General features: G+C 46.4%; 8 protein-coding genes across 28 annotated transcripts; 3 read left to right on the top strand and 5 right to left on the bottom strand.

Annotated features, from left to right (window-relative positions):
* Positions 1-18,527: 18,527 nt before the first annotated feature.
* On the top strand, positions 18,528-113,776 carry LAMA5 (laminin subunit alpha 5). The gene is made up of 81 exons (XM_075167066.1): positions 18,528-18,538; positions 19,279-19,462; positions 25,606-25,758; positions 60,570-60,687; positions 64,629-64,747; positions 64,998-65,168; positions 65,648-65,745; positions 70,719-70,834; positions 71,765-71,883; positions 72,711-72,801; positions 73,562-73,696; positions 74,161-74,223; positions 75,565-75,705; positions 76,083-76,220; positions 76,473-76,607; positions 77,097-77,231; positions 79,169-79,306; positions 79,520-79,572; positions 79,764-79,863; positions 80,379-80,431; positions 80,845-80,950; positions 81,660-81,759; positions 81,959-82,115; positions 83,766-83,904; positions 86,750-86,892; positions 86,994-87,100; positions 87,823-87,976; positions 88,323-88,483; positions 89,050-89,158; positions 89,687-89,784; positions 90,329-90,530; positions 90,939-91,065; positions 91,258-91,397; positions 92,202-92,317; positions 92,608-92,819; positions 93,019-93,223; positions 93,452-93,596; positions 94,145-94,285; positions 94,685-94,846; positions 95,019-95,120; positions 95,206-95,289; positions 95,554-95,784; positions 96,340-96,453; positions 96,740-96,867; positions 97,099-97,179; positions 97,627-97,841; positions 98,404-98,504; positions 98,998-99,178; positions 99,459-99,602; positions 99,686-99,837; positions 99,914-100,024; positions 100,509-100,620; positions 101,180-101,350; positions 102,241-102,437; positions 102,525-102,641; positions 102,719-102,873; positions 103,082-103,223; positions 103,529-103,631; positions 103,716-103,829; positions 103,949-104,128; positions 104,517-104,659; positions 104,900-105,085; positions 105,381-105,517; positions 105,957-106,110; positions 106,250-106,383; positions 106,508-106,670; positions 107,180-107,311; positions 107,514-107,665; positions 108,067-108,199; positions 108,468-108,608; positions 108,821-108,951; positions 109,034-109,201; positions 109,298-109,430; positions 109,572-109,729; positions 109,851-110,037; positions 110,327-110,479; positions 110,601-110,760; positions 110,868-110,998; positions 111,102-111,192; positions 112,070-112,189; positions 112,325-113,776. Exons 1-81 carry the CDS (start codon positions 18,528-18,530, stop codon positions 112,477-112,479), a joined length of 10,992 nt encoding a protein of 3,663 aa, XP_075023167.1. The 3' UTR covers positions 112,480-113,776.
* ADRM1 (ADRM1 26S proteasome ubiquitin receptor) lies at positions 113,769-121,891 on the bottom strand. 2 transcript variants are annotated; one of them, XM_075166670.1, is made up of 10 exons: positions 121,808-121,891; positions 120,594-120,804; positions 120,213-120,329; positions 120,010-120,133; positions 119,501-119,587; positions 117,180-117,261; positions 116,711-116,940; positions 116,249-116,406; positions 115,158-115,260; positions 113,769-114,103 (listed from the first exon to the last, which is right to left on the bottom strand). In XM_075166670.1, the coding sequence occupies exons 2-10, from the start codon at positions 120,801-120,803 to the stop codon at positions 114,081-114,083; spliced, it is 1,134 nt and encodes a 377-aa protein (XP_075022771.1). In that variant the 5' UTR covers position 120,804; positions 121,808-121,891; the 3' UTR covers positions 113,769-114,080. The 2 variants fall into 2 exon arrangements, with proteins under 2 accessions (XP_075022771.1, XP_075022770.1); XM_075166669.1 differs by lacking the exon at positions 113,769-114,103 and adding an exon at positions 114,241-114,466.
* A 1,180-nt stretch (positions 121,892-123,071) lies between these two features.
* Positions 123,072-162,615, bottom strand: OSBPL2 (oxysterol binding protein like 2). Of its 10 annotated transcripts, none has more exons than XM_075166667.1 (16): positions 162,526-162,562; positions 161,595-161,691; positions 147,640-147,804; positions 146,016-146,144; positions 140,153-140,300; positions 139,832-139,907; positions 138,016-138,150; positions 136,834-136,931; positions 135,961-136,143; positions 132,943-133,050; positions 131,521-131,610; positions 130,750-130,873; positions 128,694-128,822; positions 127,820-127,943; positions 127,050-127,140; positions 123,072-125,815 (listed from the first exon to the last, which is right to left on the bottom strand). In XM_075166667.1, the coding sequence occupies exons 5-16, from the start codon at positions 140,239-140,241 to the stop codon at positions 125,713-125,715; spliced, it is 1,350 nt and encodes a 449-aa protein (XP_075022768.1). In that variant the 5' UTR covers positions 140,242-140,300; positions 146,016-146,144; positions 147,640-147,804; positions 161,595-161,691; positions 162,526-162,562; the 3' UTR covers positions 123,072-125,712. The 10 variants fall into 10 exon arrangements, 9 of the variants coding, with proteins under 9 accessions (XP_075022768.1, XP_075022762.1, XP_075022769.1 ...); XM_075166661.1 differs by lacking the exons at positions 146,016-146,144; positions 162,526-162,562 and adding exons at positions 145,156-145,218; positions 153,708-153,903 and having other exon boundaries at positions 161,595-161,682; XM_075166668.1 differs by lacking the exons at positions 161,595-161,691; positions 162,526-162,562 and adding exons at positions 145,156-145,218; positions 149,649-150,069.
* A 24,795-nt stretch (positions 162,616-187,410) lies between these two features.
* Positions 187,411-190,150, top strand: HRH3 (histamine receptor H3). Its single transcript, XM_075166658.1, has 3 exons — positions 187,411-187,636; positions 188,181-188,347; positions 189,269-190,150. Exons 1-3 carry the CDS (start codon positions 187,426-187,428, stop codon positions 190,148-190,150), a joined length of 1,260 nt encoding a protein of 419 aa, XP_075022759.1. The 5' UTR covers positions 187,411-187,425.
* Positions 190,151-200,288: 10,138 nt separating this feature from the next.
* Positions 200,289-214,050, bottom strand: MTG2 (mitochondrial ribosome associated GTPase 2). The gene is made up of 6 exons (XM_075166657.1): positions 213,801-214,050; positions 212,076-212,223; positions 211,323-211,438; positions 210,451-210,669; positions 208,831-208,969; positions 200,289-208,453 (listed from the first exon to the last, which is right to left on the bottom strand). The coding sequence occupies exons 1-6, from the start codon at positions 213,978-213,980 to the stop codon at positions 208,059-208,061; spliced, it is 1,197 nt and encodes a 398-aa protein (XP_075022758.1). The 5' UTR covers positions 213,981-214,050; the 3' UTR covers positions 200,289-208,058.
* A 708-nt stretch (positions 214,051-214,758) lies between these two features.
* Positions 214,759-233,215, bottom strand: SS18L1 (SS18L1 subunit of BAF chromatin remodeling complex). Its single transcript, XM_075166098.1, has 11 exons — positions 233,053-233,215; positions 229,285-229,361; positions 227,895-227,979; positions 226,935-227,079; positions 223,019-223,216; positions 221,861-222,025; positions 220,850-220,951; positions 220,359-220,451; positions 218,901-219,020; positions 217,227-217,354; positions 214,759-217,023 (listed from the first exon to the last, which is right to left on the bottom strand). Exons 1-11 carry the CDS (start codon positions 233,119-233,121, stop codon positions 216,997-216,999), a joined length of 1,209 nt encoding a protein of 402 aa, XP_075022199.1. The 5' UTR covers positions 233,122-233,215; the 3' UTR covers positions 214,759-216,996.
* A 448-nt stretch (positions 233,216-233,663) lies between these two features.
* Positions 233,664-239,973, top strand: PSMA7 (proteasome 20S subunit alpha 7). 2 transcript variants are annotated; one of them, XM_075166655.1, is made up of 7 exons: positions 233,664-233,898; positions 235,415-235,541; positions 236,980-237,104; positions 238,248-238,370; positions 238,754-238,873; positions 239,421-239,483; positions 239,742-239,973. In XM_075166655.1, exons 1-7 carry the CDS (start codon positions 233,803-233,805, stop codon positions 239,832-239,834), a joined length of 747 nt encoding a protein of 248 aa, XP_075022756.1. In that variant the 5' UTR covers positions 233,664-233,802; the 3' UTR covers positions 239,835-239,973. The 2 variants fall into 2 exon arrangements, with proteins under 2 accessions (XP_075022756.1, XP_075022757.1); XM_075166656.1 differs by lacking the exon at positions 239,421-239,483.
* Positions 239,974-242,871: 2,898 nt separating this feature from the next.
* On the bottom strand, positions 242,872-255,653 carry LSM14B (LSM family member 14B). 10 transcript variants are annotated; one of them, XM_075166646.1, is made up of 10 exons: positions 255,309-255,635; positions 250,521-250,684; positions 250,031-250,166; positions 249,447-249,563; positions 247,477-247,647; positions 247,279-247,359; positions 246,076-246,237; positions 245,743-245,896; positions 244,533-244,712; positions 242,872-244,204 (listed from the first exon to the last, which is right to left on the bottom strand). In XM_075166646.1, exons 1-9 carry the CDS (start codon positions 255,427-255,429, stop codon positions 244,541-244,543), a joined length of 1,278 nt encoding a protein of 425 aa, XP_075022747.1. In that variant the 5' UTR covers positions 255,430-255,635; the 3' UTR covers positions 242,872-244,204; positions 244,533-244,540. The 10 variants fall into 10 exon arrangements, with proteins under 10 accessions (XP_075022747.1, XP_075022753.1, XP_075022752.1 ...); XM_075166652.1 differs by lacking the exon at positions 249,447-249,563 and having other exon boundaries at positions 247,279-247,356; positions 255,309-255,546; XM_075166651.1 differs by lacking the exon at positions 249,447-249,563 and having other exon boundaries at positions 255,309-255,545.
* Between the last annotated feature and the right edge of the window lie 772 nt (positions 255,654-256,425).

Here is a 256,425-nt window from a genome sequence, read left to right as displayed (position 1 = left end):
CAGACAGAGACATGATCTAACTGAGGTGCATTTTGAGTCAGATTCCTGCTCTCTCAGGAGAGCAGACTGCTTGGCTTACATATTTAGGAGGCTTTCATGAAAAGTCATTTGTACTGCATTGGGTTTTCAAGCACCTTTGGGTTTTATCGAGTCTGCTTTGAAAGGTGCGATTACACCCCAACATACGTTTTAAATTAAGCCATTTTGGCTGACGGGAGTCTAATGTAGAACAGATTTAAGTAGCTTGAGTTACAGTCAAAGATCCCCACGAGATTGAGTTTGGCCAGCTGAACACTTGCTAAAGGATGACTCATTTAATCTTTGTCAGCGTGGTAGATGGTGCATGTTAAACCGCACAAGCGGACATATCTAACAGTAAACCTTTGTCCAGGCCAGCTCTTGGTGTGAGGCACTGCTGTGAAACAGCCCTACCGAAGCTCGCAGGGTGGTTGCAGATGCCTGTTCTTGCCCGTGAGCGAAGGCAGCAGCAGCCCGAGCCGTGGGGGTGGTATATCAGGCCAGCACGTTCGTTCATGTCACTTGCTGGAACTGCTGAGCTAGTGCATGCAAGATCTGGAAAGTCAGCATGGTCTAGAGAAAGTGATTAAACAAAGATACGGGGGCCTAAGGAAATGCCCTGGTTAGCTGAGATTTATGAGCCATGGTCGGATATGTCACTTGAAACTGCCAAAACAGAGGGGGATGGGCCTTGGCCCTTCCTGGATGTGGCGGAGAGCTGCAGGCTGTGCTTTCCCATCCGTTTGGTGTCCATGCTACAATACAGCCGTTTGAGTGATGCCTGTAGCTTCAGATGTCTAGGCTCTTCCTTGGTGTTTCTTGCCTTGTCCACTTTCCTTTAGTAAAAAGAAGTCTTACTTATTTTACATCTTCAGTTTAAAAAAAAAAAAAGATATTTTTCTACATGGACTTCGCTTTTTCTGCAAATTTTTTACTGAGCAGGGGAGCTGAGGTAAGAAACTGTGAGGCTGCATGGTGGTGCTGTGCGGTACTTGTGTTGTGATGGCATGCACTACACTCAGGGCAGGATCCGACACTGATAGAGCTGCATTATGGGCTGAAGAACAGATCTCTGGGTTTGATCCATAGCTGCTGATGTGGTTGGGGAGTCTCCTGCTGACATTAGAGCGCCTCTGTTTATAGCAGAAAGGGAATCTGAAGGGTTATATTTTAATAAGGCAGCATCTCTCTGCTTTGCCTGAAGTAAGAGAATGACTGGACTTAATGGCTTGTGCGTCAGTGATTTCTGCTCCCATCTGGAAATGAAGGGTAGTCACCAGCCTCCAGAACGGCTCCTGAGGCTTCTTTTCAGAGCTAAAAAGAGCCAGTGTCCAAGCTGGGAAGAAGACAAAGCAGATGATACCCACTAACTACAGTGCTCTGAAGAACCAGGAGTGACCTGTGGAATGAGGATCTGTCCTATCTCTCCACATTGCACAGCTGTGAAAGGGGTGAGAAGATGGTGCCAGGTCCCCTGTGGCAGATGTCCCCTTTGCCACAGCTGCCTTGTCATGCCAGGAGGTGACTGGGAAAACCAGCAGCCACGAAGCATGGAGATGCCTGGAGTGCCAACTGTCTTCATCTCGAGGAGGGGATCTTCTCTGGTACCTTTTATCTTTAAAACAGTTTATTAGGGAAAAAATGAGCTACAGGGGCTAGAAATGGCAGTCAGGCAGGGGAATGATTTCAGAGGAGAAAAATGCTCATGAACCTCTCTGCTCCTCCCAGGCAAAGAAGCTGCCAGCCTTGATGTGGCATGTCATTCGTCAAGCTGTCACCCCGGGGGCCTGGAGATCGTTCTGCCGACGTCGGTTCACCCAGGAGGGAACGCGGGCACACCTGTAACCTTTGCCTCCCAGAGCTGTCTGCAGTTGTCCCCAAGGCTTGCTTTTGACTGCAAATGCAACAATAGGCTGCGGGGGAGGTGGGGAGGGGCTGTGGATTTCAGTGGGTGCTCATACCTGCAGGGGTGGGAGAGGGGAGCGTGCGGAGAGTGTCCTGGAAAGCCTCGGCTCCTCTGTTGCAGGGTGTGTTGTAGCCGAAGGGGTACTCTCCCATTACAGTGAGCAGCAGCACAGCCCATCTCTGCCCCGGGGGTCCCGGCATTAGCTGAACCCAGACCCACAGAAGATTCATTTTTGGGGAGGGACCCCTAATGCTGGATTTACTCATACTGAGGGTGGTTGAGAGCTGCTTCAGAAGATTGCTGGTCGCCTTTCTGGGATGCAGAGCACCTCCCAGACGACTTACTGCAAGCAGACAGCTCCTGCCTAAATGTTGGGGCTGTTGGGTTTTGTTTTGAAGTAACTCTTCCTCTCCCCATCAACTACAGACCTGGACATGCATGTTCAGATTTTCTTTTTAATGCTAGTTTCCAGATGTTACAGCAGCTTAGTCTGTGTGGCTTATGTTACAGCAAAGCACAAATGAAGAGTCCCGTGCCCATTCCCTGGCTGTACACGGGCAGGACAGCTGCTGTCCAGCCCATTGGAGTGACAGTGGGCTGTACAGGCTTTGTGTTTGCTGAGGACATGAGCTGCAATATACTAGCAGAGACAATAGCTAGGCAGGAGATGAAAAACACACCTGGTAGGAAAAATGAATGGATGCCAGCTTTTTTTGAAGTAACATGCGAGTATCTGTATAGAGGGAGTGGTCTTTAAACCAGGGTAAAGGCCTATCATGCCAGCAAGTCCCACTCTTCTTGGTTATTGTATAATTTATATAGTACTTCAAAGGTATCATGGCACTCTGCAAGCAAATACTAATTCTTGCAAAGCAAGACTCCCCTCCCCAGAAAGTTTGCAATATGACCTTACAAGCATTAAATCCCTGACTTTCCCTTTTTGCTGTAACCTGGAACACCTTCCTGCTCCAAAAAGTCTCCTGAGGTCCCTTTTCCTTCCCTTTATCAGTTGCTTTGTTGTTATTACATACAAGTTTCTAGATTAGAGCAGACACTGTTCTTCCCGATATTTAAGAAGATGCTGTCGAGCATCAAGGAATCAATTTCATTTCTTAGCCACTGAATATTTACAGATATTTTAGTGCTTTTTTTTTAAGGTCTTGCTCCTTTTTGTTTGTTTTATTTTTCTTTTTTACCCTTCCAGCTCAAAAGCTACAGTATTTCTGATACCTGGGCTGTAATGTTTGCTGAGGATCAAAGGAACCCTTTCAAACATGATTGTTACCTCTAAGAGGAGGCAGCCGCATCTTAAATAACCGATCTTTTCATCCAAGGGAGTAGGCATTGGTGATTGAGATGCACTAAATCCGGCAGCATGGGCTGGACTTCAGTTACTTTCTGGTCAATTTGGGCAGCCCAATTCTTGTAGCTGAGCTTTGGCCCCAGCGAGTCCCCAGGGGATGATTTGACCTTTAGTATGAATTTAGATCGGTGCTGTGACTTTTCTGAATTATGCCTGCCAGAGGTCTTCAGGTCACAGCGCTCTATCGTCAGAGCACTTCCAGCTCCCAGCGCACTGCCGGCTGTGTGGGAGAAGGGATGTAATTATTGATATTAATTTCAAAAAAAGCTGGATGTAAAATGGATGAAAAAATGACAATCTGCTTGAGGTGTGTGCTTGTTATTTGTGGCTGCTATGTATTTAGAGATGCTTCTGCTGATATAAATGGCACCACCTAAATTACTGATGTAGGACAGCAAATTAGCTTTGCACATGTCCCAGATGGTAATGTTTCTGCCACCATATAAATGGTTAAAGTAGAAGAGCCGCTCTCTTTGCTTAGATAAACAGGGTCCCTGTGTGAATAGCTTGCAGCCCCCGGTCGTAATCCCCTTCTGATCTCTGGTTATAAAAATGATAGATGGAATGGAAACTCCATAAAGATTAGTAATCACCAGGAGAGTAGAAAAAATATTGGGAAGAGTTGTAAGGTTTTTCTGCATTCCTGAGGAATTCTGCAGGGATTCCTTTTCTTTGGTGGAGTTTGTGCTATTCCCCAGCTCATCTTCTTTCAAACTTGCTGTCTGGAGACAGTGGAGATGTTCATGGAGGATTTTCAACTATTTTTAAGAAATCTGGCATGGACTTACTGTGACCTTTTGTAAATTACATGACTGTTGTTTGCCTTAATTTCTGCAGTTGTAAAGCACAGTAACAGGATGTATGTACTTGTCAAAGAATTTGGGGATTTACTGCTGGCTCGGATGGTGCTGTGATGTTCTCAAGCAAGGAGTCTGACAGTGAAGCGTCAATGTTATATGGCAGAACAGCAACCCTCTGTTATTCTATACATTTCAGTGTATTCATGTGGAATCCTATTCTAATCTTTTGCATGCAGGGCAGCACTTCTGAACACAGCTATTGATCTTGAGTGTCTGGTGTAGCATGTCTGATTTTCAGGAGTTCATGGTTTACCTTAAAATGTAACCATTTTACAGTGTACAAATTTGGATTTCAAGTCACTTCTCTCTCAAAAAAAAAAAAACCCTCAGTCCTTTAGTACACCTTGTGAAATACTCTGGGGTTAAAAAGTGTGAAAGTGGAGCTTCCCAAAAACTAAATAGCGGGAACTGGTTTATGACAACTGCAGCCTTTGAAAAATCCAGCCCGTTGCACATATGGGGGATTTGCTGTATTTGAAATAAGTTTCTGCTAACTGGTGACAGTAACGTAATTTGGAGGAGGGGGAAATGCATTCAAATTAGTCTTTACCCATACCTGTGAGTTAGGATATTGTTGGTCTTGAGATCCATCTGTAATAGTGTATTTGGAGGTTCGTGATAGATCGGAAGAGGTTAATGATTGATTGCTAATGCACAGCAGGTGGTAAAACCGAAGAGCTAAACCTCTGGCTGGCTCCTGCTTCCTGTTCCCTGGGTGTAAACCGCTGAGCTCGATGGGGGTCCTGGGCAAATCGCCAGCAGCAGCTCACCAAGCTTGTCATTTCACAGAGCTCCGCTTTGGGGAGGCTCTGGATGCAGTTCAACAAGAGAGATGTTCCCATCCTTTGGGATGGGATGGGGTGGGGGGTGGGGGGGTGAAGGTCCCAAGTCCAGCTGGTGCAGGCTGGTTCAGTTGGGGCAGGGAAGATCTGCTGGGAACAAACTCGTGGAGCAATTGTGGTGTAGTTAAACCCCCAAAGCAGAAGCCATGCCTGGGCTGTAAACTAAGGGATTTGGGGGAAATGAGGAGGTTGTTTCACCTACACTTCTGTAGGGTTTTCCCATGTACCTCCCACTCTCTGCAGGGCCTTTGGACTGTGTTCAGAGCAGCTGTGTCAGGTTGAACAGTACGCTCCAGGGACAAAGTTGGGCTTTCATTTAGTAGGAAGGTGTTTGTGGTATGTTGCCAAGATGGTGTTTTATTGCAAATTACCAGTGCAAGCTGAATCGGAGACCACCCAGATCTTTCCCTGAGAACATGGCTGTGCTTCGGAACTCCTGTCAGGAGATCCCATTGCCATCTTGTCCCTGCAGTGGGTACAAGCTGCCTGTCCTCTGCTGATGCCATGTGTTGTTAGTGAGTCTTTTTTTTCAGTTATCCTAGTATCTTACCTCAGTGTCTAGCGTCTCATCTGCTGTGTCTGCAGTGCTATTGTTATTTGTCTTATAGGTGGGAAGCTGGGGTGCGGACAAGCAATTCTTCCAAGACCATGTAGGAAACTCCTGAAAATCAAGGACTCAATCCAGCACCCAGACAGGCACTTCAAATATTTTTGGTTTTTCTCTTTTGCTGCTGCTTACTGCATCTGATTTATCTTTCCTGACTAACTCTGCTATCCCTATTGCAAATCTGGATTTGGCTGGAGACTACTTCAGCAAAACATTTGGGATTTTGCTCTAATAAGATCTGCAAGGCTAGCTGAAACAGCACAACTTATGCATGCTCCAAGAATTAAAAACTCTGCTATAAGTGCATTGACCTGTCTTCCTCTCCCGCGAAATGGATGGATCACTTTCAATTCTGGCCTAGTGACACTCCACATTGCTATATATCATTGCTCTTAATATCAGGAATTGCTCTCTTAAATCAGCAAGAGCTGGATGTCTCTTTGAACAACTTCTGGTGCTTACCTGTGTTAACAGCCTCATACAGAAATAGTTGTGCTTCCAGATGTCTGACTTGCGCGGTCTCACAGGGAGGGCTGTTTCTTAAATGGCTTAAGATAGCTTAAAAATAATAAACTGTAAAAAAATTGTTTACACCCCTTTTTATAGCTGGGTCAGATCCCTATACTGGTTCACAGCCTGGTTCCACAAATGGTTCCGTTGGCACAACCTGAAGGGAAAAGAGGGCAGAAACAGATTAGGTCAACACTGCTGCCAAAGACAACATGTTGTCAAACCACGGCCTCGGTCCCTCCCCTACCCTGTGTGGGTAGCCGATCTTCTCCGTTCTCTCCAGCCTTAAACACGATCAACAAATAGCAGAAGAGAATCTGACGCTTCCTCTCCCAAAGCCAGCGAGTGCCTGTAATAATAAGGATTTGATAAACACCCCAAAGCACTTAATCTGCTTTTTCAGTGAGCTGCAGGCCAGGGAACAGCCAGAGAGACATTAAACAGCAAAAGCAGAATAGATTGTAATTAACTTTAAAACCCTGTGAAACTTGCGCTGCTGTGTGTGGCAGGCTCACTTTGGAACAAAGTTGGGTTTAGTGCAAGTTCTAATCTTGGTATCAAGTCAAGGCTTGTCCAGAGAAAGTGTATGTGCCTTTATTAGCATGCAAATCACATACCCTCTTTATTACACTGTCTCTGCATCCCTCCCTCTAGAGCGGTTTAGTAGAAGCAGGCAAGAACTAATTAAATTCCTTTATTCATACCTCATGCTTGAAGTGCAGAGCTCAAGGCGAGAATGCCAATGGGCACACGCCCATACCCTCTCTGTTTCCAGAACGAGCGTGGCATGCCTGACCTTCACCTCATTAGGGAGGGAATAAATCCCCTAGCGTGAAGATGAGGATGTCAGGCACTATATGCATAAATCACATAAGGAGTTTCCAAATGGCTTTCATCTTGGGAGTCCTTAAAAGTTCAGAGCTATGGATCAATCCAGAGTGGATACCTTTCAGCAGTAATTCCACATCTGAAGCTCTCTAATAATGTGGCTCCTTTAAATAAAATTCTAAAAGCCCAAACCAGCTGAAATGGCACTATACAATCAAGTTAATTACTTTAATTACTATAAAATTACCAGACAGTGTATTTGTAATTTTAATCTCCTAATCCGCAAAGTACCTTTTTCCCTTTAGTGTTCCTAAAGAAAGTAAAATAGCTTTTGGTTTCCTTGCCAGTTTTTCAAGGATCTTTGAAAACTGAGGAGAAAACTCTCATAAGTAGCTCAGCTGTGGTTATGAGGTTTCTTTCTTCTTTATTTAAAATATTATCCTTGATATTAATGCGAAGTATTTAAAAGCAGTAACAGGATCTATCTCAACAAACCAGCCATTCTGAGTTTAAGAAGATTTCTTTGGTTACCTGGATGACTGTACAAAGGTTATGCACCATACAAACCTTCCTTAAAGTGCTGAGGAAATTGGAAGTTATTGCAAGGGAGGAAAATCTCATGCGGAAAACCAGTAGTTAAAGAATGAACTGAGGGCTACCTTCTGTAATGTTTCCAGCTACCTTATTTGAAGCCTTATGGCTGGAAAACCACACTCAAAATTTTGCACTGAAGGATCCCAAAGTGCTTCCCCATGCGTATAAACAAGGGTTTCTGACCTCCAGGGATGCAGCCATTCTGCACACCAGCTCGTCCTCTGGGATCAACTGAAATTCTCCAGCTTAGCAGGGCAGTTTGGAGAGAGGCTGCTGTGGCATCCTGCCGCCACTTCCTGAGCTCATAGCCTTGGAGAATCTCTCGGGCTGCCCTGTGTATGAGAGCTGGCAATGGCTTTTCCATTCACCAGCCCTTGGGGCTGAGTTTAGGGACCGTTGTGTTTCTGAATTGTGTAAATCCTGACAAACGTGTCAGTTTTTGTGCTTGCTGTTTAATCTCCTGGAACGTGAACAGGAGAGGCTGTGCAGAATGTGTGGGATTTTCACTGAAGTTTATTGGACCTACAAAATCAAGCAGGGCTTAGCTGTTAAAGCCATTTTTTACAAACTTAAAAATGTACCTACATTTGATGGTTGAGCATCTCACAGCTTTTATTCTCATCATACCCCATGACTGCTGCTTCTTTTCATTTTGAGTTGATGAGGAGAGGCAAAGAGAAGGTTAATTGATGTGTCCAAGGTCATGCAGGAAACAAGTGGAGAAGGGATTTGAGCCTCAGCCGTAGCCTAGGTTCTTGGCTGTGGCACCATCTTTCTCTGTGATGTTAGAAACAGGCTCATAGCTCTTCTATTTTGGAGAAAGCATCTATTTTCCTGTTTGCTATCTCTTCCTACTGGGGGGAATTATTTTTAAGTGCAAAATAGCTAGCTGTTCCTATTAAGCTACTGTAGGAATAATCTGCATGGAAAAAACTCCGATGCTTTCCCAAATAGGAAGTAATTTAGATTTCAGATTAATGGCTGTGACAATGGAAATATGTAAAATCTTTTCCTGATATGGAGCCCAAACCATGGCTAGTTCTTATCTATGGCGGACACAGGTGTGAAAACTCACTTGTGCTGCACGCAAGGGACAAACGCTAATGAAAGGCAAAAATATCCCTGTTACCGCAGCGCACCCGGATTGTGGTGTGCATTTAGAGGGTGAGTCAGCTGGTACTGGTGAATAGGTTAAGAGTGGGCAATAATATGTTTTCCTGTATCCCCTATAAATTGACTCTTAAAAGCTGGTTCATATGCAACTTAGTGCAGCACAAAACTAAACCATGAGTTCCTAATGCCAGGAGAGATTGTGCTGCTATATTTATTTTTTCCTTGTTGTTAAGGAAGCCTTTTTTCAGGAACAGGCTATGCTGGTCAGAGTCCAGGGCAGGCACCAGGGGGTTCGAGTACCCCATGCGGCACAGCTGTCCTAGTTTTTACCAGCCAGTCAGGCAAATATTGCAGCCTGAAAGGAGCTCTGCCCTGCAGCAGCTGTTCTGTTAGCTTGTTTCAGAGCTAAGCCAGGTACGTCTGCAGGAACCGCAGCTGCAGACTTGCAGCAGCCCTTTGTTGTGCACTTTGAGCTGTACGAAGGAGATCCAAAACTTCTATGACCTTTTGCTTTCACTAGGAAAGCAAAGCCTTAGCTGGCTGAGGCTAACTCCTGCAGAGAATATGGTTATGGCTCATGTCCCACTTGGAGACGAAAGTCCACAGGCAGGTGTGGAGAACCAAGTGATCTTGTAGCGACAATAATATATAGCTCAGTGGTTACCTTGTAGGAGCTACACAGCGCTCAGTTTTTCAGCTCAAATGCTTGGACAGCTACTAGCATCCGCCCTCATTTAACTGAAGAGAAACCATCACAATGCATATTGTCACCCTAACCTTCTCTGTCTCTGATACTGCAATTGCCCTTTCTCACGTCTAAAGCAGGAGTCTTGGGAGCTTGGTGTGCTGGACAGAAATAGGGGGGTCTGAATTCTGAGATTATCTTGTCAAAGGAAATTATTTTGTCCATTTCCAAAAAGTTTTAAATAGACGAGAACTCTTGATCTTGCAAGTCTTCCTCTTTTGCAGGTGCTCTGCCCCTGATCCCCACACAGGGAAATGAATCGTACTCCTAGAAGTAAGAGCAAGAGTGAGAAGTAGGGAGGATCAGGGCACTGAGTCGTTCTCTCTGGAACCAATAAATCCTCGGTCCTGGCAGTGAAAGGAGCTTTGCAAAAGGAGAATTAAGGGTTGGGTGGACAGCTGGGATGGAGGGAGCCAGCACAAGGAGCGAGCCCAAGTTTGGAGTAATGATAGTACTCTGCTGCTGTCAGCTGCAGCTTACAGACAAATGACTTAAGTTTCCCCTGCTGTCACAGTCCTGTGGGTGGGATGGTGCCGGCCTTCCTGGAGACAGCAGGACTGCAGTCTAGGGCTTTCTTTGCAGGTCCCTGCTCAAGCAGAAGAAAATCTCTCTTCTGTGCAAGCCTTAAGCTGTACATGGTCAAGGGCACATACCTGAGCAATTCAGATTCCACCCAGCAGAAGGGGAATGGTGTGCATGCAGTGCTAGGGAGCCTGTGGGGAGGGAAGTGATGGGGGAAGAAGGCTTGCTCAAGTCAGGTGAGGGTCTCTGTCAGTGCCTTTCTCTGTGTCCCATGGTTCTGGTTTTCTCTCACACCAACGGTTTTAAGTTGCTGTCATCGGGATTTTGTGGCAGAGGAGCTGGCGAGGTCTATACATGAAGTGCTTCTTGCTTTGCATTGCATGAAAGCCCTCCACATTCCCCATGTGTTACGCTCACAGATAAGGTTAACAGAATAAAGAAAATGTTACCAAATGCATTTTAACAGATGACTGTAATTTGCACTCAGCTGTTAGGCTGCTGTTTTTTCTGTCTTAGGAAATGCAGAATGGGAAATCCTAGCTTGAATTAGCAAGAGGGGCAAGATGAAAGTGAGGAGCTAATGACTGCGGAGTGAAGCTCCGCAAATTTCTCTTGCACTCGGTCAAACTACAAAATAATCAGATTAAGCCATAACTGTATAAATGGGGCTTGAGTGTGTTTGCTCTGCTGACTTGGTCATGCATTCAGGACGTTCAGAGTGGTGTAACTACAGCCCAGGAGGTATTAGTCACGCTGGGAGAACTTCAGTGAATATAAGAGGCCTTCATCTGGGCAGTTACCAAGGCAACTCTTGCTAATATTTCATTACAATGCTTTCACCCTCTGCAAGTCCCACGGATTAGGACTGGGAATCTCAGAAAGAAGAGTTTATTGTCAATATTGTGCTTGGATTGAGTGTATCCCAGAGGAAAAAAAACGTAAAGCATTCCCCATAGGCAGACCTCACGATGCACAGCTGGAGCTAAACTCTCTCTGTCATCCAGCACTGCCTTGTGCCCTGTGGAGAGTCTTAGGTAGTAATTAATCTCCATCTTTCCATCTCTGAAATAAGTGGAAAATGCAGGTATGAACTCATCCTCGTCTGTATTGAGATGATACTAAGACACCCTGCAGCAGTGCTGTGCCAGGTTCCATTCAGAGTGGCTGCAGCGCAGCTTGCACCAGTACAAGCTGGTGCCCTCAAACAGAGGGGCCAGCGTCCTCCAGATGGGCCAACTTCACACCAAACTGCTGTGGCTGTGATCAGTGTTTGCTGGAATCACATCCCCAGTGCCGGCATGTGGGGGTACAGCAAACAGAGGCTGTTTGACCTTCCCCGGTCGTGGGGGCTGAGGCATTGCACACGAACATCTGCTGCCTTTTTTTCTTTGCATTGCAGCTTCTGCCCTGGTAAAGGTTGGGGACTACTGGGCAGAGTTAGTGGTATCACATTTATGTCTCTTAATGTGCTTAAATCAAATAATGCAAACACGAGGGTGTTTAATGTCGATGGTGCAGGATACCAGCTCCTTCTGTTTGTCCGCATTGATCTTTGTTACTCCAGGAGTTATCCTCTCCCTCACCTTTTGTTGCCCTTGCCCTCTCTGAAGTGAGAAGAAAACACAAAACCTGTGCGTTGAGACTGGTTTTTGCCTTGACAGCTTGTATGCAAAAGGTTCCAGTAATGGCCTTAGTCTATAATTCTGACAAGTAACGCACAAGGCAGGGTGGCAGATGGCTGGTCTTTGCTTCCCGTCTTGCAGCCGAAGCCCTGTGGCTGCTTGGTGACACCAGCACAGCCTGCCTGTGTGGCAGAGACCTTCTGGCAGAGGCCCCACGTACTCATTATACCAGTGCTGCTGGTATTGGCCATTCAACTTCCTGGACATGGGGAATGAGGTCATTTCCCACGTTCGAAAACTGCTTTGAAAGGGATGAGGGAAGAAGCCCTTTATTTTTTAACATTTTTTTTTTTTTCAAACTTTGCATCTAACCTCTTTACCAGCTGGCACTCTTTATAAGACCCACAGTTCTCATTTCATCTGGGAAAACATGTGCAACACAATTAGAAAAGCTGCTGGGGAGCAGCAAAAACTGGAGCTTTATGGCTGGAATGTCTCTCTGTTGCTTCATTCAGTTTTGTACATTTTTAAATATCAAGCTAAACTGCAGATTAGAGGTAACAGGGAAATTCCAAATTTAAACGTTTGTTCTGCTAAGTCCAACAAGTCCGTTGGGTTGCTGGGTCTGTGCACCTTCCTCTAACTGTGTTCCTTGTGACTGACACGAGAGCTGTCGCTGATTCCTTTGGGGAGCCACAGCCACTGTGTGTTGGACTGGGCATTCCCCTTCAGCTGGCAAAACACATGTGAAAACCAAAAGACATCTGCTGGTGTGGGATATTTGTTGAGATGATCCTTCCTCTGGGGCCAGCTTGACATTTGTAATGTTGCTGGGGTCTGTTGTTTGTTCCTAATTACACTTTTCATTAACTATGTATTATTTCTCATTAAAGAAACAGGACTTAATAGGAAAATGACAATACTACTATCCTGTATGGCAGAGAAGATAGTCTCTCCATGAAGCCCATGTACTAGAAATTGATAGTGGAGTGGCTTTAAGGCATGATTTAGGTTTCATCAGTCCCGAGGAAATCGGCTCTATAGGATATGATTGTGTAATTAGCCCTAACAGGAACCATTTACATTCGTACTGGGTATTTGAATGTGTGCCCCACCATCTGATGGCTCCAGTTAAATCTAGATTATAAGTAGAAAGATTTCGCATGCAAAACCAGAAGAGTAGATTTGGATCAATCTGATTATAGGAAAGGAGAAGTCTGACCTTAAAGACCCTAAGCATAATTCAGACAAAAGTTACTGACAAAAGACCAGCTTGAAGGTAGAAGTTGTTTTTATAGTAGGAGCTCTGTGCTTGCCTGGGGGGCAGGTATATCTGCATTAGCGCTGTGTTCCCTGCAGACAGCCGTGTTACCTCCCAAACACAGCACGCAAGCTCCGTTTTGTGCTGGTTTAGTAGTGCTAATGAAATCAGAGCATTTCCCTGATCTAAGCAAACCCGTAGCTTTCCAGCTGAACAGATGCGCGGTTAATGAAAACGCAGTCACAAGGGCAGGGCAGGCAGAGTCGAACTGTGCAATGGACAGCCGGTGTCTTGCCTTTCTGATCTGGATGAGATCTTCCTTTTGCCATGTTAGCTACTAACTTTCTCCAGGACCTATTGTTTTCAGAGTTATTTGTGACATTAGCACCAGCTTTCAAGAATAGCAAGGAGAAAAGAAACCCCTTGAATGGAGACACAGTGGGTGATTTAACCCAAGCAATCCTTATTGGCATGAATCACTCCTCCTCCTCCTTCAAAGAAATGTGTGTATTTGCATTAGAAGTGCTAACTGTTTTTTCTGAAATCCCTGAAGTTCCTTGCCACTAATAATTTCCACCTGGATTTTGAAAAATTGGATGTGATTTGATGTTTGTGGAAACCAGCAAGGGTTTGTCATGACCCCATGCCTGAAGAATATCTGTGCACATAGCCACAGGGTACAGAAACAAACCCGGGTGAAGTAATCTGTGGGAAAATGAACCTCCCGGTATTCAAAGAAGTTATAATGACATAGTAGGAAAAATCCTATTCTCTGAGTCAGGCTTGAGTCAGTCTCCCATTTGCAGAGCTGGATATGTCCCACCGTTCAGACAAGAAGTAAAAGCATGTTCTGTCTGTGTCTCTAGCTTGCCCCCACTGCTTGTTCACACTCGAGCGGGTACATTAACTCCCATCATTGCACTGGTTTTCGTCCCGAGCACATTCGTTCATCCCCCTGCTTCCTCTGTGGCTTCAACTTGACACAGCAGCCTTCTTTCTCCTGCAGCGCTAAACAGTTACCATGTCTCACCCTAGAAGTAGCTGCACTTTTCTGGTGGGTGAACTGATCTCTGTTGACATGTCAGCTCGTTAAATCTGCAGGGCCCTTCTGGCTGAAGGGAGAGCTGTGTGGCATAAATTTAAAGCATGATTTAGTTATTAACATAAAAGCAGCTGTGTTCCTGTTTGATTTGTGCAAAGAAAAACACGTAGCTAATGATGACCAAGCCTGAAGCGTGCCTAGGAGACAGCGCATATGTATGTTTTCAGTGCGCCTCAGAATAATACAGAGTTTAGGCTTTAAAAGAAAGTATTTGGGTCCTTGCCAGGTAGACAGACAGTATGAATGAAACACCTGTTCTGGCTTTGGGAGGGTTTTGGAACCATTTGATTACAGGGAAGGTACAGGCTGACCTTAAAGTGAATTGAATTCTCTGGTGTAGAGTAACATGTCCTGCTACATTATGAAACTTCTTGATCTCTTAGTGAAAATGTCCACAGCAGACAAAACACAGATGCATGCCTTCTTTTGTTTTTAACTAAAAGGTGCTGCCTGGGCATGGCAAATTGACCAGCTGTGTATCAAAACAGTCTTTTTCAAACTTGAATAAATGTTAAAAGGAGAACTCTGTAAAGGAAACAAATATAAGACACATTAAAGTAATTTTACTGAGGGGGAAAAAATAACTGTTAATTCCAGATGTGTCCTAATTCAGTTCTTGCTAACGCTCATTTGGTGCTTGTCAGTTTTAGGGGTTTGTATTTTCACATAACGTAATTCAATTCTGGAAAGATATAGAGGATGCTGTCTTTCCTAGAGTTGCTTCCTGTTGCATCACCTTATCAGTCTGGTCTGGTTTGTCCAGTTTTAACTATTTCTGTTAACATTGCAAAACCAGCATCAGGAATATTTTAATAAATACAGAGCTGTGCTGGGTAGAAGTTTATGGCCTGTAGTAGATAGCAGATGAGGTGGTGTGATGAGTCCGATTGTCCCTTCTGGCCTTTGGCTTTATGCGTTCGTAAGAAGCAGTCTGAGAAAGTGAGGCAGACCCTGGTCAAATTCCTCATGCCTTCAACAAAAGTCTTCAGTCATTTCCCACTGTAGATTCAAACTGTGCCTTAGCTCCCCCTATGCAGAGGGGTTTAAAAAGCTGTAATTGAGCTGTCAGTTTGAAGAACAAACAGGGGAAATGTACTTTGGGTCTCTGTGGGCTGTTTGCAGAACTGTCTGTATGTGCATGTGTGCGGGGGTCTGTGTGAACAGGAGGGGAACTCCTTTCTGTGCTTCTGTGAACTGAGCAAACTCAATGCAAGCCTCACTTGAAACCTGCTATGTCTTTTTTTTGTTTTGTTTTACAGTCTTCTCAGGTACAGCTCGTGAAGCTTGTAAAGTTATAGGGCTGGAGATGTGCTTGAAGGATATTCATTGCTCTTCCGGCTTGTGTTGGTTCAATTCCAGCTCATGTGGAATTAGTTCTTAGCTTCTAGTAGCTGTTCTTGACACACTTGCATCAAGATATGACATGCTTATGAAAATGGTGATCTTGGTATAATGTTCTTAGGTCACCACAGAGCAAAGCTCAGGAAACACATTCCTTCACACTGCTTGCAGCAGGGTAGTAGAAAAGTAATTAAATCTGTAAGATAACGTGTTCCTGACCCCATTCAATACACGGTACAAGAACCATATGCTCACTTATTTGTCTTGGCTCAGGCACTGCTTTTACTGACGGCTCTGACTGTGGTGGTACCTTGCTAGGAAATACTGCACGTGAAGGCAATGGTTCTTTTTCCCTTGGCCATATGTTGGTTTTCCCAGAGTGAGGAGCACTTCTTTCATTTCTTTACGTAATAGACAATACAAAACAAGAGAATTTATTCACAGCAAGCAGAATGTGTCTGCATTGCCACTGAATCACTTGACAGGCCTTGCTTCTGTCTGTGGGACACTTCCCTGCACTTCTGCAGTAGGTTAAAAGGGTCTATGTAGATAGGAGAACTCTTGCTTGTAATTTGCTGAATCTTTGTTCAAATTTAGGAACTGGGTTCCCTCATCAAGGTAAGCTGTGGGGAGCCCAAGCATTGAATTTGTTCTCGGATCTCTTTAAAGCTCTTCCTGTCCCTCCCAAAACCCTGCTGTCATTCTCAGCTTGCTTGAAGAAAGAGCTTGCGGTTTCTGATGGCAGCTTCTGGCAAGCTCCTCATGGTCCTGCAGTTTTTAGGGAGGCAAAAGTAAAAACTTCAGTGGAACTCAGATGCCTTTAACGGTTGCAGATGGGTAGCAGCATGGCTGAAGTCGTGTTGCTACATGTAGGTTCAGAGAAAATTGGAGTAGGATTGCTACAGGCTGGATTTTTTTTTTCAGTTCTTTCTGCATTCACTGGTAGTGGATTGGTTTTAAACGGAAAAGTCTCTTCTGCTTCAACACCTCCTATTTGAGAGTGTGTCACTATGACCAGTAGCTTTGTGAAGCCAAGCCAAGAAGCACCGTTGCTAGGCTCAAGAAACTAGTAAAATTCAAAGAGGGATCAGAGCAGATAATAACACGAATGGTAAATGTCGGGGGCTGTTGAAGTTAACGCTTTGAAAAGCTTCTTAAATGGAAGAAAGGCCTCAGTATTCAAGCTAGGTTCTAGCTAGTTATAGATCAGGGGACATCTTTTTTGGGAGCAGAGTATATTCCTTGCCCACCCACGGGGGGTTTCACCTGAAATGTTTGCTGCTGGTAACTCTCAGATGAGATGTTGGACTAGATGGGACTTGTGTCTGGTCCAGATTAGCAAATATGTCTTGTTTTCCTGAGCGTGGCTGACCAGAGATGGCATCAGGATAGGAGTTCAAGCTGTTAACCTCAACTTTTTGGTTAACCTCCAAATCGGATGTTTAGCTATGTTATAAACCCTCTGCCCCTTTCTTTCTGTGCTGGGAAAAAAACCTCAGAATCCTCTTTCTTTAAACCATTTCCATTGCTTCTTGGAAAACTTCAGATCCCCTCAGTATAGTATAGGTAGCTAAGTACGTTTTCAGTCTTCAAACTGTCTTTGTGAAATAGCTCTGCGGTTGACTAGAGGCCAGTTCAGACTGCAGAAGGGTCATTTCTTCTGCATGGTGCTCCTGAGTCCGTGCCACAAAACCCACGTGCTAACTGTGATTGCACTCTGGGTGGACTGTTCACTTCCCTTAATTGCATTTTGGAGAGGTGATTAATTACGTGCCACAACGTTGCCACTAGAGGGATTACGGATGTTAGACAGGCCCAAGTGTTCTGCCTTGTAACTCTCTTGGCGGGGTGGGAGAAAGTTATTTTCCTAATCTGTGCCCTGCTTTCCTTGTTAACTCTTTTTATATATTCACAGGTGCCACGGGGTGTAAGTAGCTAATTAAACATGGCATTTGATAAGTTTAAGGAAGTTTTAATTCCTGTCCTGTGGAGTATTGGTCTCCCATACATAAACATGTTAGTTAACAATTACTGCAGAGCACAAGTACTTTCAAAGGTGGCTGTTCCACTTTCCCCAGAGCAAGCGACCCATTTTCAAGCACAGTTTAAAGGGCAAAGACTGCCTGTTCTCTTTATAAGAACTTATTTTAAAACGTTCTATTTAGCTTTTAAAGGATACATTCATCTGCTGAGTGATAAGATCTTGCATTAAGCGGGAAACCAGGGGAAAGATCTCCAAAGAGACAAGCAGGAAGGGGTTAAGAGATGTCTGAAAGCCCTTTAGGAAGTCTTTCTAACTGAATGGGCTTGGCGGCTGTGCTTCAGTGCTTCCTCGCCATGTGGAACCAGGCACCTCTCACCACCCTGCGTTCACAAGTCCTGATGTCATGCTAATGCCTTTTCGAACTGCGCAGTGCCAGGAGAGAAACAGCTGGCACTAGACGGCTCCCTGGTTCGTGATGGCATGTGGGTCTGCAGTCCTCCACCTCCTGATGTTGGGACCGACCAGCTTTCCCAAGCAGCACCTGGCCGGAGGGCTGCGAGTGTCCGACTGCCTGCAGCACAGGGCTCTGCAGTGACCAGGGCTCCGCTCTCACCGTACGGTAATCTTACGATATATCGCTATATGATAGGCCATGTACAGTGCTTTAGATACAGTAAAAGGGATCTTTCAAAGGCCCTTGAAAGCGCTGAAATGAGTGTAATTGCATAACCCGCCAGGTACATGCCATATGCGAATACAGTCCGTGGAGTTACGTATTTGAACTACACATATCACAACGCTTTTTTGTTTAAGAGCTTTTCATATTTAAGACAGTAACTTTTCCGAGAGGGCTGGTTCCTGCTAGGCTGTCCACAAAAGAGAAACAAAGAGGATGATGTGAGGCAACGAGCAAATGCCCAGCAGCAGCCTGTGAAGACCTGGACACGCTTAAGAGCTTGTTTTGCTTCCTGTGGGGTTCAAATACCGTAGCAATCCAACTGTGTGGAGTCCAGACCTGATCTCTGTTGGTCTACTCTGTACCGTCTTAGTTTAAAGAAACAGTATTGGCCAGTTCAGGGACAACGTTTTGTGTGTATTGTTCAATTCTTGGATTTAAAAAAGTCTGTCTGTGCTAGAAAATCAAAGTAGTGTTTTGATGAATTAATTTATGTATTGTTATATATAACTTCTTGTAATATGTTCAGTTTCTTGCCCGTAAAGTGTCTTTCCCCCAGTAGTATATAAAGACCTGACAGTGTGTGTCCTTGCAAGTCACAGTGCGGAGGGACTGTCCGTGGGTAGCGGAGGGATGGGGAGAAGGTTGGGTTATCGCTGAGCTGCTTCTTTCCCCCTTAGGTGAGAAGGCAAAGCCTCTCCCCGAAAGCCAGCCTTTCTGAGGAACGTGGAAGCAAATTTTCACTGTCCAGATTTAATGAGAACCGACGGTATACCCCGAGGAGAGTAAACTGGATTTTGTGGAGCCTTTTACTGTTTTGTTAATTAGTAATAGAGTTTTTCCTGGAGATAAACCGATCTATCGGTTAATGGAGTTTAACGTACTAAAATACCAGCGAGCGCGACCGAAGCAGCGCAGCCCCGCAGATACAATAGGCACATTGTTTCCCTGAGGATCCTATCCCCCCTTTATTGGGGGGGGGGGGGGGGGGGAGTCGCTTCACCCCGTTTGGCCTCTCCTCCCGCAAGGCTGCAGCTGCCCGCGGGGCCGGGGGGGCTCCCGGGGCGAGGCCGGCGGGGGGGCAGAGGACCCCGCCGGCGGCGCTGAGCGAAAGGGTTAAGGGCGGCGGGGCCGCGCACGGGGCGGGCGGCCCCTCCCCGCCGCCGGGGCAGAAGTAGCGCGTCCGCGGCGGCGCGGCGCGCAGTGCCGAGGCGGCGGGACGGGGGAGGTTGGTGCCGCTGCCCGCCCCCGCCGCTCGGGCAGCCTCGGTGAAGATGGCGAGGGTGGCGGAGCGGGGCGGTGCGCGGCTGGGGCTGTTGCTGCGGCTGCTGCTGCTGGCGTTGCCCGCCGCCGCCGCCGCCCGCCCGCCCGCCTCCTTCCCCAGCGATGTGAACGGGCACAGCCTCCACCCGCCCTACTTCAACCTGGCCGAGGGCACCCGCATCTCCGCCACCGCCACCTGCGGCGAGGAGGCGGTGGGCGCCGGCAGCCGCCGCGCCGTGGAGGACCTCTACTGCAAGCTGGTCGGGGGGCCGGTGGCGGGGGGGGACCCCAACCAGACCATCCAGGTACGGCCGGCGGGGGGGCACACCCGCACACGGGCCCCTTGCGGAGCCCCGCTAGGGTGGCAAAGCCATCTCCTGGCTGGGGGGGTGCAGAAAGGTCCGAGCCCCGCTTTGTGCTCCCCCGGCCATCGCTCCCTCGTCCCACCCCTGTTTTTCAGCCGTCGGTGCGAGAAGAGACAGAGCTCGGTCTTGCCGGGGGCTGAGAGGGCTGGGAACGGCAGAGGCTGCAGCAAACAGTGGGGCAGCTCCGGGATAGGTGAGCAAGCGGCGTGCAGGGCCGCACGGCCCCCACTACCACTGGTGTTTTCCCACGCATCCCCGCTTGCCTGGCCACCACAGCCGGACCTTGTGCAGAGCTGGTGTCCACCAACTGGCTGATGGGTTAGTGGTGGGGTGCTCTGGGAGGGGGCAAAGGGCAGGCAGGGGTGGTCATCCTCCCCTGCCCAGGCCTGTACAGTGGAGCCGGGAGCCCATCTGAAGCCCCCCGGAGCAGCAAGGCGATGAGAAGCACATGCTTTCTCTCCCAGCCTTGCCAGAAGTTGCACACGTGGAACGCGGCTTGCTGAGTTCCCATGGCATTATTTTTAAAGTTGTTGGTTCTTTATGTTGACAAAATCCTGGGGCAAACCAGCTCCTAAATTCCTCTGCCAGTCAGAGAATCAACATACGATAAACATGATAATATTTACCTTTACGGGTCTTAATTCTGCTGTTCCCTCTGCGTTCAGTGGGGCATTAAGATGAGCAGAGGAGAAACTTAAGAGGGTGAGTTTTACAAGTGAATGTCAGGTGACTTATCTCAGGAGTCCCATTTTAAGCGGACCAGAAGGAGCTTGCTGCCAGGAATGTAGATGGTAAAAACTGCTGTGCAGTTTAACAGCTATGGTTCTCTTGAAAAGGGGAAAGAACAGTTGTAAACGGGCTTGTAAAACACTAGTTTTGGTTGCAGGAACTCCAGACCCGCTGCCCCCCTCAGGGCAGCCCAAGCTGGGAAGAGCAGCTCTGATTTGAAACGCTTTGCAGCCTGAAGCCTGCCACGGAGCTGCCAGCCGTTGCTTGCCAGTGTTTTCTGCTTGTTGCTTATGAGGTTCACAGTGCCAGTTCACCTGTTGCAATGGAACAATAAGGTTGTCTGTAGTACGTAGCAGTAAGGAAGAGCAAGGGAAAACTCAGTTTCTCAGATCGAGCCTTTCTTGGCCTTTTGGTAGGGGTGGCTTTGTTACAAGATGATCTCTGAAACATTTTTCTCATTCTGGCCACATTCTCCCAAGTTAGTGTTGTACTAGGAATTTTCTGGCTATTGTGTGGTTATGACATGGAATTTTGCCCTCTTTGTAGTAGAAATTGTTGAAGATGTTACTGGATGGCAAAAAGCTGACATATCCTTCTGAGTTCTGCCACCTTTTAAAGTGATCTGTTTCACTTTGCTGCACTGTAAAATAATGTAACTTGAAGAAGCTTTGCTTTAAGTACTAGTAGCAGGAGACTTATAGGGACCTAGATGTAGTAATTGTGCCTACAGTGAAGCAAAGGTGGTAAGGAAAGGTAAAGAAGTAACTGCTACTATGTGCACTTGCAAACAAATGTGAATGATCTGCCAAGCAAAACTGAGAGGATAAGACTGCTTGGAAAAGCTGGCAAATGTGGGTATGCATTTATCGCTCTACATCTGTCTACCTGTGCTCTGGCCATAGTTCAGCATGACACACTGCACTAAGGATGCTGGTGACTAAAATAAACCCTTCAGGCTATACCAGCTTTGGGGGCAGTTGTAACTCACCCTTCAAGTGCAGCCCTTTCCTGGCACCGCAGGGTGTGCACATCCTTCCGGCTTCCCCCTGCTGCCATACAGCGTTCCTCAGCCATGGATTTCTGCAGTGACCCCCTCCCGTCCCCTCTGCAGCTCTGGCACAGGGTTGCTTTGATCTGAGCACCTCTTCCCAGGCCAGTGGTCTTTGGTCAGTCTGAAAGCTTTTGAAAAATCCTTTTGTAGTGGCTCCTTTCCATGACCACAGGCAGCACCTAAAAGGGAGGGGAGGAAACGGGAGGCATCAGAGCAGAGGTCAGAGTTCCCAATTCATCCCCTTTAGGGGTTTTGGCACCACCCGGTGACTAAAGCAATGAGGGAGGTGGAGGGAGGTGGGAGGGAAGTGTTCAATTTGAGCAGGCTGAAATGACAATAATGAACTCCACATGCATGTCGTCGCTGCCTGCATGTCCCACCAGACGGAATTCCTTCTCTTCTCCGTTCACCTGCTCAGTGCTGCTCGTGCACGGTGTGGCTGTGGTGTAAAGGGGGTTTTGGTCAGGAATTCTGAAAGAATGCCTCTTGGGACCCTCCAAGAGATTGCTGTGTGCTGTGGTGGTGAAGCGACGTTTGCTTGACTAAAGACCTAGTGTAAACATTAATACAATCATCTAGTCAATGAGTTCAGTCAGTTCTGTGTTTTCTGCTTGTTTTCATTTGATATTGTAGAAGACTTTCAGGAAAGGGAGTTCATTGGCTTTAAAACGTGATAGTCTTAAAATGTCGATAATCGTCAAGCTTTCTGAAATAATGCTGCCCTAAAGACACTTGCAGTGTTTTTGGCACAGCTTGTGGGAAGGCTCTAAACCTTTTCAAGGAGTTTCCTTTGCTTTATTCAGGGCTCTTTGGCAGAAAACAGCATTTCTAACTGTGGGGGGCTTTTCAATCTGCAAGGATGTGATGCACAGCGATGCCGAGGTGTGCTGAAATGGACTCACCATGGAGGTTTGCTTTCCTTGTCCCACTTGTTAATCAGCATGGGCAATCCTACCTTGATGATAATGCCTTGAAGATGAGGCAAAAGAGAGATTATAGGCTTATTTTTCTGATCAAGCTTTACTGAAGATGCTTGTAGCTGTCTGTCTTCCAAGACGGAGATGGCTCCGCAAAGGCATAGCCATGTACTCACGTTCCCCATCCCATCCAGCTGCCTGGGGGCTGTTCCAGAGACCTGCCAAAGCTGGCAGGGATTGTACACTGCTCTCGGAGTGAGGCAGGGTTGTAGACAATTACTTTATTTCAGGAGATTAGTTCTGTAACAATAAGGGAAGTTATTAGCATTGATTGAAGCTATTAAGGACCTTAGAATTTAAAAATGTGCAACAAACCTCACTGATTTCAAATCACTGCTTCTTTTGCTTTGCACGTTGAATTGCAGTGCTGAGCTATGCTTGCCTGAGCAGTATTGGCACTTACCGGAGGTCTTGTCCTCTCACTCTTCCAGATGTTGGTACAGATGAGGTCTGAAGCTGTTTCATACCTGAATGTCTCTGAATTAAGTGGCATTCTCTTTTTATGTCCTGCAGTTGTCGGTGACCATCTGCCCCCGTGCTTCTTTATCCCGTGGCGTGTCTCTTGTGCATGGTGCTACGCAGCAGAGGGGAGCTGGCTCAGCCCAGGGCTCTCTGTGGTTTGGGTTACAGTTTGTGTTGTACCTCTCCGTATGTGTCTCTTCTGTGTTTACATATATGATAGCATTGGACTTCAGTGGTTTAACTGCAGCTGAAGGCATGTAGTTTTTAGAACGAGTTGCTGTTGCCTGCAGAAAAAACACCTGGTGAGGTAGCACCTGCTTAACTCTGTGAGAGCAGTTATTTGGTCTGCAAGGACAGCCCTGGTAAGAGCTTGCAAGCATGCACTTTCCTTGTCTGAAATATTAATTTTTGCCCCCCATTTCCTGCCCTTCTTACCTCATCCCCAGCGGCCCAGGCTGGGTCACGCTTCCTGTGGTTTTCCGATAAATTAGGTGAGGAGAGCTGAGGTTGGGTCATGGCAGGGCCAGATAAACCAGGACAAAGCCATCTGCTTTCCCCGAGGCAAGCCGTGCCAGCGGGGTGCCAGGCTAGTCTTTATGCTCAGGGGATACTTCAAAGTTCCCATTGACGTGAGCGGGAACAGGATCAGGCCTTGCAGGTCTCTGGAAGCTGCCCTCCATTCAAACCTTCTCCTTATCTCTTTCCCTTTGCAGTTTGCTCTGATAGATAGTGGCAGTTTTATGTTCTTTAAGCTGCCTTGCAACTTCTTGTATTGCTGAAGTTCTTTCTTTGGCGTACCTTGGTGATGTCCATGCCTCTCCTGCTCTGGCAGCCTGCTGTCTCTGCTAAGCCTGTGGCTCTCAATTGCTTTGTAATTAAAATCCTCTGCTGATGTCAGAACTTCTCTCTTCCCTGTAGAGACGTGATGCACTGTGAAGGAGCCTGATTTGTTCTGAAATAGGAAAAGCTGGAAACCATTCTCATCAGGTTTAGGTCTGGCTCTAATGAAACATCTAATGAGCAACTGGTGCATCAGAGGGGCTAATCACACTTTTAACAGCAAACTTAGTTCAGCTGTTGACACATTACCAGCCCAGCGGCAGCTAACGCATGCAGGCTGCGCAGCAGTGGGGAGGGGTAACAGCAGCATTACAAATGTGGCGCAGCTGATCCTAATTTTTAGTGCCCTCTTACTAAACTTGAATTGACTGTCGCCCATCAGTGTGAACTTTGTGTTCAAAATTGTGTTCACATCCGTGGCAAGAATTTAAAGTATGAAACCACTATTTTTTTTTGTTATTTATCCCCATTTTGTAACCTTGCCTCACTTCTCCCCCCACCTCAGTGTTCTGTATTGTGCTGCAGAAATTTCCACACAACCTGTTGCACCGGTTCCTGTTAAAAGTTTGAGCCAAAGAGTTGGGTCAGTTTTATCTGGTCTGCTCTCCTTGCTCAGTGCGTGTTCAAACGAGCCTTGTCCTGACCTCTCTGTTCAGCGGGAACTCCCTGAGTGGGCATCAGGGTTACCTGGATGGTTTCAGCTGCCCTTTTCTTTGGCCTTGTGCTTGCCTGTCCGCTATTTTCATATCTCTAGTGGAGTTAATTAAATAGTGTTCTTGTTCAGTACAATTTGCGTTGCATAATTGCCTGCAAATAACATAGCACATGGCTGTGGGGAAGAATGCTGTGAAATCTCAGTCTCCTTTGCACTGAGATTCCTCCAGAGTTTGGGGCATCTGGAAAATCACACGGTCTGCGGTGGCTCTGTCTTGCCTCAGCCCCTGTAGGGGTGCAGATGGAGTACGCAGGAAGGAGACTGCCTGTCTTGAGATCATGTACCTGGTGTAATATTAAAGCTGGCTGCAGCTGGGACAGGCAAGGGCAGCTTGCTTGCCTGGGGATAACTGTGCCTTTAAAAGGAAAACTGTCTATAACAGAGTTCCCTTCCAGGCTGCTTGTAGCAGCAATTTAAGTGACAGAACAGGGCTCCACAAAACAAATACCTTGCCGATTTTCAGGGCTATTTGCAGGTTTTCTTAATAGTGGGTCAGATTCATTTGTGCATTAAATGGGAAAGAAAGAATTGCCCCTAACAGCTCAGGTCTTTGTCTGATCCTGCTCAGGAGATGCTGTTAAAGTTGCAGAGCTGTTTTCTCTGGCAGCGTGTCCATGGAGCTGACAAAGCCACCCGCACCACAAAAGCAAGACAGAAAAGTGATTGCAGCTAGGTCCCTGGCCAGCTGACAGCGGGGGCTGTCCATTTCTGGCCTTGCATTGCAGCATCACCAGCAAAAGGAACTTGGCTGCTAGACTATTAAGCTTGAAAATGTAGCTGAAAGGACTGTACTTGTCAAATGAATAGGTTGACAAGAAACAGATTGCAGGGAGTTGGGCAGAAGAACTGCCAGTCTGGGTCCGAAGGAATGACTGAATGGTCCAGGTCAGGATCTGTGGGTGTCAACAGGGGTGTGAGTGGCAGCCTCAGCAGGGGAGCTGGTGGCCCTGGAGCTTGGGCTGCCGCTCCCCATTGCGGTGCGGCTTCTCCCTTTGCATACTCTTCTGCATCTGGCAACCAGTCCTTTGTGTCTCGGTCCCTCTGCCAATGCTCAGTGCCTATCTGAAATACAGAAGGGATGCTTCTTAGAGCAGCCCAAATTCTACACTGGGCTGTTGTTGTGGGGCTTTTGAGCTTTGTCTGGTTCCTTTTTCTGTCCGTGCTCTAAATTGATGTAAACAAAAAGTTTATATATTGATTTGCATTAGCAGGCTTACACCCTCTATTTTCTGAATTGCTGCGATACCTGTCTGCTTTGTGCCATGTTTTTCTGGCTACAGTTAAATGTTATTTTTGTACTTTCCAACAGGGCCAGTACTGTGACATCTGCTCCTCCGCAAACAGCAACAAGGCCCACCCCATAACAAATGCCATTGATGGGACAGAGCGCTGGTGGCAGAGCCCCCCTCTTTCCCGGGGACTGGAGTTCAACCAGGTCAACGTCACTTTGGACCTTGGACAGGTAACCCAAGTCCTTCTTGGTTATGTTGTAGACCATGCTGGCAAGGACCTGTCCATCTGCTTCTAAAATCCTTCAATGGTCCTTGCTGGAAGGGTGGGACAAAACCCGCTCATTTAATGACAGGGCAGGAGGCTGTGGTTAAAATATGGAAAGGAAAACCTCGTCTGTCTGTAGTATTAACTGCAGTGTGTGCTATTTGCTGTTACTATTTAGGTTCTCCCTAAAAGTTGAGTTACTCACGGAAACCTACCTTACTATGCAGGTGCCATTCCCCTAAAGCAGGTACCTGGCTCCCAAAGGGGGACGGTTAGCAAGGCTTCACCCCAGAACACAAAAATACAGCCCTGAGGAATTTAAGGTTGTGCTGTAAAATTTTAACTGGTGCGTTTAAAACTCTTTAAAAACAGCAAGTCGGTGCTGAAGATCTTCCTATAAAAGACAAAGAATGACAATGGATGTTTGGTCTCTAATGCTGGCAAGTCAAAGGCAATTAACATTGTAATAGCACGGCTGCCAGCCCCCACCGCCTCCTCTGCTGCTCCTATTCATCCGCAAAACTATCCCTCTGGAAATGGGTTATTCTCTCACACTTTCCTCAGCTTAGAGAAAAGCAGCAGAAAAGATGTCCTGGCTGAAGCTGCAGGGGCAGGAAGGTATTATAAGCCAGAGACCTGAAGGGCTGCAGGATATGGGTCTGCTTTCTGGTATGGGGCCATTGCTCCGGCTGTTGGATGGGGAAACTCCTCAGTCCTCAGCTCGGGGTAGGGGTGTGTGAGACACCCCTTCCTCTGCAGTGCCGAGCAGCCTCACCTCTGGGAGCAGCCCCAGCTGCTCGCTGGCAGCCGTTAGCCCTTGTGATTCAGGATTTGGGACATTTGCTCTGTAGTCTATGACAGTTTAGCAGTTAACTACTGAAGTGCCTCCACGAACAAGTAGGGATGGGCTTTCATCTCTTCTGCTGCACTTCCCCGAGCTCTGCTACCAGCCCTGCAGCACCAAACGCCAAGTTTGGGTCCTCCTTAGCTGGAAGGTCTGTGGGATGGGGCAGGTGCACAGCTTTGGACAACTCACCTCTTGCATAGGAAACCTGGCTGCTGTGATTGCTCAGGCAGCCTTTCAGGGGCTGAGTGCATTGCCCCTTTATTTGGGAGTTTGCACTGATTGCAGTGATTTCAAGCCTTCTTGGGCACTGAAGCTTTGCACTGACCTTGCAGGTGGCTTTTTCACCCTCTCTGGTGGAGTAAAGGCTCGTTTGTCACTACTGTTTGTAAGGCATCTGACTCCAAATTTACAGCTATAGATACCTGGGATGTATTGATGACGATACCCTTCTGTAGATGCCTCAAACACACACTTTAGTCCCCAGGATTGTGTCTGATCTGCTCCCTGCCCTGCTGTAGCACTCGCTTGGAGCCTCTCAAACACCCGCCACGAATTTGTTCTCTCCCATGAGTGCCAGCTATCTAAAGCTGTGCTGTACACAGCACTAGCAAAATATCTCCTAATGCCCGGGGCATATCATGCATCGCATAATAGCTGTGTGGGCAAAGCCTCCTGGGGCCGCACACAGTGTGCTGGTCCCGTTAGCTAACGTAGGTGGCATCTGCTGTGTCTCTTAGAAACTTCCCAGCTGGCAGGGGTGTGCTGGGTGGGTGGATCGCTTGCACTCCCTCCTCTGACCAAGGGCCAGCCTGCAACGCGGCTTTCTGATCGCGCACTGCTTCTCTGAAAAGGGATTTTCGAAGACCAACTTTCCTTGAGAGCTTCTCCTCTTTGTCATTCTCTGTGGCAACTTTCTGGCTTTAAGCCAGAGCTAACCCAGCTGTGCTGCGTGCTTGCAAGCTGCTGCATTTGGCTTACCTGGGGATTTGCAGCCTTCAGAGCTGCAGTGCTGGGAGCCAGAGCCTGGAATAATTTGGGGGGGCTGCAGTACTGCTAAAACTGAGCTGGTGTAAGTTTACCTTCTCTCTCCTGCCTTCCTCTCCCAAGCCTCTGTGTTTGCTCTGGTGAGGTTGCACCATCGTTTCTGCAAGGTTGGTCGCAGAACTTGCACGTGTGGTTCTGTCTGCAGTTGCTTCATCTGGTGGGGGGTTTCTCTGGGCTCACAGTTCCTCTGTTTCCCTGCCACCTTCGCAAAGCAAGTGGTTGCCCAGCTGGTCTCAACAGGAGCCCAAACCTAAAGCTTCAGCCCATATTTAGTGGCTTCCTCTTTATACATGCCCTTATTGTATGTAATTGCTATAATAACCTGTTTATGCTCCTGGTGAGAGTCAGTTCTTTGCTTTTTCCTCCTTTGTTTTGGTATGTCGGGCAATAGAAACAAGATGAAATGTTACAGAATCGCTAATTTCCTCCTTTTGAAGTTGAGGCTGGTTGAAAGGATGGAAGATAAAAAGAGGAATTCTTGGGACCCAGCAGGGTCTGCAGGGCAAGTGCTGGATCAGGCCGGAGTACCTGGCAGCCAGGCTTTGCAAATTCCTTGGATACCTGTGAAACAGCACAGGTAACACCCTCAAAGGCATGTCTGAGAGCAGGGCTTTTTTTGGCTGGCAAACAAGGCCTCTCCTTGCTCTATGTAACCCTCTAGGGAGCTCTTGGACCAATTAAGATTTAATTTAAGGGACTGACGGCCAGTAAAAGCTTTTGTCCCATTGGGGGATCATGAGTGCCTGGAGCGCCAGTGCTGATGGCATGGTGCTTTGGCGAGGGCACAGCAGGGGCTGGCACAGGAGGTTATGGTGTCAGCCCCCTCCCTTCACTGCTGTGCTTCCCTGCTGTCTTTGTCCCTTTTGAGCCGTAAGTGCTTAATTACCAGCTGGAATCGGGTTTCTCCAGCATTTGGCAAGGCTGTGGCAACTGGGAGAGGGGCAGTTAATTAAGCAGCCTGTTGGTCTTTACTTTTGCTGGCTGGGAGCTTGTTCTCCTCAGAGGGATGTTAAAATCCTATGGGAAGGAGAGAGGGAGGAATATTCACAGGCAGCAAAGAAGTTAAAGGACGGCTCAGGCTGGCCACCCAGCTGGTGTGAGTATATTAAACACTCGCATCATGTCATCTTAGTGCCAGCAGTGGCCTAATCTTAACGGCTTCATCAGACGGATCAGAGCTCCCACCACAGCATGGGAAGAGATTGTGTCCGATTATCTGCTGGGGGGGTCGGATCTGAATTGCTCCCACTGGTTCCGTGTCTGTTCCTGCCTCCTTGGGGAGGAGTAATTTTTCTGTTCAGAATTGGTGGGGGGAAAAGCTGGAGGAGGAAAAGTCATTTGGGGGTTCCAGTGTCAGACCCGGCTCTGAGCGCCAGAAATATGGCAAACACCTCCAAGGAGGAAAGTTAAATGGAGTTTAGGAGCTGCTGGGGAGGGGAGTATGAAGAGGGAATTTTTTTTTTCTTGCTTTTAATCATGATGTTGTGCTTAAAGCTTTAGTATATTTAGGATGAGTGGCTGGGCCACTGCATGGATTTGCTGCAAAATACAACATCATGGCCCCATGATGAAGCACGGTTCAGGTTTTGCAGGGCAGAAGAATTGAAGGGTGCCACGTGCTGGGAGGACACTGTTGTGTGTGGTGGTATTGCTGGACAATCTGGACTTGTCCCCAGAACTGCCCATCCTGCCTGGCTTGGAGGGTAAAGGCCCGTGTTGTGACGGAAGCTCCTAAGCCTGCTCCACTCCTGCTTAGCTCCAAGCTCTTTCCTCTCCTGCTTGGCGCCTCCAGACCAGCTGGAAATGGGAAAGTGCCTCTGCTGCAAAGGGGCTGTGAGGGAGCAGAGGGAGAGGAGACCATGACTCACTGTCGCCATGGGAATTGTCCCCTGTGATCCTGCTGTGATTAAGTGCCACAGTGGGTGGAGGGGAGGAAAGGGTGTGATGGAAGATTCTTTTTTTTTTTTTTTTCCCCCAAGAAGGTCGTTTGAGTCAGAGCTGACAAAAATCAGGAGGTTTAAAGAAACATGAATGGCTGGCTGCCTGCCAGGGCCTGACATCTTCCTTGCATGAAGGTGAACCCAGGCCAGCCCTTCCCAGAGATGTTTATGGATAGTTGGTGCTTTATGATAAACTCTGTGGAGAGGAATGCTTGCAGTCATGCAAGAGCAGGAGCTTCGTGCCAGTGCTTGCTTGAGGTTAATTACTGCAGTGAGAAGGTGGCTGGATAACATCCCCCGTCTCCCCCCCATCCCCAGAGTCTGCTAGCCCCGGTGACACTAGAGAACAGGAGAATTTCAGACTGAAGTTTTGTAGAGAGTTTTGATTTATAACCCAAAGGTATTTAATTTGGCAGTGCCGCACAGAGGGCACGCAGCCTCCTCTATGCACTGGTCACCGGCAAGAAACACCTACGTCCATTCACCTCTGCCACTGAGGAGAGAAGAGAAACCTCCTCCTTTGGAGAGCTCCAGGCTGTTACTGCTTAAAATGCAGCTCCCTTTAGGGTTAAAAAGAAGAAAAAAAGTTGCATTCATTGGTAACTCATGAAGACAGAAAGGAAATGAAAAGGATTGTGAACTGAGCTCCTGGGCCAGTCTGAAGGTGTGTTTTGTAGTCAACGTAAGATGTGTCTAGGCAAGGGAGTAGATTGATAGCTTACCGGGTGCCTTGAGAAGTACCTCTTAAGTTTTCTAGTAATTACAATGGGATCTGCCAAAGTTACCATTTTTTCTGGTCTCTGTTGAACCGATTAACTTATGCTTGCCAGGCTCTTCTAACTCCAAAGTAAAGGTGTTTGTTGGCACTATACACACTAGACGCTTCAGCCCTTGGCCAACAGGCTGCTATTCTTTCAGTGTGAAACTTCTCTCAAAAGGAGGTGGGTGTTTTTCCTGAGGTGGATTTCTAGGGCATAAACCTGCTTCCTTTCCCTCTTGCACTGCAAACGTGGCCCCTCGGGACTGGCTTTACACAACGGTTAGACGTGCAGGACGCTTGCAGGTTCTGCGAGTGTGGCTGAATGCCTGACTTGCATGAACAAGTCAGTCCTCTTTATGCGAACTGATTTCTTGTTAATGAATATTAAATTCCTACTCATCCTTAGTAGATCTGGGCTAGGTTCTGTAGGTGAAAATGCCAGCTGGCCTAATGCTAAAGGAACACTACTGAATCAGAGCATAGTACCTTGTGTGTCACAGTGCTCCGAAATTTTCCTTCACCTCAGTTTCTAGCCTCCCATTTATTTTCATTTAATTGAAATAGTAGTGGAAGCTGCTGGTTGGAGATCTTCAGGAGCCCTCTTTGAAAGACAGCTGGAAGGAAGGCCTTGCAAACTGATGGGCTGTGGCTTACCTCCCTGTCCCCAGCAAAAGCCTTCAGCACACAGATGAATCTGATGTTTATTCTCTGGCTTGCTTAATTGAAAAATCCTTCTTGATGAGTAAACTCATGAAATCCCAAGAGAAAGCTCATGGTTCTTCTTGAATGGAGCTGTTGTCCTAGTGGCTGCTTTCTCTAGGCTTGGTGTGGGATAGGGGTGATGATCACCCAAGAATTTTCAGCTGAAAATTAGATAAATTTCTCCCTTCTTTCCCCTTCTTCCCTTTGCACCTTCATTTCAGTTGCTGTGAGAGCTCTTACTGCCTCCAGGTGATGTAGCTACGTTTCCCTCTGAGGCAGCCTTGTTCATTCTTGCTATACACAGGGGGAAACTTGAAACAAATCTCTTCCTTTCCTTCCCCTTGGTGGGGATGTCTTCTGCATTGTTTTTCCCAGCACACATTGCTGGGAAATGCACAGCTTCCATTTCTCTTGGGGCCACAGGCTGCCTTATCTGCCTGGCATGTGTTTTTCATGGAGCGTTGCAAGAATGGGTGAAGATTTAAGATTTTTTTAATGTAATTTTTACTTTTCTTAATTTCTCTTACTGTAAGGACTACTTGGTCTTCACTGTGCTGGGGCACCACTGTGGGAAAGGGGTAGGAGGGTTTAGTGACATTCATTGTGAGCTTTTGCACCTTAAGTACAGGGCTGGGGCGTAAAATCTCTAACAAAGACATTCTTTCTGGAAATTGTTCTCTGGCTCTTGCAGCAAAAGCAGTATTAAAAATCAAGCATGTTAAGCAGGCTGAGCAGAAATCCCTTTTGCTTTCAACAGCTGAGCCTACAGTCTCTTCTCCTGTGTAGAGTTCTCTGCAATTGCCGTAAAATCCTCCAAAAGTAGATCAAGATCTGTATTTGTCCATTTACAGGCTTCAGAATCCTAGTTCCCGGATCTGAAATGGCCTGTGGGAAAAGCAGAAAAGGTGTGACTGTGAGAGAGTGCACAGCACTGGGAGCTGGCGCTGAGCCCAGGTATATGGATCTTCTCTCCCAATGTATTTTCCCCTTTATTGTTTGAAATAACTTAGCTTGTGAAGGCTGTTCTGTTTTCTTCAAAGTTGCAGTTCCCCTGACCCAGACCCAGCAGCTTTTTTTTTTTTTTTTTGTGCTGATAAGGGAAGATTTTTGCCTTTGCTTGGCCCTTCTCAACCTTTCTGTGCTTTCTGCCAGCTTGCACTGGATTCCTGGCTCCAGCGGCTGCGTGAGAGCTGCTCAGGTGAGTGGGGAGGGAGTTGCCCGATTGTTAATCAAGTGAGGATCTGTCTCCTGGCAGCAAGAACAGACCCATCCTCTCCTTTTCAAACAGCCTTGCCAACTCAGATGCCAATTCCCCTCTCCGGGATCCAGAACAGCCAAGGCTGCGACTTCTTTCCTCTTTGTTAGTGCTGGTGGTGCTTGCTGTAAGGGAAAAGATGTGCAGAATGTCACTTTAGGTAAATCATGGATGACGTGAATTTTAATTGCATGTTATGTTTACTTATGTCATGAACCAGTACTGCTTACAATCAGTTTTCTGGGGCTGCAATGAGTAGATGGTATTTCACTTGTAACATTTGATTCCCAAAAGACCTGCTATGCCTCACGTCTGCCAGGCTGTGAGCACAGAGAGGAGAAGGCTTCCAGTGGAACAGGAGGCTCTGGGCAGATCACTCAGTGTTGTGGCACCTTTTGTGGCCGCCAAGGAGGGTGTTTCTGCCCATCCTTTGCATCTTGTACAAATGACCCTTGTGTTTCAACGGCTTAATCTTCCCAGAGGCTGTGCTTGCTCTGCCTAGACCTGAACCAGCTCCGGAGAATTCAGGTGTTAAAATAAGCCTCAGCCTCCCCCCCAGAACAGCTCCAGGTAATGACTGATGAAAGGATAATTACTCCGCTTCTAAAAAGTGCGTGCAAGATTTCCACTGTAATTTCTCCCTAGGTATTGTTGCCTACTTTTAATTTTGGCGTGATGAGAAAGGAGGAGGCTGGTGGTGAGGTCTCCTGCATGGAGCTCCCCCTTCCCTCCAGGCTGCCCGTTCCTGCTCAACTCCCTGGGATTCTTCAAAGATTAGGAGAAAGCCTCAGGGCGAGCACGAGCTGGGGAGAGGTCAGGTGAGCTGCAAGCTGGCATATGGGAGGCTTTAGTTTGTAATGAATAGCTGGAAGGCATGCCTTGTAATTTCTTGCTGTTCTCCTGGAAAGTGTCTGCTTGGCTGGGCTGGTAAATAAGAGCATGCCTTGAATCGGGTGTGAATATGTGCAGATACGCGTGCTCCAGAGGTCAGCTTTGTCCTGCCTGTTTGTGGTTGTACCAGGCAAGTTAAAACAGACCAGAACTGTCTAAGTCAGGCCTCTGTTCACTGGAGAGCTGTGTTTTCCTACTTCAGACAGATGTTGCACAGGGCATTTTGTGAAGGTCAGTGTACCCAGTGGAACCGGAGAGGTTCACAGCTCTGACAGGGAGATTGCTGGCATCTGAGTAAGTGAGTTAGCATTTTCTGCACTTTGGCTTGTCCCATCTTCGAAATGGGAATACTGCATCTATCTCCATCATTTTGTGGGCACAGCCTGTGTGCTGGAGCCTCCACAGCACCAGACCAATGAGTACAAAACCATTTGCAGAAGAGAATTGATTTCTTGAGTCAAGCCCCCAGGACAGCTCTGGGCTTGGCCCTGTGCAGCCCTTCTCTTCTGTCCGTCATCTTCCTCCAGCAAGTGGCAGCATCCCTCACCACTGCAGGGGGGGGCCTGGCTGTCCGTGGATTCATGCCCTGAACCCAAACCCCAGTGCGCACTGCTGAAGCTGAGGGCTGTGAGCCTGGAGGTGCTGCCAGTCCTGCTCTTCGTGTGACCCAGGTGTGGGCTGGGAGACACGCTTATCCGGTGGCATTGCATAGTCGGTTCAGTTCTTGACGCTTGTCCTGATCACGATGAGAAGCCACTCAAGCGGGCTTGTTCCTGCTTCCTGGGGCAGGCTTCCGGGAGCCGTCCTTGCCCTCCGTAGCTCTGGCACAGCTATGTCCTGGCTCAGATCCACTGGGCTGGCAGGGAGGATGCTAAATACACTTCTGATCATCTGCCTAGTCAGCTTCTCTGCTCTTTCAAGCATGTTCTAGCCCCCTGCACCTTTCCTTTGATGCTTTACCAGGCCTGGCTCAGCCCTGCTTTCATCTCTGCCTTATCCTTTTGTTATAGTCATAAACTTGGGCCTCTGGGCTGTGCCCAGCCTTGATCCTCAGCCGTTTCCTGGATTCGGTGCTCTTCAAATTCCATACCTCCCCTCCTATGCGTGACGCCAAGCAGTGCAATAAATAGTATATTGCTTCCCATTTGATAGAAAATAAAAGGGAGACTGGTAGGAAGACACAAAGTAAGAGGCACGTGCCTGGTGTGATGGGATGGAATAGTCTTTCTAAATGGCTTATGAGTAGACTCAAGATCAGTGGCAGCTAATTAGGGAAATGTGGCCTATTCACACAGACCTGGTAACTGAATTTTTGCTTCTGGATGCGTGCTAAGGGGATGGTTAGAGAGAAAAGATTGGAACAGGGATTTGTTATACTGGGAAGTTCAAGGAGGAGGACAAGGCCTAGAGAGTTGGCCCATGGATGACTCTGCAGAAGGTGAGGATGGCACAGTGGTTTGGGGCTACCTTTGTCACCAGAGACTCTGGTAAGGGTGGGAGGAATGACGTTATTTTGTAGAAGGACTTGCAAAGCACGTCTATAAAAAAAGGCCTCTGTTAACATGAGGTCGCTGCTAATGGAAGGTGGATCTGAATGGTGCCAGCTCCTATTTGCAGCACAGGAAGCAACGGTGCCTGTTGCCTCCAAGTGCCCCAGTCCAGCCCCATGAACACTGCTTTGGAAAGGCAGCCACCCAGGGTCAGGGAGAACAGAGGTGGGGACTGTTGGCGCAGTTTAGAAACTCAGCATCCACTTCCCTTCTCAGTCCTCTTCTGAGATGGTTCATTATGTTCTCTAGGCGGACTGGATATCACCTACTTGATGTCAGCGAGGGTGTGTAGCAAACTGCTTGCCAGCACAGTGGTACCACTGCTAGGATGCCAGGTGGCTCCAGAGCAGCAGGGATGGGGACATGCTCCTTCCTGACAGGTCTGCTCAGGGGTGACAGCCTCTGGAAGAGAGGATGAGCAGATAACGGGGCCCAGCAATTGCTGCTGCAACAAGACTTGCTGGGGCTTGTCAGTCAGAGCTCCTGGAGGACAGTGTTAGGATGGTAGTTTGACTGTCTTGTCCTTCCCTCTGTCGAATAACAAAATGTTCATGAGATGAGTCTCCTGGATGTGGTGGGAAGTTTCATACCTCTTGTTCCCAGCCACATCTACCTTGAGGAGCTGTGACTCTGCCAGCAGGGTTAAATTAGCTGAGCTCCTGTTGTACGGATACGTTTGTCTGTGTTGCATGGTGTACATGGTTATCTGGAAGTCAGAAGAGTTTCGCTTAGAATAAGCCTTTGTCCTAGAACATTGGCATATCATTGATGGATTTTACCATTGTACCTGTGTGTGCTGAAAACCACATCTTTGATGGAGCAGATTTACTGGCAAAAGCCTGTGTATGTAACTCGGCTCTAGTTGGTGGGCTTTGCCTGAGAATAATTTTGCACCTTTTGCTTGGCCTCCTGAGTCTCTTCAGTGATTGTTTGCATAACCCATGCAGTGACAAGCAAACAGCCAAACCCCGAGAGCTGCCTCAATTTTTCACACTTGCATTTAGTTGCTCTTTCCCATTTCTTTCTTTGCTTGCTTTGATACGGAGCTCTCCCTCACACACACACTCAGCTGAGCTCTATTTATGGGTTCCTACAAGTTCCCGTCACTGTGGATCAGAGCATGCCCTGTGACCAAAAAACAGTTGGCATGCTGCTGTAGGCATCTCTTGGATCTAGTTAGATGCATATCATGCCAAGCCCTGATGGGAAGGGGAAAAGAATGGCTTTTTGGTATTTGCACATAGTTGCAAACTGTAAACACAGACTCATGACTGCAAACAGAAATCTGTATCGCTGGCTTCATCGTGACTTCACTGTTGTTGTCCTGGCTGTTTGCTAAAACTGTTCCTTAATCCTTTTCCAGACTTTTGCAAAGTCTGCATCCACCCAAACTTAGGGGGCATGAAGATTTTGGCTGGACTCCAGGATGGTGTTTTGTTTTTTTCTTTTGTTACCAGTCATTGCTTTCTGCCTTGGAGTAGGCTTACTTCACGTTTCTGTAAATGGGACTGTAAATACAAGGGGGCTCTTAGGGGATCGTGAGTACAAAACCCGTGTTCTTGAGAGCCTTGTATATCCAAACAGCAGCAAGAACTGCTGCGCAAACGCTGTAGCTGCGTATCTCTGCTGGTGTTAGCAATGGCATTGGGAATGTTAATCCTGCTGTGGCCCTGGTATGCGCTGCTGTTGGGTCAGCTAACCCGGCTCTGAATGGCAGCGTCATGGTGGGGAAACTTGCTGACAAATGCTAACGTAGTGCATGGCTATAATGCAGATTTTTAGAAGAATAAACCTGCTTGCACGTGTCAGGTTTGGCTTTGTTGAAATCTGCTAACAACTATAGCTTTAAACCCAGTGTTGTCAAAGCTTGCAGGAGCCATGCAGAAGAATCACAGAAAAGCGATGTTGCTGAAATGCCTGGAAGCTTGGTTCAGTCGGGTTTGGTGCAGGGCACTAATACATGGTGCAAGGGAGATTCTTTTCCTGTTGGAGCCAGGTCTTCTCTGTACATGTGGGACCTGGAGCTGCTGCTGGACGATGGTCCAGAAAGGGACCTTCCAAAACCACTGCTTGGCCTTGGGAATGGACAAGGTAAGAAAGACAGGGAATGGAGAGCAGAAAGGAAATGGCATTTGCCTCCTCCTAGAACTGGGGTCAGAAGCAGACAGAAATAAGGTGTTGGAGGTGGAGCATCCATATCCTCTTCCAAATCCAACGGAGGATTTAGGTATACTGCTCTTGGGTGCCAGAGAGCTTGGGCCGCCTCTGAGGTTTGTGCGAGTCATTAATCTTTGGCATTTGGCCATTTAAAATGAAAAGCCTTTCAGTGGCTTTGGTGGCAAGCTGAGACCTCTCACTTTGTGCCAATTTTTAGCTAATTCATCCTCTTCCGTTTCCTTCCCCTCCTCACCCTTCCCATGCGCACAGGTTTGCGACAGGATATCCACTCCATTCAAGGGAATGGGGGAAATATTTGCTTGTAGCGTGGCCAGTTGCCAAGGTTGCTTTGTTCTCCTTGTCGCTGAAAGGACGGCCCAAGGAAACTCTCGGAGCTGAAGCTGGCATGCGACTTGGAGTGGATTTCCTGCAGCTCTGGAAGTGAAATGCATGACAGTGGGATTTTTTTTTTTTTTTTTTTTTATTCCTATAAATGCAGGGAAAGAGGAGACCTGGATGGGCTACAGACAGACTGTGTCTGAAATCCTCTCTTTGATGGGAAATTGCTGTGTCACAGCCGTACAAGTTGTGCCTTGTCAAGGTTAAAATTGGTCTTGGGTTTTTTAGGTGAATTAAGAGCTGAACTTACGACAGGCCTGGGTTTTCTAGAAGAATTCAGTTGTGTGGTTAAGATGATGGTTGCCCCTGCACCATTCAGCCCTGCCATGATTGCAGAAGGCTTTTTTGTAACAAATTTAGAGCTGTAATGATGGTGGCAAGAAAAGCAGTGAATTCCAGTATCTGGGTTTTAACACTGTGGTATGGCCAAAGCAACGAGTGATGGGGTGGGGGGTAGGGTGATGGGGTTATGAGCTCTATAGAGAGGGTGAGACAGCTCTTCCTCGGTGAAGCGGGTGGTGCAGCGGGCTGGCGCCTGGGCTGATGCTCCAATACCTTGCTCTGCTCACTGTGCCCTGCAAGACAGAAGATTTGACTTCTGTTTGTCATAGTAGATCAGGTGGCATTTATCTGTGTGCATGCTGTGTTGTGGTGGGATCGCTACTTTGCTGCCCCAGGCTCCCCAGAAAGCCCTGGGAACTTCACAGACATGTATTTTACTGTTGGCCACAAAAAGAGCAGGAGCTGTTGCCAGTTTCATCTAGTGACTAAAGCACAAAATCCTATTTGTATCCTAAGGAAGGGGACTCATTTCTTTTTTCAGTCTATGATTTGAGCAAGGACTTCCTGAATAAACTTAGCAAATCAGCAAGGCTTTGTCAGTACTGGAAAGGGTCTTACTATAGCTCTTTTATATTTTTTTTTTTATTTATTTTTAGTACTGCAGGGCCTAGTATGTCTGGTCGTGGAGCAGGTCCCAGATTTGTACAGCTCCTAGCCCATCCCAACAAGCTTGAGGTCCTAGCTGACATAGCTGTGCTTGTAAAACTCTGGGTGTAAACCATCCTGCAAGCTCTCTAAAGCAGAGATAAGTATTCTTTTGTCTGGCTTCTCCATTTCAGTTGTAAACTGACCCAGGAACTCCTAAAAATATTTAAATTGTCTTGCACAGTGAACCTGGATTGGTATTACTGTAACTTAAACAACACAAAGAATGTACAGTTGGGAACATTTGTTTGCATTGGTAGGAATGTCCTCTTGAAAATGTGCTATGCTTTGGTAAGTATGAGTAGAGGGTTTTTCCACCCCCCTCTCCAGGTTTCTGAAGGCCAAAGTCTTGAAACAGCTTAGAAAGGCTGCTAAGCTGTGCTGATAAGATATGCAGCAAATGTGCTTGAGAGCCTAATGTAGGAACAGAAATGCCTAAGCTGTTTGCTTTTGTCTTAACAGTGTGAAAAATTAATATGTCTTATTAAGGAGTCTGGGGAATTGTGTGCTCGGAGTAGGGGCTACACAGAAATATTATTCCTGGCTTATGTTATCCCTGGGGCTGGCAGCTGAAATGCTTGGTTCAGATTTACTGGGTAGGAGACTGGAGCTGGCTTGCGCTCTCCAGAGCCCCAGTCATTTGATTTTCGCTTCTAGCACGCTCCCTCTGTTTCTCTGAGCTTGGTACAGAGATGGGATCGCCTTTCAATACAGCAAGTCCCATGTTGTTTGGAGACGTGATTTTTCTATCCAGCTAATTTCTTATTTTATTCCCCCACCACTTCGTCGTTAACGTGGCTCATTGGCTGAAGAAGGCTATCTCAAACAGTTTTGGTAGTGGGCCTTTGCAGAGGGGTGCCTGTTAGAACAGCAGGCTTAGGAGCTTTTGGTGAGTCTGGGTTCATAATGCCGTCAACATGAGACAGAGGAGGGTGCTGCTGTACGCCCTATGTTTTTCACCAGCGCTCTCCTTCCCCAGTCCAGCACCCAATCTCTACCACCACGTTCGTGATACAGAGTGCGGCTTAAATTCACACCATGAAAACAAGCATTGGAGACTGTTCCCTGGAGGTGATCGGACTGCACAAAGAAATCACGAATCAGTTGTGTGTCACCTTTAATGTGAGCAAAGGGCAGATCCGGACCTCCTGCACTGACAGATGCAGCTGGAAATCCAGCTTTGTCCAGCATGTGCTGCTCACCCAAACCAGGGTGAAGGCACGCGTAGCCTGCCCAGCAGAGAAGCAGGTCTGCTTCCAGGGAGGGTAGATGGGTGCTGCAGGCAAGACCCATGTGGCTTTGCTTCCCTCTTTGCTGCTTTTTGCCCAAAATGCTCAAATGGTTACCCCAGGCCATGGGGCAGAGGAGTAAGGCACTCATTTGAGCTGTGGGGCCCCTCTCTGCACCACGCTGGGCTGCCCTGACATCCACAAAGCCATCTGCAGAGAGCCACTTCCATGGAAGGCCAATTGGACGTATTTCATCAGGCTGTGGCGCCCTGAGAATGACAATGCACCTATTGCTTAAAAACTTGGTTTTAACCTCCCCAGTAAATGACATACCTTTGCTATGCCCCCACCTTGGACACATGCCATCGCACATGTCCTCCCTTCTTTCAGCAGTGGTCTTTCTTTTAGTGGTGTGTGCTTACACACCCAGACCTTTTATCTCCACTAAATCACAGCTTTCTTAAGCCCTTGTACTTTCTGTAGCACTCCCTTTATCTCTGTTCCTTCCCAGGGCTGGGCAGTGAGAGCAGGGAAGCAGGAGGGGCTGAGCAAGCTGTAAATGCGTGTTTGCCCTGCAGTGATGCTGTATGGCTTACAGCGAAAGGCAAGACTGAGAGCAGTAGGAGCACCTATAGGACAGTTTTTTTCCGAATTGCTGGGCAGTTGGGGTTTCTGCAAAGCGATTTGGTTTTGGTTTGTTTGGGTTTTTTTAGGGTCTGAGTAGAATTTGCAGCATGCTGGTGCAGCACAAAGTTGCAGTTTCTCATGTGATGTCAGCTCATGGAAAGGAGCTGAAAACTGGCTTGAAGGTCCCAGTCAAGTGTCTGTATGGTCTTGTCTCTGCTGTCTGTCCCCTTGTCTCTGCCTTGTCCTTCTTTCCATTTATCAGAATAAGAATACTGTGAAATCCTGGGAAGTCCTTTCAGTAATTCCAGGCAGACTGTGGGACCAGTAAGCATCTGTGGGACCAGTATGCACTTTTGCAGCCTGGTGTGCTCCAGGTGCTGGGGCAGGAGTCTGCTGTCTGTGCAGTCAGTGGCTCCAGCCAAGCCAGGACTGGGCAGCCCCACGCACTCCGCTGTGCCTTTGGGTTGCATGTAACGTTGTCTGCAAGGGCAGTGCGGCTGGTGTCCTGCCCAGCTCATGAAATTACTGTGTCTGTTGAGAAGTATTGCCATTGCTTCCGTGTTTTCCTTCCCTTTCCTACAGTAAGCGTTCAGCAGTGGCTTTGCAGCATGCGGTCACCTCTTGGCAGCCCCCAGGCTCTGGATCAATCTTGTGTGTGTACATGCATGTGCAGGTGTGTCTCCATATGTGTGTACATGCTGTTGCCCTCTTGTGGTTGAACCTGCAGAAAAGACTGTGGGTTTTATGGCTGCTCCTTGCAGGGACATGTTACTTGCTTGTTGACCCTTTGAGTTGGAGAGCGCAGAGCCTGAGCTCTGCTTCCCAACAGGTTTGTTTTCTGTATGGGGTTTAGCATCCACAGTGAAGGGCAGTAGATCCACAACTCACACCACTTTTGCCTCATTCTGTAGCCAGAGCCGAAGGTTTGGGGCATGGTATTAAGCGTTGCGTCTTCACGTGCCATTTTGGGGGAAACCTGTGCAACATGGGTGCATCTGGATGAGGTACGATGCCTGCTGTGGTGCAAGCAGCTGTGTGGACATGCATATCCTTTGAATAATATGCAAATAGTTGCATAGCACTGTTGGTTTTGCTCAGTTTATAAGGCATCTGACCTTTCTTTTGCCAAGGCTTTCAACAAGCTAATTTACAGTCTTGGAAGGGACCACCCAGAGTCTAGTTTCATGGCCAGCAGAGAGGGAAGGGAGGCAACTCGTCAAAGAACAGAGGAGGTGAAATTACTACCATGGCCCGTATATTGATTTCATGAACCGTGAGGCTCAGAGTCAGATGCCAGTCTGCTTTGCTGTGATCTTAGCAGAATGTGACCCCTGTCCCTCAGCAGCAGAGGCATGGAGGCGATCGCGTTTCCCCAGGCAGATCCGATTTCTGGAGGCTGTCAGGGTGATGTACCCTGCGCCTGGGAACGGTGCTGAGAGGCATTGCAGGGGAGGCTTTGGCTGCGCCTGGTAGACACACCATCTAGTACAAACACCCACCACAACAGCTTTGGAGACGAGTGCCAAACAGTGTGGATTGCTTGTAGCTACCCTGTTTGCATGAATGGCTTTGCCTCCCCTCCTTTGAAGATGATGACTCTCTTTGAAAACAGGAGATCAAGAATCTGGTCTCAGACAGTTGAAAGACACTATTTACAAATGTTTATCTTGGAAAATATTTATAAATCTCCCCTTGGGAGCAGAGCCGTACACTACAGTGGCCTCCCTTGGACTGCGAAGTACAGCTATCTAACAGCTTGTGAGCCAGACCCGCTCAGGTTAGCGTGCATCCTGCTGCGGGATGCCACTTCTTCCCTACAGCCACTTATTACTGACCCCACGGTGTTTATATTGCTGTTATACACGGTGCTGTATTTAATGCTTAATTGCGCTCGCAAGGTCCCTGCTTCTAGAAGAACTGTGAGTGTTCAGCAAAGGATAGAAATTAAATGGCTGCGCTCAGCAGCTGCTCTAAAGGTGTTTCGGGATAACACCAAACACACTGGTGTTATCCCTGGTGTTTGGGATAACACCAGGTTGTTAAAAGCTTTTCGTTAATCTCATAGTAGCATGACATGCTACAACAACGCTACTGCCTCCTCCAAAATAAGACTCGTGTCCTTCGTTCTTGCTCCGTGGCTCAGAGGAGCAGTACAGGTGCAGGCGGCAGTCAGCAGCAGTGCGGGGTAGCCCGCACCTCCCTGCGTGCAGTTGCGTGCTGCCCCTTTCACTGTCCCTGCCCGAATGGCAGAGCAAATCCTGGAGGCCGGTGGAGGTGAGCTGCCTGTGCCTGCGGTGCTGGAGGTCCCACGCCTCTCCAGTGAGGACATGTGCTGGGTGTTCAGGGCATGCAGAGTTTGTAATCCCGTGCTTACGCTTATCCATAACTAGTACTTGAATTGCTGTCCTTTTTTCATGTGTTGAGGGGTAGTAAATCCCCTTGGTGATGCTATTTTCTGGGCAGGGAGCAGGGATAGGGGCTTGGATTTCTGTTCTGGTGGGACCGATCAGTTACCACGTACCTACACCACCGGGAAGGAGGAAATGTGAGATGGCTGCCGTGCAGACTGGGACGCTGTCTGTGGTGCCGGCGTTGGAAAGGCTTTGGGGTTTATTTTCCCCACGTCTCGATGTCTCCATCTCACGTCAGCAGTGAGACCTGGTGCGGTTCAGTGTTCCTGCCCCGCGTGCCTCAGCGTCCCCAGGGTCGGGACAGGATGCGAGCGCATTCGTGGCGTAGCTGCCCTGGGTCAGGTTGCTGAAAGGGAGAGGGGTGACAGGTGCATTGCTGGCAGCACCGCCGGGCGCCGCGGCGCAGCTCCCCGCGAATAGAAACCACCCGGATTTGAAAGTAGGTCAGAAGCATGACCCGAAACACACTGCTGGGCTTGAGAAGTTTTGGGCTGCGCCTCTTCCTCCGATCCCTGGCTGCTGGGGCCTATGCGTGCCTCATCGGCCAGAAATTCGGTGTTAAAAACGTGAGCAGGTGGATTAGTGCTGCTTCTGGCCCAAAGCACTTACAGGAGTAATGTTGTTTGCAGCTGGCCTCCTCTTTGTGTGCTGATACCTTTCTGACCAGGATAGCTGGAGGTGTGTTGAAAGCATCAGTCCTCAGCTAAGGGAAGCTGTTGCGTTTGAGCTGGGCTTGTCTGTCAGCAGCCAGACCTGCTTTCTTCGGCGAAGTGCCTCCAAGGCAGCCCTGGGGCCGGTCAGAGAAAAGCAGGGCTCTAGGGTGAGCAGAGCAAAGCAGCTGCAGATGTCTGAGCTGCAGGAGCCACTGGGGCTTGAGACCAGAGTGACCGCACGTGTCCGCAGCGTGCTTCGTCTTATGCGTTGTTTATTTGATGTCCTGTTTGTTCTGGCAAAGCCCGAGTGCCTGCTGAGATAGATAACTGAATGCTGGAAAACAGCGTGAGCTAACTCTGTTTCTCAAAGCAATGTCTTGCATTTGCCAGAAGCAGCTTTTCTCCCGGTGGCTGGTACGTGGCAGCCAGGGATCCAGTGAGGGAGGGGGAATCTCTTTGCCTGTCCCCAGATGAACCCCAAATGGTTCATTTTGGAAGTGCCTTTGGTGTCCAGGGTAGATAAAATAGACCCAGACAAAGGCTTTGGGCTTCAGTTGCCCCACAGCTACAGGAGACGGAGCCTGTCGGATGGAGTGCATGGGAAGGCTTTGGCTCTGGATTGTGCCTTCCCTCTGCCCTTGTATCTGCTGCTGGTCCTTTGAGGGGTGTGCGGTGCTTTCGGCAGTCTCTGCTACACAGCCAGCAATGACAGCCAGCATGCAGGGATACAGCCATGGTGGGGACAGTCAGCAGCCTGCCCCAGAGGGACTGCCTTTTGTCCCACCACATAGCGAGCCATTAATTTCCTGTTATTAGCTACAATAACACAGCGCGTATTTAAAAACAACCCCACATTAGTCCTCCCTCCGAAAGAATTCAAACCTGTCATGAAATTTAGAGGAGAAACATTTTCCCAGACAGCCTGTCCAAAGCAGAGCATTTCTGCTCGCGCTTCTGGGAAAAGCAATCGGTGTCTCCGACAGCGGGGCTTTCCTGCAGGTGTGGGGGCGAGAAGCACTGCCCCGGGGAGCACCCATCCGGCAGGACCTGCCGTAGCCTCCCCGGCAGAGGTGCCTAGAGCGGAGGAAGGTTTGGGCAGCCTGGCACCAGCTTTAAGTTGTGATTCAGATATGATGAAGGGCACGGATCTGTGTTAGCAAATAATGCGTAGCCCTGCTCCCTCCCACTGCGGCTCAACATCGCTGCTCCATGATGTTTAATCAGGGACTGGCTCCAGACCTTGGGGTGCAGTCAAGGTGCAGAGAGCGATGGTGTAACAGCAGATGGAAAGAATAGGGGTTCCCTGGTTGTTTGGAAGGGTAAGTGTGAGTGTCTGGCCTGGACAAAGCACTATTTTGCATGTGTGCCTGTTGTCATTCCCTCTGCTGCATTCATCCTGACCTGGATTAGGGGAGCTGGTCCCAGGGACAGCTTGAAACTGAGCAGGTGGAGGGGTCTCGCTTGCCATCCCAGGGAGACAAGAACACGTTAGCATCACCCAGAGTGTATCAGCTGAAGAGATGTGGGGTGGAGATTAAAGAATTTGCTGATATTTCAGTGGTTGATCGAAACCATACTGAAAATCTCTGCCTGAGGGAGTTGCTGCATTTCATTAAATAAAATCGGCCTCTTTTCATCCTACTGGAGTCGAGCTGCCAGGGGCAGGCAGAAAACACAGTTGTTGATATCATGCTCATGATAGGATCTTATCAGCTCCTGCCTGTGAATTGTGACCGAGTTTAATTGACTCTTTTCCCCGGGTGGGTTTGGGAGGGTTCTCTTCCCCAGCAAACGAGTTTTCCAGATGCTTACTTTAAAGGAAAAAAAAAAGTTAGGGATTTTCTTTGGCCACCTTTCCAGCTTCCAGCTGTTAAGTACTGGAAATGTGTTCTTCATTATATCCAAGAGAGAAATGCTTCTTTCTTCCTATTGGGGTGGCAATCAATATTTCAAAAGATAATATGCTGTAGACAAGTGAGTTAGTATCATTTGTTTTCCGCACAGCAGCGTGCAGCGAGCCGAGCTGGCTACAGTGGGGAGCGAACGCTGCTGTGATGAACGGGCTGAGGAGTCGCTGTGGTCTTGCCTTAACACATCAGCTGTCCCCAGGCCGTGCACAGTTATTTTATTTGGGCATAGATTCAATAACCAAGTGTCTGGTTCTGCCTTCAGGCAGCTTTGCATTAATTAAAAAAAAACAAAGCAGAAATCATTAGCAATCCAGCGCTAGCACTTTCAGCAAACACGCTGCTGCCTTCACAGCACATCTCCAGTCTACGACTCCTTTCTCCTGATCTGACCCCAGAGCAGTTGAGTTCTAGAGCGAGCCTGATGAGCCGGCGATGGGGCTATTTTGGATTAAGAGGAGGAGGGGTGAATTCCAGCGTCCTGGAGTATTCCATCCTCTGCCAGTGTTGGCTTTGCTCATAGCAAGGGTGCTCCAGCTTGCATGCTTTTAGTGATCTTGGCCAGGCCAGCGTGGCTGGGGCACTTCCACAAATAGGATGGTTGCAGTACACTGCCTTGTGCTTATCCCAGCTAATCTTAGGTAATCAAGTTGGTGAAGTTTGGCACAGAGTTTCCCTCTTTGGTCAAGAAGGTGCCTGGAGTTAGAGGAGATGAATTTGGGCATCTGCAAGAGTTGCTGCCTGTAATCGCTGCATCTGGCTGGGGCTTCCACAGAGGTGATGATGCCAGGGACTGCAATGGCAGCATCTAGGTCTGAGGGGATCTTCCCTCAGAAAGGCAGTGTGAGATGGAGAGAGAGGACTGTCATTGATAGTTAACAGCAAGTCATTATCTAAATCAGCTCATGAAAATGGTGTTATAATTGGGGTACATCCATGAATAAGCCCTTGGAGCAGAACAGCAGTGTCTGATGTTGTAAATGATAATTTGGTGTGAGAGGTAAAAATATCGAAAATTTTGCTATGGGCTAATTGAAATTCAAAGGAGTGTGAGCCAGCATAAGCCCCAGCCGTGAGATGCGGTGATTGAAAGAGAAAGAGCAGAGCTGGAAAACACAACTGAAGCATTTCTCGGTCAGGAAAGGAAGGAGTAGCCCAGCAGGCGGAAAGGTGGTTGAGCCACAGAGCTGAGGTTTCTCCCAGGTCTCTGATGGAGTCCCTGTTCTGCAGCTGGGATGGACGGCTCTCGTGCAGCCCCAGTGTTGTGTGGGGACGTAAGGAGGCACAGATACCCACGTGGGAACGGACGTGAATACTGCCTGTGGACTGGGGCGAGTTACCAAATGTTTGTGTTGTAACTGCCATCTCTGCAGAGACTAACTTGAAGCTTAAATGACCCATCATGCTCTCTCCTGCCTACGTACCTTTAAAGATATCTCCATCCTTTTTGTCTCTTCTCCTGTTTTCTGTGGTAACAGCCCAAAGCTAATCAGAGAGGCAGGATGTAAATGGACTTTTCAGATGTTCTAGACCTTCATTCCCAATGTGGGAAATGCTTTAAAATATCTGTTTTGCCCACAAAGACTGCAGCCTATTTTTCCCTTTAAAATAATGGTTAATAAGATTTTTTTTTTGAAGAATTGAAATACCAATAAAAGCAGGAGGGCATAAGCCAAACTTTAAGAAAAAACCCTTGAGGATAAAATGAGTTTGTGAGCAATTTGGTCTTGAACTCTGTGGGAATTGGACTAGATCTGTGAAGTCTTCCCGGATATCCCTACATAATTTGGAGTCCTAAAAATAACACAAAACTTGAATAGCCTGTACGACCTCAAAGCTCCTTTGCAAGAGACTTGCAGTGTAGCCAGAGTAGGTGAACACCCTGCAGCACATCTAGGTTTCAGAAACCCCTGATGAGGCAGTTGGGGGATTGCTGATTGGTTACTGGTCTTCGTTAGCATCAGGATTTGATGGATAGGGCTCCCGAGTTTGCTTCTGCAATGAGCAAATAGTGATGGGGGACAGTCGCCTCTTTTGGAAATGTGAAGCGAGTCTAAAGAGTCCAATTAAGTCAGTCCCAGGGAGGGCTGTTTCACAGAAGACCACAGCCCTCGATGCTGCTGGCTGTGCTGGCGGGGAGCCCGCTGCAGTGATTTATTCTTGGGCTTTGCTGAGCCCCAGTGCTGACCCATGGGGCCAGGCAGCTTAGCGGAGGAGATGCAAGTGTATGCAAAAAGGTACTTAACAACGGAGGTCTGGTTTGAAACAAAGCAGCCAATTTCCTTTCACCACAGACAAGCCTTATCTTGGGAGATTACGTTTGTCTCGAATGGAGCCTCTGGTGTCATAACCGCGCTCTTCCTGGGCAGATACAGGCTTGCGCAAAAATCCCATAGCGGCAGGCTGGGCTCTGGTTGTGGCCGTGACTCATGAGCCCTGGCCTATGTGGGAGGTGGTGGGACCAGGGAGTTTGGGGCTTTTTGGTTTGTTTTTTTAAAAACCGGCAGAGGGGAAGAGCTGCAGGGCTTGTTGTCCTGCACATTGCTGAGTGGGGCAGCTCAGGTGGCATCGAGGCATCTTGTCGGTGCCTGACTGCTGCTGTGGGTCTGTGCCCCCACAGACACGTGCATCCTGCTGTGCTATCAAGGGAGAGGGCTGCCTGCCACTTGGGATCCATCTTCCTGGTCTGACAGGCATGGAGGTTTCTCCCAGTAGTCATGAATGCATGTTGTCCATAGAAGAGGTCTTCTCTGGGACATGGTCTCAGCCAGGCAGGGAAGGTTGTTTTCTCCATCTCCTCGGAAGCATTCTCACAAACACAACAGGAATCAATTGCTACACGGTTGTTGTCCTGAAAGGGTTGCAACACGGATCGCAGACAGACTGCTTAATTAGTCCATCATACCCAAGAACAGACCATGATTTATGGTCCTGGCACAAACGTAGCTGAGATGTGTTTGCCTTTTCTCCTCCTCTCATGAACCCAGTGCATGCTGCCTAGCTTGAGATTAGTGACGAGTTGCAGATAGGTCTGTCTGGTTTGACCAGCGCTTTACCAAGCTGCACTGAAGGCGCTGGGGGAATTTTGTAGTTATCCTGTCCTCATCAGCCAAGGGAGGTTGCTTCTCCTCATCTCTGCATGCAAAACCCCATCCTGTCTCTGCAAGTGTGCTGGATAGCCACTTGCCAAAGAGTTTGGACTGGTGTATATATGTACTTTTTTTTTTCTTAGCTCATTCATATTGTTCTGTGATGTTAAATGTTCTTTTTGAAGCTGGGGCAGGAAAAGGCTGGAGATAAGACGACAATAAAAGGCTGGAGTAAACCGTGCAAGCAGAGATAATCCACTTCAGAGAATACGGGTGAACTGGCAGACTGGAAAGTTCAAGGAAATCTAAACTTTGTGCCAGGATGCTTACTTTTCTCATCAACCACTCTGCACAGCCAGCTTGGCTTGTGATGTACCTGAAACGTGTTCATTATGTTCAGAGCTGTATGACATCACGTATATTACTTCATTGTATTTTTATTTTTTTTAATCTTAGTCCATTTAAAGGATTTTGCTCTTGTACCTTGCCTAAATCATAAGGTCTCTCGTGTACCCTCCTCAGCTTTTCCTCCCCTGCATTCTTGTTCCACGATTCCATCTTGTGACATCTGACACTTCTACAAAGAGGAGAAATTCATCACTGTGCATTTTGTCTTGATTTTCTACCCTCCCACCCCAGCTTGTTGGAAAGTTGGTGTTAGATCATTAGGGATTTGTTAACCCAAGGGAGAGAGATCTCCTGCCTGCCGGCATTGCAGGTTTCTTTCTCTAACTGCCCGAGTTCGGGAGGTGTTGAAGGCAGAGTGATGACGGGGAGATACAGTGAGCTACAGGAACTGGTTGCAGGGTCACGCTGGCTCCAGAGGGTTTAAGACACTTCAAACCAAAATCTTTTCTTGAAGGATGGTTTTGAAAATTGCCAAGCATTACATCTCATAGGAGCTTGAGAGGGAGCTTGGGCTATCTACCTTCCTGCTCAGTTTGGACCCAAACTGAGAACCAGGCAGACTCTCCTTTCTGACTGTGCCAACTTCTTTGCTTGGCTTGAAATGCCTTCAGGGGTTCTGCATTGGTAGGCACCCTGTCTTTATTGGGGTGTAATTTAACCACAAACAGTGTTCGCTGAGCTTAGATATCAGCAGTACAATGTAGGTGCCACATTCTATGCCACACAGTGATTTACTCCCAAGCTGATCTTCAGTGGTCCACACTGTTTCCATACAGAAATTGTGCAAAAATTGATGGCTGTGCTGTGCTGCTGCTGTTGCTTTTTAATTGTGGAGGAGAAGAAATGAAGTGGCATGAAAGGTCAGACCAGATTTCTTAGCAAGGAGCTGTTTGCTGTTTGGAGGAAGTTGAGGAATTTTGGCCCAGTGCATGCTGAAATTCCTGCTTGGTTGTGTGGGAGCTTCGGCTTGGGGGAGGCAGCTCTGCTCGCAAATCCATTGAGGCTTCACCTTGACTTTTATTTATAAGGACACAAACACTTTGCATCTTGCAAGCTGTATTGTGCCTGCCCAAACTGGTGGTGGCTTGCAAGAGTGGGAATCGGAGGAGCCGTGCAGAAGTGCCCCTCTGCTCTCCCCAGCATCCTCCCAGGAAGGTTCACGGAGAACGGGCTGCAGCATGGGCAGAGCCTGGAGGACCCACGTACACCAGAGGTTTTGAGCTCTGCTGCTCTGGACTGTGGACCTGCGCTTTCTCACAGCTGTGCCCATACATCTGGGTCTGGAATGTGCCATGTTTTAATGACTTGCTTTTGTCGCAATTGCTGCCAAAGTCACGGATTCCTTCTATATGTTTTAAAAACAAACAATCCGTGACTGCGGACACTTTATTCTCTGCATCTCGGCATGCATGCAGCTGGGTGAACAGTTAACCAAATTAACTGCGAGCTGTTAAATTATACTCGGAGGAAATGGAAAGATCGCGAGCAGCGCTGAGCTCTGACTGGCAAACTCTTGGTGAAATCCTCTCATGGCGATGTTGTCTTTGGCTGGTAGAGGGATGAACATGTAATGGGATTCTTTCTTTTCCTTGTGCTCAAGGACATAGTTTTTACCCTGTTAGACTGCATGTTGATAAACGGGAGGTACCAGGCAGGGCTGTTGTTACTAGAAGTATTACAGCTCTTGACTTCAAGCCCATTCTCTCCCTGTCCCAGGAGTGGATGCCCAGGGAGGCCTTGCAGACTGTATCTACGGCTGCTGGGTCAGTTTGGCCGAAGGTAGGGCCTGGGCTGGGCTCTCCTTCCAGCTGTGCTAGTGCTTGCTGTGCAGAGATGGTCAGTCACTGGGGAAGGAAAGGAGGACAGGTTTTTCTCTGAAGTTGGACCTTCTCCTCTCTGCACAGCAAGAAGTAATGGATAGATGGTTTTTTTTATCCACCGTTGTGGCAACATACTGTGCCATCCTCTCCCTCATACGTGCATGTTGTCTGTTGTTCGAGTCTTCCTTCACAAAGCAACCAGTTGATGTTCTTGAAATACCGGTGCAAGACTGTTCCCTGAGCAAAGGCGGCATTGGGGTGAGCCCCTCTTGAGGGAGGTGGTCCACATGGGCAGGAGCATTGGAGAATGACCCAGACGGATGCAGAGTGAGGTGGACTTAAAAGGTTTATTTGCAGAGCAGTGCCATGCTGGAGCTCACTGTGAGGCATTGAGCCCTTCATCCTGGGCATGGGGACTGGCCATGTCCTTCCAGGCCAGAGATGTGCTGTTGTCTAAAATTTGCCATGGTAAAGTGGGGTGCTCCAAGGAGATTTTTTTTTCCTTTAGCCTCTTGAAGTCTAGCTGGTATTAAAAACTGAGTCAGTTCTTTCCTATTAACTACCCAAAAAAAAAAAACCACACCTCTGTGAACTGACAGCTCCCTGAAGAGACTGCTGCTTCTTGCTGTCTCAGATAACTGCTGTCAGATTACATCCCTCAAGTCATGCTTTTTCTTAGCAATTTCAGCAAACCAGTTAGTATCAGCAGGCAGGAACTCCCTGATTTTTCTATTTATAGAAAAGCACATTTTTCTGTATGTTTTGGGATTACTAGAGTTTTTGCTGGTATAGTTTTCATTTTGCTAAAATTAGTCGCAAACTCCTGTTAGTTTAAGGGAGGAGAATTAAGGCAATGGACCAAAAGCCTTTGAATATCAGCCCCAAGACCAATGTGGTATTTTTTTCTGCTCAAAGCCATCATCATGTAGGTGGCTGGATTTATTCAGCTGTCTGGATTTGAGTGACTTCCGGTTAAATTCCTCTACAATACCAAGTCTTTCTGGGGCATCTGCTCATTGCTCACCTACCTACATGAAGCTGCTTGCAGACAGTTTGGCTTCTTCGCTTCTGCACATCAGCCAGCATGGCACAAGCACGTTACTTTACAGTGGGGGCCATCGATGCCTACCCGTTAGCGCACCGTGTGCCTCCATGAGCCCAGAGACTGATGTTCATCTTCCATTTTTCTTCTTTGAGCCACTTTTTTCCTTACTCCTCTTTTCAAGTAATACCATATTTTACTGGGAGGAAGACCCTGGTATGAACTGCTGCTAATCCTGCCAGCGACTAATTATGATGCAGGTATTTTCCCCGAACACCTGACTCCCAAAAAGCATTCCCAGAAGCTTCCTAGAAGCATTTAACAGTCAAAGACAATTGACACCTCAAAGTAAATAGTCTGAGAATCTGAAATCCTGAGTATAGTTACCATGTCTTATCTCTGAAGCATTAGGAAGTTTTAAGGGCATCTTTACAGCCACTGCTGTGCTGGGCTTCCACTGGTGTTTGCAAGAGGATTAAAGCGAGTGGGGAGGGTTGCGGTCCTTGCGGTTGGGGCACCCGCTCCTCTCCATGTTCTATGGCCTTAGCCTGCTCCCGGCTGGGCTGGCCTTGCGGGCCAGCGTTTGTCCCCCTTTATGGGGTGCCCAAGACTGTCCGCATTGTGGTGGCAGGAGAGTCCGCTTAGCCCTTCCCTGAGGGTGTGCTAGTTCAAGTTCGGGCTAGAAGACAAATATTTAAACCTTGTCTCTAAGGGGTTGCTTTACACTTCCCCCAGCAACCTAGAAAGTGCAAAGGCCGTCTCAGCCAAGTGCCGCGTATCTCCTAATGCACGGTGAAAGCCTAGTGTGGGCGAAGTCCTTATCTGTAAGGGACTGAAGCCTCATCCCGAGGAATTCCAGCCTTCCCCTTCTGTCCTGACCGTGTTTTGCTCTGCTGTGACGCCTCTGGTTACCTACGCCCACCTTTGGCACGTCTGGCTCCAGTAAGTGACACTTGGGTGGCTGTTGGGCAAACGTGGAAAGGGCTGATTCTGAATTCTGAAGGGACCCCACTTGCTGGGGTTTAACCATAAGCTTGTGTTTGAGCGTGTACAGGTTGGTGTGTCAGCACCCCCTGAACGCTGCAAATGTAGCTGCGTGGCAATTGCTGTTTGCAGCTCCAGGCAGGCATGGATTTAACGGGATGCTTCCCCGAACCCCATGTCCTGCCCATACTCCTCCTTGCCTCTCTCCTTAGTGTCAGCCAGCTGAACCTGCTGCATGATAGGCTCTTGCTGCTGCCCTGTTGGTGGTCATTTCTAAAACTTGGCTATCCAAATCTTCAATTCAGCTCTGTGCAGGCTCGCCAAGCCACAAGCGATGGCACTGCTCTGTCCTGCCCTGTGCCAAGTGCTGCAGGTTTGGTGCCCCAAGGATTTTTGGCAGGAGGTGTGTATGGTGCTGGCTGGGGAGGGACAACTCGCACAGGGGGATGCTGTGAAGATAAAGCAGTGCTGTGTGTGAAATTAGTGAACGAGCCAAATCCTTCTCAGAAGAAAAAATCCTTTGTGGAAAATGCTCTATCAGCTGTTCACCTAAGCCAAGCTGCTTAGAAAGGGAACAGGCACTGTTTAGAAAATAACATCACAAAATGTTGGGTTGCTGTTAGTTATGACACTGAGCAGGTTTCATGCTAGCTGGTAGTTCTGAATCTGTAGTTTCCAGGAGAGTGTTTTCTTTAATCTCTCTCAATAAAACACTTGAGTTTTGAGAGAAAAATTTGACAGCGCATTGGTGCAAACCCTTTCCTGTCCCCCGAGTCTCAGTGCTCGGCTCTCTCTCCAGCCCTGCAGAGGTGTTTGATTAGCTCCAGCTTTGCAGCTCTGTCCTCTCCTCCAGGTATCTCGGGCTTGGGTCTGCACAGGGATCTGGCGCTCTGGTGCCTGTCCTGGGCCAGGCAGGGGCTGGCTGGCACCTCCTGGAGCAGCTGCAAGCTCCGGGCAGCCGGGGCACTGCTGCCCCCAAGCCTCTGCCTTGTCCCGGACTTTCTGCAGGAAGATAAGAGCTAACCTACCGACTGGGGCAGGCAGCTCTGGTTTCTCTCTGAGAGATGTGGGGCACCCTGAAGGGTTTCTGAGCATGGGTGTGATGAGTTGCAACGGACTCTGCAGACGGTGAAAGGGGATGGGTCGTTGTTTCTAAAACTTGGCTATCAAAATCTTGGGATACAAGCATAGGGGACCTTCTCATTCAGAACCCTGTAACCCTGCATGAATAATTTGGAAAAACGTCATTTTTAGGAGTGAGGACTTGATACACAGACGTAGGAGAACAAGGCAGGAGGTGCTGTGAGCAGAAGAGGGAACTGGAGGCAAAGTGTGTGTTTCAGTACACGCCCATTGTTCAAACACTGACTTTTGTGCTTTTTTTTGTGTGGGGTTTGTTTGGTCTCGGGGACTTGACTATTTTATAAAAAATGACTGGATAAAAAGCCATGCCTGCTTGGAGGGGAAGCACCTTTTTTTGCTGCCTAGAAGGGTTGAAATAGTTCTTGTGTGATTAGAAACAAAAGGTAGGCACATACCTACCAGCAGCTAAATGTGAGAGATTTTAATAAAGGATTCTGATGTATGGGCTAGGAAGAAATAAATCTGCTTATAGGACAGCTGAAGCTCAGCAGGGGGACAGCGAGGCTGTTAATGAGTAAATCCATTGCTTCAATGAGAATAAATGATTACAGGCAAAAGATGCAAAAGGGGCAGATCACTGACCTAGAGAAATTCAAAGTAAGTCAGAAGCTCTCTGCCTTTCCAGGGCTTTTTCACCTTCCACATACTTGTTTGCGGGGATAAAAGGTGCACAAAGAGGCTTGATCGCTTATTAGCTCTACCTTCTGCCACTGCTGGGAAGAGCAGACATGGTGCCAGCGCTGCCGAGCGTTTCCAAGCCCGTCAAGTGCTCACGGTGCCCACGGTAGCTGGGCAGCCACTTGCCTGAACGCTGGCTGCGGACAGAGGTGACTTGTGCTCCCGGGGAGCTGCTTTTCCCTGGGGCTGTGGACCGATAACCCCATCCAGGCACTGGCCTCTGCCACATCTTCCAGGTGGGCTTGCGGCTACAGTGTTGAACAAGGCAGTGCCTCAGGGGTGGATGGGCTTGGGAGGAAGCAAAAGCATTGGTCACTTTTGAAAGCTCTGAGGAAAAAGAAAAAAAAAAAAGAAAGAAAGAAACAAAAAAGCCCTCACTTTCCACAGTCGCTCTGCAGCAATGCCTGTCTGAAATGGTTCATCTGGCTTTTCTCCGCTTTCTCTACTTTGGTCTAGGTTTTGGGGCTGTCTAGAGCTGCTGTGCAGTGACCCAGACTGGGGTGCAGCATGCGCTGAAATGCCACACGCTGTGCATGTGTTGAAGCCCTTTGGGCTGGCCACTACTCCTGATCATGCTGTGCGTATCGAGGAGGCCTCATGTGCCCCTAAAGGGTGGGATTTGTTGCCTATTCGCTGCACCGATGAGCCACACCTGCTCGCCTGGTCCATCCGATCCTTCCAGGAAATCCCAAGCAGGAATACGGCAGTGCTGGTAATGCTATCCACACGCGCGCTCCACAGGGATATTTAGCAGCGGTTAGGAAGAGATGAACTGCTTTGTTTTTACATGGTGCTATTTTAATAAGTCAACGCCAAAGGTAATAAATCTGTCCTGCAGAAAATTAGACAGTGCTTTACTGTATAAACTACTCCTGTGCACTCCAAAGCTGGGAGTAGAGCTGTGCATAGCTCCCAGCCAACACAGTCTGCTCGTACCTTTTTGTTAGAGGACCAAAAAAGGGCCTCTCTTGCTGTTTGTGAAAACATAGTTGCCAATATTACAACAATATGAAGATTTATTTTGTTTATTAAATGTTACTGTATGGCTTTGTGACACCTGGGAGGAATATGAGTGAGACTTCACCAAAAATCTCTCACCAAAGAAACGCGGGATGTGGCTGGGACCAGCTTGCGGTCTTGTTTTCACATGTGCCTCCCAGAGCTGGAAGACTGAAATCAGTGTCTTGAGGGAGGGAACAGAGGAGAAATGTGCAAGTTTGCCATCGTGTGCTGCTTAGGCAGGAGGATAGATGGATGGACGGACAGAGAACATGCTGCTCCAAAAGCAGCTGAGTTTCTCTCACCTCCCAGGGTCCTCGTTTTACTTTTCAAAATCATTGTTCTGGGCAGTAATCAGAATTATATTTTCATCAGATTTTGTTGCTGGATAAAGCTGCCCACTGCCCAAACACACAAAGGGACAGAGTGGATGGGAGATGGAGGAAATGCCCTCATCTCCGTCTTCTTCTCCTGGCTCCAAGACTTGCTCCGTCCTTCCAGGCACTGGGGCAGCTGTAAGTGATTGTTACTAGGGAAAGATCCTTCAAAACCACTAACAACATCAGCTAGATGTAGGGATGTTACTATTTTCAAAGAAAGTTGGTTGCTGATTAAAATACTCCTGTCAGAATTTCCTGGCTGAAAACTCGTTTCATGAAATCCAAGGCAATGGTCGGGAATTGAGTTGTACCTGGCACACTTTCAGAGGTGGTGGGAGCAAGGGATCTGCTTGCCTGGAGACAAGCATGCGCATCAAACGTGCTGCTTCACCTCCTTCCTCCATGGAGAAGGGAAAAAAATTGCCTAAGAGGCTGGGCGCATAGAGGTTTTTATTCATCTGACTGATAATAGGAGCTAAATAAAGGCTTTGGAAAAAACCCCAACCGTTTCTCTTGCAATATTGGTTGGGCAGAACTGTGCTGGAACTAAACATGGAATGAAAAGTCTGGCTTTTCTGCCAGCTCTATTTTTAGAGCTACTGCTCTGTCTTTGTATCTCTCTGAGTTTTCTCAGCATATGCACTTGAAGCAGGCAATCTGCCTTTATTTTTTCCGGCAGGCTGTGATATTCTGCAAGATAAGGATATTGCATGGAGGGGCAGGGAACTCGCCAGATTTGACAAAAATTCCTCTGAATACCAGGGTGCGGGTCCTGTTCCAGGGTTGATTCACTGTGGTCACAGGCTCCTGAGTATTTTCTGTGCTCCAAGTAGGAATGACCCTGACCCTTACGTGCTGGAGGGGAGTGGGTGTGCAGTGTTGGCTGGCTTCTTTGTGTCCCAAAATTGTGGTCATGACTGGAATGAAATTGAGCAGCAGTGCTAACGATGGGTTTGGGTATGGAGCAGAGGAATCACGTTTGGCTTTGAGAGCGGGAGCGGAATATCCAAACTGGGTTTCAGCTGAGATACTACGACTGATCCAGCAAGAACCCACAGGTTCTTGTTCTTTCCTGTGAAAATCAGCAACAAAAGATAAAAAGTTAGCATGCTAGCCCTGATCTTGGATATTTAACTCTGCCAGTGGCGGTGGGACTGGCCTTTCAGAGAGCTCCCAGCAAGCATGGACACAGTTCTCCCCAGTGCCCAATGTGTATATGTGTGTGTACATGCACAAACCCACATCTCCCGTGACTTAAAATGTACTGAAACCAGCTGCATCATCTTCTGTCAGCTAGAGAGGACTTGTATGGGTCATGAGCCTGTGCGCTGCCCGACCCTGCCACTCCCCTGCCCCAGGAGCGCTTACGCCAGGGCTCGCAAGCAGCAACACTAGTTCTTTTTTTTCACTGTTGTTTTCCCTTTACAAAGCACTGAGCCCTAGGCTTGGTTTTGTGTCAAGTTTCAGTGTTTGTGCAAAAACCGACTCTCACCATGCACCAATCTGACTGGATTGTAACCAATGCTCTCCAGAGGCAGGGGACTTCTGAGAGTTAGAAGCGTGCGAGGAGTTTGGACTCAAGGACATTTAATTAGGAACATTTCTTTCCAGCATAAAACTGGACAGCAAGGAGGACCCTCCCAGAAACTCTGTGGGATTTACTGACTATAAACTCGTAGCTGGCTGTCGTTGCAAAAAGATAAATGCAGAAGATAGGGATACGCCTCACATTGCTAATTTTATGTTTGTGGTTGCTGTTCATTCAGAGCATTTCCCCCTGAGCGTGAGGACAGAAATGCATACCTTGCTCTTTGAAAGTGCTAAAAACAGGTGACCTTTTGGAAAGCATCTTTCCTCTATGGATCTCAAAGCAATTTAGACGTGCCACAAGTAAAACTACACAGTGCTTCTGTGAAAGTGATCTTTCCTCTGGGTCGAGGGAAGCTCCGAGTGTGTATTGCAGACCTGACTGGTGGTTTTCACTGAGATGCATTAAAGGCAGCTGAGGGGATTTCACATTGTGGCTCCTTTCACTATCAGTTGCTTCCCGTGGCTTCAAGCTTGGTACCCCAAAATCAGTCACCAAATTCACTGGTTGAAAATAGAGATTCCTGGCATTGGGGTTAGGCTGTCTTATTTGACAGTCATCCTTCCCCCCCAGTAAGAGGCAGGCACCATTGTTTTTACGGTTCTTCAGAGGTTTCACACCAAAATGCCTCTCTAGCTGAATTGACGATGCTGCCTCCTGCACAGCTCCTGCCTGCAGCTTGCCTGCAAAGAACACCATCTCAAGCTGTTGTTTCTTCCTTGTTTTCCCTCATTGCTGCCTACTTCTCCTTTTGTTCTCTTGCTTTTGCTGCTGTCTGTTAGTTGTAAGGCTTTATCATGTGGGAACACAGTCCTGTAGCAGGGTCCATCTCAGGTACTGAGAACGTAACGACCGTATTTTCAGAGGCACACAGTATGTGCATCAGGTGTCTGCTAGAGCCACAGAGGTCTGGTAGCTCTGAAGGCAGACCCCAGGGATGGAGTTAGCACCAGAGCAGTCATTCGAACATGTAACCCCAAAGGGTGCTTGGTTTTGCAATATTGCTTTGTTATATCAGTGCTTTGTTTTGTATTTTGGTGTGAAAAGATGAGTTATCCCTTTTGCAGCCCATCGGTTCCTCCAGTGCCTGAGACCAGAACAGGTGCAGGTACGCTGGAGCTGCAGTGAATTTTGTCCAGCTAAAAGCTATGCCAGATTCCAGCCGGAGCATTAATTTATTCCCTGTAGAATAAAGCCGGAGGAGGATTTACAGTGGAGGGAAGGTGTAACTTCAGGGGCTGGTACTCAGCCCTGTTCCTATGCCAAGAGACAGATGTTAAGCTGTGAGAACTCGTCCTGCAGAGAAAGCAGCTGCCTGAGCTGAAGCCTCTGAGGCTTCACTAACAAATAACAGCTCTGCTGAGAGGGTAAGCGGGCAGAAAATGCTGCTCCTCCAAAAAAGCTTAGTCGCGTATGCCTTGACAACACGTGGGTCACAGAGGCAAATTAAGGCAGCATTTAGGTCTGTTTTTCCTCAGTTTTTAGCAACTTGAAGAGGATGTCTGTTTGGGCTCGCAAGTCTTTTGGCAGCAGGGAACCCTGTTGGGTGACCACTTGGATTTTTTTGTTCTGGATGGCACCAGTCCTTACCAGTGCAAGCCCTGAGAGTGGTGACAAATCCCACCCTCCTGCCCATTCACAGCTGGAGAATACCTCTGACTTGCTGTGCCTCAGGATCCTGCTGCTTTGCCAGCTGGATCTAATTCACTCCTCCCTGAGCATCTCTCTTGAGCCTCCCTAACCTACACCCAGGTGTAAGTTCAGGTGCCACCGGCCTGCGGTGGGAACTAGAGCAATCCCTGATAAGTGGAGGAGAGGCTGTCCTGGAGCCAGAGGAGCATCTGGCAGGAGCCTAAGGAAGTTTTTGCCAGTGTGTCTTGTTGAGATGGAGACTGAGCCGGTGCCAATCCGCAGGGCTGCACCCGTCCTCTTGCTCCATACCCACACAACAGCACTCGGACCCCAGTGTCTGAATGACCATAGCAAGACATGCTTTATGGATGGCTTGGTAGATTTAAATGCCTCTTCCTTGTCTCTTTTTCCCTTTAAAAAGTCCTCTATGGATTGTCAGGGCTATTTTTGAGGCATGTTATTATTAATGCTCGCCCTTTGGCTCGGCGATGTGTGTGGCTGGGGCAGGGCTGAGATGCAGGCTGCTGTTCTGGCCCTCCTGCAGCTGATTATGGCTGGGGCGGGCAGGCTGAGACGGGCACGGAGTCGTCCTTTTCCTCCCCTTGCAGAGGTGTCCCTTTGGGCACCTGTTAGTCTTTGGGGGATGTATGCTCATACAGCACCAGCTTTGTGTGAGGAGGGACTCCTGAGCTATAAATCTCTGCTTTTCAAGCACTAAACTCCCTTTTGGATTGTTTTTGACGTTAGGAATTTTCTCTGATAAGAGAACTTTATTTGCCTTTAAGTATCACTTTGTGACAGGATGATGGAGTGGGGATTCTTGGAGTGAGCCCGTGCCAGCCGGGGAAGGGAAATTCTGCTGGGGCTTTTGTTTCTCTCTAGCACTGACATTTTAGCTCTTTAAAAGAGTACGTTTATTTTATTCTTGGCAAGGGTGCGTATGCACACATCAGTGTCCAGACAAATGGGAGCAGCCCAGTGTTAGGGCCGTGCTGGGTCTCCTGCTCTCCCCGCCCTGTGGCACCTGGGAAGAGGAGCTGTGCTGGGGCTTTTCTGCAACCAACTTAAGAACACAGATTGCATGGGTGAAGCAGGGCTGCCATGTAGAGAGCGTTAAAAAAAAAAAAAAGGATTTTGTGATATTGTATGCAAGGTGCAGTCAGATGTTCCCAGGCTGGCAGTCCAGGGTGTTACCTGTTACCCCAAGAACAGCCCAAAAACCAAGTCCCCCAGAACAACTTCATAGCACTTAGTGGCTTTGGGGGGCAAGCCTTTGCCGTGCCAAGCCAGCATCAGATTCCCTCAGTAAGGCTTTGATAGGGCAGTGGCACTGGTTTATAGTGCCGCCTGCTCGGGTCGAGGCTAAGTCTAAGGTGTCACCCAGCACAACCTCCCCAGTACAGCCTCTAGCCACAAAGTCTGTGTTTTGTTTGCATTGGGACCGGTGGGAGCTGAGCTCCCTAATCTGGCTCTCTCCAGCAGCCGTGTCATATCACGATCCTTTTAGGTACGGATGATTTTGCTCCACAGGCTGCTTGTGAGCAGCAGGATCTGCAAAGTGCCAGCTCGTTCATTCGGCTTGGATCCCACTAAGCTCTCCCTGGTTTTCCTGGTGCCTCAAGCAGCCAAGTAACTCTGTGTTCCTTTCTTTCAGCTCTTCCACGTGGCATATGTCCTGATCAAATTTGCCAATTCCCCTCGTCCTGACCTCTGGGTGCTGGAACGATCTACCGACTTTGGCCTTACCTACGAGCCCTGGCAGTATTTTGCCTGTAAGTATGGCAGTGTTACAAAAGAGCTGCAGCTTAGTGCCAGGTAGCGAGTCCGCAGTGAAGATGGCTCTTTGTGCAAGTACTGGGCTGGGTTTGGAGTTGTTTCTGTATCATCGCTGCGATGCGGTACATGTCCTCCGTTTCTTCTGCCCAGTAAGGCTGCAAGAGTTGAAGCTCAGATCAGAGCAGCTGTGTGAAGTTGTGGTGCTCCTCAGAGCAGGAGAACTTTTTTGCTCTCTGGGGCTAAATGTATTTTTTAAAGTATTGTCGTTGGTGCCCACCCAAATCTCTGTGGATGCCGAAGTTGGCACCAGTGTCAATGGTTGGGCATCGCTGATCTAGTTCTGGAACATGAGATTTCCTATCGTCTCCTGCCTGCCCTCCCCTGTCTCTCTGCCCTGTACCGTATCCAGACTGGCATATTTCAGCTCCTCCAGAAGCAAACCAGTGACTCGCTTCCAAGAGGCTGCTGCAACAGAAAAGTCTGGAGGCAGAAAAGAGTCCCCTTGCACTTACCCATTGCCAGGGATCGGATACAGCCTGTGCAAGGCAGAGAACCGGTGTCCTGCTGCTGTGCAAGGTGGGATCGGAGAGAGACAGCTGGAAAGAGTGGCTGCAGAGATCCAGGCTGTGCATTTGAAATCCCTTCTTCCCAATTCTCTGATTAAAACCTGATCCCTTTAGAAACAGCTGGTTCTACAAATCTCTTCTCCCAAAGGGTCTATGGGGTAGCCAGATGCTGAGGAACTTGTTAACCACCGGCCCTTCCCAGAAGCAGCAGCAGTAATTGGGAGAAGATGTGAGTTGAGATCTACAGCCAGAGCTTAAAACCTGGCAAAGAGGGACCTCGGAGCACTCAGAGGCCTCAACTTGGGCTGCCCCTAAAGGCTCATATTTCTGGCTTACCTGTCAGCCTGTGCTTTAGCTTTGCTGACCTTTTGTGCAAGAAAGAGCTGCAGACATTTTACCCGCTGTGTTGCCTTAGCGTGGTAGCTCCTCTCCAGTGCGGATGTTTTCCCCTCTGCTGTGTGCTGGTGGGGAATTACTGCTGTCAAATTGCCTGCTTTGCGTTTTTTTATCTTCTCTGAGAATTTCCTTTCCAGCTCTGAAGCCTCTCTTGGGGCCCCTTAGGTCACATTATTGCATGGTCTGGAGCTGAGCAGGGAGCTCTTGCTCCGCTTGCTTGTTCCTGTGAGCAGTGGCAATGCTGTAACGTCTGCAGTCCTCTTCCCTCCCGCAACATCGGGAGGGCCCTGTTAGCACCCCCCTGGAGAAGTGACATGCAGTGACACAGCCCAGTGGAAAATTCCCACAGAAAGAAAGAGGTGACTGCTCCAAAACCTGCCAGATTCGCTAGCACAAGAAGTCCTTTGCAGAGGTTTATTTTTGGCATGGGGAATTCTGTAGGTGGTCTAATAAAAACACTGGTCAGTTCAGTAAGAGGGTTAAAAGCAGCCGGCAGAAATGTAAGCATTCTCCAGAGACACCACAAGCCTTGCCATGGGTGACACCATCGCCGCCAGCTCAGCACTGCCCCTCGAGCCCCGCTCATGGTGGGAGGTGTTCGGTTCCCCGGGCTGCCCTGTGACCCCCAGCCAGGCTGCTGAAGTGCTTTTGGGCTTCGCTCTGCGGGAGGAGGGAAGAAATGACTGTCGTGGAAAGCATCTGTTGGTGCAGCTGATGGGCTCTCTCAGGGAGGGGGGCTGGAGGGACCGTGGCAACGCGAATCCTCCGTGCATCGCGGCGGGGAGGCACCGTGCTTTCCTTGTCCACCAAAGGGGAAGCAGGAGCGCTGGGGAGAGATTTATGGTGGTGTTATTCACATGAAGGGTTCCCCACACAGCGTTTCAAATGGGGACATGAAAGATGCCCAGTTCCAGCTGTCCATCCAGGCCCACAGAGCCTTGCCTGCCCCAGCTCATCGTGTTGTGCAGGATCAGGGTGCAGGATTAGCCCGTTTCATCTCACTTTGCTGGGCAGTGCCACCGCGGAGGGGAAGGCAGCTATAGTGCAGAGTGAGGCTCTGTCCTTTTCTCCTCTGAGGGCAGGTTTCTCCAGACTGCTGTTTCCTTAAAGCATTGCTGTGGTTTAAGGCTGATGGGTTCCTCTGTTTTAGCTCAGAGATAGTGTCTGGCTTCTGGCTCACACAGTTGTGTAGATTTGCAATAACCGGAGGAGTTTTTTGGTCCTCCCGAGTAGCAGCTCTTGCTGAGCATCCTGTCTCCATGCCCAGCTGTGGCAGTGCTCTGGAAATCAATCACCTTAAGCCAGCGGTGACAGGCTCCTCACCTGGGGCTTCAGAATAAATTGCCTTTAAAAAAGCACCTGGTGAAGCAAATCTTGGCAGCTGGAGACCTGATGTTAAATGTTTCCACACCATCTTCCTGTGGATGCAACTGAGCTCCTGCTGTTGCCAAAATAGTGTTTCATGGAGCGAGGCCACCTTGCTGGAGATGAGATGTGGGCGGGTGCAAGCCAGAGGTGAAGGCAGGGGAGGCAGAAGCTCTCTGTACTCCCCCCTTCCTGTTCCTCCTACCTGGCTTAGCCTACCAGTGCAGTACGCGGGGTGAGGGGCATGCCTTCTGGAGGCACATTGCAACAGATTTTGGAGGATTATTCCCATGAGTTAGGCTAACGTTTTCCTATCGGCTCCCTGTGTGAGCTGAGCAGCACTGGCAGGAGTAGCAGGTTGTGTTGGCTGCCTTTTCCTCCCTCTTCTCCCCGTGGAAACACTCTCGGGAGCGCTGCAGCAACGTGTGCTTCTACACGCACTGCTGAGAGCTCCTGGAGCAGGTGAAACAGGAGTGGGAAGGAGCAGCAGCCTTTGTCCCAGGCTCTTCCCCCGAGGAACAGCCCCAGAGAGTGGCCTGAGAGTGGCACTGTGTAGGTTTTTGCATGGGTAGATGTGGGTGCTCACCACCCTGCACAATCAGGTCCTGAACTGCCCTAGCGCGTTCATGGTGGTCTGGTTGGCTCTGCCGGCACAGGATGTCAGACATCCTGGGGATGAGGGTGCTGGACTTGCAGGAGCGGCTGTGCAGGGAAGCCAGGACGCTCCTACAGCTGCAAGGAGACTCTTGGCATGCAGTGTCCCCAAAGCAGGTTGCAGGGCCAGCAGTGTGACTGCCTGGCTGTGCCTGTCCCCTGGCTTTAGCCAGCCTTGCATTGCCACTTAGTGGCAGGAGCCCTTGACTGCTGTCCCCAAGGGGTGGTTCTGGGCGGCGTTTCTGTTTTGTAGCATTGGTTTAAAAGCGATTGCAGAGTTCAGAGTAAAGTGGGAGAAGGAGATGTCCTGCAGGCAGTCACTCTGCTTCTCCCGAACACTGCAAGCCCCCTCCACACACCTGCGTGTCCACCCTGCCTGACGGAAGATGGTGCAGAGGTGGCTGTGGTTTGTGTTGCTCCCATTGTGCGGTTCTGTGCTGGCTCACTCTTTGGGAATTACCCAAGAAGTTAAGGAGCCACGTGAATGTAATGGTACAAGCTTCTACATCAGGAGTAGAGCTCTAGCAGCAAACAGTCCTACTTCAGTTCAGCGGAAGCAGTGTAGCAAATCCGGTGCCAGCAAGGCAACAAATTCAGACCAAGGGTTAGAGCTCAAGCTGGTTAAACTGTGAGCTTAATGCCCAAATTAAGGGGTGGGTTTCTCTGCAGGCGGTCGCAGTAGGTACAATGGCGTTCTCACTTTCCTCATTTGCTGCAATGAAGTGATTTAGGGGATTTTCTGACAGTGCCTATTACTCTCATAGTGACTCCCTCCCTTGGTGGAGTGCACGTATGTTAGCAATGACAGAGTTAATGATACAAAGCAATCTGTATGTATCTGTGTGCTTAACAAAGAGTATACACCCTTCTCTCCTGTTGACCAGTGTGGGAAAATCAATACAGGGCTCTGAATTGTTCCTTTTCTCTCACTGCTCTCATCTCTGGTTGATGAACAGCTTCCAAGAGGGACTGCATTGAGAAGTTTGGACTGCAAACCGTGGATCGTATCACCAAGGATGACCATGCCATCTGCACTACTGAATACTCCCGGATCGTGCCTTTAGAAAATGGAGAGGTGAGCAGTTGCATGTTTTCATCCCCTGGAGTTTCCAGGGTTTCTCAGTGACTGTAGGTACTCTTATTAATTGGTTCCCTCTTGACTTTTGGATGCCACTTAAACTACCTAGTTAAACCAAATGAGACGGGCAGGGAACTGATTCAGTCGTCTTGAAGGGAGGTAAAGATTGAGTTTGGCTGAGGGAGAGATTAATTTCCTTCCACCTCACAGGATTACACACATTTGTTTTCCCTCCTTGCATTCACAGATTGTTGTCTCTCTGGTAAATGGGCGCCCAGGAGCCATGAACTTCTCCTACTCTCCTCTCCTGCGGAATTTCACGAAAGCCACCAACATCAGACTGCGCTTCCTGCAGACAAACACTCTGCTCGGGCACCTGATGGGCAAAGCTTTAAGGGACCCTACAGTGACAAGGAGGGTAAGGCAGGCCTTGATACGTCTTGCTAATGAGGTGGAAGTGTTCTGAGGGCTGTGCGTGCCACTTCTGGGGAGAAGACATTCCTGGATGTTGCCTGTGGGCATTTTCTCTCTCTGTACTTATGCTCGCCAAGCTGAAGGTGTCTGGAGGGGACGCCACTGCTGCCGTGGCTGGAGCTGGAGGCTGCTTGGGAAGAACTGTGCTTAGCACCAACAACATGAAACTGGGAAACACCTCTTGGTGTCACATGTGGCTTTCTGGCTGTGCTGGGAGACCCTACTTGTAGCTAATGGGCTCTGTTAGTGGTGGTGGGTCTTACCATAGGCAGATACTGCAACCTGCAAGGTCCAGCTTGTTGCTGTAAGGGAAATATCCCAACACACCATTTTACTGGATAAAGTCCTGCTGAATCCCAAGTAGGGCATTTATGAGGCTTATTCGTAAAGATATTAATGGCCGACTTTTCTTGTGCTCTCCAGTATTACTACAGCATCAAAGATATCAGCATTGGAGGGCGCTGTGTCTGCCATGGCCATGCAGACGTCTGTGATGCCAAAGACCCTAATGACCCTTACAGGTACATTTTTCAAAGTCCCAGTTCTATGTAAAAGTGTTTGAATTGTTGTGCTAGGAATGAAAGATACTGGTGTGAGTTGTGTCCTGTCCTGAACTCATAATTGTGCCAGCACTGTTGTTCGTGGCTCTGCCCTGAGAACGAATCAGAAACTGGTCCAGCCAAAGTAGCAAAGATTAAACGTTTTGTCAGCCTATTTTTCAGCCAGATCAGCTCCGTGGTCTGGTTTCCCTGCCCACAACTTTGCCATCCCATGGGAGCAGGGTGCTGGAATGGGAGGGTGGGTGCGCAAAGCTGATATTGTTGCTGAACATGGAGGTTTCTCATCAAAGCCCAGGACTGGTTTCTGAACTTGTTCAGAGAAGTCTCTCGCTTCCTGCGTGGCTTCTTAAGACCTGGGGCAATGCTCTCATAAATAGATGGTGTCCCAAGAAACCAGAGACTCTACTGCCCATTTCTACTCATAAGAACCATAAATTGCTTATGTGCGTAGCTAAACCAGCTACTCTTTGCAAAAGAGCAAGAGCATGCAAAGCAGTTGCGTTTTGGCTGATGGGACTCTTCCCATCCGCCTTGGCAACTTGAAATGCCAAAGAGCTGCTTCAAACCATGAAAAAAAACTTCTTAGCCATCTGTTTGCAGCCTGAATGTTGCCTTTATGAAAGGGATGGGTAGATTCAGCTGGACAAGGGAAGCTTATATTTCTTTCTCATCAGGATCATGTAGAGCTTTTGGATCTTCTAAAATAAAATTCCAGTGAGTCCCAGCCAAGGTTAAAGCTGCTAAGTATTAAAACAAAGATGTATTGGTAAGCAAGTCTGCATTAGTGTGCCAAACTCTCTGACAAAGGGACGTTCATAAATATTTGAATGTACAGTTCCTTGTTTTTGTTTTAGACTTTGGTGTTGCTAGATGCACAGTACACCTGTGCACCGGGGCAAAAGGGCTTCACGGTGCAAAGTGATTCTTTAACATAGAAACGCCATGACATTTCTTGGGTATATGGATGGCTCAGGGCTCTCCAGGAAGGGAGGGAAAATTGAGGGAGGAGAGAGGTGTTGGGATCCTTGTTCAATGACGTTTCTGCTGACAACTGTCTCTGCCTCCCAGAATTCCCCTCCTCCCCTGTCATTTGAATTCATTTGGCATCTTTGCTCTTGGCCCCAAACTGTGCTCTAATGTTGCAGCACATGTTCGTAAGCAGCTGTTGCATTTCACCCAGAGCAGATTGCGCTTGCCGGGAGGAGAAAACATTTCCGACTTGGGTGCTTTGTACAGTCAGCACTTAACATCTGTAAAACCTTTTGGGATACATCAGGACAAAGATGCTGGGTAAATAGAAGAACTTCTCATGGCATTGCTGTACCCTGTTAGCAAGCCCAGGAGCACGGAGAAGTCAGTAGAAATACGATACTTTCAGTAAATGAGTAATCAGTGAAACGCTGCCATTCTCCAAGGCTCCAGCAGCAGCTGTGTCCAGCCTCCCTGCTGAAGCGGGCACTGCTGGGCAGTCGTCCCAACCCTCCTGCCCTGATGTAGCACGGAGCCAGCACGATGATACCTGCCGTAACGCTGCATGACAAGAGGCATCGCAGAGCCAGCTGGGGCTCAGACACACTGTCCCTTCGTGTCATGGGCCCCAGCTGTCAGAAACGTATCATTCCTTCAGAAATCTGTGCGACCCATCTGAATAGGAGGTGTGGTGCATCCCTCTGCACATGTCCTGCCTCTTCAGATGCTGATGTGTGACAGCCACAGGGCAAGGAAGTGCAAATAGAGGGAGACAAGGCATGTGAATTGGCCCAGCCCTATTAAAAATCCCAGTTAGGTCTCAGCCTGTCTGGGAGGTCTCTGCTTCTCATTTTAACTTCTCTCTTTCGCACATGCGTGTGTTTCTTGTGCCTGTTGCCCAGAAAGGCAGGATGAGCACTTTGATAGAGGTGAGGTGAGCTAGAAATCTTGGCAAAGACTTTAGGACGTGATGGAGCATGTTTGTGAGCTGACTTCCTGGCCATAAATGAAAATGTTTATCCAGCTTTGGAAAGTTTCTCTGAAGTGCCAAGTTACGGAGGCTGTACATCCAGCTGTGTTAAGTTGGCAGCACGTCTGGTCCCCCTGTGCGTGTGTACGTGCAAGGGCCTACGGTGTGTGGGCAGATACAGCCTCCTCAAGGGTCCTTTGCACTTTTCACAACTGTCTCTCTTTGCCCCAAGATCGGATGGGCTGAATTAAGCAGCGAGAAGGAAAGTTCTCCTGGTTAAAGGTGAACACCAGCAGGATCAGGCACAAACCTTTCTCCTGGCAAACCCCGTGAGCAGTGAGATAAGCATCAGCGGGGACCTGGCACATTGCAGATGGAGAGCGCAGACAGGAATCATGTGTTAACATGCGGCTGCTGTTGATGTGAGCTCAGGAGAACCCTGCAAGTGCCCTGCATCTGTCTGATAAGAGCAACTGTTTCCGTGGGTTCACTGCCCCATCACAGATGCCACAAGCAAGAGAGGAGACAACCGGAGAGTCCAGCTGCTGCTTCTGTGCCTGGTGCTGGAGATAACCAGCAAGACAAGAGCAGCCTGGCTGGTCAGAAGCAGATCTGCAGGAGGAGGTCGCTTTCCCACTGCTGGATCCTGAATGCTAGCTTGCTCTTTCCCATTTTGGAAGGGAAAGCACCTTGTGTGCTGGTAGATTTGTGCTGTCTGTGAGTCCCTTTTGCAGGTGGTTTTCCCTCAGTACAGTCAGAAGCAGTTAGAGGAAGGGACTTTTTTTCCTTGATTGTGCTACTCGGATGTCCCGGCCACATCCAGATGCTGTAGCGCTGTGTGCCGCTCAGCTTTGGCACAGCTGCTTGCTGGAAACTGTTTATAGTCTCTGTTATTGAGCATCAATTCCAGTGGGAAGACTGGTTTTATTTTTTATGGCAGGACGACCAGGAAATATGTGCTATGTGAACACAGCCGCTCCCTCTTCTTCCTTGTATATATTCAATCAATGAAACATGTAAATATTGTAGCTTGTGCACATTTGTCCATAATGCATTAGTAGCACGGACTCGGCACAAGGTGTGGTAAAGCTGCAGTGATAGATGAGCTCCCTGAGAGGTCGTTGCTAACTCTGGACAGCAGAGACTAAATAAATAGCTCCTTCTCCATCTGAAATGTGCATCTTTACTCATTGAGTGCCATCTTTTTGCATTCTGGGAATTGAACCAGTGCTTTTCAAACATCTCGAACATTAAAGAGCTGGGGTGTGTGGCTGGAGCCACGTCCTCCAGCCAGGGAGATTAACACTGCTCAGAAGGTTTGTAAGTTCCTTGACTCAGTGACCATCTTTCTCCACACATATGTATATGGATGTTAATCTTGATCTCCAGCTGCTGCCATGGAAAAAAAAAAACATAAAACTTTGTTTCCTTGGAAGGGCTGAGCGGTGGTTTCATTACAGAGGCAGGGCCAGGGTTTGCCTCTCATTGAGTCTTCCCCTTGGGTCTGCAAAGCACAGGGAGAACAAAGTTCCTGGTGAATGTTTCGGGGCTCGTTTCTGCTGCTTAGGCTCCAGCCAGCCTCTCAGGGGCTCAGTTTCATGCCTGGACTCTGCCGGCCGCAGCCCAGCCTGTGAACGTGGGTCGGGACGGGGCATCACGAGTGCTCAAAGAGCTGACTGCGGCCAAGCGTTTAACGGTGTCTGCAAGGGGAGGACCGCCAGCAGGGCCGGGAGCAGGGCCGGGACCTCCTGCCTCTCAACCCCTCTGGCTGAAGCAAACATGCTGAGTGTGGATCCTGCCTGCATTCCCCCAAACTTTTAGATCATCCCGTATTTCGTTAAAATGAGTTCACTTGTCTCATGCTACTGCCTCCGTCTGGCTATTCACTATACATACACTTGCAGGTCCCACATCTTAAAAATACATGTAGATGGAAACCATGACATTCGGCTCACTGCAGCCATGGAAGAGTGTGTCTGCACCCCTGCATTTCACCTGAATGACTGCTCCATTTGTTTCTAACGTTTTAAGAAATTACATTTATTTTTAAACACTTCTTTTGAATGGAAAAGCATTGGAGGAGGGAGAGATGGGAGTGGCAGACCAGCCCTGAGGGGAAATGAGTAATTGCATAGATAAAAGCTGGAACATGCCGTATTATCCATAAGTCTAATACAACAGAAAGCGTTTGTGTTGGATGGGAATCGCCTTCTGCTAAGTGGAAGTTTTGGAGATGATGTCACTGATGTCAATGAATCACCGTTGCGGTCGAGCAGGGACGAGATCCGTCGGTCGACCGTCGAGATTCCTTGCCTGGTGCCTCCGGAGCCGCCTGTTTACCCAGCATAGCCCTGCCTCTGCCGACTGAGAAAAGCAGGAGGTGCATTTCACAGGGAGCGCGGGGCCAGCATCTGCTAAAAGACTTAATTCAAATTTCTCGGCCTTCCTCTTTGCAAGCACAGGTATACCTGGAGGAGCAGATGACACCCATGTGGCCCCATCTCTTTCGGGCTCTGGGCTATCATTTATTCCTTTCATGCTGCCCCTGCATGGTGGTGGGGATATTTTTGTGTCCCCGCACCACGCAGCTCCCTCTCAAGTAATTTACTTCAGCTCAGGTTTCTACCACTGCCACCTCCAACCATTTCACATTTTATTGTCCGTAGAGCTGGCTAGGCAGCAGCACACTGATTTTTCTCTAGTCCTTGTCTCCCTGTGAAAAGAGGAGTCGATGGTGGAGGAGAAGAAAGGGAGAGAATGGCACTGGAAGAGCTAAGTTTGGTGTTTGGCTCAGAAAAAAATAATCAGCAATTCAAAAGTTAAAAAAAAATGCTTTAGAAGCCTCTTTTCCAGAATATTTGGATTAACAAATATCACTCGTTTGTGTATCTGACTAGCGATAGTTATGCACAGCAGGGTTGTGCAGCAGCTCCCCATCCCACACATCCCCGTCGTTGCCACAGGCGTGGCTGTACCTCGTTCCTCTCCCTTGCAGGCTGCAGTGTGACTGCCAGCACAACACCTGCGGCGGGTCCTGCGATCGCTGCTGCCCCGGCTTCAATCAGTTCCCATGGAAGCCCGCCACTGCCGACAGCGCAAACGAATGCCAGCGTAAGTTGGAGTTGGGTTTTTCCTTCCTTTTCCAGCTGTTTTGCAAAGCACAGATTGACCACGTTTCACCAGCCCCTTGACGTTGCAGTGTAGAGAAGCCATTCACCGAAATGGTTGGGTTTATGGTGTGTGGCACTGGGTGAAGTGGAGATCACTGGCACTGCAGAGAGGACAGTTTGCACAGTGGTTAATTGTGCTCAGTCGAGGCTCACGCAGGGAGGCCCACTAGGTCTGTACGGGACTTTGATTCTGCTTATGTTCCAGTTCCTCCTCCGTGTCCAAGGGTTCGTGCAGGCAAGTCTCGTTGCTCAATTCTGTCTCCAAGATGAATTACATTTGGATGTGTTTACATACAGGACATCTTTATTTGTCTAGAGAAACCTTTGGTAAATGCCGACAGCGGAATTTGTGCTGCACTGGGAATGCAGAGCACGGAGCATAGCTACATCACACGATCTCTTATAAACGCAGGGCAGCAAAGGACAGTTGGATCTTAATCTTGTGGGTTTATAAAGAGCAACCTCACCGTATGCTGAACTTTACAGCTCACCTCCATCCCGGATGGGATAAAAGAGGCGAGAACGTTGCCCTCTAAACCAGACTGCTTGAGGCCCCAAAGTTGGGTAATTACTCTTTCTCGTCTCTACACGCCTGCACATACTTTACTTCTGATTTTGTGCCCGCTGCGTTTTCTTAGTTGCAGACTAGACTTTGTGAGAGACTTGCTGCTTCTGCGCTTTTGAACTGGAAGACTTCTGGGAGCTTGGGTGATCATGTAATCCCCCAGATGCATTCGAGCACCTTTCCTCATTGAAATGTAACCCACCCAATGTCAAACCCACAAGAAAGAGTTCATATCTTGAGATCCAGCTGGTGACTGAAGGACCTCCATGGACTTGTGGCTTAGCTAATGTCTCTTTGTATTTTCAGCTTGCAATTGCAATGGCCATGCCTACGACTGCTACTATGACCCAGAGGTGGATCACCACAAAGCCAGCAAAAGTCACGAAGACAAATTTGAAGGGGGAGGTGTTTGCATTGACTGTCAGGTAGGCCTGAAGGGCTCCCATGGAAAAGGCTGTTGCAGACTCTTGTGTTTGTTTATGCTGTCACCCTGGAGTTCAGCCTTGCCGGCAGCTCCTCCAACCCTGTCACACACCCTCTGTTACCTTAATTAGGTCTCTCCCTGGAAATTCAGTCTCTTTGCCATAGATTAAAGGAGTGTGCACCAGTAATGAAAACAGCACTTGGGTTCCTAGCTGTCCCCTGGGTAGTACCATTACCTTTCCGATGCTTTAGTGTTACGTCTGCTGAGGCACTGTGCATTGGGAGGGACAGGTTGGTGCTGAGCATGTTGGAAAGTCCCTGCCTAGTTTGCAGTGTTCAGGTGCTGCCATCTCTCTGGATCTCTCTCTGACCACCAAAATGCTAATTATCTCCTTAGCCTCTGAACTTCCCAATGAAAGTGGGAAAGTAGCTCTTCTGGCCCAAGGTGACTGTGAGCTGGTTAATTCATGCACTGGCATGAAACTGGAGTGACTTTTAGCTGTGCTTTCTTGCTGGGAGGAAACAGATTGCTCCCGTCCTCCTAGCACAAAGTGGTCAGGACATTTTACCACCTGAAGCAAGTGAAATGGGCTTGACGGTCAGATATGAACCTGAAACTCAGACTGGGCTTATGGGAGGATACACAATTTGCAGGAAATGCTTTGTTTTCAAATTGGTGTATGTGGAATTTTGAGCAGATTTAAGTCTTCTGTGTGCTGATACTTCTGAGTTGCTTGCTCTGGACCCTGAAGCTGTTAGTAAATCTGGCAGATGAACATGAATCCTGCAGGCAGAGGAACTGATGCCCCTCTAACCCACTCTCTTTCAGCATCACACCACTGGCATTAATTGCGAGAGGTGCATCCCAGGATACTACCGGTCCCCTGAGCACCCGATCGACTCTCCATACGTTTGCTATCGTGAGTGTGGTTCCCTCTGCAGGCTATAGATGCCTGCTTGGACTTGATAACGCTGGGGAGCGTGGTCTGAAGGATTGGGCTGAGAGGTTTTTCTGGTGTAGGGAGTCCAGCACCATAAGAGATGTGGCTATGTGGACGGTTCCTGCTGCAGCTGGCATTGCCCATGGAAATGTATGTGCGCATGCAGCCATCTGCAGTATGTGTGTCTGCAGCATTCGTGAAATCAGAAGTGGTGGCATGTTCTAAGGCTGGAATGAGCTAAAAATGTGTTGTTACCCCTGCTGTTGCCTGCAGGGCAGTCCAGTCTTAGCTGTCATCTCTGTGCCCTTTCAGCTGGCACTTGCAGACTGTTGCTCTCCATGCCCTAAGACGGGGATTTCTAGGCAGCAGTGGGCTATATCCATCTTGCCAGGGAGCCCAGCTCATTGTGGTAGCTGTGACACATCTGTTGTGTCTGTGTCCCCGCGGCAGTGTGCTACCACCACCTCTCTGGGGAAATTGGGGTCTCCTGGAGAAGCAAGTTGGGGCTGTGCTGCTTTACTTGGGACCCTGCAGTGGGACAAGCACAGTGGGAGCAGTTCCTCTAAGCCAGACACCTTTTGAAGAGGCAAAATCACACTTTTTATTTTTGGAGAGAATTTACAGCAGATGGTGGGGTCTCTTACAGAGACTCTGTGTCATAGCGATGCTTCTGTGGTGCTCATGGCTGGCCAAGGGTCTCAGTTAGTGACAACCACTGCCAGCTCGTCCCTCTCTGCAGGCTGTAACTGTGAGTCTGACTTCACCGATGGCACCTGCGAGGACCTCACCGGCCGCTGTTACTGCAAGCCCAATTACACCGGGGAGCACTGTGATGCCTGTGCCGAGGGATACCTCAACTTCCCCCACTGCTACCGTAAGTGGGGGTGCGGGGCCGTGGGGTGGCCAGGTCTGGGACTCCGCAGACCCAGCGGGTGGAGGAAGGGCCAACAGCTCCAGCTGGGGCTGCTCTCCAGGTGCCTCTAGGTGCCACATGGCACTCCTGTCCCAGGAAGAGTTCCTGCAGGTGGGAACAAGCCCGTGTTCGGCTTCAGTGGAAGCTGGACCAGAGCTGAGCTGGGCTGAACCTGGTTCTCTGGAACCCATTTGGTTCCATTTGGCTGGAGTCTCATCTCTTTCTTTCTGTGAAAGACATCTTTCCAGAACCCAGGTTAAAAATGGTTGTAATGGATCTTTGTTTAGTGGGATGTCTGCACTTTGTTCCATGTTCCACGTTTTCATTCAGCCTGTTCAGCTTTGGGACCATCAACCCATTGATATCCCAACAGGATTTCTTTGAGCATGTGTGATGACCTGTGCAATGTCTCTTTCTCTGTGTAGCCATTCCAGCTTTCGTTCACAACGATACTGGAGAACAAGTGCTCCCTGCGGGACAGATAATAAGTAAGCAGTGCAATTTTCCTTGCTGCTTTGGCTATTACCACGCTATTATTGCTGTTATATCTCACCACCCAGTGCAAGATCAGGTCTTCAGCTTACTGGGTATGTTGTAAGAGACAGCCCTGACACAGAGTGGCTCTGAGAGAGGAGGGAGCTGAGGGCTGGGGGAAAGGAAGTTTTATGAGCCCCTTTTTATAGCCAGGGAAACTCTAGCCCAGAGTGACCGTGTGATTATGTGCTTTTTTCTGGGGTCCAGGCCATGTGGGTACGTCCCTTCTGGCCTCCCTTTAAAGAACCCCCCAAGACCACAGAGGGCCTGTGGCTGAGCTGGAACCTGAGCTGGGTTCTCCCGAATCTCAGCCTCTGGTTTTAGATACAAACCTGTCCTTCTGCCACACCTGCATGCCCTGCGTTTTCCTGCTGATGGCCCCCTCTGCATGAAGCTGGGGGTAGCACGGCTGCAGGTGCCTGGGAAGCGTGCCCAGGCGGCCGCTCGCTCTGTGTCACTTTCTCTGTTGTTTTGAAAGCTCACCCGTGCCCTCATCCCTGCTCCCCGCCACCTCCCTCTTCTCTGATGCTCACTCTTCTCGGTTCATCTCTTCTCTTGTGCTTTTTTCCCATCTCTTTTCCCACCGAGTTCTCTCCTGTCTCATGCTCCCCAGTACACTCCAGATAACCTTTTCCTTCCTTCTGATATTTTAAACTCTGTATCTTCCAGACAGGTTTTTCTTTCCTGAGCTGGAATTTCTCACTTCCCTTCTCATTGTCCCACTTCCCCCTCCCTCTGTTTCTTGGCTGATTGCTGCCCTTCCCTCTCCCAGCCCAGCACTCCACTCCGCTGCTGTCAGTGAAGGCAGGGCTGGCCAAGGGCCTCAGCGCTGCTGGCCTGGAGCACCCGCCTGCCCTGGCAGCGGGAAGGTCTCGGATGCAGCTGAGCATAGAGTGACCAGAGAGGAAACCCAAACCCTACCCTGGCTAGCTGAAAGCTTTGGTTATTCCTGCACAGCTCTTGGGCAGTGCTGCATGAAATCAGCCCTGTGTGGGCTCATACAAGCAATGTTTGTCTGCCCTGTGCATTGCCCTGCTGCCGGTCCAGCACCTTGCACATCTGCGTGATGCTGAGGTCTCCCAACCACCCTGTGACCCCACGATCCAGGCGTGCTGGTCACTTGAGCAAGATTTGGTTAAAACATTTGCACCTGGTAGGAGGGCTCTTAGGAAGCAAATGCTTGAGCTGTTGCCTCTCATGGCAACTCCTTCCCTGTCCTTATGGGACCTCTGCCCAGCAGCAGAGATCAACTGACAGCTCTGTGTGGTGTTGCTTGTTGTGTGTCCCCCCTCCAGACTGCGATTGCTATGCCGGTGGGACAGAAGGCAACGCCTGTCGCAAAGACCCTCGGGTGGGGATGTGCGTATGCAAACCCAACTTCCAGGGAACACACTGTGACCAGTGCGCTCCAGGCCACTACGGACCCAGCTGCCAGCGTGAGTGACTCAGGGTTAGCGGCCCCAGGCTCGCCCTGCTCGCCTCCCTGCTGGCGAGGAGCGTGCTTCTCCCTGTCCTCTGCTCACACTGGGGAGGAGGAATTCTTCGGCCCCACTTCCAAGTGACAAATTCCCATGACTTGCTGGTATTTTCCACCCAGCCCTGACCCTCCAGCATCCTCCCAGCCTGGAGGGCCTCTTGAGAAATTCCCTATGGATGTGAGCTACGGGCTAGGCATGCTTGCTGTCAGCTGTGTCCCCCATGGTTTCTCCAGTGACTGTATTTCTACCCCAGAGAAACAGGCACTCTGGTTCCTTTCCTAGGAACAGGAAAGACTATAAGCTGTTTATTTACTGGTGCCCTCGTTGTTTTCCAGCCTGCCAGTGCTCCGGCCCCGGTCAGTATGATGGCACCTGTGACAGTGAGACAGGGCAGTGTCTGTGTCGAACAGGATTTGAAGGGCACTTGTGTAACCAGTGTGCTCCCGGCTACTTCAACTACCCTCTGTGCCAGCGTGCGTATCTGTCCTCTCATGGGCCTGGGTGGGCATGCACAAAGCCAGAGTCTTCTGGCAGGGTTTTGAAGGAGGACTGGGAAGTGGTTTTGTGGGTGTTTCGGAGGATATGTGCAAGGGGCAGAGATCAACAGTTTGAACGCTTAGAGCAGGACCTAAATGCCCGTCTGAGAACCTCAGAAAAAAAACCATATTGCCATGAGCTTTGGCCTATGCTCCCAGCACAGGGCAAACGGTTTCTCTCTGTTGCAGTATGCGGCTGCAGCGCGGTCGGGACGCTGCCGGGAGGCTGCGACTCCGTCGGGAGGTGTTTCTGCAAACCCGAGTTTGCGGGGCCGCGGTGTGAGCAGTGCAGCCCTGGGCACCACTCCTACCCCCACTGCTACGGTAAGGACGTTAACGTTCAGTTCCTTCTGGTCTGTCACCTTCTGAAAAACATGCCTATTTTTGCAAGATTTTGGTGTTTCTCAAAATCAAAACCTGTGGGGTTTGCACTGTGAATTTGGCAGCTTGTTCTGGAGTTCATGGATCATGCCAAAGCCTGGAAGACAAAGCAGTTTTTGTCGGTCACACTTCCTCATCACAACCCTGCTGTGACCTGGTGTCTCAGCTTATGCCTTTTTTTGTCTTTTTAGTGCATTAACCTACTAACCTGCTGAGGAACATTGAATGGGCTGTAAAAAAGCCTCAGTGGCATTTTCCTGGTATGGCCATGACTCTAGCTGAAAATATTCCCTGTCTCTCCAGGGGACTAAGAAATTAATTTAGTTCTGATGGAAATGGGTAATTTCTGTGGGGCAGAATGACAATTCAGGCAGTAGTGGTTGGCCACAGATCACACATTTTGTCAGACTATTGACAGTCCTGCTTTTACAGCTTGCTCCTGTGATTCCCGGGGTGCGGTGGACAACAACTGCAGCCCAGCTGGCCAGTGCCGATGCCACGTGAATTTTGCGGGACACACCTGCAACCAGTGTGCCCTGGGCTTCTACGGGTATCCCAGCTGCACACGTGAGTAACCAGCGTCAGATCTCAGGGGAGGAAAGAGAATACCTGCTGCTACTGGCTTTGTAATGGTTTTCCTTTCCATAATCCATCTCCAAGGGTTGTATATGAATATATTTGGCTCTTGCAGCAGGAATCAGTTTTCCTGTGCACAGTTCACCTGGCTATCTCATCTGACAGGTGTGCTCTATAAGGAGTAAACATCTCGAAGAAATGCGTTCCCAAAGGCTGTGTGGTTTGTCTCCCCCAGTTCATTCACTGTCACGAACAGCAGGAGCTTGGGTCTGCCTGCTCAGTTCGGAAATAAAACCCAGTCTGGATGTATGGCCTCTAATCCAGCGACCTATTGAGAAACAGAACTACAGAGTATGACTTGGGGAGCAGCCGTGGTTCGGACTCTCTCTCCGAAAGCAGTGTGTGCAGATGAACATAAAACGTGCTGAATTGCATCTGCCTGTCCTTGGGCTTCAGTGCCTGCAGCCAGAGAGAGCAGGGCTCTGAGCAGGGTGACATTTTCCCAGCGAAGTCTCAAACCACGTGTTCAGATTATACCCTGGTGCCATGAGGTGCTCAGTTGTGGCTCACATGACACATCCAGGTCTTCAGGGCTTTACTCCACCTTGGTTCATGCCAATGCACAGGAGGAGCAACTGTGCTGAAACCAGCAGGAGTACGGTTGTACAACAGGGCAAACAATGAGGATCAGGATTTGGGATTTCATGTCAGCCCCAAAGTCAGGGTGTCTGCTGGCATGGTGAGAGCTTTGCATCCACTTCCCTGGGCACTGCATCGCTCCTGGAGCAGAGCTGCTGGTGCCAGGGCTAAGCAATGCCTGTGGCAGGTGCCTGTGGCCCCAGATACTCTGAATAACCCTCCCCAGCTCTGGGCAGAGTGTCCCCATCTCCCTCCGTTGTCGGCAGTCCAACTGGAAGCCAGATGTACTCTTATGTCTCCCAGCAAGAATTTAGTGCTCATTAAAAAATAATCTGTGATACAATTTCCCTGAAGCAACAAAAGAGCATCATCACCCTCTTGCACCATACTAAATGCAGACGCCTGAGCCGCGGCCAGCTGGCAGGGTGCGGCTTGCAAATGCTGATGCCGCCAATATGCCTTTGAAGAGGCTGGAGGCATAGATTAAATGGTCTCGCAGGAGTTCAGTAGTCACTTCTCTTTTTTTTTTTATGTCTCATAAAGCGGTGTCCAAATTACAGAGCTGTAGAGGAGTCACAGCAAGGAAGGCAGAGGAGAACCTGATTTTATTTCTTTTGTAATCTGTTGTTTTATGAACAGTGTTTTGCTGTTAGCCAGTCAGGCGGTGTCAGCCTAAAATGTCCCCTTTGGCAGGGATTTGAGGAGTGCTGGCTGGGCAAGGAAGGCATGGGCAGCTCCCTGGCATCTTGCTGACCTTTCATGTGATAGGGCAGCAGGATCTCTACGTGCATTCGCAGGAGGCAGGTCATGCAGGAAGCCGCAGAGCCGTTGCCCTGCCCTTGCCCTCGGCTGCCGGCAGTGCCATGGCGGTGTTGTTGGCCTGCTGACTGCGCAAAACATCGCAGGGCAGACCCTGATGGCCAAATGCTGCTCTTAGGTGTTTGAGTGCAAATGGGCTTTTATAGGGTCTGTCACTGGTTGCTGACCTTTTGGGGATGAAATCACACATTCCCCTTTTCCTTAACCAGGATGTCTGCCCCCCTCCCAATATATGCATAAATGTATGTGAATAGGTGTGATAAACATTGCAACTTCTATTGTTTTTCTGGAAAGATGGGGTGTTTTTAACCAAAAGCAAAGAATGAGTGTGTATGTTATTTATAACCCATGTTTCTGGCTGCTTTGATGGTGGTGAAGGTCAGGCAGACAAAAGAGATGACAAGGGAAGCCTTGAATGCAGGAGGCCCTGTGCCCTGCAGCTCCAGCAATTGCTCTCCCCCCTTTTGCAGCTTGCCAGTGCTCCCGGGAGGGCTCTCTGCACAGCACCTGCGACCAGGAAACGGGGCAGTGCAGCTGCCGGCCCAAAGTGACGGGACTGCGCTGTGATAGCTGCGTGCCAGGCGCCTATGGATTTCCGCACTGCGAAGGTAACCTCCTTCTCCTCCCTGACGTGGGGGGACTCCGGTGTCTTGGGACATAGCGGTGCGGTGCTGGTAAATCACAGAATCGTAGAATAGTTTGGGTTGGAATGGGCTTATCATCCCCCAAGAGCTTTGCAAGGGAAAAAATAACCCCCTTTAGGAACAGCTGGGGTGTGAGCTCTCTCTTTATACATCCCTCCTTGTGCCTCTCTTTTCTAGTGGGCTCCTGTAACCCAGCAGGGTTGGTGACTGCAGATCCCTCGCTGGCCCCGGTGAGTATCAAATGAACCCACCAACCCCTGCAGGTCATTTTTGCGTGATCCCCTTTTACTCACTTTGGGACAAGTCCTTCCTTAAGCACAGCCTGAAAGCAGCCATTACCCACGCCGGAGCGGCAGACATCACGTTCAGCCACCGTGCTGCAAATTCTCACCTGCTTTTTTCTTCCCCTCCCTTTCCCCAGGGTTCCTGCGCATGTCGGGCGTATGTTGAAGGCCCAGCTTGCGACAGATGCAAGCCCTTATACTGGAACCTGACTCCAGAGAACCCCTACGGCTGCATGAGTAAGGAAATGACATTTGCATGGCCCCAAAAATTCCCCTCCGTGCTGTAATGGTGCAAGACCCAAAGCCAAGCCAGTGGGGACCATCACTGCTGGATGGAAGTCATACCCTTCCTACCTTCTTCACCCTGAAGTGACATGTCAAAGCTAGAGTGGTCTGGGTAACCCCCACTTGAAGAGGGGAAAGACTGGAGCCTGGAGCTTTTTCCTTGGGATGAAACACAGGGCTGGTGCAATGAGTTGTGTCATTCTCAGCCCTCCCTGCAGACTTTGCACGCTTAGGTTTTCATGGCCAAATGTGCAGAAAAGGCAAATGTCTTCGGCAGTTGTCCTCAACAGTAACTGTCCAAAATGAAATGTGAGCCCTTGTGTAGTGCTACCCTCTACTTGTCCAGTTCCCAGCTCCTCTTATCCCAGCCTGTGTCCTCTGGTGTGGTGTGGCTACTGTCCCCCATCAGGCTTCTTCTCAGGGGCTGATTGATCTTCTGGCTTTCTTGTTCATTTTTCTCTCTCCAGGCTGCAAGTGTGATACCAAGGGGACTATCAGCGGAATGGCAGAGTGCCAGCAGGTAGGTTTGCTCCCCTCTGCCTGCAGGCACCTCCGAGCATGTGCTGTGTTGGGAGTGTTTCAGTTCCATCTCTCCCAGCAGCTGCTGGAGAGGCCTGTCCTGACGCTGAGCTCTCAAAGGTTGCACCACAATCTGGGCTTGCATGAGAACATAGGATTAAGACCTGTCATAAATTAGGCACCTAAACATTTCTGGGTCTGGCCCAGGATGCCTGGATTTTTGTTTGCCTGCATTGCTGGGTAATTTAACTTATCTGGCCCTTATCTGGCCCACCCACGCGCAGGAAGCAGTGTAGAGCATGAAACTCAAAATGCTTTTCCAGTGTCTCAGACTGGGACCCAAATAACTGAGAAATGGCTTGGCCGTAACGAGCAACGGGAGGGAATGAGCTTCCATGCCTGCCTCTCTCCTAGGGCGACGGGCAGTGTTTCTGCAAACTGAACATCTGCGGCCAGTTCTGCTCGGCGTGCAAAGACGGCTACTTCAATATGGAGAATGCAAATTACTTTGGCTGCCAAGGTGAGGCCCCTTCGTGATGTGTTGGGTGAAGGAGGGGGACCACAAGTGGCTCTGCATATACCACCTGACTGTTGGCCGTGGAGAGAAGGGGCAGGAGATGTCCCACCTCTTGCCATGATCATACCGTGGCCCAGAGCAAGGGCTGGGTCTTGCTGTGGATCTGGAGATCTGAGTTCACACTTTTGTCACCGTTGGGCACAGGTCTGTCAGGCTGGGGAATGAAAGGCCAGGAAAGGTGCCCTTTTGGGTGCCAGAAACTGGTGTGTTTTAACCACTAGCCATGTCCTTGGGGTGGCTGTACCCCTTCCTCCTGTTGGGAGCAGGTGGGCATGGACATGTGGGGTTGGCTGCTCTCCATCGTGCCCATGGGAAGCAGGGAAGGAGGAGATCCGGCCTTTCTCAGCCAGCCCATGCGGTCCTGGCAGAGCTGGAAAGAGGGAGCAAGGCTGCTGCTGGCGGCAGGGCTGCGGCACCCAGCCATGAGGGTTTGCAGACCTTGTTCCTCCCGCAGCCATCAGCCGTCTGGAAATAGCTCGGCGCTGAGGTGGAGAGGAGCTGATCCAAGTGGGGCTGGGGCCAATATGAAAACGGATACAATGGAATAAAAATAGCGGCCCCAGCCTCCCCGCCTGCTGGGGCGTGCCTTTGATTAGTGACCAGGAGCTCGTTAGTGCTGCGGGAATGTAAACAGGCGCTTCCTGCCCCGCAGGCTGCCGGTGTGACGTCGGCGGATCGCTGGGGCCATCCTGCGAGGAGCGGAGCGGAGCCTGTCGCTGCCGGCAGAGCACACGCGGGCCCACCTGCACCCAGTAAGCTGCTAGCGGGAGATGCACCTTGGGGTGCTGTGCCTCCTGTTCGGTCCCTTGGGAATGGTGTCCTTGGCCACCACAAGGATGGGGACCTCACTGTCTGGGCTGCTGCCACATCAGCTTCGTGCCTGGCAGAGGTGTCCTCTTACCTCTCCCTCCAGATAGCCCAGCAGGTAACAGTGCTCCCTCTCTTCCCCAGACCTGCGCGGGACCATTATTTCCCTGATCTTCACCACTTGAAATTCGAGCTGGAGGAAGGCACCACGCCAGCCGGACGGGCTGTGCGCTTCGGCTACAATCCCCTGGAGTTTGAGGGCTTCAGCTGGCGAGGATATGCACAGATGTCCTCCATCCAGGTACGCCTGGTGTCTCCATCCCAGCCCAGCTCCTCGTGGGGAGAATGCGGCCAGTGGAGGACTGACGTGCTTTTGGCACACATCTTTTACCCTAAGTGCTTCTCAAACCCCCAAAGTCACGATGGCCAAAATAAACAGCACAGTGTATATATAGCCTGTTTGTGCAGATATTTCCTGTAGTGCTGGGGACGGCATAGACTGATGAGGAGAAAGATCCTAAATTGGGAATCCCCTGACATCCTAATCCGGTTAGACAAAGGTGGTAGCTTGGTGATTACTTACAGGGATGTCTATAAGCACTGTCTCTGGGTTGCCTTGTGGCTCTTTCATCTGACTCTGCTCTTTCCTGCAACTCTCTGCATAACCTTCCTTCCCTTTTCCAAAAATAAGTTAGCTCCTCCTTAGCTACCACATTCGGCTTGGACCTCTTGTTACCGTTCTGCTCTGCTCTTGCTGTTAGCTGTTTTGCTGTAACGATGGTTTACACTAACCTGGAGTTGTCTAAGCCCTAGAAGTGAAGCTATTTCATCCGTTGACTCTTTTTTCTCCTTGGTGGATTCTTCTTCTGCATGGCCCGGCAGAAGTGTCGCCTGTGTGTGTGTTTGGGGATGGGATGCAGGGCAGTGATTCTCTGACAGTCTTGTCCCATGTAAGATGTTCCTTATTCTGGTGCGTGTACTTCCAGTTTTCTTCACTTTTTCATGCTTAGGTAAAATAACAGGGGCCAAATGTGTCAGCCATTTCCCGTTGAATTTGTAGGTAGGAGCTAAGCAACAAACTCCTGTAGGCTCCCTTGAGAAAACCCCAGCCTTTAAAGCTTAAGAGTGGAGCTCATGCTCAAGCTCATGGCTTTTGTTTTGTATCCAGCATTGGCATTTGAGATAGAAACAGGCCTTGATAGAAGGGCCGGCATATGGCTTTCTGCTGGCAGGTCTCACCTGTAGTTTGCTCTCTGGAAGATCCTTCCAGTGGGAAGACGGTGTGTAACTGGAGCTTTGAAGGACAAAGAGCCCTCATTAGGATGCTTAGATCCTTTGAAATGGGTCGGACTTAAGCATCTCCTTAACTGGGGTCTTGCCAAACAGCGTCCAGGCAGGCAGAGGGCTGACACACCCATCAGTGGCACACTCCCTTAGCACCACTGGTCCTTAGTATTGCAGGTTCCCGAGGATGAGGCACCAGCTCATTTTGCAGCCTCCTCTGTAGGCATCTGGGCAGAGCCCTGTGAACACAAGGGCAGGTGCTTCAGTGTTTGGTACCTGCTGGCTGGTTACGGCACACTAAGCCCAAAAGCAACATGCCGATAACAAAAGCAAAAACTTCTTAAAACCTTTCCTCTGGCATCGTGTGTGCCCCGGGATAGCCGAACCACCCTGCTGTGCCACAGCATCTTCCAGATGTGGGCAGAGCCTTTCCACCCCCTTCCCGCAGGCAGGTTGCTCCCTTGGTGGCTGGCCCCAAAAGGGATGGCGTGGCGAGGTGCCCGTGCCGTGAGTGTGCAGCAGGGCCGGTGTGCTTGTCTCCTCCTTGCGCTGTGGCATGTTGCTTTGGGAGCAGTGAGCCGAGCGGCTGCGCTTGGGCTGGTAGCTGTCGGCGGTGGAGGTAATTGAAGGTGTGCTCTGCTTCTCTCCCCTTTCTCTCTCCCACCAGCCCAAGGTAGTGGTGACTCTCAATGTGACCTCCCCCGACCTCTTCCGCCTCGTCTTCCGCTACGTCAGCCGGGGGCCCGCCAGTGTGGAAGGGAGGGTCTCGGTCGTTGAGGAAGGAAAGTTTAATGTTTGTGGCAACTGTAAGTGCATTTTTCACTTCTAGACTAACTCAGAGCATCCCACGCTGCGGCACTGCTCCTCTGCCCCTTCTCCTGCCCCAGGTGTGCCCGTCCCAGGTGTGCCCATCCCAAGTGTGCCCGTCTCAGGTGGCCGCCAGAGCTGTGCCATGGGATGGCGAGGGAGGGGGAAGAGAGGCAGGCAGGCAGGCAGGTAGGCAGGCGGGTAAGGCTCTCCCGCAGAGCGGGTGGGCGGTCAGGAGCTGGCCCCCCAGTGACATGTGCCCCGTGTGCTTTTTTGCTTTTTGCAGAATAAAATCAGAGTCACTGTAGACGTGAAGGAGGCAGAGCTCTATCTGTTCCATGTCATCCTGAGGTATATTAATTCAGGAGGGGCCACTGTGTATGGCAAAATTACAGCTTATCAGCCACGAAGGAGAGGTAAGGATCCCAGACTGCTCTGCTCCCCTGCACCATCGCCACCTCCTCCCCATCCCAGGCAACCTTCTGCATCATCCTTTCCAGAAGACACTTCCATATGGCTTTACCCATTAGTCCTGCCCTTCCAATTTAAAGGCTGATTTGAGTTTGCAGTCCTCTTTATTTAACAAAGCAGCAGCAAGCTGGCCCCAGTCCTGGGGCTGCGCCTGAGGACTGTTATCAGCCAGGCTGGTGTGAGATGAGGCTATTGTATGATTCCATACAATCTTTCCAGCATGGCACAAGATCGCCCCAGTGCCCTAGGCAGAACTGAGCCGAGTTTCCACAAAACCAGAATGGGCCAAGTGCTGGGAACTGGATCCAAACTTTGGCAGCTGGACATGGTTTTATTTCGCAGGTGCCCTCATGTGGCAGTCCTGCCCTTGCCTTGCACTTCTCCCAAACCAGGCTGCTGGCTTCACACATGTCGTGGTGTTTGGAAGTGGTGTGGAATTGCACGTGTTATACAGGCATTGCGCTCTGGTGCAATGTCTTCTCATCAAGCCATGAGCTGCTGGAGAAGAAGAAGAGCCACCAAAAGATGGCTGAACAAGTGTAGAGACGTGGACAACAAATATTCTGGGAATCAATATGAGCAAGACTGCATGGTGACAGACCTGAGGCCATGCAAGTGCCCTAGTGGGTGGTTGGCTGATTGATTTTACCCCTTCTAATGCTACAGCCACATCATCCTGCTGAAGCTCTTCCTCCAGACCATACGTGCACAGCACAAGGCTGTCGACACCAGCTGTGTAATTTATCAGTGTGTGGCGTTCTCTCCTCTATCTTGAATTGAGATAGAAGGTGTTTTGCCTTTGATGTGATTCAAACCTTGTGTGCAAGGTTTGAAATGCCAAGATACTATTTTTCTATTTTTTTTTCTTGAGGAGAAAAATAGCTGGTTATTTCTATGGCCAGTCATATTATGCAGCAGAAAGACAAGAGAAGCATGAGGTATGCGCGTGCTTTAGGATCCCACCAAAGGTCAGAAAGTATTTAATCTGTCCTATCCAGCAGCAGAGCTCATTTGCCTTATACTGTGCTTCCCTCGTTGCTCAGAAGCAACATTTGATTTTTCTAGTGCTGAAGGCAAGCTGCCAGACTGACACACCAGCAATGGGATCCAGGAGGACAACTTCCTTGATAGGCCAGATCGGCTCCAGAAATGCTGAGCCACCTTCTGGGTGGGTGGAATGGGCTTCACATGGTAAAGGACAAGCAGCCTGGAAAGAAGATAAGTTGGAAGATGCAGCTTGCAGAAAGAGAAGCCTTTTCCGAGTATATGATTTGCAGACCGGTTTCTCCCACCCCACCTCCAGAAGCCATCTCAGTTTGAGCTGTGTATCGTCTCAAAGGGATGTGAAACTTCAGCTTGTCAAGAAATCTACCCCGTTGCCTGTTCAGGGAAATCTCTTCATTCCTTGCATCCTCACCTCTGCTTCCCATCTGAGAAAGCGAGGGCTCGGCCACAGCTGGTGCCAGGCATGTCGCAGAGCTAGCATGCATGGGAAGGGGCTGACCCATCCCAGCAGTTGCTCAAGCCCTTGCTTTAGCTTCTGGCCCTCTGCATTATGCCTTGATGTCCGTGTACCACACCAGGGTAGTCAGCGTGCCACATTCCCCACTTCCTTCTTCATCTCATCTGTTCGCTGTGCAGCCATACTTGGTGAATCCCTCTCACCCGTGCTCTTCAAAACGCTCCTGAGACTGCTAGACAGGCAGACAGTCTGCTTCTAGGTGCTGTACCGTTATTGCATCCAAAGTTAATGAATTCAAAGGTTATGGGACCGTGTCAGCTGAGCCAAGGAGCTGTTAACAGCAGCAGAATCAGGCTTTAAACCCGTTCTCTCCTGTCAGTTAAAATCAATGTCTAAATCTCAGGTGCAGAGTCTGTGGCTGGCAAGAAAGACAGGAGCACAGCTTGGGGGTCTGAGAGTTTGCCAGAAGAGAGGTATCTCGCCTGTGGGGCTGGGGTCAGAATATCCCTAAGGAAGAAGATATCTGGGCAATTCTTTTTGTCTGTCTCAGAATAAAATCCTAAAAGATTAATTCCTTCCTTCTCTAGCTGGCAAAACGCTCCTTGGCATGCAATACTCCGTGCTTTGCCGTCCGGGGATGCAGAGCACACTGTGAGAGCTGTGGATTAGCATTAAGGATTGCAGTGATTTATTTTTTTTCTCCCATTAAGCCACTGAGCAGATTCAGAGTGGATGTCTCTGTTACAGGACAGCATGGGATTGTGGTGCATCTGCTACGGCAACGCCGAGAGAGCAGGAGCCCGGGACTCCCCACTGCACTACAGAGCTGCTTCCCTGAGTGTAGCCTCCTATTTGCAGCCCCAGGTTTTCCATCCCAGTCCCCTCACAGCCTCTCATCCCTCCCACTCCAGGTACCGAGCAGACCAAGCAGATTGTCTTTGCTCCCAGTACGGAGCCAGCCTTTGTCACCGTCCCCCAGAACAGCTTTGGGGAGCCCTTCGTACTCAACCCCAACACCTGGTCTCTGGTTGTTGAAGCAGAGGGTGTGCTGCTGGTAAGGACCAGCCCCCATGCTCCATCCACTACACGGGGCTTCAGCAGCTCCCTAGGGGCAAGTGTCCCAAACATAACCAACTCTCCCATCTCTCCTCCTAGGACTATCTGGTTTTGCTACCCAGCTCGTACTATGAAGCTCCAATACTGCAGCTAAAGGTCACGGAGCCATGTACCTACCAGCCAGCCCCAGAACAAGCCACCCAGAAGTAAGGATCTCTACGTCTTTGTGCTGTGTGGGACCTGCTCAGCTCTTCTTGGTCTGGGCTTAAGAGAGAGACACAGTCCACACTCCGTGAGGGTCTGGATGCAATAAAACTGCGTAGTGGAGCACTTTGCCATGGTTGATAAGGCCTGCTGAACCTGCTCTGTCCCAGAAAGCCAACACATAGATCTCCTCATCCATGTCAGTCTGTGTGTTCTCATGGACCCTGGAGGGCCAGCTCATCCAGTAAGACCATAGCCCTCTCCTCTACTAGGCTGAGTTCCCAGTGCCGGGTTGTATGTCAGCCAGCAGCCCTGGAAAATGGCTACAATGAGTTAGGTCTTGCTGGACTATTTAAAATGAATGGGCAGAGTCTGGTAGTGCTTAGAGCGTCTCAGTGCATCTGCTTGCTCTGCCCAGGACCTCTCTGTCCATCTTGGCAGGTTGGGCTCTGGACACCAGTTGTCCTGTCCACTATAGCAATGGTCCCCAGGATAAAGCACATTGCAAGGGGAGAAGCTTTTTGTTGTTACTGCCATCATGGGTCCTATAATACAGAATCTCTTGCTCCACACTAACCAGAGATGTTCCTTTGGGCATTGGAGCCTTCATGTTGGACCAAAGCCTTTTGCAAATCTTGCTGGGATCAGGCTGTATGGGTGCTGTTGACTCTTACAATCATGATGTAATAACCATACTTTGCAATTTTTTTCTTAATGTTTTTAGCTGTCTCTTGTATAAGTACCTGTCTGTCGACGGCTTCCCTGCCGCGTCAGGGGTGGATGCAGTGTGCAGGCTGGACAACCGGTTACCCAGAGCGTGTCCCACAGAGCAGCTCAGCCCCTCGCATCCCCGGATGGCAACGTGCAGCGGCAGTGATGTGAGTGGCACTTCTGTTTCATCCCTCACATGGGCGCTGCGGCACTCATCCCTCTGCTCCCACCGTCTGGTGCTTTACATACGCTTGGGCAGGTTAGCAAAAGGGCTTTGCACCCATGTACACCCCACTGTTGCCCCATCGGTCTTGCAGCTGTGTGCTTGCGTGCCCTGTTGTTCAAGGCACCCAAAAGCAGCGTCTCACATGGACACGTGTGGTATATGGTAAGAGTTGGCCCGTTGTCCCCTCAGCTGCAGAGGAGGCTGGTTCGTAGCACAGTCATCCTGAACACGCTCACTACAGGGAGTGGGACAGGAGACCCTCACTCAGTCACCTCTCTGTCCTCCAGGTGGAAGTCCAGCTCTCCCTGCCTGTTGCCCAGCCCGGGAAATACGTGCTGGTGGTGGAGTACGCCAACACCAATGCTTTGCAGATGGTGGGCATTGCTGTGAGCTCGCCGCACTTAGCCATGCAGCAGGCCACATTCATCTTCTACCCGTGTGTCTACAGGTATGGTCAGCTCCGAGACAGAGAAAGCGTTCGGTCCTTCTCCGACATGGCAAGGACAGGCCCCCCCAGTTGAGCTTTTTCTGCTTTATCACATGAACAAAGCAATGCCTCAGCATTGTACGTCCAAACTCATTCTAGCTGGACATGGATTTTAGTGACTGTCTATCCCTGGGAAATACATGGCATCCCTGGCACACTACCTGTGCCAACGTAGTCCTCTAATGCCTCTGCCAGGAAATAATCTGTTGCTCCCATTTACAGCTGGGTACATTGGTAAGGGCCCTGGTTTAGGGAATAGCCTATGGGCAGGTTTATTGGAGCTGTTGGTACAGGTCAAACCCTGTCTCTTACTGTAAAAGTGTCTGACTTCAGACTGCAACCTTTGCGATAGGAGACAAATGTCTGGGGTGTCCTTGGGAAACTTCACTCTTATGATTTGCCAGAAAAAGCATCAAAAGATTTACAGGGACTTTGTATAAATACCTTCAGGACCTATAGCTGGCAAGACAAGAAAAGGGTCATGATCCGGCTCAAGGCTGGCTTCAAACTCTGTGTTTCTCTTACAGTTTCCTTTGTCGAGGGATTGCTGTAGATTCCCAGAGCCGCATGGCAATGTTTGAACTTACCTCAGAGGCTACCATTCGGTTCACCTCAGATCTGGCTGACTTCTTCCTGGTAAGGCTCCCTGCAAGGGCAGCTCTGTTTGCAGGTTGCAAGGGGGAGAGACAGGAGTCGTACCTAACCTGTAGAAGAGTTTTCTAGTCCTGTTTGGACTGGATACTAGATCTTAGTCTATGTCATGAGCAGTCCAAGGTGGAGAACGTGGTCAGTGGTGTGTTTTGAAGTGGATCATGGGACTGGGATTTCGGAGAAGATGGGGAGAAGCAGCTGCTCTTTGCAGAGGGAGCTCTGCAGCAGTGTGGCAGTGCTTCCTTCTATTTTACCTTGAAGGCATTCAAAGTTACTTAGCCAAGGATAGAACAAACCAATAAATATGTGGAGCTTCTAAACGCCTTAGGGCTTGTGCCAAGGAAGAAGGGGCGGTAAGCAGAGGTGTGACCTGCCATGCATTAGCTGACGTGTCTGATAAGGAGGTGCTTAGTGTGGTCAGCCGTGATCGCTGGTGGGCACAAACACTGCTGTAGGCTCCCGGTGGCAGATATTGTCATGTAACTGGGTGTCTCTCTCTCTCATGTGTGACAGCACAAAGTGTACCTCGTACCCGCTGCGCAGTTCACCATGGAGTTCATTGAGCCGAAGGTGCATTGCATCAGCGTCCATGGCACGTTCTCATCCAACAGGTAAGAGTCTCGGGTCCCTCAGGGTTTTAGCATGAATGTGGCTGTTTCCAAAAGCAATTGCTTTCTCCACTTCCCTCAGGTTTAGAGCCTTTTCAGTTCTTGACCCAGGAGAAAGAAATCTGTGGCTGAGGCGAAGCGCCTTGCCCGTGTCCACCGAGTGGCAGCAGTGGAGTAAGGACTGGAAGTCAGGCTGCTGGTCCTTTACCCGAACACCACACTGCCTCCTGTGGCAGACACTCAAGTGTCATCCTGAAAAGCTTTTCCTGTGCTTGCTCACATACAGCAAGAGACATTCACTGTATCCAAATTCTTGATGCTGCTTTGAATCAGTATTTGCACGGGAATTAGCTTGTGCAAGGTTCCTATTCTTCCTGCTGAGCCTGTGTCCCAGAGCCCCCGGGGTCCTGGTAGAAAGCTCTCCTTCAGCAGGCATGCTTTGTAATCTGCCAGGTGTTACAGGGCGTGCTTCTGCTGCCACGACTCCCATAGCTTCTCTCTTTCCTTGTCAGAGATCTTTACATCCTATTTTCTCCTTGTCTTGCAGCAGCTCCTGTGTTCCCTCAAGGTTCCTGAAGCTTTCTCAGTCGATCATTTTGGAGGGAGGCCAGGCTCTGCCCATCGCTCCTGATGTCCCCCTGGCTCAGGCGGTCCACGTAGCTCCAGCCGGGGTCCCGGTGGAGCCTGCACCTCGGCCTCCCACAGCGGTGGATCCCACTGCAGAGCTCATCCTCCTGCAACCACCACAGGTAATGCCATGGGCATGGGTTGGGCTGGTTTGGTGGTGCTGTGACACCAGACACCTGGAGCACAGAGAAGTCTTCCTTCTGTATTCAGTAGCTGTAGCAATTAGCAATTTAGCAATTAGCATTTTCAGAATTTAATCAGGTTGTCCCTGAACCTGTAATTCCTGTGGACTCTCCTGTCTTAGCTGCATCCAACCGTGCTTGGTTCTCTGAGCTCCCAGGAAAGGCTTTGCAGGTGGCACCATTAGAGGGGGGAGTGTGGAGACAGGGGGGATTGATTCACCAAAAGTCTCAAGACCTGACAGCTGTGCAATAAGAGCACAAATTTGTGCAATAGTAAAAAATATCCCAGCTGTGAGTGCAGCTGTACGATGTGGGGTTTTGTCTCTTTGTTCTCCTGTTTCGGGCTAGGCTGCTGTTGTGTTTAACAGCCGGATCCAGACCCTGGGACGCTATGCTTTCATCCTACACTACTACCAGCCCAACCATCCCACCTTCCCCGTGGAAGTGTTAATCAACGGTGGGCGTATCTGGCAAGGTGAGAAGAGTGGGGACCTGGGGGAAGCTGCTGGTAGACAGTAGCCCTGGAAAGTTTTTCATGCCAGAGGATAATGCGGGTTCTCCGAGGAGTGCAAAGATGAAGCGAGACTGACTCATCTCTTCCAAACTGGGAGGGTATGAGGGGGACTGTAAGAGAAATGTGGGTCCAATACATTTGTTGTCTTTTCAGGTCAGACCAATGCTACTTTCTGCCCACATGGCTACGGGTGCCGGAGCCTGGTAGTTTCCGAGGACCAGATTATCCTGGATGTTACCGATAATGATCTGACTGTGGTTGTTCGAGTGCCAGAGGGCAAGCAGCTGTGGCTGGTGAGCCTCTCTCCGGGAAGCTCCCAGGGCATGGTGGACCAGGCTCCAGCAGGGCTGGAGTTTGTCCTTGGGGATTTTTGTCACTGTGTGACTACGGGAATGTTTTCCACCATCACTCAGTTTCTGAACTACCCTAGAAAGTTGCAATCTCCTTAGTGGTGTAGAATTGAGGGCAGAATTCTCAGAGACAGGATCTGTATATGGTAGTTATTCTTCACTGTGTGGTTCTGATAGCAAAACAAGGCAGAAGTTAAAGCTGTTGCTTTGCATACATAACTTGTGATAATCCAGAATAAGCCTTATTCCTGCCCCAGCAATATTTTGCCCTGGCATAGCATTATTTGTCCAGGCAGGTCTCATCATGGGAGCAGGTAGCCCTTGTTATCCTCAGGCAACAGGACTAGAAGATTGACCAAAATTTGGGTAAATGGCTGAAAGACAGAATTGGAACCCAAGTGCCTTCATGTCTAGGAGTTTGACATGACAGTGACTGCCTGCCTCTGTGCTGAAGCAAAGCCAGTGCTGCCCTTTTGGGGTATCCTGCCTTTTTTTACCCCAGTGAATTTAGGCCACTTCTCACATGGAGCATTAGAGTAGATGGACCCTGATGGACAGACCCCAATAGAGAGGTGGTCCCTGGTCTTTCAAGTACTTGGGCACTTTGTGTGTTATGTTGTGTACTAGCAAGGGATGAGCTGATGAGAAGTTGATGCATTTGGACTTTAGAGTGAGCTCATTTTGGACTGCATCTGTCTGGCTCAGCTAAAGAGCCTGGCTCTCACCCATCTTGTCCTTGCTTTGCAGGATTACATCCTTGTGGTGCCTGAAGACAGCTACAGCTCTCCGTACTTGCAGGAGGAACCCCTGGACAAGTCCTATGATTTCATCAGCAGCTGCGGCATCAACAGCTTCTACATCAAGTGAGACTCTTAGCTTTGGGTGGCTGCTCTGCTGTCTGTGGGCTGCACACTCCTCAGGGAGCAAAAACCCCTTCCCTTTGTGGGCCCTGTGTGTGGCAGGGGAGGGATCTGGTTCAGGCTTTCCTTATCTAATGACCAAACCTGTGAGTATTCGGGGGATCTCAGTGTCACAGGGCTGTCCCTCCCACTGATTCAGTACCTATTGCTGCAGGAGATTCTGCTGGTTTTTGGGGTGGTGGGGAGGCTGTGGGGGTGTGCAGCACGGTGATTCCTCCTGTCTTCCCCTGCAGCCCCAGCACGTCGTCGAGGTTCTGCCGTGACTCTGCCATCTCGCTCTCCCTCTTCTACAACAACGGGGCACAGCCCTGCCGATGCCACGAGGCAGGGGCGCGGGGCAGCCAGTGCGAGCCCTTCGGCGGGCAGTGTCCCTGCAAGTCCAACGTCATCGGACGGGAGTGCTCCCGCTGTGCCACTGGCTACTGGGGCTTCCCCAACTGCAGGCGTGAGTTGTCCTCTCCTGCTCTGCTTTCCCAGTACTTGCTGTTTTGCCTCTTAAAGGGCTAAGGCTGATTTGGGAAATGGCTGTATTTTCCAGCCCTGTAATGGCTCCACTTGAATGAAAACAGCCCAGCTGCCCGCAGAGCAGTTGAACTGCCTGGGTCTTGTTCCCCCAAACACAGCCCCTTTTCTACCCCTTCCAGCCTGCGACTGCGGGACACGTCTCTGCGACGAAGTGACGGGGCAGTGCATCTGTCCTCCGCACACCCTGAAGCCCGAGTGCGTCATCTGCGAGCCCCAGACCTTTGGCTGCCACCCCCTCATCGGCTGCGAGGACTGCAATTGCTCTCGGCCTGGCGTGCAGGAGCTGACGGAGCCGGGCTGCGACGTGGACAGTGGGCAATGCAGGTGAGAGAGCCCTGTCCCTGGTGCAGGACAAGTCTGGCAGCATCCCCGTTCCCCGCTGGAGTGATGGGACTTGTCGGCAGGCTGCAGGGAGGAAACGTGCAGGATGGGGAAATCCTCGTCAGCACTGTGTCCCTGCCAGTGTGGGTGAAGCTCTGAAAGCCCGGCTGCTCCCTGCACAGCAGCACGAGGTAGAGGTTTCTAATGCTGCGTCTCTTGCGTCCCATCCAGGTGCAAGCCCAATATCATAGGGCGACAGTGTGACCTCTGTGCCCCTGGCTTCTACCACTACCCCAACTGCCGGCGGTGTGACTGCCACCAGGCCGGCACCGAAGCAAGCGTGTGCGACCCGGTCACGGGGCAGTGTCACTGCAAGGTCAGTCCTTTGATGCCTTCACGTGGTGTTTCTGCTTGGCTCAACTCTCCTGCTCTGGCAATACAGCTGGTTCAGCCTGGGGGGGGCTGTGGGTGTCTGGCGTGCCAGGAGGGAGCAAGGCTTGAGAAGGAGAATGCCTGTGTGCTAGCTGCAGCCAGCCCACCCCGTGTGGTGATGGGTTCAGAGCACCCTGAAAGACTCCTTCTCCCCATCTTTCCTGGCCGTGAAGGCCTACTTTGGGCTGTCACTGGGGAGACAGGCAGTTTGAGTTGCAGGTAAAGCTGTCAGCGCTGTTGACTCCTCCTGCTTCTATGTAACCTAAACTGCTGCTGAGCTACCTGCTTCAGCATCTTTGCAGGGCTCACAAGTGCTTTCTCCAAGTGAATTTAATGTTTGATGGGTGGTGTGCAAGCAAGCCTGTTCGGGCACTGCTTAATCGTCTTTCAGCATCACATCATTGTGCTTTGGTCACTCGTACGGCTGTCTCTTTTCTCCATTAAGGTCTAGTGAGGAGCTGCTGACGCTATTGAGCTTTGCTTGTCTTCCAGGAAAATGTGGAGGGCCCGAGGTGTGACCAGTGCCGCCTGGGGACATTTTCTTTGGATACCAGCAACCCCAAGGGCTGCACCAAGTGTTTCTGCTTTGGTGCGACCGATCGCTGCCGCAGTGCTGAGAAGCACCGAGCTGAGGTGAGAGGAGCCAGGGGCCACCAAAGCCTGCAGTTCAGTTGTGTTCCCGTCGTCCTGGCTCCCTGCTGCCCTCGGGTCTCTGTCCTGCATTAATCCTACCCTCACACTGTAAGGAGGGTTATCTTTTGTCTCCCTGTGCCCGTCTCCCACTTTCAGCCCCTTTTCCTGGTCTCTGGGGTCTCATAGACTGAAAGGTCATGGCATGGGGAGACTGGAGTCATGGGCAGACGGGAGGCAGGGGTGGTGCTCAGCTTTCCAGTGGCTTCATCAGGATGCACGTGAGGTTGTGAGCCTGTTGTCATCCTTTCTGCTGCTCTGGGACTTGCTCTTCTGAAGCACCCGCACCCGAATACATTCTGTGGCTCCACCAGAAGATCTATGGTTGCTCTTCCCCCACAGTTCGTCGATATGAACGGGTGGCTCTTGCTGACCAGTGATCGCCAGGAGGTGCCGACGACTCTGAGCCTGCAGGAGCAGCTCCTCCGCGCTGATCTCAAGAACCTCCCGGATGCCTACCAGGAGCTCTACTGGGTTGCACCCAGCTCCTACCTCGGGGACCGGGTAAGAGCACAGTGGCAGCTGGACCAGCAGTCATGCGCATCCCTGAACCCCACCAACACGTGTGCCAGCAGCATGCACACTGACATGCAGCCATTGTTCATGCTCTGATTGAACATAGACAGCTCTGACGCAGCTCATGTGCAGCAACACATGCAATTTGGCTCTCCCTCAGGTTTCCTCCTACGGTGGGCACCTGCGCTATGAGCTTCACTCCGACCCACGGAGGGGTGACGTGTTCATTCCCATGGAGTCCCGCCCAGATGTGATCCTGAAGGTGCAGCCCGAGAAATTTCCTGGTGCCCCCTGCTAATGCACGAGCAGGATGAGGTGGTGACTGACACCTTCCTTGCTTTTCCCAGGGAAATCAGATGAGCATCATGTTTCTGGAAGGCACCTACCCTTCCCCAGGGGACATATATGAAGGCCAGCTGCAGCTGGTGGAGGTGAGTTTGCACACATAAGCGTGTACCAAGTTAAGTGCTCAGATGCTACTGAAAGGACAAGACTAGCATGTAGACAGAAGGGACAATTGCTTTGGGCTCAGTATTTTAGGTGCTGCCTATTGCAGCAGAACTGGCTGTGAATATCCAGGGGCTCTTTTACCTATGCAAAGGGGAGACATCTCAGCAGCAAGGTAGCGAAGGCTGGGCTGTGGATGTTCAGGTGCCTGTGCTTCCTGCCAGTAATGTCAGGTCTTCTCCCACTAGGGTAAGTTCAGGCACACAGAGACGCACAACCCTGTGTCTAGAGAGGAGCTCATGATGGTGCTGGCAAACCTGGAACAGCTGCAGATCCGGGCACTCTTCTCCCAGCTCTCTTCCTCTGTGTCCCTGCGCCGTGTGGTCCTGGAGATGGCGACAGATACAGCTACGGGCATCCGTGCCAGCAATGTGGAGCTGTGCTTTTGCCCAGCTAACTACCAGGGGGACTCCTGCCAGGTAAGGGTGAAAGCAGACGTGCTGCTCCAGGCAGAGGGGAGTCAAACAGTCACATTTTGGGTCTCAGTCACCCCTCGTGCTTGGTGCAGGTGGCAGCCACAGGGTTTGGATGTTTGTGCAAAGCAGTGGTGCCAGAGTACCAGCTTCCAAGCCGACCCCTGAGGGTTGTGCCAGAGGAAGGAACAACATCTCCCAGGTTCCCCCACACCAGCCCGCTCCTGGCTCCCCTCCCACCACAACACAGTGCACCTGGGAGAGGTGCGTTAACTGCATCTGCCCTCTTGGAAGAGGCATGGTGGAGAAATCGTTCAGGTGGTGCACACCAAAATGAAGTGCATGCAGTACCTTGGAATAGGTCCTTCTGTCTGGCCAATTATCTCCTATTGATGAGGAACTGGAATGAGCTGCACTGAAAAATCTTCGTTGTTGCTTTTAATCTCTTCTCCATCAGTACAACCCTGTGGGAATTCTGTCATGGAAACTAAACTATTCTCTTTGCTTTGCCTGAATATATTGGGCTGTTTTTCAGATCTCTGTCTTTTTCTCTGTCCTCAGGAATGTGCTCCAGGTTACTACAGGGACACCAAGGGGCTCTTTCTGGGAAAATGCATCCCATGTCATTGCAATGGCCACTCAGATCAGTGCCTGCCGGGCTCTGGGATATGCCTTGTAAGTAAACAGTGAAGCAGCGTGATATTTTGGAGTTATAAGGTCTGTAGCATGTGATTAAAAAGCTCTTCACATACTAAGTGAGCTGGCAGGGCTGTGCCTGAATTGGAGCATTAGCTGCATGTGCCGTTTCGGGAGTGGTCCTACTCAGGGTCAGCTTAGGGTGAAAGACAGTTCTGGGAAGGAGGAAGTACTGAAGCATCCAGATATCTGGTGAGGAATTCTTTGTGCAACCCGCCATTTCTTGCTGTCAGTGCTGAGCCTGCACCTTGCCTTCTCCTTGCAGAACTGCCAGCACAACACGGAGGGAGACCACTGTGAGCGATGCAAGGATGGCTACGTGGGCAGCCATTCTGCCGAAGAACCCCTACAGTGTGTTGGATGTCCGTGCCCTCTTTCAGTTGCCTCCAACAAGTAAGCACCTTTGGATGGGATTTTCTATTTGGCCTCACTGTGTAACCACTGGGAACCACGCTGTGCCACATCAGAGCACTGGCAGGTGTCCCAATTCCAGCCTTGTCCATGACCCCAAACCATGTCCATGGCCTCTTACCCACGGCCCCAGCGGCCCAAACCGAGTGATCAGCTCCCCTGGCACCACGTCAGGGGGAACGGCACCTTCCTGTTCACCCCTTGTCGTTTCAGTTTTGCCATCGGTTGTGTCCACAAGGGCTCCAACACACAGTGCCTCTGCAAGCCCGGCTACGCTGGACCCCACTGTGAGCGGTAAGGGTGATGGCACCCACGTTTCTGAGGCCATGCACACCCAAGTCCCGTGTAGCCACTGCTGTGGCAGAAGTAAAGTTCTCCTAGTAGAGACTGCAAAGGAAACGGTTGGCTCTGCCCCCAGTGCGCTTTGCTCTGGCAGGATTTCTTTCAATCCTTTTCAGCCTGCAAATGCCCTATTGCTGTCTCCACTGCTGATATGTTGTGTTACCATGGGTGTATTACTTAGCTGTGCTTTGCCTTGACTTGCAGTCTGTGATAAAGGCACCTTTCTGGGGTATCGTGAGGCAAAATACAGAGTGCTTTGAGATCCCCGAGGGTTGCAGCAGTTACAAGTGCTGGATGCTCGCACTGTTAAAGTTGCACAAGACTCAAGCATGGTGCAGGCATGAGCTGTCAGATCCCCCCCAATGCCTGGCTGTGTTTTAACATGCCGTATTTTTCCAGGTGTGCCCCAGGATACTACGGCAATCCGATGGTGATTGGCAGCTCGTGCCAGCCCTGCGACTGCAGTGGGAACACGGATCCCAACATGCTGTTCAGCAGCTGCGACTCCCTGACAGGCGCCTGCACGGGGTGCATGCACCACACGGCCGGCACGCGGTGCGAGGTCTGCACCCCCGGCTACTACGGGGATGCGGTGGCAGCCAAGAACTGCACACGTGAGTGGGGCAGGCAGCAAGCACTGGGAGAAAAGATGGACAGACTGACTGTGGACGTGTTTAGCACCTTAGCCAGGCTGTGTGTTGCCCTGATGAGTCACGCGCTTGGTTGCACACATTGCAGGCATCCTCCAAAGGCAATAATAAGAAAAAAAACAACTCCAAAAACCTGCCCTCCAGCATCACAGCTCTATAACCTCCAATCCACCCCCGAATGCGAGCCACCAAACCACACCCAGGCTGGAACGGTCTTGCCCCAAGCAGCTACCGCAGCAGCGGTGCTGGCACTCCCTGAGGAGTGTGGGTTTGCACAGCCCACTCCCAGCACTGCTCATCTCCCTCTGAGGAACAGCAGCCAAATTGCAGCTCACAAAAGGGGGTCTGCCCTGGGCAGGTGTCATGGGAATAAGTTGTCAGCAGGGGAAATCCAAGAGGAAAGAGGCTCTGTCTTTGCTCTGACTGTGATAGATAAGGGAGAAGTAGGATTCCCTGTCAAGAATAAGGTTTGTGAGTGGCTGAGCAGTCTCCTTGGCATATAACTGGGTGTATTTTTCCCTGGCAGAGTGCAACTGTTCACCTTGTGGGACAGAGTCGTGCCATCCACAAACGGGCCAGTGCTTCTGCAAGACTGGAGTGACAGGCCAGCACTGCGACCGCTGCGAGGTGAGGGATGTCTGCATACTGGGCTGGTGCCTGTCCTTGGAACGGGGATGAGGGGCAGCCCCGGTGTGTCGTCCCCAGGCCTGTGAGCAGAGCGGTGCTGGCAGCTATGCTGTCAGCCAGGTGGTTAAGACTGGATTTCGCCTATGCATGGCGAAAGCCTATTAAAGATCTGGCAGTAAGCGATGGCGGCAGGATTCCGCTGCAGCCTGGTTAGTAATGTGGTACCACATTGGGAAACTGCAATAAACCCCATTTCCCTGCATGCATCCAGTGTGGGCGTTGCAGGGCAAGGGCAGGTTTGCAGGGCAGTGCTGTGGTGTGTCTGGGCTCTTACTGCAGCTCCATGTTTTTGCCATGTTGATATGAGTTTTGTGGTGATGAAAACACTCCTAGAAACCAAGACTGGGGTCCCACATTGCCTCAGCCTGCCCCAGGAGGGAGGCATGCATGCCCTCTTGCTGAACAGGGCACCCGCTGCTCTGCTTTTCCCTAGGAGGGGTACTACGGCTTTGAGGGATGCTCCGGCTGCCAGAGGTGTGACTGCGACATCGGTGCTGTGGGGAGCAGCTGCCACGCGCAGACCGGCCAGTGCAGCTGCCTGCCTGGCGTCAGCGGCTCACGCTGCCAGCAATGCGCCCCAGGCTACTGGGGCTTCAGCGAGAGCGGCTGTACAAGTGAGTCCTGCTTCCCGGGCGTTGGGTCCCACACGTGGAGGAGTGGGACAAGGCATTGGTGGCACATGTGCTAATTGAATGGTTAAAGGTGGAAAACAACTGACTGCTGTCTGAGTTCTGTGCATGTTGCTAGGTTGCACAGGGAAACCCGCAGCAGTGGCATGTAGATAAGCAGGGATGCAATTGCACAGCTGGAATAAAATCACCCCTTCCCCTCCCTCCGGGGTGGCAAGAGCACAAAATGATGCCGCGGGCGTTTCCCTGTTATTAAACTCGGCAGAGTGCGAGTGCAGAGGGGGCTCCTGCGACCCACGCACTGGGGAGTGCACCTGCTCCAACGGGCTGACAGGGAAGCAGTGCGACGTCTGCATGCATGAGTACGAGATCCCCGTGGCAAACAGTCCAGACGGTGTAAGGTGTGAAGGTCTGTATCCTGCAGTCCGGGGGAAAGAGGCGAGGAAAGCCCCAGGAAAGAGTCCTGTGCTGACCATTCCGTTCCCCTGGCAGTGTGCGACAGCTGTGTCCTGCTTCTCCTGGAGGATCTGCAGAGCATCGAGATGTCCTTCCCCTCCATTCGCAGCCAGCTGGTCAACCTCAACGCCAGCTCCATCGCCTGGGCTCGCCTCCACGGTCTCAACAGCACTATGGCAAATGTTGCTGTATGTGGAAGGTTTAACATCACTTTGTGCCCATGTTTCCCGGCCCGTTGGCCTGATTTCGGCTCTTTTTTTCCAGAACCAGCTGCGTGAGTACCAGAGAGCCGTGAACAAGGTTAGGCAAAGGGCTGACGAACTGGAGGATGAGAACGTGGACCTCACACAGGACTTGAACGCGCTGCAGCACAAAGTAGGGTATTTCTCTATCATCCTTTGCCAGAGCACGAGTTCCTCCTTTTACCTAAAATTAGGGCTCTGAAGGCTGTGAAGAGTCTAGTTCAGGCAGGATGGATCTCCTGCCCAGCCAGCGCTAGGCTTGGGGGTTGGCGTCTCTTACTTAGATGCTTAGCCTGCCCTGGCTCCAGGGCTTTTCCTGTGTTAAGAGTGCAGGACAGTGCTGTCCTCTGTGGTCTTCGGACTGTTTCAGGATCCAGAACCTGTTATATTGGAGCTGCATTTATTGCTTGTGCTTCTCTGAAGGTGCTAAATAAGACCATCGCTAAATGCATCGTAGGTGAGCAGCACAGGGCAGGCTGTTGGAGGAGACGTGGTTCAAGAACCTCAAAAGTTGCACATTCCTAAGCCTTATGTGCCTTTTGGGAACATCTTTCCTGCTGACAGATCACATAAAACATAGTCTCGTACTTCAGCTAAGCCAGTGGTTTTTGTTGTAGATGACAATGACTCACAGAGAAGCAAACCGGATTGAGCAGCACACGAGGGAGACTTACCAGAGGGGGGAGCAGCTCCTGCTAAATATCCAAAGCATTCAGAAAGGCATTGCAGGTAGGTAAAGAAGGGTCTCTGCTTTGTGGGTTTTTCCTGCTGGGAATGCCATGCTCTTGCTTTCAAACAGCACTGAGTACTGCATCACTTAGAAAGAGCCGTGGAGAAAACAAGGGGAAATACAAATGAAATGGAGGTCCCTGCAGAATTCTGGCTGTTCAGGTAGACCAGGCTTACTGTGAGTCCCAGCTGTTTGGCTAAACACAATCTTGGGAAAAAACACATTAAACTTGCACAAATCTTATTAAAATGCATAAAACCAGGGCAGTCTGCACTACTGCTTCAGGAGAGATTTAGCAAAACAGGGAGTGACTGCATCTAGGAGAGGAAGTAAAGCCACAAAAAGGTGCTTAGGATGTAGCATGCGTTACTGTAACGGTCAAAGAGACAGAAACGTGGGGCAATACCTTTGAGTGATCTCAAGCAATTCGGGTGCCTGAGTGCTGCGTGAAAGCTGGCTGCAGTTTGTTGAGGGTGATGTAAGACAGGAAGGATCTCGGGGGGATTATGAAGGACCTGGGTTGGTCAATGCTAATGGGAGATCTGGATTTCTCTGCAGATTTGGTGCAGCAGATGGCCAGGTTTGGGGCAGCAAACGCCAGCACCACCTCCACTGAGGAGTTTCGTCAGAAGATGGCCGAGGTTGAAAGAATGCTCAGGGAGATGAAGGAGCGGAGTCTGGGCAGCCAGGAGGAGCTGGCAAGGCGCGAGCATGAGGAGGCTCAGAAGTGTGAGTCTGGCTCAGTGGCATGGGACAGGGCTGCACAGATCCTGCTGGGTCTAGCCATTCCTCAAAACCTGGCTTGGAGCTCATGTGAACACCACACATCATGGTCATGTTAATAAAACAGGCATCCCCAACAAGTTTTACGGTAGTTTTAGGATCCCCTGTAACACTCCATTTATGGTTCCTTTTCGCTTGAGGTGAATTTTAGAGCAGATTGTACTAGCTGGGTCGTTCTGTTTGATGACCAAAAATGACAACCCTTAGAACCAGGAGTTACCATTATTATGTACGCATCACGTGGTTGTGAATAAGTCACCCCATGTTTCTTCATATTCGCTGTCCCAGGAAAGGGGTCCAGAGTAACAGCCAGCAGCCCACCACCCTCAGCAGCTCTGCCATCCTGAGGGCATCCCTTGCAGGAGCAAGGGCTTGGATTGTGTTCCCACAAAAAGCCCCACTACATAACCAGGCACGCTGGCGCTGCGAGGAGCAAGCGCTTCTGATTAATAGGCAGCGGCAAAACATAGTTCAGTAGCTGAAAGCTGGAATTGTAAACTTGCCCTTGCTAGAAATAAGTAATTTTTCACAGTGGGAGTAATCAAGCACTGGAACAGGCCCCAGGTGGGGTTTGTCCACCATCTGGAGCCTTTCAGGCATGGCTGGGTGTCTTTCTGAAAGAGATCCCATCCCTCTCACCAGCACTGGGGGTTTGGAGACAATTTTGGATGAGATCCTGTGCTATGCAGGCTGAAAGAGGGAGGGAAGATGGTCACTTCTGGCCTTGATACCTGCGAAGTGAGACCAGAACCAGGCTTTTCAACAGCCAAGCACAGAAAGAGCCTTTTAACACAGGAGGATGAATTAGCAACAGTTCTCATCTCCTCCATCCTCAGTGCTGCATCAGGTGAAGAGTGAGCTGCATGCCCGCTGGGAATCCAACCAGGACCTGGTGAGCAGCATCCGGGACCGGCTGGCTCAGCACAGCTCCCAGCTGATGGATCTCCGCGACGCCCTCAACGAAGCTGTGAACAAAACCAGGCAGACGGAGGACTTGAACAGCCTGAACCGCAACAACTTGGAGGAGAGTCAGGTAGACCTTCACCAGGTGGTCCCGTACTGCCATGCAGTGAGGAGGGGCCTGCCCCGGCCCTGCCTAACCCTGCGTCTGTGTGTCTAGCAAAAGAGCCGTGAACTCCAAAAGCAGCATGCACTGGTGCAGGAGACCCTGAGGATGGCCAAGGACTCCCTGGCCCAGGTCTCCGACTTCCTACAGAAGATGGAGAGTGCGAAGGAGGTGAGTGATGGAGGTACTTTGGCATGGGCAGAGTGTGAGGGGGTGGCAGCCCTCAGGAGTGATGTGTGTCCTTGCAGGCATATGAGAAACTGGCAGCCTTGCTGGATGGGGCGAAGCTGCCCCTGACTGAGCGGGTCAAGAAGTTCTCCCCAGCCAGCAGCAAGATCCCCATCGTGGAGCAGGCAGAGGAGCATGCCCGGCTCCTGGATGAGCTCGCAAGGAACCTGTCCAGGTGAGGCACTGGTCCTGACATTCAGCAGTTAGGCCATCTCCTACGAAACTGCAGCCATGGCAGGGGAGCAGCGGGGTGCCATCTCCAAAGCTTTATGCTGGAGAACATGTTGTGATGAGGCACCCAGAGGGGTTTGTCTGTGGGGACATGGGCAAGAGCCCAGCCTGAGCGGTCTCCGTGGACTTGATGGCTTCGTCTTCCAACACAGCATTATCCAGGGCACAAACCAGGATGGCTTTATCCAGCGGGCGATTGATGCCTCTAATGCCTACGCCAGCATCATTGAAGCTGTGAAAAAAGCCGAGCGAGCAGCCCACGATGCTGATGAGGCAGCCGGCGAGGCTTTGATGGTACGTGCTGCGGGGAGTCCTGTGAAGACGAGCAAAAACCAAACTCCCTCGACAGTCCTCCAGCTTTTAACGCCTACACGTAGGGCTCTGCTGCCCCTTCCCTCTAAGACTTGAGCACTTTGTTCTGTGCCAGAGAGCAGAGCCTCTGCCATAGCTGGGGCCAGACTCTGGGGGTTTGGGTCTCCCCATCACGCCCCAGCAGCACGCCCCACTGCAGTTGTCTGAACAAGCATTTTTGTGTGCAGTCAGGGCCAAAGACTGGAATTCCTCTTCAGACTCCCAGGCAGTGCATGTTTGTTTTACAGAATGTCATATCAGAAAATCTCGGGGCCATCTCTAAAGAGCTGAAGAGGAACAGCAGCAACCTGGAGGAGGCTGTGAGGAGAGAGCAGAGAAAACTCAATGAGGGTGAGAGAGGCTTCTTGCAGGGTGTGATGTCCTTCAGGCTGGACTGAGATCCAGCACACAACATATGCATTTCTTTAATTGCAGCTATTAAAGGCACTCTGCAGACAGCAAAAGACAAGCTGGCTGACCTCCGTGTGAAGAAGGAGCAGCTCCTGAGCCAGCTCCAGTCTGTGCAGGACATGCTCGGCAGGGACCAAGGTTTGTTTGGGGTAGCTAGACTGGTTCTCTCTGCTCCCTTCCTCGCACCCAGGCTGTGACCCAAGGGTGCTTCCTCCCTGCTCCTGGCCATCCCAGAGGTTTTCCTCCTTTCTTTCCAGAGGACACGAAAGAGATGATCCAGAATGCTAAAGCAGCAGCTACCGAGGCCAACGAAACAGCTGCGAGAGTGGAAGATACCCTGAGCACCATGAAGAAGAATCTGGATGAGTGGAAAGACCAGTACGGAGACCTTCGAAATGAAGACCTGAACCAGGCAGTCCAGGATGCCAGGAAATCTGGTGAGTGCTGAGCCTGCTGGGCTGCCAGGGCTGAGTCTGGCATGAGCCAGTGCAAGGACAGATGACCCCAGAGGGCTCTGTGCTTTTGGAAGCTGTGCTTTGCAAGAGTAGAGGGAGGTAGCAGCCAATACTGGGTGCTTTAAGTCCTGTCCCTTTATTTTTTTTCTTTCCTTGCAGTGTCTATATCTTTATAGACACTTTACTGCAGGAGATTGCATGCACTAGAGCATTTTCACAACCCCCCATCAGGGCTGCTGGATTTAGGGGATCATTCTGTGACTCTGCTCCCAGCAACCGCTGCTTTGACTTGCGTGTCTCAAAACTGCCTGAGCTTTCCATCTCCCTTCCTCACTAACCTTCAAAACCCCTGGCTCCTCTCCAACTGCAGTGTCCAGCCTGGAAAGCACCATCCCGCTGCTGCTGGGGAAGCTGAGCAGCCTGGAGAACAGGAGGAACAAGAACGCCACCGTGTCAGAGAACATTGTGCGGATCCGACAGCTCATCACGCAGGCGAGGAATGCTGCCAGCAAGGTAGGGTCATGGGAGGGTGAGGACTGTGCAGGGGGTGCCAGGGGCTTGGGGTGAATGAGGGCTTACCTGAGGGTAGTATGCAAATGGGAGGGGTATCTAGAAGAGTTCTGGGGCCACCAGGCAGGGTCCCTTTCTCATGGGAAGATGCCAGAAAATGCTTTGACTTGGTAGAGCTGGCAATGACAAGAGAGGCAGCAGCAGTGGTTTCAGTACCATGGGTTTGGATTTCTCTCCCTCCAGGTGAAAGTCCCCATGAAGTTCAATGGCAGCTCAGGTGTGCAGGTCCGGATGCCCAGCAACCTGCAGGATTTGGCAGCCTATACGTCCCTCAAATTCTACATCCAAAACCCCGAGCCCAGGAGCCGGCAGCGTCGGCAGGACGGGACAGAGGAGGGGCGGTTCGTGTTGTACCTGGGCAGCCGGGAGGTGAGAGGGGGCTGTGCGGGCAGGAGGAGGGCAGCGGGAGCCCATGTTGGTAGCATCAATGGGGGATCACACCTGGACGTCAGCTCCTCTCCCTTCGCCTGCTCCCTGAGGGTCTTTGTGGGGAACACGAACAGGCCCTGGGTGCAGCCATCAGCCTGGCTGGAGGTGGATGGGGAGAGCAGTGCGAATGGGGGTGCTTGGCCAGTGCAGCCCTGGCAGCATCAGGGAGAGCATCGCTTGGCGCTCCCGCCTGTCCTGAATGCCGACGTGTGGCCCTGTCTCTCCCTGCATTCAGGCTGCTGGAGACTACCTGGGCATCGTGCTCAAGGACCGCAAAGTACAGTGGGTCTACAAACTGGGTGATGAGGAGCCAGCTTCCCTAACCGTCGACGAGGATATTGGAGAGCAGTTTGCCACCATCAGCATCAACAGGTAGGAGACTGATGGGACACATCCCGAGGAAGTTCAGCAGGAGACTGTCCCTGCAGTGGATGCAGGTAGTGCTATGCCCAAGCCCAGACAGGCCTTGAGCTTGCAGAGGTGCAGTAGACGCCATCATCCAGTCATCCCCAAATGATCAACACTGAGATGCCTCAAAAAAACTAGCAGAGAGATGGTGTCTTACCAGGTCATGGAGGGTCTGAGGGTTCCTGCAGGAGAGGAAAGGTGAAGCTCATCATGGTGGGTCCATTCAGCCTTGTGGCAGTGCTGATAACATGAGTGCTGACTCCTTTCAATGCACTGCTGCTGTGGGGCTCCCCAGGGGGACATGCACCCCTTTTTGGTGTGGGGAGGCTCTTTGCTTAGGGAGGGCAGGGTTTGCTCCTCTTTGGGGGTCTCCCCTTGTCTTGACCATCCCTCCCTCCTGCAGGATCCTGCAGTATGGGCACATGTCAGTGATCGTGGAGAGACAGACGGTGCACGAGACCAAGGGAGACAGTGTGGCCAAGGGGGAGCAGGGGCTGCTCAACCTCGATCCACGCAACGTGGTCTTCTACGTGGGTGGCTACCCATCCAGCTTCACGGTGAGACAGGCAGCAGGGAGGGAGGCTCGGTTTTCTAGAAAGTATCAGCAATACCTTTGGAGCTTCTTGGGGGGGAACCCCTTGATTTCATGGGAAAACCAGGATCAAACTTGCCCTGACTGTCTGGTTTCATTCCCAGCCTCCTCCTACTTTGCGCTATCCCAACTACCGTGGGTGCCTGGAGCTGGACACACTGAACGAGGAGGTGGTGAGCCTGTACAACTTCCAACGCACCTTCCAGGTGGATACCACTGCCGAGAAGCCCTGTGCAAGGTAGGACACCGTGCCCAGGCCGGGGGCAGCTCTGGTCCCTGGCACTTACCCTGACCCTTGGCTGCCCCAGAGCATGGCAGTTGGCTTTGGAGTGATGCCTTGGGCCTCTTCTCACGTGACTCAGGTCCAAGTCCACAGGAGACCCCTGGTTGACTGACGGCTCCTACTTTGATGGCACTGGTTACGCAGAGATCAAGTTTGAGAGCCAGTTTGGCACGACCAAGCGCTTCGAGCAGGAGATCCGGGTGGTGTCCTACAATGGCATCCTCTTCTTCCTGGAGAATCAGGCAGGTGCTTGCTCCCCTGAGGAGCCTTCACCCCTCAGCCAGTGGGCTAGGACAACCCCAGGCCCACTTGCAGGCATTCCCAGTTCAAGGCCCAGGGGAGAAGAGGGCTTTGGAGATGGCAGTGCTACTTGGAGCAGCATTTCTGCCCTGTTGTTAAAAGCCACAAGAGGGGTGGACCCAGACCTCACAGCAGAGACAATCACTTGTCTGGTTTGGAGGGACTCCCCTGAACTCCAAGAGCACCCACACACAGACCCTCCGAGCCGGGCCAGGGTTCACTGGGGCAGGCAGTGCTGCGAGGAGCATTTCCAGCCTGGGGGTGCCATCCTTGTGCCCTGGCACAGGGCTGCTGTTTGCAGATAAATCCCCAATAATTGTCGCAGTGATGCGTCAAGGCACCGGCAGCGGGACCTGCTCCCACCGGTGCTAACGGGCAGGCTGGGCTCAGCACCACAGCTGCATGCTGGGCACCAGGACGTGGGGCTGAGTGTCCGTCCTGCCTCCCCCAGGGTCAGTTCCTGTGTCTGGCCATCCGGGATGGGAAGCTGGTGCTTTACTATGACTTCAGCACCGGCCTGGAGATGGCAAAACCCAGCAGCAACTCCTCCTCCCTCACCATCAGCAGCACCACAAACAAAGCGGTAAGGGGAAACAGCCGCCTGCCCGGCTCTCTTGGAGGGCTCCTCATCCAGAGGGTAGGGGGGCATCCGGACCCTTGTTTTTGGCGGGAGAGAGCTGCAAGAAGTTCTTTGACTGGAGCCATGAACTGGACACCTCGTGCTGCCCTCTGTGATGGACATAACTGCCCCAGGCTGGCGGATCATTTTTTTCCTCTGTCTCTAGATCCAGATTTTCCTCCTCAAAATGAATAACAAGAAGCGCATCCTGGTGCGGCTGGAGCGCCTCACCATCTTCATGGTGGAGCAGGAGAACTCCCTGGAGAATGCTGTCTCCTACTACCTGGGTGGTGTGCCCCCAGCTGTGCTGCCCCCCAGGTGGGTCCAGCCTGCGGTGGGGTGGGACGGTCCACATCTTCCCCTCCCGTGTCCCTGGTGGTGGCCCTGGCCCTCTCTCAGCCACCTCCAGGGCTGTTGGGAGCCTGCTGAAGTTCTGGGGGGAGATTCCCTCTTCCTCCCCATCACCATGAGCTTTTGAAGGTGGGACATCTCCGTATCTGGTGAGGGATGAGGTGCTGGTGGGTGTCAACTGAGTCCTCCTTTGTCGTGCTGGGTGCTTTGGAGCAGCTTTGTGCCTGAGGCACTGGAGATACCCGTGGCCATCATGGGTCCTTGGGTCCTTCCCAGGCACTCTGTTCGAAGGGCTGCAGGGCCAGATCCTGCCCAGGGCTGGATCCTGCCTGGGGCTGTCCTCGTAACACTGCTTGCTTCTCCTGTAGCTTGAAAGCGCTATTCCCCACGGGTGGGCCCATCCGGGGCTGCATGAAGGGCTTGAAGGCTCTCGGCAAATACGTCGATCTGAAGCGTATGAGCACCGTCGGCGTGAGCTACGGGTGCACCTCGGACCTCCTGGTAAGCACAAAGCCCTGGCAGTCTGGCCGGCATGCAGGGGAAAGGGAGCACAGGACCCCCAGGACAGGCCTGATCTCCCCTCATTCATGCAGAACCAAGCATAAAACCCCCAAGTCCTTGGTGTAGGGGGGTTGTGGGAAGGTGCTCCACATGGCTGGCCATAGTACCGGCCAGACCCAGCGAGGACCCGAGCGCCTCAGTCACCCTCCCAGCACCCCTGCAACGCCAGGGCCAGGCTCTCACCTTGCTTCCATGGTGTCCCTTGCAGGTGGCTCGCTCGGTCAGCATCCACGGCCACGGCTACCTGACCTTGGCCCTAAAGGACGTGCCAGGGCTGCGGGACTTCTACAGCGGCTTTGGCTTCCGGACGAGCCAGCGCAAGGGGCTGCTCTACCACCACGCTACCCAGGTGGGCACCTGCAGTCCCCCGGGTATCGGAGAAACATCTGCTCCTGCTCTGGGGATGGTGCTGCTTCCTCTTGGGAAAGGGAGGGACTTTGGTGGGGCCAAGGGATGAGTCCACAGTGAAATCTGCACCCTGAGCTCCTGGAGGTTGGTGGGGAAATGGAGCCTTCCTTGGGGTTCAGCTACTGAGCAGCAATGGGGCGATGCTTTCTGCAGGAGGGGACGTGCCAAGTGTCCCTCCAGAAGGGCCAGCTGACCTTGAACCTGCTGGAAACCGAAGTCACCACTGAAAATACCTATGCAGATGACAGGACCCACTACGTGGCCTTCTACAGCGATGCCCGTGGGTACGTGTCCTGGCGGTGCATGGGGGATGGCGCGCTGATGGCCTCAGGGACCCGCTCAGCCCACGCTGCTCATCCCCTGCAGGGTCCGACTGTACGTGGACGATGAGCTGCAAGACACCGCAGCAGGCACTGGGTCCAGCTGGCGGCAGCGACGGCAGGATGGGCGGCCGCTCTTCCAGCTTGGGGGCTCACCAGAGCCGGGTCCCCTCAGCAACCTCACCGGCTGCATCGGGAATGTCTTCGTCAAGCGGTGAGCGTTGCCGTGCCATTACCCTGAGAGCAGGGCTCAGCTCCCTCCTGCCTCCTGGCTGGCCCGGTGACGGGGACCCATTCTCCCTGTGTGTAGGATGTCAGAGCCACAGATGGTGGTGGACCTGCAGCAGAATGTGGAGAGCATCAACGTCACCATGAGCTGTCCTTGGGGTGAGCAGCCGCAGCAGCTCAGAGTCACTCCGAAGAAGGACAGGCGGAAACCCAAGGTACCAGCTGCTGCCAAAACTCCCCACATCCTCCTCCCCGTCCTCCTCAGATGCCACCGTTGCCCCCTCGCTGAGCACCTCTGCCCCGTGACACCTGCAGGGATGCTCCCCTCACACCATTCCTTGGTGCATCTTGTGTAGGTGCCGGGCAAGCCTGCCTCAAAGGACCGCCGCCACGATCGGGACGGGCTCTGCCAGCTGCACCCACAGCCCCGTGCAGCCAGGGGTACCTTCCGCTTTGGGGGTGCCCCAAGCAGTCGCTGGGAGTTCGAGGAGATCCCAGCCTCCTTTGGCTGGAGGTGAGGCTCACCCCATGCCCATCCCATACAAGCTCAGCCCCAGGGACCATCTCTTGGAGAGCAGGTGTACCTTGCGGTTGTGGGAGAGCAGGGTGCTCCCGTCACCCCCCTGTCCCTGCAGGTCCCATTTCTCCCTGGAGGTGAAGCTGAACTCCTCCAGCGGGCTGCTCTTCTATGTGGCGGGTGAGCGAGGCACCTTCATGGCTCTCTTCGTCTCCAACGGGCGCTTTGTCTTCCTGGTGGATGTCGGTGGGCGCCGGCTGCGCATCCGCAGCAAAGACAAGTACCGCGACCGGCGGTGGCACACGGTGAGCGGAGGGTCGGGGCTCAGCAGGACCTCCTTGAGCCACATCGCTCCTGTGAGCCCCCATGGCCGGGTGCCCGTGCGGGGGTTAGCTCGGTGCAGCCCTGCTCTGGGCATCGCTTCCTAATCGCACAAGGGACACCTGCGGTCCCATGGGAGCAAAGGGGACAGCAAAAACACAGCCAGGGCTGGCTGAACCTCTGAGCTGAGGTCTCCCTTCCTTGGGTACAGCCCTGGGGCTCCTCCCAACCCAGGAAGTCCCCAGCCCTGGCACTGACCTTTGGTCCTTGCAGGTCTTCTTCAGCAGAGACCAGGGCCGAGCCCAGCTGGTCATTGACGGACTGCGAGCCCAGGATGCTGCAATGGCCACCACGGGGCTCTTTGTGGCCCGGACCCCCTTGTATGTGGGGGGGATCCCAGCTGGAAAAGCCAAGGCTCACATACCGGTAAGGGCTTGGTGGTCCTATGGCATTGCCCCATCTCAGCGAGTTCCCAGTCCCGTGGCATTGCCCCATGCCTGCCCTTTTTTGGCCCCTCCACGCTCACTCTGGTGGCTGCTCTTCACAGGTTGCATCAGCCTCCAGCTTCGACGGCTGCCTGAGGAACCCACAGCTGGATGGGAGGCCCCTGGGTCCCCCCTCACGCACCTTCGGGGTGACACCGTGCTACGAGGGCGCACTGGAGAGCGGGGTCTTCTTTGCTGCGGATGGCGGGTCCGTCGTCCTAGGTACCCCACAGCAGCCTGGGCTGGCTCCCACGGCTCTGGGACTGGGAGGGATGCATCCCATGGGAGGTCCCTTGTCCCTCTCCTCACCAGTAGCATTTCTCTTCCAGCTGATGCAGTGGCAACTGAGCAGGACTTGGAGGTGACACTGGAGGTCCGTCCCCACAGTGCCTCTGGCCTCATCTTCCACATCGGCACGAGGAGAAGCCACCATCTCCTGCTGTACATGGAGGAGACGAAGGTAGTGGGAGGGTGGCTTCCCCACAGGTTTTCAGAGGCAGCAGCCATCTCCTGCCCATCCCGCTCAGCTCGCTGGGCTCTAATGGGTTTGTCTCACACACCAGGTCACTGTGAGAGCGAATGCTGGGGTTAACGAGTTCTCCGCATCGGTGACATGCCCATCTCTCTGTGACGGGCAGTGGCACACCATCGCAGGTGAGGTGACAGCCAGCACTTGGCTCTGGGACGCTGCTCCACTCCTGCTGCTCAGCCCACATCTCCTGGGGGGAGCCCAGGCCCCTTCCTTGGGTATTTAAACCCCAGCTCCCACCTGTATGCTATTAAGTCATTTCCTAATTAACAGTCCTTGCCTGATCTTGTTAGTGCTGTCAGATCTGGTGGGCAGGAGAGACAGGATGTTTCCCCAGGTCACGGAAAAGCCGGCGAGGCCAGGGGTGTCCCACGGTCCAGCTGGGCCGGTCCTGGCCTTGGCTCCATCCAGGGCTGTCGCGCTGAAAGCGAAAGCCCGACTTGCGCAGATTGTGTCCAAAGCCCTCAAAGACCAGGGATTTGCAGGATTCACACTTGTACGGGCAAAACTCAGCCTTTAATGTATTTGCCGTTGAGCAAGTGCTAAGGTTTTGCATCAAGCCCTTTCTGGGGGTGGGGGTCACAGCTACAAGCCCCCGTCTCAGCACAGCTCTATTTTAAGTCTTCATCTTGCTCAACCCAGCACTGGGTGAGAGCCATCATGTGCTCCTGGTGCATTTTCAGCTTCAGGACCTCTCCCCATCCGTGGCCGGAGCCAACCTGAGCTGATCCCCTTACGCCCGGCGTGTGCTGTCTCACCCCGCTGGGGGAGGGCAGCCCTCTTCACTAGATCAAGACACAGTGCTTTGTGGGTGGCTGCTGTGGCCGAACAACAGGTTTTGGGGGAGGCTCTCCAAACTCTGGGCATTTCCCAAGAGCCGGGCCAGGTCCTCTGACCCTCATGGTAGCTGTGCTCTGCTCCAGCACTGGTCTGTGCCAGAGGGCGGAGGTGGACTTGCTCTCCGGGTGAGGAAGCAGCACTGACTCTTGTTTTCTTTCGAAGTTACCAAATGGAAAAACATAATCCAGGTTGACGTGGACACGGAAGGCAACTACACAGTGGGACCCAGCCAGGCACCTGCACCCCGTGCAAGGGCGACCTTCTACGTGGGAGGGCTGCCAGGTGAGTTCGGAAAGACGAAATACCAGAACAAAATACCCTAAGGCCAAGAGAGATACTGTTCCAGGTGCAAGATACTTAATCCCCTGCCCTCTTATTAGCCAGACTAATGCTTGCTTTTACGTGTTCCTTCTGCAGAGACAGACAAGGCCAGCACAGTGTCACCGTTACCTCCCCTCCCTCATTACGTGGGCTGTCTAAGGAACCTGGTGATTAACCGGAGCCATGTGGACCTGCCGCGAGCCGGGACTGTCAGGGGCTCCGTTGGCCTTAAGGGTTGCCCCGTGCTGTAAGTAAGTGCACCTCCGTGTACAGCCGGACCGACAGAAAGCTGCACTGCTCCCTGGGCCCCAGACGTCACCTACTCGATAGCATTAACCGTGGTCCAACATACTTGATCTCCAGCGACTGCAGGCACAGGTCTGGGGCCAAAACCAGAGAGGGGCCACGAATCCATGGGGAAGGAGGGCAGGGGAGAAAGGTGGGGAGAAGGGGGCACTTTGGGGACATCTTTCACAAATATAACCAAAAAGTTGGAGCAGGATGTGGAGACAGGTCCGAGTCCTTCCCTGGTGGTCAAGCATCTGCAACAGGACTCGTGCTGCCACATGGCTCGTGGTAAGAGCAGCTGTCCTCTACAGAGCGAGGGCCGAAGCACACAGCAGCCGTGCACCACGTCCTAAATCCTGTTCCCTTTACCCCACACTTAGAACGCACATAGATTTAGTTCACGGAACACTTGAGGCTATTAATAACAGTCACAGACTGTCTTCTGCTAAAGGCTGTAGGCAGTTTCTGTTTTATAATAAATGCAATTAGGACAAACTGGATTAATTCCGTCACTTTTGTGTTTTTATAAGCAAGGACGCATTTAACCCCCGCCCCAAGGGCAGTCTCGGTTCACCTGCTGCCGCTACGCAAAGAGCTCTGCAAGGGGGAACTTGGACAAAATTCTGTTCACAGAATTAGCATCTTCTTATCAGATTAATTTATAAGAATCAAAAAAAAGGAACAAAATAGGCTGGGAGAACTGCTGAGGGAAAGCAGAAAGACACAAATACCACTCTGACTCTCTGCAGTTGCATTCAGCGCTGGTAGATACACTGACAAAAGTCCTGTTGCGTGAAGCAAGAAACTTGCTTGAAAGGGAATAAAGAAAGGTTACCTCCGAGTCTGGCTGGGTGCGAGAGGCGTCGCTTGGCCCTCACCCACCCTGCCAGCAGTTGCCTTCTCCTGCTCGGCCTCACTCATGCCTGTTGTAGTGCAGTCTTCACTTGAAAAGAACTTTTTCTCCCAAGACACCTAGTTCACTTGTGCACTTACACGTCATATATATATTTGTGTGTGTATATATATATATCTAGCCACCTGGGGACAAAATCTTGCTTCTGAAATGGACTTATAACTTATATCATTATATTGTGGGGGTTTTTTTTATGAGGGGTAAATATTGTAAAATGGGTTTTTAACATGTCCATCTTAAACAAATGTAATTATGACCTGTTTTTAAGTTGTAGTATTAAAGATGGTCTTTGTAAATCACCGGTACATACTTTGGAGTCAAATAAAGTTTTATGTTACCCTCTTTCACTTTACTGGTGTAGAGCAAGTATGAGGCTGGTCTAACTGTACCAGAAGAGGAATAATCACCACCTCAAAGTGGCACAAGAGGCACGTTACGGTTGTATTTGCCATAAGCAGCTCCCTCCTCGCAGGGCAGCGCTCTGATGTTCGTGAAGGTGACCCTCCTCGTGTTCAAAGGTGAAGTCCCGCACCCAGGACAGGGCGACCCTTGCAGCAGTACCTGTGGGACAACGCCTGGGTGAGCTGGCAACAACCTGGTGGGTCCAAAACTGGATGGCAGTCAGCAATGCGCCCTCGAGATGCTCATTACTCATACAGGTACAGGGCTCAACCCTTTTAGCACAAGGAAATCAGAATTAGTCTAGCCTGATGTCAAAAGCATCAAAACTGAACAGTAAGCAACTCCACTGAAAATAAAGAGCAAGTACTGCTTTAAGTGTGCCTGTTAAACAGACTCAGAAAGAACAGTATGGCAGATAAAGAAAATTCCTTTATTTGTAGATTTATATAAGCATAATATGAAGTTAGTAATCCTACTGCAGTTGCTTAAGTTAGTATCTAGGAATATCTGTAAGGAAGAGCAAATAACTTAATCTAAACTCATATCTTCCTCTTCATCTTTCTTGTCCTTAGAGTCTCCTTCCTTTTGGTCTGACTTGACACTGTTCTGCATTGCTTTGGCAAACGCTTCTACATCTAGAAGTTAAACACATTAGTTATTTAACTTTGCACTTTCTGGGATGGAGTTCATTGTCCACATGAGGTTAAGCTTCATTACTTGGAAAGTAAACAGTTGCTTTAATAAGAATCTATTAGCAGGGAAGAAAATTTTAACACTCATTCAATATATAACATGCATTTGGATCTCTCTGACATAGCCAGCACTTTGTGCACAGGCAGCCTAAGGCCAGAATTACTTCAGTCATGGAATGAATCCCAACAGCTTGTCAGGGAAAACTGATACCGCCCCCCCCCCAGTGCTACAGGCCCCTACTGTGTTCATTTATTTCAGATGAATCATTAAAGACTCCCTCAAAAAAGACATTCCTGAACAAGGTGGCTATGACATCTGCAGAGTCTTTTGCATCTCTACCAAGAAAACACCACCAAGGCTGCTCCGCACATCTCTTTGTAGAACCCTGACTTCTCTAAATGCACATCTGACATCACACTGTGTCTGGTAGGGAATGCCTGAGCCACTCGCCTTTTCATTGTAAGAAAAAGCAGTGCAAGAGTCAGCTTCTGACAGTTACTCAGCAGCTAATCATTACATTTCACATTCAATGGCTGTGTGCAGTGCAAAAAAAAAAACCACCAAACACCAAACCAAAACAAAAAAAGCCCCAACAAACCACTTCACCGTGTTCCCACCAGCACCAATACTTACCTCCTTTATTTGCTGCATCTACTGCCTCTGCGGGTAAGCCAAACTGACTCATTAGTGGGCCAAGCTGTCCTGAAGCTAAGGCAGCACTGAACATGCTCAATGCCTGTGAATTGGAGTCAACAGCGTCAAAAAAAAAGAAGTTTGCATCGTGTTTCTCCAGCACCAGGTGCTACTGTGCAATACCCGCGTGAGGCGCGTGGTCCTGTTAGGGCACGGTGAGCGTGCGGCCGGCCTGGGAGCAGCCGCTCTCCTTGATGAACTCCTGCACTGGGGCAGGCTTCGAAATGCCGCTACACCACAGGCCCCGTGTGGGCTCTGCAATCGGGAGCAACGTCTGCTCTTCACCAGCCAGATGCCAGTAAGCACCAACTGGTAAGCCCCGCTAGTCTGAGCAGCACAGCAAACCACAGCGGCATAGTCGCCAGTCGGTTTAGTGCATGGAAAACTTATATCTAGCTTTTAGCTAGCTGCAGACACTTTCAAATCACCACTTAAAAACATCCCTTGCTTCTGAGTCGGGACTGCTCAAGAGTTGCTGTAGTTTAAAACCAGTCATCTTAGCCACTGAAATTTTGCAAATGGACAAATTTCAATCAATCATCAGTGTAACTAGTTCAAATTGGCCTGTAATACACCAGCTTTAATCACACACAGACAGTCCTGGAATGAAGTACTAGTGTCGCAAGAGAAACAAGGGCTGTGGTGCTGTAAACATGAGCAGCTCTTATCTTCCCTTCCATGTGTTTAGTCACTTGAAATGACCTTTAAGGAAACTGCCAACGAGCCACTCTGACAGGGAATAATGAATTTGCTACTACTCCTGTCATTTGCCCAAGAGCATTTATAATCAAGAGAAAGGTAAAGCCCAATTCCAAAAGAAAAAGTAAAAAGCATTCTGATCTGCCCTTGGGTGACCGCAGGAAGGAAGAACTAGTGCTCATTAAACCATGTCCCTCCTCCTTTCCACTTCTGCTGAGCAACTTCCTACTCTGAACAGTGTCAGGAACCCGAAAAAGGAGGGCAAGGCGAACCATGACGCAGGGGGGAGGAGGGAAGGAGAACTGCACTTCCCGCGACAGCTAGGCATCTACCTGCTGAAACTGAGGAGACGTCAGGGTATTCTGGATCTCTTCCGCGGTCTGCGGCAGAGATTCCCCTGAGGGAAGGTAAGGCATCAACCGTTCTTGAACTTCAGCGTTGGCCAGGATGGGAGCCATTATCTCGGGAGTCAGAACAGTTGCCAGGTCAACTAGGAAGAAAATAAATGGTTGGCTGTTAGACTGTGCACAAAACCCCACGTTTTGTCTTGTAAACCAAATGGTCTAGTCAGAGGAGTACTGAAACGTAGTTAAAGCACACTGCTAGCATCCTTTCTCCCTCTCAGTTTTACAGTGAGAGTAAGACTCTTAAAGCAGGCAAGAACAGCACTCAAATGAAAAAAAGAACCAAAAAAATGTAAGAGACCTTTCAAACCAATTTGGAACAGGACAGGACAGTAAAACAGCTCCAAAGGACTCCTGGATCCAACAGCTGTCTGGTCAGAACACTGTTACCTTGCTGTCCTCCTGCTCCAGATGGCACATTCATAGTAGCTAAAATGTTCTGAAGGTCACTCAATTGAATGGGCTGGGTTGGGCTTGTGGCTGAGCTGGTTCCATTACCCGAACTTGGTACGGGGCTCGGACTGGTCACAGCCGCGGCCGCGGGCACGGACGGGGCAGGCGTTACACGTGTAGAAGAAGTTGTGGAAGATGGCGTCACAGCAGCTGATTGGCTGCGAGAGCTGGAGAAGATAATTAGTATAATTAATTCTCTGCAAAACACCAGCTTGCCTCTTGCATTTTGGATAGCTTCCTGTCGAGCCCTTACAATATGAAGAACTCCTACCCTCATTTTAGAGGGGTAATAAACAGTCTTGATTCCCACCATATTTCCTGTTCACTAGGCCACGATTCCTCCCACAGAAGTGGCAACTTTGCGTTACAAAGACACCACAAACCCAGACCAGACCAGGCACCCTACCTTGACGACGAGCTGCTGGTCGGGGGTCCCCCACTTCCAAGCAGACTGGCCAGCCCAGGACCCGTCAGCGCACCCAGCCCACCTTCCGTAAACATAAAAGAAGAACAGGTTTAGAAATTTGTTTCTTCAGTTCTTTCGCACCTCTCAGCTCTAGAGAGGTCACTCTTGTACCTGAAAGGTTTTATTTGCTAAAATAAAGGAGGAGGGGGTGAAAGAGCCCAGACCAACCCCCCCACCCCTTTCTGTAAATTAACAGCTCTCGTTTTCTGATCTTGCATCCCTATTAGAAAACTGCCTTAGAGAATTGCACGTTTTAGAAATGACTCAATTTCTAGATGTACACAAGGATAAAATTACTTCAGTTTGTGCCATATATACAATCATTGTAACACAGCCCTCTCCTCTTATCTACTGGTTCCCAAAAATCTTTTCTCTAAACTTTAAAGCCAAGGCCCTCAGCAGAAGATTACAGAGGCAGCCTTTGAGTCACCACCACTCTCTCCCCATACACCTGGGTTTTGCAGCTTCAAACCTAAGGCAGAGATGCAGCAGCAGAATCAGCTGAGTCCTTAAACACTTCAGAGGCAGAGCAAAGTAAGGACAACCCGCGCACAAAGTGCTCCCAGTAGAGCAGCGATCAGGAAACACAGCAGGAAACCAACACTCGGCCTTCGAGCCAACTGCCATATGCAAAAGCAATCAGGATCAGCCTCCTTCATCCCCACACCCCAACTACGAAGGACTTATCGCAGTGTCAAGAACATCAGCTAAGAGCTGGGAAAGGCCTGGCTTCTAAGTCCACTGGGCTGTCAGCGACTGATCGTCCCCCTACAATTCCTCCGAGGCACATCAGCCAAATGCTCCATTTACCACACGCTTCCCATCCAGTGGTTTCTTGTACCACATCTAATTAGATACAAGTCCCTACCCAAGCACCTGCGCTCATCACCCACCTTTTGGGAACTGTCTGCAAGCAGAGGACAGAACGACAGCGCTCCATTAGCGCAGACGTGATTAACTGAAGCTGCAGACCACTGGAGGTCAGAGCGAGCACCAGCCACCAGCTCCTCCTTCGTTCAGGACCCACTCCTACGGAACGCTTGTGCTCACCACTCGGAGAGCTTCCCCAGCAGCCGGAACGGCAGGGTGAAGCTAACCGGGCTGCAGCACACGCTCCTCTACTCAGTTTGTCCTTGCTAGGAAAGTTTACCCACAGCAAGAAAGCGCCTCTGTACTGAAAGAGATGCAAACCAGATGCAAAAGAACAAGATGCTACTGGAGAAGAGATCCACACAGATCATCACAACCACTGTTTGCTGAGGCAAGCAGATGGTTTTCTTTGCGTTACTGTAATGAGCTTCATGTCAAGCTGTCTTACGGCTAGACGTAGAGGCAAAGAAAGAAGAGCTGCTGAGAAAAAGTGTTGAGATGAAGAGGAAGAGAGTCTCAGGAGTCATGTGAAGCTTCAAGAAGGAAGATCTTTTCCAAACACATCCTAAAAAGCCAGAATCTTCCAACACTAACATTAGATTTGCATCTGAACACCCCACCAATATGAGATGTGCAGCTGAAGCTAAAAAGACACGAGCTAGATCCGCAAAAAAAATGGACTTTGGAGCTTAAGCACAGAACCTTAGTCACTGCCACCTGCTAAGCATTACGTTGCCTACTTCCATTCGAGGGTCTGACTTCTCAGGAAATGCTCTACTGGGCTTGGAGCACGGATAGCGTTAAGAACAGACCACAGCCGGGCCTCCAACACACCTCTCAGCCCCTTCAGAAAAACAGCGCGGTGATTCAAGCTCTCCCCAGTGTTGCCCGGAGAGAAAGCCCTAACCCGAGCCTTACTCCTCTGACTAGAGAGTGCTGTGGGGAGGGCACGCTCCAGCCCTCCTCTTGAACTCTTCCTACTTTGCACACAAATATTCACTGGATCAGAGACATGAGCAACTCCACAGCTTGGTAACTGGGACATTCACCAGGGATGAGTCCCTGGTTTTCAGTCCCTGCTCCAGTAAATATTTAGGAGGAAGAGGAGGGGTGGAAAAAAGGAGGGGGGAGGGGGAAGCAGAAGATTCTGTAGCGCAAGGAGCAGAACCGACGTTCCTTGCAGATCAAGCCCCAAGACGAGTGCCGTGTGGAATCTGGTACCCCTGGCATCCTTTTTTTGCCCCTTAGCTCATCTTTGAGGCAGGGCCTTGCTTTCTCACACGAAAGCAGCGCTATTCAAATCAATAGCACCACTTGAAAATATTGTCAGGTAAGATTTAACCTGGCAGGAGAAAATACCATTTTGGCATAAAGATATTAAAGCATTTTACCAAGTCCTCCTAAGCCCGTTGGTCCGATCAGCTGCATGAGCTGGTTATGGCTCATGTTTCCAAGAAGGCTTTGCAAGCCACCCTCACCTAAAAACAAAAACATTCTGAAACACAACATATTCACATAGTTTTTTTCACAGCACTCCGGCTCAAACAGCAGGAGATTAATTGGCATCACATTCTGTATGGAAAAAACAGTTTCAAGTGTTTACCGATTCATGATGCTCATAAAAGATAAATGCAACTTGGCTTCACAAAGAGGTAAGACTCCAGAGAATCTACTGGAAACAAAGAGAGATTTCTTCTGGCAGTCTTAACTTTCAGCCTGCACCTATTGTAACAGTACAGTTTATTTTGCTAAAAGCACGTTTACATTGCTGGTATTAACATTGTCCCCAACTCACCCTCCACAGTCATCAGGAATTTCTTCCTAGGGAACTATGAGTGCTTATTCTAAAAATAAATTTTAAAAAAGCGCCTCAGATGAAGGAGCAGAGAATGGACTGTACCTCCTAATGCCGAGAGCTCGTGGCCTCCGCTTGCATTTCCACCCAAAGCACCAGGCATTGGTGGATTGTTGAGATACTCGTTCACTTTACGGCAGTGTTCTTCATCCTTGTCCGTCTTCGGCTCCTGCAAGAAAGTTGCTCTTGGTACGAGGCAAACTGGAAGTATTTTGTTCCAAGACCTTTATTATTGGCTTCCCACAAACCTGCATCCAGAAGAAGAGTCGTTTTGATCCTGCCTTGAACTTCAATACATACACGCGGCCAGTAGTGCACTGAGGTACCCTCTTGAATTCACAGTCATCAGGAAAAATAATCAAATCCTGGAAAATGTGGCAGTAGAAACAAATGTTTGAGGAAATACATGAATATTCCTTTTAGCCTCCCAAAGACATCTGCCCTCCTCCCCAAACCTTCTTCCATCTGCTCCTCAGAGCAGAGAGGATTTGGAAGTGCAGGTCTGTCAGGCCACAGAGGCATTCTCATCCTATTTGTCTCAGAGAAGCTCTGTCAGCAGTGCCAGCGGAACAAGAACGAGACAGACCGTGACTTAATGCCTCAGCACTAAAACAAAAAACCATACTCACATCTTCCACATTGCCCGAAGTCCGGTCCTTCCAGCAGAAGTGAATGAGGGAGTCGTCAGTTTGCTGGATGTACACAAGGCCTTTTCTCTTGTCTGGGGTCACAGTGCTGCCTTTCAGGGACATCTTCCCTGCCCGAAATTCCACCAGGTATTTGCTCGAAGAGCCACGGGAGCCTGGCACCAGGCTTGGAAATAACGCACCTGAAGACATCCTGGAAAGAGAGAAAGAGCAGCAGATGTGATGAGAAACCTTCCCATATTCTTGCTTCTCAATATCAAATTTCAACCTTTCTCAAGTGAGCTCCACGAAAGGAACCTGTCCCGCTGCCTGCAGAATTTCAGGGCGACCCACAAGAGCTAAAGCGGAACGCGGGATGAAGACAGGACGCGCCAAAGATCTCCGCTAATAATGAGGAGCGTATTTGCTAAGGTTGAAAATGAAACCACCTTCCCCCTGACGCTTCCTTCTTTGGTTCGTATCATGGCTCACAGGACCAGGGACGTTTTAACTGCAGGAAGCCCTGCTTAAGGCTAAGCTCCAGACTCCTGCTTCAGCATCCCAGCGGAGGAGCGCAGGCTGCCCTGTGCCAGGGCCGGCCTGCACGGGTGACCCCCTCACGGCTCCGCACGCCGCCGCACCCGGCCTCGCCCACGGCAGCTCCGTGTCTCCCGAGGAACGCCTCTGCCAGCCGCGCGGGTCGAGGCGTTAGCGCCGGGGGAGCGGCCGGCCTGCATGACTCTGCAGTTGTTTTTAAGCTCGCGCTACCGCTTCACCCCCCGCGCTGCCCGATCCGAGCGCACCGCCGGTAGCGGCCGGTCAGACCCGGCCCCGCCGCGGGGGAGCCCGGCCGAGCCCCTCGCGCCCGCCAGGAGCGGAGCTGCCGGCACGCCGGGCCGCGGGGGCAGGCCGGCAGCACAGCCCGGCCCGGCCCGGCGCCGCGCAGGCCGCCCGCCCGGCCACGGCTGCCCCCGGCGCTGTCCGCCCGCCCGGAGGCCGCGATCTCCAGCCGGGCCCCCCGAGGCCGCCGGGCCGCGTCCCCTCAGGCCTCCCCCGGCAGCAGACCCCGCTCCCCCGCACAGGGCGCAGCCGACCCCCGGGCCGGCCCCAGCGGGCGCCGAGGCAGGCGGCGGGCCGGGCCGGGGCGGGCCGGGAGGAGCCGAGCGGCCCGCGGGGGAACCCGGCCGAGCCCGCCCCGCCGCCCCCCGCGCCGGTACCTGCCGCCGCCGCCCGCAGGCCCCGCGCCGCTCCGCTCTTCCTGCCCCGCGCGCCGGAACCCCGCCCGCCGCGGGGCGGGGCAGGGCGGCAGCGGGCGCCCCCGCGGCCCCGCGCGGTTGGACGGCGCCGCTGTCAGTCAGGGGCGGCGGCCCGAGGCGCCCTGCTGTGTCACGGCGGCGGAAGATGGCGGCGCCCCCGCCCCGCCCGCCGAGCGGGGGCCGGCGCCCGGCTCGTCCCCACACCACCTTCACTCCGTTCAGCGTAACCGCCGTGCCCGCAGACCTGCACGGGCCGGGGCTGCCGAAGAGAGGGGGGCGACGGCTATTCAGTACTGCACAAATCCACCTCGCTGAGGCGTCCCTCGGGCCACCGGGACGCGGCGCCGGGGGCTTCGCCAGCGGCCGGGAGCAGCGCGGGCTGTGAAACCCGCCCGGGCCCGCAGCGGGCTTCGGCCGTGACCTTGACAGAACTGAAGGATTGCTGCGTGGTGCCGGCGACTCAGAGCCGGGCTGGTCCCAGGGAGCCGGAGCTGCCGCAGCGCGGGGCCCCGCAGGCAGACGCAGTTATTCCCAGCGGGAGGGAGCGGAGCTTCAGCCCCCCCCCCCCACTCTGCTCATCTTGGCTTTTGAAAACGTTTTTTGGCAAAAAATATACTGATAAATTATTTTAAATTATTAAACAGGAATAAATACTGCTAATTAGTTCTAGTTTTTCTGGGTAATTTAGGGTCCTCATTAATCTGGGTACCAATAATTATATAAATGCCTGATGTCTGAAAAAGCTGCTCCCCATTTACAATGTGAGGTTGCCTCGAAGACCCCAACGCAGGCACTACTGAGCGACTGTAAAGTTCGTTTTTCACTTCCACTGCGCTGTTCGGTGGAAGTCCACCCCTGCTCCAGCCAGCCCGCGGCCTCCCGCCGCCCTCCTCGTCCCTGCCGCCACGCAGGTGTCCCACGCGACTCCCGCGCGGGGGGTCCCTCGCCATCGCCCCACGCCTCTCAGACCCGACGAACCGCAGGGCAACGGGTGCTGAGGAACCCGGTCCACCCAGGGTTGGGAAAAAGGCCGGGTGGCGGGGCGAGGGGGGCGTTCAAAGCTCTGACTTAAGTCATCTTTGTCTAATAAGCATCACGGTGAAATCAAGAAGTACAGCCCCGGGGCTGGCTGAACAAAGCCAGGCCTCTCCAGCCGCCCCCCGGCCCTACCAGACAGCTGCCCTGGTACGAACGTCTCGCTTACAAAAATCTCTCTGTCACCATCTAGAGGCCCAGAGGGTATTAAGTATTTATTATAATTTCTAGATGGTTTCTCTACATAGCTGTATTAACATATACTAACACAGTTATCTTATATACAGTGTTTAATCAAGTTATAAAAGTGACATTCTTTCAAAAGGTGCAAAGTTATTAACGTTTTTGACACGTAAACTACTGAGGCGAGATCTGCATCGAAAATAAACCTTTTTCACTTTCAGAGCAATCGAAATGCGGCTTTAGGAGTCCAATGCTAGCCAAGCATAGACATGTCGGCAGTGAGGGGAAAGTATTTTGTAAGTGTTGTCAATGAAGAACAATAAATTAAAAAAAAAAAAAAAAACAGATTTGGAACTAATATGAAATTTTACTAAAAACTTTACACTAAAGGAAGGGGAGAATGAAGTGTTCTTACTTTAGAAATCTTCCCAGTTTCTTTTTAAATCCCATGAAGATTCTATACTGAAGTTTGGATTAAACATGTTGTTACAATTGTTTCATGCTTTCACATAATGAAAAGGGTTTAGACCTTTGAATTTAAATCATAACTTAGATGAGAGGGATGCTGACCTGTACACTTCTTCGTATAAACAAGAGTATTTCTTTAGCAATTACTCTACAGTTTTTCCATCCAGGCAATTTCTATTTATATGTATTGTTTTAAAAACACTCCAGTATTAAACATACTATTTAGTTTAAGCAAGTTTTAAGCTCCCATGAGATGTTAAACTGGCTCAATACGTGAATCCTTTCAATCCTCACCTAACAAAGGGTTCCCCATGCTGCTTGCGGCGAGTTTGGAAAGAGGGTTACAATGCCTGGCATGGTCATTAAAGATCAATTTTTTATAAAAAGTATTTTTATGCTGTCCCATATGGAACAGCAATGTCTTTTAAAAAGTCAAGTGTCTATGCACTTATTAGGAACAAATACAACCCTGCTGTCTGCGCTGTATTACCAAGTCTGCCGTGTGAGTCCTGAAGACTTGCATCAGCACAGAGTACGATTTCTGGCAACAGAATAAAGTTGCCACGAGCACGTTTCAGACTAGGCCCTTATTTATTGCCTTGAAGTTTTACAGCTTCTCTTATTTTTCCAAATGAAGACAACTAAATCTCCCAAAAATTTAAAGTTAATCCAATCATTAGATGCATGATTTGATACAAAAATGTTTCTCCATGAGTATGTTAATTTTCTTTTGCTTTTTAACTGTGTAGCTGGGAGAGAAGCACTTCAAAAATCTACTCTTTGGATGAAATCACAGATGTGTCTGGACACCAATCAGGCCAGTTCTTCCATGAATTCCTGAAGTTGCTGGTGCTTAACACCAGCAGTTTCTGAATTACTGTAAACTTAACTGCAGTGTGGCCACTCTCCATTTTTGCCTGGTTACTCAAAAACTTTCATAAAAGAAGCAGCAATATTAGAATTAGTTTTAATTACTGAACCTAATTTTTCAAGGCTCTCTCCGCCCTACCCCCCCGAAGTGTACCACTTGAAAGAAAAGGAATGCGTCAATTCAGTAATTGATTATTTCCAGTATCATATGGCTTCAATGGTTCGATAAGGAACAAAAAAAATCCCACTTTTTGACAGCACATGCTCACAGAAAACTTGTAATAGGTATAACTCTGCCAAAGCTTTAAATTGATTCTGCTTTTTCACAACATACAAAACAGACATGACCTAATAATGAAAAACATGCAAACCAAAATGTCCCCAAAATATGAACCTGTGTAGATATACATACCAAAGTGCTTCCAAATAAAAGTTGAGTCTAGAAGCATACATAGTGCCAAAGCTGCCAAAGGTAGTGCAGAAAACTTAAGCCTCCAAGTGGTAGCAAGCAATATATTTTACATTCCTACAATTGCTTCCGAAGCTTCTCGTATTTTAAGAACAGCATTTGACTTCAGAAAAAGCACACTTTTTAATGCACCCTTCCCTTCTCCTAACGTATGCTTTATGTAATTTTATCACAGGTATACAGTTTAATGCTCACAGTGTCCAAAAGTTGTGAAGACTCTGTAACAGACAACTACAGTTTGAGAAGCTCAGGTTGTTTTTTGTTTCCCCAAGTCTCTGAATTATTGAATCGTACTGAGAGAGAGGGGCCAGGAGCTCCAGTCCCCACGTAGTGCTACATACCGTCTGGAAGTTCACATGCATCTCTTCACGGGGAGTATCGACAGTACTAGATTTGATCCTGTTGGTACCATATTAGCTTTTCATCCCTGCTCCGAGTTCCAAAAACTTCAGATTCTTCACTATTGTACTAAGTAACAAGGATATTATCTCTATTTTATTTAAGTTACGTAGTTTTCAAGGATGTTATGTGCTCTACCGGACACAGCGTATCTTCCTGACAAAGAAACTAGGGAAAAAAATGAAGAACCAAAGGTCCCTTTGAAAATTAGTGAAAACATGATGATTTCAGGTGCAGCTTTATGGAAAAAATGCAACAGTATTTAAATATTTGGCAATCCAACATTAGTGATAATTAAATCCTTGATTGTTGACCGATAGAATTTTTGTTAAAATTTACTTAGAAAAGCTGGTTTTTGCTATCAACAAAACCAGAGTAACTGGCTTGGAATGAAATCTAGTAACTAGATGTCCAGATGAGATGAGCAATTGGCTCCGTAATTTCAGTATATGTCTGGACAGTCTGAGAAGTTTCTATCAAAATAGCCACCTGAGTACAGCCAATCTGAAGTCCCAGTGTATGGGTTAGTGCCTTGATGAAACCACCTGTAAAAAAAAAAAAGAGAAAAAAGAAAGAAACAATAAAAGAAAAAGCAAACAGAGTGAACAGTTATTAATAGTGGAAAAGAGCAACTTTGTTTCTTTCACAAACATTGTAAAAAGACACTGGTAGTTCTTATCAGAAAAAAAATTCTCAGGAAATATTCTGAACATGAAAAATAAGGCATTAAGCTTCATACACAATTATCATCACACCTTATAAAGCATCCTTTTTTAAATTTTTTTTTTTTTTTTACATAAAGTCAAGGAGTATGAAATGGATTTTAAAATTGCTGTCCCATTCCAAATAAAAATAACATTGATACTCTAGATTATATATTGTTTATAAATATAAATTTTTACTTTAAAAGAATGCCAAATCAGTTAGACAATCCTTTTTGTAAACCTGTCCAAACAGGAAAGAGTTTTCTGCGATGGAGCTGTACTTTGCACAGAACATTAGCAGATGCTCACTTTTTAGCCATGTTGACTGAAAACAATTTTATGTTCTCTGGAAGAGATTTTCAAAGGCATTAACTGGAATTAGTCTGTAGCTGCTCCTCCAGGCTTTGGGAAGAGAATGCTTTCTCTTCTGAGTTTCATGAAATCATGGGAGCATCCCAAAGTTCTTGCCTTTGAAGGAAGCACCTGCAGTAACTGACCGTGAGCAGACGCTTGACTGCATAGCATTGGCATCTGTGAAAAGCAACCAGCGGGAGCAGGAGCCAAATCACACATTACTCCGTGGTGCATTCTATGACTGCGAAGTCACTTGAATATGCAATCAAAAAAGCAATTTCTGAAGTATCCAAGCCAAGAAGTCCTAAGAGTGTGAAAATAAAAGGCCGTAGAGGGCCACAACGTCTTGCTCAACTGCCAAAAGCTGGACAGGAATTGGTTAAAGGAGAGATGAGACTTAACATTTTATTCATTCTAACAAAAATATGGCCTCTGTAGGTTTTTAAAAAACAAAACCAAAAAAATCCAGCATTACCACAGTAGTTAATTATGACAGGTTTCAGCATGTATTGTTAGATAATTTCTCCAGGACAAAGTTATCAGCAATTTTGGCTTCCAGCTACCTTATTTAATCGTTGACCCAGCAAATGTTTTAAGTGACACTACAAATTGTGCTGTCTTACAGGAAATCACACACACACTGACTTGCATAAAAACATTTCAAGCATTATACCAAACCATTCCAAGCACTGAACAAATGCCCAACTTCCTTCCCCCTTACCGTGTGTGCCACTCCACTTCATCTTTTGCACGCTCCTTGCGAGCAGCTCTTTGTTTCTCTTCTAGTCTCTCTTTTTCTTTGCTAGCCACATCTAACAAACATTTCAAGAGAAACTGGTTACTTAGCAAAATAGAAACAAAAATGCAGAAAACACAAAAAAGACTGCAGAGAAACGAAATACAGTTCATTCAAGCAAGAGAAAGCATTTGCTGTACACAATCTCACTGAACAACGAAAATCTCAGGCAACAAAAAACTAAAACTGTCATTTCAGAAAAGTTGCTACCACAAACAGAGTTGAAACGGAAATTTTGGTGTTTTATCTATCAGAAACACTGCACCAAGACAGCAGGAAAGAACTTAGATTAGGCGTAAGAGAGAGTGATTTTTTTCACTATTTGGCCATGTGTTTTTTCTGACAAACGCCAGAGCAACAGAGCATGTCTGTTCACCACATGTCTTTCCAGACAAACTCCAGAGCAAGACAGCACGGCTGCCAGTTCCCCCCAACTTAACAAACATGCAAATACACCATAACATAGGATAGCAGTCTTGGGATCCACCTCGGACACATTTGCTCTCCCAGACTCTTCTGGGAGAAAACAGACATCGTACATTGTTCAAAAGCATGTTCATTAACACATGAAAAAGAGTTAAGGCTGCTCTGGGAAAGAGAAACTGAAGACAGTGTTCCTGTATCAACCAACCTCCCTTCAGTCATCCCTCTCAAAACTTACTAATGTGACAATGTTTCCTCCAGCAAACACATACCCATGTTTCCGTTTTCCATATTTCTGATATCTGGACGTAGCCGACAGTCAGTGGGAGCTAATATTGCTTCCATGCCCTTTTCTAGCTCATTGAGACTCACAGCAAAACTGGTGAAATTGTACATCTTAAAAGCAAATTAAAGATAACATACAAGTTATTTTGGCAAGTTTGACAAGTTATTTGGGTTCCCTACACCAAATGGAGACAACAGAACTTCCAAGAGAAATTATTGAGTCAAACCTTCGCCCATTGGCTACCCTGAAAGCAAGGTTTGGTTCATACAAAACTAGCTTATTTTTGTTGTTTTGTAGGGACAAGGAAGGGCAGAAGGGGATGGAAATCACAGCTTTCATTTTTTAAGCAGTCTTTGCTTCAGAGGATCAAGACAGATTTTCCTCCATATCTGATATTTAACATCATGATTTTTATGAAAAAAACACCCACACCTAAAAGACCAATAAGTCTTGTTGAAGCTATTGAAGTCAATATCCAGCTGCCCAGTTACTGCAGTTTTTGGAAGCCTGTCTTCTAACAGCAAGGTCCGCAGAAGGGAAGGTGTATCCATATTTTAGCCACTCCAAGTGCAAAGGTCTCGCAGACAGGTTAACCTAAGACACCAGACTCTCACTGAGGCAGCTGCAGTCAGAGCATGCATTCTTTCTACCAACTGCGACACAGCAGTGATGTTTTCAGCACACGAACGAAGCAGAGAGCTTGCTTTAGTGTAGTTTTACTGCTGCGGCAAGAACTGCCAGAGCCTGTCACTATGCAAGGTGAGGACAGACACTTCAACAAGGTTTCCCTTGAACATTACTCATGTTCCCTTGGATAAGTCACTAGCGATAGCAATACGCTGACTGACTGAAACAGTTACCTGTGATGAGTTTGGTGGCCTACAATTTATTCTCCAAAGCAATTTACTGCCTGGTATGAACTGCACCGTGTCTTGAACCTCTGGCATATCATCAGCCTCATCATTTTCGGATTTAATAACATCTTCACTCTGAAACAGAGATAACATTTGGCAGGGGAACGAAGGGAAATTGGACACTTTCATCTAGAGTTCTACTGTGACTCTACAGTTGAAGAATCTGTTCAAATTTCAGATATTAAACACTCTCCTGTACTTCTGTCTCACCCCTCATGTTTGCTTTTCCTCACTCTGTATACTGTTCCTCTCATTTTTATTGTAATGTCTTGCTCCTGATATCTCTGAATAGTCTCCCACCACCTATGTACAACTTGAATGTCTGTTTAAAAAAAAAAAAAAATAGTAAATTAATGTCTTTCAGAAGTCTTTTCTCTAGCTTCCCTTCTATCCCATGCCATAGCTGAATTTCACCTAACATGACTATTACTTCTTCAGGTTGAAATGAGCCAGGACTGCAATTTAAACCAGTTCCCATAATGGCCTAAGAAAGATAAATAGGGCATGCCTGCTTTTTGATATTGCTTCATCATTCGCAAATGATTTGGATGTGCGACTAAAAAACAGGTATGTCCTTTTTTCAGTCTGATTTCCTATGATCTAGATTCTAATAACTATTATCACTGCCAATTTTCTCACTATGAAGACTGTGTGTTTAAGTTTACACATATACTGTCTTTCCTTCCAAGTTTCTTTGTTACCAGATGCACTGCTATAATGCATATATAAAATCAAATGCAGTATTCTTCAATAGGCTGCTCTCAGAATCTGAGAGGATCTGGCTGTTGTAGGACACGGACAGCTACATTGTGGAATTTCAGAGGATTTCACCATGAGAAACCATTTAAAACCACAACAACCAGAAGGGAAGTTTGAGGCAATAGAGTGGCAGTATCACAGTTTTCCTCCTTCCGTCACTCTCACCCCCATTCTATTTCCTTTCTGCCCCCTCTGACATGGCTCATTTATTTTATTCAAAAATACCCTACTAAGTTAAACAGAGCCTGTTTTATACACTAGAAAACAGCTCCATATGGTTAAGAGTCTAATTTCAATCATTTGGTTTGAGTATTCATTATTTAAAAAGACTCTTTTAGGCTACTTTCCATGTCAACATCTGGTTTACTGTTAGACAGTTCCCCATCTAAATATAGATTCAACAGGAAGGAAGGAAAGAAAGAGTTGATTTTCGTAAGATGAACAGAACCTTATTATTTAAAAAAAAAAGACAAAATATAAGCAAGTACCGTGACAGAATCCAGAGCCAAAAGCAAGGCCTATTGTTGCTCTAGATTCTTCTGATGTCAATACTTTTTAATAAAAGTTTGAGCCTCTTAACGCTAAGAGTGATTAGCTTCTGTTTAACTTATCGTTTTCATTTTCAATGAGCAACCAGGGTCTGCAAGACCCCGTTGATATCAGGAAACCCAATAGTCCTCTGCTGCACCATACAACATTTTGCATTTTCCATATAAGACTGAGGCTTTGACAGTAACTTACCTGACATTGCTTACGTGTGATGAAAAACCCCGCATGTTTCCAGACCCCTTTGCTGTCAAGGCTGTCTACAGCACAAATTCTAAAAGGCTGCATCACCAAAAAGCATAACTGACTTAAAAAACACATGATTTTTTTTGTTGTTTTTAATGCCCAAATCCTAGTATTTTTACATCTGGAGTTGGCAGTAGAGCCTCTTTCCTCCTTCAAGGACTGGACAACATCAGCTTGGGGGTTGATATTTGGTGACTTCTCTGTGACAAATCTCTAGCAAACACCATTCTTAGGAGCTCTCTTCAATACCAGCAGCTCACACTAAAGTCTACACAAGTTCAAAGTGCAATGCCTTCTCATGGGACTAACACTGCCCGCATCCAACCCCTATCAAAAGACAGACTGCTTAACCCTCCGTTCACTACCACCTGACCATTTCTGTAAAGAAGATGTTCTCCTTTCCTTTCTCATATTTCAGTATCTTTTCTCCCTAAAGAATCTTTAACCTTACCGGCTTCAATTTCTTCTGCTCACCACCTCTCTTTTCATTCTTTTTGTAAGTCTCATATGTAGTGGGATCCGTGCACCACAAGCATTCTGTCCACTTGCCATAGATCATGCACAGCTTCTTTCTGCTGCAGAGAAAGCAAAGGAGACTTAACTTTTGCTTCTTATGAAGCCTTCTAAGCCAAGTCATGCAGATTCTGACCTATAGTAAATACCCAGCTTCCTACTTTGTTGTATTTTATGTTTCTTTGCAGATCTCTTAGAAGTCAGATATTTGATAATGCAAAGAAAAGGTTTCAGCTTATTCCACTCTTTCTGGCATTCAGTCCCGCAGAAAAACATCCTCATGACTTAGTCACATGCTTTTGCCACTGTTAAAATGAGTGTGGGTGCAATAAAGCCAATAGTTTACAATATAGAGACTCAGAGTCATGAAACAGGTATGGGTTTGATTAAAAATTTCTAGTACCATATCCTTGTTATTTTAAACTGAAGACTGGAATTGTGACTGTACAACAGTGAAATCAGTTGCGACTACTCTGCATTTTCCCTGGATACCTTTATTTCCAAAGACTGGACTGGAGAGTTTTTCTAATAATGCTTAAAATGATCATCCTAGATTCAAGGGGTTTAATACTGACACAGAGAACAGAAATGGATTACAATCTGCATTGCTAGCAACTTTGCAGTCGCATCAGTTGTGGTCACTATGCCAGCACTAAAGAAATGCCACACTGCTCAGAAACGGAGAGGCCAAGAGGCTTTTATCACTTACTTTTTGTCCTGAATGTATCCCTCTACTCTGTGAAGCTCTTTCCCAAACAGTCCACACGGTTTAAAATTAAGGACACATTTATCTCCAGTACTGTAAAGGAAATAAGTACATGCTTAAAGCAGCAAGCCCCTAAATACAGTAGTAAGTTTTTTACCTTATTTAGCTTTTTTCATATAGTTACAGTTAGCTGGGGAGTAGTTATTTATATCGTTATTTTTCTTTAATTATGGTTTATTATCTGACCAGGGCATTAAAAAAGGCACACAAATTTCGAAATTCCGCAAAAAGGACACAAAAAGAAATCAATGTGCACATGAAGACATCAGCCTGTGAAAGCCAACTGAAAACATGACCATAGTTCCGAGTTTCATGTATATCTAAGATTTATCAAAAGTACTAGGAATAAAATGGAATGCAGTCTTGCATACTACTTAACACACACTATTAACACACCACATTTCAGATTAATATCTATTTACAGCTAACTGTAATGAGAAGTAACTTTTACAAATCACCTACGCAGGAAAATCTAGTTAAGTGAATTCAAAAGTTACCTCTAAATTGAATATCAAAAATTCTGAACTAAACATTTTACAAACATAAACCAGCATTATATCTCAGCATCTTCCTTGTATTGAGATGTACATATATGTAAATAATCTCTCCCAGTGAGGTATCAGGCCAAGTTTTTACGTCAAGCACAAAGCATACAGAGACCATCCTGGGTCTTTTGTGCCAATATAGGAGACAGGATTGTAGATTTGATGCTATGACGAGTATCAAAACAGCTGCCCTGCTGGATTAAAGGTCCCATTTATTGACAGAAAAATATGTGCAGAAGTAGGACAGTTTTCACAAAATTCTCTCCCTCATCATTATGGGAGGTAACTTATTTTATATAAAGTAAGAAGCTTTTATATAGGCAGTTGGCAGAGCAATTGACATGCTCTAAGTTCACATCATCCTACTCTGCAGTCATTTTTCTGTGCTGTACCCTTAAGTTAAGACATTCTCTACTTTCAAAACCAAAAGGGGGCCAAATCACAATCAACGTGATGGAGGTCCACTGCAAGCCTCCAACAATTATTCCATTGAATGGTTCTGGAGTTAAATTTAATTTCAGTTCTCTGTCAATAGGGCTGAATTTGAATGAGTAACTCACAAACGTAAAATCTTTGTATCCCAGAAGCCATCTAGCCCTGTGCCTTTTCATTAATATTATTATACTAAGCCCAGTTCAATAGTTTGCATTTGTCAGAAGGGGGGGAGGAAGGAAAAAAAGAAAAAAAAAGACAAAGCTTTGGACCTACAAAACAAAGCTTCCTGTGTAATCTGACAAGAATCAAAACTTTCTGCTTTGTAACAAAAGTGACCATGCACCAGTCCCTGTAAGCCAACCCTCAGTTTCATGATTAGCATTACCTGTGATTTACAATTTCTACCGTTCCGTATTGTTCTAACCACAGTTTACCAATAATTACATTATGTACACAACAGGTTGGATTTGTCCATGTGTAAGCTTCATTATATCTGTAAAGAAAATAGAGAAATAAGTAATTTTCTTGAGTTTGAGATGGGATGTAAGCCTGTTTTCAATTCTGTTCATGGCAGGGCAAAATATCTACCACTCCTATGAACAGCCAGCAGTTAACTTCAAAACAGAAAAGAAAGACTTTTCTTTATAAGCCAACAATGTGTTGTATCTAACCATTAGTGCAAGTTAATAAAGTGATATCCCCTTTAGTTTTCTTCCTTCTCACAGAGTTGAAATAGTAAGTTTTACAGTTGCTGTGCTTTTGATTACAAATTCCAGCCCGCCATAAACAGCAGTCCGGGAATTCATCTTTTTCATTTGCACTTTTAAAGTTGTATGCGGTAAAACATAATACTTGCAGGAGAACTGGACTGACAAACTTAACGCCTAATAGTGTCTTCTATTCAACTACTGCAGCAGCACTGCAACCTTCTTCCTAAAGCTCCTTCTTGTAAACATCTATCATAATCTAGAGAATAACTTTTTGTGATAAAAAAAGCACTGAACATAAATATTTGCGTCTTCTAGCAGAGAGGTTAGTCACTACTAGTTCTGACAAAGGTTTGATGTGAAGACACTCTTCCTCGAGGGTTGGTCAGACTAACCCACTTAAACTATTTTTCATTTTACAAACACTGAGTGGTAAAGGTTTGAACCTGAAGAGATTACACGAGTCAGCAAACTGCATAAGTGGTTTCCACAAATACGCCACAAGTTTCCACATGGGTATGTAAGGCCTGCTCCAGTGTCACTGAAGGCAATTTTGTGTGTGTGTGTGTGGTTTGGGGGTTTTTTTGGTTGGTTGTTTAACACCAGTGGGACACGACAGCACTATATATTCAAGCTTCATAAACATGATGTTTAAAATTCCAATTTATTACTCAATTCCATCCTTTTCCCAAAAATTTACTGAGAAGGAAAAGTCCCAGAATTGAAGAATTTCCCATTTAGTTTCATTTTGGTTTTAATGTTTTGTGAAAAGCTTTACAAAGATGAGTTACCAGATTCTAAATCCTTAAAAGACATTATTCTAAAAGTGGTCAAAATGTTAAATAAGAGGATTTCTATTATCACTAGCTTAGCAGAGTCAAAGCCATCTATTCTCACCCATCTTTCCGTGCTGGTAAAAGAAATGCTGAAGTTACCTGGTTGGCAATCAATGCATCTTAGGAAAGGTTGCAAACTCTATTTTAATACAAAATTACAGAAACAAGTAGTGTCCTCTTTGTAACAAATGCCTTGTACTTCTGCTTCCAGTAAGTATGGAGAGAACACTCCTATTGAATGTTTCCAACCGGTCTGTCATTTTCCAGTACAGAGAAAAAACAGATCATTGAAGTCTGACTATTTTCCACAGCAAATTCTCTTCAAGCATAGTTTAGAACAATGACTACTCTTAAAGTGGGGAAAAAATACCAGAACCCCCCAGATTCATCCCACCAGCCTTAGCACGCATTTTTATTCATGAGCTACTTGACACCAAAAGCTGTATAGCATAAAACAAAACACAAAATGCTTATGGCCAGTGCTGATAAATTGAAACACTTTTTTGTGCTGGAGAAGTGAGGAAGAAATGTGTTTTCTAATGCATGTTTTGAAAACATAGTCATGGTTAACATAAATGCAGTACTTAACACTGACTTGCAGTTTTGCTTCCTAAATGATTACTTCTTCACTCAGGCCCTGAGCAGTTCTCAGACTACTCAAACCAACGGAATGGTATGAATCACAACACTGAGAGGCTCAAAATTTGATTTCAACTTCTGCTGCTAACTTGAAGCAATTATTTAAAATAAATGCTTTAATCGTTTATATTCCAATTTAAATCTGTGCCCTGTAATTTGATTAGGCAGAGAAAGAATTTTAATAGTCTTCTAAATAAAGGCTCTCTCTCAAGCAACAAACTTTATTTTTGTCACGTCTGCGTTCTACACTAACATTCATAGTTCATTCTACATTCAGAAGAAATTTCCCCTATTTCCATCACTATTTATATCCAAGACCAGTTCATACTTTTATAAGCTTTGAAAGATTAGATGCCTGCAGCTTGAAAATTAAACTATGCTTTCAAAAGAAACTACAGGAAAACTCAATGCTTGATATGGCAGGCAAGTTGACTCTTTATTGAAAGCAAATGTCTAGAAATTTCACAAGATGACATTTCAAAACAACCTCAGAGTTAGGCCTCAGGAAAGCTTTTATAAAAGCACCTTTAAGTGTTCAATTGCAAAATACTTCTTCTGCAACTATTATCTAGTGCATCCTTGTGTCCTACTTGGGAAAGCTCAAGAGTCCTTGTGCCAACAGGGCACAAACCATCTTATGGAAAGTCACACAATTTATGAGAGACATATGCAATTAGAGACAAGCCTGGGAGTAATCCAAAGAGGCATTCTTGATTTTAATAGGAAGGTGATCGTACAGAGGAAGTGTTAAGCGGGTGACAAGGCAAACCTGACAAGGTTCTCACGTTCCCTTATCACATAGAACAGCTATTCTGAAGATGCAGTTCTTTCCACAAAAACAATCAAAACCAACAACAATATTTAAAAGCGAGACAAGCTTGAATAGCCCGGTAATAGAATTTTATGTCTCTATTTAAATTTTACATGCCTTCACAGAACTAGCTTTCAGTAGCATTTAATTTTTAAGAAATGCTAATTTTCATAGTGGAAAAACTGGGTCAAATTGCTACAGCTATGCAAGTATGGCATAACTTAAAAAAAACAGAGCCCTGAAATTAAGTAGTGAAAATTAACTTGTAAATAAACTCTTACAACCTCTTCAGCAAGAGGTTTTTAGATAATCACCTATGAAGAGCCAATAGGATGATTATCACCTATCTTTTTATTCAAGTAAATGTTAAGGAGATCAACATAAAAAAGGTATTCACGTCTCATACTCACTTCAGAAGCTCCAAAGTAATTGTTCCCCGAGGCTCCGCTTCTATACTCTTTCCCCAGAATTTTAGTTTGGGATAGATTGATCCATGAAAAATAAAGTCCTTATTGAGGCCTTCAGAATAAAATGCGCTAATAGGTGGGTGGTGGCTGACTTGCTCAGATATAAACCTAAATCCTAAATCCTCCCTAGTAACAACAAAAAAGAGCATTAAACAGTAATTTTTTTTTTAATGTTACAAGAGAAGAGAGTTACTTGATACTTTAAAAAATTTTAAAGGATTTTTAGATTAAACTGAAGGTGAGACTTTTCCTTTTCATGACACATTTACAATTAATGAAATGAAAGAATTTGTATTCTGAACTCTTTCTCTTTATACACAAAACCAATCCACCTTCAAACACCTAAATGACTTTCTACCCAGAAAGGCATTTGAAGAAGTTTCACTGAAATAATTCATAAAAATACTGAAACTCTTTGGGCAGCAGCAGGTCTGACTGAAAATTCTTTTCTCCACTGCAGATATATCACCTATTTATTTAAGCAAGCTGGAAGTCCTTCAGACTAACTCCTCTAGCAAAACACTATTTAAATTAATTAATAGTTTCTGGTCAGGAAGTGTCTTTGGTGGAAGAATATGGACCAGCTTTTCTCTGAATAATTTAAAGAATAGTCTGCCTAAACCTAGAAATAAAATTATTGGCTTTTATAACAACTTCTCAAAGATTTTGAGATAGTTTGGGGAAAATAATTTTAGCTCAGAAATATATTTTAGTAGATTTTTATTTATTTCACTGAATAAACCACCAAACTAGTATGAGAGTCTGCTAACTCAACAACACAAATAACCCCAGCTCCCAATTTAAAGTAATTATTACCTGGTTAATTCATAGGTTTCTCCTAACAGCGGGTTAAATGGTTTGCCAGTTCTCTCCCACTGAGAAGCTACAGCAGAAACTGCAAAAGCAGCTACAGCCTATAAGCAAATTAAGAACACATTGTTATGAGAACAGTACATTAAAACTCTAAGTTTAATGTATTATATTTGTTGCACATTACAGTATTTCATTATTCTTCCAAAAAGAAAGCACTATATATTGCTTAAGGCCAAAACATTTGTAAGCCATAGGATAAGTGATATACAAGTGGGGAAATATAAGCAATTAATAAGAATCTCATTTCCAAAAGCAATGAGTAGTAGTAAATTTTGTCAGGTTACACTCTGCCCCATGCTTCTCCACCTACCTCTAAGAGGACAGTCTGTTTTTTTTAAATCTGTTTTTCCCCTATTTTGACTGTCCCCCACACTCAGCTCATTGGGAACAGAGTCTTGCTTTTCCTAGTGTCAGGCAAGCATTATTTCTAACACAGATGAGATTTCTTGAATCATACCAGCAGGTACAAATGACACTTAGAAGCTCCTGCAGGCTGATAAGTAGGGGTATGTACTACAGAGACACGGAATACAAAATATACATTCCAGTTTCATGTAAGTAAAAACAGAGCTATAAGCAATACCAGTACAACCTAATGTACCCAGGCCTTGTTTCACCATATTCAGTTCCTTGTTGTGAGACCAGCCAGGTACTACACTCTACTCCCAACAACAACCAGTTTTGGAGAAGAAAGGAATGGTAAAGCTTGCCTCTGTCACCACAATTTTTCATCCAGTAACTTAAAAATCATGGAGCCACTCAACAAATCAATTTAGGGTGACTTAAAGCCAAGATTTCATCTTCACAACACATAAAACCATAAAAACAGTCACAATTAAAGCAGTCCTGAGAAGGGTTAAGGTCCTTGGGCATCATCAGTTGTGGCACTCTCCTGCACTAGACTTTTGGCTCAAACTCTGTGCATAGTATCAAGTGTGAAAGTGTCACAAATATCTGATACAGCCACTATGAAACAAGAAACTTGTCTAGACAGACAAATATGGGCATTCTTATGATAAGCCCAGAGAAAGAAACACACTCAAGTGAGAAATTGTCTTAAACTGAAGGATTTTGGGAGAGAAAAACTTCTTCTGAACTAACCAGAAGGTGGTAGCTGTTACTTACCTGCATTCTTTCCAGGGGGTCTGCATGACTACAAGCCTTATTAATGAGGTATATATGTTCCATATATTCTGTTATCCGTTGAAGGAAACTCAATGGCTCGTTGAAGACAATAGGCATCGTAATCTTAGACAGCTCCTAGGTAACAAATGGATATTAATTTCTTAGACACAACACTAAGTTAACAACTGACAACAACAAGAATTTTGAAAATAAGTTGTGGCTTAGTTTATTTGTAGCATTATTCAGAACACATTTGGCAAGCCTATAGTAGACCTCTAAGTGCTATGGCTGAAAGGGGCTAGAAGCGCTGCAGAACCCTACTAGCAATCTGCAAGAACAAACAACTTCAAAAATGGATCCAGCTAACCTAGTATATTCAAGAAAAATATTACCTTCTCTTCTGTGGTCTACAAAAACCAGAAGAGGTTAATATTTCCATAGATAGCTGCAATAATGTGCCAACCAGCTCATTATTGATATTTAAGTACCACGCGTTCCTTTGAAATCCTCACATACCTATTTGCATAAAATCTAACTATTTTACTGAGGTAACCACAAATTATTTTTTAAAAGGAACAGTTACATAAAGAATAAGATTTGGATTGCTCTAACAAATTTTAGTGGCTTTAAGCAACCTGTTATTTGCATCAGAATGTTTCTCATTTCACATGTGGATACAAGACAGACATGAAGTTCACATAGAGATTTCCAATTCCTCAGGTCTTCTACTATATCCAAGAAAATTTGGCTGTTTAATTTAAAAGTTGCACTCCTGACTGAGCACTAAAGCATCATTTAAGTGCTTAAAACTTAGTGGAAAAGAGAAAGCCACCAGTGAACGCAACATTTTCCTCACATTGTCAACAGGCAGTAAAGGAAAAAAAAGTTACCCCTAACTGACTTAAATTGATTTGGTCCCAGCAAAGCATTCTAGTAGACAGGTTACTCACCCTAACAAAAGGAGTTTTGACAGTACGGCTGTATCTCTTAGATGACACAAACTAAGCTAGCAGAAGGGCTCACTGATGTGTCTGTTGCATTCACAAAGGACTATACAAAGGACCTAGACTAGATATGAATGTAATTGCTTAACATTTCTAAAAAGTGGCTATGGCAGCAATGCCCTCCAGCGTCAAACATCATTTTCATTCCTAATAAGAATGAAGTAATCAAACATATAACTGAGTTCTTAAAGGATTAGAACAAAACAGCAGGGATGGCCAACAAGGATACAAGCATCGGGGTGCTTTAACAACACAGACCAATGTAAAGGTCTGTGTTTCTGAATCCAAGAATAAATCTTGTGACGCAATTACATCACATCATTAATACCCCAAGCCTGGGCTCTCTAAGAAACTCTAACAGATCCCAAACTTTTCTATCCCTTCAATCAGATGAAAGCAATTTTTTTGGCACAAACTGCTTAAATTATGGAGGGGGAAAAAAAACAACAAACACACCAAAATAAAGCCCTAAATCACATTTTGCTAAGTAAAGAATAAAAATAGCAGAGAAGAGAGCATTGTGTTAATCAAACCGTATTTGACTATATTTTTAATGGCTTTAGCCTAGTTCTTATAGAACAGCATTAGAAATGCCAATCCACATGCTCCGACAACTAAAGCAAGTAAGGCAATAGTACTGTTAGTAAACGGATGTTGAGATTTAGAGAGTTGCAGTTTAAGATTATGTTCCCTACAGAAAAAAAATGCAAAATGCACCAGGTATTATTCTGTGTCTTAAGGTTTAAGCAATAAAATTAACCAGCTGAAGTCAGGAGACCTAACATCAGCATGTTTCATCCAAGCTAACTTACCAGTCCAATGCATTTTTTTAATATGCTCCACACACTAAAATCACTTCTAGAAAACATTGGGGCAGGTAATGATGTCCTGTAATTGGAAAAAAACAACTGTCATTATCAGGCCCTTAAACAAGAAGACGTTTTCATTTGTAGGTATTGAAGTAATTTATAAAGGAAGCAAAACATTAACCTAGAGTTGACATAGGAAGCAGACAAGAGAAATGTCTTTTCAGTTCCAGAATGAACCTCTTCCAAACAGAACAGTAATGCCCCAAAAGATAATGAGCCAGTGTGTACTCACTTCTCATTTACTATGTAGTACTATGTGTTTACCTGTGTCTCTTAATTCCATTTTCTTGAATCTCTGTCTCTCCGTTATGCTTTCCAGTCCTATTGCTTTGGTGTGGATCTAGATCAAGCATTTCTGCAACTTTATGATTTGCTTCTGAAAAGTCTCCTGAAGAATTGTCAGAATCAAAGCCTGTATAAAAACCATAAGGCAATAGTTTTCTTAGGAACCTTATTATGCCAGAATGCCACCCACATTCTGTAACTCTCACAGCATAAGTACACTTATAGCAGGTTATTTTATTTTAAAGAATATCAGAGTGAAAACCCTTTATTACATGACCTAATTTCCAAGAGTATTTAGAGCCCAGTATTGCATTAGAATCAAGCATTTTCAACTAAATTTTCACACTGCTGAATATAAAACCAATTTAGAATCTTAAAAGTTCCTCAGTAGCTCCTAATCAGATTAGTTGTATTGTCTCTTCTTCAGAGCTGCACTGTGATTACTGTAATTTTGTTCAGTTATGTAGTTTTCCTCAAAGACCTTAAAAAAAAATTTAACTTGGCCTGCTTATATTGCTAACAGTCAAGGAGCAAAAAAAAGAGAAAATGGCCATTTCACAATCCAGCAGCAAATATCCAGACTATGAGAGCAACAGAAGTGTAGGATATCTAACTTCTTTTTGCCATCCATGTGTGCAAACCATGTAACACTTCCCTAATGGTTACAGCAAGAACCTGTGGACACCAAGATGAATCATTCCCTGAGCTCTACAAGCGACCCAAAGCATGACCTACAGTAGGTGGTTTCATTTCCTATGACCCAATTCCATCCACTTGAGTGGATAGCTACTAGCACTGTGTAACTAAATGCCAGCACCCCCAATAACAACATGCTTTGGACAGCTTTAACCATAAAAAAAGTTAAACTAAGAGGAACCTACAGGAACACAAGCTTCTGTAATCAAGCAGCCCTAAGTACAAGTGGGACTAAACCAATAATCCAAGATTTTAGTCTAATGATTTTATTTTTTTAAGTCACACTACTTTCCCCCACACAGAATATCGACAATTTATTTTTGCGTATGCCTTTAAATACGAAAATTGTAAAAAACATTTTATGCATATATACACACACACACACTTGGTCACTGTCAGCATCAACAGACCTCTTGTCAATGCTACTACACAGACTGACGGCAGAAACGAAATCATTGTTAACCACAAATAAGGATCAGTTGCAGCATCAATACAGAGCACCCTAAAACGATACATTAATATAATCCCCCTTCACAACTGTCACAGTATCATAATAGAAAGCACTGCTGATCATTCAGTGTAATAAAGGAACATTTTTGTTGAAATTTAATTCAAAGAGCATTAAGTCCTTTCTGAGTGCCACAAGGGTCAATTCTTCATCAAGAACCACAAGACGACTTTATTTTCCAGCTTCCAATTTAAGAGTCAGAATCCAAAAGCAACATGAAAACATGCATATTTGCTGGCATACAATTCTTGCCACGGTTTTAAGAAATACATTAACATCAGCTTTGTATTCCTTTCATTCCAGCTATCACAACCTGGGCAACGACTTGTCTGTGGGCTGACAGTTACCATCACGCTCAGCTACAGCCTATCCCAAAGTCCAGCTGTGGGTACAGAAAGATTCCGAAATATTACAAAGCATGTAAACACTCTAATGGAATAAAGAAATCCGTTTTGACAAAGATTATTTCAATTTTAAAGAGAGTAAAATGTTGTGATCCTCTGTTATTAATTTTTTAAAAATACAGAGTATCTATCATAAGTAGTACTTCAACTTTTCTTTTTGTTAACATCTCCAGTAAGGTGCTTTTACTTTATTAGAGCAATTAATGCGAGGCCCACACTCAGAAACAAAAAGCTGCATCTTTTTCAGGGATCAAGACCATGACAAAAACATTCAAAACTACACAAGGAAGTACCACCAATATGATCTTATTTGGTAAACAGCAGGTATAATGGCTGACGTCATGTATTAAACAGTCTCCTACATTTTGATGTCACAAGCATGTAATTATACAGCAATAAACACACCTTAGCAGTCTTAGTACTTAATTGGAAAGTATGATAGTCATATATATATATATATATATATATTCAGGTCATTAAAATGAAGACTACCCTGAAACACCTGTCTTAAAAAAACACATGCCTATTTTCAGTCGACCCACAACAAAATATTTATAATTTTAAAATTTCTAACCACATATTAGCTTTTTTTGGAACCTGTTACAGTACAAGGACATGGAAAAGGCAAATACTCTAGGGCATAACGAAATAACTTTTATTAGTTTGACTGATGAAGTTGGAAAAAACAGATGAGCTTTCTGGTACGTATGCCCTCACCCAGAAAGCTGATCAAGCACATACAACATAAGGAACAGCATCACATTTAATGGGCACTTCAATAAGATAAACACACCTAAACATGAAAGTAAAGCTTCATAACAGGAATAGTTAACTGGTTTATAGGGGAATAGTTATGAAAAATGTTACCGGAATTAGTCTTCACATTGTACTTGAAACCTTGCAAATCCTATCAAATGTTCATTGTTTTTATCCACACTAGTCTTTCTGTTTCTCCATGATTCAGAATTGTTTTGCCCTGTTCCTATACGGCGCAACGAGAATTTAGATTCAGGTATATATATTATTTATGGACAACAATATGCCATTGGTAAGTAAATAAATGCCAATTCAAGTGTCTTGTATACAAACAACAAAAATTAAATCCCTGCTCCAGAAAAATAAGATATATCAGAAGTGTAAAGTCTGCTTTATTAGAGTGCATCTCCACCTAATTACTTTAAGAAAACAAAACAAAAAAAACCACCACACACACAACCCACTAGGGTACACAGCTAGATAATCACTAGACTTTCAGCTATACTTGCAACCTTAAGCATCAGCCAGCTTATCTACTACAGGAACCTACAGGAACACATTGAGAAAGTTTTAAAAGCCATTTCTCAATGAAGTTCTAAGTATTATAGTTCTGCGAAGAACTATCCAGAGAATGTTCTTCACAGAGGAAGTACTGATCTGGAATAAAAACAGTTTACTGAAATGATTTGTTGTAGTTTTTCTGAGTTACAAAAAGAGTTTTTCTCCAGCTGCCATTAAAGCCTTGAACTTGCAAAACAGATCAGGTAAGTTTTACTTACAGGACAGTTTTTATACTGGGAGTGAGGATAAAAATGGGGATTTACAAGGGAGATAGGGGACCACACACAGAAATAAAATGTCAAAAATCAGCTTAATCAAATGTCCCAACTTATGTGTGTTAAGGGTGAAACAAAAGCTTTTAAAAAGTCTTAAATTTTCAAAGTCAAATACTTCAGTTGGGTGCCAACATTAATCTATTTCAAGAGCTTAAAGAAAAGTGACTTGCCAGTAACTCTAGTTTTCTTAGCCTTCTTCTTCCACATCCTGCAAATGAAACAAGTCCACTCAGACTATACATCCACCTACGAGGGAGCAGAGAGGCACACTCTTCCACGAGTCATATACAAAGACACAAGACCGCCCCTTTTGTACAGTCAGCAACTTCCTTAAATACTAATTAAGCCTCGTCACTCAAGACAGAAAGGGAATCAAAATAGCATAGCACTGAGAACCTTCACACCTAAAAAGGGCATAGGAATAAGGATAAATATCCTGGAAGCATAGATAGCAAGCGAAGCGAGAGGTAATTTTTTCTTTGTCAGAAATTACCTTTCTCCACTTTTCAAAACAAGTCCATCTTCACAACACGTAGCCGTATCGCGCTGCTCCGACAGGAGGCAGGCTGGCCTTTCACAAGATTTGCAATACTTAAACACGTTACAGCAAAATCTGCTGATTTAGTTCGATCCAGACGTTATGAAAACATATAAATTTGGCAGCAGATACCGCACTTCCTCCTCCCCAAGTGAAAGCAGTAGTTTACAGTGAACAACAACCAAGCAATAGGAAACAGAAGGGCAATATCCTCACAAATACACCAGGCCAGGTTAACCTCATGGGCACAGAACAGATTTCCATGGAACTGCAGGTTAATATTTAAAAAAGCAAAACTCAACTATTTATGTTTGTCAAAAATAAATTACCCTGTAACTAGCCAAGCATTTTCCTGTTCTGGGACAATCCTTTCACAAAACACTGGCAAACAGATATCTGACAGAATGAAGGATACAGTTCTGACACAGCAGAACCTGATGGCATACAGTCATTAACAAGTCTGCAATGAGATTAATAAACCCAAGGTGAGATGGGCTAAAGGCAGGTGATCAAAGCTATATGCTCTCTGTCTCACATAAAATTTCAAAGAATCTGAAATTCATCTAAAGATTGACCAATTTACCTGATCCAGTCTCAGAGAAGACTAACTCCTGTATTCGAGAAAAAGCAGATGCTGTGCTGTCAAGAATTAACTGAGACCTCAGGTAACATTTTCAAGAGATTCTCAAGGGGAGTACTCATTCATAAAGTAAGGATGTCAAGTGTCCAGCTAATCAGCAATGCTAATAACCTCTGAACGCAAAGAAGCTTCTCTCCATGGAAACTCTTTACTGGTCACTAACTTGATTCATTACTTATGTAACACAGTCCATCCTGCACATTCACAAGCGTAATCATCATCCAGTCAGGGTCAAACCATCTGCCAGGAGGATGATTCCCAGCCACACAGAATGCAATTCCATCACATGAGCATGTCTTTTGGATGTGATGGGGATAGTGTCAGAAGCAGGAAATTTCTCACCCAGCGATGAAATCCACCACATCAAAAACCAGGGGTCTCCTTAGGATAGATTCACATTCTAGAAGTGGATGCCATCAATAACCAGAAAAACTGTGGCTTCCTCAAGGAGTGAACTCATAGTATCTTAAAGCAGGCAGCAATACTACTTGGGCTGCTGCTGAGACTGCTGCAGAATCCTAAATCCTAAACTTCCCACAGAGTTCAAGTGCTCTACTAAGCCTAGTTTGCTACTTATAGGACACAAACCACAATACCCAATTACTAAAATCAGTGAACTTGCGGGAACATTTAGCAGCTCTTTCTGGGGAAACCAGGGCCCAGGACTCTGGGGGAGCAAGAGGAGAAGAGTATGGCGTACACGCTGTTTTCATTTCAACATGGAGCTAAGACACAGCTGAAGAATGCTTGTTCCTGGTAGCCATGTCCCAATCCTAGACTTAGAGCAGAACAAGCACATGTCTAAAGGTGGCTTCTGCCTAGCTACTGATCTGACCTAAAGGAAGGAGAGTATTCTTGGAAAGAACAGAGGAGTCTGCCAAGGGCATTTCATTTTTTTATCAAAATTTGGAACCTCAAATCCTGAAGTTTTCACTGTGGAACCTGAAAGCTCACCTTGGCTCAGAAAGGACCTCGATTCGGAACTTGATCTCCTGGGAGTACTTGGTCTACACCTACCATGTCCAGACCACCCAAAAATTAAGAGACAGGCAGGCACACTCAGGACCCATTAGAACCTAAAAAATTCAGCAAAGCACCGTCTGAAAGATACACTGGCCATGGTGCTAACAGGAGCAAAGAGTTGCTACAGGCATCAGCAGTTGGGGAACATGAATGCAGAAAGACCTATTTATAGTTGTTCTTAGCATCACATTTATGGATGACTTGAACAAGACACAGCTACAAAGAACTAGGTCCAGATTTCACTAGATTTGTGCAAGTAATCCATCAAACTGTCAGCATCTTCTAAAGCATCTAGCTAGAAAAAGAAGTTGAGCACTCTTTAAAGACAGTACCGAGGGAGAAAGAATCTGAAACAAACTGTTCCAAACTTAGCACTCCTCTTAAACCAAGTACCTGTGGGGCACGCTCCAGGGCAACATATATAAGGGAAAAAAGTTTAACCTCATTTAGTTCCTGGAATGGCTGCTCCAGACCAAGCACCCTCCATCAGAAGAGGGCTGTGCTGAGAGCCTATAAAGACACTGGATCTTCTTTTGCTTAGAAACTTCTCTCCTGCCATCGCATTCCTCCCTGTGGAAGAATAAGATTAGGATAGGGCAAGGAGCGCTCACAGAACTGATGCACAACATCCCACTTCTGAGCTGAGCCAACCAAGACTGCAAGGTACAAGAACATCTCATGCACAATAGCTCAGAAGTCATTACCACCTTAAGCACTGGCAGGGAGAATCAACCTTTTGAGGTTGAGGAAAGCGGAAAAAGAAGAGGAAAGAGGACAAAACCAGAGTGTTCAAATGCAGGTGACTCAAACTGTGTTATTTCTGCAGCAAGAGACAAAGGAATGCGTCAACATCAAAGCTGTACGACACAGACCTCATACTTAAAGCCAATGTTCACCTTTTTCAGTGGAAAAAAAAAAATCTAGTTCATTTACAGCCATGGTCCTGAGCTTTTGGAATTGAAAGATTACTAAATACATACAGGAACAACCCATTGTGTTTTCAAGATTTTTTATGGTACAACGATTTGATTTTACAGATTAATTTGGAGTACTAGCCCCTATCACTCCTAGCTAGCATGAATGCAATCCAAATTTCCTTCTCTTCTCCGTGACATAATTGTGACAAGTCCTATACAGCCCGCTGTCAGTCACGTTGCTTCACCCAGCCCCCTCTGTTTACTCCTCATGTGAATTTCCAACCAACCATGTCTAAGGCTACTTTACCCACTTGTATCTACCATGCTACTTCCATTCCTTCAGCTTTCATGCTTCCCATTATTCTCTTTTCATTCCCGTGATTCTACATTAAGCACTCTACACTCACCATTGCCAGCATTTCGAATTTCACCTCTATTACAGGATTTCTGAGGAGTGGAATTGAATTGAGATCTTTGAAAGGATTTCTTTTTTTTTTATTAAAATACTTCAAGCATTTTATTTCACCACTAAAACCACGTAAGGCTGTTATAAATAACCATTCATCCTTATTAGTTTAAAGAAAAGTACTATTCGATACACTGCTCAAGTGTGAAGTGATTCGTTTGCTTTTCTAAAAACAACACTGGATTGCAAAGACTTTTGGCTCCCTATCTTGAAAGCATACTTTTACAGTAATTTGTTTCCAACTAGAAAAAAAAAATTTTCTACTTCAATTCAGGACAAGTTTTCCATTAAAATAAATAAATTAACAATAAAAATAATCCACGCAAGATATTTCACCTTTCAAAGGGTGTTAGAAGCATTACTTCTCAAGCTGCTATTAAATTACCTGCATTTTACAGAAAATGAAAGCAAGACTTTGCCACTAAAGGACTGTTATAGTGATAAAATGATAGCCAGCAATAAGCTTTAAAAAAAAACTCATTTCCAAGTCTGAACCTGAATTATAATTCTTCCTTTCTTTTTTTCAGAAGATAGCACTACAAGTTTTACCAACAGCATTTTACTTTTTATTTACTTCTTAACAGCAATATATTACTAGCCCCTCACCACACACAATGCAGTTTATAGCAGGTTTTTTTTTTGGTGTTTTTTTTTTTTTTTTGGCACTGTGCCCATCACTCACCCGTAACGGCATCATAAAACTCTTCTTCACTATTCATCCTTCAATGTGAAATCTCTGTACAGCCAATCCAGCTTCCTTTAACGCATCGTTGAACTTAATTTACAGATTAAGTATCTGTGTGCTGTTGAAATCTTCTTTTGCAAATACGCAGCTGCTTTAGATGATCTATTTGACAAGACAGGGAAAAAGAATTAGCAACTTCCATATTTCTTATGTGCACAAACATGCACACCTGACAAATACTAATTTTCTTATTTCTTCCCGTGGCAAAAGATGGATTCTTGCATTCATAAGTAAAGAGCCGCCTTTGATACCAAAGTCATTCTGAAGATGAATACTACTTACCACAAGAACAGCTGATATACTTCTCTATATATAAATAGATCACATACATTACTGTAAAATATACCTTATTTACTGCAAGTTAAATTTCAGGCAAGTACAGCTAGAAGGAGCAGAGAACTGAAGGAAGAAAAAGACAGCTGGCAAAACAAAAATTCTCCTCTTCAGCAAGAGGATAAGCCTTACCGCATCCTTAACCAAGAAAGCTGGGAACAAGAAAGAGAACCTTGTATCTCAAAATCTCACTGTTACATAAAAATGTTGGGCCTCATTGTACATCATGCAATCAGCATTAGAATCAGCAGTAACCATTAGAAAAGTTTTGTCAGGCTACTGCTATGAACTCTTCAAGAGACAACTGGAGATTTTTCCCTCTAGAGGGAGAGTGTAAAGAAACAACAAACTTTTTCTCAGTAAGCCAAGTACAATGCAAGTAACTTACAGATTTATGAAGCTTTACTTTATGGATAGACTAAATTAGATTTTTTCCAGATGGCTGGCAATCGTGTAACGTAAACATTTTTACTTCACCCAATTTTAGTCAAAGGAGAATAATGAGAAAATTCAGTTTGCACTCTTACAAATGTTCATCAGGTACCAATGACGAGCCAAGTACACAATGATAAACGACAGCATGGCAATGCTATCAATATCTCCTCCAAAATAACCTCAATCTGTCAGTCTCAATTTTTTATGATCCTTGAAGATCCCACTGCTTTTGTGATAGTAGTTTTTCCAGAGTAATTATAACTTGCACAATTCCATCCAATTAAGAGAAACAAAGCCAGAAGTGCACTCTACTCCTAGTAGAGCAGCTTGCCATGTTTGAAGCCAATTCGTTCTCTCTTCCTCTCTGCAAGAAATCAAACTGCGTGATTCCTCCTGTATTTCAAGTCTTTTTACCTCACTGCCCAGGACAAAAGCTATTTGAATGTCTCACACACATACAGTCCTTCCAATTCTCCATTCAGAAGGAGCAGCTAAAATAGCCTGTTTTGGAACTCATCTAAGTTAATGAATGTAGTGTTCGCCTTGAAGTGTTATGTCTGTCAAGGCTAGATATCTCAGTTTGTCACTTTTCCCTTAGGAACTCCCTATTTTGCTTGCCACTATAGAATTTTACATCAATCTCTGCATCTTGGCAAGTATCTGAGCTTCCACATAATCTTCAGCAATTTCTTATTTACAAGTCATCACCTCCACAAGGACAAAACTTTATGCAGCTGCTTCTCTTGACTGTTGCTACAGTGCTGTTGCAATTGCTATCAGCTGGATGATAGTTTCCTTCCCTTTTTCCCATGCTGTTCTCCAGTCACAGACCTTTAAACCTTCTTCAACTTTCTTGCTCATCAGCAACAAGTTTCTGACTTACTTTTGTCAAGTGCTGCATTCTCCTAGGCAAGGGTGCAACAGCTCAAAACATTAACAAGTCAGATACATGTATGTCTGAAGACTTCCAGTGCAAGGCCATCAGCAAGCACTCTGCTTGCATAAGGCAAAGGAGCAGCAGCTTCACTTCAAAAAGATACTGGCAGTTCAGGCCACTAGCAACCATGCTGCCACAGAACCAAAGAAAGGAAGAAACCCTCTTAACTAACAATTGGTTCAAGAGTAGCAGCTAGCTCAGATTTTTGGGTGAACTAAAATTGATTAGCAGAATTGATTACATTGTTTTAAATCTGTACTGTAAGTGCAAGTCAGTGTACCTATCCCCGCGTTATCTTGCCCAGCAGAAGCCAGTCCTTGACTGAAAAAAAAAAAGCTTGTTCATACCAAAGCTGCTGTCAGTCTTACAGTTTCTTTAAACTTTCCAGCCCCACGAGCAATATATCTAGAAGTATCTCTTCCAAGGTCTCCAAATATGTCATATCTTTGCAGAAAATCTGTCCTTGAGGATGCAACTATGTAAACCTTTCAACGGGACAGAAAGAGGGAATCCAAAGAAAACTATTGCTACAGAAAACAGGAACTCAACATCTCAGGACAACTGTTCACCCCAGGAGCCATTATCACCATGCTGGCATGACTCCACTAGTTTGCCAAAAAGGAAGTTACATTAGAGAGCTTCTTTAACTCTCTGAGGTACTGTATCCTTGAAAATGCAAGCTATTTATGGTTTCAGTTATCCGCAATGTCCTGGTTTTGACTGGGATGGAGTTGATTTTCTTCCTATTAACTGGTATAGTGCTGTGTTTTGGATGTAGTGTGAGAATAATGTTGATGACACGCTGATGTTTTGGTTGTTGCTAGGTATTGTTTACGCTAGTCAAGGACTTTTCATCTTCCCATGCCCTGGCAGATGTGCAGGGGGCTGGGAGGGAGTGTGGCCAGGGCGGCTGGCCCAGCTGGCCAATGGGCTATTCCATACCATATGACGTCATGCTCAGCATATAAGGCTGGGTGAAGAAGAAGGGGGGGGGGCGTTCGGAGTGATGGCGTTTGTCTTCCCAAGTAGCCGTTACGCATGATGGAGCCCTGCTTTCCTGGCGATGGCTGAACACCTGCCCACCGATGGGAAGTGGTGAATGAATTCCTTGTTTTGCTTTGCTTGCGTGCGCGGCTTTTGCTTTCCCTATTAAACTGTCTTTATCTCAGCCCACGAGTTTTTCTCACTCTTACCCTTCCGATTCTCTCCCCGTCCCGCTGGGGGTGGGGGGAGTGAGTGAGCGGCTGCGTGGTATTTGGCTGCTGCCAGGTTAAACCACGACACGCAAGTATTGCATCCTTCTAGCAAAACAGTAGCCAATATTTCCAGAAGGAAACTTGTATATGCACAAGATACGGCCCTCTCATGATCAGCAGTACAATTCCCTCATTTTCTCCATGTTTTCTTGCATCTTCCCTTTTTATCTTTAGTCTCTATTTGTTATTTAAGCTCTTGCAGCAGGACTATCCTATTGTTGCATACAGCTCATGTGGTGGGATTCTGTTCTGAAACAGCCTTATATCTATCTGCAACACATAAAAAGGAAGAAAAAGAGCTAGTTCAAAACCCACCCCCATTCAGTTCAAATGCAAAGAGCACACTTCCTCAGGGTCCCTATCCAAACACAGCCACGTTGTATATCAGCTTGCAAGCTCCAGAGATGCTTCGTTACGTATCAGCTTGCAAGCTCCAGAGATGCTTTGTAACAGCAACTCCAGCATGCTATAGTGTTGTATAGAAGGCACTAAGAAACAAAAATTATGACTTTAAAAAATCATCAGTTATCTTATCATTAAGAGCCTTAGAGTAAACAAGGTCATACAGATGAATGCCAGTTTCTCCTCTCCCCCCTCCTGCACAATATTAATTGCATTACAAAAGGACTTGTGAAGTGGAACTACATCACACAGCATGCAGTTTCACTACAAAGACAATGAAGCTTTCCTATAAAAACTCACCATGAAGTAACTAGAATCAAAGACTTGAATTAAGTGAAAGCAAGAGTTATGCTGTGTTCTCCTGATATGCAGCTCACACCACACCTTAAGCTCATTGTTATTTGAAATGAAAGTTCAGTCATATCCCTGTAAGTTACAGATGAACTTTTTAACTATCACCTAAAGAACAAAATACTCATGGAAGTCACTTTAAATAATAGTTGCAAATTCTCCTAAGGTGCTAGGAGCATTTTTAAAAGGATAAAGTAATATGCTTTGCATCAGAGTTACACTAGGAATAACTTAATGCTCATATCGCTTCTTTTACATCCAGTTCTTTTATTTAGCAGAGATTAACGTGTAACTGAACACACAATGATAACAGCATTTGGCTTTCATGAGCCAAAGCGCTAGGATTAAGTCCTTTTCTCTCACTAAAAGCAACAGCAAAAAGTGACTTTCAACTAGATTGAAATGCCAGAAGACAAAAACATCCCGTTTGCTTCATATTCAGCATTTGTAATCTGTATTTCTTCCTCCATGTCCATGATTTATCCAAAAGAATTCACTTACACACTAGCAACTGCAGTTAACAGCTTATCAAAATTGCCATTCAAGGAAGGGTGCAATACTCCTGCGTAAGACAGACCTTCAGGAACTTAGGACCAACTGCCATCCTGGAAAACCTTTCATAAAGCATGAACATCGCATCATGTTCACATCTTCTAGTTCTACAGTGTAGTAGAAGTACAAAGTATATTTAGACATTTTCTTACATGCATAGTAATCATGAGGCATGTAACTAACAGTTTTCCATACAGGACTTCACTCGCTCTTTGTTGTAGAGAAAACTATTTCAGCAATCAGGGTTTGCTGGTTTACAGGTTAAAATTATCTTAGTGGGCTTCACTTCAACAGCCAGTGCTAACGGGCTGGGCCTGGGTACTCAAGGCACAGACACCCAGGAAGGTGCTTTTGCCTGGGGATTGCAGCCCAGCTGCATTGCCACATTTATGACCAGGGAGACTGTATATAAATAATTTTATAAATAATAGGAAAAAGCTGCAAGTAGAGGCATCTTAAGAGAATCGGAAATTTGAAATTTAATGATGACAACACGCCCCTGACCACAAGCAGCCCAGATTTTGTGGTTTACGAGATAAGCGACAAAGCTCATCTATTTCCTCCTATTTTAAAGCTATGGATTTGTATATACTAATTGGATTTACTATGGGATTTGTGTGCATTAATAAAAACTGCCACATTTATTTTTATTTTTGTAATAGATTGATTTCCCTACAGGAGAGATGCTATTTTTGAAGGTCAAACTGAAAGACAACAGATAAAAACATCCAAAAAAAGTGTAATACCCATCACAACAGTACAACTTCAAAATTGGTTGGTATATCTGTACTGCAGGCTGTATTGTCTCACATTTTGCTCTGAGAAATTCTCTGTACTAGGTTGCCCAGAATACGCACAACACAATTTTACTCTTCGAAATTACATTTAAGGTGAGCGCCAAAGCAATTAACAGAAAACAACGAAGTTTAGCATAATTCACTGAAGCAAGTCTTGAACAAGTTATTTGGGCACAAGCTAGTTTTTCTTGTCATTTTGCTTATTGTAGGCATGCCAATGCCTACAATATACAAAACCAGACTAGCAAGAGTTAAGCTAAACGTAGCATGCAAGTCAAAAACTTGTGAGAGCTTCTGGTATCTTCTAATCAAAGGACTACCATTTTGGTTCCTCTGAAATAAGCTTTGCACCTTAGTGATGTTGTAAAGCCATCCACACACAGACAGAGAGAACAAACAGAAAGGGCTGTTCCTAAACATGCATGACACACCAGTGGTCACACCAACCTACAGACAGATCCCGAGAGGCTCACTTTCAGGAGAAAACATGCTTCTAACAGCGATCTTTACAGCCTTGATGCAGAGAACATAACTATTCATACCACCTACACAACGGTGACAGCTAAGATCCCATGACAAAGGAAGGGACAAAGTCATACAGTACCTGTTAATCAGCTGGTCATGAATAACATCAAAGTGTTCTGTCAAGCACTGCGCTGAACATGTAACTCGACCGTAACTCGTACCAGGTGATCTGGCTTCCGGTAACACGCTTTGCCTTCAAAAGGTTAACTCTGCGCAGATCGCAGGGTCCTGTGCGAGCTCACAGGCCCCAGCAGTAGAAGCTACAGGGAACTCTTTTCCAGAGGTACAGTTATTAACAGGATCAGTCCCAGACTTTGCACAGTTCCCACCTATTCTAAACCATTTCCTCCCACGTGAATTTATTTTTAAAACCAGGACAACAAAAGTGCAAGACTTTGCAATCACTTTATAAAGTACCTGATTTGCTCAACACATCCTGTGACATGCGTATGAGTGTCTATATGAGGAGAGATGCAGGCACTCCTTGTAAACAGAGGTTCTACCTTCACAGCTTCTCTCTGAAACCAAAGGTGTGGCGATCCACTGCCTGCTGAGCAGTCAAAGGCACCGGTACTCTCCACACCTATATGCCAGGTGAGGCTGTGGAGATGACCTGTAGTGGGTGTGCATAACATCATTTCGTTTGCTTACAGCTCTATCAAGTACTAAAAGTTGAAGTTTCCTATGCCATTTATCTGGATAGGTTAGTAATCCCTCAAATTTGTCACCACATATGTTTGCTCCTTCTCAAATTCCATTCCTCAACAGAAAAAAAATAAAAAAACAGCTTATGTCTGTGTTGCTAAGATCCTGGATCCTCAGAACTTACACACAAATTAAAGAACCCCGAACACTAGTACCTGTTCAAAACAACCTGTAAGAGTTTAAACATGCAATTACTATGACTTAGTTAATTCAACATAACTAGTTACTCCATACTAACTTGTTCTTCTATGTTAATCCTCAACAAAGACCCAGCTGGTTAAGCAGAAGTTACTCCTCCTTAAAGAAACATTTACATTTCTATAGAAAGGTAAGCATTTACAGCTGGAGTAGCTAATTTGACTGGAATGTGGTTCAGCAAGATTGAGTTTTGAGGTCTGGCTGGCTGACTACAGCTGCAGCGTCTTATTCCTCCAGACCTGAAGTTGAAATGTCACATCATGCAGAAATTCTGGAAAGCCACTGTTTTGTTGACACCATCCTGCTGCCTTTACAAATCCTGCGTTTTTTCGCTCTTAAAGGACATGTTTTAGCTCTGTGAAACATATATAATACACTAGGTCATGTTCGTTATACAGACATTGAATCTACTTGTGAGATCAAGGAGCATTTAAGTAAAACCAAGCATGGAAATGGTAAGCAGTCATGAAAATAAACACAGACGTTCACCAGCATGAGCAGGTAGGGTGTTAGAAGTTCCATACACTGGAATTAGAGTGCCACCAGAGAATTAATGAACTAGCACATTCATCAGCTTTTTCACATGTCTAACAAGGTTCTATTGGATGTGCACTTCCACAGCAAATTTTAAAACAAATTAAGTTCATTATCTTGAAAGGAGAATACTTGAAAACGGGGGGGGGGGGGGGGGGGGGGGAGAAAAAAAGAAAGTCTTGAGGCCTTCCCCACAAAAAAAAAAAAAAATGAAAACTTTCTGTCAAATCTCACATGATAAAAATACTGCACAAGTATTGCCAGGGGGATGAAGAGAAGGGGCAAATCCCATGAACTCTGAGAAGACACTCAGTTTTCAGGTTTTTGCTTTTCTTTAATGCGTCAAAAGGGCACAAGCTCAATTTAATAGAAATAGTATCGACAGAATTTAAAATTAGCTCGATACAAAGGAAAATTCATTCTATGCCCCATTTAATCCACCTAACAGCATATGTTAATACAGAGCAACATTTTCATTAGTTTGATATCCTGGGTTCAGGATGCACCTGCTGTCCAGAAAGAGACTCCAAAAGAGCCAGCAGAAGATCAAATATACAGACTCTTCATATTAACACTAAAAATAATAAATAAAAAAAAAAAGGAGAACAAAAAACCCAACAGTCCTACATCATGACTGGTGGAATGAAAGCCAACCCCATCTTCTCTTGAGTTGCCAGCTGAAATAAAACATAGCTGTAGTACTTCAAGGGACAGAAATAAATAGCTTGAACTAGAAGATAAATATTCATGTGTTTTTGCTTCATTCACGTCTCCTGAAAGCATCAAACTGCAGTGTTTCATCTCTGAATGAAAGCTTCAGCGAGGATGAATCTTAATTGACTCATGAAATTAGGTTACCAACAACACTGGATCTAAAACATCTACAAAAATTAGCCAAGAATTCAATTTATTTGGAAATTTAGATACCTGCTGTAATTATTATGCACTTAAAATCGCTTCAACCAGAGAACAGCTACACAGATGGCAGAATCCAGAAGAGGATTTTATTTACCAAGTTAGATTTGTTTCTTACTCCAAAGTTTGAATGTAATAGCATCTTCTACCAAGATGTCTTGGCAAGATGAAACTCACTCCGCATCCACAGTAAGAGAAGGGCAACTTCCTTCTCAAGTCTGTTAAACAAAGTGCAGAGAGGTTGCGTGAAGAGGATCAGCTGAAGACCTGGCCCACTGTCACTTTTTCATTTCTTTGAAGACTGCAGCTACCCTATTATAGGCCTTAATATAGCTGGGAGTTATTAAATGCCCTGGGGACAGCTGAGTACCCGTACTAGGTCCTGCTGGGATGGAGCTAATTTTCTTTCTAGCAGCTTGTATGGTGCTGTGCTTTGGATTTGTGACCAAAGCAGTGTTGATAACACACCCGTGTTTTATTGCTGAAGAGTACTTACACAGCATCAAGGTTTTCTCCCTTTCTCACTCTGCCCCCACAGTGAGCAGGCTGGGGGTGGACAAGAGGCTGGGAGGCAACGCAGCCGGGACAGCTGACCCCACTGACGAAAGGGATATTCCATACTATATGACGCCACACTCAGCAATAAAATTGGAGGGGAGTTTTGCAGCGGTTGCCATTGCTCAGGGACTGGCTGGACATGGGTCAGCTGATAGCGAGCGACTGCTTTTGCATCTCATGTTTTTCTATTTGGCTTTTCCCCCTGCCTTTACTTTATTAAAAAGTCTTTGTCTCTACCCCCAAGTCTTCTCACTTTTGCCCTTCCGATTCTCTCCCACATCCCACAGGGTGGGGGGGAGCTGTGTGGGGCTCAGCTGCCTGCTGGGGTCAACCCACAACAGAACCAAAGCAGCAAAGCATCCTAAGCTGATATTTAACTTATTTTTAAAGCACTTGAAACAATGGTGGCAGCAAACTGAACATCTGAAAATTTAGCTTTGAACACATGAGCCAAACAGATTTATGGCAGAGAGAATCACGTTCTGTTCTCTCAGGAATACAGATTTTTGGTGACACTTCACAAGAATTAGAGCCAACTGAAACGCTAGAAGCGTGGTTTGCAACCAAGTTCAGGCTACAAAATTTGTTTCTGCATCGGAACAAACCACAATAATTGTCCCACACACTGAGTAATGCCCCCAGCACAAAGCTACAGCGCTGGTATCAGAAGCATTATTTATTGAACATAAAAATTATAAAGATGAAACTGGACAGAAAATAGACCAATACTAGCAGTATAGTGCTCAATTACCTACAGAACTGACAGCTATCCCCAGTTTCACTTCAGCCAAAAATTCTGTCCTATGGCTAAGGATACTGGCTCACAGAACTTCTAACAAACAAATAAACAAAGACCAAGGAAACTTGATTCCAGCATATTAATACTTCCTGATGCAAAACACTTCACTGAAATTCCGTAAATATTCTTTTTTTAACACTACATCCATGTTTGAGACACTTTTCCACCTGAGAGCATCTGGTACAGCCTTCTTTGGACTTTGTAGCCTTCCCTTGGAAACTATTTCATTGTCCTCAATTATAAAAGATCGCAAAATTCTGGTTTATATGCCTTGCCTACCCATGATGCATAATGCTAGGCTTGATCATGACTGATACACCAGCTCATTTCTAGCCACACTGTTAAAAAAATTAGTAATTCAATACTGTCTTGTAAAACCAGTTACTTCTTACTACTTTCCTGAAGGCTTTGTTTTATCTTATTTGTAAGAGAGACAATGTGGGAAGTAATCAATTACTCCAAGCACAGTGGCTTTGGACACAAGTGTCAATTGATATATAATTAATCATTTATGAACACTTCTCTTTGAACCAAAACTTACTTTGGAGGTAAAATTAAATATGCTTGAATATTTCTCATCATAATGTAATCACCCCTACAAATTGATCACTGAAGTTTAAGAATGTGAAGACAACTACAGCATATAACATCACTGAAGAAAACCCCTAGAACAGTAAAAATAGTTACAGGTTTAGTTTATAGATATTCCTACTAACAGGCACTTTTTAAGCTTTGTCTCCGTGACCTATTCTTTCCAGGTAGGTGTAGTTTTACATTTATTCTGCACAAGGTATCTTACAAATCATTTTCATGGAGACTCAAACAATTATGACAGCAATCATATTGCAAATAAAGCAGGACGACAACAGCTGACTAACCTAGTGCAAAGCCCTACACCATAAGAAACCATACTTTTATGCCTACCAACAATTCCTCACACACTGAAATTCTGCAGCACGAGCTCATGCACACAGCTAGTGAACTATTTGCTAAAGAGTTTTAAGATCATACCACCAATTTGCAAATGCTTTAGAAAGTCAGAGTTTCTGCTATGGTTGAATCTCCTTTAAATCTACATTTATAGTAGATACTTAATGCATTCCAGTATAAGGGTATTACTATGTTTGCTGTTGTCAAGAGATTTAAAAAAAAAAAACCTTGGATTTCTCAAGGCAGGACAAATATCTCTAAATAGAGTTCAGTTTTCATAAAGAATCCACCTAGTTATCTGCTTGGTAACATTAACCCACTCAGATAATAAAACGTTTGCCCACCACTTAGAACTATGTTTAAAACAAAATAAGGCCATGGAAATTAAGTTATTTGCATCTCTAAATGTAGATAGCATTTTTGTTTCACTATTAAACAGCCATTCAACAGTTTCATTGACATTGTGCAAAATCTAGAAAGAACACACGCACAGGGGAGAAGTTCTGTTCTTCTCACAAAGTTCTCATTTCGTCCAGTAAGCAAACATGCTGCTAAATGGACCATTATAAATGGGCTGGTGAGCTAACTTCTCCGTAGCCTTAACATGTACAAGTTTTATAATTGAGTGTTATCAAAAGGATTCTCGTTCTCACTTGATCGCACTGACACATTGTAGGGAACAGAGTCTACCTCAGTGGCCAGAGCTGGTCTGAAGCGAGTGACGTGAACCACAGACACCTCAGAATTCAAATGCTTACCATCTTCAAACTTTCCATATCATCATTACTTTTGAACTATCGCTAGAATCAAAACCCAATGAGATATATTAACAGATTCTTTTGGGAGCCCTAAAACAAACTGACTCAGAAGAGTAAAAATAATGCTAGTAAAAATATAATGAAGTTATCCATTCATGAAAACACATTTCTCGACAAATATCATGCGAATGCAAACTTCTTTGTAATACCCCAGAGGTTCATAGCGTCCCAACAGCCACAAACCTTACCTCATCTAAACTCTAAACAGCACAGCAAATGCCACAGGAATGCCACAGATCGAGGTTTCCATTCAATCTAATGCCAAGCACAGATGTTACGAGTCCAACAGAGCAATATCCAGTTTAAGTATTGGACTATAAAACCAAGAGGGCCAAGATTAAAAGGTCCAGATGTATTTCTGCAGCTGCAGGCACAATTCACCTTTTGTGCACACTCCCAACAGATTTATAAACAATCACAGGCAGACAACGCTATCCAACCTCCTGCATTTTCTGAATGAAGGGCTGCTGTAATTTACTAGAAATCTGTCTCATTAAATTATGTGCATAATAAAATATACTGAAATAACCTGAAGGATCTGTCTAGACCAGCAAATTAATTTCCAGTTGTAACTGTATTAAAAAAAAAAATCAAGTTTAAGTAAGCTTAGTCTATTCTTGTAACTTACTGATCCTGAAAATTAAGACGTTATCGTTGTGCACTGAATCAACAACAAATTTTTGAAGAGTATAACTGAAAGTAATGGTAAGCCACATTTGACACATTCTAATTGCTTACAGCTCTCATGCAACTTGCTATTACAAGCCTTTAAGAATACAAAGTAAATAATTACATCATCATACATTCTTCTGCATAGTAATTATTAAGAATTCAACGATTGAGATAACGTATTCTTTCATTCCAAGTTCTATAGTGGTCTATTCTATAAAATAATAAAAACCATAAAAGAATCAATATAGCGCATAACCTATATTTTTTTTCAGCAGGAAACATATCAAAGGCCCGTATCTTCCAAAGTAGCAGACACAGGCTGACCAACTTTTTCATTGCTCTCACTTTCCAATTTATTCAGCTGGTGAAGAGGTCCCTGTGATCAGTTACATATTTGAACTCAGCAAAAACATTCAAGATGTTGAGCACTCCATATTTAACACGTTCTTTGCACGCCTGATTTTGTGCATTTCTTCCAAAAAATGTAAGAGAACCAAACATTTTAGTTATTTCACAGAGAACAGACTAAACACTAAGCATTTTAAAACATCATATTAGCATCAAATACAGACATTTCCTATCGGGTATCTTCATGACTCAGGTGACAAAATTGATACTGAGTGAAGGACTAGAAAAAATGCCAACTTGTAAACAGAAGTTCTAGTTACAAAGTAGTATGATGTAACATTGCATTGTTCAAGGACAAGTTACTTCAAATATGAATTATCTGCTTAAAAATTCAGTGTACTTGCATGTGAATCTTGCTTTCAAACAACAACAACAAAAAAATCATCTGACTGGCACTACAAACAGTGATTTAAAAATACAGCCTTATCAAAGCGAAAAAACCCGATTGGTATGCTTTCCAGCCAACACTAAAATAACAGAAAGCCAAGCTTTCCACCTTTGTTCTAGGTCAGCATGTGTGAAGTTCACACAGTAGAATTCACAAGAAAGACTGAAAGAAATATCAGTTTCAATCATAAGACCTGTCAGCTTAAGCAAGTAGGTATCATAGAAAGCAGTAACAGTATCAAAATTGATTTAAAAAAAAAACCATCCAACAGTGAAAATTACCCTCCATGATCAGTTACCAAATCAAGTACATTTGCATAGATGTTAGAAATCAAAGAACTATGTGCACCGCACTGTTTTTCAGCATTGCATCAACTGAAAACTTTAACCTATCCAGTCTTCAACTACTTGAAGGCATAGATTTTGTTGTCTAATCATCATTTTCTACCTTGAACTTTTGTCTTCTAAGATTATATTGGCATGGCTGAAGAGCTAGTTTTGGAGAAAAACGGCATATGTATTCCTGGACAGCAGATGCCTCAGTGTTTCCTTTCAAGCACTCCCTGAAGTTACAAGTTCATTATGAGGTGCTGTTGGTTCAGGAAAGCAACATTCAGAATCACTCCCGATCTTATCTTTGCCCTCAACTTTCTGTCACATGGTCAAACATTTGTATGACTTGACAACTATTTTAAGAAAAGCTATGTTTACAGTAACTGAAAACCCTAGGGGTTACTTAGGGGAAAATCACTGCTCGGTATTTCTTGCTTCCACGCTAGTTTAGCCAGTTCTCCTACTTCCATCCCACAGCGCAGCGCTTTATGTTTGGAAGTTACCCAAGTCACTGCTTCCAGAAATTGCCCTGAGGTTTTAGAAGTCCTAGAGCATACTGGTATAAAGTTTGTTAAGATGATATATATGTGGTTGCCCCCAGATGTCAACATGAATGTGGAGTTACTGAAGTTTGGAAGGTTAAGTTGGAATGAAACAAATTTATTGCATGCATAAGCTTTAAAAAAGAAAACACTATGAGAAGAGTGGTACAGTAATGCTAATCTACACTGCAGATCCGCATCTCCTTTTTACTTTTCCTTTTTGAAATATTAAATGAAGGCTATGTATCTTAATTGAGAAAATTCACAGTAAATGAAAGCAGTATCTGCTTGCATTCAACATGCTTTGGCAGATACTTCTCAAAGGAAACACAAGGCTATGGCAGACATAAAAAACAGAAGGCGATTTCGAACCCACATCTGAAATTCTGGCCTGCAAGTGCGGCAGAGTAACAAACCGCTTCCAAAAGGAGTCCTGAATCCAAACATACAGATAGCACAAACATGATTAATATCCAAATTAAATAAATGGCAACATAATTTATACCTTTGTTACCATGCAGAAGTTCTGGTGGCATGTTATTTAAAAAAAAGCCTTTTTTCCTGCTATTTTTCCCATCTTGCTTGTCTCCCTTTCAGGAGCTCTGTAAGAGAAACATTGAGTAGGTAACTGAAGAACAAAACAAAAAAAAAAAAAAAGCCAAACTCAAATAAACCCTCGCTGTGCTTCAGCTGTGGCCTAAAAGGCCCCTTGAGGCTCCTGTATCGTGCTGAAGCTGAGCTCAACACGTTCGCCTGGGGAACTGGGCGTCATAACTCCTTCGCTGAACTACCCAGCTCCAAAAGCAACCAGGAAAAAAAATACAATTAGAAACATCCCTACACTAGGACTGACAGAGCTGCAACCCGCGCTCTGCACGGCAATGTCCTTCACCCCCGCCACCTCCCCTCTCCCCAGAGAAGAGCCCCACGCTTGAGAAAACGGTTCTGCCACCCAGCCCGCAGCTCGGGGCACCCGAGGTCTGCCGCCTCCGCTGAAACGTGGAAGGGGAACATCGCTTCAATCCAACGCGCTACTGACTCGGCCGCACAGGCCTACGACTCGCAGCGCCCCGAGAAAACAAGCGAGCGGGTCAAGGATCCCGCGTCCGCCGGGGAAGAGAGCGCAGCGCTGGGGTGGCCGCGCTCCCCCTCCCCGGTGACCGCCAGCACCCGGCCGGGCCGCCCCCTTCCCTCGGGCAGACTGACAGGACGCCCCGCGGCGCTGAGGAGAGGCGGGAGCGGCCCACCGGGGAGGGGACCCCCGCGCCGGGCTGGGCCGCGCCAGGCCCGGGCGGGGCTGGGGCAGGCGCTGCCGCCCTTCCCTCAGCGGGGTCGCCGCTGCGGCAGGTGGGGGAAGCCGAGCCCCCTGAGGGGAGCGGCTCGGCGGGGAGGGCAGAGCGGGGCGGCGCGCCCCGGGGCAGGCCGGGCGGCATTACCTGGCACCGCGCTCCCGCGACGGCCCCGCCGCAACACCCCCCCGCCCGGCACCGCTGACACCGAGGCGGAAGTGCGGCCCTCGCAGCGGCGGAGTGACGCGCCGCTCCACCAATGGCAGAGCGCGGCCGCGCCCCTCCGTTGCCGAAGCGACGAACCAGCTTCCTCGCCCACCCGCCCGGAGGCGGGGCGAATCCTAATCAGGCGCCGAGCCTCACAGCCCCCAGCCGCACCACTGCTGGGGAGATTGTTGGCCAATGGCACGCCGGAGGGGCAGGGCTATGCAAATGAAGGCGGCACCGGGATCCCCCGCTGCGCTGGGCGGCCTCACCTGGCGCGTTTCGGAGGGGGACGGTGCAGCCTCCGCTGCACAGACGCTCACGGCGGTGCTGTGGCCGGTATCAGCTCGTTGTGCTTTGTGGGGCGTTTCTATCGTCGGCAGCTGCGGAGCGTGAGGTCAGCTCACCATACCCTATGTAGCACAAAGTGTTCTCCTGACGGACGGGTGGGAAGCAACGGCAGTTTTTGGTCGCTCAGTGTCTGCGCTGTGGGGGTGCACGTGTGGGTCCCCGCAGCGCTGCGTGTGTCGCGGTGCGGCCCCCCGGCCCGCCTGGGGGCATTGTACAAGTTGTACTCTGCTGTGTACCGGTGTGAATTTAACCAATTTTGTATTTTTTTTAACATTCTAGCCGGGTTGAGGCATGGCACATGTCACCCCTAGGCCATGGGATGCGATGTTTTGATTTTCAGGGCATTCTTTCATCCCAGTGAGCTCTGACATTGTCCTGCCAGCCAGCCCGCGTCTGCTGAGCCGCCCGAGTCCACACCTGCCCATCCAGCAAGCGGCTGCAGCCAGCGCTGCTGCTCGGAGCAGGCTGATGGACATCTGGAAATCCCAGAGAGAGGGTCAACAAAACCTCGGGCTGGTAGCTGACGGGTTGGAGTCGTTCCCTACCAGGAGAGAAGCTGGCAGGTGCTTTTATTTCTGTAGCCCTGGACTTGCACTTGTTCATACACAACGGGTAACTGGAGGCAAGTTCGTAATGATCCCCTTCACTTCAGAGTAATTACTGGCGTGCTAAAGCAGCTGAGACTATTCGTAGGTGTTGATGCAAGTATCAAAACTGTAAGTCAGGAGTTTAAAATTAATTTGATTCTTAACACTTCTTTTGGATAGTGCCTGTTCTGCTCTTTTTATTTACCTTCTGATTTCTGAGTCTGCAAAGTGTTTTCCTTCACATACTCTTAAACTTCTTACATGATCAGAGAGATTTGAAACTCTTCTCCACTGAAGTGTCTCCTTCCCTCCCTTTTCATACCTGAAAGCTAAGTATCAAATGAAATCTCATTGGACCCAGCAATCAGGACTTTAAAAGTAAAAAAAAAAAGAAATAAAAAAAATTGCAAAGCATGCACGGAGCCGAAATGCTTCAGGAGATCAGCCACAGGGGTAACAAGCACCCATCCTGAGGAACTAGAAACCAATCGGTCTGGATGAAGGACGTCTCATATCACTACGACAGGATGACGCGTTGATACAATTGCTGAGGGACACCTTCTTGTCCTCTTAAGCAGGAGATCGTATGGGATGTCAGGAGGGGCCGGCACAAGAGTAAACAAAAACCACTTGGGAATGACGAGCTGGAGCCTGAGTAAGGAACGGTAGGGAGTGAAGGAGGGAGATGAGTCAGAAATATTTATCCTCAAGATGATCTTCTGCCATTGATACACTTCTCAATGCAAAGCAAATACAGGAATTAGCACGTTAATTCTGTAGCACAGAACTTGTTCATCAGAGGTGGATACAAATGCTTTTTAATAGGGGAATGGCTGCAAGGCCGGTGGGGGAAATCACTGCTACGCCAGAGCTTTGCCACCAGAACAACTCATCCGTGCAGGCGGTGGGAGAGGGGTCGGCAGGGCTGGGCAGGGGTGGACCTGTCCTGGCGGGGTGGCTGCGTCTGCGGGGGGTAACCCGGGTTTGGGCACCACGCGAGGGCTCCTGCTGCAGACCAGGGACCGGCCGCAGACGCAGCACCATGGACGCCCTTTTCGTTGCTGGTTAACTGCTGTGGGCACCAAAGAAGCCTCGCAAGGAAGGGTGGTGGTCGGAGGTAGGAGTGACAGCAAAGGCCCACATCGTGATGGGATTTATTCCTCCACCGTCACTTGTGTAAAGTGTGTTTTCAGAGGTGCAGCAGCAAAAATACGAACCATGCCTTTGCTGTACGGCTCCCTCCTCCCCTCTGCAAATACTTTACCTGGCACACTATTGATTCTGGAGTATTACTCATCCCTAAATGAGCTGACAATATATGAGACATGAATTAATGCGTGATAATGCTCTGTGCTCAGGCACAAATGTAAGGTTCTAAATGAAACCTCCAGTGAAAATTTCCCACACACACGGGGATTGAGGAGTGTTTTCGGGTGGGCACAGCCGGCTCTCGGGATGTCTGTCGGTCTCTCTGCATCCAGTCTTGCTATACCCTCCTGTTGTTTGATCCCTGCATTCGCCCAGGCAAAGTTGCAAGGCACCTGGTGTTTGGCTCATCTTTAGGGAATACAATTTTTTGGGAGTAGAGGATAATTTGTATCATTCTAAATCTGTGTTTAAGATTTTCCTAATTTGCCCAGAAAAGTGATTATTTTTTTCCAGCAAGTCCACTTTGGATTGCTCAACATTATAGGCTCAACATTTAGCACAGAATATTCCTATTGCAGCTTGTAAGCAAAGGCCCACAAACAGAAAGTAAGCATGAATTTAAATTATTTTCTGACTGAACAGGCCTTTATCATGACTAAGCAGCTGATCTGGAAGAGTTCTCCGAAAGGATCATGGAAGGAGAAATCCACTGATTAGATGACCAAGGAATATTGAATTTGTGTAGCTTTTTCAGGTCTTAGTTGAAGCCTGCCACAAAATCCTCTCCCAGGCATTTCGTGGGCCTTTCAGCTAAATGCCCATGCTTAGCAAAAATGAGGCTGATTGATTGAAAATTTCTTCCTTTGTTAAATATTCAGGGGCTACTCTCTAGCAATCTAAAATCACAAAAACACAAAATTGGACAGGGAGAAGAATCTAGCTCTGTATTTGTCTTCCTCCTGTGTTGGCAATGAGGGGAGAGAGCAGTTACTTTTTAAAGGAGATGGCATGGAAAATTTTGCCTTGCTGGCAAAAATTTTGCAACATTAGAAGTAATTAAAATGGGGTTTTACAGTGGAAAGTATTGAGCAACTGTCTCAGGCATAGGTGTAACCATCAGCTCCACCTATAATAAACCCAACTGTTCCCCTCCTGCGGAGCAACGCAATCCCCTTAGAAAACTGATCCGAGCAAACCGTGTCACTGCGGCAGATTTACAAAACCTGAATTGCGACAGAATAAGGAAGGGCAAAATGGAAAAACAAAACACATGGATCCTGTAATCTAGAGATAATGCAAGGAAATGTGAAACCAAACCCATTTGTTTAGCGAGTGCTCCAGCAGCTTCTGCTTGGGGTCGCGTTGGTGCCTCCTCCGTGCCGTGCCCGTCTGCAGCGCGAGGCCGGGTTCCCGGCACGCCGTGCCTCCCCAGCGTTTCAAAGACACGGCGTTGTCCTTATGGTTTTGTGCTGAATGTGCTTGGAAACGCTCCCGCTCCTGTTTACCACCAGCTTCACCTCAGAGGAGTACGGGGCTTGTCCACACTTGAAAGCTAATTTGGATTAAGGGAGGGTGTGAATTAAAAGCAGAGTAGGAATCCCAAAAGATCTCTGGCCGGATAAGCCCCAAGTTGTGAAAACAATCAATTAAACGTACCACCACTAATTGCAAAATCAGTGGAGAAGGGAAATGAGCCTGCTCAGGAGAGAAGGTCGCAGAACCCGGCACCGGCAGGGACGGGGCAGGTTTGGGTTTACTCTCAGCCATCAGCCACGGGGAGACGTGGATGTGGAAGCGGGACGTGGGGAAGGAGCAAACCTCGTCAGAGGACGAGCAGGCTGCAGCCAGCGGCACAGCCCACGTCTGGTTCTTGCCAGCGGGTGGTACCGGCTGTGGGGGCAGGAGCTCGCCAGCCCAGGGCAGGGACCAGCCTGGACGACCGTGCTGTGCCCAGGTGGAGACGGCGGTTTTCATATCCTGTTCTCTGCAGTTTTCTTGTTAAATATTAATTGTGATTATTATAAAACGGCACACCCCTGTCACGCCATGCCGGAGGCTGTGCAAACATGGAATAGAAAGAAACTTTCTGCCTTAAAGAGCTTGCAGTGGCAGACTCTCCCTCTTCCCAAGCGAAGGGAGGCCACATCCAGATACACGTGAGCCAGACACCACTTTGCAAAATGGGAAACATCCAAATCTTCCACAATCTGAATAATAAAGATTTCCTCCTGTAGCCTGTCCCATCTCACAAGATAGACTTCATGAATTCTGTTGTCGATGATAGTGTATTTTGAGTTGCTGGCACTAAAAAAGGGAAGATACTGTGAAAGAGCTAGTGTCACCTAAATTTATTTAATATAAAAAAGACATTAGAAAAGCAGATGTTGGTAACACTGATAAGGCTTTAGTGAAAAACATGGTAATGCTGAAACCACATGAATTTTAACCAGAATCTTGAAGAAAAGCAATTCAAGAGAAAAAGGAATCCATAAATAATGAGGAACATGGCAAAAGCTGAATAAGTAGAAATAGCCACTCTGTTAAAAGGCTGAATAAGCACGTTCTTTGTAACGGCATGGAAAGGGAAAGACACGACGGCCTGTATCCTCCGCTTCAGCGATAATTCCCCTGGGAGCTGCACCCATTCAGCTGAGGGCAGCTCAGGGTCTGAGCCACTTCTCTCCAATATAAAATAAAGTTTTGAAAATCTCCATGGTCAAAGTTGTGAAAACTTAAAAGCCGAATGCTGAGCATACGAGGGGCTTTCCACAGTAAGCCAGAAAGCTGCTTAAAAAACATGCTTTCTCACGAAGTCTAGATGTTACTGTCTGCTGAATCCTGAATTATTCTAATTCCAGATATGACTTCTGGCACTGGAAACTCCCGCTCCTGGAGCTGAGTAGCGATGAGCAGGAGGTTGTGCTCGGGATAAGAATAGTCGGACAAAACTAAGTTGCTTCCATATCCCGTCTCACCTTCCCTGGGATGAAAGTCTGCGGTTTTCTTGCATCTCCGTAGCAGGGAAGATGGGGACGGATCCCCTTTGACTCACAGCTTCAATCCCCCATGCTCTTGTATAGGGTTTGGCAAGCACCGTAGGGGGATACCAGACCCCCCATGGAGCCCGACTTCTAGAAACCCACTCCCACTGGGTACCCACGAACTTCGGCTGTCTCTGTTTCAGGAGCAGATCTGAAGACGCTTTATTTTCCCAGCGCCCATGCACCATCATGCTGCCGCCAGTTGATCTGCCAACGATCAATGATGCTTTATATCCTAATAGAGGCTTATTTGTCAAACCTGGCCACAAGAGTGTCTTATTTAGAATTAATTACAATGTCTGGTTTTAGCTACGTGTACAGCAGCATGGCAAGTTACCCTTAACCTCTTTGGACCAAATTTCTATCTATGGATGGCAGTACTTACATCAGAGATTAATTCAACGGCTTGTATGATGCTTTCTTTCTGGAAATTGAAGTCAACAGAAGCTAATTATACTTACTGATGCAAGATCAGAATTGACGTGTGAGTAAAATTTAACCTGTCTGAGTGCTTCCTTGGTAACTTATCTCTGTCTCCAGGATCTCACCCGTCACAGGCGGCCGAGCGGGGTGGGTGTGCACGAGGCAGGGCGAGGGGATGCTCCTCACAGCCCACAGCATGAGGGATATTTTCCTTCGGGTACTCCCCATGCTAAGTCAGAAAGTAGAACGGATTTCTACTGCCCAGGTAATATGGAGGTGTTGCTGATGTCGGGTAAATTAATTTCACTAAGTTATTTAGTGAATTAGACACTAATTCAGTAGCAGCATGCTTCCCCAAGTCAGCACCAGTTCCTTCCAACCCTGGGAATGGGCTCAGGCCAGTTCAGCCCTGCAATTTTGTAAAAAATCCCTGGATTTTAACCCTACCCCTTGTGGTTGCCAGCAACACCTGCAAAAAGAAAAAAAAAAAAAAAAAACAAAAATCACTGGTTATAGCAGACTGTAAGCTTTTTTTACTGATACACTATAGACTGTTCCAAATCAATTCAGCATTTAGTTTTCTTTAGCTTTGTAAAATTAGCACTTTTGATTCAGCAAATATTTATATGCACATACTACTTGCTGGGACAGTCTCCTGTACTGAATGTAACGAAGTCCTGTTCACTGGTCCCTAGGCAACCACTAGAACAAACTAATTAATAACTACAAATTCACACATGTCCATCAAAATAACATCCAGATTAATTTTATGTTGCCTTCAGTATCTTCTGTGCTTCAAAATTAGCATCTAAACTTGCCTGAAACAAATGATACGAATTTGCAGATTGGTTTTAAAAATAAGTATAAAAAGGGCATCATCATGAAATTCCACAAAAAAAAAAAAAGGAGTAATAAAATAGGTAGGATATTTGAGCACGAACAAAAAAAAAAACCAGATCCTGTCCCAGATGGAGCTGGGAAGTTTGGCTCTGGATCTGAAGTCTGCTGTACAAGCAATCCCCGACAGGCAGACAAACTAATGTGCCTCCCTCATCAGCTTCTGTGTCAGCTACAGCTGACTCTATTTACTTTTAGCCCAGAGGAGGAACTGGGAGCAGAAGGAAAAGAAAAAACCTTCATTGATATTCACAATGATGTCTTACATGGCCAGCATTATTTTTGTCCAAGGGAGCTCTTTCAGAAAATGGGAGAAAACAAGTGATGAGGTGGAAGAATGGCCGTCAGAAGTGAAGAAAGGATCCTGTTGTGGAGGAAGGGGCTGCATTATTAAAGTACCATGAATCATTTTGATTACTGTATGTATATTTGGTAACAGAAAATTAAGGTGGACTCAGTCTGGGCACTGTGGAAAAGCAGGGTTTGCTACCTTAACTAAGCTAAGTGCCAAATTAGAAGTCTCTAATGATGAAGGCAGATTGGTTGAAATTGCAGCTGGCAAGTAGCAGTTCCCTCACCCTGATGGCGAAAGAAGGATAAAATCCCAACTTGTCCCCATTTCCACGCAGAAGAAATGATGTCCTGAACCCAGAGCACAACCCTGCTCCAGCCCAGGGAGCTGTGCTGAGGGTGGGTGTCCACCATGGGTGAAAATCCAACCGCTGAGCTTTGTAAGGAGAGAAATCACCCCCGGGTGCCTGCCTTGGCGGCGGCGTTTCCCAAGCGCCGAGCACAAACCCCCGCACCCCCAGCCATCCGGCCCCACGGCGCGGGCAGGCAGGCAGGACCCCTGCCAGCTGGCTGCCTGCAAAGGGTCTCCAGCAGTGAGAAACCGCTCTGCCTGCGTCGCTGCCCAGGGCCCCTTTCACATTTTGATTTATTCCTCATCACCTGGCTGGGAGGGGAGGAGGAGAAGCCGCTTTACCTGCGCTCGGCTGCTCAGGGTGCGAAGCACGCTTGCATTTTTCAAGCCCTGTCATCATGAAGCAGATTTTGCAGGTACTTTCTCCTCATTTACACGTAGGGAGGGTTTCTCCCTGGCTGACGGAGTTCAATTTTGGCTCCAAGCATGGCATTTACACTGGTGTGAATAATGTCCAAGAAGGCACGACTCACAGGAAACTTCTAATTGACCAAGATGTGATTCATTAGTGGGCTTGCACTGTCTGAATTAAAACAGCATTACAAAAAAAATCACTGAAACCCCCAGGCTGTCTGGCAAGCAAGAGCCCCAGTAACCCTGCCGTGCTGGTGGGGGATAGCCAGGACTTCTTGCAGGTTGCTGCAGTGCCGGAGATGCTGCAGCTCCTCAGCTGCTGCTGATGCATCTGGAGCTGGGTCCGGCTGGACCATCCTCCCTCGATGGCTCTCAGGTGCAGCCACTTGGTTTTGGGCATGGCTTTGCACAGACCAGAGACAGCCCTTCTCTGGGAGCATGGAGGCAGAGGGAATGCAGACTGGGGCAGGAAGGAGTGGGGTGAGGAAGGGACAATGACCAATGAGCCTCCGATTTCCTCAAATTAATCACAGAATCACAGAATGGTTTGGGTTGGAAGGGACCTTTAAAGGTCATCCAGTCCAACCCCCCTGCCGTGGGCAGGGACATCTTCAACCAGATCAGGTTGCTCAGAGCCCCGTCCAACCTGACCTTGGATGTTTCCAGGGATGGGGCATCTACCACCCCTCTGGGCAACCTCTGCCAGTGTTTCACCACCCTCAGTGTAAAAAATTTCTTCCCTATATCTAGTCTAAATCTCCTCTTTTAGTTTAAAACCCTTGTCCTGTTGCAACAGGCCCTGCTGAAAAGTTTGTCCCCATCTTTCTTACAAGCCCCGTTTAAGTATTGAAAGGCCACAATAAGGTCTCCCCGAAGCCTTCTCTTGTCCGGGCTGAACAACCCCAAGTCTCAGTTGTCATAAACACAGAGCATCCGCTCCAGAAGCACAGAGCAGAGGTCTGGGAAGATTTCAGGCAGCGGGAAGGATGGACCTCGAAGGGACCCTAACTCCTGCCTCCAAATGAAAGGCTGGAGTGGGGCTTGTTGTGACTTACTGTTATCTCTGCCTCGGCAAAACCCTCCCCTCGTCCAGGGCCTGGATTGCTTTCCCAGTCTGTTCCTCTTCCCAATACAAACTCATGAATTTGGGTGCATGGCCCCAGACTGTGGCCCTGGGGGTATCCCACCATTGCTTCGCCAGGCAGCACCGGAGGAGGGTTCTCCTGCACATGTCTGCGTGAGCACGGGCAAAACCAAATACGCGGAGGCAACTGGAAAGCCAGGCAAACGATGGGGACAGTCGGGGAAGGAATTTCAGCCCAAGTGGGAGCGGCCACTCAGCCGTCACTTGGGGTGTGCCATACGTGGTCCACCTGATGATGCCCAGCAAGCTCAACCCTCTGTCCGGTTGTAGAGGGGAATAGATACACTCCCAGGAGAGGGACATTGTGATGTTGGGCTTTCCAGATTCGCAGGCACCGAGGTGACAAAATGCAATGGTTGGAAAGTAGACAAATAGCCATCCCTGGCAGCGCTCAGATCAGCGCTGGGTGTTTTTCTAGCCCAGAGAGGGATTTCTCCAGAGCCGCCCTATGCCAAGTGTCAGAGAGGAGACACAAGTGCCCTTTCAGCCATGGTGAACTTTATCAGGTTTTCAGTAGGAAAAAAAGTTTATCTGCTCACAACAGCAGTCTTGTGAGGCTGCACGTGTTCTCACCGCTTCAGGCAAACAGAAGTGGAAGGGTTTTTTCCTATCTTTTGTATGTGCAGCCACTATTTAATGTAAATGTACTTACCAGAAATTGAATAACTCCCATGTGAGTAATTTTATACCCATCCAACATTTAAATTATGAATGCAATAATCTGCAGCACCACGAGTTACAAGGCAAGGCTAGAATTCCCGAGGCAAGAAAAGTCTATTTTTAGACCTTTCAAGCTGAAATTTTTACTAGATGTAGAAATTTGCTTCCTTCTGCTGCCTCGTGTGTTAATTTGCATTAAAAGTTTCAGGGTTTTGTTTTTCAGACTTTTGGGTGGTGCCTGGTCAAACACCAGCAAAACAAACCAGCTACTTTCTGCCACCCGTCACTGGGGAAAGAGTGCAAGAAGGAACCCCCCACGCGTGGCTCTGCAGCTCTGCCCGGGTAATTGATTGCCTAATGGGGTTACTCTGAGATCACAGGGAAATGATGAAATGGGTTGTTTCCCTTGATGACATCCTCCGGCTGGGATGGAACCTGGCTCAGGGGTTGTGTGTGTCCTCCTCGAGCAGGGCTGTGCTAACCCTCGCCGAATCGTTCCAGTTTTAGTCTGCGTAGCTGGCAGCAGTTGTACAACGCTGCTGTCTAGAGATTTCAGAAAAGGTGCTCCTGACTCATTTTTGCAAATGCCATTTAAATTCACGGGTTGTTTTCTTCTCTAGTTTTTTGGGGGTTTTTTTTTGTATTGCAGGGACGTGATGTTTTACTTGTTGCTCTTTTTCTGTGTGGTGCCCAGGAGAGGCCAAAACACGGTGTGAACCTCTTGTTACCCACTTGTGCATGGCAGTAGCAGAAAATAAATGAGAAAGAGAAAAGGATCAGATACACCACAATAACCAGGAGCTCCTTTCTGCTGGGCCCTGCGAGGGGTCTGCGTCACCCAGAGCACAGAAGAAGCACCGGTCCGGGATGAGCAGCTCAGGGGTGGATCACTTTTTGCTTCACGTAAAGGCGTTTGTCAGCAGGGCTGACAATAACTGTTTGGCGAAATGTGATGCTCCTTCCAAGTCAGGACTGTAGAGCAATGCTTTCCATGCCAAGCTTTGTCTGGGATTACATCAGGGTGAGAAATCCCAGCCCTGGCGCTCTCTTCTGCAGACAAATCACCCCATCACCATTTCTTAATCAAACGCTGCCAACAAAATGGGAGTGCTAGTGAGCCCAAACCCAGCTGTGTGGCAGCTCAGCAGCAAGAGCTAAGCATCGTTGTTGTGCCTCTGAATATCACACATGGACCATGTACAGAAACAGGTGCTAAATCTCTGTAGGAGCCCAGGTTCTGCAATACCCCGTGAAAGGCTGTAGCAGAGTAGATGGACCTCAGTTTCCTCCCCTCTGCAGAGAAATGCACTGCTTTCCCTGAGGTCATCAGGCTTTGGTTGTGCTTGGGGGAAAAAAAAAAAAAAAGGATTGTGGCAAATGGAGATGCAATTCTTTTAAAATGTTGTCTTTTTTGAGGAGTAGCAGCAACAAAAATTACACAAAGATCAAAGAGAAAGGAGGCTGTACTCAGGGACAACTCAAAAATAATATGGGGCAGTTGCTGAGCAACTCTGCAATGCAAAGTATTGCTATTTTCTGGTATCTCCCCCATCTGTACAAGAGGGATGGTGTCTAGTATTAGTCAAAGAAAAAGTCCATGTGATTGCCTGAGTACAATTAGATCTAAGGTCTTTGCAAACAGCTCCTATCAACCAACCTCAAGCCATTGATCTTACATCTAAAGCACTGATTGAAAAATAAATTATGCTTTTTTTGATCTAATCTACTATTAAGGATCCTTTTCTTCTTTTTTGAGGCTGGGTAGATAAAATTCTTCCATCAGAACTTGCTTAATAATTATTCTGGATACATAGTGGACCAAATCCTGAGCATGAAGCAAAGCGATGACTCAGAAACCAAAGACTGATTTCTTTTTCTCTGGTCTTCTTTTTTTGTTGGAATAGCTTTTCTTTAACCAGGCGTTCACACAATTTGGTGCACAATGCTAAATGCATTCCCATAATCAGGATATTGTCTGTTATCTGCCTAGAGCTGCGAAGCACATGTGCCACAGGGATCAGCCTGCTTCAAAGCGGTACCCGAGGATTTTACCTTTCTCCTCCCGCAGTTGGTTCGCTGCTTTTGTGCGGCTTGCTGGCGCTGGGTTCCAGATGCAAAAATGCTTTTGTCCTCCGAGGAGGGGCAGCGAGTATCCATCCGTGGGGATCCTCCAGCATCGAGATTGCACCAACACTATCAGACGGCACGTGGCCTCGGGAAGGGCCCGGAGGGGCAGATGCCGTGACAACCCCACAGCAGGGCTGGGACCTAAGTCAGGTGGTCGCCATCCTTCGCTCCTGCTGGGGTCTCTGGGGAGGAGATGTTTAGATCCCCGATAGCTATGGAAACATGTCGCTTCATCTCATTTTATCGCAGAAGTGAATAAACTTGAGGCTCCAAAAAGTGAGGAATTAGCAAGACTGCCTTGGGGCTGGCGCAGGCGAGCCGGGCAGGGAAGCAGGTCTCTGTGTTCAGCTCTCTGCCAACGCACATCTGGAGTGCGAGGCTGTGGCCCACCGCCCGCAACCCCTTGTTGCCCACAGAGTGATGCAGGGGAAAAGCCCAGAGCTCCACCCCAGCCTGCAGAAATGGGGGGACCCCACTTTTCCATCACCCTCTCCAGCGGGGTGGGATGGAGATGAGAGTTGACGCCCCGCCGTGCACCCCACTGGGAAGGGTCCCTGCGAGCATCCCCGGAGCAGGGTCGGCTACAGGATCAGGGACCAGCCGAGCCCCCGCACGGCGCTTCTTCCCGGGGGATGGACCCATGGCAAAACAGATGCTTGACCCACGCGGGCATCGGCGCGGCAGGGCTTGCCCTGCTATTTCCCAGTGTTTTTTTAAAAAGACCCTTTTGAAAGCAGCGCAGCCAGCTCAGCTCTGCCTCTTGGATGTTGGCAGGCTGCCACCCTTTAATTAAGTCTGCTGTTATGTCTAACGCTGGTGGCAGCGTTTCAGGGCGGCAGCGCGGAGGCTGTGGGAATCGGCGCCGGAGATCAGGTGGCTGCAGAGCTGTGTAATGACTTAGACGTTGGGGCTAATATGCCAGAGTAATAGTGTCAATATTACCACCCTCGCTGATCAGATCTGCTGGTGAGCACAGATCCGGCCAGGGCATGGAAAAACTCCTTTGCAGGGAAGAGGGCGGCCAGGGGCAGAGAGCATTGGTTTGAAACCCAGCTCCTGACTTCATGGCACATGGGGAGAAGAGCTGCCAGAGCCCTCTCTAAAGCCCCTGGTACCAAGGTGTCTGCCCGCAGTGTGAAGCCAGCTCAGCAGGCTCGAAGCCGCACTCACCTGCGCCCCGTGCCCTCGGGCAGCCCACGCCTTGGGGGCTGCTGCTGGTCCGTGCCCGGCTGAACTGGGCCTGAGCTGAGCTTCCAGCCCAGGCGAAAGGAGCAGGGACTGAGGAAGGGGCAGTTTTTGCATCTCTCGCTGCGCTGGAAACCAGACTGCAGGTCAAGTCTGGGTAGTTTTGCCTCCACTTCTGGTTGCTCTGCATGCAGCAGCTCAGATTCACGCTGTATCACACGCACATCGATAAAACTAGTCTGTGGCCAGCTGCATTTCACTGTTACGGACCCTCTGTCTTGCAAGATGCAACTTTTTTTTGGTGCTTCCTTCAACCTCGTTTCTCCTCGCACAGCCTCCCGGGAGGAGAGGTCCGTTCCTCTCCCGTCCACCCAGCCGCTGCGGTTGTGCAACCCCGGGATTGCGTTTTTATGCCGGTGTGCAATGACAGAGCACGGGGCACGGTGACGAGGCACGGCAAAGTGTGTGCCCACCTCAGACCCGGGTTTCTAGCAGCCACACGGCAACTCCCTGTCCCCGCTGTCAGCTGTGTCCTGCAGAGAGTGCGCCAGCTGGAGTGGATGCCTTGGAAAATCAGCCTCACCTTGCAAAGTGCTTGGGGATCTTGAGTGGGATGTGGGACTCTGCCTCCACCAAGTGATCAGCAGAAAGAAGAGGAGAGAAAAGCCTGCTCAAGGCAGCACTTGTGTAACTGCAGACTGGTGCACAGCGCCCTGCGATTTGTATTCTGCCTCTTGATCTTCATCAGCTGTACCCCGCTGCCCTGGAGAAGCTAATCTCTCCCTTGTCCCCACAAGGCAGGCTGATTTGATCTGCTCTGCTTGCAGATAATGCCATAGACAGAGCGGTGTTGCAATTAAATATTTTCTCCGCTCTATGCTAATGAGAAGCAGGAAGAGCTAACAATGCGCAATGGCAGATAATTACAGGCCAGCAATTACCGACACAATCCTCTCTCCTTGTCCTCGTGCTGCTTTTTCTGCTGCTACACGCTTGCCATGAGCCTGACACGGGGACCGCAGCTATGAAGATGATGAGCAGAGCAATAGAAGAGCTTTTTGAAGCACATCCCCCTGAAGCTCCATCAGCCCTGATCATCTCTTCACAGCGTGCTTCTGCAGGACTGCATGGCCAGGGCAGGGAGGGGGAGGTTGACTTCAGCTGGTCTGAGCTGCTAAAATTAGTATCATTTAAAAAAAAAAAAATCTTAATCATGATAATTCAATTAAAGGACTATTATGAAATATTTCCTGCTTGTTTTCAAGAGGGCCTGTAACTTGCTAAAACTTTTTGAAGTCTAGCTGCTGTAAATAGCAACCCACGTGCTTTCCCAATCGCTTTCATTTCTTGCTCAATACAGAGTATCTATTTAGGAAATGTTTTCCAAAATACTGGGTACTTTGCACAATTAATTTGGATGTGAAAGCCTGCCAGTGTGTGCTGATGCTCAAAAGAGGGCTGTGACAGGCTGGGGAGATCACACGTATAACATTGACGCGTGCAAACAAATGAGCACATTTTTATACATGCAAGCTCGGACGGGCTTGCTTTGAAACCGGTGAAGTGCTTTAAAACAGTGCAGTAAGATTCTTAAATGCCAAGGGTCACATGAGATGTTATTCAGAATCACTTCCCTCTCCTTCCCAACCTGCCTGCAAACAAGTGGGATCCGCACGGCCCGGCTGTGGCTGCTGGGAAGAGCATCAGCTGTGTGGGATGCGTTATTAACAACTGGAATTATTAACTCCATTTCAGAAAACTGCTCTGTGTCTCTACACACAATTGTTTGCAAAATGATTTCAACAATTCCTCTTGTACCTGAGCAAATGCAATTAATTTATTGCCATGCTCTGCGATCCCTCCCTTTTTTATCACACCATGTCATGCCGTCAGACACCGCTGACAGACAGCAGAAAGCAAAGAGAAGGGGAAATAGCATCTGAAGTGACAGGTGGAGCCTTTCCCGCAAACCACCGAACTCGCAGAGTTAAAGCGGAGCAAGACAAGGGGAAATTAAAAGAGGAATTGCACTGGGGTCCTGGCTGGGAGGTGGCGGCAGGATGGTGGGACCTGGGCCCCGGTGGGAGGTGGCGAAGGTGGATATCCCAGCTCCTCACCTTCTGCCAAAGCTTTTAGCCACCAGGGAAATACTAAGGCAACTGGCACCAGTTTGGTCCCCTCCTCCGTTCCCAGTTGCCCTTTTCCGCCCAGCTCCAGCACCAGCGGCAGCTCGGGGGAGCACCCCTCTGCCCACGGGGAATCGTTGCTTTTTCTCTCCTTCAGTATCTGGTTGGGAAATAGGAAAACCAACTCTGCACAGAGAGATACCCCCGGCCCCGAGGGAGCTGTAGAACCGCAGAAAACCCCAGCGCCCTCACTCCAGGCGTAGGTCTGCATCTCATTCCTATTTTTTCTGCTCTCCTCTGTTTTCCAAGCAAATTATCGAGGAATCCTCCACCCGCCTAGCACCGACCCAGCCTTCATCAGCTAACACCACCCGCAAAAATTGCACAACAGAGTTTCGTGTCACCGTGTCCCTTTTAATCCCTCTTTGCCATGCTTTTGTAGTCAGATTCCTGACGTTCTCTATTAGTCTGCTGCCTTATAATGAACATCAAAAGGAAGGCTGAAAAGATGAGGAATCAGAGATCAGGACCTGGAGCAATAGCTAATAGAAGAGAGTACATTAGGCACGCCGAGGCTCAATATGAAATACATTTTCCATCTGCCTTTGTTAGACAGATCGAAGGGCAGGCTGGGCATTGTCACGAGTAGCAAGAGATGGGGTTGAGACAGGGCTTTTTATGAGAAAAGCCAGGAGTCAGGGAAAATCCTTGTACAGATGAAGAACTTTCTAAGTTAGACTGATCTGGAGACTGCGGGCGGCCGGGAGTCAGGCTTTGGAAGGCAATAGGTGGGCGGGGGGAGCAGCATCCATCCCTCTGCTATTAAACTTGTAACTGGGGAGCTGAGCAGAATCCGACCTCTTCAAACACAGAAAAGAAGGGTCACGGTGGCTCGCAGGGGGTGGGACAGGGAACCCGGCAGAGCTGATGAGGGCTGGAAAGACAGAGGGACATGTTCCCCTCTCCCCAGGAAGGGTACCTTCCTTCGGAGAAAATGCACTTGATAACTGGCTATGAAGCTGTTGGACCTTACAGCCTTTCACAGATTGCCCTTGAAAGTGCTTTTAGCAGCACAGCCACTTGAAATTCCTGCTAAGAGTGGCAACAGCAGTGTCTCCAGTAACTATTGCCTGTCCTTCGCCCCCAGGATCCCGCGGGAGGTGGATCTGCGGGCCAGCCCAGGGTGCCCGTCTGACGAAGGTGCCGGTCACAGCCCGTAACCGTACAGCGACTTTTTGGACAGGCAGCTTTGGTCCAGCCAAGCCAATTCTGCCTGCATCTCCGCTTGTACCGCCCCAGCATCTCCCCCCTGCCCTCCTGGGCAGCAGAGCAGAGTTTTAATTTTAATGTCCTGTTCTCCCCTCTTAGGGACAACCCGCACACTTCAGATGAGATCTCCAGCCGGCGCGGAGGTCGCCGGTGAGAAGCCGTGTACCCATCCCAGGGCTCCGTGGGTGCGGTGTTGGGCCGTTCTCAGGGGCTGCGCGTGAACAGGAGCCTTTTCTGTTTCTCACGGCTGGCTCAGGTGAAGAGTCCTCTGCCCCAAAGAGGTGCAGCCCAGCCTGGAACAGCGGAGATTGCCCTGTATGCATGGCAGAGGGACTTCTTCTGAAGAGGGTGTCTTGGTGAATGACGGTGCTGTCCATAGGACCTGGACAAATGCTGCTGGATCATTGCACAGGAGCCACTGGAGAGAGAGAGAATAACAAGAAGCTTCAGTCCCTCTTGGCTAGACACTGTCCAGCAGCCTGGAGACACCAGGCTTCATTATCAGGGGCTTTGCAGAAGTCAAATGGTCAAATAAACAAGTTAAAGCTAGCTAGACTGTTGATTTTCCTAATCTCAGCAACAAAGATCTTACTTGTCTTCTGCTCTTCAGAGAAATACCTTTCCTTCTGAGCTGTGTTGCTTTTACAACTGCATATGCTTGGGGAATAAGTACCAGACAGCAAATCCAAACTTTGGCTTACAGAAAAGCCCCTCAAATATTGTCCTGAAGGACCCTCCAGCTTGTGAGACACTGAACACCTGATGGGAGGGTTTGGGGACAGCCAGGGTGACTCTGAAGGAACTCTCTTGGTTCAGGCAAGTTGTGCAGAGACAAGAGCAAAGTTGTCTTTATATTTCTGCCTGGAGAAGATCTGGCAGAACGAGGGCTACATTGTCCTCCCTGTTGCACCCAATGAATTAATGCGGTTGCGTCTTTGTGAGGGAGAAGAGAATTGGGCCAACGTTGACCAGCAGTAATGAATTAAACTGAATTAAATTTTGATACCTGTTAGAGATATGTTAGTTATCATATAAAGTAATATACTTAATTAGCCCAGGAAGTCTGTTAAATATTACATGAGGTTACCAATGAGTTCCGCGGGCCAGTGGAAAGTGAGGGTGCTGACATTTGTAGGTCTTCTATCCACGAGAATCTGGTGGTGGCTCTGAAGAAAACCATGGACTCCTAAGTGGGCTTCATCTCTACCCCTCTAACTGCTTAGTGACATCAAGTTTTATAAAGTTTGATGAAACGTTGAGGAGCACACTGTGCTGCAGCCTGCACCAAAGCCCAGAGAAACCCAGCTCATTTCTCTGCAGCTGCTCCATTTTTCCATCTGCCTGGGAACAGCACTGGCTTCAATGAGAAATTGTTTGATCCTTCCCAAATGTCCTCATGTCACTCCTAACCTACACCACTTACTGCCATTAATAGCATTAGGAACAAAGCCCAGCCCTGCTTCTTTAAACCGTCCCCTGATGGAGTACCAAATTTAACTGATACTTTTTCAACAGAACATTAACATTTACTCCTCCACATGGCGAAATACTTCTAGCGTGTTGGTAGCAGCTGTATATGGATATCGTGTCTTGTTATTCAGACCCTGCTGTCTCTCTCTGAAAACATCTATTGGTCTTAACAGCAGCCGCCAACTCGGTCCAAGCTGACAGATGCAGGATGACTTTTGTTTTTATTCCCCTTGTGCTCTGAAATTTTTGTTTCAAAATGCAATATTGAATTGGCCTTGATAAGAACCAGGTGTTAATTCTGATCAGACCGTTACTTCATTACTAACCATATTACTCATCCTGCTCTGCTGTGTTTTCCTCCCCCAGAGTAGCTAAACTCAGCATTTTCATGCTCACAAAAGTGCAGTCGGTTTGCACAAGACTAGAAATGTGACTTTCTGTGATGACAAGGTGATTTGTAATTTTAAGAAGTTAGTTCCCAAGAAGCCAAAAACAGTCACGGTAGTTTGGGACAGGTCCAACTACGAACAGTCTCCCTGCGCTAAAGGATGCATGTTTGGACCCTGGGAGTTTGGACACAGCTACAGCTGGGAACGGAGAGAGAGAAGGAAGGAGAGGAAAGAAGGAAGGAAAAGAAAGAAGTGAAAAGGTGTAGGACTTTTTCTGAACGCAGATGGACACATACCATGCCCAGGCTGGGGGCAATTCCGCTCCAGCATTTCTGGTCCTTCTCAGAGACGCGGTGGCTTTGGTGCGGTTGGTGCCATGCAGTACGGCTCTCAGCATGTGCTGCCTTGAGAGTAGAGATGTTAGTGCTCTTCCTACCTTTTTGAAAGCTGGTTCACAGGGTATTTCTTAGCATTTTTGAGGACTATTCTTGTCATCATCGTCTTTATCCAACATTAAACTCGCGCAGTTAAGACCCTTGCAGTATGGTAAGGAAAAGACTTTCTGCCACCGCAGAAGTCATTTTGACATCTGGCTAAGCAGCAGGGTGAAGCGTACCCAACAACTGATTTCATGATGTCCCATCCAGGTTTGGATTGCCATGCTATTTTTCTGTCCTAATAGCTCCCCAAGTTTGACAGACAAGTTGTTGTTGGTTTTATTTTTAAAAGAGAAATATAAATCAAAGAGTAACATTTCACTGGAAAGGCATCTCTAGAACGGGAAATGCTGCCCTGGCATCTTCTGTGTCCTATCCTTTGATGCTACATGTAAAAAACTTATATCGGCGGTTGGCTTCCCTGTTTGTGCAGTAGCTCGATGGTCTGGCAAAGCAGGAGCTCAAGGGCTCCTCCGGAGATTTCATCCTCAGCCGCTCTGGAATTTCTTTTCTCTGCCACATTGCCCTTATTCTCACCCACTTGTGCTGGTAACTTGCGAGGGGATCTCAAAAAAGGGAATTTTCCAAACTGAATAAACATTTCCTATGATGAAAGGCAGAAGAAAAGGAAATAAAACAAAGAGACGGGTTTCAATAGTGACAGATACTTGTGTGAATGCCAGAGCACTTTCAGCCCTCATCAGTAAAGACATGAACAAAAAGAGGTTTTTTAATAATCTCTTTCTTTAAAGTTTGTTTCACAGACAAGCTGGCTCCATGGGACAGAAAAAAGCAATGGAAAAACTACAATTCATGCATACTGATAATGGCATCTCTCCTGGAGGTTTGGAGCTCGCACTGCCTCCAGCCCTGCGCATCCTCTCTGCCCCCTGGAAGAACAAACTCCTCGGCGTGGAAGCTCTGCCTCTGTGGAAATGCGAGAACAGACATACATCAAAGGGAAGGTATCAAGAAAGCTCTCATTTCCCCATTAAATGCTACTGATGCTAATGCGTCTTCTGATTTCCATAGCTCTTGATTTCGGGACACAGCTGTCCTCACTGTGTAATTGCAATGATGCGTATCTAAACCTGTACCAGAGTGCAAATTCCTCCGTGGGAGGGTGGGATGAGGCTGATCAACATCCAGGGGACGTTACTTCTGTCCCTAGGGATTATGAATAACCCCCCTCGTTGTTAGCACCTAATTTACTAGTTTTATTTGATTTATTCCAGGAGAAACGGGAGCTTCCATCTCTCCCCTTCACGAAGAAGCAAGTGAGAGCAACGCCCAGACGGGCACACGCCTGTGCCCCGGCGCAGCTGAGCTCACCCACGGGTGGGATGCTTTGCCCACTCATCTGTGCCCCGCGACGGAGGCACTTCTGATGTCGAAGTGCCCTATGATTCCTGAGCTGGAGCCAAGCACATCAGTGCAAGCCTGGAGTAGAGGGGCAGCAAATTTTTGAACCTTTTCTGCCATCTGCTGCTTCCTGGAGTTGGGGATATTTGTACGTAGAATTTGGCTGTGACCATCTCGGTTGGTTTGGGCTGGGATGTGTGTGAAAGCGATTTCAGGTCATGTATTCCCCGAGACAAACCGCAGGGAGACAGTGTGTATTAAGTATAAATTTGGTTTTGTTTTAATGACTCAGGCACGATTATCACTTTGTCATTTGTAGAAAATCACAGTCTCTGGAGGTGGGAGATGCTGACAATTATGTAGCAATATTTAATCAACCAGCTAAAAAGGAATATCCTCCTAGCTCCAGGTTTACTGTATAGAAGAGCTACCTGTGGGCAAAATGGTGCCGTCTTTAAGAAACTCTTTAATGTACTCTTCAGAGCTAAAAAGACATTTCATGGAATAGAACTTAAGTGGATCAGATAAAAATAACAAAGCAAACCAACAAAGTTATCTCATCACAGACATATTGACATACCTCCCAGACCAGGGAGCAATCTAACTCTGGATTTCTTGGTTCATTAGAAAGATAAGGAACATCTAACAAAATCTAAGAATGTGAACAAGCATCTAACAAAATCTCAGCATCTCTACAGCACTCCTAAGAAGCTGAAAACAGGTTTTGCGGCATGGTTCTCCGCATCAAGTGTTTTGGCATGTGTTGTCTTGAGTTTTTCATGAATTGCAAATAAATGCGTGAGGTAACCAGTGACAGTGGTCCAAGACAAAACAGATGCATGTATAATAGGCTCTATTTTGACATGGATTATAGCATATGCCTTGTAGCTCAAGGAATCCCTCGACTGTTACAGTGAAAACATCTTGAATTGGGTGTTTAATAAAACCATAGTATTTTTATAATATGGGAATTATGGGGATTTAATAAAACTACAGGATGCTAAATTTTAGAAACAAGGAGAATTAAACCTGGCCTGTAGAAGAAGGTACCCCACTTGTAAGAGTGGATCCCAGCACTCTGTCTTTGGTGGCCAGCATAATCAGTCTGCATGGAAACTTTATTTGGATGAGAGTTTTTGGAGAAGGCAGAACTCCTCCGTACCTCCTGTGTCCAGCTTGTAAATCTATGTGCAATTCTGCAAGTCACAGGTGAAAACCTAGATGAGATGCTGAACAGAGAAAATATATCTGTGCAAAGGAAACTCCAAATTGGTCCCTCTAGGACCTCCAAACTAAAATAATAAACAGAAGCAAGTGGCACTAAGCCACATGCATACAAAGCATGTACAAATCACCCCAGAGTCAGACCAATGGCCTGTTTCCCCACAGTAACCAGTGCCAAGCAGAGAGGTGATGGTCACCAGCAAGGCTTAGCAAAGCCAGCAGCAGTTGATGGTCCTCAGGCACTGCTCTGTGATGTGGCAATACACAGACTTTGCAGTGCTCAAAACCCAGGATAGGGCCAACTGCTAAATTACATCCAAAACTCAAGTTCCCTAAACACCAGGAGGCTGCAGAAGCTATTTGTCTCTTAGCCCAAAGGCTTCGCATCATAGAGAAACTCCCCAGCACAGCCATCTTACAAGAGGGTTATTCACTTCTTATTCACCCTCTGTTTGAATGCAAAACAACTTTCAAGTGCAGACTTCTCTTCCAGTACAAAGCAGCCTTAAAAAAGCCACGTATTACCCTTGCCTCTTTTTAAAGATGTAGAAGGTCTGCAGAATTCATGTTCAAGCTAAATGCATCTCAAAAATAAAGTAGGGAAGGAAGCAGAGAGGGGAGGAGAGCTCCCGGCTCCTTGCTCAGGAGCCCCCAGGAGAGGAATTGCTTTGCAGGCAGTGGCAGCAGGGCTGCCCCCAGCTCTTCACCCTTCCTGGGGGCTTCTAGGGCTTGTCTGCTAGTGTAGCTGAACCACGCGTGTGTGTTCAGGAAACACTGAATTACCTTAGCACCGAGGCTGCGAGCTGTTGCTCTTTGGTTGCCTCACTGCAGCCAGCTGGGACGTCCCTGCAGCCGGGCAGAAGCCCTCGAGAGCGGGTTCAGGAGGGAGCTCTGGGCTGGGACCGCCTGCATCTGCCGTCCCCAGTCCCTGCTTCTCAGTCACAACCTTAGAGGAAACAGAAACCAGGCTGAGGAGAGCTTATAGCTGAGCTATAGCTCTGACCCTCCAGTGAGGTCCCATTTTGGCCCCATATCTATACAAGAATTAAGCAGTATTCAAGCTCTGAGGCTCCAGAGGCCTCCTATCCCAGAAGAGGACCCCATGGGCTGACTGCAGGGTGATCAATACACCCTATATGAACATATATGAACACTTATGAACGTATGGGATATCTACATGTGGCATACGTACTGCGTAAGCCAGGTCAAAACGTTAGCTATCATACCATCTGCTTGCACGTCCGTGTGTAATCTGTTCTAACTACCCCGTCTAGGTTGGGTGATTTCCTTTGTTTTATTACTAAGATAGCATGTTTCCTGAAATATATTAGAAATATATTTGTCCTTCTGCTGAAGCAAGAGAGAAACATCAGGACCAGGAAAACTATAGTCTGTTAAGCTTTGTCATCTCTTATTTACCTAACACTCCTGGCAAATTACTCTGGATAAACAATAATCGAGATTTGTCCATGTTACATTTTGCAAATCACTTTATAAATTACCTTAGGTACAAAGTACAGTTTCTGCTTTCTATCTGATGGTGAAATCTCTGAATAATGAATGACAGCTAACAAACAGCAAACAGCTCCTAGTGATAACGCTGCAACATGCACACAATAATTTGGAATTTGTAAACATTTAAATGAATACTGATGATTGTCTGAATAGCTAGAGATTACAAATAACACCAGATCGCAAACAGTCACGGAATGAAAGTGATCTGTGGGTTCATTAAACATCATGGGAAAAAAAAGCCCTTTCTCCATCACATCTGAGGCGATATGCACAGAATTCAGGTTCTCTCCGCTGCAGCCATGCTGCAGCTGCACAGCTGTGCTGCTCACCACCCCGGTGGGAATTCAGTCGGGTGTGTGGTTCAATCTGATCTTCCTCAAGGCAGCGCTGAAGCCACGCACGAAGTTCCTCGAAGCCTCCCACGGGCGCACCCCACCCTCCAGCCGTTACCCCGCCGACCAGGAGCTTCTCGCACAGGCAGCATCCTCTGCGCTCCCACCCGCGGCTCCCACGAGCCCACAGTGACATCCTCCGTCAGGACGCGGCAGCGGCAGGGATCGAGTCCTCTGCTTGGTGGAGTGGCGTGGGGACACCTGGCTCCCTGAGGAAGGGGACACGCACCGTGTCAGGCTGCCTGCCCGTCAGGCACTGCCCCTGCGCGGCACCTGGGAAAAGAAAGCCAGGATCTAAACTCAGAGCCAGCACGTTGTCTCAGTGCTGGGCAAGTTAAGGGACAGGATGAGGCTGGTCCTTGCTGGAGGCCACCCTTTGGTGGGTGCCACCACAGGCCACCCCCGCGGGAGCGCTTGGCAGGCTCCCTGCCTGCGCCGCGCTGAGAGGTGTTCTCACCTCCCGGCTCCGCTGGCTGCAAATGATTTACCGTGATTTAAAAGAGCCCTTTCAGTCTCCTCCCAGCAGGATCAGCATCTGCTATCAAGACAGTGGCCATGGTGGTGGGTTTGAAGAGGAATTCTGCGAGGCTGTAACTGTTCCTGATGTGAAAATAGCTTTTGGAGTAATCAGAAAGCGACAAACCCCCTGGGCATTAGCTTCATGCATGTTTCTGGGTTTGCACAATTTTCTTGCTTTGCTTTTTTGATCTCTGTTCTTCAGAGACGTACGCAACTTATCAAACTTCCCCAGCAAGAAAGGCACTTGGCCAGGGTCACCAGCTAGTATCCTTCTCTGGTTTCCAGTGTCACTGCTCTGCACGTCCCCATGCCCTTCTTCAGAGGTGGTGACTGTGGTGAGCTGATCCTACCCCGGTGACATGACACCTGTGAAGACATTGCCACTCCTGCAGTCTGGAGCAGGCACTGCACACAGGGGTTTTACAGCTGTAAGCAACTTCATCCTGGAGTGTCTGCAACTGAAGAAAGTATTAAAACAAAAGTTATTCTCTTTAGCTATGAGAAGCTAAACAAGTGGAGGAAGGAGGGAGCATTAATCATCCCCCTGGAGCTGGGGACTGTGGGCAAGGACTCCTTGGTTTGCAGCTTTGTAAAGAGTTGCCTGCTCCCAGGCAGCTTTACCTCTTCCTCCTGCTGCCGGTGAGGGACACGGTCAAGGGCATCACCCTCTTTCCTCCACCTGCCCAGAGACCACTCCTGGCTGACCTCTGATTAAAAGACAAGTTAAGCCTCGACCTCCACTCCTCTCCATTGAGGCAGAGACCCCGACGCAGGAACTATAAGCACTCCCCGTGGCCTTTATCTTGGGGGGATGTTTTAGGGAGATGCAGGGATATTCCTATGGGGAATGCAAGCATCATAGAACCATAGAATAGTTTGGATTGGAAGGGACCTTTAAAGGTCATCTAGTCCAACCCCCCTGCCATGGGCAGGGACATTTCAACTAGATCAGGTTGCTCAGAGCCCCGTCCAGCCTGACCTTGAATGTTCCCAGGGATGGGGCATCTACCACCTCTCTGGGCAACCTGTTCCAGTGTTTCACCACCCTCAGTGTAAAAAATTTCTTCCTTGTATCTAGTCTAAATCTACCCTCTTTTAATTTAATACCACTCCCCCTTGTCCTGTTGCAACAGGCCCTGCTAAAAAGTTTGTCCCCATCTTTCTTATAAGCCCCGTTTAAGTAAGGGTAAGGATAGGTTAAGGATAAGTTAAGGATACTCTGGGAGGATTCAAGGATGCTCCCGGGTTGAGGGGGAAGGAGTAATGTAGGGATGCTCTGGGGTAACGCAGGGATGCTTCTGGGTTGAGAGGGGAAAGGGGAATGTAGGGATGCTCTAGAGGGATGCAGGGATGTTCTGGGGGATTCAGGGTTGCTCCGGGGAGACGCAGGGATGCTGAGGGCTGGAGTGCCGGTCCCAGCGGCCGCAGGGCAGCGCGGGGCTGCGGCCCCCGGAGGGGCGGGGAGGCGGGGCGGGGAGGGGCGGCAGCCCCGCGGCTGCGGCGCGGAGCGGCGCGGGCCATGGAGAGCGGCGGGGCGCTGAACGGCTCCGCCGCCGCCGGGCGCTTCGCCGCCGCCGGCACGGCGGTGCTGGGCGCGCTGATGGCCCTGCTGATCGCCGTCACCGTGGCCGGCAACGCGCTGGTGATGCTGGCCTTCGTGGCGGACTCCAGCCTGCGCACCCAGAACAACTTCTTCCTCCTCAACCTGGCCATCTCGGATTTCCTAGTAGGTAAAGTGCCGCCCCCCGCGCAGCTCCGCGCCCGCCGAGCCGCTGCCCGGCCCGGCAGCAACTTCGCGGCGGGGCGGGCAGCGGGCACTCGGCGGGGCGTGCAGGGCTGCCTCCTGCCCGGCTGCTCCGGGGTTCCCCCACCGCCACCCCCGGGGTCCCCTCCGGCGGTGACCCGCTCCTGCACCCCGACACCCTCCCGCAGCCCCGGGGTCCCCTCCCGACCCCCGACACCCCCCCGGAGCCCCGGGGTCTCCTCCCGACCCCCGACACCCCCCCGCAGCCCCGGGGTCCCCTCCCGACCCCTGACACCCCCCCGGAGCCCCGGGGTCCCCTCCCGACCCCCGACACCCCCTCGCAGCCCCAGGGTCCCCTCCCGACATCCCCCGGCTGCTCCCGCTGGCCGGGCGGGCGGGGAGAGCCGAGCAGCGGCCGCAGACGGCCGCGGGGCTCTTGCGAGGCGGGGGAAGGACCCGGCCCGGCTCCCCGGGGGCAGCCAGCGTGCAGACTCCCGCACCTCAATGCCCACGGACCCCTCTGGTTGCAGGTGCCTTCTGCATTCCCTTGTACGTGCCCTATGTGCTGACGGGGAGATGGATCTTCGGGAGAAGCCTCTGCAAACTCTGGCTGGTAGTTGATTACCTGCTCTGCACCTCTTCGGTCTTCAACATCGTACTGATTAGCTATGACAGATTCCTCTCCGTGACAAGAGCGGTGAGTCCTGTCATGGCAGCAGAGAGGGGAATAACTCTCCTCCTGCTTTATTCTCCAGATTCTCTGCCATAATTAAAAGCTCTTTGTATCCTCCAGAAATTATGAATCTTTCAGCCTGGTGATAGAAAGCAACAATTATCCACAAATACATAATTCAGCTGTGGTTTTAGATTAGTATTTCTGGCACACTTAAATCATTTAAGGTTCAAACCCCATTGTGCAGGTGTTCCCTTCCCAGATGACAGGATAGTAGCATACAAGTGAGTCAGCGAGGTAAGCAGACCTGTTACGAACTTGCAGGGGCTTCTTATCTCCAGGACAAACAAGCAGATTGCAGTCGGACTCCCAGCTTCTCCCTGGCTACCAAGGCAGTAGATTGCAGTACCAACTTCGGCAGGGCACTGCCCTGAGGTCTCCATGTATGCGGCGAGATGAAAACGCTCAGCCTTTTGCAGGAGGTAATGAGCAACTCGCAGGCAGATCAGATCCATTGCTGTTTGCTTGTTCCCTGACTCCAGCTACACTACGGATTAGCTACAAGGCTCAGAGAGAGGCAGAGCTAGATGCCTGCCTAGCCCAGGAGTTTGGTGCATGCCTTTCCCTGGGAGTTGCAGAGAGTAGCCGGGGACAGCTCAGGCAAGTGGTGGGGTGCAGCAGACTGCCAGACCCCAGCCAAGTCAGTACATTTCCACTAAGCCGAAGCCACGTCTGGTTTTGGAGCTGTAAGATGAGGGTGCTAAGTCTTCCCTGCAGGAGTGTGATTTATCTAGCAGTTGCTCCTGTTGTCTGTGGCATGTGAATTTGTTAGACTGCTGCGATATTGCCTAGCAACTTTACCAGGAACGATAACAGTTCAGTTGTGAAGAGCCTCAACCAGTTGGGGTGTGTGGCCATACTTAAGAAAAGGTTTCCTCGTTGCAGGTTGCCTACAGAGCCCAGCAAGGCAACACTAAGCAAGCCGTGCTGAAGATGGTGATGGTATGGGTATTAGCATTCCTGCTTTACGGACCTGCCATTATCAGCTGGGAGTATGTGTCAGGCCGGAGTATCATACCCACGGGGGAATGCTACGCTGAATTTTTCTACAACTGGTATTTTCTCATGACAGCCTCTATGCTGGAGTTTTTCACCCCTTTCATCAGTGTAATGTTTTTCAACCTGAGCATTTACCTGAACATACAGAAGCGTACCAAAATACGCCTGGATATTTTCCATGAAGTGCACAACCAGTCCTTCACTGAAGAGACGGAAATGAGCCCGGAAGAAAAGCTTTCTTTGAAATGCTGTAAGTGGGAGCAGAAGGAGCCAGCTGAAACCCTCGATCTCTCTAAGAGCAAAGCTCAAGCAGCCTCCACTGCCAGCCTGGGTGCCAAAGACCTTCTGTCAACAAGCACTGAGAGCTCTGGAAAACCTAAGTGTTGCAACAAAAAGAGCTGTAAAAATTCAGCATCCACTCTGTCCTTAGAGAAACGGATGAAAACAGTGTCCCAGAGCATGACTCAACGCTTCAGGCTCTCTAGAGACAAGAAAGTGGCCAAATCGCTGGCAATCATCGTGGGCATTTTTGGGATTTGCTGGGCACCATACACTCTCCTGATGATCATCCGCGCTGGCTGCCATGGCCACTGCATCTCTGACTACTGGTACGAGACTTCCTTTTGGCTGCTGTGGATCAACTCGGCTGTCAACCCTATCCTGTACCCTCTCTGCCACTACAGCTTCAGAAGAGCTTTTATTAAACTCCTCTGTCCCAAGAAGCTAAAGATTCAACCTCATGATCCCCTTCAGAACTGCTGGAAGTGAAGTGCGCGGATGAGAAGAGCCTTGTTTTAATACACCTGTCTTACGGAAAAGTACTGTAGCTTCCTTCCTTGGAAGAACATCGGAGCCCTAGCCTGGGGCATGTGAGGAATGCAGCAGTTCATTTATTCTATTTATTTTACCTATTTATTCTATTTATTTTATCTATTTATTCTAGTCCATCAACAACAAAAACGCGCAGAATAAAAGGGTAGGGGTTTTTTGAGATTAACCACAGGCAGTGAAATCTGTGTCCTCCACTTGCAGGTGTCACAAAAGAGCTCTGCTGCCACCTAGTCAGCCAGAGCAGCACCAGCATTTTGTTAAAATAAAAACTGAAAAAACAAAAGCTAACAAAAATAAATATCTAACCTAAAACCACTGGACTAAAAACACTGCACTGCTTGCAGACCTGATTTTTCCCATGAATGGGAGGGTTTTTTCCTTACACTTACGATATTACATATATGTGATGATACAGAAATAAAAGAACGAACCTCTGAAGGAAAACACCTCATTTGTCATTACTGCTACGGCAGCTACAGCCATAATGCAGATTCCTACTGCATGTGGTGCAATAGATGTCCCTTCCTGTCCCCAAGAAGGGACAAATCTCTGCCCTAAGGAGTCTACAGCCAGACTCAGAGGCGCCGAGCATCCTGAAGCACCCTGTTGGCATTCCCTGATCCTTGCTTCAAAACTGATCCGATTTCCTTTGCGTCCAGCCACACACTGACCAATGCTCCCACAGCATGTGGGAGCACTTCCCTCCTGCCCGGGCTGTGCAGCAGGAGCGAGCCCAGTCCCTGGCCCTGCAGGACGCGGGAGCCCTGGCAGCCCTGAAGAAGAGGGCTGCTCTGCCTATGTGAAAGGTGCCAGCAGGGTATCGGCTTCTCCACAGTCTCCCACATGATGACCCAAAGACATTTTTAAATCTCTTCTGCAGGATCTTAAAAATACTCTTTTGGCAACGTGCTAGTGAATGACGAGCTCTGGGAGAGTGAAGTTTGTGTTCCATTTTTTAAATTAGTTTCAGACCTCTTAATCTTAGCAAGTTCCAGAACTCTTGCATGCTTCCTTTTAAAATACGTAATTTGAGTGGAGACCCAGGTCGAGCTGCTCCAGGCAACATAAGCATCTATTTATTTATTTATTTATTTATTTAGCAGTCAACTGATTCCACAGGTAGAGCACCAGATTCAAGAGACCAGGGCTCTATCCTCAATCTTAATGTGAGATCTTGGGCATTTTATCTCTGCTTCCCACCTTGTGCTTCATCATACTTGCCTATTTATTCTGTAACCTCTTTGGGAACAGAGGTAGTATGAACATAAAGCGAAACACTTCAACTCCCCATCTCTGTTGGCACTGCTCAGTGATACAGTAATACAAATATGTCATTAGTTGCCATGGCAAACGCTCATATCTAACAGTATTGTACAGGGAAGCTCAAGATCCTAAGTCTGAAAACTACATTTACAAATAGACACCCAAATGCTGTAAAGTAGTACCCAAAAGCTTATGATGTTGTGATTGCCAATTACACTTGGCTGTTGTAAGCAAACTGCTTTTTGGCTGCTGCTAGGAATAAAAGAAAATGCTATCCAACTTTATTCCAGTGACATTTGTTGAGTAGATCAGTATTGTCATCTGAAGTCAGGTTTTAAATGATGTCTTGTTTTATGTATATGATATTTCAGTCTTGTGACACGTTCAGTCAGATATACGGATTAAAATATATCCTTTGAAGTATGTGTACTAGGAATTGACAGTATGTACTGTTGAGCCTGTTTGTACCTTTCCTTTTGTCTGCTACCTTCCGAAACCCCCAATAAAGTATTTTTATATGAAGCTTGCCAAGTATTTTATGGTAAACAAGGTGTTGCTGGAAATTATAAAATCCAACTGAAAATAAAACATCTATGGATTTGTCTGAGGAGATAATTAAAGCACATACATTTTGCAAAAAAATAGCTACTGAAACAGCTGAGTTTCTCTTACCTCTGATTAACAGGTTCCTGACAGCACACTAGGGGTGTGGTGAGAACACATCGCTTAATTCTTTCCAACTCTGGTTCTTTTCCAGCGCATGTTACAAGCAACTTAGAACTGAAAAGGTTACATTAACATGAACTCTTCCTGTGACTTATGAAATCCACTGGCCTGCCTAAAAATGACAAAGTCATAATGTGAACGAGGTTCCAGTTTCCAGCTGTGGTTCTCTTCATTTGTTCATAAAGAGAGGTGGGACTGCTAGATTGTTCAGTCTGATAAGAAGAAAAGCTACTGACAGCATTACACCTTAAGGAAAGGGTGGAGAAATTGTTGTGCCTGTCTTTTTTTTTTTAACCTGGTGTTATATAGTGGTTACCTACTTCATGTTCTCACCCTCCAGAAAAAGGATTTTTCTTCTTTTGAAGATTATCCTGCATGATCTTCACTGCATCAGTGGAAGGTCTTTGAAATACAGCAGAGGCCAAGTAACTGTTAAAATGATACTAAATTGGTTGCAAAAGAGAAATAGGCCCCACTTCATGTGATCTTCCATCATTCAAAAGGCCAGCTTTCTCCAGGAAGATTTTATCAGCTTCTGAAGTCATGCCCACAACCCTTGCTCCTGCACCCCTTCTTTTGCCCGCACATGACACAAAAGGCTGTTTTTCCCTCTGATCCCTTGCCTGCTGCTCACCAGTCCTCAGCATGCTTGCAAATGAATGCTGATTGCATGCCATCTACTGCCACCAAAACGAACGGGTACGATGCTACAAGTAGCTACTGAAAAGTCATTTAACAGTTATTTAACAAAACTGAGTAAGATTACAGCATAACGCACCTTGCTGGGTTCCTTCCCTTCTCCCATTTTGAGGGGGTTGGTTTTTTCACAGAAATACCCCCAAACATAACTGAAAGCCCAGAATCTTATTAGCACAGACACTTCTACCATTTTAACAGGAGAGGAAACTTAACAGAAAAGATAAAAGTTCATCTAAACAAACTCTCACAGCTTTCTGTGGTTAACAGCTGAATCTCTGACAAACTAGACCTGAGAACACCTTCCATACTGTGGTTTTGTTACTTCTGACTAAATGAATGAACAAAGAATTTATCAGTCTTTCCTATATGAGGCATTTGCCTGAGCAGGGATTTGAGCAGCAGCAAAAAATTGGGCTTTCTGGTAGAATAGAATAGAAAGATGACAGAGGGGGTTGGTTTTGTTTTTCTTATTTCCTCCACATTCCAATACATGTCAAGAATGTTAAAACATTATTATGCAAGAAGACCAGAGCTAAGCAACAGGGAGCATATACTGAGTTATTTTAGCAGGCTTTTTTTCCCCATTTCTATAACTTTCCCCTTCTTAGAGCCTGAATTCATTGAATCAAATTTAAAAAAAAAACTCAAACACATTAACGCTCCTAGCTCCAGAACTGGTTCTCCTGCACATGATGAGCTGAGCAAGCACCCATTTAAAAAGGGAGTTGCAACTGTTTAAATTCTGAACATGACTTTTTTCCAGGTAGTCTGAGCCTCCGATCTCAAATTCTTAGCTTATGATTAAGTATTTATGTACTGAAGGCAAACAGGAGGTTTTCCCTACATCCGTTAGTAGTAACTCTGTTCAAAAGCGATGAGACCAGCTTGAAACTTCAAGGCACCTTTGCAAGGACATGGGCTAGGTATTCCTTTCTTTCACATGTTCACACAGTCAAAGAGCTAAAGCTGTAAACAAAATACCCAGTTTTAAGAGACTCATAAAATACATAATACTCATGGGGAGATGGTGGAGATTGGTTTTGCTTTCAGTGATCCATAAGACCATGATATACCTGCACTGAAGTGCAGATGCCATCTATACAAGCACCATGCTTTCTCAGAGTCCCACTAGTGATATCAATATATTTCTGTATAATTTAAAATCCTAATAGTACTTTTCTCTGAGCTTTCAGAATGCGCTTTTGGTCTTAAAGTCCTTTCCCCACAGAGTAAAGATATGTATACATTTCACTGTGAGCCTCTTGCACAGTATTTTTATGGTCTCTGACCTCCATATGGGCAGAATTACCTAAACTTAGCTGAAAGTAATTTTATTCATCGGTGGATTTTGCAGGGAAGATACTTATATTGCTTCATGAAAAAAGAGCTCTTGCCTTGCCAAATAAAAAAGAAAAATAACTAGTTATGCCTGGACATGAGGTCACACCTGAGCCTGGTTTTCATACTGAAAATGTTATGAGCTGGTTTGAAGTTTCAGAGTAGCTGATGACTAATTCAAATATGCTTAAAAGAGTATTTGAATTCTGCTGATTTTTAGTGTTCAGAATATAAATGTCTATATGCATTTGGAAGAGGCAGGGAACTAGGGAGCTTCTAGGCATAATCAAATATGAACTGTGAAAACGCATTACCATCAGACAAGGTAGGGCTTCTTGTCAACTAGCTTAGCAAAACACCTATATATATTTTTTGCTCCCATATCTGCTAAAAAAAATTCCCCATTCCTACTGTCTAGACATAAACCGAGCAGGCAGGACCTGTTTTCAAAAACCATGAAAGACGACTTGCTGTAATTAGGAATATGCATCAAATATCTGTGGAAGCACATAGGCTTCCACACAGAAAAGAAACCCAGCTATTTCCAGAGACAAGTATCCAATTTATGCACAGAGTGTTAGTAAACAATGTTCAGACAGCTGTAAATCATACCCAGGAGCTTTTTAAAGAAACGGGCTAAGTGACTTCCCATAAGACCTGTGCAGAGGCAATGCCAGTTCCCTTCTCTTAATACAACCTACACTCCATTAACTCGAGGATGTAAAGGCCACCATAACGAGGTCTGTGGTCCTTTCATAGAGCAGCCTCTGCATATCAATAAACTATCAAAGAACATTTTTCAGCACAGATACTTTCTTTTTGGCTCTGTAATGCTTCCTCCCTAATCACCAATAATGAGAGATCTCTTTACACAGATAGAGGAACTTTGCTCCCACCGCCTCTCTTCAGCGCCCTTCCTCAATTACCAGCCCTTATTTGTTCTCTCCAACCTGTAGTTATATAAATTGCTCCATTGTTCCAGAGGCATCACTGAAGCTTCATTAGCTCAAGTAGGAGGCTAGAGAAGAAAAGAGAATGCAAGAAGGAGCTTTTGTTGAAAAACACCTGTCTGGGACAATTAATGAGATTTGCCAAGTGTGATGGGCTTTGAAATTGGGAAGATGAGATTATGTTTTGATTTGGAAGAATGCTAATGGTTTTCCTTCCATGTTTGTAAATGAACATTCATTTTCATAGCAGAATTAGGATGGAAAGACTGTAGGTTAATATCCTTGCTAAAAAGTTTAACAACATGATTTCTATGAGGGAGGATTAATTTTTCATAACCCCAGCTCCCATGCAGTGACACCAGCACAACTTTGCAGTATAGGCCTGGTCTTGAAAGAGACCTTCTCCACTCCACAGAACTCATTCTGCAAATAGATGGGACACAATAAGGAGTATTATTATCTTTACTTCTGATGTGGGAATTGCAGACAAGAATAAAACCACTGCGCTAGCTGCCCTGGATGAGTGCCACAAAAGGGAAAAGCTCTCTCGATTTCTAACACCACAAAGCTAGCCTTTCATGCAAGATTTCACAGATGCCCTTGTGGATAGTAGGGAACTCACAGCACTTCTGTGTTCCCTTAACCTTGACTTAAATCTCCTCCTTTCATCCTTACCATTGCACAATGTACTTTTCTGCCAATATAGTTGTATTTGCAGGATTAAGGAATTACAGGGTTTAGAAAAGCAACTAGGAATTCTGCCGGGTGAAAGGTATTATCTATAACCTGGTACCATCATTTTATTGAGATATAAAACTATCATCGGCATTCACTTCAACAAACCCAACTGCTACCTGGGAGAGGAAGACTTGTACATACCTCAAAGGCAAGAAAACTCTAAATCTCTTGTTGTGAGTTCAGGAATGCTGATGACTCATGACATCAGCACCACTTTTATTGCTGTAGTCCAGGATGCATAAGCATTACTTATTACTAGGTATTTACAAGCCCCACATTTTTACTCCATAATTCACAAGCTGCTTGCATAGTCTGGGTAAAAAAGGGAACTAATATTTATAGAATCATTAAGGCTGGAAAAGACCTCTAAGATCATCGAGTCCAACCGTCAACCCAACACCCCCATGCCCACTACACCATGTCCCTAAGCACTTCATCTACACGTCTTTTAAATACTTCCAGGGATGGTGACTCCACCACTTCCCTGGGCAGCCTGTTCCAAGGCCTGACCACTCTTTCAGCAAAGAAATTTTTCCTAATGTCCAATCTAAACCTCCCTTGGCGCAACTTGAGGCCCTTTCCTCTCATCCTATCGCTAGTTACTTGGCAGAAGAGACCGACCCCCACCTCGCTACAACCTCCTTCCAGGCAGTTGTAGAGCGCGATGAGGTCTCCCCTCAGCCTCCTCTTCTCCAGGCTAAACAACCCCAGTTCCCTCAGCTGCTCCCCATCAGATTTGTGCTCCAGACCCTTCACCAGCTTCGCTGCCCTTCTCTGGACACGCTCCAGCACCTCAGTGTCCTTCTTGTAGTGAGGGGCCCAAAAAAATTGAACACAGTATTCGAGGTGCGGCCTCACCAGTGCCGAGTACAGGGGCACGATCACCTCCCTGCTCCTGCTGGCCACACTATTTCTGATACAGGCCAGGATGCCGTTGGCTTTCTTGGCCACCTGGGCACGCTGCCGGCTCATGTTCAGCCGGCTGTCAACCAGCACCCCCAGGTCCTTTTCCTCTGGGCAGCTTTCCAGCCACTCTTCCCCAAGCCTGTAGCATTGCATGGGGTTGTTGTGGCCGGACCCGGCACTTGGCCTTGTTGAATCTCATACAATTGGTCTCAGCCCGTCAATCCAGCCTGTCCAGGTCCCTCTGCAGAGCCTTCCTACCCTCCAGTAGATCAACACTCCCGCCCAGCTTAGTGTCATCTGCAAACTTGCTGAGGGAGCACTTGATCCCCTCATCCAGATCATTGATGAAGATATTGAGTAAGACCGGCCCCAAAACTGAGCCTTGGGGAACACCGCTCGTGACTGGCCGCCAACTGGATTTAACTCCGTTCACCACAACTCTCTGGGCTCAGCTGCCCAGCCAGTTTTTTACCCAGCGAAGAGTCTAAGCCATGAGCCGCCAGCTTCTCTAGGAGAATGCCATGGGAGACAGTGTCAAAGGCTTTACTGAAGTCCAGGTAGACCACATCCACAGCCTTTCCCTCATCCACTAGGCAGGTCACCTGGTCATAGAAGGAGATCAGGTTGGTCAAGCAGGACCTGCCTTCCATGAACCCGTGCTGGCTGGGCCTGATCCCCTGGTTGTCTCGGACATGGCTCGTGAGCGCCCTCAAAACGAACCACTCCATAATCTTCCCCAGCACCGAGGTCAGGCTGACCAGCATGTAGTTTCCCGGATCCTGCTTCCAGCCCTTCTTGTAGACGGGCGTCACATTGGCAAGCCTCCAGTCGTCCAGGACCTCCCCTGTTAACCGGGACTGCTGATAAATGATGAAGAGTGGGTTGGCAAGCTCCTCTGCTGGCTCCCTCAGTACTCTTGGGTGGATCCCATCCAGCCCCATAGACTCATGAGCATCCAGGTGGCTTAGCAGGTCTTTAGCTGCTTCCTTGGATTATGGGAGGTTTATTCTGCTCTCTGTCCCTGTCTTCCAGCTCAGGGGGCTGAGTACGCTGAGGATAACTATTAAAGACTGAGGCAAAGAAGGCATTAAGTACCTCAGCCTTATCCTCGTCCTCGGTGGCAATGTTCCCCCCCGCATCCAGTAAAGGATGGAGATTCTCCTTGGCTCTCTTCTGTTGCTAATGTATTTGTAAAAACATTTTTTGTAATCTTTTATGACAGTGGCCAAATTGTGTTCTAGCTGGGCTTTTGCCTTTCTAATTTTCTCTCTGCACGACCTAACGAGATCCCTGTACTTTTCCTGAGTTGCCTGCCCCTTCTTCCAAAAGTGGTAAACTCTCCTTCTTTTCCTGAGTCCCAGCAAAAGCTCCCTGTTCAGCCAGGCTGGTTGTCTTCCCCGCCAGTTCTTCTTACAGCACATGGGGACAGCCCGCTCCTGCACGTTTAAAAATTCCTTCTTGAAGAACGTCCAGCCTTCCTGGATCCCTTAGCGCTTCAGAACTGTTTCCCAGGGGACTCTCTCAACCAGTGTCCTGAACAGGCCAAAGTCTGCCCTCCAGAAGTCCATGGTAGTGGTTTTGCTGACCCCCCTCTTTACTTCACCAAGAATCGAGAATTCTATCATTTCATGGTCGCTAAGCCCTAATTTAGTCCAATTACCAAACATTATAGGTAGAACTATGTGGGGGAAGAACAAGAGTATTATTTTTCCATTTGTAAAATTCTACAACCTGAAACAATTTTTTAAATGACTCAGATGTACCAAGCAGGACTTTTTGTTGTATTGTAAAGGCTTTTCTTATACATCCAATACCTGCCAAGAATTCCTAGGACCCCCTGCCATAACATACAATAATTACATATTAGAGATGGCAAGGAAAGGGTAGGAAGGTAGGTAGCTGTGAGGTGTGTGTGTACAAACATCACAAAGTATCCCTCCTGTGCATGTAAATGCACAATTCATGACAAAAATAGAGTTTTTATAGGCACTGTGCCCACAACTTAGGCATCTGTTCTTTTAAGCACAAAAGTGCATCTGTGATGCAATACTGACTTTTGAATGATTTTTAACACAATATCCTAGGATTTAGCAGCACAATTAATACTGAAGGAAAACTGATTGCAAAGTAGTTAATAATCTCATTCAAGAGATCTCTGAGCATTCACAAACAACAAGCTTTCTGCTAGAAAGGCAATGACAGTTCTGGCAAATTTTTTAGCCGTTAAGTAACAGCTCACACACAGCTTTAGTCATTAGAAGCTGTTTATTAACAACAAACAATAACGGAAGTTGCATATATGATTCCTTGAACATGAGGTTGCACGTACAGCCTGCAGTGTTCATGAATTGACGATGGATTGACAAAGCAGAGCAATTACCCTCCATTAGGAAAATAATTTACACTCCAAGAAACACAAATTTTAATAGACCATTACAGCTAAAGCACTGTTTAATATCCCTGATACAGCTTGTATTCAAAATATACAGGGATAAAATAATATGTATAATACTTGCATGAAGCCTATGTTAAGCACTTGGAGAACTAGGAATTCAGCTGTTATTCAAGAGCTTTCATGAAAGTAACAAGTAAGATCCTTTGTTGTTGCCGTTAATACTTTTTAATCGAAATGAAGGTCACAAAGTACTTTACAGAACTATATAGACAGAAGAATGCTGACATATAGCTTATTCTAGAGTAAGGGAAAGACTGAAGTCTTTCATCCATGCATGGATGACTGTTATTGCAAGTATACAGCAACAAGGTAAATTAAAACCTCGGCAAAGGACCAAAATACCCAACGTATCCTTTCTGAAGTTCTCATTGGGAAGAACTCATGCAGACTGAAATACGCAGAACAGTTCATCTATTTCAGAAAGATAAAGAGCTAAAATGCGTTAGAAATTCCCCCTCAGAAATCCCACATGCTCCTCACCTCTGCTTCAAAGTGACCATCTCAAAAATGGTTTCTGAGAACATGGGTTTTATAGTAATTTCCTTTGGGAAAAAAAAAAACCAAACACCAACCTTCCTTCATTCATCTCTTGAGAGGTTGCCCCAGCTAAAGTACTGAACTGAAGACTATCAGGGAAATCAAGGTCATTATGATCAACTCATCTTAATAACCAGGTTTTCACCTCAGCAATTAATTCATAGTACTATTTGCTATGCATCACTTCAGTAGAGTGCCTTTCAAGCACAATTTATAAATAGAGAAAATTTCTAATCAATATTAGTCACTCACAACTGTGGCATGACCAGTTATCAAATCAGCAGGTAATACAACAGAAGAATCGCCTCCTCCACACCAAAGCAACACAAAACATGAATTTTAGTTAGCCTAAATGCCACTTGTACAACAATCTCTGAAGAGGTATTTGTGTGCTGACAGGACCTACCAAACTGCCTTAGAAAAACAGATATATTGGCTATCAAAGACAAGAACAAACATAAAATATTTTCTGAGAAAATCTGAACAAGTTCCTTCTTTATTCAATTATATTTGTGACCCTCTGCAATTATTTTCTCCATTAATATATAAGCACTTAGGCTTTACTAGTATGAAAGTGGGAATATAGCTATTTTTTAGCTTGAATATTCACTAAAAGCAAATTTCCAACTGTGCACTCATTCATCAAGCGACCTCATTAGTTAAATGTATTATTGGTTTTGTTCCAGACTAAATACATTAGGAAATTAACTTCTGTAGCACTAACTTAATTTAGTCTTAATACACAATTCTAGAACTGTTCTGTGTTGATCAGTTTCATAAGCCACTTCAATACATTTAATAAGCATTAAAAAAAATCACTATCTTTAGAACATTTAATTAGTGATAATTTACATGAATTAGCAGCACTAGTTAATAAATTGCCATGTTTCACGTGGCAATTTTTGTTCATCCACAAATCAAGTTTTATTTACTGTGAAAAAAATCCTGAATGCCTTCAAAAAAAAATAGGAGCTATCTTGAGTTGGCTCACAGAAAGCTCCTGAATGCTAAACCAGACCAAATTCCAGGTCCTCTGCCTTGCCACAGATTTCCCATGTGACTGTACAAGTCACTGGGGTCCAAATCCAGGCAGATATTTAAATTTCAAAATTTCTAAAATTCAGTGGGATGTAGGCTTTTCCCAGCCTAGGCTACATTTGGTCCTCAGCCTCCTGTGACTCCATTTCTGCCAGTGAAATAAGGTCAATAAATCACTCTCAAACATAACGTATTGTAATATTAAAAAAAAAGATATGCTATAAAACACATGAAATTTTCATCTCTCAAAGCCATTTTCCTAATGGCAATAAATTAGTTAATGAAGCTAGAAAATATCAGTTGATATAGAAACAGAGATGAGTTATCTTACCAAAATAAAATACATTTTTTACATCTATACTCACAGGGGCCATAAGGACCTTGCACAGCTAGCATGGGACTTAACCCATAACGTAGATGGGCAAGCTTCAAAACCCCAACTTCTGGCACTGAAGTTATTAAATGTTACCAGTTTGTTTTTCTAGACAGAGCTCACTATCCCAATAATGGTTGATTTGAATACTGTTTTAAACTTCTATTACATGTCTGATGTGGGGGTGGGTAAATGAAGAAAATAAACATTTTCTAAAATAATGCAGTAAAAAAATGTTGATTTAATAAGGTGACCTTTTACCAGGTTATTTTTTAACTGTGATAAATGTGTGTCCTGTCTGGACAACGCAAACTGGCTGCCCAAACTCATCTTCCTGATTTGTAACAGAGGAAAACAACAGGAAATGAATAGCAACGAAACAGTATGATTTCATGAATAAGATAATCAAAATATGGATACTTCATCTGTAATATCACAGATGTCTTCTTGACAACCAGTGTTTTAGCAATTACATTGCCTTATGCAAATATTTTTCTTCATAAGCATGTTCCACTTTTAGTGGAAGATTAATTTATCTAGATTTAGACAGTGAATAGCTAACTTCTATCAATGGTTGATCAGTGTGTGTACAAAGGAAGCACTGGGTGGGGATTCACATGTCTTTGGAAAACAGTGATGTTCCAATCTCAATGATAACTAAGCCCTGAGGAACCAAATGTCAAGATTCAAATCAGAAATCTTTACAACTATGACCAAGCTTTTCCATATGCTAAAATTGATCCCAAACCATAGATGTTTTCTCAAGTATTGACTCTTACCTACAGATTAATTGACTATTGATTTCTCCAGTTACAAAGACAAAAAGGCACCACTGAGGATTTGAATAACAAAAGATAATTTGTTCTGCAGGTAGTTTTTAGTCCTGCTTTTCAATCAGTGCTAATAAGTCTGGATCTAACTGCATTTCTAAAGCATGCATTTTAAAAGGTGATTTAGTCTGTGTAAAACATTTTCAGCATATGTGAATAAGGCTCTTCATGTTTTGTGCCTTATTTTACCCAATAACCATGACATAAAATAACAGCATTTGAGTATACTGCAATGCTACATTCAGGTTAAAAAAAAAAACCCCACCTGAGCCTGGGTCACCAATGCATTATGCCAGAGTGATGCCAATTAAAAATAATGGAATGTTACCAGAATAAAATGGATTGTAACAAAGCAACCAGCCAGACCCACTACCTCTTACGGAAATTGAGCATGCAGACATGAGTTAGTTATTAAACCATAATTATATGGTTTAGCAGTATGGCTAATCTTTTGTCTTCACTCATCATTCAGGAAATACATATACAATACACAAATAACTTCCATCTTGGTGACATAACAGTATAGAAATAAGCAAAGAATAGAGCTTAACCAAGAAATGCACACTTCAAGGAGTCAAAGCGATATTACATATAAACAAGGGCAGAGGAAAAAAAAAAACCAAACCTGTGGATAAGAAATCAGACGCTGTTAAGGCCTCCTTGGACAATTCTATTTCAATCAGGGAAGAGGAGATGAAAAATTACTTTCAGTGGGAAAATGAAGGACAAACACAATCTCAATATTAAAACAAGGTTCATAAAAATCGCCCTGTCTTTGTCCTACCAGCTATGTTTTATGTCTCAGAAAAATGGACACAGACCACATAATAAATTTCAGAACCGCACAGAGAAAAATCGAGAGTGCAGCCTAAAGGTAGCTTAGTTCTGTGATCATGAGTTGCGAAATCATCCCTTATCATTATTGGCACACACATATAACCTCCCCTCCACATACTAATAACTTTAGTCTTTCCAGACCTCTGTAGCGCAGGCACAATTAATCCCTGACGTAAAAAGATCAGGAAACTTGTTAATGGGGAACAGCACTGGAAACCACAGTATAAAAGACAAAGAGAAAATAAAGCTGTTCTTTAAAGGCCAGGCACACATCATTATTGGGATGAAGTTTAACAATATCAGGATGAAGTTTTAATTTATATCAAACCCACTTTCACAATGGTGATGAACTTCATATTAACGGAAGCGGTCCAAAACCAAAATATAACTTTCACAGGAACGATAGGGCTATAGACCTACCGAAGAGATGCTGAGCTCCAAACTTACCTCTTCTCCCTAAACACACTGTACAATGTACTACCTCTCCCAGAAAGCCTCATCTCTCATAACTTGTATATAAGACAACAATCTCCAGATTACGGGCTACGGTGTCCCCAAAAATAAGAGCTCCCAAAGTAAAGATAATCTTGCTACTAGTAAAAATCCATTTTTACACAACAATGATATTCGTAAAAAGATTAAGCCAAAGCATATATTCACTGTCTTTTCATTTCCATTGCAGAGTTAACAGTTCAAACAACACATTAGCCTTCCAGCAGCCTGTCTGCTCCCTGTTTATGTTTGTCCTGCCATTCAATTAATAACTCATTAAGTTGCACACGGGCAACACACCTAACCTCTGCTCCCAACATTAACCTTACATTACAGGTGTCGGCCAATGAGCCTAGTTAGCAATATCCTGTGGAAGACAAGACAGCAAAGAAGTTAGATTGGTGTTCTGTATCCAGTAGCTCATACAAACATGTACAAACTACAGCAAGGTCCTGTTCTACCACCACTAGCATCTCTGGTTCGTGGCCATTCCTGTAATTTGAATCAATATTTAAAAACAACAGGTTATGAGCATTTAAACATGTTCAAGTCAGAGTACCTATTCACTTACCACAAATGTACTTAAAAATAAAAATCACTATGAAGAGGCTTAATAAATAGTGATACTCACATACAACAGGGAAAGAAATTTTCCTGATCTAGTTGAAGATGTCCCTACCCATGGCAGGGGGGTTGGACTAGATGACCTTTAAAGGTCCTTCCAACCCAACTATTCTATGATTCTATGACCTTGCAATGGAAAAAGAAACCAAGTGAGATCTGACACTTTTGGCAGCCTTCACTTTTCATTGCATTCAAGCAACTGGTGACCTACCACTACTTTAAGAACACAACTCTAAGCATACATATTATCAGAATGAATACAGGCAGACATTACATAGCATCTGGTGTCGTGTGCTACATCTCCTGCCCCGTGCTGCTATCTGCACAGCCTCCCCAGTACTGGAAGCAGGGGGGTGGTGGCAGGCCTTGCTCTCCTCCCAGCATGGTGCTGCAGCAGAGCAGACCCACTCAGTATAAGTTCAGTGAGGGTCTCATTGTTTTGCTGTTGGTTCAATTAATTGCTAACACATTCTGATTCACCTTAAAAAATATTATGTAATACAAAAAAAAGTGCTTTACAAAACCATATAAGTAAAGCAGATTGCGAAATATACCATGCTTAAACACACCAATTCAGTGTTTTTAATGTACTGCAATGAGTCCTCAATATCCATATGTTTAAAATGTGTGGTCCTTTTTAATGCTTGGTTTTACATTAGCATTTCATTTTCTTTTTCTGTTCAATCGATACCACTTACACTTTCCAAGAACCTACAAAGGGGAAGGGAATTGCAAAAAGATATAAAAAACCACAATCAGCACTAAAATACTCTTGTAATCACGTCCTAAAAAATATATTCAAAAGATGAGTACTAGAACTGTAAAGTGTTAAAAAAAATTATGGCTCAAGCTTCTCTAGGAAATATAAAATAGACTGGACTTCAATTCACATTAAAATAAGGCTTACTGTCAGAATAAGAAATAAAATCCCCCATCTCTTTCCTCTTGTCAACTTGAAGATCAAGGACAACAGCAAAGGTTTCAGCAGAGGAAAGCAAAAGCTAGTTAAGGAAAGTCATGCAGAAGCAAGCCACCAAAACACCTCCAAAACCTAAAACAAAACAAGCCCGCCCACCCCAACCCCAGCCAAAAAAACAGTGGGAAGGAATCCTATAGCACATTATTCTTCTCTGAAACAATTAATCATTCTGTCTCTTAACCTGATTATTTTTTCTTCTCTGTTCCTAGACGTAAGACGAGTTTCCTTTGTAAATACCTTATTTTCAGCAGAACCAGAGGTTACTCCTCAGTTCTGTACCTCATAATTAGAGTGGGATGCAAGAGATATTCATGCTAATGCTGAAGGAGCACTATGGAGAAATGCGACCCAAGCTATTAACTCTGTATTGTGCTGAGCAGCACACAGCCACTCCTTTTGTTTGGCATTAACATAGGTACCTCCAGCATGAGATTACTTCATTTGATATAGATGTATATTGACTACAGTAAGTTCAAACTCCTACAAACAGCTGTTCCAACACTAAAACTGGAGCTATTTGGCACTTTTCATCAACTGACGAAGGAGCATGTGCTCTTATAAAACCTCTTTGAACCCTATAAAGATGTGGTTAGGAACTTGGTCCTGTCATCTCAGAGCAGGTGACTGAAATGTTAACAAGGAAAGAATTACATGATCAATAGGACATTCTATTCAGCTATCTAGCAACCTGCTGTGCTTTTTGCACATCAGTACACAAAATACTCCCCACTCCAAGAACTGAAGTTGCATGAGCACCAGGAAGTAAGGGTGAAACCTCCTGTGAGTACAGAGGCTTTTAAAACATCCTCTGTCATTCTCAAAGACTGCCAAATACTAAAATACAGTCAGAGAGAGCACAAAGTATTTGTAGGTATCAAATGTTCTGCGAAGAACCTGCACCAGCTTTTGTGTTCAGGCAATCTTCTCCTGGTTTTATTAAATGTGGCTGAAAAACATGTAGCAATAGAAGGAAAAACAACAGTGAAGCCTAAAAATGCTGCACAAAAGCAAACAGGAGGACAGAACTGAATATTAGCTTCTACCTAGTTCAGTCTGGTAAATCCCAGGGATGAAGCAAGTATGAAACAAAACATGAGAGCGACTTTGGGATTTAATATTTGTTTTCATTTTTTCCTGATCATATTTATACCAGTATCACTACTTATAATGCATAGATTACTTTCCACACCTGATCACAGATAGAAATATACTCAGAATGTGAATTTAGGAGAGGTAATTATCTGTTTTGCCCATATTTTTATTTAATAATTCAGGCATTTGAGTCAACCTTGCACTTTTTCAGGATAAAAACCTGCTGCTTGTAAGAATAAGAAGGGGTATGCACCTTATTTCTTATACAGGCAAAGTTAGTTCTAATTCATAATCATAATCACAGAGCTGATCCCAACACTGATACAGCAGGAGGGTGCGAGTTGAGCTTTAATTAGAGATTGAACAAGACTGCCCCTTTCCAGTCGTAGGCAGTCCATTGTTCATGGAAGCCAAGAAAGACCATCTCTAAAGGACGCACCATTCAGAAGCATTAGAGATGAAAACAAACAAAGTGTGCAAAGCGATAGAAGCAGAGAGAATTATCACCTTTGCTGTAGTGTATAGAAAGAAGTAGTTAAAGGCTACAGCTGTTTTTTTTTTTAAAACCGACCGAGTAATTCCCACGACTGCTGATACAGCAGAAAATAGCCAATTTCAGTTTAAACATAATGAAATCCTTATTTGTAAGCTAACAAAGCTTAACCAAAGACAAGTGATAGATGCATGTTTTATAATGTACCAAACTGTCCTTAAAACTTAAATATTGTTAACTATTTTTTTGAAAAAACAAAGCCAAGTTTACAAACATGTCATCTTCTATTTTATGATGGTGCTAATGATTTACTTTGTACTTCATCGATGCGACAAAGTACGTGCAAGGTCTGTAATTCCAGATTGCTGGTTTGGAAGGCAAAGTTAATCTGCTTTAAAATCAAGAAACGTAAGTAAAGGCCTAAGAACAATTGTTTCTCTTGACTACTTAAGTATTTGTGTCTCAGGATTCCACAAGTCTGTTAGGGTCCCTCATGGAAAGGCTTAATAATATGCTTTGATAAATTTTGAATTTTCACTATCAAAATAATCATCTTTTACACAGAATATAACCAGAGTAAACAGAAGCAGCTCTTCTTTCAGCATGAGGAGAGGGCAAAAACCCACTGTTCTAAATGAAGATTTCTGGATTCCTAGAGAACAAAATTTAAGAACACTGTCCACAAAATGACATAGTAAAAAAAAGAAAAAAAAAAGGTAAAGAACCATATTTTTCTTTTATTTGGAATTTCTAAGCCTAGGATTTCTCAGAACATTGCTTGAGATTCCTTAAGGAAACTGGAGAAGAACTCAGAAGTGAGCCTCAAATGACTGTTCCCAGGCTAGCTTATACTTAGCTGCTGCCAGCATTTAAAGATAGTTAATTATTTATACTAACAAGGAAATAATTTCAATCATTAATTGCAGCTGTTTCATGCTCCTCCTTCCTAAAAACACTAAGCAGCTGTGCTTCCTGAGAAAAAAAAACCCAAACAGGAGAAAAGCTTAAGAGAAGATGACTGGAAGTGGTTATGGTATAAAAACAGATAAACATGGGACCACCTTATTTTTATTTTAGAATTTTTGATTTGTGAAAATTGAGAAGTCACTTCACTCCGATTCAGAAAGCAAGCCAGCATCTTCTGCACATCCTGAATTTCAGTCATTTCTACTAGACAGTTAATTATGGAATGAAGAGAATGCTATCTAATGCCAAACAAGATTCAGGTTTCCAATTCAACACCCATCATGATTACAATTTTCAAATTTTGTTGTAAAACACCTGAGACACCTCAAAGGTGAACAAACAAGCAAAAAAATCTTTCCAATGCAGCAGTCCAGAACAAATCCACATGCTGTGCCCCATGCATTTAAAAAAAAAAAATCCAAAACCAAACAAAAACACACAGATGCCATCTAACCAAATTATGATTTTTTTTTTTTTTCTTCCAGTACAGTTCACAGTAGTTCTGGTTCCTACCACTTGACCGGGCTTTGCCCTCGTGATTGTTCTGTCTTCACGTAAGTGTCATACAGTTCTCTCAAATGCAGCAACAGTTCCTCTAGGTTGTCTCCTGTCAATGCAGACATTGCAATGACTCGGTCATCTATCTGTTCTTTAAGGAGTGGCAGATTGATCCTGGACTGAGCAAGGTCAATCTTATTCCCGATGACAACACAAGGCCTCTCAGACAATCCTTTTTTATATTGTTCCAGTTCGTATTTTAAGTCTTGCAGCTGAATCCATGGCTGAGACACAGAGAGATCCACCACGTATAAGAGAAAGCGGCAGCGCTCAATATGCCTTAGGAAGGCCATCCCGAGCCCCCTGTTTTGATGAGCACCTTTTATTAGGCCAGGAATGTCAGCAACTTCAACGAGAGAAATTTCACAGTGAATCCAACATATCCAATAACAACAAAAAAACAGAAAAAACCCAGTCTGTTACTGGCCAGTGCAAGTACTTTTAGAATTACATCTCAATCATCAATATTAAAGCATACCTCACGTTAAGTTTGGCTATTATATTTTAAAACCCCTAAATGTAGATTATTGCAGTGAAAACAGAATAAAGATTGCTGGTTTGATATTAAGGGCACATATAAGTGAATGTGAAATGGGCTTTCAGTATTGTTTTAAGTTCTTTAGAACTAGTAAGAATTCCTCAGCACTGCTAAACTTACTTCTGCAGCATTTCAAACAACAACCCAGGTGACACAAATTGCTACCAAGATACTACAATTCTTACCTGCTACTTGTTCATAGTCTTGATAGTGGACAATGCCGACATGGGGATTTAGGGTTGTGAAGGGGTAGGCAGCCACTGCTGGCTTTGCACTGGAGATTGCTCTCAAAAGTGATGATTTGCCAGCATTGGGAAAGCCCACCTGGAATACAAACACTCATTAAAGCCACAGTTCTAGGTTAATCCCAATAAAAAAACCTGTAAGCTTTTGCAGATGTGGCAAGATTCTTCCAGCATGAATATAACAACATTAATTTTGCACACTTAGTTCTGAAAAAGCATCCTGGTTTCCTTTTTTTTTCCTCCTAAACCCTCTTTTATTTATATGTCTATTTTCTCATAAAGCTTAAATAAATCAAACATAGAAGGGTCCCCTTAACTTTTTTTGTGCCATCTTGAGTATTTACTTTGTTCAGAGCCAAAAGGGTATATACTATAAGATCTCTTTTACCCTGAAATAATGTTATGACACTTTGCCCTGGACTTCCCATTTTATCTGTGTTTTCTAATTCTGATTTATTACTTGCTAAAAGAATTCAGAATTGGCTTTGTCCCTGATTCAGTAACATGGTTTGGCCTATAAGTAACCAGAATGCCTACAAGTTTGGGATCTTCATAGCCTCGACATCAAAGAATTAAACTGAAACTTGGCCTTCTGGGGAGAAGGCAAGAATTTAAACAAACCTATCCCAGAAACAAAGTTGCTCGGGGATATCTTATAGTTGACATAAGATAGCTACATAAATGGTCAATAATCCCCAGATGAAAGTAAATCAAATCCTAAATTCTCCTATTTGCTGATGTCAGACACTCTGAATTCTTGTCAGAGGAATTAAGTACAGGACAGATTCATCTCAGATTTCCAAATTAGTGCCAAAAATGTGAGAAGTGGACCAGAGTGTCCAGCTGGTCAGAGAATTAAGTGTATTGACCCACCAATGCCAACTCTTTTCTTCGTCTCTAAATAAACTCACAAAATTCTGCTAGACCAGATAGTTATTCTGCAGTTGTTGAAGTACAGCAAGAACTCTTTGCAGCAAAGCATAATTTTAACAGCTTTATCAGCTTGTGTTAAAACATTTCCATACTTAAAGATGGAAACAGCTTAAGCCCTATTGACTTGGCATTCATGTCTAAATAGAATTTTCATTTCAGATGCTAAACCTGGAACTAACAAAGTCAAATGTTTAGTATCGGTAAAAAGAAAAATATAGGGATGAAATAGAAGATGATTTGAACTTTATCAATTTTATTTTTAAAAAAAAACCAAGAAAACAGAAATTTAGAAGAACTCTACTGTACTGTTCATCTGCAGAACTGACAGACAATGCCTGCTGTACATCATCAGTGAGTCTGTTAATCACTGATGAATCTTGCACATTGCTTTTCTATATATAGTGTTGATTTTAGCAAGAGTAGGATAATGTCAAGTAGCAAGAGAGTGATAGCTCTGCAAATCACTTTGGACACCCTTCTACCAAGTAACAGCAAGAAAGCATCAAGTTGCATCTCTAAACAAGCAAGCCAAAAGGCTAACAAAAATGTTATCAAACATTATTTCTTCAGTCAGTCAAACGTCATCCTACAATGATAAGGAAGTTGAAGAACCACAGCGACACTCACCAATCCTGCATGAGCTGTTGTCTTGAGTTCCAGATGGAGGACCCTTTCCTGACCTGGCTCTCCTGGAGTAAATAATGTTGGAGCTCGGTTTTCATTGGAAAGAAAGAAGCGATTACCTTTCCCTCCAGCTCCTCCATAAGCTGCAACATACTCTTCACCATGTTGAGTGAGGTCAGCTACAACTTTCCCATCCTCCTTAACCAATGTACCTACAGGGACCTTAAAGTGAAGGGAGATGCAAGCATTACACTGAAGCTCAAACTCTGCAACAGAGCTGTCTTCAGCAGATTCTTTACCAGCTGATTTCAGATTTGTTGAAAATCATTCCTCCATATTCTCAAGCTGAGGAATCCAAAAAGAGAAGTGTACTTCATAAGGCTCACTTTCTGGATCCAAACAGCACTGTCAGACATTTACACTTCATTAAAATGTTAACAGTACCATAACCTCTTTCTCTCCTTTTATTCAAAGAAGCCTAAGCACAGTAGTGAGCTAAGAAACATATTGTAGGTGTGCACCAAAAGAGGCATGTTGAAGGGAAAAAAAAACAGAAGTATAAAAGAAAAAAGTCTGCTCCTATTTAAGAAGTTCTGTGTTCTGATTGCTGTAGGTATATGGCCCCTAGAAGTAAAGCAAATCAGAATTGTATTTGTTTTGGCCAGATATACCTTCCAGAGAAGTCTAATTTTTACAAACAATTTAAAGCAGCTTGATCTGCCTGTGTGCCAACCAGCCCTGTCTCAGCAGAGCGAGCACACAAGGCTCCCTGAAAAAAAGCACGTGAGATCTTCTCACAATAAGGTCATCCGGCTTGAAAATCGGCAATGTTAATACAAAGCTAACACGCTAGCATGTAACCTTAATTTACTTACTTTAACATACACGTATGCACCATTAGCTCCGTAACAGTTTTTGCTTCCTCCTTTCTCTCCATGAAAACCCTGATAGAAGGGGAGGACTGAAGAAAGTGATTTCATTTGCTGGTCAGCTGTAAAGCAAAATACACGTATTTTAAACACATTGTGTTAGCAGAACAGGCACAGAAGAGCAACCTTTTGACTGTTCTTTCCCTTTTTGAAAGTTGCATGAATGCATATCCTATTTACTGTCTCAACAGTAATATATCAGGGAGAAGTAATATTAACATAAGTTGTGATGAAGTTTAACTGCCTCTACTTAGGTTTATTAACCATGCACTTTATTATGTGGTCAATCCAGAATCAACCATTACAAAATACTCTGGAAAAATGCATTTGCTAGATTAGCAGATTTTGTAGCAGGGTGGTGGCAAAAGCAGCTTTATCCATCTTAAGAGTAAAATTTGATCAGATCCCAGCCTTATCATAATATAGTCAGGCACCAGCCACTAAAATGTCTGCAAAATATCTTGATTTTCCAAATGCTTTCTAAGGCTGTCAGTGTCATTTATGTCCCTGTTACCACAGCTCAGCACAAAGCTTAAAAAGCAAAGACGTCTTATACAGAAATAACCATTTTAACATTTTTGACATTTACATTCACCAGCTCCCACCATACAAATAGGGTGTTGTAGGGTTGGTTTTGCTGGGGAGTGGGGTGTTAAGGGATAAGACAACATGAAAAAAAACAGATTTAGTGAGTTTTACCTTTCAAAATGACATGACCCCCATCACCTCCATTTCCACCATCAGGACCTCCAAATATTTTTCTGGGTTCACTATAAAAAGAATGACCCCCTCCTCCTCCTTGTCCTCCAACCACACGCACTTTCCGGTGATCCACAAAATAGCGCGTCTGTAACAAGGATGGGTTTTGTACCCTTTAAGTACAGTTTATCAGAGTAATCTTCCAATAAGTTGATTGTTCTGCAAAACTTAGCAATATGCAGACCTGCTATGTCATGATGAGTTCCACTCAAAAGCAAAAAAAAATTAAAGAAATCAGAACTCTGCTGTCATTCACAGATCAACTAAATACAGCACACTAAATGTAATATTAAAGAAAAATAGATCTCATTTTTCAAGTTTTTTTTTAAGAATCCCCTTAGAAGTACACACCTGAGGCTATGTCGATATAACCTAATGCAGCAGCTCAGATACCAAAAGTGCAAAATTCACATTAAGGCAACTAATAACAGGAAAAGTATCCTTTTAATACAGTTATGTAATGCTGACAGGTAGCTCAAGAGAGGTACTACACCATAAGCCAAAATCACTCAGTAACTGTGTTCCTACTCATGAGAACAAAAATTTAAAAAAATTATATACATAAACTTTTTACTTCTTTAAATCGAATTGAAATTTGCAAAAAAGACATAGTGCATGTGTCAGGATATTCTCATACTGATTCACGCTTCCTAGACCAGGTGATAAAATTAAGGCAAATTTCAATCTTCTAACAATTAAGAAAAGTATTAAAGACAAAGAATAAAAAGTATTTGCAAACAGAATAAGCAGGGGAAATCTTAATATATGCCACAACCAGTTGCTCAAGGGCTAAAAAAAATATAGTGTAAAGAGAATTCCAGATCTTGGCTCTATTTCTGACATTAACTTAATATTTGACTTCTGGCAAACTAATTATGCTGCACTATGTTTCAGCTTTTTTGTCAGCAAAATAGGTTTTATGATATTTACCTATCTCCAGGAAGCGGGCTGAAATCCCCAAGGGAAAATACGAGAGAAGTACATTCATATAGGTAGGTGAAATTGTTTACATACCGGGATGAAAAGAGAAAGCATGACCTTGACTGTGGTAACATTCCAATTCTGTGAATTACTAAGGGACTTCATAATGAAAACGAGCAATAAAGGTCACTTTAATTAAATAGCCCAAACAGTACGCAAGGGAGAAAAAGTCTTGTTAGTATTATGATACCAAGCAACTGAAAAAAACCCTAACTCTTGATAATTAAAGTTATACTATGACCAGTGATTTCTTAAAAAGCCTCTTTAGAATAGTATTTGGCACCACCACTCGGTGAGACAGCAAACTATTGCTTGAAATGGGAAGTGATTTATTGATCATTAGAAATTAAGAATAGAAAAAGAATATGAAGAAAAAATTCCGGGACCCTGCAGTTTCTCTGACATAAAATGTTTGGCAGCTAACTACTATGCAAGACTATGAAAACAGTGAGAAACAAAACAATATTCCGAGAACGTCACACGGCAGACTTACTTCCTCACTATTCATAAAGTTAATCAGATTTCAGAAGGATAGTCCCTCACGACAAGAGCACATACTTGATCACTGTGAGGAGAAAACAGCAAGGAGCAGGTAAGCTCTGTTTTCTAACGCCTGCCTGGGAGGTGACCACCCAGCAAGGTAACTGCACTGCACACCAACAGCTGATTTACTCCAGAACTTACCAGTTTCCTTTCCGAAACGACTCTTTTTTGCCTCAGCCGCCTGTTCTTTGAGCACCTCGCGCAGGTAGTGGAGAAAGTCGGCTGCCGGCCCCCCGCCGGCAGCGGCACCGGGCTGAGGAGGAGGAGAGCCGGCCTCCACAGGGACCGGCCGGCCAGTCCGGCCCAGCACCGCGGCAGCATGGCGCCAGCAGCCGCCGGGACAGCCCGGCTGGGGCGCAGCCGCGGCCCGCCCCGCCGCTGGGAGCCCGCTCCGCCCCCGGCCGCTCCCGGCCGCGCGCAGGCGCAGCTGCAGCTTCGGCGCTGTGGAGAAAGCGCGGGAAGGTTCGTTCCGCGGCGCCTGGCAGTTTCTCTCCTGCCCCCCCTCAGCCTACGGCTTCCCCTCATAGCGGCCGCTCCGGGGAAAGAGCGAGTGTGGGTGCCGGGCTATGCAGAAAGGCCCGTGGTACTTGTTGTGTCCCAGCCTAGAGTCTCCCTGACGCACCTCGCTCCCGTGAGGGTTAAGTTAATCCGTGAAAGCGGTGCGGCACGGCGGCGGGAAGCCGGGTGGGGGGGGGCGGTTTTGGGATCCCTTCCCCTCAGGGGCGCGCTGAGCGTCCTGCCCACTTCGGTCTTAACGGCGCTAGAAGTCGCTGTCCCCGCAGTGAGCCTAGAGTGGGCTGCGGCAGCTAAAATAACGCGTGTGCAGGTGCTGCCCGTGGGGCTTGCTGAGTGACCTGCCATGTCTCGGCCCTCGAGGAGCCTGACCTGCCCCCTGCTCCGCTCTGAGGTGAGCTGTTAATTACGTACACCCACTCTGCACACACACAGCGTTTGATCTTTGCTTATCAAATAATTTGAAAGCTGGGACAAGCTTTCGTCGTATATAGAGTTATCTGTGAAGTGTATTGGAGAAGCAGGGGAGAAGGTGCAACTCAAAAGAATCCCTTTATACGTTGTTTCCATTCAAAAGTCTGTGTCATAAGAAAAGTACCACCAACTTCATTTTCAGATAATTTTTAACCTAAACAGTTTTCAAGCATTCTGTATTACAAAACAGAAAATGATACAATTAATGGAAGAAGTCAAAATGCTGGCATCACTTTGTTTCCACATTAATACATAAAAATGGACAACACATTAAATAAACGTTTTGTTATTAACAATTAGAAATATTAACACCAAAAATCATGTATAAATTAGGAGATAAATGTACAAACTATTTCCAAAGTGCTCTTTCAAATACATTATATACACAACATTCAAGAAGTTCTTAATGTAAGACATTTCAGATTGATCTAATGTTGTTTCATTTTAAGTGTTGTTCATATTCTCTCAAAAGTATTTCAGCACTTTCAAAAACCACATAAAAGGCATATTTCCAAGCTGGCAAAGAGCAATATTGCATTCTCTGGCTACCTGTAATATTAATACATTGTAAAGACAACAATCTTACTTCCTTTCTGTTCCTTGCTATTTGAGAGTACTTATTTGTATGAAAACACCAGCAGGAAAGATGAGAGAAATGAGAACTGACTAAAAAAATGTCTTCTATTTTATCAGTAATTAAAATTATTACTGTAGCAAGGGCAGTGCTTGGACAACATTTAATAGTAAACTCTTTAGCTGTCCAGTTAAAGACTTTCCTCTACAGGAAAAAAGAAGTAATGAATTGAGAGATCTTTTATTTTCCTTGTGGTCTTGGTTTTTCAAAATATAAAGTACTAGAACTTGAAATCCCATAATACACCAGTTCAGACAAAGAAAAGGAGAAAATCCTACAGAGGGTGTATTTACTCTATATTATAAATTTGCAATTAATCTTGTATTAAAAAATGCTCATGGAGTATAGTCATCCTAGCCTTTTGACTCAGAGAAATTTGGACATGGTATTTTGTTCAGCACTTACATAAGCACTTTATAAGTGCTTTTTTCCCGACACTTTATAAGAACATATAAAACTGAATAGAAGTGACTTACATTGTTCATACTGGCTTTTACATATCACTAGTTTTTATTTCTAAATTCTCCCTCTATAGGTATTCTCTCACTGGTTGACCCCATTAATAGTTCCCCTCTCTATATGCATAATATTGTTTCACAACTAAAGCTGAATTTAGTTGCTTATCTGCAATAAAGATGGATTTTTTTTTTCTGAACTATTTCTGTCAAGCTACAAGAGAAAAATAAAAGTGATGATGGGCTGTAAGAACAGTCGACCAAAAGATTTCACAATATTTATGGTTATAATGCTTGCTGGAAAATCTGAGCAAGGGCAATGGAAGAACCAGAAATAAAGAAGGATGCCAGCCACCTGCTTGTGAAATTTGGCATGAAAATGTATATGCAAGTTATAAAATTTGGAGTAGCATATTTAAGACTGGAATTTTGCCAGATGTTTTTCTCAGCTAAGCACAATATGAAGCAATATTGACGTCTAGTAGGGTGACACTGCAGATCTCGGAGCTCCCTTCTATTTTTCTTTCCAAGACAGAAACACCTTAGTTTACATGGATATATAAAAGGTGCCTCTAGGGATTAACATTTCCTTGAATATAGGTTTTGAACCTCTTTCTGTACCTTTTACAACAGAAACTTGGACTTGCGCAGATTGTTGAATTATAAGACTTGGGTAGTTAGCCCTGGTAGGTACTGTAGAAGTTGCAGTTAATTTTATTTTTATCATATAGCATAGAACTGTCTTCACATAAGGAATGTATCCATCCCCTTATTCTTAAGAAGTAGAGTTAAAAGCCATGGATTTCAGAGGCTGGCAGGTAACCTTCAATGCATTCAGTTAAAAAAAGATCAATAACCTACCACAGGATACCTCCCTAGATTGAGATATGACTGCATGGCTTTGTATTGAGCCAGACTGCAGAATAACCCGGCTGTTGTCCAGAACGGGGCACAACTCTGATGAAATGATCCTAAAGCTATTTAGAAACATCAAGAATGGGGTGGGGGGGTAAATGAAAAACTTCTGCATTGTATCAACATACAGTACTATACACAGCACCAAATATCAAACCATTAAAGCATTGTCTTGTTACCAGTAGTGCACTGCTTCATATCCAGCATGAAATGAACACTGTTCACATACAGACGCTGCTTTGTGCTAAGGGGTAACCAACATATTACAATTAATCAAAACTGCCTGTACATCCAGTTCAAAAGATGGAGATACTATTGAAATGAATCTGACACAGGATCGTATTTTTTATTGCTGGTAATTTCCATATTGTCCCTATAAAAAAGAGAAATAAAAATGTTGGAGGATAATATATCAGAGGTTTACAAACAGTGAGTTAGACAATTTCTTTTGGTCTATGAATTTTGAAAGACCCACTGAAGTATCACCAATATGCCTGCACCAAATTATCAGATAGATTTATATGCGGGGCTAACAGCTAAATCTGCTTTTTCATAGCAGAGATTTAGACAATTTACCTGCTCATAGCCGTAAGGCCTCTGTTGCTGAGCGGATGGGCCTGTCTGAGAAGCTCTGTAACTTCCATATTGCTGCCCCTGTCCCTGTTGGTAGCTGGAATACTGTGAAGAGGCTCCTTGTGCAGGACCTGAGAAGACAGTGAAATCGATTACTACAGCTTGATTTGCCAGGGGGAGTTCTTATGGTTAACATAATGTAAAACATGATGGTAACGAAGTAAGCTCTGTGAGTGTGAACTGTGAGTAAATTTTGCCTAGACCTCCCCTCTAGCTTTACACTAGAAAGTGTTAATACTAATAATAATCTAGTTGCAGCAGTGTAAACTTCAGTTTAGGTTTTAAACTTTGCTCAGAAAATGTGATACACTTTTAAGTGATTTGCCTGTCTGAAATCTATATTGGCACAGCTCAGTTATTACCTATATGCCAGCTACCTGGCCTTTATTTTAGTAACAATTGCACGTTTAACTTCCTATTTAATCTGGCTGTGCCACCATAAGCACTGCTGACCAGGCAGAACCTAAGAAATATCTTGTATATAGAGATAATTTTAAAAAACATGTAAATCAGACACACAACTGTATGGGGATATTGATTTCCTTTTATTTGGGACTGTATATTCTGTGTATAGACTGCTATGTGCACTTACTTTTTAGCTTTATTGGTGGATTTTTATGAAGAAGAACCTTTAAAAAGAGGAGGCCAGAATTTTACATCATAACCTGAATTTTGGGTTTAATTTCACTGAATATATCTGGTTTGAGTAGTCCAAACTATCTACTGGCACTACAGAGTCAGGTATTAATAATTTAATTAACTTTTTAGGCATGTAGGTTCTATTTCATGAGATCTTACATTTCTAAAACGGATTTGCTATTTATATCAACATCAATTTATCAAGTTTGGTTAACATTGCCAGTTCAAGGTCAAGTACCATCACATTTGGGAGATGAACCGGAAATCCCTTGCCTTGAAGCTAGCATTTAGATTATTCCAATCTCTCTGGCCCCTGTTTTTGCACAAAATAACCTGAAATGGTTTCTTTCTCCCAAAAGCTGAGGATACATACAAGATGCCTCGAATCGGTCAGAAAACTCAAAGACAGCCATCAAACTTGGATTCTTTTGATAACAGTGGGGAGCTCTGGCACTGGTGACCTGAAGAGTTCGAAAGCCCTGCACCAGTGTTAGCTGCATTTTCAAAGCAGTTCCACTTTTTTCCTTTTGCCTCAGTCCCTCACCAAGAAATATAACCCATATGACGTTGCAAGAAATCTAAGTGAGGGAGAAGTGATTCTCTGGACTGTTGATGTTATTTTTTCATGTCAGTTGCAGCACTGTTAGATGTATAGGAGGCCCGAGAATCCAGGCAGCCACCTCCTGCCAACACTTGCCAGAAAGTCAACATGAGGCAAAAGTGTACTTTCTAACTTTCTAATTTTCATTCAAAAGGGAGAGGGATTCAGGATGCTAACATAACAGTATGGAATGCAGTGCTATACTAATGTATGTTACTGCCCAGAATCCCTTTACATGCTATGCTCTTTGTCTAGTTTTGGTATGTGCATGTCCAAGGTTAATCAAGGAAATATTTTACAGCATATTTTAGCTTAGGAATGGAGGCGTCAGGATGAAGTATTGCAAACACACGACCGGTCAGTGACAGTTTTCTTACCGTATCCTTGCTGTTGTCCCGGGTAACTTTGTTGATTTGGGTATTGCTGCTGGGAATATGTTTGCTGTTGTGCAGCTCCCTGTTGGTATCCTGCCTGCTGCTGGCTGTACTGAGAATTTCCTAAAGAAAAGTTGAAAAATTGAAATAGTTTGGTTATAGATGAGGCAGGTATTTCACCGTACATGCGGATCATAAGGAAAACAAAGGCTTAAGGAGCCTTGGTCTGGAACTCATAGACAAGTACTCTCTTCAGATATAGATGATTGCATTTTGCTAATCAGGATGTTTATTCCTCCAGTGATTTTTAGTTCTTTTGAACATGAAAGAGTTGTTTATTTATACACATCATTAAACAAACAAACAAACAAGCAACCTGTTCCCCAAAGGATTTTTTTTACCCAGAAGTGTTTCAGAATTAAAACAGAGTCACAAAGATAAGGGTGCTAGGGTACATAGCTGGTTTCTCAAGAAGCCCTCTCACTGTATTTTCTTCCAGATAATGATGTTTATTCATATATCCAGAAAGACCACTTATCTAGTTGTTACGGGTATTTTTTGAAATACTATGATGGAAATTCCATTTGTAGTATCCTGAAACAACAAAATTAATGGAGACTATACAGACGACATTGCTTTTGCTGAATGCCACCTCGCTGTATCATAATTAAGTTAATATTTTGCAGTTAATTTAGAGTTCAGGTATCTTAATAGTATCACTGAATTTACTGATGTACTATTGTTTAGAGTTCTTTAGTGGTAGAATTGCAAATTCATAGCATTGGTGATTTTCAAAGATTAGTTTCATTTAACCCATTGTTTTTCACAATTTGTAAGGTGAATTAAGTAAGATTAAAAAAAGTTGGTCTAACCAGTAAGCTACTAACCAGTAGGCTTTCTTACTTTAGAGAAATTTCCATTTATGGCTGACATTTTTTTCCAGCTCTGAACCCCATTTCTAACTGCAGCACCTTACTTTACCTTTGTCAGCATAACTTTTTACTTTAATACAGCCATTTTTATTTACATTCTATAAAATGTTTGTAAAACAGCTTTGTAAGAGTAGAGGATACTGATATCCTGGAAGTCTTTTCTCTTACTGCAAAAAAAGTTCAGTATCCATAGCTATAATTCCACCTGGCTCAGCTGCAACTGAGCATCATTTTTCTAATGAATATGAGGCTACGCACAAGTTGTTAGTGATGCCACAAGGCTGCACAGCATCACTGCCTCACAATACAGTTACTGACATGATACTGTGTGTACAGTCTGATACAGTCTCTGTATAAAAAATGCTATACATAGCTAAATTCTATTTCCTGGACACTCCTTAAGTAATGGCTAAATAGCAGTTAGTGATGCAGAAATTGCAAGTCATATTTTACATTTTCATAAGCATTTCATTAGTATCTTAGGGGATCAGAGCTTTGGTTTACAAAGGTTGCCAATGTATTTTCCTACCTCCTTCATAATAGTGTTGTGTAGAGTCATCAAATGACCTGTCATAGCTCTGCTCAGTATAGGATGACTGCTGATAAGCATAATCACCATGTCCTACAAGGAATTGCAAAGATTTATCAGATACATTGTTAATATAACTAGAGATATATTGTTGAATACATATATTATGAACCTACTTATGCACAAAGATGAGGCTAAGAGGAAATACAGACCCCTTAGGTAGGAGGTTGAATACATGGCAAGGAAAGTCACACCTGTGGATAAATCTCTTGCATTCACTAATCCAAACTTGTGCTCTTTTTGAAGCAGTTTGGATAGCAGGATACACTGATGCATATGTTTGTGTACCAGGCTTCCATGGCCTGGGATTAGAATTTTCTAGCATTTAAATTGGAAATGAATTGTAATGTGTTTGCCATGTCCTTGGATGTGGCAGTCATGCTGGTCTACACTTCAGCAGTATTACAGTGACTACAGCTCAGAGGAATTACCATCTGGATAATATTGCTGATTCATAGGTTCTGATGAGCCTTGTCCATGGCTGTACTGCTCACTGTAATATTCTTCCTGACCCATGTACTGCTGCGAGGAACCTGCAAGGCAAAGGCAAGAGAGAGCCAACTGAGCCCGTGGACTCCTAAGGGATGTTTTTTTCTTATCTAATTTATTTTTAAGAAAACAGCGTTTTCATCTGGATAACTAAAAAGCTATGTATGTTGAGAGCAGTTTCAAAGATGTTTTGCTCACTGGAAAAAGGAAATAAATTTCTATTCTCAGAAAAAGCTGGTTGAATTTGAAATTATGCAACTGTCAGTAACATGTCCTAAACCCACTCACTTCTGTGGCCATACCAAAAGTAATGGCTACATTTCATCTACTAATTTGAGTTATTAGAAAGCACAGGAATGTATTCCATGCTCAAGAACACAGTCAGAATTAAATTATATTTTAATTAATGTATTAATTTATTTCTTAGCAAAATTCAGTTTATGTTAGAATCAATCTAGCAGCTTTATTAGCTCTTAGAACTTTTTCCAGAGAGGTCTTAGAGCATGGTAGTTATCCTCTGGTGTCTTCCTTTCCTTGGCCTAATTTTTCATACTAATTGCTGACAAACTATATCTTCTTTGCAGAAGTGCATTCCTTGTGAACTGTGCCATGTTATGATCCAATACCATTTGAAAGAATTGAAAAGATTCCCAGTGGCTTGAGTGAGCTGTATATCAAATTGTTCATCTTTTCTTTAGAGATATATAATCCCTTTTAGACAGAATTATTTCTCTAAACACCTGATATAATTAAATAGATAAATCTTGATAATAGATTAAAGTTCATCTGGTTGTCATGATAATTCCACCATTTGAGATTTCCTGTGTTCCTGGATGGGATTCCCTGTTCATAAATGTGACTTGGAAATTTTGTTGACTTACTGACCCCACAGGACAGACTGAATATCATCAATCTAACAATAATTATATCAATAATCTAATGATAGCTTTTACCTTGCTGTGATGCTCTGTAAGGGCCCATTGGTCGCTGACCCATCATGCTGTTGCCTTGGTTGCTCTGACTCATCATGGCAATGGAGGACTGCCCTTGGTAATGCTGGCTCCCTCCTTGCGCGGAGTTGTAATGTGACGTTGCTGCTTGCTGGTGCATCATGGAGACTACAATGTACATGGAAAATACTGTTTTCTATAAGGATGTGACAGTTCTCTCCCTAGTCTCTTTGGAAGCACATTAAAATCTTCAACTAACATGCATCCTGATAATTCTGTGAATTTTCCACAGGGGGAGATGTTTTCCTACTGCATGTATTTAACTCTTCTGCACTGTAGTCCAGAAAGGATGTTATTACATGGTCAGTTCTTGCCATTTGCTTCAGATAGACATTTAAAACTACATCTAGCCTCGATTATTATTCGTTTATCTAAAAGAATGTAATCATTATTACGGTAGGATTAAAGAAAGAAATAAGAACTGATCCTTGTTCCTCTCTACCTCCCAACTAATTCATTGCTGCATTTCTTTTCTAGTCAACTCTTTTTCTACTTCCATCTTATTATATACCTGATGATTATACCATTTAAATAAACTGACATTCTAGGATTTATTTGATCCCTAAATTTCATATTGTCGGAAAGAATTCTTAAGCATTGGACATCCCATTCAATACTCAATAGCAAATATTTTTACAAATAAAGAGATTAATTCTGAGTTGTCTGCTAGTCTCTATGCCCTGCAAGCAGTGTGAAGTATCAATAAAATAATAAAAATGGGGGTAGTAATGTACAAACAGTAAATGTGTAATACTCTTTGGCAGGCTCTTTCAGCTAGAATAAAGGTGCTTCTCAGATCCCTCCCACGGTTGTGGGATTTGCTGCCAGGGGCTACTAGTGCTGCTGCACTTTTAGCTAACCCTCTTTTCCCCAACTCATTGCTAACCATAGCAAGTTGGTGTAGGTTAAAGCAAGTCTGAAACTGTTCTGACTTTCATGATGCCTGACACCTTGAAATTCAGAGATGTCTTAAAGCTGTCTTTTCCTCTTGTGTGTTTGTCGCTGTCTACAGAAAATATTTACAGAACAAATTCATGTGTGGTAAACCTCTGAGGTCACTGAAAAGTCAAGTTGGCCCAGAAGGAGGAAGAGGGAGTTTACCTGGATTAGACTGCATGTTGATGTTTGTTCGAGAGACATAATTGCCTATTGACCCCTGGCCTTGCATTGGCACATTCTGAGATGCAGGCACTGTATGGCTATAACCAGGCCCAGTTCCATGACTGCTGACAGTCATACTCAGAGAGGTCGTGGGCATAGTGTTCTGGCCTGACTGCTGCATAGACACGTGATTAGGACCTAGAAAAATTAAAGAGAGCAACAAGAAAATCTGTGCTATTATTGGCAACGTACAGTGAGCATTAAAGCCCTGGCGGCCTTTCTAAAATACCTTATGATAAGGCAAAACAAAACAAAAAAAATCCTATTATTAAAATTCCCTGCTATCTACAGACAAATTAAAACTACCTACTGCACATTTAGAGTGATCCTCCTCTTCCTGGCAGCCAAATCCAGGCTGTACAGAATTGCAGACAGGAAGAACAAAACCAGCAGCAATGCCCTATAACCAGTTTCTCGCAGGCAGCAGAATTAACAAATGCCAGTAATTTCAGACACTTCAGAAAATACATGGACTCTGGAAACATCCTAGCTTTCTAAAATTTGTCCTTTCCTTCCTCCTGTCCTACTGTTGACTCCTCTTCCCCCTTCACAGATGGTGATAATAGGAAGGCACAGTAGTGGCTGAGAAACACTTTGCACATTTCTGCATCCATTCGATTCCTCTATAACCAACTAACCTTCTTAGCTGGCGCTTAGGAGTACCAAGGGACCCCCTCCTCAGAGGACAAGCCTGTCTCTCCCTTTCCTGAAGCTTGACTTCAGGAAAAGGAGAGACCTGAAGTACCTCAGACATTCGGAAGATAAATTTTCCAAGCACCATCATAATCCCTGTTGTTACAGTACTCCCTTTCCAACATCAACATATGTAATTATCAGGCTGCTCCAATTATACCCTGGGTTTGAGAGTATCATCCTGCTTACCTGGCAGTATAATTATTTTTTTAAATTCTATTGCTGTTGGGTAACTAATTGGGGAGAATCTGGTCCTTATCTTTTGTTGTTTGTTGCTGTAAATACTTTTATGAATGAGTTTTGGAAAGTTGTTTTCATTGTCTATTGTTACTATCTAAATTGTGCTAGTGTGTATTGTTGTCTATCTAAATTCAGCTGTATTGTTGTCAATCTAAATTAATTTAGGTAGAATGGAAGACATGCAGAATCCCTAGAAGAGACAGAATTATGTTGTAATGTTTAGATAATGATATTTTAATTCACGGTTATTAAGTGTATCTACAGCCTCTGAAAAATGTGTCTAATTCTCTTAGTACAAACCTCATTAATTATTTGTAATGTTTTTTATAAACATCAAAATGAGAAAATTTGCAGTAGATTATTATATTTTCCTCTGATGGAGAGATGCAAGCAGCATTTTCAACAAGCGATAAAGAGAGCCAGCTCTACTGAAATCAGTGGAGCCAGGTCAATATACCACTGCAGAGATCAACCCTGTTGTTGATCTACAGTTTTGCTGTTTTGCTACAGTTTTGTATGTCTCGTAAAGCTGATAGTTCTACTTGTGCAACACAAGACCACATGGTGTTTGAATGGAGCTAGCAGTTGCTTTGAGTGAGAGATGGAGTGAAGCAAGTGTTGATAAACCTTGTCATATTTGCATGGGAAAATCTTGGCCTTCTTTAAAGTGGAAAAAAAAAAAGGTTCAGCTAATTTGTAAGGGAAAATATGAAAGCATGACCAAAAGTGTTCAAATAAAAACACTAAAACAATGAGATAAATACAAAGCATTGAACCTCTTTCATACTTTCATTAATCTAAGGCAGTTGGGTTTTTCTTTGAAAGGCTTCATTCATAATTTCTGAACAGTTAAAATTCTCAGTTGGGCTCGATTCTGTCTGGAGGCAGCTGAGTTTCACTGGTTGATTTATTGAATCTAATGGGTTTGCCTGCAGGGCTGTGGCATGAAGAATCACTGACTTGTGAATGGTGGATTACTGGAAATCTCGGTGGGTTGTTTTTTAACTTGTCCCCATCAACAGAATTATCATTACAATGACCTAGCTGCCACTATGGAGAGTTATCATGTATGTAGGGAATTACCTAGTTACTGTTCTGCAGAGGTGATTCCTGTAAAGTCCTGACTGAGAATAATAAAGACTAAAATGTAGTAGCTTCTATGTTTTCTTCCCTGTTCTTCCCTCTTTTACAATGCTGTACCTTTCATTACAGACTTTCATCTCTATTGCCATTAGGTGAGAAATTTTCACAAGTGCTAGAGCCCCTATATTTGAATTGTTTGTGTGTATTTATTCCCAATTTCCAAAAAAACGCTGTCCAACAATTCTTGACCAATGTGAAATAATGTCTCAGTCTCAAAGTCTGCCTGCATATCAAGATTGCTGTGTCATATAGCAGCATTGTGCTAATTTGATTCTAGCTGGCACAGAGGCAGTGGCAGTAGAGACTGGCAACCAAGGGGAGTGTCCCCAAGCCCAAGGGTGTGACGGTCCTACTCTCACACAGCAGGCACTAGCAGCAGAGCACATGCCATCGCTGCTGCTGTAACCTAGAAGATGCAACATCAGAAGATGCAAGCTACTGCATTCTCAGTCACACCTCCATTTGGAAGTGTAGTTATGTCCTCAATCCAGTTCCAGTGGACCAATATTTTAATGATAAAATACCTGGGACTACCCAGGTGACAGAGTCTCAGTGACTGGGGAGAGAGTGAACTACCCTGAGACCCCCACGACTCAGGCTGGGTTTTAGTACTGGGTTGGGGCAACATGAGGTAAACTTGCCACATGAAGTAAACTGCCCTGGCTGCTTCTGTTCTGCAGAGGACTCGACTCTTCAGGACTGCCAGTCTGGCTCTTTCAATCAGCACTAAATTACTATAAAGAACTGGAGGGTGGGGGGCAAATAAGAAAAACCATAATACTGAAAATGTAGATTCTTAGTAACACAAAACAGTGTTTTGACTGACTTCTTGTAATACTTATATTAGGTAATAAATCTTTCAAAAAGAAGGCCCAGATAAATTTAGTAAGTTCGCTTTACAAGCTGTAACTGTTTAAAGTAGGTACCTCATCCATTAGTTTAAAAGGTACTATCAGCTTGACCACAAAAGGATTTTTAAAAAGTCAGAAGTAATTTCATGGCTTGCATCTGCTCTTGAGTCCCCCTGCTAAGACCTGTGATTTTACAATCAGATATTTCTATTTATAGAAACTCTTTTCTCTCTCTGTCACTCTGGGAAAGACCCACAGAAACAAGAACTGGCTAAATAACTATGACCTACAAAATAAATAAACAGATTATTCATCCTATAAAATGCACAGAGTAAAAAAAAATTTTTTTGTCTTTCAATTAGTTTCTTTTAGTTACACGAAGAAAAACAAATAGACAAAGTATATTATCTTATTCATATGAAATGTCTGTGCAAACTCTTTGGCTATGTAGTACAATCTCTGCAAGCTTCTGCAAAGGACAAAGACTGATGCAACACCAAATTATTTTTAAGAAGGCATGTATCCTGGAAGGTCATTGCAATCTAAAGGCTTGGTTGTGCAGTTAGTCATGCAAGCAATTCCATTTTACCCTGGCCAACCCCACCACCTTCAAGAGAAAAATACCACAATATATAATTTTTCTTACTAAAAACTTTTTACTTGCATCTTTACTTGGTGATTTTCATACGCATTTTTTAAAAAATGTTTTTAATTTCCACTATAGAAATACTAAGCAGATTGGAGTCCTTGCAGAAGCCAACATCATACTGACTGTAGCCATTTTGTGATGATTTCAGCATGTGCCTGAAATCCCCATATGCCTGAAAGGTGAGTTAGGAGGGGTCTTTTACAGCTCTGTAAGTATATTCTGCATTAATGATTTTGTTGCCAAGCAACAGCAAAGCAGCACAAAGGGGACCGAAGCTCACCATTGCTAATCTGACTCTGCATGAGGGAGGAAGGAGGAAGGCCCGTCCCAATTGCATCACTGAGATTGCTCTGTGAATGGAGAGATTGGTTGGATGCACTCTGAGTCATTCCTCCTGGGCCCAAGTTTATGTTTTGCGTTGGTGGCTGCAAATAACAAGGAGGAGAAGCAAATTTTTCGTTAGGTTTTAATTAGAAAAGTAATAACCCCCGAATTAGCCTGAGTGACTAAAAACTGCCTCAACTCAACATGTGCTTCCTTCACTTTTTGGGCTTGCTTGCGTAAACATTTCTTCGTTTGACTACTACGTGTGAATGACATTCAGCATGATATAGAGAAGCCGGCAGGCAGCACAGTGAAGATCTTAAAATTGTGCTTATAATAGAGTCTGGCTTCTGTGCCCATTCTTCTGTACTTACATGAATTTCATTTTGTGCTGGTCAGAACATAACTGCTGAGGGGATATGCATTAGCAAAGACTACAGAAGTGTTGACAAACTGACCTTTGTCAAGCATAAAGCTATGCTGTATTTTGTGTTATGTATGATACCTCCAAAATCAATCCATTTAGCAAGAATAACACAATGTTTAAAGACAAACCAATGCCCAAATGCTGAATTAGATTTTTGACATAAAAGAGTGGCATTTTTTTCCTGAGTAAAGAATACACTAAGAATAGGTAAAGAATAATGAATCTGGAACAAATCAGATCTGTAGCACTGCACCATTTATAGTATATAGACCTTGAGCTATGGAGAAGAGAGATTAACACAAATGTCCCAAAGAATGTTTTAAACACAGTAAAAGTAGCTTTTGATTTGTTTAGTGGTCTACTTGACACCTTCAAAACTTTTAGCTGGAAAAATACTAAAAATGGTTTATCGACAGCGACCAGTAACAGAATCAAACAACATTTCCCTCTGGCATAGTAAATGTATCTGATGGTAACACTGGTACTTACAGCAGGAAGCAAGGACTGCATATTCTGGTTAGAATCTGCGATTGTTGCCAAGTAAACCAGGTTTCTGTGCAAGATTTGTTGGTATCTACAGAATAAGGAGTAAAGCTTATTTGGAAAGGGTTAACAATACAGAAAATTCTAAACCTTTCTTTTTTTTTTGCTATTTACAAATGATTAGTTAAATTACATTAGCCCACTTTTCATCTGTCATAATAAATAGCAATAGTAATGACCTATATCTGTGCTGTCATGCTTTTCATCAAGGATCAGTGTGCTCAACATCTCTTTTACAAACGGGTATACTTGCGGGAAGGGAGAGGTAAAATACACTCTCTCTTGAAAGCCCTTTGCATGAACTGTGAAGCTGGGACCTCAGTCTTTGAGTACTGACACCCAGTCACCTGCTCTAACAATTAGCCACTTTTTCTTCCTCTGTTTAACAAGGGTCCTAGTAGTAATGAAATTCCAGAACTGCAAAAACCAAGACCTGCTTGCCCTGCCAGCAAGCTGAGAAGAACAAGATTTTTTTCAAGAGTGCTCTAACTGGAGTGTTTACTCAAGTAAGCACCACCAGAACCATTTATGCTTCTTCACAGTTCTCGATGAACTGGAAAAGCTCATAATAAAGAACAGGAGGGCATCCAAAAGCAAACTAACAGCTCTGCCACTGAGCAAAGTGAAGAGTCAAACTTTTGGAAACAGGGAGGGTTCCAAGAAGGCAAGAGAAAATGCTTTTCAGCATGGGTTTTCTTCTGATAAGGGAAAATGGCTGGGAAGTGGGAGAAGTGGCAAAAATGAAGCCAGAATTGTGACATGACTTCTTTAGAAAAGGTATCTTTTTTAGACAATTTTTTTGAAAGTACAGATTTCTGGGTTTGGCCCCATAACTTGACCTTTCCTGGGGCAGATTGGCTATTCTTCCTGAATGAGATTTAACCCCTAAAGTTGATAAAAGTATTTTGCTTTCAAGATTAGGAATCGTAAACAGTGATACAAACTGGTATGTCTACATGCATATTGTTTTAGCCATAGATAACCACATGGCTGATCCTTAACATTTAATTACTTTCTGATGAAATGTGTTACTAACTTTGTACCCGATTCTACTTGTATTTAATGAATCTGCATAGAGCAAGTGGTCCAATAACCATAATTGTTTATAATTATTTTAATAAATGATCTGTTAAAAATATTGTAAATACTAAATACTCAAATACTTCTGAAAAAACCTCTGTTCCAAGAACAATATGTATTTCTTAATACAAGTGAATCTAAAAAAACCAGTCCAACCATTTTCTCAGTGATCAGTGAACAGAACTGTTCATAGTTCTGTTCTTGAGAAAAAGTACACCAAAAATTTCTAACATACTCCAAAACTCATAATACTCACTGAGTACATTCTGCAGTTTTCCCCTTGCTCTGATAATCCATAATACATTGTATTAGGTGGTGATTTTCATCTAGCATCTGCATAAAAGAAATACGATCAAAACAAGTTACTACGAGAATCATATTAAAGTCCTGTGTTTTTGCGATACTCCACATTCACCCTCCTCGGCAGTGGATGGTGTTTTGTGCAGTTTTGTTGCCTTGGGATATTACAAAGTACCTACACGTGACTTTATTGAGCCACAAGATTGTGCTTTTCAAATCATTCATTTATGAACAGTTATCTTTAAAGGAGTTAGTGGAAATACCCAACATAGAAGAATTAATGAAGTTACCTTTTTTGCTCCTTAAATGGCAGATAGATGCTGAAGAAGGAAAACACTTTCACTATTGAAATACCTCTCCCTCATTCTAAAATATCACCCAACCTTTTCCAAAACTTCAGATATTACTAACATGCCTACTTTCAAATAAGAAACATACTTTCAAACAATTTAAACTTACTAGTTTTCCTGCATAGGACTAGCGTGTGCAGACTACTGAACTTGATGAAGTATAAAATTTGCATTACTGGATCTACTGAAACCACATTTAAGAGAATTACATCCCAATATGTCCTTTGGGATAGTTCTAATACACGGAGGACTTAAAATGAAAACACAGAGTAATTATATATCAGTTAATTTATGTGTATCAGTGGCCGCTAGCTTAGCTTCATTCAATAAATTCTAGTGACTGACTTGTTCCAAGAAGATCAGAGCTGCTGGACAAAATGACCACTGACCTTTATTTAATGAACTTATAATACAATTAAAAGCTTAAAATATCCTTTGATTTGTTTTAAAATTTCAAATACAATAGTTTGTCTCTTTTCCTCAGCTTTCTTGTGAATGCGGCAAGCTTTCTGCAGGTGAATGAATAGAAAAATAACAACAAATTTACAAATTTACAAATTTAGTATTTACAAATTTAGATTTGCCTCTGGCAAAAGCTCACTATGTAATACAGTTTGTACTGCTGCTATTAAGTGCTTGCACGATTGAGCCTTTGAACCACTGCGTCATCAGGACAGAACAACTCTTGAGGAAAGAATAACATGTTTTCATATGACTTAAATGTGAATTAATCCGTGTAGGTACGTGTTCTGATCAGAACAAATTCCTGACCTATTCAGATGCAAAGGGCTAGATTATAGGAAAATGAGCAGAAGAGTCTTTCTGATGCACTTGCAATCTAGTTAGTCACTCCCTTAGAGAACTCAGCTTGTCCTGCTTCTTGCTTGTAATTTGCAGGTTGATCTTAACTTTGCTGGACACCCTTGTCCATCACAGGCTCTGACTGCTGGAACTTGCAGCGATCCCCTGTAGCTCAAGTCAGCGAGGGTCTGAGGAACAGAGGCGTTGCTGTGGCCCGCCACGACAGGTCGGCAGGCTGCTCTCTCGAATGCTGACAGGGAACGTCAGAACTGTGTCAGTCAAGAATCCATGTTCCTCCTGTATGCGTGCCTATGCTCACATGGCAACCTGGGTGCAGCATATAATTTTAAGAGAAGATATTCCTGCCTGATGCACAGCGCAGCTCTTTGTTTCATGCTCTCTACTCGTTGTCGTACAGAATTTTCACCTGTGTCAGTGGAAATTCTGTATATAGAATTAGCAAAGAATATAAAGCTGTCCTTCTCAGTTTCCACAACAGATATCACTGACGGTATTTTCACATTCAGTTAAGATACATATTCGACAGCAAAAGTCCAAGCAATATTACAGATATCTTCATCAGAAAAGGGCTATGCTTCTACAATTAGCTGAAGAACATTTTGCTTACTGAAAAAGAAATTGGGAATAGCTCTTTTTCTAACTTACTAGGAAAAAAGAACCGAGTTCTGTTCTCCATTACACAGAAGAAACTGAAGTTTACTGCTCTGCAAATGCTATTTGATGAGCTATTTTAAAGCACCACCATCACTGCTGTCTTGTCAAAGGCTCTAACTTCCTCCATGTGAAATCTATTTTAGAATAGTTGGTACTGGAATAATAACAGCTTTGAAAGACTATCAAAATTGAGTCAATAAATAAAAATAAGCTGCTTATATATTATGAATACGAGTAAGAATAATCTTCTTTTTCAATGAAATTGGTATGCGTTCTGAAAAACTCACTTTAATGAGGACTGTTTGAGCCCCTAGCCCAGCACCTGCTCCTTCGCTCACTGCCCCTTTTCTACACTTGACTATGAAGCCCATCTCGTTACCCATCTTGTGCCTGCAAGTGTCTTCCTCAGCATCACCGCCTGTCAACAAGAAAATCACTGCCAACAGCCCAACATTGATGAACAGTCCTGAAGTAACATGCCTGCAAATGTACCTAAGATGGGAAATGTTTTTACATGTTATTGGTAAAGAAATAACATTTTGAGGCTTCCATAAAGTTTATGAATATGCAAAAAGGAAAGGGCTTGAAAATCAAACTGAAGCTACTTTGGCTGCCCTATGTCTGTGGATACAGTCATGGTTTTAAGTACAAACTATCTGAATTACAAAATTCTGTCCTAAGCCCAACCAATCTGGAGGTTAGAGAAAAACTTACCCACTGAGTCTGAAATATTTTAGTATTTAAAATTATCGGTTCACAGTACGACATGTGCTGCAAGAGCTACACAAAACGGGATTAGTTTCCGAATAGCCTCCTGAGATTCAAGTCATCTCTTCAGTCTCTCTTATGGCAGTTCATTCTGCCTTAACCTCTGTTCTGTCACAGTCTTCCACGGAGGTTTTTTTCCCTGGAAGTCATAAATTGGCACCAGATGATGGTTTGGCTGCAAAACCCACTGATGATCAGTTAATTGCTGTACTAGCAATGGCACTTCTTCATTGGTCACTATTTACGAATGGACCACGTAGAACATACACACCTCACTTCCACCGCACTACACAACTCCGCATAAACAAGATACCTGTGTGGTGGGGAACACGCAAAAAATACGGTAGAAGTACAAATGACAAACAGCGGTCAAAGTAAAAACATGCATGTTCTTTATTGACATTTCCAGCCTCTTCCTTACTGACCGTTACCTTCTGCAGGAGGAAGGGGGTGTCGGGCATGTGTGCACAGTCCCTGCTGTCAGTCCTGCGAAATAGGAAACAATAACTTCCCAACTAGGAACCCTCTGCTTTGGCCTCCGCACGAGACCCATGCGGAGATCTCCTCTCCAGAGAAAATCTTTCAAAACCTTTGTTTGCCATTAAACATCAAAAAAAACGTCACAAATAATAATAATAGTATATGAAAAATACCAGTGATTGGTGCTCCCTCTATCTTCTGAGAGATTAAAATTCTGCATCCAAATACAAAAGAAACCCCTTGCAATTCAATATTTTATTTTAATTCATTTCTGAGGTTGTTTTTTTGGGGGTCCATAAGCTGACATACCATCAGAAATTAATAATGTATTTGCAGATTTTACTGCAATTTCCCAAGGTATTACTGGCAGCTTTTCCCCCCCTTGCGAGCAGCAGAGATAACGTGCCATCCCAATTTTATCCCCCAAGTCCTTCTCTCGCTCTCTCTTTGCAGTGATCTGAACACCTTTGCTTTGTTCCACCTCCTCCTCCTCCTCCTTCCCCCACCTCTCTCTCCAGCTGTCCATCTCTGCAGCCATCGCAAATTCACTAGTTTTCCTGATCGCCCTAGAAATAAGCCTCCTCCTCAGCTACAGGAGCATGGACGGAATAAATGTCTAAAATTGTCTGTATAAAAGCATGCTTTTTTACCTTCTGGATAGTTTGCTGGGTGACCTCCCCTTTGCCTCTTGGGCGAGCAGAAGCAAAGGCAACCGACATGGTGGGGTTTTTTTATGTGTCTATAATATACTGGTTCCAGGCTCTAATAATATTGTTATTATCTGGCTGCTATTGCCGTGCACAGATTCTCCGCAGTGCATGGGGAGGGGAGCCGGCGCAGATGGTACGATCTGCGCCCCGCAATGAGCCATGGGCACCGCACCACCAGCCGGCACGCACCGCCCTCGCCTCGCCGCCCGCGCCGCCGGCTCGGGGCGGGGGGGCGGCGGCGGGGATTTGGGGAGGGGGCGGGAGGCGGCCCCCGCCGCCCCCGCCGCCTCCTCCCCGCCAGCCGCACATGGTGCGTCCCTGCCGCTGGGCTTCCTGTCGCAGGCGAGCGGCATCTCCCTGCCTCCGCCGGCAGCCGCCAGCTGCGCCAACTGCGTAGGACGGCCACCGTGTACGCCAAGTGCGCCAGCGCGGGGAGCGGGGGAGGCGGCCGCCTACGCCGGGTGCGTAACGCGGGCTCCCTACGCCAAGAGCGTAGATGCGGTCCCGCCTCCCGCCCCTACCGCGCCGGGCTTCCGAGTGCAGCGTACGGAGTTGGCGCAGGGGGCGCCGTCGGCGTGCCGCCGGAATGGCGCGCGGCTCCGGAAGCGGCGGGCGGGGGGCGGGGGATGAGTGTGCTGTTTTGAGGGAGGCGGCTGGTTCCGGCCCCGCGGGGACGCACGGGCGGCAGCCATGAGCTACGACCGGGCCATCACCGTCTTCTCCCCGGACGGGCACCTCTTCCAGGTGGAGTACGCCCAGGAGGCGGTGAAGAAGGGCTCTACCGCGGTGAGTGAGCGCAGGGAGGGGAGGCGGCGGCCGCGGGTGCGCCGCGCGGCCGGGCCGGCTCGCTGAGGGAAGGCCCGGGATGGGGCCTGCCCCTCGCCGCGCTCCACGGCCTGCCGGGCCCGCCGCCGGGCCCACGGCACGAGTGGGGCCAGGCTTGCGGGGAAGGGTGGTCCGTCACGGTGCGGGCTGCGGGAAGCGTGGCCTGTTTCCAGAGGGATGCCCTGAGGCCGCAGCAGCGGCGTTCGGGCTAAATGCTGGGTTTGGAGCTGCCTTAAGAATCACCGTTTTCTTCAGAGCGGGTGGCGTGCTGTCTGAAAAGCTCTGGCTCTGTTTCAGGCCGTTACTGTGGCTTTTTAGGGGGGGAATGTTGGAGTTTTTCTGCACTGAGACATTGGATGCGAGGCCCAGTACAGGTGGGAGTCCTGACAGCCATTGCACTGGCTGCTCGTCAGCCTGCAGAGCCTGGAGGGCCGAGTCAGCAGAGCCGCCTCGTATCCCTGGTGAGGGAACAAGGCTGCTGTGGACCTACAGGAGAGTAATGATCCTCTATTTCCTTATTTTGCATGTGCAAGATGCAGGTTCCCGGTGGATTGGGAAACGTGTCAGTAAAGGCATGTAGAAGCAACTTGCTGGTTCCTAGCTTCCAGTTGTCCCAAGCTTTTGCTCAATGAAGGGTTTTTTCATTTGAGGGGGGGGGGGGGAGTATTAATTCCCAAATAACAAAATACCTGGAAGAAAATTGACTGCCTTTGGGATGGGAATAAATGTAACAAGACTTAGTGCCACATAGACACTTTTTTTTTTTTTTAAACCAGAATGAAAAATACTGTAAAAGTGGAGCTAACATCTAATATAATCTATCTCTGTCTTGTCTCTTGTTGAATGGTTGGTTGAGTTTAATGTTTTTGGAAACATCTGTAACACAATAACAGCAGGGCCACCCCGTAAGAAAAAAATATTCCCATCACCCTATGAAAAGACGTGGAAATGAGTGTGAAAGGACAACTTTTTTTTTTTTCCTCCCTGATGTTGGAAAAGATATATTCAAAGTGTGAATTAGGACATTAAGGAAGCAAGCTACTGACAGGCTGCTTGTAGATTTTACTTGGTCTAATTTTCTGACTTGAGCAATACCAGTGGACTAGTTGTAGTGGTAGTTTCGTTGTTGATCCTGCTTCTGTGGCTGTGGAAGCACAAATGCTGGTACTGGGGAGAGTTTGGGAAAACACAGTTGGTGAGAGGAGTGGGAATATATCTCTTTGGAGCCACACAGATTTAAATTGGTATGAGCTGATTACGAAACTGCACCCTGGAATCTAATGCAATTTTTGTTACATCAGTCTTTTCTCCAGGTTGTGGCAATAGGAAATAAACATTGACTTCAAGTTGAAATCACGTTTACAGTGTGAGGTTTTTGTGTTTGTTTGGTTTTTCCTACTCATTTCAGTAAAGTCTGCAACTACTAGTTTTTTTGGGCCTTGCTTAACTTTTTTCTTCTTCTTTTAATGCGTTGAAGGTTGGAGTAAGAGGGAAGGATATTGTTGTTCTTGGTGTGGAAAAGAAGTCTGTGGCAAAACTTCAGGATGAAAGAACTGTACGGAAGATCTGTGCTCTCGATGACAATGTCTGCATGGCTTTTGCAGGTATATGATCCTTTCAGGGTTTTTGGCAGTTACTGGAGCACCTTTGGGTATGTTTATGGATTCTGAGAACATAAACTAAAATACTTAGCATAACAGCTGAGAACTGTGGGGAAGGAGTGTATTTCCATGGTTGCTTATTTATTTTTTAAATAAGATTAGCCTACTGTATGGATAAATATATATAGAGAGACGGTGATCCAATGAGAGGAAATACATGTTAAAGTTACTAAGGTCCTCTAGGTTTAATGTGAGGATGAAGACTGAGAACTAATGTGTCATTGGCACAGATACAGATATATACTGTTTATATTTAAGTTTATGTGTATATATAAATATAATATAGTTTATATATTTGAAATTAAATATTTATTTTTTATATATTATATATAAAATAGTATTATTAATACATATCACAGGAAGTATAAGAGACATTTGTCAGTTACGGGGACCTTTCCCTACATGCATCAAGCCAAAAAAGCTAAATTTTGTAGTCTTGCATAAAACAAAGAAAAAATCTCCTCTGTTCTACTTCAAAAGACTCCTCCTGAATAAACAGTTCTGGATTTGAAGCATAAATATTCTAGTTCCACATTTTTCCTGTTCCAAATGCCTTAATGTCCATTGTTCAAAGCTTAAACAGGAGGCATGAAAGTTAAAAAAAGAATGATGTAAATGGAGGGAAAAGGTATTTCAGAAGGTTTCTCCTCTCTTCAAGTAGTTTAGAATCTTTGTGTCAGTGTTAGTGATTCTGTAAGGGGAGATCTGATTTAACCGGCAAAAACAATGGGGTTTAGATTTAGTGTGCAGGAGCGATAGGCTCAGCTACTTCTGCTGCCTTGCTTCCTTGGCTAAGGGTTGTGATACGTGCAGGTGCGTTCACAAGCTTGAAGAAAAGTTCTCTAATAGAAACAAGGCTGTCAATTGAAAATGGCATTATAAGCTAAAAAGTAAAATAAGAAATAAGTTTCTTTTCAATTTTTTTTCAAAGGGTCATACTCGTTTTTGTGAACGTCATGCTGCTCTAGCCTCATCAACTAGACAAGATTTGCTGTCCAGATAAAACTGGTTTATAGTTAGGGGGACTGCATACGAAATAAAACCAATGTGTGAGAACTGAGATTGCTTTGCTAATTTGCTGTTAGATGGAATGCTGTCATCTGTCAGTAATATTCTGATTACCTGTTCAGAATTGCATGTGTTGTCTAACTTACAAACATGAAGGCTGTAAACTAAATCCTCTATTTATTTTGGTACATTAGCTTCTTTCTGTTGCCTTAAAAATGCTATTTATGCGCATCAAACCTGAGAAAGCGTGATCTTTCATTTGCTTTTTTCATTGCTGTTGACATTGACCTTGTGAGCCTTTTGGGGCAAGATTAGTTGTTGTATTTGTGCGTACGGTACGAAGCACGAATCTGAGAATACACTGTCGTTTCAGGGCTGACGGCTGATGCCAGAATAGTTATAAATAGAGCTCGTGTAGAGTGTCAAAGCCACAGACTTACAGTGGAGGATCCTGTCACTGTGGAGTACATCACACGTTACATTGCTAGTCTGAAACAGGTATGTTGGACTGCACAGAGATGCTTAAAATACGTCCTGATGAACAGCGCTTCAGACTAAATATGTAAAATGTCTATCCTGTCCTGTTCTGCTTAGCTGGTAAAAATTAGCGTGTGTTTATTGGAAATAGGGATGTAGTAATAGAAAAGGAGGATTGATTACTATTTGTTTTTTTTTCCCAAAGATGAAGAAATTAATTAGTACTTGTAAGGACTGCGTAACTACATTTGTGATATCATCAGGAACACTCTGCTAATCTACAGCTCTAATTCACTCTCCTAACAATGGTGCTGTGTTATTGTCAAAACATCTTCATGACTCCTGCTCGTTCTCCTTCCTATTAAGCCATTGTAGGGAGGGGTAAGAGGGGAGCAAATCAATGCAGTACTTAATGTATCTTACATTTGATATTCATGAATTTAAAATGAATTACAGTGTCAAAATGTGCCCAACTGCATTCTTTGTATTCATTTGCCAGTGTATTAAACTGACTTTCAGCAACTAGTGGGGATTAGAAAAAGTCTGATTTACTTACGCACAGATCTGTTTTGGTATAGTGATGTTGGTAATAGTGTAATTCTTGTAATAACCACTAGCCTGCCAGAGCAGAATACCACTTTCCAAAGTTTCACTTTGCTCCTTTACAGTAATCTCACATCTATGCCTTTCATTCTGGCACATTCCTGATTCCTCTAAAACTGTTACAAACCATGAATCTCGCACAGTATTCCTGCTGCGATAATGCTGCTGGTGTCAGGCTCCCTTGATCGTGGGCGCTTTTGGTGTCATCATCCTCTTTTTTGGCTTTTGTCGAAGCAGAGCGTTACATCTGGGCTTGCAGACTTAGCGCGCTCTGCCTTGCGGCACCACCCCGCCAAGAGAGATTCTTCCCGATAGCTGTAATGACGCAGCAAACTTCAACGGGTGTTAGAAACACGGGTTGAATAACAACCACCTCTTAGTTGCCTTGCTTCTGGTCTTCTGTAAGACATGGAATCCTAACTTCAACAGGTAGACTGGAAAGAGAGCCTGCTAAAAATATTTCTGGTGCTTCTTCTGGTTGTAACTTCTACACTGTCTACTTTCCACTCTAAAAGTGTTTTTAGAATTGCTTCTGAAATAAGTGTCTCTTCTTTCTATCAGAGATACACACAAAGCAACGGTCGCAGGCCTTTTGGTATCTCCGCTCTTATCGTGGGATTTGACTTCGATGGAACCCCCCGGCTGTACCAGACCGATCCCTCTGGTACATACCATGCTTGGAAGGTGAGTTGATTCTGTCTCTTGTGGAGAAGTAACGAAATACTTGTGAGTTTCTGTCTCCTTTAAAGAGAAAGGAGCTCTAACTGGCCAGATGGTGCTGGCTCACAGCTGTAAAAATCCTTAATGATCAAATTTACTCAGAATGGCAGGCTGCAGTTCAGCTTTGCTTGGGGAATCTTGTCCTGTTTTCCAAAAACACCTGTGCCTGACGACTGTCTTTTTGTGTGACATTTGGCCAGTAACATGTTCAGTCTCCTGAAAAATACATGGTGATCATAAAATGATTTCAGATTATGTAATTGCACGACTCTTATTTCTTGCTTATTCTGTAAGTGAAGTCTTTTCTAAACTTCCATTCATTATCTTTTTCCCCTCAATGTTTCCAGGCTAACGCCATTGGCAGAGGAGCCAAATCTGTGCGTGAATTTCTGGAGAAAAACTATACTGATGAAGCCATTGAAACAGATGATCTAACTATTAAACTTGTCATTAAGGCTCTTCTTGAGGTGAGTCTGTTTCAAATCCCTTGTGTGACTTTTCACTGTATGTCTGGATTAACTTCTTAAATGTGAGTACCTGTACTTTCCTGTGACATGCACGAGGATTTTCTATAAAAGGATCTGCAACAACTGTTCGTCATAGGCCATACATGTGGGATTAAATTCAAAGTTCAGAATATTTCAGGTAACAGTTTCCATAGCTGATGCAGAAGAATTTATTAGCAGTTCTCCAGGGAGGAGAACAGACTTCAGTTCTGGGCATTAAAACAAATGCACCAAAGATGTGCAGAATGTTTTGCTTTTTTATTGAAGTTTAAGATACAGAAAATATCAAAAGTCAGATGGTGGAAATGAGGTGTTCTTCACCAGCCACTGAGTGCACTGATGCCAGAAGGAAGACCCTTATTTTTGGAGAGTTACACTGCTACTGGAGTCAAGAACTTAGAGCTAATGAGCGAAAGACTCCCCATCCATATCTGTTCTCCTTCTAAGAAGACCTGAAAGGGTGTCGTTAGAATGAATTAATGGATGCCTACATCTAACTCTTGTTAAGGTTGTGCAGTCTGGTGGGAAGAACATAGAGCTGGCGGTTATGAGGCGAGAACAGCCGCTGAAGGTAAGGTCTTTGTTTTGCTTTTCTCCCTTTGTAGCCTGTTTCTCTGATACTGTCCTTGTTGATCTGCATTAACTTCCTTAATCTCACATTCTGCCCTGGCAAATCCTTCTGTTTATTATTAGTGGCCAAGGAATGTTGTTGTGTCTGCAGAAGGTACCTGTGTCTGTATAAATACCAGTTAACTTTCTTTCCATGAGTTTAAATAAAAGCCTCTAAGTTGTATTAGTATCTTGAGGGTCACTTGTGCTTCTGTTTTAGATCCTAAACCCTGAAGAAATTGAGAAGTATGTGGCTGAAATTGAAAAAGAAAAGGAAGAAAATGAAAAGAAGAAACAGAAGAAAACATCATGATGAATGAAATTCAACTGCTTAGCTGCTTCTTTTTAATTCAAGCGATGGGTTATTCTGTATAGACAACATGTAGGCATTCCACTTACTCATACTGTGCCCCTCTTGAGACCTACAATAAACCTACTGATTTTTTTTTTAAGCTGTTATTTTAAAAAAATCTGTCCGTTCCTTGGATTTTAATTACCTAGGATTATTTGGTTGGCTACAAAACAGCAGTGGTGACCCATTAAAGGACAAAGACTTTGCTTGCAATTTTCTCCTCGGACACTTCAGTTTGTTTAATGATTCTCTTCCACCCGGTCTCAGGTGTTAGCTTCTCCCCTTTTTTTTTTTTTTTTTAAGTTGCTGTCTCAAGTGACCTCAACAGACCATAACTAATACGGAATTATGCGTTTTCTTCCCTAACTCACATCTTCAAACGTAAGTGGCTAGGGTCTGGACAGTGCAGAGATGTTGGGGGGTCGTGTTCTGGGAGGTCAGCGTGAGGGCTGACGCCGCAGGCGTGTCGTCACAGCAGAGGTGCGTGGCTTGGTGGATACACGAGCCTCGCGTGATTCATCTGGTGCAGAATAAAGTGTTGCTGTTGTGATTGCCCACCAGGGGATTTACAGACCAGTCGCTTCCTAATGCTAAAAATAACTACAAAGAATGTTACATACAGCATAGTTAAACCATAACGCTCTAGTCCAGTCTCTCACACTGCTTCTTCCGTACATCTTGCCTGCAGGAGTTGGGTTTAGCCCAGCTTCTGGTCGAGCCTGTTTGTTCCCAGTCGCAGTGATGGCAGGAGCAGAGGGAGGCTGTTTGGATGCTGTAAGGAACGTAGAGACCTGCCTCTGCGGTGCACCAAAGTCACGTTGCTCTTGAGAGGCAGGATCTGCTCTGTGCCATCTACTCGCTGCGGACATTAACATGTATAATGTAATAAAGTTAGAAGTACATAAATTTGAAGGTGTCAGATGACAACTGTATAAAACTAGCCCAAAGGGGATGTGACTGGGAACAGGGGATTTTATTTCAGATAGGAATTTGCATTGTGGCATCCCCACTGGTCATTGGAAAGCTCGCTCCAGCTGATTCACCTGCTGTCACTGCCTCCGCTCTCTAAGGAGGCTGACCAGGACGGTTCTCTGGTGACCACAGCCCCTACGCTAAGGCCCTTTGTGGCACGGAGAGGGCCGAAGCGGGTGGGGGTGGGAGCTGGACGTCCTGCTCTGGCCGAGGCGAGGCTCTTCCTGCTGGCCCAGAGCAGGCCACGGGCCTGGGGTGGGTACAGAATGGAGCGGGGCTCCCATCCCTCACGCTGCACAGGGGCCAAGAGGATTGACACCAGCCCCATCCTGTCTCCACGTTAAAAATTGTATTTTTTTTTCTTTTGTTTATCTTTCCATACAACCCTTAAGTTCAGCACAATAAAAGGCTTTGTCCGTCCTGCCTGTATTCCAAAGGGCATCTCTGCTCCCAGCTCCCAGGGAAGGGGAAAGTCGGTCACTTCACCAGTTGTGCTCAGTGCTGTCTTTTCCCATTTCAGAGAAGCCTCAGGCCTCTCCCACACCTGAGCTCTTACCCACAAGACTCCGTACCTGCTCACAAGAGCAACAGGTGCCACTTTATTGTAAAAGTTTCCCTATTTCTATCCACCGAGGGGGTGGAACTGGAGCAGCTCTTCAGTCTCTATTGACAACCAACACGTGGTTTTACAGGTATAAAGCAGGAGTCGTCTGGCACAGCAAAGGCTGGAAGCGTCCCAGCACCCTGCCAGAGGCAGCTCAGCTACACGAGCCCCTGCCCCAGGACACCTCTCACCCCCGAGGGTCCCTGGGAAAGGCTGCTCAGATGTTGGTGGGACTGCTCCAGGCAGCAGATGCAAACCCGCAGTCACACGCTCCCCAGCCTCTCGCACCGGGGACTAAGCTGTTTACAGCTAAACGCTGCGAAGTGTGGGCAGAGTACCACACAGGAATCAAGGACAGGAAAGCTGCAGTGCTGCTTCTGCTCAGGAAAGCGTTAGACCACATCAGCTAGAGAAAGCGAGCTGCTGGAATACCGTGTTGTTTCATTTATCAGTCCTTGGGCTGGAATGTTGAAGTTACAAAAGCTGTGTTTGGTTCCCTGCACAAGTCACCACCATCGTTCCCTCCGCCTGGAAGCTGATGGGGCTGCAGCAGAGCCCCAGGGCAGCCGTTTGCCCCAGGCCCAATGGGAGTGAGTGTTCCTGTGGAGAAGGGCTCGCAGTGAACTAGCCCAGGGGCTAAGCCACAGCCGCTAGTCCCCTCACACTGCTCCCGTACACCAGCATGAGCCAGGTACAGTGCTCGGAGAGGCTGGGACACCTCCACAGTACAGTAACACCCGCAGTGTCAGTACAATGATTGTGTCTTATGTATTAGATCTGAGGCTTCACGGTAGAAACAAGGGGAATTACGGCCTTAAAAATAAATAAAAAGGCATTATTACACAGAAGTTAATGATGATTTCTCATTTTGCCACAGCCACCTTGGACAAGTCAGTTGACTCCGGCAGTGCAATTCCATCTTACACTTAATGTCACGCTGGCTGTTTTGCCAGCAGAGAAATGAGAGGCTTGCAGCAGCTTCCAAGTAAGCCGTTTCAGCACACACCCTGTTTTGCTGGTACGAGCCCAGATACTGACAGCGTTTGTGGCTAGTGAACCAGCAGCACTGCCACCCAAGCCAAGCTGTAGCTAGCCCCGCCAGCCCGGGGACTCGGGCTCTGCCAGCCCATCAGACAGAGGGGTGCTCGCTCCGGGTGGTCTGGGCAACAGTAACGGGCGTTAGGCCGATTCCTCAACACGGGAGCCGAACGCAGGGACAGAGGGAACAGTAACAAGGGGGTCAGTGCCCGGATTAGGGTTTTTAAGGCCTTTTCAAATACTGTGCAATGCTTTGCAGGCCTGCCAGAACTCTGCAGCGCGGTTTTCTCCGAGTTAGATTTGAGCCCTGCCAGGACAGGCACCTGACATGTTGTACGGACTGATGTTACCGAGTTACCTACAGAACAAAGTGGGAGGGAAGCATTAAACATTTACATGTTTATTATAATTACAATTTACATTACTCCAAAGAGCAGCCCCACTGCTATGTTCTAATTCTTAGCAATAAAGTCCTACAAAAATAAATCAAGCTTTTACAGTAACCTAGGTCAATGCATAACTAAAAAATTCTAGCTATGTAAGGGGTTCAGTCATCAAGGTGCTTTTTCAACAAAATTCCCTACCAACCAAAAAAAGGGACACATGCCTATAGCAATTTAACCCACTTATTCATGCAAACAAATGTAACCCGCCCCTCCCAGCCCCTCCCCACATACAGATTTTTAAAAACAAAAGAAAAACAACTAAACTATTTACAGTATGGGGGGTATAGAGGAAACAAATTAAACATGCCCATCTGTTAAGCTTCATTATATGGACTCCCATCCCTAGTTTAATGAAAACATTCCATAGTGTTCCACCACAGTCTACTAGCGTACAGAGAACTGTTTGCGTTCGGTATTACCTACGAGCGAGGTACAAACTGAGGCAAGAGCTTCGGATCTCCTTCCCAGACAGCTGACCACTGCCAAAAGCGCTTTACTCCGAGCGCGCGAGCAGAGACACTTGCCGCTCCTGTCCCACCGAGGGCACAGCACGCTGTCCCCCACGCTGCCCTGACCCAGTGAGGAGCTCCAAGCCCCCGAGGAATACCCAGCACCCTTCAGCCCCAGGGAGAGCCAGGGTTCTGTGTAAACCTGCGGTGCCTCCACACGAGCACCAGCCGACAAACAGTTGTACAGTCATTTACACTACTACATGATCAACAATCCAGTATTCCCAAGTGACAATATACATAACTCCTCAGCACCAGGAATCCATTCTTCCAGATACCAAGTGCAACTTCACACCTGCTGCCGAGAACAGTGAGACCAGCAGCACCAAAGAATCCATTTGGTTACTCAGAACAAACAAATTATAGCTGGTTTATTTCAAGTGAGCTTTGGTTCCATGTTAAAATAGCGTGATTTATCTTCTTCAGGGTTCAGAAAAGGAGTCTGACTTTAAGCTTAGACTACAGCAGCCTTTGAGAGACCCAGAAAGAAGAACCATGTAAGTTAGTCTGCACTTAAAAGAAAAACACAAACAAAAAAAGACACCCTGAAGAAGGTACCCCTGAACACATTCCCTCTTCCAAAGAACAATCCAGCTGACAGTTGCTGGTCCAAAATAAGTCCAGAATACAAGCAGTAGTACATGAAGTTCTGTCGCTTGAGCTGAGACAGTAAACAATATGAACCATTTTCCCACATTAGTGCAGCAGTTGGTTGTTTTCTTTCTATATACAGTTTCAACCTCTCAGGAGAGATGTTAGAACCTATTCAGAAAAAAAAGGTAGAATTAGAAAAAGAAAAGCGAAGTTCACACCCATGTATCAACTGAAATGCTTAGCTAGAGCCTCAGCTCAAACAAGCAGCTCTTGCTTTCTCTGACAGAAGGGTAGCCCAAGAAATCAACAGAACAATCAACATGTTAAAAACCGCTCATATTTCCTTCTACCACTTCAAAGGATAGATCAGATACAATAAGGAACAATTCTTGTGATATCCATGAGACTGGAGAGCAAGAGAGGTTGCACAGACAGATCAGGCGAGGAATAAGAGACAAACTTGGCTCAGAGTATTTACTCTTGCTAAAAAACTTGCCTTTGAAGTTACACTCTGCCGGTACCAGCTCTGTGAGTGGTTTGGTTTCGCCTCGCTGCTCCGCTACCCCTTCCACCTCGAAATCCACCACGAAAGCTGCGGCCACGAAGGAACCGTCCAGACACTCCAAATGTCTCCGTATTGAGCTTCCTTTCTTCAGCCCACGTGGTACGTCTAGAACTGAACAAGACTGCATTCAGATGCAATATAAACGTTAAATAGCCACCAACTCATTTGGCTGGGAAGCTTCAAGCACCCTATTTTGTTGAACTAAACTGCAACAAGAACAAGCTGCAGCGTACACACGCTCACTAACTCAACTCTCTGCTAAGCACGGATTTGAAAGTGACAGCTGTTGGCTCTTGTAAGCTACTTTCATACTGGAAAACTAAAGATGGGCCTAGAACAGGGTTGAACGTGGTCTCACTAGCATTTCAAACGCTGTCTTGTTTGCTTGAAAAATACAAACTCTTGACTCCATTGAAGCCTCTCCAGAAAGCCGGGAAGCCCTGTCAAAGGTGAGGTTCAGCAGACTGCTACTGAGGTAGCTCCACAGCACCAGTGGGTTTCTTCCTTAGCAGAGCCTGCCTAGCCCTGAACGCCGTACAGCGAGCGCCTGGAAGAAGGCTTTGCTAAAGGGAAGCAGAAACATTACTAAGGGAATTTCACATACTGACACACGAAGGGATGTCCGACTTCACCAGGCAGTTGATAACATCAGTGTCAGCAGCAAAAGATGAAGCCTTCTTTTAATATTTCCAACATTTAATTTAATGCATTTCCACAGGCAGACCTGACCTCCTCTCTGCCCAAACTGCAGGCTTAGCTTGCTCCTGTCTGCAAGTTGCACCATCTTCAGCACAGCATGACCCTGATGCCTCCTCCCACAAATGAAGTAAGAAATTTGTTTAAAATCAATGGGTTCAAAGTCAGTACTGGGAAACAGAACTGGAAATTCCTGTATCATAGTTTAGGCAAGTGTATCAGTATCAGCTGAAAGCCTCGCTTTTTGTTTGATCCCACTGCATGAAGCTTGGTTAATACGACTCGTGAGCCATCAAGTGTATGGCAATACTCCCTTCTAAAGGCTGTTTTGCTGACTTTCTTGCATTTCAAGATTTTTAAAGAATTAAACCTTGTGACATAGATTGTATCTAGAATTCTATGCCTAAAATTGCATTAAAAAAGCAAGCTTTTGGAAAATACTCACCTAGATTTCAGTTCTGAAGAAATGTTGTCAAAGAAAGACTTGGATTTATCATAATAGCAGTTGGGTCCCAGAAGGTCCTCCTCCGCATTACCGTCATTGTTTTGAGTTGCTACTCCAGGGTCCCCTTTTTCTTCCCCCGTCTCTGCTTTGTCATCTGAAGATAATAAAACGTATTACACTTCCTTGATGCATACTGAAGAGCCATCTGTTCTCTTGGTCCCTCAAACAAGATTTGAGATGCTGCCACATGTAATCATGCAGTTTCTCAGAACGAGTTTGTCTATGCAGTGTTTACTACTAGCTCAGCGATTCATATTTAATAAAGTCACAAACCTTTAAAGTTTAGTTTCTTCTTGAATTCTTTATCAAGTTCCTCTCTGTTGAACTGTGCATTTGCACTTTCAAAGTCAAAGTCACCTTCAAACTTTATTGTATTTTCCTTCACAGTAGTTGGTCTGTTTTGTCCTCTAGAACGGTTTCTGGTTCTCCTGTTTCCTGAAAGAGGAGAGTTTAAACACTTGGTAATGTGCAGGGAGGTTAAATGACTTGCTCAAGACCAGAGGAACCCAGGGTGAGTACTCAGGAGTTTCTGGCTTCTAGTCCTGCGGTTAGGCCACACCTCTTTGAAAGTAATTTCTGAACTTGGCTGTAGAAGACATATTACAGCAATACTTTAACTTTCTGAAAAGCATCCCCGGATGTCAGTCTTACCGTTAGGACAGAGTATACCCAACTTTCCTTCCAGTGTGAGGAGAGGAAATCAGAACAAATACTACACCAAGAAAAGCTGAGGGAAGCAGGGAAAACGATCTTTTCTGTCTGCTATGGTACAGAAAGAAGACAAGCATGGTACAAACAGTCCACAAACCTGTCATGATGGCGAAGAGGAACAGGTCACTGGTTTCAGAAAATCCACCCAAGACTCATCCCACAAAAGGAGCTTGTACTTTGTATAGCTTCTGGTTTCCAACCGAGAAGCTATCAACTCCTTTTTGGAAAGGCTGTAACCCCTTCTACAGTGCTGCCCTCAGGCAAATTAATTTAAAGACCTGAGTGCCTGAAGTTTTGTTTCCTGCCTTTTCTCATTTTGCTTGGGCAGAAATATCTGTTTGAATTTAATTTCACTTTCTTTTGACCTGTGCTTAAAGTGCAGTCGTGAAATAAGAACTCTGCTCTATGGAAGCAAGGGCTCCATAGTTCCTCTCTGGAGGAGAGCTCTGGAAATTCTTAAACTGGCTGCCCTTCCCAGTAAAAATACTTCATGTTTCAGAAAAATCTAGTTGCTGCTACCAACTCACAGCATCAAGTTGTATAACATTCCTTCAAGTTTTCTAGAAAAGACACTAGAATTCTGTCCCTGGAATGTTCTGAACTTCTGTGACTCCAGAACCTACTTTGTTAGGGAAGTATCTCTGGATGCCCAAAGCCTTATCAAGCCTTATTTTGCTCTCAATCTCTGTCCGATAATCCTTCACTGAAATTAACAATATTTGCCTTTATAGGCTAATGCGACTGTTTACTGTCAGGTTAACCTACCTGATCTCCTCCTTTGAGGTCTTCTGTTTTCATCATTCACCTGTCCTTGCGTTTGCACAGGTGCTGCCTGAACTGTATCTACTGAACAAGAAGGATAAACTTAATAAAAGAGCACAAGAACAGAACTGAAACAGTCTTGCTATACACCTTTGAAGGATGCTTCAAAAAGCACTTTCAAGAGGAGGGGTGCATACATACCATTTGTCTTACTGTTGCCCTGTGGAACTTGCCGTCCATTGCGCTGAACCCCTGGAGTTACTTTCACTGGGGGTGGCTTTAGTGAATTCATGTTGTCAACTGGGCCAGTCTGAACAGCCTGCTCTACCATGGGGCTTTTGCGGACCGGGTGAACAGAAGGAAAGCCAGCACCTGGAAAAAATCCCAATGATTAAGTGCCTCTCAGAAAATGTGCCAACACTATTCAAACCCTACCCACTTCTATAGAGAAACCGTTTTGTCAAGAATTACTCAAAGCCTTGAGTGTTTATCATTACATGCTACATTTAAGTGGCATATACACTAGGTAAGGCACTACTGCCACACAAGTCATGGCTCTCAAATCCAGAGCCTTAAAAATCAGGAAATCTACCCATTTATTTCTTAAACCAAGTTAGACACACATTAGATAAGCAAGCCAGGTCAGTCTCTTAGACAGTTTATACCAAAATCTAATTTCTAGGTGTATCCTTGGTTATGCAGGACTTTACTTAACACGATACTTTAAATCTGAAGCAAAAATCCACCATTTTGAAACTGCTCAAGAAAGCTTCCCCACTTTGTCAAAAAAGTTTTGCAGCAAAAGCTTAACCATCTCAACTATATCCCATTTCGTAAGCCGCTTTTAGAAGTCCTTCAACTTCATTGCTTATTGTTAGCTTTCAGACAAAGAAAACCTGAAACCAGACCAGGATCTCAAAGTTACCCTTTTAAATTCCTTCTTGGTCAAGGCCAAAGTGTTACCAAGACTTCTGTTGCTCTTCCATCCAGGCTTATTTATTCACACTACAAAACATGTAAATACTTTTCATGGTTTGGTATACCTTACACCAATTATATTAAAAAGTGACAGTCTTCAGTACTCAGAAGAAACACTGCATTCTAGATTTAATTAGAAGTTTTGGAGTACTACAGGTTTATGTAGTTATGCATAAGAACTGCTTGGAAGCGAACTTTAACCGAATATACTTTAAGAGCAAGAAAAGTGAAAAGCTGAAGAGTACACACAAACCAAGCCACTGACACTTCTGGGTCACCTTAGTCCACATGAGATATACCCAGTAGGTAACATCATGCAGGTTCCCAGTTAATGTACACCTGGAAAACTTGCAAGGAAGACAGACATATCCTAAGGATTATTCAGTAGGACAAAGCTGCTGTGCAAGTTTAACATGAGAAAGTTTCAAAGCTTAGCCAGAATATTGAGAAAGTACGTACAGATAGATGGCCAAAACCAGAGAGTAAGTAAAAACAGTTTCATGCCAACACAAGCATACATGCTTAAGTTAAAAACAGATGAAACTAATTACCATGTTTAAATGCAGGCTGCACCTGGTCTCTCTGCTCTGAGGATGGTCAGTCTAGTATCTCTACTCAACCTTCTTTAAAAGTTTTTACACATAGAAGCAAGCACCCAGAACTACGTTCTCTCAGCTTACCACAACTCGGAAATTGCTTACTGTTAGTCATGCTTTACTAATTGGGAGTCTTGACAAGGTACTATGCCCCATCATGCATGAAGTCTATCCTGATATTTCCTCAATTACAGCAATACTCCTGATTTTTCTATTAACCTATGTCTCTAACAGCAAGGCCACCCACAATTTAAGCAGTGTGCTTGTCCTTCCAGGAAAGGCTAATTAATTCCTCACCCAGTCCAGTTCCTGGACAGGATGCAGCACATCAAGATCCCTAAACCTCAGCCCTCTCCTGATACTTACACAAGAGGATCTGCTGTCCTGTACTTTTTCTTTCTCCTGTCTCTCTAATTGATACTTCTAGGACAGGAGGAATACTTCATCTAATGAAAGGCAAAAATAGCTGAGAACAAACTAGTTCTACTAGCATTACCCATATAAGTACTATCATTCTAGGAGGAGTTAACAAGAACAGAGTGTTTGCAAGTGCCATGCAGTTCTTCCAAATATTTGGAGTCCTCAAACTGCTGTTACCCTTGGAAGAGAGCTGATGGGGCTCTGAAGACATGTCAGGCTCTGAAACAGGTTGTGGAGACGGAGAAGAACTAGGGCTGGAAGCAGCTGCTGATGCTGGAGGGCTTACCAATTTCTCTAAAGAGATAGAGGGAAGAAGAGAAAGCAAAGATATATGGATAAGATACAAGGTAGTGAAACATCTGAAGGACTTGGAAAGAGATACAAGAATCTCTAGAACAGCATTAGAGCAGCTTATTTACAGTCCTCTCTGGGAATACAAGCTCTTTTTACATGTGATGTATATGTAGGGTATGTTAGGTTAGAAATGAACTGGCCTCAACTGTTAGGTATTCACATTACTTTTAGAAAGAAACTTTAGTTATGTAGTTTGTTTCTTTCTTTCATGTGCATCTGTGTGTGTGTAAGTGAAACGCAGGCCTCCTTGCAGTAAAATCATTGAACAAAGTTGTTAACTACTTATTCACTGCTTGTTGCAGCCTGACACTTGGCAAGGAATTTGGTATTAGTTACTGTTACTTGGTTTCACAGTAGCTGCATACAATGACTGTACCTTTACTCTAGCAATTAAAGTTTTTACTTACCTAAACCTAACGAAGCTGCATACTGCTGGCTAAGTAAAGAGCTGGCAGCAAGCTGGCTGTAAGGTGGCATACCTCTAAACGGGCTGTAAGGCACATGTGGCTGAAAGGATGACGTAGAGGCAGAGCCCAGTGAAGACTGTAACAAGACAAAGTACATTTCCATTTACAGTGTCCAGAAGTCAACTTGCTTTGGCAGTGATTCTCTACTTCACGTACAGCATTACTAAAGCTTAATTACATACTGAGAAGGGTTAGTTTACCTCTTTATGATTTTCCTGCATTGTCAGCTAGGTAAACTAGCTTTGGCTTTTGTTGACTGAAGTCTTTAACGCTGCTGCTATTTTAAACATTACAACAAAATTCAGGATGCTTCAATTTGAAGATTCCTGGAGACACTTACTGGCCTTCATTTTTATGTTTACACCAAAATCAAGTCTTTCATCACCCATGTTTTATCATAGCTTTCCATCAACACTTCAGGCTAACTTACCTGAACAATGGCAGGATCTTGTGGCAGAGTATGTTGAGCTTTTGGAGGTTCACAGACAGTGATGTCTTTGATGTCACTTCCTCGAAAAATAATGTATTCATAGATTTCTTCTCTTGGAGGAGCAGGTCTGTCTGTGGGCCGGTCTTCAGTACCAAAGGATCGCACTTTAGCATTAGAAAGATTACTATTAGTCCAGTATTACCATTGCAGCATTGTGTAAGTTAAGATTTATGCAATTAAAAAGTACTCTTGTAATCCTTGCCAAAAAGTAACAAAAAAAAAGTTACCTCCAGAACCCTGAATCTCCTTATCACACACATCTGTTCCCTCAAATACCAACTTTTTAAGCAGCCTGTATAAACAGTTTTGTTTACATCAAGCTGTGAAGGTAAAGACCGTAGACCAGCTGGAGTGAAGAATCCTACTCCAAAACAGAGGACTTCCCCACAGTGCTATACTGCCATATTCCCCTTCCCTCCCCAGCCCCTGTCCTATGTAAGCATTCAGCTTGAGACAACTGCCACTGCAACAGACCACAGGAGAGGCCCCTGAAGCAGCAGGGGAAAAATCTTAGAAGCCTTTAGAGCTCGAAGTTGCACCTTTGGTTTCATATATTTATTATACAGATAGAGGTAAAGTTTTATCAATGACAAGAGCTTCCTATTAAAATTCTCTCCCTACTCCATGCCGCTGGTTTTATGATTAATATCCATTGACCACAAAGAAAGCTTTTAGCGATAAATCCAAAACCTCAGTGCCTACTGAGGCTTTACTGAGTCCCAGTTATAGAACCCTTCAGCAGGTACTAACCAGTGATGTTACACATTAGAGTGGAAAAAAAGCTGCAATTGACTGTGTGGCAGCTACCCTGTAGAAGCATAAATTAATTTGAGCCATTAAAGAGGAAGAGGTCAGACTCAGACTTACTGGATTGTTAGTGCAGGAAAATAGGTAGCACAGTTACATCAGACACTGACATACAAAAGCTTGAAATTTTGGCCACAAGTTACAGAAGCTCATCAAGTTTACTAGTCTAGTTGTTTTCTGTCTTCGTGAGACTTTGCCAGTTCAGATAAGCACCAGCACATACTGGTTTGATGTACGCTTTCTGCCAATAGAAGAATTCTGTATTGCAGTTGTATCAATCACTTCTAGCAGGTCACCAGAAAAGTACTCAACCTCTCTGCCAGGACATGCCACGATTCCTGCAGTATCTTTACAAATTACATCCTTAACAGACCTTTCACAAGCACCTGCCATGTCACAGTCTGTGGTCATGTGCCAGCCAGCTGCCATTCCCACTGCACAGCTGGAAAGATATAAGCAGAGACAGGCCTGTCACATGGATGATAGGGGACGGGGGGTACCACAGCTTCCCTAGAAAAAAGGCAGCAAAAAAGTAGGTCCACTCAACCCCAGTGTTGAGCATCCCTGGTATACTATACTGTTAATAACTTACTAGGAGCGTTGACAGTTGTAGACAGGGCTACTCATCAAGAGTCCTGTTCTCAGAGATGAAAGCTGCATCCAGGTGGTTCCCCCCACCAGGCAGCAGTTAGTGCTGCAAGCGGTCTCCACCTCTGTTCAACATGTATGTCAGCTCAGGAGCTGGAAGCTCTGGGTACAGCAGGTCAATGCAAACTTTGTCCCTATCACGCTGATGCTGTTTAGCACCTCAGCTTACACCAGACTGGAAGGGAATCTTAACTGGTGCAAGGACAAGCTGTCAGTCACTTCCTTCGAATGACCGTCTTCCATTAGTTCCTAGGGCATATAACCTCTCCAAGTTATTTTAGATCTCCAGCTGCTGTTTGATCATATTACAGCTGTAACCTAGTCAACTAGAAGCAGATTATAAACTGAATGCAATGCTTGTAGCCTTTTAGACGTGAACTGTACCACTGATATCCCTGCTCAAGATTAGATTATTACAGCACACAGCTCATGGCAAAACATACTAAAGCTATCCAGGGACTACTGCAGAATCCCACGGCTGGCTTGGAAAGCACCACGTCTTCTCTGAGCACCGGGATCAGCCTGTCAGCTTCCACCTGGAAAAACACATGACCTGCAAAGCCCAAAGCTGTCCAGGCAGCCTCTCAGTTGGCTGGTCCCAAGGTTTCTAACTAAAAAGGTGGAAAACTATGTCCTTGTTGTAGACAAAACAGCAGTGAGGGCATTTGAAAGAGCTCTAGGAGTTGAGCACGCCCACCCATGCATTTGAAGTGTTTAACGGTTTCTGGCAAATCACAAAATACAGCTTTAACTTTCTGCGGAGGTCTGAAGGGCTCTCTCCCGTGAAGAGTTACAGTGCCTATTGTTTACAGATGAACAGGAAATCAATCCCACACCACGCTGCAGCTAGTGTTTTACAATACAGTTTGTATTCATGTATAGGGCTCTGTTGAGCTAGACCTCTGAAGGGTCAGGAAGCATAACAAGAGTGACTGGATGTCTGGAAAGCTGAGCTTACATGGATATTTCTGGCTCAAAACCTCTAGTTTCTTCAGACTTCTACAGAAGGGGGTGTAAGCTTCTGATGTTCACTGCCGACAGGACAGTAATGGGCTTAAGCTTCCTTTATTTGCAATTTAAGTTTAGCATCTAACAAGACAGACAACTTTCTTGCAGTGCTTATTTAAGCACATGGAATCTCCTTATCCAGTGTTTAAGATATTGTGCAAGTGTTGAGATTTAACAGGAACCAAATAAATCAATTGAAGTTAGTTCTGCTTCGAATAAGAGTCTGAACCAGATTCCTTCCTGAGGTCTCTTTCAACCTTAGTTTTTCTTTATATCACTTGGATGATAGAAGTCAAAAGAATAGCACTTACATTACATACTAGAGTTGTCTGAGCCTTAAACAGTGGCATCTAGGGCTTAATAATAATTTACTAGTTATCTGGACAACTTCAACTGCATGTCAGTAATTCATGGTTCTTCTAACCCCTCGGAGATCAAGTGTTTTAAACTGCTGTCCCCCCCTAAGCACAGGGTTGATATTGCTGTCACCGACTTCAACATTGTTGCTACGTTCATAATTCTGACACTAATTTTGATAGAAAGTCTCTAAATTTGAAAAACCCTTGAGTTAAAATGAAAAGCAGGGTTTGTACTGTAAAGTTTATAGAGCAGCACTTTAAGTGGGGAAAAATGTATTCTCCATCTATTGTAACAACTACTTCTTAGGCATTCCAGTTCATCAAAACTGAACACTAAGAGACCAATAAATACAAGAACTGCCAGAAATCTTATACAGAGCATGTACTTTCTCACACCATAAAGCACCTTAATCACATATGCCTTTGAAACACACCACTTAAGCTCTGAAGTAGCAAGTGCTATGTGGAAACCAGAACTATGTGAGAAACCATTTCTACTTGCTGCTGGGTAAAAGTGAAGACTTCCCTGCACATACAGTAAAGGAATTGCATCCTTCCTGCAACCTCTCAATTACTTTGAGTGAAACACTAACATCAATAGCTCCATTTGTATATTTAAATAAACAGCTATATCCCTAGAAAAAAGTGAATTTGTGAAAACTCACATTTTTAACTTCAGAATACACACTAATAGGTGCCAAATACTCATGTCTAGCATCACATAAACATCATTATACTGAATAAATATCGTGGCACAGGGCTGCCTTGAGGATAGTTGAGAATCAGACAAGTCGGTGTGCCAGCAGATAGTCTTTCAAAACAAAAGATGTTTGGTTTGTGGACAATCCTGATGGGTTGCTGAAGGCAATGAAGGTATGAACTTCCCAGAACAGGGAAGGACAAAACTCAGGGAAAGAAAAAGCTGATGCACAGTAGCTAGAGTAGCCAAACTGGACATTAAAAGCAGTACAGAAATAAAATCTTGTTTGAGAGACTAAACAAGACAGGACAGGTTTTTCTGAGAGTAAATACGGGAGTTCCCAGCACAGGTGACAACTGAATCCAATAAAACCATTTAAATAGAAGATAAAAATCACTATTTCTACAGGGAAACGAGATGCAAAGCCTTGACGAGCAGCCTGCGAGGTAGGAAGAGCCAGACCCACGTGCGGATACCCCACAGTGCTCTGTACGCAAGCTCTCACCCTCTTCACCTGAGCAGAGTCCAGTTATTGATCACGAAAAGAACAAAGACACATCAGCAGTAACTCTCTTTTCCCCACCACTGGCCTGGGGCCCTGCTCAAGCCAAGCACCGAGATACTGCCGGGCATCTACGTACAGACAGGAGAGGGGAACCAAACCATGAACAGCGATGCAGACCATCACCCTTCTGGCTCTGACAACAGTAAGAGGAGCCAGCACTGCTGGCAGCTCTCCTTCCTCTTCAGGGGACTGGTAACTTCCCGTGAAAACCAAGGGCTCCTCAGCATCCCGTGCCCTGCCCGCCCCAAGCGCCCCTCCGGACAGGCACAGCAAGCCCCCGCCACGGCCCCTGCCCGTCCCCGCGTCGCGGAGCGGCCTCCCAAATGCTGACTCACGGAAAGCCAGCAGCGCCGAAGGCACGGGGCTCCAACCCCGCCGCCCCCCCAGCTCCTCGCACCCCGCCCCGGCCGCAAGCGCGGCCGAGCCTCGGGCCCCGCCGCAGCCCCTCAGGGCGGGCGGGCTCCGGCCGCCGCTCGCCCAAGCCGGGCTCATTGTTCAGGGGATGGAGGCGGCGGACGAGGCGGGCGGGCCCCCCGCGTCCCCTCAGCGAGCGCCGGGCCGCGGCGACGGCGCCAGAGCCAGCCTAGGCCCGACCCACCCCCCCTCCCCGGCCCCGGGAGGGCCCCGCCGCGCCGCCTCACCCTTGGCCAGCGCCACGGTGGAGTTCTCGGTGTCGATGGTGTACAGGATGCCCTCATAGCGGATCTGCGCCTTGGAGATCAGGCTGATCTTGCTGCCGATGTAGGGGGTCCCCGAGCTCATGGCGCCGCTGGGCAGGGCCGAGGGGAGGGAGGAGGCCGCGCGGGTCGCCGCACCGCCGCGCGGAGCCGCCGCGCCCGCCCACGCACACTGCGGAGCCGGGAGCCCCGCCGCGCCCGCCTTATATAGGGCGGAGGGAGACGGGCTGGGGGGGAGGCAGGGCGGGGGCGTGCTGCGGCCCCGCCGCGCATGCGCCGCCAGCGCCTGCTATTGACCAGACGGGAGACGGGGTCAGACGCGGAGGGAAGGGAGGGGGGTGAGGAGGGGGGGGAAGCCCGGAGCCCGCGTCACGTGACCAGCCCAGGCGAGGGTGCCACGTGCGCTGCGGGCGGGGCGGAGCGAGGCGAGGCGGGGCGGGGCGGGGCGGGGCAAGAGCTCGCGCCCTTCCCGCGCTGTACCGCAGCCGCCACGGCTGAGGGGAGAGCAGAGCGGGGGGCGGGCCCCGCCCGGCGGCGGGTAGCGGCAGGGCAGGGCAGGGCCGGGCCGGGCAGGGCCGCGTTACTGATACGGACGAACCGCGTGTGAGTGCCCGGTCACCCGTGTCGCAGAGATTTTGTCACATAACGCGAGGGGGGGGGTGTCGTCTTCCCAGCACCACCCCCCGCCGAGCCGGTCTCTGAGGGGAGCTTTTCCCGCCCTGAGAGCCGCCTGCCGCCTCACCTCACCCCGCTCCCCACCAGGCCCCCCTGGGGTTCTGCAGCAGAGCGGCTGCTCCAAGGCTGCCCGCGGACGCCAGCTGCTTCAAGCCGCAGCAGCGCTCTGACGAGAACAGGGATGGCTGCCTCCTGCCCGAGCCTCCCTCTGGTGCCATGGCAGTTGAAGAGCCTGGTTGCGTGCTGGAAGAGCCTTTGGTGCATGCCGGGGGCCTGCCCCGTGAGGCGCACACCGTGCCTTTGTTCAGCAGGCGAGATGGGATGCACCCGCTCTGCCGATGGCGGCAAGTCACATCGTGGCGGAGGGACCACAATGCTAGGCCGCAGCTGGAGAATGAATCTTTCA

This window comes from Calonectris borealis, chromosome 17 (assembly GCF_964195595.1).
Source record: "Calonectris borealis chromosome 17, bCalBor7.hap1.2, whole genome shotgun sequence".
In the NCBI taxonomy this organism is placed as follows: domain Eukaryota; kingdom Metazoa; phylum Chordata; class Aves; order Procellariiformes; family Procellariidae; genus Calonectris; species Calonectris borealis.
The sequence above is the reverse complement of the archived record's forward strand: the minus strand, read 5'-3'. Positions and strand labels throughout refer to the sequence as shown.

Coding starts and splice junctions, on each gene's coding strand:
- LAMA5 (XM_075167066.1), top strand. Junction 108,200..108,467: donor GGTGCACCTCGGACCTCCTG/GTAAGCACAAAG, acceptor TGTCCCTTGCAG/GTGGCTCGCTCGGTCAGCAT. Junction 110,038..110,326: donor GCGACCGGCGGTGGCACACG/GTGAGCGGAGGG, acceptor TGGTCCTTGCAG/GTCTTCTTCAGCAGAGACCA.
- ADRM1 (XM_075166669.1), bottom strand. CDS start 120,803: ATGTCTTCAGGTGCGTTATTTCCAAGCCTGGTGCCAGGCTCCCGTGGC. Junction 119,588..120,009: donor CGAGCTCTCGGCATTAGGAG/GTACAGTCCATT, acceptor TTTTGTTTTTAG/GTGAGGGTGGCTTGCAAAGC. Junction 115,261..116,248: donor CGTCTCCTCAGTTTCAGCAG/GTAGATGCCTAG, acceptor TCCAATTCACAG/GCATTGAGCATGTTCAGTGC.
- OSBPL2 (XM_075166662.1), bottom strand. CDS start 147,676: ATGAATAGTGAAGAAGAGTTTTATGATGCCGTTACGG. Junction 139,908..140,152: donor AATGGAATTAAGAGACACAG/GTAAACACATAG, acceptor TTCCAATTACAG/GACATCATTACCTGCCCCAA. Junction 133,051..135,960: donor ATTACTTTGGAGCTTCTGAA/GTGAGTATGAGA, acceptor TTTTCTTTACAG/ATATAATGAAGCTTACACAT.
- HRH3 (XM_075166658.1), top strand. CDS start 187,426: ATGGAGAGCGGCGGGGCGCTGAACGGCTCCGCCGCCGCCGGGCGCTTC. Junction 187,637..188,180: donor CATCTCGGATTTCCTAGTAG/GTAAAGTGCCGC, acceptor CTCTGGTTGCAG/GTGCCTTCTGCATTCCCTTG. Junction 188,348..189,268: donor TCCTCTCCGTGACAAGAGCG/GTGAGTCCTGTC, acceptor TCCTCGTTGCAG/GTTGCCTACAGAGCCCAGCA.
- MTG2 (XM_075166657.1), bottom strand. CDS start 213,980: ATGCTGCCGCGGTGCTGGGCCGGACTGGCCGGCCGGTCCCTGTGGAGG. Junction 212,224..213,800: donor TCGTTTCGGAAAGGAAACTG/GTAAGTTCTGGA, acceptor TCCTTGTTACAG/ACGCGCTATTTTGTGGATCA. Junction 211,439..212,075: donor GGGTCATGTCATTTTGAAAG/GTAAAACTCACT, acceptor TTTGCTTTACAG/CTGACCAGCAAATGAAATCA.
- SS18L1 (XM_075166098.1), bottom strand. CDS start 233,121: ATGTCGGTTGCCTTTGCTTCTGCTCGCCCAAGAGGCAAAGGGGAGGTC. Junction 220,452..220,849: donor TCAGCAATATTATCCAGATG/GTAATTCCTCTG, acceptor AATTCCTTGTAG/GACATGGTGATTATGCTTAT. Junction 217,355..218,900: donor GGGACAACAGCAAGGATACG/GTAAGAAAACTG, acceptor CTGTCTTCTCAG/GTCCTGCACAAGGAGCCTCT.
- PSMA7 (XM_075166655.1), top strand. CDS start 233,803: ATGAGCTACGACCGGGCCATCACCGTCTTCTCCCCGGACGGGCACCTC. Junction 238,874..239,420: donor TCATTAAGGCTCTTCTTGAG/GTGAGTCTGTTT, acceptor ACTCTTGTTAAG/GTTGTGCAGTCTGGTGGGAA. Junction 239,484..239,741: donor GGCGAGAACAGCCGCTGAAG/GTAAGGTCTTTG, acceptor CTTCTGTTTTAG/ATCCTAAACCCTGAAGAAAT.
- LSM14B (XM_075166644.1), bottom strand. CDS start 255,429: ATGAGCTCGGGGACCCCCTACATCGGCAGCAAGATCAGCCTGATCTCC. Junction 247,360..247,476: donor GGGCAACAGTAAGACAAATG/GTATGTATGCAC, acceptor CTTCTTGTTCAG/TAGATACAGTTCAGGCAGCA. Junction 245,897..246,075: donor GAAGAAACTAAACTTTAAAG/GTTTGTGACTTT, acceptor TATTATCTTCAG/ATGACAAAGCAGAGACGGGG.